At 42.3% G+C, this 279,057-nt stretch overlaps 3 protein-coding genes across 4 annotated transcripts; all 3 read right to left on the bottom strand.

Moving 5' to 3' along the window:
* Positions 1-29,429: 29,429 nt before the first annotated feature.
* Positions 29,430-29,847, bottom strand: tmem238l (transmembrane protein 238 like; the record flags this gene model as incomplete). The annotated part of the gene is made up of 1 exon (XM_079564715.1): positions 29,430-29,847. A coding segment is annotated over exon 1 (393 nt), but the record flags the coding sequence as incomplete, so codon positions are not given.
* Positions 29,848-45,383: 15,536 nt separating this feature from the next.
* pirt (phosphoinositide interacting regulator of transient receptor potential channels) lies at positions 45,384-52,020 on the bottom strand. Its single transcript, XM_079564633.1, has 2 exons — positions 51,902-52,020; positions 45,384-45,910 (listed from the first exon to the last, which is right to left on the bottom strand). Exon 2 carries the CDS (start codon positions 45,889-45,891, stop codon positions 45,466-45,468), a length of 426 nt encoding a protein of 141 aa, XP_079420759.1. The 5' UTR covers positions 45,892-45,910; positions 51,902-52,020; the 3' UTR covers positions 45,384-45,465.
* A 76,954-nt stretch (positions 52,021-128,974) lies between these two features.
* Positions 128,975-248,741, bottom strand: LOC306968889 (shisa family member 6). Of its 2 annotated transcripts, none has more exons than XM_079564456.1 (7): positions 247,965-248,741; positions 225,003-225,142; positions 210,953-211,048; positions 201,617-201,676; positions 156,978-157,040; positions 148,364-148,540; positions 128,975-129,746 (listed from the first exon to the last, which is right to left on the bottom strand). In XM_079564456.1, exons 1-7 carry the CDS (start codon positions 248,519-248,521, stop codon positions 129,070-129,072), a joined length of 1,770 nt encoding a protein of 589 aa, XP_079420582.1. In that variant the 5' UTR covers positions 248,522-248,741; the 3' UTR covers positions 128,975-129,069. The 2 variants fall into 2 exon arrangements, with proteins under 2 accessions (XP_079420582.1, XP_079420583.1); XM_079564457.1 differs by having other exon boundaries at positions 148,394-148,540.
* Between the last annotated feature and the right edge of the window lie 30,316 nt (positions 248,742-279,057).

The following is a 279,057-nucleotide window of genomic DNA, read 5'->3' as shown; positions in this document are numbered from 1 at the left end:
AACTTTTTAAATCTCCATTAGTTTACAATTGCTGCTATGCTAATCCCATAATTCTTAGCGATATGACATCACATTCCCAAACTATTACTTTTTTTGTTACAAAAAAATTAATGAAATGATAAATGAATAATATAATAATCCTGCAGTTATGACGCCATAGAATTTCTTGCCTCACAGGTCCCAGCTGTGATCAATGGGCCAGGTGAGTACATATGCCTTGTAGTATGTAAATTGTATATGTTCCCCATGTCTGTCTTTCCCCAAACAGGTACAATAGGGTCTCCTCTGGGATCAAAAGAAATAAGTGTGTTTTAGAGGGAGATTAGTCTACGATCTGGCGTGGTGGGTTCATTGACATGCGAATAAACAAACAATAATCAGTGTTGGGAAATGTATTTAGTCATTGAATACTGAAGACCAATGTATTCCATTACGTTGTCTAATCAGAGTACTGTATTTTGAATACTTTTAGAAAACATTGATTGTCATTACATGTATAAATATGGCGTATAATTACAAAAATTAAGACTACGATTGTTGGAACATCTGTTATAAACTCACTAACCATTAATTAGGAAGTAAAAAACTTGACACATGTGCAGTGTTTGTATGAACTGTGGCATAAGGCGTTTTAAATCTTTATTTTAGGAGGAAAAACAGGTCAACATTAAGTTCTTTCTTGATAATGTTGTGAAGTATGGAGCTAAAATGTAACGATTGAGCACTATGACGTAGCTAATGCTTTGATATTTGGAAAGTAACTGTATTGTTCTGTCAGATTTTTTTAATTATTGTATTTATTGTAATATTCTTTATCCATGCCCTTTCTAGCCTTACAGGTTTAAAAAAAAAAAAATCTAAATTCTGTGTTATCTTCAATGTTGCACGATTGTACAGATGTACAGAGAAAAAAAATCCTAGCTTCTTAGCTTAATGGGAAGTTTGGCATGAGAGAAATTCGCTTTGTGGTTGAAAAAAAATAAATAAACAGAAATAAACCAATGACTTTCACAGAACAACCAATCACGTCGCAGCGTCCTTTCCGCCGATGCAAACTGTCCTCCTCAGCCCGAGTGGAAAAGCTGTAGCGGAGCGACTCAACCGAACATGGCGGAGGTGTGGGTTGACCCACAACGCGCTCGACCAATCACAGGCGCCGACACGCACACAGGCGGACCCCAACAGCCAATGAGACGCGGGCGTTAATCCGCGCACACACTCAAGGTCGGTTGGGGCGTAGCAGCAGTACGCGCATATGCTAATGCTAACCGGCGGGAAAGAAAACGCGGATCGTATGTTTTAAAACGCTTTCCACGTGTAGCGCACCAAAATAACGACATCACACGACGACCGTACGCAGATTCCAGCTTTATCTGCCGACGCCACCGAGCGGTTTCGCGGTTAAATCGAGAAAACGGGGAATAATCGTGTGTGTGAGGCAGGATTTAGCATTGTTCGGCGGTTACGTCGCAGCCCTCTCATGACAGGGGCGCCCTTCCACTACGAAATCCATTCCGGGTTTCCCCCAACTCTTCTTTGCAGCATCTTGTAGTAACATAATAAATAATGATTCTTTATATAATTTTACCGCAAAAATATAAGTAAAGCCAATATAAACAGTAGAGATGGGAGTAGGGTTTCTAAATATTCGATTTAGTAGATATTGTGAGTTCCAGGTGGTGGATTTTTTTTTCACTTGTGTTTGTGCTTTTTAATATTTGTCAATTGTTTTACTATTTATGTAATGTTTTAAGAGTTTTAACGACGCCATGATTATATTAGTAGTAATTCTGTGTAACCTACCTCAATTGGCCTATATCTAGCTTTGATGGAGACCCCGAACCCCCACCCCTGTTTTTTTTTTTTTATGCTACTGTTTGTAAACACTGGCCCCTGAATGCGTGCCAGTGCGTCACGTAGCGTTGACACCTCTGCACAAGCTGTGACACTTCCTAATGGCCCGAAGGAGGTCAGGAGAGGACACGTTTGCATTACAATTACCTTTATTCAGACAGACAAAAGCTCACAGAGAGCACAACACTGGAATACACAACCGATCTGTGAGAATAGAATTAGCATTGAGGAGATGTTCGGTCATGTTATAGCCTGCACCTGTGGACCCGACACTTAACCGAGCACATTCTCTCCAGTTCAGCTTTACCCAAATCTGAAAGCTAGTGTAACACCTCATTTGAAAGCTGTTTTTGTCTCGTTGTAGTCACTTTTTTGACATTTCTTTTCATTGATTTTTTGTCACTTTGTTGCCACTTTTTTGTTTCCCTTTTGTGGCATTTTTGCTTTTTCGTCAATTTTTTTTCTCGTGTTTTCATCCTTGTTTTCTTCTAATTTTTTTGCTTTTTTTTCCCAAGAAGATTTGGGTTAAGCCGAGCTGGAGGAAATGGACTCCGTTCGGGTGCGGGTTAAGAGGTTAAACAGGAAATATTTGTCATTGTCCATTTGTAATAACAGGATTAATGCATCATTAATCACACACACATATAAGCCTCGCAAAGAACATTTACGTTGACAAAACGGCGATGTTTTTCCAGTCACTCTTTACATTCATATATTAACAAATGGCCTCCCTCGACTGTCATGAGTTTGACTTTCGGTCAATAGTTTGCAGCATATTTCTTACTGTCCTTTTACTAGGCCTGCGTGTCAAAAAACATTGAACCTTTTCCTTTTTGGAGAATGTATACAGTCTATGTGCTTCAGCCATGTAATGCCTTATGTAAATGCCATCTTGTAAATGGTCTTTTCAACTATTTTTCTACTTCTCCACTACTCCATTTATTATACAATGCTCTCATTGTTCCATAACTTAATTATGGTGTGGATCCTTGGGGGGATAATTATAAAAGTACAGTCCAACCCATTTGTATACTGCAAAAAAAGCGATCATAATAGTCAGATTATTATGTCCCAATAAATCCCTTATTAAACGATTTTAGCACAGCTGTTGTTATGTATAAGGTTCATAACCACAAGCTTCCTGAATGTATTCAAGAAAGGTATAAACCCAGCGAGACTGGCTATAATCTAAGAGGATATTTATCAGAAAAGTATATTTGGAACAAACACCAAAGCCAGATGTGTCTCAGTCAGAGGAGTAAATGTTTGGAATATTCTGAATGACACTTTAAAAAACTCAACATCCTTAAATGCTTTAAAAATTAATCTTCAAATCTATTATAATTAGCAGTTAACTAAATCACATATAAACTCTCCTGTGTACAGTATGTTTTGTCTAATATAGATTACTGATTCGAGCCAAATCTATCTTTGTTGTTCCTTTTGCACTATGTCCTTGTATTATTGTGAAATTAGGTATTTTTATTGTATTAATTTTGGGGTTGGGCCCATGTAAGCTCTTTGCTTCGGCCCACTCCTTTTGAGCAGAATGTTTACTGCTCAAATAATCAAACTAAACTAAACATATGTAAGAACAACCCGTAAATATGAATAAATATTACGGATAAGTTTTCGGCATATCGTTTTACTTTTACTCCTTATATAATTGATTCATTTTTATCAAGTGTTGCTTATTGTTGCATATTCTGTGCACACAAACTACCTTTAACCAGTGTTGATGTCAGCTTGTGTCCAGTCGGGGGCGCTGTTTGACGATCTTTTCCCTCTGCGAACAGGAGTCCAGTCATCGCTGCAGAAAGTGCTGCCATGAACATTTCCTGGAGAGGGCGCTGTGGAGACGAGGAGGGTAATGTATGCTAACATCCTGGAGTTTTATATAGAAGCATTTTTCCTGGTGGCAATAGGCTGGTGTTTGTTAGCAGTAGTGGTAGCAGTAGTTATAGTATTTTTTAGTAATGATAATAAACCTTTAACTCGTCTTTCAAGAAGTCAAAGTGCCCTGGGGCTGGTCGATGGCAAGGTGGCAGCCTTTCAGGGATGGGAATTTAATTACATTTATTCCTCATTGTCTCCCTTTCTCTCGGAGCAGCGTCTCAGTCTCACCAAAACATTACAACCGGCCCGACCGGTTTCTCCGGTTTATTCTACTCTTCACAACAGTCACGTTACAGCGCAGTGACCTCTTCAACTTTAGCAACACAGAGACACAGTATACAAGTGTTAAGGCATAAATAATCCAGAGAGTGCTTTTCCAGAGACATTTGTTAAGGTTAAGGCAAAGTAAAGTTCATCAATGCACAAAATGAAACACATAATTTGCATGAAATAACTATGAAAATCATTTCTTGTATTTAAAGGAGCCATACACTTTTTCTTTCTGTGCAGTAAAATTATTTTTGTCCCATAAAAATATGTTGTATTTGTGAAAAAAAATCAGCCTAATGCGTGAAGTTTGTGCCATATTATGATTTGTTGATATTGTATGTGGTCAACCCAAATAGTCATTATGTTAAGAAAAGGGGTTTACCTTTTTTGTCACATTTTAACTAAAAAAGGTTCAAAATTAGGTATAGTCCCTTTAATGTGAGGTAAATAGGCTCTCGCTATAGACAAACTTGATTCTTCACTAAGTCAAACCTATTACCCATTTAAACACTGAGGTGACACTTTATTTTACACTACTCTTGATACATTGTACCTACATTTAGTACAATGTAATGGGCTTTGTAACAGTGTAATAAGTTGTACCTATGGGTCAGATACACAATGGAATATAAGTTTGTAGGTACATAATGTAATAAGACATACAGTAACTCTAACCCGAACCTTAAAGGCCCTATACCTGATTTTTTGATTGCCAACAATGAAAGGGGAAGCCACTAAATAAAAAAGTTGTGATCCAAACTCATTCATAACTTTCCTAATGTATTACTAGCCTCCAAATTCTTTAAGTTTATTGGCTTGACTTGCAATTTCATTTTTTTTTACTTTTTTCCCCCATGAAATTCATACAAATGTTTTATAATTTGAGGCACGCCGTTCCTACAAGCATTTGAGTTTACAATATACTTAAGGAGGATAAAATAATCTTCATTCAATTTCTAGAAGTAAAATCAGGTATAGCTCCTTTAAGCCCTAACCGTGTCCTATTACATTATGTACCTACAAAGTACTAATACAAGTTATTCCATTGTGTATGTACTACATAGGTATAAGTTATTACAGATTGTTACAGAGCACATTACATTGTACTAAATGTATCAAGGTAGTGTAAAATAAAGTGATGCCAACACAGATATATTCCTTTATATAAGAGGTGTCCGAAGTGCGTCCCTCCAACCAATTTTTGTTGATCAGGCTTCTTGTTGAAATGGCAAACATCACCTTTTTACGACAAGTTTTATAATTCCACGCAATTATAACCTGAAAAGCTCACTTTTTATTGTGGGAATTAGCTGCCTAAATAAAGGTTTCAGACAGTAACTCCACTTCAATATGAGGCCTTCATCCTTAAAAAAGTCCTGACGCCCCTGCATTATATGTACAGTACCAGTCAAACGTTCGGAAACACTTTTTATGTTATTGTCTTTCTTTTATTTCAAGACTATTTACATTGTAGATTCTCACTGAGGGTTCACGAATAAACACACATGGAATTACGTTTTGAACAAAAAAGTGAAATAGATTCTTCAAAAAGCCGCCTTTTGCTTTGCTACTGCTTTGCCCTTTTCACACGTTTCTCAATGAGCTTCACGATGTCGTCACAGAAAAGATTTCAGAGACTGTTAAACCATTTCAGGGACGACCTTAAGAAGCTCAATAAGAAAATATCAAGTATAAAGGTGGCAATTTAAAGATTTAAAAAAAAATATAGAGCACATTTGACTGTAACCCTAAATATCTTCAAATCTGGACGATCAAAGCCAGACTTTCTGAAAACATTTACTGCAATCTCCCATTACATTTAGCATCAGTAAGAGCTTCGGATATTTTGACTCAAATCATGCAACACAGTCAGAGCCACTTCTAGACACTGCAGGGGCCCAAGGCAAAACGAAACTTCGGGGCCATAAATATCATAAATATGTCTGAAAATCACACCTCAATACATGAGCAACTTTTAACATTTTTACAAAAGTCAACATTTTGTGCTTTTATAGTTAAGCTAATGAGAAACATTATTCATCATAGAATGTTCTCCTGAAGAAAAATACTTGTATTGATCTGGGGAGTTGGGACAGATTGGGCTTAAAAAAAAAAGTATATTCTCATTTTTCCATCCACTGCTGCTCTTTTCATCATTTTATTTAATAAATTATCGATTATTTCTGCAGTGTCGGGGCCCCCCTTCCGCTTGGGGCCCCTGAGCAATCGCCTACTTTTCCTCCCCTGATGTAACGCCCCTGCTTTACAGCGCTTTAGCAAATCTGATGACACGTATCCAGTCTCTTCCTTCGGTCTTTGGCACTCTCGTCCACACTGGGACATTATTTCAAAGTTTCTGATTGGATTCCCGTAACTCCAGGATGCACATATTGCACTTCGCCCACTGACAGCCTTCATATAGTCCATTTTGCATTATAATATTGTCTGACTGAAGCTTTTAGCAGCAGCAGGTGTTTACGAGCTTCATAAATAACGTTTGGCACATGATTTTGGCCTTTTTCCAGTCTCTTTCCACCCCTGACGCTCATAATCCAGCATAAAAATTCCCAAATATTTGTCCATCCCATTGTCATTCTCTTTTCGGAGTTTGCTCACAGTATGTCGTATTTCGCCAGGTTTAGCTCCTCTTCCGGCACCGTCAGATTCCCCAGGTACCAGAATATCCACAACACCAGGCTGAGGAAGATCAGCAACGGCCCGGAAAAGACGAAAAAGTCCCAGAAACTCAGCGGCGCGAAGATCCCGATCAGCAGCAGGAGGAGGCCGACGACGTCCAGGATGATCGCCAAGGACAAGAACAGCTTCGTGCACTTGTTCTGCTCCATGTTTCAGGCGAGTTTTGCGTTTCTCGGTGTTGTCCCGACCGGAGTTTGACGGAAAGTGTCCTGCGAAGCGAAAGGCGTAGCTTTGCCTGTAGCATTCAGAGCACGCCTTGTCGTTCCTTAGTTGCTAAATCTGGAGCGGTCAAACGGGAATGCGTCTTCATTCCTCGGCGAGGCGGACCGGTCGGGCCTGTGAGCCGGCTGCCGCTCTTTTGAAACAGCAAATTCTTTTAAGTCGACTTGTGTTGTAAGAATTAACCGCGGAGCTTGTGTTTACATCAGCCTGAGCCGTGGGACGCGTGACATCACGACACGCGGATGTGTCGACTGGGTTAAGGGTTAATATCTCTGTCATTCCTGGGCCTGTGCATGGGAAACAAAAACTGGCACAAAGTTTAACATCTTCCCTGTCTGCACACATTAACAAAGGTTCAGTGACTTTCTCATAAATGTGTCAAAAAGTGAGGACCGTAATAACAATAGCAACAACAACAAAAGATTAACATGGCAGATCTGGTGAACAAATCAGGATTACGGCTAGGGCTGGGAAAAAATCAATTTGATTTATAAATCGAGTTGGTAGGTCAAATCGATTCATATTAAAAAAAAACAAAAAAAAAACGTTTTACTTTTTTATTATTATATTTTTTTAAAGGATTATTATTAATTTTTTTATTTTTATTTTTTTAAATGATGATTATTTTTTAATTTCGATTTTTTTTATTATTATTATTATTTTTTAAATTATTATTATTTTTATTTTTATTTTTTTATTATTATTATTATTATTATTATTGTTTTTTTTCCGATTCATATTTAAAAAAAACGTTTTATTTTTTAAATATTATTATATATTTTTTAAAGGATTATTATTATTTTTGTTTTATTTGTTTTATTTTTATTTTTATTTTTTTAATTTTTTTAAATGATTATTATTTTTTAATTTCGATTATTTATTTTTTTATTATTTTTTTTTTTTAAATGATTATTATTTTTATTTTTATTTTTTTATTATTATTATTATTTGTTGTTTTGTTAGTTCAATCCAAATACAGTATAAATAATTTGGATGTTTAACTTTGTTGCACAGTGACTTTTCAGTTAGAGAGAGGGTTTGCCTTTGCAGTTTTGTTTATGTTGATACACTTTAATTAAATGCAATAAATATACATATATTTAAAATATATTTACAGTTCGCCGTTATTTTGGTTTAAATGCGGGGGATTTTTTTTTTAACCGTAAATCGAGCTCTAATTGCGACTGAAGCGGCGAATCGATTAATCTCTTCACCCCCACCTGAACCAAGCACATTTTTTCCAATTTGGCTTTACCCAAATCTAAAAGCTTCTTGAAAACAGTGTCAAAATAGCAGCAAAAATGAGACGAAAACAAGGATGAAAATGTAACGAATGAGCGACAAAAATGTGACGAAAAAGCCATAGAAGAGCCGCGAAAAAGCAACAAAAGAGTAACAGAAAAGTGTCAAAAAAGTGATAAAAATGTTGGAACAAAAACGCGTGACACAAGAGAAAAGATCTTTTGAGATTAGTTTTGTAGGTCTCAGCTTTCGAATGAGGTGTTACTCTGGCCTATAGTCTGTGAGATTGAGTCTTTTAGATTTGGGTAAAGCTGAACTGGAGAAAACACACTTGGTGAATGCGGGGGTTAAGAGGTTATTCATGCATTGTCTTCCACTTCTCCGTTTCCGGGTCACATCGCACCAGCCCCTTATGGCGCCCCCTGCAGGTGGGGGGTCCACAGAAGGTTCTCATGAGGGGCTTCTGAACCGCTCTTTGTCTGACCCGTCACATAGGACCTGTTTGCCCTGGGGTAAACTATTGACGGAAGTGAGCGGGGGAAGTCTTTAGGAGTTACTGCGCGGACGTTTTGCTCCTCGTATCATTACGCCTCACAATATAGTCCCCCTTTTTATCTGCTTATAAAATCGACATGCTACATTTCTGTGTAAATATACTTTGCATGAAAACACTTCACGTAACTTTATTTAAATAGGGAACACGTGGAAGAGCTTGGTAGCTTCTATCGTGAGCTTTTTTGGAGCTATATGACATGTGGGAGAGGCTGCGTATGTGCTCCGTTTGCCTGGCAGAGCGCACGGACAAAGACCAGACGGGGATATATTAACTCGACTAAGGTTAGGTAAGAACATATCTTAGTATGTAAAAACGGTGGCCTATTCCTTTAAGGTGACGGTTCCATGAGGGGGGATAAAGAGGTTAATTGACAACTAATTGATTATTGAATTAGTCGACAACTATTTAAGTAATTGATTAATCGTTCTCTGGTTTACACATACCAAAATCCAGCATTTTCAGTGTATTTGTAGAGTGTTTTGTGCAATGTACATGTCATAAATATTATCTGTCTGTGTCTCAGGACAATTACCACAAACCAGAAGTAGTTACACTCTGGAGTCTGGAGGTTCTCAGCTTTCACATGAAGAATGACCTGTTCACAGAAACTTGTGTTCATGTGTTCAAGCCAAGTCCAGCTGAAGTGGCTTCAACTTACAAGTACAAGTTTCATGCGGCTTTCACAGCCAAGAACCAGTGTAACGATGATTTGGCAGATTTTCAAAGCCATGTTCTGCTTCTTCCACTGGATGGCGCTGTTGTTTTGTTTATTCCAGCAGTGCAGGTGCTGTGTGATGTCGCTTAAGAAGATTGATCTCACAATTGAGAAATGCACTTCGGGCTGTGGAAAAAAAATAATCAAAACCTGATGCTCAATCTCAGAGGTATCAGTATTGTGCTGCAGTGTCTGTATTAAACAGAGGTGGGTAGTACTCAGTTACATTTACTGAATAGTTTTACCATATGCTACTGTTTACTTCTGCATGAGTAATAGTGAAGTTTATGTTTATTGGTTTATTGAAAGGATCATTATTGAAAAGAGCATTAGCAACACAGAATTTCCACATTCAGTTTTCATCAGCAGAAATATCAGATTTCATATCAGCTTGTACTTCATTTCCAGGCTCAGGATACAAAGATCTGCACCATTAACCTGATCCTTATGCATTTACTATTGTGCCTTTTCATGCAGTCTGCACACATAGTTTTTACTATTTTAGGTATTTGTTTTACCTTCCGAAGTTATTGTTTCTGGTCATTTATTCCAAGCACACATTGTTCTGTAAGAGAATGTTCTTTCATGCTGTTTGATTGGTTGGCAGTGGCAGGTCTGGGGTTAATGATGTGTATCAGAACTGAATAGTACTGAGTTATATTTACTTAACACACTGAGTGCCTTTTTTATTATTATTACGAAACTAGACTCTAATACCCCTTATGTTTGGTTTTGGTAGCTCTGTGATGAACAGAACTGAAATAGATGATGATCAAGAACTTGTGAAATGTTACGATCTGGACATTTCATAAATATTATTGCGTTTCTTTTCTTATCTTAGTCCGAGGGGCGTGGTGTTGTGTAACAAACAGCTGTAAAGCCGACACTTCTCTCTCGCTCTCTGGAGCGTTTGACAAAGCAGAGCAGCTTCACATGGAAAGATCGAAACAGTTGAAATTTTAACATTTCTCTGATTTCATCTGTTTTTAAATGGTCAAAATCGGTCCATGGACGACTGAGAAACATCCTGTTAAAGTCTTCAATCCGAGAACCAGGCTGTTTAAATGCACACGTGATCGACAACACGTGGTGTTTCTAAACATGTCAACAATGTTGTCACGGAAAATTGACTTGAAACAAATATATTTAGGCATTTTCCTCTTCACTTAACGCTAGTGTCTGTCCTGAGAGAAGAGAGGAGTTAATCAGAACAGAGAGTGTTGCAGAAAACCCCCGTCATCTCTGTTTCTAGAAAAAAATCTGTGATTTTGATCAAAATTAGTTTGTTTTCACCTATGAGAGCTTAGAGTCTGACCTTTCAAACAGCATGTGTCCATAAATATAACATCGAATACGCTGTGATGCTACAAATATCATGAAAATGGTCTGGATTGTTGGCACTCAATGTGTTAAGTACAAGTACTTGAGTAACTTGGAGAGACTGTACTTATATCATTCAGTATTTTTTACTTCTACTTGACTAATATTGTAAGCATCTTTACACAAGTAACTTTTTTTTACTCTGAGTAAATTTTAAAGTTACAAAAGCTTCATGCCGACCTAAAATACATGTAGATTTGTAGAAATGTAGTTATAAATACATTTGCATGGTATTTTCTTTGGAAATATGAGAATTTTCACAATACTAGTTATGTTTCTCATAATTTATGCCACAACTGAAACATAAATCAGACATTTACGCAGTTACACAGTTTCTTTTTTACTTCTATTTGAGTAAAATAATATCAAAGTAAAGTCATTCTTGAGTAAATCTGTATCTGCCTCTGAAATTAACCAATGGTAAAGTAAGTTGTAGTTAAAACACAACTTTAATCCTACAGTAAATCTATACAATCACTGCATTATGAGTTTTTGAGGACCTGTACTTTAACTAGTATTGACTAGTATTTTTGTTGAGAACTGATTACTTTTACTGCACTACATTTGAAAGAATAGACACAGTACTGCAGTGTGTAAACACTATCTGTTTGGAGTTTGAGGAAGAGTCTCATGGAAACTGTTTTCTGTTTGATGAGTCCGGTTCCGCCTTTATTTGCTCGTTAAATGCCTTTGTGTTGCCGGGCTCTCTTACATAAGCGCAATTAAATCCATCATTAAACAAAACAAACTGAGTCGAGTCTGAAACATGGGCCACAGATAAACTACAGGACTACATTTAGGTCTAACGCTGGACTGATCCTAAACAGCAATAACACTATCACACAACAATTTAAAGGTACTATACGTCTTTGTTTTACATCCCAAAAAAACTCGACAAAAAAAAAAAAGCGACAAAAATGTGACAAAAATGTGTACAACTGAGCACCTGGGTCTGCAATTTGATGTAATAATATGTTTTCATTAGTCCTTCCCTTTGCTGATTTCAGACACTGATCAGAATCCCCGGTGCCATCACTTTGACCAATGAGACGAGCTTTTCTGTGAACCGGCCAATCAGGAGAGAAGGGGGAGGGAGCAGAGGTGTCATGGTGCGTTCATGTGCACTGGGGAGCTCGTTTTCCCAAGATGTGACGTCATTGTCCCCAGTTTGTTTGAGTTCATGTGGTTCTTATGTGGGAAAGTGGGGATTTTGACGTCATCAAATAAAACGGTCTTTTATCATTGATTAGCGCTTAGCTTAGCTCATCATTTAAATGTGTTGTTAGCATCTCAAAAGCTGAGTGTTAGTTTGTTAGTTTAAAAAAATATTACGTAAATTTACTTTTTGCTAACGTTGATGTCGGGCATTTCACTCGCAATTTTGTTACTACGAGGCTGACGACAGCTCACACTAAACTCAAAAAAGTAGCAGTATTTAACTAAAACGCTCACATTAGACCAGGGGTGCCCAAAGTGGGGCCCGCCAGAGAGTGGTTAATACTAACTCTCTTCCATTCATTCTCAAAGGTAAATGTGGATGCAGTACACTTTTTGACCACCAGCGTCAAATGGGGGGCGCTGTTTCACTCCTTTCGCAAAAGTTAAGGAAACACTGTGGTGGTGTCTTGGTATTTAAGACATTACAGAGCGTTGTAGCATCAACTTTCACAGTTTTCCAACTTTTATTGCAAAGGTTGTTGACATCAACAACAGTATATTTTAAAAAATGACTTATAAAAGAATTGATGCTGAACTGACACTTTCAAAATAATCTAATGTGGCATTTTCTTTAACAAATGAGGTAAAGTCACTGTAGGTGCTGTAGATACAGGTGTTTTTTTGTTTTTTGTTTTCATTTTGCACTAAATTGCTACAATTGTTGATTTTAAAACTAGGCTTTTGCCATAGTTACCATTTGTTTTACTATAGCATGTTATTTGCATAGATAGCCTACATTTGCATTTGGTTCTATCGAAAAAAAACTTTGTAGTTATAAATAACTTTATAATTTGCAGTTTTATGTGTTTGGCCCGCGACTCACAGGCCCTTTTTCATCTTGGCCCTCGGAAACAAAAAGTTTGGGCACCCCTGCTTTAGACGCAAGGCCGTGGGAACCCAGGGTGCTGAGGGGGCTGTAGCACCCCCTGTTGGATAGTTTAGGAACTGCAGACAATATTAATAAAAAGGAAATATGCACAGGAAAAGCATATTTGGGGTAAATTTTGTCCCTCAGCACCCCCTAGCTAAAACATCTTCCCACGGCTCTGTTTAGACGATAAAAGAACAAATCAGCTGATTTCAGGTGCGGAAGTCGGGAAGCTCGTCTTGACCCGAGTTCCCCAGTCGTTTTCCCCAGTTGAGCGAGCGCGGGACCACCCGAGGACCACATGAACCACATGAATAAGAATCTTACCTCATGGAAATTTTGGGTCAGTTTGGTCTCTAAGCTTATAAACGTTCACCTTGCACTGATTCAATGTTTCTTCATAGACGTATTTGGGAAATTGTAATTTTCGCCATTTTCTCATGATTCTTTTCAGAGGGATTTTTAAATGTCTAAAGATCCGTAACTGGATTTATTGAGTTTTGAATTTTTAAAAAACAAGGCGACGTTTCAATGTTTACAAACAAAGTACAAAGTAAACATGATATCCAAAACCCTGCTGAAAAAGTCTTTGTAACTAATACGTCAACAAAATAAAACCATACATTGAAACCTGGCTCGTTATTCAGATTTCATCGCCGAAAATAAGGGAAATTATGGGGTGTAAAGCATAAATGAACTAATAATACCCCATGAAAATATAAAATGAAAAAAAAAAAATCATATTTATGGAAGTAATCTACAGGAAAAGTTTCAAATTGATATCTTTAAATCGTTTCCTCTATTCACCGGTTGTGTCTCGCCTTAAAGCTGCATTATGCAACTTTTTATGCATAAAAAAAAGTTGATATTTGTGTGTATTTGACCTTGTAGTGACCCAGCGGCTGTATGAGTGGTCAGCATGGCACCTATACTTTCCATCACAGTGGTCTCTACAACACTCCAGGATCAATTGTTTTGTAGGTTTTCTGGGGAGAGGCTCCGTCAGCAGTGAAAACCTTCCAAACAATTGATCCTGAGGCGTCCTAGAGACCACTGTGATGGAAAGTAAAGGCACCATGCTGACCACTCATACAGCCGCTGGGTCACTACAAGGTCAAATACTCACAAATATCAACTTTATTTCCCACATACAAAGTTGCATAATGCACCTTTAAGACTGAATGTGTCATCTTTTTCTTTCCTTCATTAAATCGTGTCACAAAGAGACTTGAGGACTGAAATTTGATAGAAACCTTTAGCAAAAACTATATTTTCTCATTACTTGTGAATTAAAAAGTTGAGCCACGTCATCATTACAAAAGAAATGGACGCATAATGCCCGCTGGAATCAAATATAATGCTTCTTAATGAGATTTAAAGGCGCGGTTTCTTTAGATTAATTTAATGGACCGTGGGAGAAGGACCTCGACGCGCTCGGTCTGAGAATGAGAACAATAGTTAAAAGCCTCCCGAGGTAAAGCCAACATTTGATTAAGGCGAGTCTGGAGTCATGCGCTGGTTTACTTTGTTTGCTCTGGTTTCCACGGCAACGGGACAATATCCACATCTACAGGACGTAATGGATTTCAGTAGATTTGACTGTGAGTCTACGTGAGTCGCAGGTCCTGATCGACGGGAAGAGAGACGAAATGCGGGTCTGTTTGCCGGGTTGCCAGGTTTCAACAGCCGAAACCCGCCTCGAAGTCTCAAATATCTGTCAAACATTGAGTGTGAACTGACAACGCAATATTCATTTCTGAAGCATTTTGCTGAATTCAATAGATACAGACGGCATCTCGTCACAGAAGGGGGCGTGGCTTCGCCGAGGGGGAAAATAGAATCTTTAGAGAAACACAATTTTTCACTCTTTTTAGCCATTTTCTGGTGGAATATGAACTTATTTATCACACATAAATAAAGTCAAGTGTAAATCGGGCCCATATGGATATTTTCTCACAGCAGATTTTTCAGAAAAAACAGCAGTTGTAGCAAGTGCTAGCTAACCGTTAGCATTAGCCCGATGCTAACATGTAGCATCAAGTTAGCATTCTCTGTTATTTATGTATTTAAGAGAAAGTCTGTTTTCCCCCTTAACTGTTTTCAAACATGACCATATATGGGCGATTCCAGAGATGCCGTCTGTATCTATGACATGCTGGGGATCGGGACGTTTCCTGGTGGGTTGCGGTACTTTTGGGCTGGCATCCATCACATTGGTCTCTAGGACGCTCCAGGATCAATTGTTTTGTAGGTTTTCTGTTGAGAGGCTCCATCAGCGGTGAAAACCTTCCAAACAATTGAGCCTGGAGTGTCCTTGAGACCACCGTGATGGAAAGACCACTGTGATGCTGACCACTCATACAGCCACTGGGTCATTACAAATACTAGGGCTGGGTACCGCCCCTAATGGACCGAAAAGCTCCAGTAGGGGGCTTGCCTGGCCTGCCAAACTACATGCTTTTTCATAGATATTTCAAAGACATGTAGTCTGGGAGCAGCATGATCTCAACGATTTCCTGGTGGGCGTGATTGAGAGACGGCTTCAACCAATCAGAGCAACACTAGATACGTCACAGAAACAAGCGGCAGGAAGCCTTTCCAAAAACGTCGTTATTTACGAGAAACGCTGTTTCTTGCTCCGGTTTTAGGGATTACTTTTTTTTTTTAATGATTTAAAACAGACGAAAGAGTAGAAGAAAACATCGTATCACTTGCTGCCTCTTGGGGGAATGAAGTCCCGCCTCTCGGTGTGTGATTGGACCGATGCGGGTAAAATTGTGAAATGATAGGCTGCGAGGAGCTGTCCAGACGGTTCTTCTTTTGAACAGAAAGGAGGAGTCTTGTCTGGCAGGCCAGGCAAGTAGGGGGCGGTATCGAAAAACTTTTTTTTTTTTTCGGTGCCAATTTTTGGTACTTTTTCTCTCCAAACGTCAGTAAATGATCCACAGTGAGTCTAAAAAAGCTTGAACTCATGAGCTGCTTCAGCGCAAATGCAGATGTTTTCTTAAAGGGACTATACAGAGTTATGCACGAGCTTAATATAGAAGCTGCAGTTACGCGTATGACCTGAGGTGGCAGTACTGAGTATAAAATGACCAACTTTCATTTGGCCCCTTTAAAACGAAGCAAAGCTACAACTTACTAAAAATTAAGTCACTTTCAGAGATGGCAGAGCCGTGGCCTGAGCCAGGACTAAACCTGGACTGAATAAGAAACTAGAGTTCTTGAAAAGCAGTGACAACAAGAAACACATCGGCTTTACCTTTAGCGAAAGGTAAAACAGCAGTAACTTCTGAGTCTGAAGTGTTAATTCAATTAAAATAACATAGGTAGGTATGTAAAGCAGGTATCGTTAAAGTAGTGGTATTGAAGAAAAAGAAAAAAAATGGTACGAGGCCCTACCAAATACACACAAATATCAACTTTTTTCCCCCATATAAAGTTGCATAATGCACCTTAAAGTTCAACACCCCCTAAGAGTTAGTGGAGATAACACAGAAGTGTCTGTGTGAGTAAATAAGTGACAGAAAAAAGGTGAGGCAAAAGAAAGAAAGAAAGGCAATAGTGTATAATGTATAAAAAGTGCATAAATGATATATTTTTCATTTGCATTACTCCAAGCTGACTGTGGAGATGAGTCAGGCCCAGATTGGGAAGTGGCCGAAGTGGAAGCAGAAGGAACCGATTTTACAACCTTTAGTTATCAAAGCTAACGCCCTACGACGTGAGCTAAAACTCTCAGTGTGCGTGGGCTGGTTTGAATAAAACAACTCCCAAAATGATGTTCAGTGTGTAATGGGATTTTAATGAAGGTTTGTCCGATAAATGGCATCTTCTACAGAACTACAAAACCAGCAGTCCTGTAAACGCCGGCCAATCCCTGCCTTATCTAATCACAGCAAACGCGTGGGCAAGAAGTAATGGACAACTAAAGAGCTTTGTACACTACAAATGTAAAATGACCTCATTTTGATGCTTTAGAGCAGAGGTTAGGCAAGTTTCTTTATTGTAAACAGACCGAGGGCCAAAGCCGCTGATTATTAGCCCAGAGTAAAGCACAACACTGGAAAAATGACCATCTTCAATGAGATAAGTGACTTTAAATCGCTTGAATAAAAGTTCTTCTATGTTGAATTTGAGTCGGTTTGACCTAATCCAAGATACAAATGCTGTAGCGCCAATGGGACAAGAATAAAACCCACTTGAAATCAGACAATTGTTTTTCTCTTGAAATGACACAAAATTATCTGAATTAAGAGAATAACTACTAGAGGTTTTATCTCATCTAAGACCAGACCTAATCTCATCAAACCTTAGATTTAATCTCTTAACCTCTTCCCACCCGCCTAAACCAAATGCATTCTGTCCTCTTTGGCTGTTATATAGGCCTGTGTAACATCTCATTTGAAAGCTAAGACCCACAAAACTGATCTTTTTCCTCGCATTGTTGCTGTGTTGTCACCTTTTTTCTTTTTTTTCATTTTTGTCACTTTTTGTTGAGTTTTTGTGACATTTTTGTCGAATTTGTGTCACATTTTTCTTGAATTTTTGTCACATTTTTGTCGCGTTTACATCCTTGTTTTCTTCTCATTTTTTGGGGCTATTTTGGTGCTTTTTTTCCCCAAGAAGCTTTTTGATTAGGGTAAAGCCAAACTGGAGAAAATAGGATCCGTTCAGGTGGGAGTTAAGAGGTTAATTCAAGTAGATTTGTCATTTCTTTCTTTTTTTCAGTGCACTTCCTTCAAATGCCAGTGTTGTACATAATATATGACCTAATTGGGTGTATTGACAGTATTTCTACCTTTTTTTTCTAATGTTCAAACTAAAAGTACTCTCTGATTTATGTCAAAATCATCTTGAGGGCCAGAGGTTCTGTGCTGAAGGGCCGGGTTTGGCTCTCGGGCCTGACGTTGCCCACCCCTGCTTTAGAGTTAGTTTCTGTGGAATCATAATGTCTTCAATACTGTTTATTAGTGCCGGGCCTCAATATATCAAGCTTAAACTGTTGTTATTGTGACAGGCCTACGAACCAAAACGTCAGAGAGCTACACAGAAGACACTTTGTAGCTTTGTAGCCAAGGTGATATTTTCCTATATTCAGGTGCACTCTATGGTCCAAACATTACGGTAATTCCTCCTCCATCTCTGGCCCTAACAAACAGAGTCTAAGCCTGACTGATAGAGCCTTCATTCTGCCGTGTTTGTCCACCGCGTGTTTAGTGTTTGCCCATCGCCGCACCATCCGTCAGACCAGTCGGACCAGTGACAGGAGGTAAACACCGGCACTGTGTACTGTGTCCATCTGCAACTAAAGTCATCCTTCACAGGAGTTTCACAGCGTTTATCGTCCACAAATCCACAGAAATCATTAGAGGCACTTTAAACTAACACTGCAGGACAGTAGACAACAAACTGCTGTATTCTGTAACTGTCTCAGATATTGTATTTCACTGACAGTTCCATTAAAGGGGGGGAAACAAGGCTGAAATGAGACAATAATAATGTTTCGTAGGATTCTCTCCAGTGCTAATGCTCCTGGACTTTGCTCTTGTGATGTAAATGTTAATTGCAAATCGAATCACATTCCTGATAATCTTTACAGCCCGAGTTTACAGAGCACATGTCCAGGAGCACTGACAACTGAGAGAGGAGGGAAAAATGAACTGCTACACTAACACAGGAATAACTGGATCGACAGCAGTAGATCTACTTGGACAATCTCCATTTCCTTAACACTACAGTTGAATTTTGAATTGAGTTTGTAGATATATGAAAGGTTCCTACCATCAACTATAGTCATGACATTTGAGTTATGACTGAAAGGACAAGGTCACAGAGACGAGCACTCAAAAGGAGTGAGTAATGGAAAGGAAGGATATCGCTCTTTTCATAGGGATTTGTTCTTCATTCACTCCACACATGGCGGTTGTGAAGCTCAGTGAAGCTTCCCCTGAGACAGACAAACAGAAACTCGACAGCACACATACGGACACTTCATGCCTCCATCACGTCACACATCATCATCCATGTTTTTAGAGGCAGGTGAAACCAGAGCACCTGGAGAGAACCTACGCAGACAAAGGGGAAATATGCAAACTCCACACGGAAAGGCTTACCCGGCCCGGGAATCGAACCTGGAACCTTCCTGCGAGAGCAACCACTGCCCAGTGTTTCCTTCAAAGGGGGGCTGGGCACACAGCCCAGAACACTGCCCAGCGTTTCTACAAAGCTTCAAAACACGCTTCAAAAACACGCTTCAAAAACACGCTTCAAAAACACACTTAAAACACGCTTCAAAACACGCTTCAAAAACACGCTTCAAAAACACGCTTAAAACACGCTTCAAAACACGCTTCAAAAACACGCTTCAAAAACACGCTTCAAAAACACGCTTCAAAAACACGCTTCAAAACGTGCTTCAAAGCTTCAATACGCACTTCAAAACACACTTAAAGCACGCTTCAAAACACGCTTCACACTATCAAAACATGTTTCAAAACTTCAATATGTGCTTCAAAATGTGCTTCAGTAACACGCTTCAATCAAAACACGCTTCAATATGCACTTCAAAAACACGCTTCAAAACATGCTTCAAAAACACACATCAACCTATCAAAACACGCTTCAAAGACACACTTCAAAACACGCTTCAAAGACACGCTTCAGAAACACGCTTCAAAAACACACATCACACTATCAAAACACACTTCAAAAAAACGCTTCAAAATGCACTTCAAAAACACGCTTCAAAAACACACATCACACTATCAAAACACGCTTCAAAAACACGCTTCAAAAACACACATCACACTATCAAAACACGCTTCAAAAACACGCTTCAAAAACACATCACACTATCAAAACACGCTTCAAAAACACACATCACACTATTAAAACACGCTTCAAAGACATGCTTCAAAAACACACATCACACTATCAAAACACGCTTCAAAAACATGCTTCAAAGACACGCTTCAAAAACACGCTTCAAAAACACACATCACACTATCAAAACACGCTTCAAAACTTTCATGGTGTTTTGAAGCCAGTATTTATTACTATTTATATTGCGTTTTGTTTTTTAGCGTCACAGAGCCACAGTTTGCTTTGGGTGCGTTAACAAAACTATATTTATTTTTCATTTTGCATTATACAAGGGTCCAGCCTAATCAGACCAATGGCCGCTGGCTGCCCTGCTTTTTGACCACAAACGTGGGGGCCGCCATTGCTCCGCCGTTGCTGCAGTACCTCCATATCGCCGCTAGGCCCCCATTGAAAAGCATTGGAGTTTAGACACGTTAAAAACTACTTTAAAGCCTGGTTTCAATTGTTTCAACACTAGACGAGGCTAGATATTCCTCCTGAGATAACGCTGGGTTGATAACAATATATGAAACCAGGCTGGTTTTCATAATATGATTTTTTGAAATCTCGTACTTAATGAGGCTCGGACTGTTAGCATTGGAGCAGCGCGAGCTACACGTCACGCAAGGGCCGAGTCTACGGTGAAAATCCCGCCCGTATGTCCTTTTTAGGAACATGCTTCGTCAGAGCTGGGGAGGGGGAGCCTGTAAATCCGCCATGAATTGCCCCACGGCCGTGGTCAATCTGGTAAACGGGGAGGAGTGAGCAGAAGACGTCCATTTTTTTTTACAGTCTATGAATCAGACGCATAGATCAAAGGGGAGCCTCGAGGTTCGGGGCTCGAGGCTCGAGTTTCGAGGCTCAGGCGTCCGGACGGGCCGACCTGACCTGCAGGTTTCAGGGAAGTCGGGGAAAATGAAGCCCACGGAGAAGCTTTACAGACACAGGGAGAACCTGCTAACTCCACACAGAGAGGCCGGCGTGAAATGAAATAAACACGGTTCACGCCTCGGTTTCTACAATAGCATTCTTTATTTCTTACTTTAGGTACAAAGTGCTTCAAATCGCCCGCCCCGACTTCAGCGTGGGAGAACGGGCTACAAGTTTCCTGAACCTATTTACATCCTGAAAGCATAAAACTGTGCGCAAAAGTAAAATACGCGATCCCTGAAGTAGTAGCAGTCCATTTCAGTCTTTAGTCGTAGCTTTTTCCTGAAAATCACGTTGCGGTCATCTTATTTAAACCTTCAGTATATACAGATAAAATAAATACATTCTCCGCTTCCGTAAAATGCGCAAATGAGGATATTTACATTTCAAATCCCTGTTTTTTCTAGTGCAAATGTGCCGAGTCAGTCAGCCTACATTCGTTTGGCCCGTCTGCGGTCTTTTGTTTTGGCCCCGCAGAGTGTCACGTTACGCCGCCGTTCACACAGCTTTGTGCGCCGCTCGGAGATACCGGTTTCGGCTCAAAGCTGGAAGCTCGTCTCCTGCGTGTCCAAGGCGTCCCTGGCGACGGTCAAGTCCTCCGGTTTAAGCGCCTCCACGTCTTCCTCGTCCTCCTCGTCTCTGCCTTTAGAGTCGAGCTTCTGGAATGAAAACACAAATTTAACTTCAGCTTTTTTTAACCCTAGAACATTATTGTAACACTGGTAAATACACTTATGTGATTTTCATTATGATGGTTGATCAGAGTGTCCTGGGTCTCTGTAGCTTCAGCTTTGTCTTTCACATCTTTCATGGCCTGGGTGTTTTCCTAATCTAAAACACACTTTTTCCTACAGGCACATGTGATAGAAGGGAGGGCAGGGTTAGAGTATAGATACAGACGGCATCTCGTCATAGAAGGGGGCGTGGCCTCACCGAGGGGGAAAATAGCATCTTTTGGGAAACACAATTTTTCACTTGTTTTCGCCATTTTCTGGTGGAATATGAACTTATTTATCACATACAAATAAAGTCAAGTGTAAATCGGGCCCATATGGATATTTTTTCACAGCAGATTGTTCAGTAGAAGTGAAAAAACGGCAGTACTAGCAAGCACTAGCGTTAGCACGATTATGTTAGCATTCTGTTTTTTTTATGTATTATGGGCTGTTGAACCACTTCACTCCTCTCCATGTCTGTGTATCTTTATTTAGTAGAAAACTAGATTCATAATTCAGCATTTGTTAAAGTAGAATTAGAGAAAGTTTAGATTTTTCTCAAAATTGTTTTCCCCCTTAACTGTTTTCAAACATGACCATATATGGGTGATTCCAGAGATGCATGTCTGTATCTATAGAGCTCCACAGTCCCACCCACTCCCGGTCCCGTGTCGGGGTCCAACATAAAAAATCCCATGTACTATTAGCATTGACTTTTCGAAAAAGTCAAATATTTTAGTTTAATAAGTTTAGGTCTGGTTTGTAGCCAACCCCTTTCAGTCTAAATGTAGCCTTAGTCTAGCCCTGGTGGCACTTTGGTAGATAAATATTTTACGAAGAGGTCTGGTGTGAAACGTTTGACCTACCTTTACACTAAGGCTGCTCGATGTTGAGAGTGCACTGCCTGGCCAAAAAACAGCTCACATGCTCGAATATTTGATTGAAGCGCCTTAAAGGAATAGGCCACCGTTTTTACACACTGAGATATGTTCTTACCTTAGCTTTGACGAGTTCTTTAGGACCTGTCTGATCTTCACCCGTGCCTTTAGTCACGTAAACACAGCGCAGACGGCGTTAGCATTTAGCCTCTCCCTCTCTCCTCTATAGCTCCAAAGTAAATAAGTAATAATACCAGGAGTAGTTTGGCATCCGCACAGTAAAGTGAAGATTACTGCACGGATTTCGAACTACTCCTGGTATTATTACGCCTTACAATATAGTCCCCCCTTTTATCCACTTAGAAAATCCACATTGTTTAATTGTGTGTAATTATACTTTGCAGTGGAACACTTCACGTAACCATATTTAAATAGGGAAAACGTGGAAGAGCTTGGTAGCTTCTATCTTGACCTGTTTTGGAGCTATAGAGGAGAGAGGGAGAGGCTAAATGCTAACGCCGTCTGCGCTGTGTTTACATGATTGAAGGCACGGGTGAAGATCAGACAGGTCCTATAGAACTCGTCTAAGCTCAGGTAAGAACATATCTCAGTGTGGAAAAACGCTGGCCTGTTCCTTTAGGCTTTGGAAAACTGCACACATTTGCTCTGGCATCGTTTCAAAAAGCTTCTTCTGCAATTAAATGATCCAGTGTTGCTTCATATTTCAGCCAGAGCTTGTATTGATGATGGGAGAGTGTGACCATTGTGGAAAAACCTGGTCATTCAGGATGTTCAGGTCGTCGGCTGATCTCGTTGTTTGGCCACATTGCTGAACCAGAACTGACCAACTGCAGCAGCCCCAGATTAGAGCAGTTAGTTACATCCAGGTGGGACTTAAGGGCCTATCTCACCATCCTGGAGACTAGTTGGAGACTAGTTGGAAATAAGGCCAGTCTCCATGCAGTCTCCATGAGCGCATGGTCTCAAGCAGTCGGATCCCAAGGAGATCTCAAAGAATCATATGGAGTCTCTTCGACACCTCCTTGGTATTCGACAGGTCTCGGAGACATTGCAGGGACGTCACAGAAACGTCTCACAGGTTGAGAACAACAAATAGTTTTCGCAGCGTTGCCACAGCTGCTCGAGAACGCGTCGATCCCTCGGAGACCGTGCGGAGACTGCGCTGAAAACAAACAAGGTTCATTTCCGAACCTGTTCCCCTTTTCTCCAGGGGACGTCTCTGAGACTTTGCAGGGACCAGCAGCAACTTGAGTCTCTAACTAGTCTCCAGGTAGTCTCCCTTTGCATGCACTTAATCGGTTTGAGAGGGGATTAGCCCTTTCTTTTCAGGTCAGGTAGTGTATATTCATTTTTTCATTCAAACCTTTATTTAACCAGGAAAAAAACAAACTCTCGGAGATCAAAAATCTCTTTTACAAGCGTGCCCTGGGCAAATGTATATGTAAATAATTTGTTTTTCAGCATATTTTGTCTTTAGAAAGACTTCATAAAGCACTAATTTAGGACCAAAGCGAGGCTAAAATGGAACTAAATCAGGAAATGATTAAAACTGAACAGATTTTCATAATCTAATGTTGCAATACAATATTTTTTTTGTAATAGATTCTGCAGCCCAACTTCACACAATCGTTCGCCATTGATTCCAACCTCCACAAACCAGGACTAAACTAGAACTAAACCCAGACTAAAAGGCCCAAACCAGATCGAACCCACACTCAAAAATGTACCTTCACGTCCTCGCTCTCGCTTTCATCCACCGCCGTGTCGTTATATCGGTGACTCTGAAAAGCATTTGGACTGAGTTAGATTTACATTTCACTTAACAAGGACTTAACAAGGACATATTGAACTAGAGTGAGGCCGAACTGGGATTAATCTTGGAAATAAGAACTTAACGGGGGCTAAACCAGAAACAAGTGGAGTTTTTTTTTTTTTAAACATCCATTGGTAGATTTATGCTTTAAAAAACTAAAAACGTGAGAATATTGACATGGGCCAACACAGAGGGGGAGGACGATACTTCATTTGAACATTTCTAAACTCTGTATAGTCCAGTTAATGAAGGGGTAAAAAAAAACTGACAAAAATGAGGAACAATGGAGAATAAATAGGGGAAAATATTAGTGATAAAAATTCAGGAGAATGAGGAAAAATTGTGTCTCTGGACCAACAGCATCAAAACTTGGATCTAAAGAGAGAAGTTTTTTTCAGCACCTGCTTTCGACACTTTCATTTCTCCGATACCAGTAGAACCTAAGCTTCTTTCCGATACCAGACTGGTATCGTTTAATCGTCCCAGCCCGATCCAACAATAATTTGTGAGGAAAGTACAGTCATTTGCAAAATAAATAACAAATTCAAGTCCTGATGGGGTCCCTGCTTGTCATTCTGGGACGATGGCGGATCTCATTGTTCTTAAAAATAGATAATACAACTCACTTTACTTCAAATGGATGGTTTTATATTATTTAAGTAGGTTTCTGTTCCATAGGCATGAGCATGTTTAACTTATCTTACATTAGTTCACACAGTTTATTGAAGCTGTTTTAAGTCATTTATCTCATTACAGGGGCTCAGTTTTCCAGTGTAACTAGAGCCAGGTCTGATGCCGCCTTCATGCGCTCTCGTAATTACAGTAAAGACCACTGGGCGAGTGGAAAATCTCACATGAGCCTCGTCATGTCTTATTTTCCACTGGGAGCTCCCGAGATAAGACCTTTCAACACGACAGGGAGCAGCGATAATTCAGTTTTTAAGCTTCTAAGCTGATGATTGTGAAGCCGACACGTTTACTCAATTTTAATATTGTCTCGTCTTACACTTATCGTCAGGCGCGCAGTACATGTGAACTTGTTATTGATTTTTGTCACAATAGGAATCAGTTGCCTATTACTATCCAAGATTCTGATGTGCAGATTGTTGAGAAATGTAAATTCTTGGGTGTGACTCTTTCTCATGACTTGAATTGGAGCTCACATACGATGAACTGTGCTAAGAAAGCGAGACGGCGCCTTTACCCAAAATACTAGGATTCTTCTGAACTTTTATTATTGTGTATATTGAGAGTGTCCTGACCAGTTGTATTACTGTGTGGTTTGGTAATCTCACTCTGAAAGAGAAGAAGGCTTTGAACAAAGTGGTTCGCTCAGCCAGCAGGACCATTGGCTGCACTTTGCCGCTCCTGGAGGCCACATATAAAGCTCGACTACTGAATCGAGCTTTAAAACTAGCAAATGATGCCTCAGGCCACCCTGCTAAAGCTTTTTTTGAGATGCTTCCTTCAGGGCGAAGGTATCGCTCCATCATATGTTCTACTGATCGACATATGAACAGTTTCTTTCCTCAAGCTGTGATCACTTTAAACAAGGCACTTTAAACAAGGCACTTCTATTATATTTATCGGTGTGGACTTTTATTGTACAATGTTTTGCCCTTAGGCTTTTAATGTGGCATTGTTTGTTTGTTCTGTTTTTTATATTGTGTCTTTTTACTTGTTTTACATATCGCACTTTGAGCTCTTTGCACATTTTTTTCCAATGTGGTTTTTCAAACTGCAAATGGCCAATAAATGAATCTGAATCTGAATCTGACTCAGTTACTCAAGTACATGTAGGACTTAGGCAACGTCTGGAAGGAACTGCACTTATACAGGAGGTTTTTTCTTACTTCTACTGGGGTAATATTAGAATGAAGTATCTGTTCCTTACTTGAGTAAAAACTGTGAGTAACTCTTTAAGTGATTAATTCTTCATAATGACTCTTTTTTTATACGCTTTTATGGGATTTTCTTTGAAATTGATGTCACAACTGAAACATGAATCAGACTTTTACCTTCAAACAGTCAAGTCTTTATTATTCTATTATTACTCACAATAGGCCGACTCAAGAACAAATGTCTTGTTTACACTCTCCCCTTGTTTTACTTGAGTCAATGTTTTGCCCACTTCTGCTGACATTCGGTCAAACTAACTCAAATTCAACATAAAGCTCCTTCACTCAAGCAATGAGAAGTCTCATTCACGAGGGGTGATCTGAGCACAAATACAGAATATTGTAATACGGAAAGTTAGGACACAATATAGGTCATTTTTTGCTAAATTAAGCTTTGCCTCAAATCTAACAAATCTTTCTGAAAATTTGCAAAGGGTGGGAGCGTAAAATGTGAATATTGGACAAATTGGGAAACATAATTGGGTAAAACAAACAAAGTAAATACCGAAAATGTCATCAAAACATACAGTCGACAGTAGGGCTGAAACGACTAATTGATTAATCGACGACTAATCGATTGTTGAAAGAGCCGACAACTATTTCAGTAATCGATAAATCGTTTTCTGGCTCACACAGACTAAAATGGAGCGAAAATGACCAAAAAAATGTAGTATTTTTGATGAAAACCTACTTTGATTTTATATTTAGGGTCTGTAGTGGTTTGTACAATGTAAATTTTTATGAATAGAGCCTTCAAAAAACATTTCCCTTTAGTTTACTCCATCAACACTTCCTTAAACAGCGCAACTAAAGCTATAATGTGAAAATAATCGTTAGTTGCAGCCCTAGTTGTATGTGCTGTACTACTTATTGTATTTCTTTAAAAGGAACAGGCCACCGTTTGTCCACGCTGAGATATGTTCTTACCTGAGCTTAGACGAGTTGATGCGTACCTGTCTGGTCTGTTTTTAGCATATGGCCCCTGCTAGTATATTCCTATGGCTCCAAACGGTGTGAAGTTAGAAGCTGTCACGCTCTTCCACGGGCACAAAGACCAGACAGGTACACATCAACTCATCTAAGCTCAGGTAAGAACATATCACAGTCTGGAATTTTCATTTTACTTGGGGAATGTAGTGAAATGTAGTTTGTCCTTTAGTGTATTGTAAACTCAAACGTTTGTGGGGAAAACAGCATCAACATGTGAATGAGTTTCATGAACCTTCAGGCTTTTCGAGCATTTCTGTGAAAGTGACCCTGCAAGTTGCCAAATGTGCCTCTAATCTTGTCCCTGTAAAGAATTTGGGATGCTACAAATATAATGGGAAAGTTACAACCACAACTAACGCTCCCCTTTAATCAGTGCTTCATTTGTAAATGACTATTTTCAGGAACACTTTTGGTCTGATGTGATGGATTTGGGGAACAGGCCAAAACATTTGCCGGAACACTCACATTAAAATCTCATTTATATCAAATAAATCTTTGCCGGATCCTCCTAAATATTTCCCCGATCCTTTACCCTGTTCTCTTATACTACCTTACCTGACCTACTGTGTGGAAATTTGGGGGAACACGTATAAAAGCAATACAGATGTTTTATATAAATTACAAAAGAAAGCCCTACGAATTATCCACAAAGTCGGAAATAGGGAGCACACCAACCCACTATTTGTACAGTCGCAGATTCTCAAATTTACAGAATTGGTGCAATTAAAAACTGCCCAAGTTGTCTTCAAAGCCAAAAACACACTACTCCCTGCAAACATTCCAATCATGTTTTCAGACCGTGATGGGGGTTATAACCTAAGAAGGAAAATGAATCCCGCACAACTCAAAAAAGTCTGTCTGTTACACGAAGTGGAGTCGACCTCTGGAACTCATCAGAAGAGGATTTAAAAATGTGTTCAACTGTAGTACAATTTAAAATAATGTACAGAAAGCAAATACTGGAAAAGTATGCAAAACTCCTGCAATTAATCTTCTGTTCCTGATCTATGAATTGTCTTTGTTATTTTGATCCCATAATGAGAAGTATGTTATGAATCCGGATTTATTATGTGATGTCCAGAATGCGCACCTTCAACCTTGTGCGAGAGCAACACAAGAATGTTATGAACTAATGACTTTACTGTTTGGGATTTGCTAAGAGGAGCCGTTTTTGTTGATTTAATTTGCTACTAAGGCGATTCCTCAGTCTGGAATTGCCGCATAGATCTCATGGTTAAAGCCTAATTATACATTAAAAATATTGTTCCGTGAGCAGTAGTTTAAGTTGTGTAAGTCTGAAAGGAGGGGTCGGGCCTTATAAGTTATAACTAACTTCTTCCTACTCCCTTTGAGCAGCACTAATACCTCTTATGTTGTGAATAATTCTGTATGTTATATGTATACTATACCTGTATGCATCTGCTGCTCAAATAAACAAACTAAACTAAACTAAAAGAACAGGGGATCAAATAAGCACTGCCTTTAATAGGTTGCGTTCATGTGACATCACAATATTCTAAAGAGCCCATAGTTTAAAATTGAGGTGGAGGTAAACTGAAAATTCCATTGCGGTAACCATGGTAACGCTCAAAATGCTGATTACTACTCTTATTTAATTGCTAATTTCTCTGTAATTCTTGAGCCAAATCACATGAAAGAAAACCTGACAAAGTGAAGTGAAGTCCTCTCTTTCAGCTCATATGAGCTGTGATCTAATTATTTCCTCACAAAGGTGTCCAAAAGTGGAGACAATATCCAAAAACATATTTGTGTTTTTGGCTGGTAGAAAGGACTTTCAGCCATAAACAATATATGGCGGGTTTGGGAATCAAATCACTATTAAGTGATAATCAGGGAAAACATTTGGACATTTTCATTTTGGAAATGTCTTTCAAAAACTGTTTTGCTCCCATAGATTTGTATTGACACCTGCCCTCCAACTGAAATAGAATCCTAAATCGTGAACACAACCTATTGTTTGCAATAAAAAAAAATCAGGGACAGGGCCTTTAATGTATGTAACACTGGTGGATAATGCGTCATTCTCTCCAGAAATAGAACTTTATTGTAAAAGTGGGACATTTTCTTAATAGGTGGGAGATGGGACAAAGGTCTAAATGGCTGTGCAGTGCGAGACTAAACCATGCGCTTCCTAAAACGTGCCCCTGAGTAAGTCTACAGTTACTTTAGTTCTTGTAGTCTACAGTGTCAGCCTACTTTCCACCACTGCGCTGCGGCCACAACAAACAAAACAACACAAACGCACCACGCGCCGTACCTTGAGGTCCTCGCTCCCCTCCGTCCCATCCACAGACTCCCCCGCGTCCTGCTCGTACCCATCATTGACGTACGCCGTGGACTTGCCCCACGTTACGCGCCCGCTCTTGTGGCTCTTGCGCCTCTGCGTGCCCGCTCGGCTCGCGCTGTCGTAGCCGTCCTCCTCCTCCTCCGCCGCCGCCGCCGCCGCGTCGCCTCTGCCCATCACCTCGCTCTTCAGCTTCTCGCTCAGCCGCCGCGAGATCTTCCGCGCGAGCTCCACGATGCTGTTGCCCTTCGCGAGCCCCGCGTGGTCGTACGGCGAGGGCACGTTCCCCAGGTACCACAGCAGCCATAGTCCCAGGCTGAAGAAGAGCACGATGGAGCCCGTGTAGATTAGGAAGTCCCCGTAGAAGCGGCCGTCGATGCGCAGGTTGGCGAAGATCCCGAGGAAGAGGAGGACGACCCCGGTGAGGTCGAAGAGGACCGCGATGATGAAGATCGGCAGGCAGGCTCCGATCGCTCGCCGCAGGTCCATGGCGCGCGCATTCGTGACAGGGGGGGAAACACAGGCGAGGGATGAATGATGGTTTTTACCTGCAGGACCGAGGCCACTCCCACAGCCACGCGGACTCAGCCGGGACTGAACTTCAGCGTCTCCTGAACGCTGCCTTTACCAAAGCCACGCCCAAAAGCAAACGCAAACACAAAGAGAAATCCACCTGTTCTCAGATGGAGTTCAGATTATCCCCCCCCCCGCGCGCCTGGAGCTTTGTCACGTGCTGAGCCTGAAGAGAGAGGGGTCTGCAACTTATCACAACAAAACAAAGGAAAAGCCCCAAAGAGCTGCAATGGCCTAAATCTGCATCTACAAACAACAGAGCTGAGCCATGTGTTTAGTCTGAAGGTACAGGGTTTATTTATGATCACGTCATCATAAATAAATGAATTAATATCTGAAATGATTGATTGAACATGTCATTGTCTTCATTATCTGAGCTATAGCATTGAATATGCTTTATGGATTTAGATCAAAAGAGCTGTGGCTGTAGAGTAGTGGTTCTCAACAGGTGGGTCAGGACTCAGAAGTGGGTTGCGGGCCAGTCGTGGGCCTTTCCCCGAGTGGAATACTGCACATTTTTAATGATCTGATCTACTAAAGGAACACACCCCTCCTGGAACCGCCACCTTAACGCGGTGGAGGGGTTTGGGCGCCCGAATGATCCTAGGGGCTATATTGTCGGGGGATTCGTGCCCCTGGTAGGGTCTCCCATGGCAAACAGGTCCTTGGTGACGGGTCAGACAAAGAGCGGTTCAGAAGCTCCTTATGAGAGACCGACAGGCCCGTTTAGGACAATGAGGCCGTCCTCCCGTGGACCCACCACCTGCAGGAGGAGCCATATGGGCTGGTGCAATGTGATTTGGGCAGCTCTAACAGCGACCCGGCAACGGACAAGTGGAAGAAAATGGATGGATAAAAGAACACAATAACACAACCTGAGTCACTGTCACTGTTAAATTGTTTTAATAATGATTGCAGTTTTATTTGTATTTAAAGGCTTATTTGGTCGGGACAGTGCCACACACACTCATCTTGGCCTATTACACACAAGGCCGGATTTATGAAGGGGCTGACAGGGGCTACGCCCAGGGGCCCAGCGGGTTGAAGGGCCCCTGGGCTTACGGAGAAACATGTGTGGGCTGTAAACAAGTTCCCTCTCTCTTTGCAAACTCCCTCCCCACCCTTTACAGCAGTGGTTCTCAACCTGGGGGTCGCGAGACAAATTTAGGGGGAGTCACCAGATTATTTCGATAAAATATACATATTTTCATTAGGATCTAATCTAATGTTTTATTGTAGCATGCGTTTGCTATTTTACCAGAGTGTCATTAGTTTGTTCGAAGTTTGATGATTTTTTTTTTCAGCCATTTGTTTTTCTTCTTTGTTTTTTAAAATGATGTAGGGTAATGTTCCTATTTCTCACCCCTTTACCTGTTATAATGGGGGTCGCGGCTCCAGAAGGTTGAGAACCACTGCTTTACAGTGTACCCGAGAATAAACCAGGACTAAACCAGGACTAAAGCAGGAATACACTAGTTCTGTTCTAAACAAGGTCTGAGGCATTTTCATTGAGTTGACGTTGGGAAAAAATATGCACCTATTGGTTTGTTAAAATGCACCAAAATGCACCTTTAAAATAAAATAAAAGATCTATGTGGGAGGACCCCCAGACCCCTCTTTTAAATGTGCCCCCCCACCAGTCTGGCAGAAGCAAAGGTTCCTCCGCAAGGGCCACGGAGCTCAAATTGGGGTCAATATGTTTTACTGTTTTTTTTTTTTTGTTTTTTTTTCACAAATGTGTCTTTTTTTTTTATTTACTAATACTATGTTTAAGAAGTTACTACTTACTTTGACAATGTTCAAAAAGAAAAAAATAATTCTATTCTACAATTGTTGAGAGAGAGAAATCCGACAGACATACAGTATATGAGGCTACAGATGTTGTTAAGGCTGTATATAAATAAATATTGATTGATTATGGGGGGCCCTGAAAAAACTTTAGCCCCGGGGCCCATTTTACTTAAATCCGGCCCTGGTTTACACATGTTTTCAGTGATGGAGAAACCAGAGCAGCTTACTCGGAGGAAACCTACTCAGACACGGGGGAATCCAACCCGGGACTTTCTAGCTGTGAAGCACGAGCGCTAACTGCTGCGCCACTGAGCCGCCGAGTGAGTTATCGGCTCATTTACTGCTCATTTAACATCAATTTGTATAGTTATCGTGTAAATAACTATAGATAAAAGGCTTTTTGGCGATAGTGGGTCTTGAACCTACTTTTTTTTAGGTCATTTTTTTAAATATTAGAGAAGATATTTTATACGGACAAGCTTAAGTTCGTGCTTGAGCTCATTTTAATTCATAAAACTGAATATATATGTATTGACCCCGAATTCTAAGAAGTATCTATAATATCTGAAGCCTTTTTCTTTTACACAGAGACATAACGTCTAAAGTCGGGCCAAACTCTAAACGAGGACTAATCCGGGCCTCACCTGAGCGGCTCATTACCTGCGGAGAGAACTGCTCACCTGAGACCGAGGCCCCGCCCACCGCAAACAGATACAACAATAGTCATTCCTGAAGCTGCGGGAGGAAACAGCGGGAGGGAGGCGTTCAGAGGCGTGAGGTGTAGTGTAACAAACATGGCCCCAGGGAGATCTGCTTCACACACACTCAGATGTAAAACCACAGGCTCGCTCTGCTGAGGAAATAATGTATAGCATGTCGAACGGCGAGAAAGGAAATGACCATGTTTGGATTACACAGCGTCGCCCAGATAATAAGATAAGATTGTATTTTTTCCCAGTGTAGTAATGGGACCATGTGGGTGTGAAATCAAGATACTCTTTTTACAGAGCATGATTCAAAATATGGACAGGAAGCTCCGCCCACTCCCCGAGGGCGGAGCTTCCCGACCATATTTTGGAGCATCTTGATTTCACACTCATATGATCCTATTACTACACTGGGAAAAATACAATATTATCTTAGACAAAAATGACTTTTTTATTGCCAATGGAAGAAGAAGGATTTTTCTGACTTTTGTCTTTTTTGTCTCAACTGTTTTTGTCATATTTTAAGTCAGGGGTCCTCAAACTTTTTTTCTCTGGGGGCCACATTATTGTTCCTGACTGTGATGGATTGGCTATAACATAGAATTGTGTGACCCAGACCAAAAGGCCTCATTGTGAAGTAGAGATTACCAGTCGTCCCCACTACTACAACACTTGATTCAGGCACATATTTGTTTCTCTGTAGTGGTTTGCAAACATAGTAATTCATTTAATTTGAGTAATATTTTCAAGTAAAACATCATTATGTAATGTGACCAAACTAATAGCTGTTTACACTTGTAATGTGCTTTACGTAAGGGATAAATAGCGGAGGACGGTTGCTTCCGCGGAGTCCAGTTATTCTGATAATGACACCTCGGAGTGCATTATCCCGCTGAGACCCTGGTCCCGCAAACTGAAACTGTTCATTGGGGCCTGTTTGCTTATTTTTTTAAAGTCCTGGCCAGGAGTTATTTCACTTTTTAATCAGTTTGACCTGAAACTAGGTCCAGCTCAATTGTTTAAACACCCTCCAGCCAATCAGAATCGAGTATTCACCCAGACCATGGTATAAAAGCCAAGAACTGTAGTCATTATTCATTCACTCCACACTCTGTGGTGTTAAACTTCATTTACCACGTGGCTGTAATGTGTTGTTTATATCCTGATCTCTTATGTCCGTGCCCTCTGCTGGACACGTGTGGAATTCATTTTTATCTATTTAAGTTGACCCCTAGTGGCAGGAATGAGTATACTGGTTATTTAGTTTAAAAAAATCCACACAGGAATGGGCTAGAGACGTTTTGTTTTTACATACTCAGGGATTTGTGCTTTACAAGTCAGGGGCCGGGTTAAATCATCTCGTGGGCCGGCTTTGGCCCGCAGGCCGTCTCTTATTTTTTCAAGAGGGGGTATTGTGCTTTTTTCAATCACATAGCACCAGTCTATATCACACTACAATGATGACCAAACCTTCTGTTGGTCTGTAAATGCAGTAAATTAGAATAACTGCCTTGTATAAAATGTCTCTCTCAAAATGGCTGTAGTGAATGTCTTGAAATAGGCCTCTGTCTCTTTAAGAACCTCTGACCCTTTCAGACACGCCCCCTCCACACGCTGTCTGTGGCATCAGTGGGGAGGGGGTTCTGCTGAGGAGCAGTGGTTGGTTACTCGGCTGGTGACGAAAGCTCGGAGGCGTCTCCAGGAGGTGGGGGCGTTCCTAGGAGGACTCAGGCAAACCTATCCCTAAAATGGCCGCCATCAGAGTTTTTACAGATTACTCAGAAATACGTGAATGTGCCAAGGCAACACTTCAGGCATGTTTTTAATGAGGGAGTGACATAATAACATGATGTAAAGCTTGAAAAAGTTGATTTTGCATAATACCCCCCTTTAAGCGACTTAATGCTTGTTCCATAGACCCTTTAATTGTTTGTAAACATTCAGGGCTTAGCTGGAGGCAGGAAGTGAGATTCCTATCTCACTTCCTGCCTATTTCCATTGGAGCTGTTGTCATAGTAACAATAAGCAAATGTTGAACTGTTTTTGGAAATATCAGATAAACCTGATTTTATCATCTTATATGTCATTCCTCCTGGTCTTGCACCTCAAGCCACAACAGGACCACATGTTTTAGCTGTAGTTTTACACTTATAATCGCTAGTTTTAGTTTAATCTAATTTCTCTTGATCACTTCCTGCCTCCAGATGATGTCACTGATGATGTCAGCAGTTAAAGGGTCTATAGGCAACCTTATTTCATTAATCTCTTAAACAGGTGCCCGTGGTCTCTTCCAACTTCACCCCCGTTTGGAGCTATAGGAATATACTGGGAGAGGCCAAATGCTAACAACATCTGTGGTCGTTTTGCGTGACTGAGGGCACGCATAAAGACCAGACAGGTACGCATCAACTCGTCTAAGCTCAGGTAAGAACTATTTCAGGATGTAAAAACGGTGGCCTGTTCCTTTAACCCCCACCTGAACCGAGCACATTTTCTCCACTTTGACTTTACCCAAATCTTAGAGCGACGAAAACTTGACGGAAACACATCAAAAACGCTTAAAAAATATGACAAAAACACGGTGACGACGTGACAAAAAAGTTATGATCACTTTTGTAGGTCTTAGCTTTCAAGTGAGGCGTTAAACTGTTGCTCTCCAGTCGAGAAGCTTTTAGGGTAAAGCTGAACTGGAGAGAATGCGCTTGGTTCAGGCAGGGGGTAAGAGGTTAAATGTCTTGCCCTGCCTAGACCAGTGGTTCCAAACTAAACCTTTTTTTATCAGAACACAACATCAGTATGACGTTACGTAATGTCCCAGTCAGACCTGAGCAACTATTTGAATGGGAAATTCTGTATTAAAAGTAGCTCCATTTGCATCGGCTTGAGGTTCAGACAGGGCCACAAGGAAACCTGATTTAAGCCGAGGTGAAACACATTTTTCACACAGTGGTCAATGTTGTGCTGACTTTTCTCCCTTAACATCTTAGCTTTAATATCAGAGTTTAAAGGAAGATCAAACTCACCCTTTACAATGGTTATGTTGTGAGGTTTTGTTCACGATAAGCCTGAAAAAGTACAAAGACTCTGAGTTTGTGTTGCTCTGAGCATGATTCAGCAATAGTTTGAGGCGTGGCCGTGGTTAAGAGTCACAGAATATTGTGTCGGACATAAGATTCTTTCAGGCCACGACCCCCAAAATCCCTCCACCAACAACTCAGGACCCCTGCAGTAAAATGCAATGTGGTAAATGTGGTTTAGTGATGTTAGTTTGGAGACTGTATTTTGATATTTGGCTTAATCTGATTAAAATGTGCTGTTTTCGATACATCAAATTCAGTGTTAGAAATTCGTCTCAAAATCATCTTGCGACCCCCACCCCGGTGTCCCGCGGCCTGGGACCCAAAAACAGCCCACCTCGGGTCAAACGTAGCCCTGTCCAGAGGTCAGTGTGGTAGTTTTATCTCCACTTTAGCAGCTCATACAGACTCAGGGACAGCATTAACCCCTTAACTCCCACCTGAACGAGCACATTTTCTCCAGTTTGGCTTTACCCCAATCCAAAAGCTTCTGGAAAAAAGGTGAGACAATAGCGACAGAACTGAGACGAAAACAATGATGAAGATGTGACAAAAAACTGAGAAAAGTTAGACAAAAAACTGACAAAAAATTGTCAAAAAACGGACAAAAAAATTATGAATAAATTACAAAAATGTGACAAAAAAGTGAGAAAACTTAAACAAAAACAGGACAAAAAAAGGAAAAAAAATTGACGAAAATTTTTGAAAAAATGATGAAAAAGTGGCAAAAATGTCACAAAAAAATGACAAAAAAGGACAAAAAAATGTACAAAAAATGACAAAAAATTATGAAAAAGTGGCAAAAAATTGACAAAAAAATGGACAAAAAATTGACAACAAAAGGACAAATGTGACAAAAAGTGACAAAAAATTTACTATTTGACAAAAAATGTACAAAAAAGTTACAAAAATGAGTTGAAAACCCCCCCAAAAAGATGGAAAAAAAATCTGATGACGTGAGGAAAAAAGATCCATTTAGATGAGTTTTGTAGATCTTAGCTTTCAAATGAGGCGTTACACTGGCCTACAGGATTTGGGTAAAGCTGACCTGGAGAAAATGCTATTGGTTCAGGCGGGAGTTAAGAGGTTAACCCCTTGACGCCTGAATTTATTTCCAGTTATATAAAAAAAAATATTATCTGTGTTTTTAGGTTTAGGTCTATTAAACATTGACGTCGCAGGAAAGAACTAAATGTTCAACCTGAAATGTGTCAATTTTAATAGAATAAAAACAGCAATAGAAGAAGAAAGAAAACACATCATAAAACAAATTTATAAAACAATGTTGAGGGGACTATACGGAGTTTAAAAATGTTAAAATTATGTACTTTCCTCCCCCTACATGTTCCAGCCATGTCCTAATGTGTAGAATGAGCCCAGACCTGTTCACCACAACTGCCTCTAAAATCCTGCACTGTCACTCAAAAAGTTGTTATTCGGGTCAGAAGTGCCGTCATGAACGAGCTTAATATAGAAGGTGCAGTTACACGTATGACCTGAGGTGGCAGTAGTGAGTATAAAATGGCCAACTTGCATCTAGCCCCTTTAATGTTCTGTTTTCTGGTTCTAGACAACAAATACTTTAGTTTAGGTATCGGAAAAAATATTGTTCAAGTATCGATGTTGAAAACCAAGTATAGTTAAAGGTGCTCTATGCAACTTTTTAGGTGGAACATTTTATTTTAAATATTTGCACGTATTTCACCTTTTAGTGGTGGCATTGTGGGTGCAGCGTGGCACCTTTGTTTTCCCTCACTGTGACCTCTATGATGCTCCAGGGCCGTTTGTTTTTAGGGTTCGTACCAGAAACCCACAAACAATTGACTCTGAGTCACAGAGTCACTAAATGGTCAAATACACGCACATATAAAGTCTTTGTTTTACATGAAAAGTTACATAGTGCACCTTTAAAGTATCAGTATCAATAAAAAAAATCACGGTACCCAGCCCTAGTAACTCATATATCAACAAAATTAAACTTGGCTCATTCCATTGTTATTATTTGTATGAAAACAATGAAATGAATGCTCTATAATCAGCATGTCTCATATTTATAACAATAATCTACAGCAAAAGTTTCAAATTGACGTCTCTAAATGTATTTCTTTCCCCTATTCACCCGTAGTATTAAGTACTATTTGTTACATGCTTTCAAAGTCGACCGTATTCAAAGTCAGGAAGCGTCAACACCTTTTACACGTTTTAATATTTCATGAAAGCCCCTGTTCTTTCCGGGAAACCGATGCACTTTTCTCCTCAGAACCCTCTCGTCCCGGACACGTCCGACTGTGTCTACAAAGCGGAGGAACACGATCCGTCCCAGTGATGGAGTTATGAGCCGGTCCTTTTCCGCCTCGTAAGAAACAAAGAAAGGGTTCGACCACACCCTGCAGCAGACGTGACGCATTCTGTGTCCGCTTCCACTGACGCACGCTCCATTCAAGTGCTCCCACGATGCATTAGCGGTCAGTGAGAGTCGCTAAATGGACAAGGCACACTTTACTTGAGCCATGTAGGAAAAGACAGCACAGAAAAGAACATTTTACAGCGTGACGTGACAATAGACTTTTATTTTATTTTGTTGAGAATTTATCACTTTTACTCCACTATATTTGAAAGATAAATATGATACTTCCCACTCCGCTACATTCCTATAAAGTTTCCAAAGTAAAAAGTAAAATTGTCCATGTGTTTCGTTTCAAAAGAGCGACAAAAACATGCTGGAAAAGCAACAATAACACGATGGAAAAAAGCAATAAAACAAACGACTAAATCAGAGGTGTCAAACGTACGTCCCGAGATGATTTAATCCGGCCCTGCCTTATAGAGCATAAATTCCAGAGTATGTAGGGAAAAAAGTAAGTCTATAGCCCATTCCTGTGCGGAGTTATGATTTTTTGAAGAATAACCAGAATGCTCATTCTAGCCACTAGGGGGCATTACATTTTAAAAAAAAGAAAGAGTTCCACACGTGTCCAGCAGAGGGCACTGACATAATAAGAGCTCAGGATATGAACAACACATGATATAGCCACGTGGTAAATGGACAGTCTGCCCCAGGGCGGCTGTGGCTTCAATAACAGCTTACCACCACTGAGTGTGGAGTGAATGAATAATGACTATGTAGCACTTTGAGGAGCTTGTGACACAGGCTTGTAAAGTGCAATACTGTAGTGTAAGCCGTTGTCATTAATGAAGCGACAGTCAAGTTGGGGCTTTGACCAAATCACAGCTTATTATAAGTCTTTTATTGGAAAAAGTTTCTCTACTATATGCGGCCCGCGACCCGACATGAGTTTGACACCCCTGGTCTAAATAGTGATGAAAAAGCAACAAGAGTGACAAAAAAAAAACAGAAAAGGGATGTAAACGTGACAAAAACGCAACAAAAAAGCCACAAAAAGTGACAGAAAAGTGACAGAAACGTGTCAGAAGAGTGACAAAAACTTGCTGGAAAAGCAATAACACAACCAAAAAGAGACAAAAACACACAACTAAAAAGTGATGGGAAAGCAACAAAGAAACATCGAGAAGGAGTGACCAAAGTGACAAAAATACGCCCAGAAAACACTCAATGGTAAAAGTATGTATTTTCATCCCCCCACATGTACCTGAGGTGGCAGTAGTGAGTATAAAATGGCCAACTTGCATCTAGCCCCCCATTTTCACACCTTCAGGGAGCCTAAAAGGGCCTAAAGGGGCCGACCAGCTCTCTCCCCATGATTCTGGCCCAAAACATGACTCCGCCCCCTCCTTACTCACAGCTTTGTTAGGACATGGTGGCCATTCACCAACCATCCACTACTCCATCCATCTGACCATCCAGGGTCACACGGCCTCATCAGTGACCAAGACTGTTTGAAAATGAGTCCTCATGTATTTCTGAGCCACTGCAGCCGTTTCTGTTCATGAGCTTCAATGAACAGTTTAGGGGAGGCCGGATAGAAGGTTTATGCACAACTGCAGCCTCTGGAGGGTCCGACACCTTGATGTTCGGGAGACTCCAGAGGCACCAGCAGCTTCAAATACCTGTCTGCTGCTTTGTAGCATCTGTTCTCTTAACCTCTTAACTCCAACCAAAACCAGGTACATTTTCTCCAGTTTGGGTTGAGCCAAATCTCAAAGCATCTTGAAAAAAGTGTCAAAATAGCAACAAACATGAGACAAACATGAGGATGAAAATGCAACAAAAGAGCCACAAAAAAGTGACAAAATGTATGACAAAAACTTAAGTGTCGAAAAACTGTCAAAAGGCGATGAAAAGGCAACAAAAGTACCACAAAAGAGCAACAGAAAAGTGATGAAAAAGCCACAAAAGAGTAACAGAAAAATGTCAAAAAAGAGAGAAAAAAAAATGACGAAAATGTGACAAAACACAACAAAAAAACAATGGAGAAAAATGTCCAAAAAAGTGCCAACAACGCAAGGAAAAAGATCCATTTAGATGAGTTTTGTAGGTCTTAGCTTTGCCAAATGAGGCATTACTCTGGCCTATAGGCTGTAAGCTTTTAGATTTGGATAAAGCTGAACTGGAGAAAATGCACTTGGTTAAGGTGGGGGTTAAGAGTTTGATCTGATGTGTTTGTCTGGCAGAAACCGTCCTCATTATGCCTTTATCCGCACAAACCTGTGGGTGCTCTGAATCAGGCACAAATCTCTTAACAGTACGATGATTATGCTTGATCTTTTGTGAAATATTGAAGGTTTTCATACCTAGTCCAAGACATTCAACTATTTCACACTTTCCATCAGCAGAGAGATCCTTTTTCTTTCCCTTATTTCTTGAAAATGATGATCTGCTTAATAATGTGGAACACCCCTTTTCAGTAATTTTTCCCTTAACTGGGCTTAACCTGAAAACTCATCATCCCAGGTCTCTGAGATTAATGTCAGTGATTCAAAGAGCCTGAGACACGAAACCATCCATGAGTTTCACTGAAAACCCTTTTTTGTTTGTTGCCTTCATGACACTGAAATAACATAATAATTGTTAATGCAGTGTAGTCCTGCAAACAAGATCCAGGTGGACAAATAAGCCTTGTGAATCAGTACAGCTGGACATTTCTTTACACACAGACAGACAGATTTATCCAGAGAAAGTTTGAATAAAGCGGGTCTGAAAGAAGGGATTTATGGGTCCTGGGAACGAACAAGGACAAGTCGGAACAAAAGATTACGACCTTGTAATTTGGCACTTGTCGTACAGCACGGGTCGATATCATTGGTAATTGTCTTGGAAATTGACGGCCACATTCATTTATTATGGCAGACAATGGGCTTTTTTGAAACAGAAGACCTTAATGAACATTTAAACCACCTTTAAAAGCCGTTCCACAATCATGCCCCATTATTATAGATCATTATAGATCCAGCAGGCAACTAAAAGACTGTTAGATGTGGCCGAAGCCTCTCATGGTGTTTATAGTGTTCTGGTCTGATTCGGTTTCACTGCGTTCTAATATTTGCTGACTGAACTTGCAAAATTATGGATCTTTTTCTTTGCAGCACTGTGGAAACTCTTGATAATGTGAATGAAACAAAGAACAACTCCAGTTCTATTTCTGAAGAGCAATTCATGGACGTTTTATTTGCATTTCAACTTGACATTTGCACGAGATGAAAAGACTGATTTAAATTGTTTGAAAAAATGCACAGGAATCCAACCCGGGACCTTCATGCTGCGAGGATCCAATACATCAACGTTAAGATAGACAATCCGAGCACAAGTTCAAAGCCGCGTTTCATTTAACTCGCAAAAGTTACACAGTCCTTTGTCGACTCCATGCAAAAGCCGTTCCGTTTATGTGGAACACAGGCATCATTCCCACGTCGGCGTTTGCAAATAGTCGCGTTTTGAATGTCTTTTGGAACAAGATTACGTTATTTACATGTCATGGAGACGGAGCACGGATGCAGGTTTGTGCAGTGAGAACTTTCGCCGCAGACAGAATCTCCTTCGTTTCAAATACATGCAAAGTGTCTCTCAGCGAATCACGGAATACGTCCAGGAAATACGTCAGAAGACATTTTTTTTTCCCCACGTCGCAGCCTCCAGTTTTCTTTGGCGACGAGGAAGAGGTTTGTTACTTGAAATATATGTAAAATATAAACATACAAAGGTAAGCAGAGATGAAGTCCAAAAAACTCAAATCGGTGACTCATTTATGATGGATTTGTAACATGACTTGGACTTTGCCTGATGACTTTGGACCATAGACCGTAGAAAAGTGATGGACTGAGGGCGCATGACTTCACCGATAGCATTCAGCGCTGGCTAACTGAAGCTCGTTCATGCTAGCAGTTTGGCTTGGTTTTGGAGCCAGATTTTTTGTTTTGAATAGGGACGATGTTCTGCGTGTTAAGACAGACATAAAGGTAATAATGACAAGCCTGTTTTCAGTAGAGCTCAACAGTCCCGGTCACGTGTCGGGGTCCAACAAAAACAATCCCATGTATTATTAACATTGACTTTTCGAACTCAACTATTAAGAGTTTAGCATCACGGCGGCGGCTAATCAGCTATGTGCTAACTCACAGACATGAAACATACAAAGTAAAATTGAAGATTTGTCTAAAACGTTATAAACTGTAAAAAAGCAATTTGTCGCATTTTCAAGTATTTGTTTCTTTCTTGTAAAATACCCACGCAAGTGTCGATAGTTAGCACATAGCTGATTAGCCGGCGTCGTGCCATTAACTCATTGACTGCCAGCCATTTTCAAATCAGAGAGCTCCCCACGGCCAGAGGTTTTTCAGGATTTTGACTGTTTTTTCAAGACCCACAGAAATTTAGGTCTGGGTCTTTGTCAACACGAAACCCACAAAAAGACAGATTAGACTCTTCTTTCATCAAAAAAAAAAGTTTGTTTGTACCTCATTCCATTCTTTAGTAATCGTCCGTAGAAAGTAGGTGAAATCACCCAAAATGCTAATTTTCTGACCAAAAAGCTGAGAAAACGAGATTGATTGTAATCAAGCAAAAAAGAGCAGGACAACTAAGATTTTAACACCTGACATGCTCAAGGCTTTGCTGCAGCTGTTCCCATTGAAAAGCATAATTGGCAGTTGGCAGTCAATGAGTTAAAACTCTCAATAATTGACTTTTTCGAAAAGTCATCGCGAAAAATACATGTGACCGGGAGTGGGTGGGACTGTGGAGCTCCATAATCACTTTAAGAAGCAAAGACGTTGTAATGGACAGTCCATTAGCACGAGGGACTTCCTGTCCGTGCCGCCACTTCCTGGCTTTATGAGGCTACAATTATTCCCATGACCTACGGCCTATGCTTGGGACCATGGATGTATTAAAAGGCCTGGATAGTTTGATGTCTACTTTTCGATTAGTGTCCGCACCTACGATTAAAGGGCCACAAAGGTCGGATTATGTACGTAGACCGGAAAACATTACGTATCTTTCTTATGTAGATTGAAAATGAACTTTTTTGCTTTCTGCCGAGCTGATTGGACACGTTTGATCAAGTTGCGTGTTCTTATCTGCCCAGTAAACTCAACTGACTTCCTGTTTCGATCCAGTACACCAAAATAAAAGCACCATCTTATTCATTAGTTCCGAATTTCTTTAGTTCAACTAGGTGGGCTAGGTGGGAGGAGTTTATGGTTGCTAAGTAACGGAGCACCATATATACAGTCAGTTAGCTTCAGTTGGGCCGCCACAAATGTCTGCGTCTGTGTGTGACGTGGGTAAAACTATATATTTTACAGTTAACTGTTAGTATAGTTTCATAATAATTTAAGAAATGTGATTTAGGCGTTCAGTTATGTGTGTAGCTAAGTTACTCGTAGTAATAGTTGTCCCCATGTACTTTCAGATACCAGATATTTGTAACATCATCAGACCTCTGTATCAAATTGAACTGTAGTAAACCTTTGAAACTGCCCTTTGTGTCCGAATTCAATGCTGAGTGGATGAAGACTTCCAAATTATACAGTCCTACTAATCCCCATCATTGGTCCTTTAAACCGGATATAATCCCGAATATTGGTCCTTCGAGCCGGACTATTAACAGACAAAACACTTAAAATGTGTGTGTTTAATTATATTATTGTAATTTTGCAAGTACCTGCTGAACTAATCAATGAGACGAGCTGTGTGCTTTTATTTTGGCGTGCTGGATCGAAACAGGAAGTCACTTCTTGGGGCGGCGTTGTTATGATTTGAAGTTATGCACAGAGTCAAGTCACCTTATTTTGGAAGTCATGGTGGGTGGCGCCATCTTGTGTTCATGGCCAAACTGCAGGTCTAGCTTTAGCTGACATTGGTCATTAATGTATGATATTGATTTAACAAACCGCTGGGTATTGGGTAAATGTTCAGTGTCGGTTCTTTACAGATCCTCACAGCTAAACCGCCAATCTCCCCACTCTCTTCTGAGCCTGAGGTCAGACAAAGTGATTTCCTTGGAGCTTTTTCGCGAGTTCTCCGTTCATTTCCATTTTAATTTGTCAAATGACAAATGACAAATGTGTCGACAACACTTGAAATCCCGCTCATTATTTTACCACAAAAGGGGGCGGGGCTGAATAAAGTGGATAACGTGGAGAGAAACGCAGAAACAAACACGGAAGAAACGCTCTAGCGAAGTGATTCCTGGAAATAAATAGACTTTGAAAGAAACTGTGTATGTACTTCACCACTTTAAATCAGTATTTAGCAGCTGTCGACACTATTTGTTCTTTTATGAGTTACTTTAGGCTGCAAAACCATAGAAATCAGAAATACCTTTAGCTCTCTGAGCCTGTAAATTGAATGTTCCCTCCCCCATACTAACGGATAGGGAAGACAGGCTACCGCATGGTGAGTTATGTTTTGTCTTTTTAATGGCACTTAAGCAATTTTTGTAGACTCTTTATCATTAACATATTATAAGATCATGTTTAATGACCTCACAAAAAGCAGAAACTTCCCTGAAATCAAGTTAGCATTTAGCTCAGAGGACTCTTTTAGATGCTAATTTGTATTTTAAGTAAAATCTGGATAAATTAATGATTTCTAACGAGGCTTTGGCCTTAAATGTGGTCGATAGTTGACATGACAACAGCTGAAAACATCTGGATCGTTCATAATTTGCGATGTTTGGTTGCTTATGCTAACTGCCATAGATACAGACGGCATTGCGTCAGGGAAGGGGGCGTGGCTTCGCCCAATGGGAAAATAGAATCTTCTGGGAAACACAGTTTTTCACTCTTTTTAGCCATTTTCTGGTGAAATATTGAAAAATAAAGTAAAGTCTGGATCGGGTCCATATGGATGTTTATTCACAGCAGATTGTCCAGTAGAAGCGAATAAACTGCAGTCAAAGCTAGCATTTGCATTAGCACAATGCTAGCATGTAGCATCATTTTAGCATTCTCTGTTATTTATGAGCTGTGGAACCACTTTGCTCCTCTCCATGTCTTTGTATCTTTATTTAGTTGAAAACTATATCCATAATTCAGCATTTGTGAAAGTAGATTTTGAATAATTAGAGAAAGTTTTGATTTTTCTCCAAATTGTTTTCCCTCTATACTGTTTTCAAACATGGCCATATATGGGCAAATCCAGAGATGCCGTCTGTATCTATGGGTATAAGTTTCCCGGACTAGCCGACTTGCTAACTGCCTATGTGTTTGGATTGAACGCTGCTTCTTCTTTTTAATTCTATGAGTAAAAATGACAATATCTTTTAAACACAGTGAGTTAGTATTACTGGGGAGCCCATGTTGGATTTTCGTAACAATGGGGCGCTCTGGACTTTGGGAATGGCTGCTCTAGCAACGTGCGCCAACGAGCACAAGCCTTTGTAAACAATACGACTCCATTTTGAAAAGAGCAGCAGCAGAACCTTCAGTCTCCTCAGCCTCTCCTAGAAATGCCTTCCTTAGCTCCTGACATCTAAGCGGCGAAGTGTATCCACCTCCTTTGTCGAAGTCTTTCCTGGTCAAATGCTTCACTTATTCATGCTGGGAAACCGAAACGTCACAGCTTCAAATATTGAAGACGGGCGGGCGGTAGTAGGACACGTGCTTCTTCATGCTGGCCTTGCGGTTCTCTTTGGTGATGGGTATCAGCACCACGCCCACCACGAACACCATGAGCCCGATGGAGAGCAGCGCCGGCCCCAGGAAGTTGGTCACCTTCCGGCAGTGCCCCGCGAAGTACAGGCCGCTGATGACCACGCCGCAGAAGAGGAAGCTGCCCCCGGTGGACATGAGGTGTATGGGCATCCAGAAGACCTCGGAGCATCGGTCCGGGGCGGCGGCGGAGGAGGAGTGCTGGGAGGAGTTCCACAGGGAGTCGGCCCGGGACAGGCTGAAGACGGTGGACTCGGTGCGGGACAGGGGCGGGGACAGCTGCTCCTGGGACTGGGACAGAGTGCACTCACCCAGCGGGATGTTCTCCGGGCCGGGCATGGCCTCCTGCTGAGACGGGCTGCGGAGAGAGGCGGGTTTAGGCAAAGCGGTTTTCAGGAAAGGAAACGAAGGTCTAAACATTAGCAGCTCTTCGTAAAGTATATCTTCTCTTCTGAAATGTTTTGACCCCCAAAATGACCACACAAACAACGCAGAAACCCGCTGTCACATGTGATCGCCAGTTTCAATGGTAAATGGTCACTAGGGCCTGTCATGATAATAACAAAATCGACTTATCGTTCAATAAATGACAGATAAACAATATTTGTCGTCTGTATATGTATTTGCACGTTTTCCCAATTTTCTAATGTAGCCCTTTCTTTTTTACTAGGGATGCACCGATACCAATACCAGTATCGGGCCGATACCACATGCTTGTACTCATAGGCTGTATCCGAATGTCCACACTATTCCCTATATAGTGCACTATATAGTGTCTTTGAACTAAACAACACGACTGAAGTAAATCAGCTGTTTCAGTCGTGTGTTGTGTATTTCTCATGAATAAACGACCAAAATATAACCGGTTACGGTGAAAAGATGCTAACGTTAGCTGCTAACCTTTAGCTTGAGCTGTTAAATGACCGATTGCTTCTTCTCGAATAATCCAAGTCATTCACGTAAAACCCATGTGAAGTAAAAGCGTATCTGACTTGTATTTATCCATAAATATTCCACTGTCTCATGAGTTTGGTTGGTCTTTATCGCAGAAATACATTATTCCCGGAGTTTCGCGAACTTTTAGCAGATGTAGTCACTCAATCTGCTGGTGCTTCGGACACCTGCCTGTGACCTACTTTCGGCGTCTCTGAGCTCACGCTGGGGTGACTTTTTTTTAATTTTTCCTTTTTTTGTGATGATAGTAACGCCTGTAAAAGTGCCAAAACAGTCGTTCTGTTTCATAAAATAAAAGTTTGTAACAATAAATAAATTCAGATAAAAAAAATAAAAAAACATATCTGCAGCCGCAGCGCGCGTGACGTCACGCAGCGCGGAGAAAGTAGTGGCTTCTGTCGGAATCGCCAACAGAATCAGTGACTATATAATCGACTATATAGTGCGGGCCTATGTAGTGAATGAGGGGTTAGGGACTAGTGTGGACATTCGGATACAGCCATACTCATTCATGAGGTCCCAATACCAGAAAACAATACCACTGGACGTGTGGCCGGCGCTCCCACAGGACGCAGCTCCACTGAGGAGAGAAAAGAGCTACAAACTGGAGAATTGTTTAGTGGAAATCCAATATTCCACATAGAGCTGACTTTATTACAGACAACACTCCCTTCATCAGAGTCTGTGCTGGATTTAACCAGAGCTAAATGTTGTTAGTGCTGCAGCGTCTGCAGTGTTTACAAGATACAGGCTAATGTTGCTAATGTTGCTAAACTAGCCGCTAACTCACAGCTAACAGTTCTGCCGATTCTTACGCCGTTTTATGCCCAGGGGTTTATTCATCTGAAAAACTAACCCAGTGACTAAAAAGTACTCAGAAAATCCAAAATAAAGAGATACAGCATGTTTATATTGAGCCAAAATGAGCTGCAGAAAAACAATCAAGGTGCTGTAGCTACTGGATAAGTTGCTATAAACACACGAGAAAATCCACACTGAGCTGAAGTAAAGACAAAAAGAGACCATTTATCTGCAGTAATAAGTAACATCTCAATACTATTGTTAAATAACAATAGATAAATGAATAAAGCACAAGCACTGAGGAGCTTTCGGACCTGGGCTGTTCTGTCTATGATGGACAGAGCAATAAAAATAAAAAAGTAATAATGAATCAAAACAATGTGTTGGTTTACATTTCCTTGAGTAAAGTCGGCTACACTTTTAGGAGAAGTTATATCAGAATTGAACAAAGGCCATTTTATTTTTTAATTACTAACCAATCTGCTGTGCAAGTGTAAACTGTCCCATGTAAAGCTCCGTGACCAATGACCATGTCTGTACAAAATACTGCATTTGCAACAGTGTTCACATTTTGCCCCAATTTTTTCACGATTTTCCCACATTTTTCTAACCTGGCTAACGCCGTGCTGCTGTGTGCGCTCGAATTATTTCGAACTGCACAACAGCCTGGGGACCATGGCCGAAATTTTCGCATGGATTTGGGAACCAATCACAGAACGAGGAGAGACGTCAAGACGATGACGCACTATTCAATATACGGAAGCTTGTAGTTTATTTACGGATGAAAAAAAAAAAAAGTTTATTTACGGATCCAACGTGACAGCAGCAGACACGATGGTATTTTTCGATCAAGCTTTAGACCGTGTTCTAAATAATTTAGCTCAAAAGTTTACAGCGGGTACGTCATACGTCATCTCATACGATGATACGATTGGCTATGGCTACGTGCAGACGCATGAGAGACTTTTTTTTTTTCCGTATCGCCCAATAAACGACTATGGATGATCGTAAACCACACCTCTCCTACGAGAGAATGAATTGGTGGTCCCCAGACTAAATATCACTTGTGATTTTAGTCTGGTGTTAGCCAGGCTAACATTTTTCAATATTTTCCCCAAATCTACTTCTACTTTCTCCCCAATTTTTAAAATAAATGTTTTCATTATTTTTCCACATTTCAGCTAAGACCCACAAAACTCATCTAAGCTGTTTTGCAGCTTGATCACAGTTAAAAGCAATGAAAACATGACAAAAATGTGCCAAAAAAACATGAAAACACCCAAACATTTATCAAAAAAGCAACTCAAATGTCACAAAAACGAACTTTGCATTTGTCATATTGGTAACGCTTTATATTAAGTATTAATAAGGTGTTAATAAGCGTTAATAATATGCTTGTAAAGTAACACACAGCTTATTATACTTTTATCTGTTAACAAACTGATAGGCCATTAATAATACACTTATTCAAAGCCAACACTACCATAAAATGATTCCTAATGCTTATTAATACTTAATGAGCTAAAGCGATACCAATATTACAAATGCAAAGTTGACTTAATTCTCCTTAGATTGCAGGTAAATTTAGTCGCCTAAAACTAGAAAAAAATTGAAAATAATTATATTTGACTAAATCAACAAAAATTAAATTACAGTTTTGTCAAAAGATTAAAACTAAATACAAATATGTTGTTAAAATTAACACTGATTCACAAATAAATTCCTTAAGCCCCTCTCGAAGTCCCCCACTTTGGGAATGGCTGTCTTTATGCATATTCGTCTTTACAATATAACAATTAATAAAAGAATAAAGTGTCTTTGCTAACAGTCCAAATACATGAGGATCAAACACCATGCCTGTTTTTGATTTCTATGTGACAACACTGGGATCATGTTTTATTTCCATGTCTGAATAAGCCCAGCCGCCCCCGAAGGCGTCGCGCTGACTGACCAGCTCCACACTAAACGTGAGTGTACTTCCTGCATTATTCAAACTACTCTACAGTATTTATGAGGAGCATGTTTACAGTGAACACCACACCCTCCGGCTCCGTGTCGGGGGGAACTTCCTCCTCAGAGCGGGCGATGAAGTCATTTCTAATGCATTATCTCTGGAAGACTCAATCAAAGAAACAGCGATCAGGTCAGAAGCGGCGGCGTCACAATCAACGCTCAATTATTGACTTTTTAATCGACGGTTTAGTCTGGGTTTAGTTTCCTACTTACTTCACATGAATACACGTCTCAGGCCGACTTTCCCTCCTCTCATTTCAGTCAGTCAAAGATGTAATGATGCAATATCTGAATATGTATAGACTTTGATTAGGAAAGCATGGTACATGATAAGGGCTGGTACTGTACTGTCAATACCGGTACGTGAACAATACTTTGTTCAATACCTATGCTAAGTATCTGTCATATAGAACCATAAAGCAGATTAATAATGTTTATTTATTCTGTTTCTTTCCATTTCTTTCCATTTCTTTTCCAATTTTTTCCCGAAATGTTCAATTTTTTGTTCACATTTCTTCTTAAATTTTCTCATAATTTTCTGTTTTTTTTTCTCAAATTTTCCCAAAATGTTCAAGTTTTTCGCTTAATTTTTTTTCATCATTTTTCAACTTTTTTCCTAAATTTTTCAATATTTTTCCCAAATGTTCCATATTTTTCCTCCAAAAAAGTCTTACATTTTCCCCCATTTTTCGGTGTTTTTTCCCAAATTTTCCCCAAATTTTCAACTTTTCCCCCCAATTTTTTAATTTAAAAAAATATATTTTTCCACGTGTTTCCCCAAATTTTCAATATGTTCCTCGAATTATCCCCCCCCCCCCCCCCCTCATTTTTTTAAATTTTGCCCCAAAATTTTCATTTTTCTTTATCATTATTTTTCCAGGTTTTTCCCCAATTTTTCAAAATATTTTCCCCAAATTCACCCCAGTTTTTCTACTCTTTGTTCCCACTTTTTTTTCCTTTTGTTTTGATAACCAACAGCATCAAAACTTTAATATAATGATTTTACATTTCTGTTCGGTTCCTGCTTTCGATATATATATATATTTTTGATCCCAGTAGTATTACCTAAAACTTTTTTGTTTTTGATACCAGACTGGTTTAACTGTGCCCAGCTCTATACGATTTAACTTATTCCATTGGCTCTTATTTCAAGACATTCCAAACCTGCTCAGAATCAGCTTTAAATGTTTAAATTCAAGCACTTTACAAGTCATTTTGAAAAGATAAGTAGTGACTAATCTTACAAAAATGACTTAAACTCAAGCAGTACTGAAGACATTTTCAGTAGGTTTGTTAAACCAATGGAGCATAATAAGAGAAATCACAATACTTGAAACGAGGCAAGTCAAAGATAAGAAAAATCATTCTCGTTCCATTGGCACTTTTACCCTCTTAACCCCTTTCTCCAGTTTGGCTTCACCCAAATCTACAAGGTTCTTGGAAAAAGTGTCAAAATAGCGACAAAAACAAGGATGAAAAGGCAACAAAGGAAAAGCAACAAAAAATATGACTAAAGTGATGAAAGAGCAACAAAAATTCCACAAAAAAGTAACAAAAAATGGCAAAAACATGGCAAAAAAAAACTCTGCTATCAGTTTTGTAGGTCTTGGTCAGCTCCAGTCAAGGAGTTTTAGATTTGGGTAAAGCCGAACTGGAGAAAATGAGCTTGGTTAAGGTGGGGGTTAAGAGGTTTACTTAAAAGGGGGGGAAAAAGTCAAAAGTGGGAAAAGTCATTCTTGTTCCATTGGCAATAAAATAGTCTAAACCTACTCAAAATGAGCTCAAATTCCAATAATTCAAGCACTTTTCAATCTTTTTCTAAGATGAGACTGCATTTTTTCCGGTGTATCGGCATTAACTTTATTAAAAACCTGCCAAAAGTCATTCCAAACCAAATAGCCCTGATTACGCCCATTAAGTCAACGTCATGTCAGTAATGCTTCCAATTCTCACTTTGATGAACCCCTTAAACCCCGCCTTAACCGAGCACATTCTCACCAGTTCAGCTTCACCCAAATCTAAAAGCTTCTCGACTGGAGCTTACACCCCCATTTGAAAGCTAAGACCCACAAAACCCGTCCAAGCTTCTTCCTTGTTCTGATTGTCTTGGCATTTTCGGTTGTTTCCGTCACGTTTTTGCGGCTCGATCACAGTTAAAACGTGACAAAACCATGACAAAAACAACTCAAATTGTGACCACGAAAACAAGGAAGAAGCTCCAGATGAGAAGCTTTTAGATTTGGGTAAAGCTGGAGAAAATGTGCTGGGTTAAAGAGGTTAAAGTCATAACACAACCTTAAAGATGCTACGACATGGTGATATTTGTAAAAAGAAGGACATTTTCTCATCGATCCAAAAAAGTCGTCATACAATAAAGAAATGTCGATCTCATTTTAATTGTTTCGATTGTTCGTTTATTGGATTTTTGTGACTGGTTTCAGAGTTTTCCTCATTTCAAAGCAAAGCGATCTCCTGATCCGGTAAAAAGTGGTTGTTTTTCCTACTAAATCGAGTGAAATTTAAATGAAAAAAATAAGAAATCTCCTCAGTTTAAGACGTTTCAAATCCCAGTTGTTCCTACCTTTTCCGGGTCCAGAAAAGATCCTTTCAAAGTTAGATTTTTCAACTTCCAAAATCAATCGATCGCGCTAAATTCCTCATAAAATCCTCAAATGCGAATGCGCGTCCGGCCCCGGTTTCCCAGCCCTTTCTACTGGCGCGTCTTTCCCAGAGGAAAACCCCACCTCGTCCTGTCTCACTCACCATCATCATCATCACCACCACCACCGCCGCAGCCTCAGCCTCAGCAGCACTCAGCCTCCGCGCTCCATCACCAGACCTCAGGTTTCCACTCTCGAAAAACACAGCCCGGGCCTCGCAAAAAAAAACAAAACAACAACAACGTCCCGAACGAGGAGTAAAGGAGCGAAACGGTCGGCTCCTAAAGTTGGTCCAGTCCCGGAGCGATCCGAACAGCGGCTCGAGTGGAAATGTACCGCGCGATCAGCTGTAAACAGACTTTCCAATGCAACTATTGATCCCCGAGTCGGCCCCCGAGCTATTAGCCGTATCCGCTCCACACGCGATCGATGCAGCCGGACTGTAAAACATGTTTCAGGATGAGCTCAGGGCAGTGCCTTGATTTAGATAGTTGTATTTTTAGGATCGTGAAGTTCCTGAACATTTGTGTTGAGTCTTGACCCACCTGTCTGTGCAGGGGTGTGTCCGGACGGGAGGGGGACCGATATATCGGGCCAATATTTTGGGTGTTTTACAATATTGGCTGTCGGCCGATCTAACGCCGATAAAAGCTGATATCTCCAGGACAGAAAATGATAGAGATTTTCCTTTTTTTTGCATTGGAAAGAGCTAAGTCTGGGCTTCAGGGGAACCGAGAAACATCACAATGAAACTTGGCTATACATTTGTTAACCTCTTAAAGGTATGTTTTAGGATATTTGACATAGGGCCTCATTTCCTAGTTATCCAGTGTTGTTGATTTCTGGAGATATTTAAATATATATTTTAAATTCATGCAGTCCTTATATTTGAAGAGTTTAGTGGTGCTAGGCTAGTGCTAGGCTAGCGCATGTCTATGGTAACTAGTAGCCTGCATTAAAAACAGTCTGACCCAAGCACAGTGCACCTGAGGCAAATCACTTATAACACCAGACTACCCATATAAATGTTTGTGTTGACTGAATCATTTTTTGCATTTAAAAGAACTTATATTAGAGCAGCATCAGCTTCCTGGTTGTAGCTACGCAGCGGCGGAGTGATCTGCTCGGTTACCGGATCTACAGTAGTTTGTTTACCTTCGGCCGGCATTGCTACACGTGGAATTCACAAAGGAGCTTTCTACAAATCAGATATGGCAACGTTTGGAGGACGACCCCATGATTGTGAAGAGGTTTTTAATGCAGGCTACTAGTTACCATAGACATGCACTAGCCTAGCACTAGCCTAGCGCCACCAAACTCTACAAATATAAGGACTGCATGATTAAAAAAAATTAAAAAGCATCTGGAAAAGCAACAATGACGTGATCAAATAAGCGACAAAAACACACGACTAAAGAGTGATGAAAACGCAACAAAAAAGCCAAAAAAAATTGACAAAAATGAGGGGAAAAGTTATTAAAAAATGACAAAAACATGACGAAAAAGCGATAAAAAAAAAAGTCGAGAACACTTCCAAAATGTGACACGGCAAAAACGTGCCGGAAAAGCAACAATAACACACGACTAAAGAGTGATGAAACAGCGAAGTGACAAGACACTTCCACTTATCAGTTCTGTGTTCCTTTGCTTTCAAATGCTTTTAGATTTGGATAAAGCTGAACTGGAGAAAATGTGCTCGGTTAAGGCGGGGGTAAGAGGTTAAACAGTAACACAAGTTTCACTAGACCTCAGTGAATATGGACATGCTACAGCTGTGCACAAAATGCCTCGGCAACAGTATGCTAGTGCTAACGGCAGCTACTCAAGGCTGGGACAGAAACTATGATTGAATCACATAAAGTGATCAAATAAAATGGGCACTGTTTGAGTGGCCAAGTGTATTTATGTTTTACAGGATTATAGATCAGCCATTTGAAAAAAATCGATCAAAATATCGACAGCCAATAGAAAAATCCATATCGGACGACCTCTGGCCCAGACTGTTTTATCGGTTTGAACCACAGGGGTCGACCCATGACAATAATAGAATACACTTTTCTTTACAAAGACGTGTATCTGGGATCAGAGTGATTTCTTCACATTTCCGATGGGTGTGACTGACATTAACCAATCAGAGAAAAGATATTGTGACATGCATTGGTTTTTGTAAACAAGAAAGATCCTCTTACTGAGGACTACTGAGCGCATTTTTTAATTTTTATCTTATTTTTAGTGTTCTGGTAGGGGGGACTTCCGAGACCTCCTCCGAGACACAACCCTGTGGTGCATGTCGGGGTTTCACTCCGGCGTTAAAGTTATGTGTATGTTGTTACTCCATTGTCCTGCAGGGAAATTTGGCCCATCCTTCCAGTCAGGCTGGAGGATTACCCTTTTTGGGAAAATCCACCATGTTAGCATGGAGATCTGCCATGTTTGTGGCTGTAAGCATACATTTTCCATAGTCTAACATTAGCTACAAACAGTACAAAGTGGAGAAAAAAGTCATGGATCATCTCCGTTAGCTGATGAGTCACTACTGGCTAACAAAGTGGTGTCCAAGTGTTTTAATGTGAACAATAACTCCAGTATTTTACCTTTTAAAATCTCCTTTAGTTTATTATTGCTGCTAATCCCAAAATGGGGCGACAGTACTGCAGTTTGTAGAGCGGGTCGTCTCATGATCGGGTTTTTCCTGTGAATTGTGGTGTTTTTGGTCTGTTCTTGTACTGTTTCTTCACCTATTTCTGGACTGGACACAGTTTTTGCGGAATCTAAGTCAGCAAAACTCTATTCAAATGTAAACAAAGGGCTTCATGAAAAGTTTTGTGGACGTCCTCTCCTCGGGGCCTTATCGTTACAAGAGGAGTGACAGAAAATGTGGGAGAGTAAAGAGAGGAGACGTCTGAGCCAGAACAGACTGATCCACATCAGTCTCTCTCTTTGCAAAACAACTCGATGACAGAGAAAACATCTGTCTCTCAGGAAAAGCAATGGCGACCTCTGATGTAGTCAATACAACAGAAAACAGCGTCATGTACTTTTTATTCTAGGGGAAGATCCCAAACCCTTCAGATAAATATTTTCCACACCACATCCTTCAAACTCACAGGAAGAAAGTCAGTTCTGCAGCTGAAACGCGATCCCGCTGAAGTATGGCAGAAAGCATCGATTGTAAAGAGATCTCCTGCGTTGGGGATAACCGGGTTAGTCCGGGCGCTCAGGCGGACAGAGCTGGGTCGGATTAGATTAGCGCTGGGCTGGCGCGGTGAGCGGCGGCGGCCACAAGAGGGCAGTGCTGCGCAGCGCTGCGGGAGGCCGAGATCAGACCCAGCCATTATATAAACTTAAACGTTGGTGTAAGGGATAGGTTCTCAGTCGTCCGGGAATCTTCCATTGCGGTGGAGAATAAACTATCATCGAATCAGCAAAAAAAAACTGAAGCTGAATGTGTTATTTTCATATTTTCAACAAACTTATGCAGTTACATACCCGAGCAATGGCATTCACTTTCAAGAAACGTGAATCTATTATCAATCGGAATCCATTTTAATAACATTTAAGGCTTTAATTTTGGCACAGTGAAGTTAACGACTGATCTTTGGCTGTGGGGTTTTATTTATAAGGCATTGTCTCGTCCAAAATCCAAAACTTGGCACTGTTTCTGCTAAATAAATGATTGTAAACCAATTATCATAAAGTCAAATAAGGATCAGTGACGTTGAAAGTAGAGATTGTGATTTTGATTCAGTTTCGATGAATTGCCCGACCCTAACAGACGGGATTCTCAAGGTGGCCCCGTGTACGAAACTGTTCCTCAGTCGACTGGGCCTGACCCGTAGATTCCGCAGTCTCCTCCTTCTCTGCGGCGTTGCTTCAATGACAAAAGATCCAGCGTTCATTTTTCACCAAGATCTTGTATTGATGATGGGAGAGTGCGATCACTGCGCAAAGCCGTCTCCAGCACATCCCAAAGATTCTCCATGGGTTAAGGCGAGACACTGCAGGTGAATAGGGAAAAAAATGTATATTTACAGATATCAATTTGAAACTTTTGCTGTCGATCACTGGCATAAATGTGAGAAAAAAATACGTTGCAAGTTTTCTGTCATTTTATCTTTTCATATAAGAGCAAGGTGTTTTATGCCTAAAAATGCCCCAAATTTCCCATCTTTTCGGTGACGAAATCTGAATAATGGATAGAGCTACATTCAAATTTATGGTTTCATTTTATTGATAAATGAGTTACCGAGACGTTTTCAGAGGGGATTTAGGAGATCTTGTTTAGTTTCAAAATAAGCTGTTTGTTAGTGGAAAAAAAATTAAAAATGTAATTTTCGCCTTATTTTTTGACATTCAAAACTCAATAAATGGGGCTAGGGATTAGTTACTAAAAAATCCCTCTGAAAATAGCTCCCCAATATTGTTCAGTCCAAGGCTGGAAAATTTTAAGTCTTTAGGTCCGACTGACGTGGACATAGTGTCGCTACAAAGACAGAAAAATGTGTTTTGAGAAAAAGGCCCTTGAAATTGCATTGTCCCATATAAGTCTATGGGGGAACATTGAATCAGCGCAATATTTAAACATGTCATTGTGAAGATTAGGTGAATTTTCTGTTTCCGGGTGAAAGTTTATATGTTCAGAGACCAATTTGGCCAAAAAACCTGAAAACTGAAAAAAAATAGTTTTGCCTGTAGTGTCTCCCCTTAAGTAAGTAAGTAGTAAATAAGTTCAAATCTGGACTCTGAGCGCGATGAATCCCGGTGTCGTCATCTTGGAACATGCCTGTGTCATCAGGGAAGAAGAAATCCACCTGGTCATTCAGGATGTTCAGGTCGTCGGCCGATCTCAATCTTTGGCCACATAGTTTTTTGCTGAACCTAGACCTGAGCAGCTACACCATCCCCAGAAAGAAAAGTCAGGCAGGGCTCTATCCGAAATATGTCAATAAAATAAAACCAGAAATTTGATTGTAGCTCAATCCGTTATTCAGATTTCATGATGATGGGACATTTTGGGCGTTTTTTGCCGTAAAACACCTTGTTTCTATATGAAAACACGAATGATAGAAAATTTGCAATATTTTTTTTCTCATATTCATGCCAGTAATCTACAGCGAATGGTAAATGGGCTCAACTTATACCGTATAGTGCTTTTCCACCAACATTAGGCACTCAAGGCCCTTTACAGCAAGGAACCCATTCACACACCGACACTGAAGGCAAGGTGGATGAAGTGTCTTGCCCAAGGACACAATGACAATAGGCACCTTCAGGTTGCCTGGCCTGCCAAACTACATGCTTTTTCATAGATGTTTCAAAGACGTATAGTCTGGGAGCAGCATGGTCTCAATGATTTCCCGGTCGGCGTGATTGACAGACGGCATCAACCAATCAGAGCAATGCTAGATACGTTGCAGCAACAAACGCTTCCAACGCTGTTTCTTGCTCCGGTTTTAGGGATTCTTTTTTCCCCCAAATGATTAAAAACATATGAAAGAGCAGAAGAAAACATCGTATCACTCGCCGCGCACGCCATCTCTATTGTTTTGGTAGAGTGTGGTGACGGCTTCCGCCTCTTGGGGGAATGAAGTCCCGCCTCTCGGTGCGTGATTGGACCAATGTGGGTAAAATTGTGAAAAGATCGGCTGCGAGGAGCTGTCCAGACGGTTCTTCTTTTGATCAGAAAGGAGGAGTGTCTGACAGGCCAGGCAAACCTTCAGGAGGCGGGATTTAAACCCCCGAATTTCCGCTCATGAGACGACCCAATCTACCATCTGCACCACCATCGCCCCAAAAGTTCAAATTGATATCTATAAATTGAAAATCTTTCCCTATTTACCTGCAGTGTCTTTTTCCGGTTTCGTCTTTGATCATACAAATGCAGTTTCCCGATAATAGAGACCAGAATTCTTCTCCAACAGCAACTGGGCAGATGTTTCCTCAATACGAGAAGCCGAGACCCTTTATTTGAGTTTCTCAGTTACACACCTGTGTAAGCACCACATTCCCACAACTGTACCATAACTAGAATAAGACAAATAACCGGATTACTCGAGCGCATGTAAACTCACCCCGTGATAACGAAAGCTCTCGAAATGGCCACTTTACAAACTCTTAATTCTGTCTCCCTAAAGTGCAACCTTTACTTTTGATATCTCAGTCCGGCTAATAACCCGCCGTTTGTTTGTTGTTTTGCAAAGAGCTTTTAGATTCCCGAAAACTTCAAGAGCCAAGCAGCAGAACTAAGACCCACTAACAACCCGGGGATAGGCCGCCGCCGGCTTCAAATATATGCGCGAATATTAATAAAACCTGCGTACATTCCTTCATCGGGAACAGAAGGGTCTAAGCAGCGCTGACCTTGACGAGCGCTAAGCTGCTTTGCATATTTCAGGCTTTTTTTTTCTGCGTGAATTGAAAACAGAAACACTTCAGCAGAGATTCATTAAAGGCATAATTAAAAATAAACAAGCCGTTAAACATTCGATATTTGTATCCAGGCTTTTAGGAGCGCTGATGTTTCTGTTGTGTAGCTTTAAAAGTAATGTACGTGTCCAGAAAATAACCAGCTTCTGTGGTGAAAGTGAAAAGGGAAGAGTTTAAATTGTGGCAGTAGAAGCAATGAAAGGCAAAAGTGGTGATCTGATCTGATAAAGTTAGTGTGATGTATACCGCAGTGTGGGCTGGCTCATGTGTGAATGCAACAAAACAACACTCCTGGTCCAAGAAGCCTATGATGACCCCGGATGAAGTGCAGAGAGACACAGTTCAGGTGGGGGAAACTGTCCAAAGAACAACTATTAGTCGTACACTGCACAAATATGGCCTTCATGACAGAGTGGCATTGAGGTTTTCTTTTAACCTCTCACCACCCGCCAAAACCAAATGCAATCTCTCCTCTTTGTCATTGTCGTCACTTTTTATTTCCCTTATGTGTTTTTGTCACTTTTTTATGGCACTTTTGTTGCTTTTTTTTGTTACTTTTTTGATACATTTTGTCACATTTTTTGCTGGATCCTGTCATTTTTTGCTGGATTTTTGTCTTTTTTGTTTTTTGCAGAATTTTTGTAATTTTTTTGCAGAATTTTTGTCACTTTTTTGCTGGATTTTTGTCATTTTTTGCTGGATTTTTGTTATTTTTTTGCTGGATTTTTGTCATTTTTTGCTGGATTATTGTCATTTTTTTGCTGGATTTTTGTCATTTTTTTGCTGGATTTTTGTCTTTTTTTGTTGGATTTTTGTCTTTTTTTGCTGGATTTTTGTCATTTTTGATCCTCATTTTCTTCTCGTTTTTTGTCGCTATTTTGAAGAAGCTTTTAGATTGGGAGAATTTGGAGAACAGGAGAAAACATGTTCAGGTGGGAGTTAAGAGGTTAAAAACGGCTTCTTCAATCCAGATTTGTGCAGTGTACGACTAATAGTTGTTCTGTGGACAGTTTCCCCCACCTGAGCTGTGTCTCTCCGCAGTTCATCCAGGGTCATCATAGGCTTCTTGGTAACAGCTGTGGTCAGTGACAGAATTTTTGCTAAAACATAGATTATTCTAAAAAATAAAAATAAAGAATGTACCCAGCTAACTTTAGCATACTTTAACATTTTTGTGATGTTTATAGTTTCACTTCCTTATTGGACACAGACAGGAAGTGACATAAATAGAGGCAATTTTAAACTGTTGCCGTGCCGACCATGTTGTGTCAATGGGAAATGAGTCAAACTGTTACGGAGCTTTGCCTCCATCTATTTCACTTCCTGTCAGTAACTTAAAAAACAAAAATAAAAATGAATTTTCCTCCCAACATTTCTTCATTAGATTTACTGCTTCACTGAAATAAAATTATAATTGTTACTTACAGCAGATGTTCATCTAAATAACTCATATTTTTAAAAGTCATATGAACTTGAAGTTAGAAATAACCGAAACCATCAGTCATGGCGTCGAAAAGTATTAAATTTGACTTTCTGCTCCTTGTCTAATCCATGATGAATCCAGACTGAGCTGTTTTTGAAGTTACAGTGCACATGTGTTGGAAATCTTTGTTTTATACCTTAAGGAAGACCAAAGAAGATACTGGTGGATTGGTGGAAGCTGGAGAGCCGAGGAGGCTGAAGGTCAGGGTGAACAGTTGTGCAGTTGTGCCCTCTGGTGGACAGTCACGGCATTGCAGGGAAATCTAAAAACGACATTAGGGATGCTAAGCTTTTTCCCCACAGACACTGGAGGAAAGGAGGGTGGAGTGTCTTGCCCAATGGCACAACGGCAGCATGCACCTGCGGAAACCGGGATTCAAACCACCGACTTACTGGTTGTAAGACAATCTGCTCGACCGCCTGAGCCACTGTCGCTTTTCAAGATGGGTGACTTTTATAAATGTGACTTTTTGGAATTCATTTTTGGAATATAACTGACCTTGCATCACATGAATTGTCGCATTTTGAGGGATTATTTTCTAGCAGATCACTCCGCCGCTGCGTAGTTTATACAACCACGAAGCTGCTGCTGCTCAAATATAAGTTATTTTGAATGCAAAATGGATCAAATTATTCTATTAACACAGACATTTATATGGTTAGTCTGGTGTTATAAGTGATTTGCCTCAGGTGCTCTGTGGAGCGGGTCACACTGTTTTTAATGCAGGCTAGCTGATACCATAGACATGCACTAGCCTTGCACTAGCCTAGCGCCACAAATATAAGAACTGCATGAATAAAAACATTTATATATATCCAGAAATCAACAACACTCTGGATAACTAGGAAATGAGGCCCTATGTCAAGAAATCCTGAAACATCCCTTTAACAATATTTTTGAGTTTTTTTCAAAGGGAATTTGATTTGACTGAGTTTTTTAAGATTTGTCCATGAAATAAAACGGCTTGTTTTAAAACTAAACACAATATCCCAAAAAATATTTCTGAAAAGGTTTTTGTAATGTACGAATATACGTATATATACAAAATAAAACTATACATTTAAACCTGGGCCTTAATCAAATTTCGTCACTGAAAATATGGGACATTTTGGTCATTTAGGTGTAAACTAACAGATATACAAAACATTTTTTTTTTCTCTCATATTCATGCCCATAATCCACAGGAAAAGTTTCAAATTGATATCTCTGAATTTAAACGGTTTCCCTTTTCACCTGCAGAGCTTTAATGCCCAGTGGGAACATTTCATTTACACCCAGGGTCACGACGCCCGGCCCTAAAAGTGATTCCCGTTCGTAATATTTTCAAACATATATTTATCTCAATAGTTTTATTTGACCACAGTCACACAATTAGCACACACGGTTTAAAAAAGAAAAGACAAATCCTTATCTTTTGGGGAAACCAGCTGACCCCACATTACTTATTTATTTACTGAAGGTATAAATAGTGCCTGTAGAATCAACAATTCGTAACAAAAGTGGACCGACCACAACCGGTGTGGATTACAGGGAAACGTCATGTGAGCGAAACTCATGAATAATAAATACTTCCACAATCAATAAAAGGGCTTCAGCCAATTTTTAAGCACCGACCTTTGCTTTTTTGAAAAATTGCCCATAAATATAAAGAGCGTCATTTATCTGGCCCTGTCGTCGGGTAAATAACGTCAGATCTCCTCAGTGGCAGAGTGGTTAGCAGATTCTAAAGCTTCTCCTTTAAGTTACAGAGTTTAAATTGTGAACTGTGAACTAGTGAGTTGTAGGAGATGGTCGTGGCCACTGGGGGGCAGTGTTTGAGTTTTCTACCTCCAGAAGGCAGCTTCACCGTGTTTAGTCCTGACTCTGGGACCAGCAGGAGTCACACTGGAACAGACAGAACGGCTTTAGGTTTGAATTAACCCTCACCTGAACCGAGCACATTTCCTCCAGTTTGGCTTTACCCAAATCTAAAAGCTTCTTCAAAAAAAGCGTCAAAATAGCGACAGAAATGAGACGAAAATGTGCGACAGAAATGCAAAAAAAAAGTGATAAGAAGCAATGAAAATGTGGCAAAAATGTGACGAAAACGTGTTGAAAAAGGAATGAAAAGAAACATCGCAAAATAATCCATTTAGAGGAGTTTTGTAGATTTGGGTAAAGCTGAACTGGAGAAAATGCACTTGGTTGTGACGTTTCTGCCGTTTTATTCTTTTTACTCTGTCTGTTTCATCCCATCCATCCATTTTCTTTCGCTTTATCCGGGGATCAGCTTTATCAGCAGAGATGCCCAGATTCCCGATCCACACACAGCTCCTCTGGCGTGTCCTGGGTCCACGAGGCCTCATCCCAATAGGAAATGCCTGGAACAACTCCCGAAGGAGATGACCAGGAGGTATCCGGAACAGATGCCCGAGCCACCTCGGTGTGAAGGAGCAGCGACTCTACTCCGAGCTCCTCCCAGGTGACCAAGCTCCTCAGCCGATCCCATAAGTGTAAATGAATTGTACTTGAATTATTTAACACATTGATGCCAAAAACAAAACAAAAAAGAACAAAAAAAAACAGGTTAACAGGTTTTTGCAGGTATTTTTTTTAAATTACGAAACGAGACACTCGAATACGCCATATGTAGCTTTGGTAGCTCTGTGATGAACAGAAGTGAAATAAATGACGATCAATAACACGATCTGGACGTTTCATATATTATCTTTCTGCAACATATATTATATTCCTTTCTTTTTAGTCCGAGGGGCCGTGGTGTTGTGTAGCGCAGTGGTTTCCAACCCTTTTTGCCTCGCGTACCCCTTGAGTCGTGGATTTATACTCTGAGTACCCCCTACCTTGAGGATTTTGACAACATTATTACAAAGTGACCAACTACATTAATATTATACAGTATTTAACAGTGTGTTGTGATCAAAATTAAGCTAAAACACTCTCAAAATCAAAACTAAAATTAACTTTCCTTTGAAATTCATATTGAAATTCTTAATAATTCCAAGTACCCCCTGCTAAGTGCTCAAGTACCCCAAGGGGTCCCCGTACCCCTGGTTGGGAAACACTGGTGTAGCGAACAGCTGTAAAGCCGACACAGAGTGGAGATCGAAACAGTTGAGATTTCAACATTTCTCTGAGTTTTTAAATGATTAAAATCTGTCCAAGGACGGCTGAGGAACATCCTGTTAGTCTTCAATCTGAGAACCAGGCTGTTTAAAGAGGGGGTTTTATGCTTTTTTCAATCACATAGTACCAGTCTATATCACACTACAATGATGACTAAACCTTCTGTTGGTCTGTAAATGCAGTAAATTAGAATAACTGCCTTGTATAAAATTGCTCTCTCAAAATGGCTGTAGTGAATGTCTTGAAATAGGCCTCTGTCTCTTTAAGAACCTCTGAGCCTTTCCGACACGCCCCCTCCACACGCTGTCTGTGGCATCAGTGGGGAGGGGGTTCTGCTGAGGAGCAGTGGTTGGTTACTCGGCTGGTGACGAAAGCTCGGAGGCGTCTCCAGGAGGTGGGGGCGTTCCTAGGAGGACTCAGGCAAACCTATCCCTAAAATGGCCGCCATCAGAGTTTTTACAGATTACTCCAAAATACGTTAATGTGCCAATGGCAACACTTCAGGCATGTTTTTAATGAGGGAATGACATAATAACATGATGTAAAGCTTGAAAAAGTCGATTTTGCTTTAAAGTCTTCAATCTGAGAACCAGGCTGTTTAAAAAAGCGACCAATAACACGCGGTGAACAAAGTTGCCCTTGAAAATTGACTTGAAACAGAGATATTTGGGCATTTGCCTCTTCACATAACGTTAGTGTCCGTCCAGAAAGGAGGGGGTGAAAGTTAGAGAGAGGAGTTAATCAGAAAGGAGAGTGTTTCATAAAACACATATTATCTCCGAATCTAGAAAAAAATCTGTGATTGTGATCAAAACTAGCCTTTGTTTAGCTTAGATTTGTAAAGAACAGAGGCACGTAGAATTAAACTGCTTTCACCTACGTAGAGCTTAGAGTCTCGTCTTTCAAACGAGCCACAGCCTGTGTCCACGGCTATAACAGAAAATACGCTGTAGTGCTACAAATATCATAAAAAAGGGTCTGGATTGTTGGCGCTCTACAGCTAAATTCCCAGCGCGGCCTCACTGTGTTAATAACCAGTGTCCTCGTTATTAGTGACATGTGACATTTGCTCTCGTTTCACATTTGTAGCAATGGTTTGTTCAGTCACAACACAGTGTAACACAGGAGTCAGAGTCTGTGTGTGTTTTCATTCATATCCAGGAAACATCCTTCAGGTTTCCATCACTGGTCCGTGTTTATTCCGCCCACAGCCTCGCTCTGCCATGTGCACTTACGCATAAAGACACGGCAATGACGTCAAATCACCCACTGAACACATTGGAAACCTGCTCCGACAGGTCCATGAAGGAAACCTGTGATTTAGTTCATATTGAAGTGACCTCTCTGTTCTCTCTCCTGTGTGAGTGCGCTCCAGCAAACAGCGGATATACGTTTGAGCAAATGATCTTCGACATGAACGAAGCTTGTTATATGAAAGCAGCTCAAACCATTCATGTTGCAGCGCTGTCTAATCTTCACACTGCGCTCACTGTGAGGGGAAGCAGCAGGTTCAACCCGCCTCAATAACGCCATTTTGTACCTTCCCCAGCTCTCCATATTCCACATATTCACAGTTAAATGTCCAGATGGAAAAGAGCTCAACATTCCCACGCACGTCCGGTCACGTGTCTGTGTACACTGGTGTATGAATGAGTGAATGGGGGCATGGAGTGTGGACGTAGCCGCACCATTAGCTCCAATGCTAACGGCCTGTCGATCAAAGTCCGGCCCTCATTAGTCTACGAGATTTCAAAATGTTTCTTACGAAAACCAGCCTGGTTTCTTTAATTGCAACGAACCCAGCGTTAACACAGGAGGAAGATCTAGTTGTAGAAAGTTACTAAAAATTCAAAACCAGGCTTTGCATTTGCTTAGAACAAGTGCAATGCTATCTAATGGAAAACTAGCTTGTTTTGACGCCCATATATGGAGGTACTAAATTACAGCAATGGCGGCCCCCCTGTTCAACCCAGGCTCACATTAACTACGGTCCTGGTTCAGTCCAGATCCAGTCCGGGTTTGCCCCAAACTACCACTCACAGTGAGTCCGAACAGAAGTGAGCGCGGGTTTGCCCGCTTGGTGCGAGTTTACGTGATGATTAGCCCCGTGCATAGTTTTTGTAAACAAAAGCCGCATTTGCCAGTACAACGACTCTCCCCAGTGAAGTGGATGCTTTAACACACTACTGCCCCCGTGTCACTGGTAATGGAGAAATGTTTACATTTACGACGTTACGCACGCGTACAGGTGGTAAATGAGACCAGATAAGTAGTGAGCAGATAGATTTTATTTTGAAATACACCGGATCTTCTTTCCTCACGAGACCTGACTTCCTGCTTGGCTCGTGTTTTTCTGTCAGCTTGATCCGCTGGGGCTCCGGCGTCCGGCAAAAATAAACTTCTTGCGGATTCTTTCATGAATCAACAGTGTATGAGACTTTCAATATAGCAAAAACAAATAGTCTGTTATGTTATTTATTCTACTGATAAATGTGTGTGAGATTTCCTTTCCCCCTTGAACGCATCATAAGGGCAGCATGTGGAGGGGGAAGAAAGAAAAAAATAATAATATGCAATAGCCAGTTTTATAAATAATTTTTTCTTTCCTGATGGGAACTTGTAACTCTCTCTCCCTCCCTCTTTTTCCCCCGTCTCCCCCGTCTCCCCCCTCCCCCTCCCCCTCCCCCTCCCCTCTTGTCAAAGCAGGAGGTGTTTACGATGAGGTCATTGACGTCACCGGGTCCATAGGGAGCGTGAAGGCCACATCACCGACGTGTCACTGTGGGATCACCTTTCTCGACACTGTTTTTAAAGCAGACATCCTCGCACATGCTCGCAGGCAGAACCTGGAATCTCACTGTAACATAATCAGAGTCTTTCCAGAAACCGTGAGGACAGAAACGTTTCCAGCCACTGAACCTCAGACGCGTCTCCTCTGGCCCGGTGTCATCAGACCGCGGGCTCTGTCTGGACTGAACCGGCTCTCGTTCTCGCCGGTGAAGAGCATTTGGCCCAAAGTCACGACGCTCTTCAGCCCTCTCCAAAACCGCACGCATATTCATCACGACATATGGGCCACTCAGAGGAAGGAGAGAGGGGAGTAAGTACCTCAGCGTCAGAGAGAGAGAGAGGAGGGAGGTGAGCACTCAAGGCTCTTACAGAACGGACCAGAGTCTGGAGTCGAGGCTGTCCCAAAGAGTGTACTGTCAAGCACACTTCGATAACGCCATACTTTGAGAGATAACTTTGTCTTTCATGTCACTGCTCCACTGTATATTTGCACTGCATTATATTTAATTCTGATCCATCTTTTGTAGAATCTGCACATTTTCTTCCCCGATGGCACGGGCATATTCCAAGACGACAATGCTCGATTGTTGTGACACAAATGAGAATGCCTGTGAATACTCTAAAAATGTGTGAAATACAGGCAATTCTTTATAAAATCTTCAAACAGAACCTGAATGATACTTTTTTTCCCGATATGCTCAAATATTTGTCGTTTAGAAACAGAAAACGGAACAATAATGTTTGGAAGATTTGCAAATTTACAACATCGGGTTCATCTCCAATGGCAAGAAATGTGTGAAAAAATGGGGAATAATTTGGGGGGAAATGTGGCTCAAATAAGGAAAAATTGTGTGGAAAAAATTGGGCAAAAATTAAGGGGAAAAACTGGGAAGAAATTAAAAAAAAGAGAAAAAATGGGGAAAACAAATCATTGTATTTGAGCTAAAACAACCAAGTCATTTCCTTTAATGCTGTCCCTTGACTAGCAACATCAAACCAGTATTTTTTCTCCCCCAGAAACTACTTTTAAATACCAGTAGAACCTAAACTTTTTCCCCCAATATCAGACTGGTATCGTTTAATGGTAGCCCTAATCCTGTACATACAACGCTGGCATTTGTAGAAAATGGTGCTTTACATTGGGCCGGCCCCTGGTCTTTTTATATGAAGAAACTTGCCCACCCCTGCTTTACAGTCTTGTTGTGGTTTATCAGGCTACTTGCACTGAGGGTGTCTCAGTCTTCCACTGAAAGAGCTGCTCAGCTCCTCTACAGCTCCTCTACAGTCCCGTGGGTGGGAGGTGTTGTCCATGATGGAGGTGAGCTTGGTTAACACCCTCCTGTCCCTCACCTCCTCCACAGAGTCCAGGGGGCAGCCCAGGACGGAGCTGGCCCTCCTGTGCAGCTTGTTCAGTCTGTTCTTGTCCCGCTCTGTGCGGCCCGGGGCCCAGCACACGGCAGCGTAGTGGAGAGCAGAGGGTCACAGTCAGGGTTGCCAGGTCGCAATGTTTCCTACTAGTTTATGAGCTCCTGTGATGATGAGAACACGGCACTTTCTCCCACTTTCTCTCTCTCAAAAAAACCCCGTCCTTTTGCCTTGGGTTTGTGGTTTTGACATTTGAAATAGTGATTTTTATTAAGAAATCAGCTAAAAAGTATAGCCTCTTTTAAAAAATTTTTTTTTCAAAAATGGAGCAGTTTTTTCACCCACAGCAAGCCGCGAAAAAGTTTAGGCACGACTAGTATCAAAATTTCTTTAGAGACCAAGTTTTGCATTGACTCTCCATTCTCCTCACCCTCAGCTTGTGATATTTGTGTTTTAATTTCTTCAGAAAACAATAAACAGATGTAGTAAAGTGGCAAGGTTTTGGGTTCACCTTACAACATAAGTCTCACAAAAATGCAGAGGCAGAAATAGAAAAATAGGACTTTTATTTTGTTTTACAATAGGAGTTGGAATAAATCGTTTTTTCCAGTAAATTTCCTTTGTTTTAATTTTAAAAAATGTTGATAGGACAGAATGGACTGGCAGTAACACAGCTACATAAACAGTAAGGTCGATGCTATTGGTTTCAAACCAATCCACTAGCTGAGTTCACTCGGTACATGCAAACTACAAACCCAAATTAAAAAGGCAAAAACAAGAGCAAAACAAGACAGCAGTGGCTGGCTTGGCAATAAACATTTCTGTTGCTGTGGGACTCTCTACACTCGGTCACATTTATAGTGAAGCTCCCAGCATATGGCCTCGAGTGGACCAGCAGCACCTTGACGGAGCTCTCTACACTCCTTCCAACCATTCATGCTGGCAGCACGAGTGGACCAGCAGCACCCAATTCAGCCCCAGACAATGCCAAACCAGCCATGTAGACCCACACCTGTATAGGCTTGCCCTGATTACAGCACCTGTGCAGCATGGTGCATTCAAGGTCCATTGGTAAAATTCATTGTTAAAATACCACTTCATCACATTCCGCCCCTGTCATTTTTATCGGTGTCCCACCGATACACTCGAACAGAACAAGGACTTTAACTGGGACATCGAATAAAACACTTGACTGAGGAGTCTGTCTCCTTTGGTCAAGTCAATTGTGTCCAGTTCCATCTCCCAATGGTCCCGTTGAAGGTTCCTGCAGCATCTCAGTTCTTGTTGCCATCGGGGAAACGTTCTTTTCCAGACTAGGCACTCTTGACCACAGTACCAGCCAAAGTGAACGATTGCTTGATGCCCTCCATTGGGGTGTGGGAACAGCCTGCTTAACTCTTCAGCTTCGAATGGTCGTCAGAGCTTCCTGTTGAGGAGCAGTCTCGGCTTCGCTCCTCTGCCACCAGCTTGTGCAGGAAGTACTGGTAGGGCCACTTTGCTGTGGAGTTCCAACCACATCCCGCGACGTGCTCACTGCTGCCTTTGTTTTGCTCATGTTACAGAATTAAAGTTATTCCTATACTGAATACGCTAAACCTACAAAATTGGAAATTCCTCAGCCCACTTCAAAATATCTACACAGCCTCTGATTGTGAGATCCTGCCGACAACGCCAATTGTAGTAAAGTGGCAAGGTTTTGGGTTCACCTTACAACATAAGTCTCACAAAAATGCAGAGGCAGAAATAGAAAAATAGGACTTTTATTTTGTTTTACAATAGGAGTTGGAATAAATCGTTTTTTCCAGTAAATTTCCTTTGTTTTAATTTTAAAAAATGTTGATAGGACAGAATGGACTGGCAGTAACACAGCTACATAAACAGTAAGGTCGATGCTATTGGTTTCAAACCAATCCACTAGCTGAGTTCACTCGGTACATGCAAACTACAAACCCAAATTAAAAAGGCAAAAACAAGAGCAAAACAAGACAGCAGTGGCTGGCTTGGCAATAAACATTTCTGTTGCTGTGGGACTCTCTACACTCGGTCACATTTATAGTGAAGCTCCCAGCATATGGCCTCGAGTGGACCAGCAGCACCTTGACGGAGCTCTCTACACTCCTTCCAACCATTCATGCTGGCAGCACGAGTGGACCAGCAGCACCCAATTCAGCCCCAGACAATGCCAAGCCAGCCATGTAGACCCACACCTGTATAGGCTTGCCCTGATTACAGCACCTGTGCAGCATGGTGCATTCAAGGTCCATTGGTAAAATTCATTGTTAAAATACCACTTCATCACACAGAGAACCAGATTTGAGCCCTATTTAAAAAAAAAAATCTATTTAAGGATCCCCATTAGTCTTTACCAACGCAAAGACTGCTCTTCCTGGGGTCCATTCTCATTTTAAAGACATTACACAGTCAAACGGTAATTTATACAACACACATCAACAACACAGAGTTCCACATTCAATTCAGTAATTTACGATTTATTTTTAAAGAATGATGATTTTTTATTGTCTTAATTTCCTGAGGCAGCCTATTCCAGCGTGAGATGGCTCGGTATAAATATATATAAATGTATTTTTTTGTGCATTAGATCTTGGCCGAGGCAAAATAAAATTAGTATTAGGGGCTTGTGTTGTGCTTAAGCCATGTCTTTTATAAGTGGGCTGAAGACCAAACATGGAGGCGCAGAGACAGTTCAGTTCTGCTCTGGCTCATGTAGAACCCAGAGCTTTGGATTCTCCGATTTCTGAAGAGAATGTAAACGCATCAGATCTGATTATTACAATTATACTTTTTTTTTCAAATTTTTTTCTTTTGTTTTCAAATTTATTTATTTTTTGCCATTTTTTTCTTTTTTTGCAAAGCAGACTTGCATTATTTCATGGCGCTGGGATTATTTTCCCTTCGCATTTCACGTGCCTTTTCTCTGACATGAAAACAAACAGTGCTGTGTGATGATGTCATCAGGCCGCGCTGCACAGTTTGCTTGCGCAGGTGTGAGGGCTGGCCAGCAGGGGGCAGGTGTGAAACAGAGACCTCTCTTCAATCAAGGCAAACTTGAAATCATTTGTATTTTCATGACTGTTCAGAAAACATAAAATATCAGCAAATAATCGTTTGTATAATCAAGATTTCAATTATGACTAAAATAATCGTGATTATAATTTTTTCAATAATCGAGCAGCCCTATAACATATTGTTGTTTGTTCTGTTTTCTGGTTCTAGATGACAAATACTTCAGTATACAAGTGCATCGTTCAGGCATGGGTATTGCAAACAGAGTACATTTTTTATTCACTTTGTTAAAGGTTTTCTCCTGCAGCTTTACTTAGAGATGTTGTTTGTCCTTGAAGAGCAGCTGATAGTTTTTATCAATACCTGGACTCATGAATACACTGACACGTATCCCGCTTCGTACCACGATCAGAGAATCACTCATTGAGTTAAAAATCGTCGTGTCAAAGTCTGGGGTCGGATACGCAGTGGCAGAAACCACACGGATGACGTAAATGCCAGACACTTCATTTATCTGCAGAGAAAAGGATGCAAATAACTGACAACTCCGGGAAGTGCAGCTTCAACCACCTCTTTTTATTTCTATGCACCGCGTTCCAAATTATTATGCAAGTTGTATTTCAGTGTCAAAATGGTTAAGAAAGAAAAAGGTTTTCAATGAAACTCATGGATGGTTTTGCGTCTCAGGCTCTATGAATCACTGACATTAATCTCAGACGCCTGTGATGATTAGTTTTCAGGTTAAGCCCAGTTAAGGGAAAAACTACTGAAAAAGGACGTTCACCATTATAAAGCAGACCATCATTTTCAAGTTTTATGGGAAAGAAAAAGGGTCTTTCTGCTGATGAAAAGTGTGAAATAATTGAATGCCTTGATCTAGGTATGAAAACCTTCGTTATTTCATGAAAGATGAAGCGTAATCATCGTATTGATAAGAGATTTGTGGCTGATTCAGAGCACACTCCGGTTTGAGCAGATAAAGGCACAATAAGGACGGTTTCAGCCAGACAAATACATCAGATTAAGAGAACAGATGCTACAAAGCAACATACAGGTATTTGAAGCTGCTGGTGCCTCTGGAGTCTCCCGAACATCAAGGTGTAGGACCCTCCAGAGGCTGCAGTTGTGCATAAACCTTCTATTCGGGCCTCCCCTAAACTGTTAATTGAAGCTGATGAACAGAAACGGCTGCAGTGGCTCAGAAATACATGAAGACTCATTTTCAAACAGTCTTGTTCACTGATGAGGCCGTGTAACCCTGGATGTCAGATGGATGGAGTAGTGGATGGTTGGTGAATGGCCACCTTGTCCCAACAAGGCTGTGACGTGGGAGGCGGAGGGGGCGGAGTCATGTTTTGGGCCAGAATCATGGTGAGAGAGCTGGTCGATCCGTTTAGGATCCCTGAAAGTGTGAAAATGACCTCTAAAAATATGAGGACTGACCACTTTCTTCTATGGTACAAAAAGAAGAACCGTGTTTTCCCGAACAACATCATCTTCCTGCATTACAACGCACCATGTCCTGCTGTAAAGAAAACCTCTGCATCACTGGCTGCTATGGCCATAAAAGGAGAGAAACTCATGATGTGGACCCCCTCCTCCCCTGACCTCAACCCTAGTGAGAACCTTTGGAGCCTCAACAAAAAAAAAACATCTATGAGGGTGGGAGGCAGTTTTCATCCAAACAGCAGCTCTGGGAGGCTATTCTGACATCCTGCAAACAAATCCTCTACTTCCTATACTCTATCACAGAGGGGCTCCTATGCTAAAATATAACTTAAAACTAACCTGTTAATTTTTTTTAATTTCAGTAAATATGACCCTACTTGCATAACCTCCATCCTGCATAAAGAAAACCTCGTCCTTGCATTCTCGGTCACTCCCGACCTTAGCGGTTATTAATTTTGCTGGGATTGGCACAAAATTACACAAAAAAAAATCAACGTCTGCTTTCCCATTAGGACGCGGTGCGGCTCATGCATTTTAATGGCGCCGGTCCTGTGTTCGGCGGTGAGGGACAAGGCCACGCGTGACGTCTGATCGAGTCAAGGCCGAAGAAACAGCTGCGGTTTGTGCAGAGAAACAAAAGACCTTGTGTCAAAGCCGCGTCAGCTCCTCACAGCAGAGCGCAAGGCAGATTATTGTTCGACAAAGGTACGTTATGTACAGTTTACAGCCTGTTCCAGACGTTTCTGCCGTTCACACATCGTAACGGGAAAGGTAAAGATTCTCCCAAAAATGTACTGTTTGTGTGTTTTTATTTTGTTCTGATGTTGAACCGGATTAAAGGAGACATATTATGCTTTATCACAGCATTCTATGATCATCTATTACACACATACAACCTTATTTAACACTTCACACACTGCATGAAGCATTATTGGCCTAAATCAGTGTTTCCCACATGGTACTTGAGCACTTAGCAGGGGGTACTTGGAATAATTTCAGATCAAAAAAGGTGGAGCTGGGTAGAATTTTAATATGGATTTCAAAGAAAAGTTAATTTTGGTTCTGTTTTTCAGTAAAGGGTTTGATTTTAAATGTTAAATACTGAATAATCTTAGTTTAGTTGATCACTTTGTAATAATACTGGCAAGGTCCTCAAGGTAGGGGGTACTCAGGGTAACAACTGAAGGGGTATGCAAGACAAAAAAGGTTAGGAAACACTGACCTGAATGACTCGAATGAATTAGGACTAGACCAGGGGCCAAATGCGACGTTCAGACCATGTTTTGGTGGCCCTCAGGCTTCTTGTTGAAGTGGCACACGTCACCAGAGCTGGGTCGAGTCGCTGCTGGTCATAAAGATGTCTTTTTTTTGTCTCCATGTGGTCTCAGTTGTGGCAACGTCACAGACACTATTTGTTAAGTATTAGTATAAGTATTCATTTTAAACTTTGCTTATTTAATTTTTTTTGCTAAATGAAATATAATAAATAACAAAATTAACCAGCTAAAGTAACATCATTTCAACCCCTTACCTCCCACCTGAACCGAGCACATTTTCTCCAGTTTGGCTTTACCCCAGTCCAAAAGCTTCTGGAAACAATGATGGAAATGTGACAAAAAAGCGAGAAAACATTGACAAAAAAGTGACGAAAAATTGATGAAAAAGTGTCAAAAATGTCACAAGAAATTGACAAAAAATTGAAGAAAAAATGACAAAAATGTGGAAAAAAAATGTGATACAAATGTGACAAAAAATGACAAAAATGTGACAAAAATGTGACCGAAAAATGACAAAAATGTGATTAAAATTTGACCAAAAAATGACCAAAAAATGACAAAAAAATGACAAAAAAATGACAAAAAAATGACAAAAAAATGACAAAAAATTGACGAAAAAATGACAAAAATGTTTTTTTTCATAAAAAAATGATGGAAAAAAAATCTGATGACGTGAGGAAAAAGATCCTCTTGGTTCAGACGGGAGTTAAGAGGTTAAATTACATGTTAATAAAACACACCCTGGAACCGCCACCTTAACGTGGTGGAGGGGTTTGAGCCTGAATGATCCTGGAGCTCTGTTGTTTGGGGCTTCAGTCCCCTGGTAGTGTCTCCCAGGGCAAACAGGTCCGATAGGTGACAGGTCAAAGAACGGTTCAGAAGCCCCTTATGAGAGACCAACAGGCCCGGGTTGGAACCATGAGGCCGTTCTCCCGTGGACCCACCACCTGCAGGAGGAGCCATAAGGGGCTGGTGCAACAACCCGGCAACGGAAAAGTGGAAGAAAATGGATGGATGGATGCTAATAATATGAAATAATCAGTTGGAGAAATGTATATTGAGTGAAATGCTTTCACCCATATGAAATGACCAGCATCGGTATCAACTAAAATGACCCCAGAAGTATCTGTATCGTATCTATCCAAAAAAATGTGGTATCGCCCATTTTACTGTGAGACAGAGCTGGCATTAAAGGCTCCATACCTGATTTTTTTCTCGCAATGAAAGAAAGTTGTTTTGTCCTCCTTTAGTATATTGAAATCTCAGTCATTTGTAGGGAATAAAAACACTGTAGATCTAAATATAAACCATTCTGTGACACTGACCCAGAAAAGTGACCCTGTACATTGTAAAATGTAACTTTAAACTCTTTTTGGGGTTATACAAATATGTTTGGAGAATAAGTTGACATTTTCATTGAGTGGCCTCCTCCTTCATTGTGTGTGGGAGTTCTAGGTCCGACATGACAACCCTGCGAAAGGAAAAAGCTCACAGTGAAAATGTTACTCTCAAATCTAACTTAATGTATTTATTTTTAAACCTCCAGACTGGGTTAAATTTGTTGTTGCGGAAAGTGCCGTCCATCTGTCTCCAAACCTCCCCCCCCCCCCCCCCTCCGTTCACCTGACTTCACCTCAGATCTTCAGCTCCACCGCTCCGTCACATATGGGGCCCGTCTGACGCCTGCCCCGCGAGGACTGTCCCCGTTTACACCTGGCATCGCGCTGGTTTAGGCCCGGTTTAGTGTAAGTTTGGACCTGGGTTCATCCTGGTCTAGTTTTACTCTCGTTCAGGTCTTTGAGGCGAGACGCAGTGGTCAGTTTGAGTTTTTTTACATCTTAGTTTTGATGTCGAAGTAAAAACCATCTCACCCTTTACAATGTTTATTTAAGGACATTTCCCACGCGTATCCATTCACGAATACAGACATAATTGGTATCCACACAATCCCCCGGACAACACTCTGTAAACCAAATTTGGCCGTTTCTCTTGGTCGGCAAAGTCCGCGGGGATATCGTGTACACACACATGCTCATACATTACAGAACTTAAGGCTTTTCCCCTAATTAGGTTTTTAGTCCTCACTTCGAAACAACATCTTCACTTTAGTAACTCCTACAGACTGCAAACTTTATGGTCTTGGACTTAACAAGATTTTGGAGGTTTGCTCTAACGCCCAGCTCACGTTAAATCCGGTTAAGGTCCGGTACGGCCTCCGCCATCTTAGAAAGTAATTGAAACCAATGTTGCACAGTCACACTGCTCCGCGAAGTCCGGGTCCGGTTGCCAAGGCCGTCCGGAGGATCAAGCTGACGGAAAAGCACGAGCAAAACAGGAAGTCAGGTCTCGTGAGAAGAGAAGATCCAGTGTTCAAAATAAAATCTGTCTGCTCCATAGACTGTATATATAATGGACATCTTCTCCCCGTTTAACATAATGACCACGGTCGAGGGGGAAATCATGGCTGATTTACTGGCTCTGACGAAGCATGTTCCTAAAAAGAGCATAAGGGCGGGATCTTCACTGTAGACTCCGCCCTTGCGTGACGTGTAGCTCGTGCAGCTCCAATGCTAACAGTCCGACCCTCATTAGTACGAGATTTCTAAAATTCTTACAAAAACCAACCTGGTCCCCTTAATTGTAGCTAACCCAGCGTTAGCGTTATCACAGGAGGAATATCAAGCTCTAGATAGTTCCAAAAAAAATTGGGACCAGGCTTTAAAGTTGTTTTTAACGTGTCTAAAGTGCAATGCTTTTCAGTGCGGGCCGATATGGAGGTACTACAGCAATGGCGGAGCAATTGCGGCCCCTAGTGTTGTGGCCAAAAAGCAGAGCAGCCAGCGGCCATTGATCTGGACTCAACTTATCTGGACTCGTTAACGTCGGAAATGTAGACATTTCTCCATTACCAGTGACACAGGGGCACTAGTGTGTTAAAGCATCCACTTCACTGGGGAGAGTCGTTGTACTGACAAATACGGCGTTTGTTTACAAAAACTACATATTTACGGGGCTACTTATCACGTGAACTCGCACCAAGAGGGGGAACCCACGTGCACTTCTGTTCTCGCAAGTGCCGTTTCTGTGCCTGGTGCAGCGTCTGGTGCCGCTGGAGCCACAGTGTCAGCCAGACTCACTGTGAGTGGCAGTTTGGGGAAAACCCGGACTGGTACAGAACCGAACCCGGACTCAGTCGCTTCCTGTCCGACATCAGCAGCCAGTGATAAGTGGAGCTCCAACCATGACGTCACCTCCACAACACTAGTAGAAAAGGTTAAATCATCGACTGGACTGGGTTTGGTAAAGTTGAAGACGTTTCACTTCTAGTCACAGAAGCTTTTTCTTAGCTCTTCAGGTCATAAAAGACACAATTACCCAAACTGGAGCGGACTAAAACAACCCAGCCTCTTCCCAGGAGGAGGGAACCAGACTGACAAAATTTCCTATTCAAGTTGTTTACAGTATGACTAGAAGTGACATCCTCAACTTGACCAAACCCAGTCCAGTCAATGGTTTAATCTTTTCTTCGATGGATACCCCCTGGATGAATGAGAGCCTTCACAAACAGAAGGCAACACTAGCTTAAACTAATCCAAACGGGCCATTAGTCCAACGTTTCATTATTCCGAAAGTGTTCCATTGAGTAGGGGTTGAAAAATAAAATTAGGTTCAGTGCGAGAGTCCACTGACCTTAATGTTCGGGCCAGTGGTTGTTTATGACTGATAATCCACAACTCAACTGGGTTTGAGATGTCGGACTTGTGGCACCTCTGATACATTTTCTGAATAATGAGACGTCGGACTAATGGGTTGTCGGGCCAATGGCACGGCACCAGCCAAACAAACCGTATACCTGGAGAGCTTCACAAACCTTAAGGATAGTGAAGTTCGCCATACTAACCCTAATCTTCTCTTAGCCCTGACCTGGAGGAGAGTGGAGTTTACAAAAGGTGTCTTTCAGGGATGAGAACGAAACTGACCAATGTGGCCTTTCCAAACGGCACAGGTGACATATGAAACCCATCCATCCATCCATCCATCCATCCATCCATCCATCCATCCATCCATCCATCCATCCATCCATCCATCCATCCATCCATCCATCCATCCATCCATCCATCCATCCATCCATCCATCCATCCATCCATCCATCCATCCATCCATCCATCCATCCATCCATCCATCCATCCATCCTCCACAAGGCCTCTTCCCCAAGAGGCCATGTATAAAACACACACAACAAATCAAATAGTGGATTTGTTTTCCCCTTTCAAAGCTGAACAAAAAGCCGAAGCAGCGCCTGCTAACTGGTAAGCCAAGGCCAGACCAAACGTCTTGTTGTTTGCCAAGAGGTTCATGAGCTGGACACGTCACAAAAAAGGATATCGCACTGGTGTTGCTTTGAAAAAGAGTCACTAACATGCACTTCTTCTCTGTTATGGCATGTGCTAAACTTCACATCTCGATGGAGCTCGCCAACAGTTGCCTAAGGGGCAGGGCTTTTGCAAAAGGTCAATTCCTGTCAAACGATTCTACTGGAAACAAACTACAAAACAATAAAGACAAAACAAAACCATACATTTACACCTGGCTCTATCCATTTTGACACAGAAAATGCCTTTTTACATGAAAATGTCAGTAATATATGTTTTATCTTATTAACAGTCATGCCTCTCACTGTCTGTTGCCCTGATCTGAACTCTCGAACATCCGCTGTTCCGTTATCGGCCTCCGGGGGCAGCGATTGAGCGACAGACGTGAGGTATGGATTAACCCGGATGCCCTCCCGCGTGGAAGCGGCGGAGCTGATGCAAACTCGCAGTGACGGAAGGTTCAGGAGTGTTAATGGAAAGTCACACTGCGTTTCTCGGATCCAGCTCAGACCGAGGCAGAGTCCAGAGACCAGCGCTGACGACAAACTCAAGTCACTCTCGATTAACGCAAGAACTAAAAGGGAAAGTACGAATTTGGGAAGTCGATCAAACTATACAGGAAAGGCACTGACGCTGAAACTTAACGAAAGTCAAAACTCTTTACAGAAGACCACCCACAACTTGTACATTTGAGGAAAGTGACTTTGAAAAATGTAATATCATGACTTTAAAGGGGCTAGATGCAAGTTGGCCATTTTATACTCACTACTGCCATCTCAGGTCATATGTGTAACTTCACCTTCTATATTAAAGCTCGTGCATGACGGCATTTCGGACCCGAATTAACACCTTTTTGAGTGACAGATGTTAGAGAAAGTTGTGGTGAACAGGTCTGAGCTCATTCTACACATTAGGACATGGCTGGAACATGTAGGGGGAGGAAAATACATCATTGTAACATCTTTAAACTCTGTATAGTCGCTTTAAAGGCATGACAAAGGCTTATCAGCTTTGTGCCAACTACTGACCTACCAAATGTTCTACAGAGAAGAATGTTGAGGCCGTACCAGCTCTGCTTCAGGTCCAGACACTTTGAAAAGCTGGGAAGCCTCGACCAAAGCCAGACCAAGAGCCACACCTGATCGTGCGGGGTCAAGGCGGCACGGTGGCATAGTGGTTAGCGCTCGTGCTTCACAGCTAGAAGTTCCTGGGTTTGATTCCCACCTGGACTTTCTGTGGAGTTTAAATGTTCTCCCCGTGTCTGCGTAAGACTAAAAACATGTATACTAGTGATGAATGATGTGCGTACATGGTGGTGGTCAGAGATGTGGCTGTCAGTCTACCCCAGAGGAAACTGAAGCTAAGTATGTATCTTACCACCACTGTGTGTGGAGTGAATGAAGAAAAAATCTCTGACATGTGAAGCACTTTGGGTGACTTGTGTCATGTGGAACGCGCTAAATAACTAAAATTCCATTCCAGCCCAAGGCTTAAAGTCAGCACACACTACACGATTTTTCCAGTCTTCAACGATTTCATAAAGAATGGAGGTTCACACCACACGACAGGATTTAGAACACATAACGACTGAGGATCGTAAGAGCGAACACACAGCTGATAATTTATAATACAGCGCGTCTGTCTGTCCTCTCTACAGCTTAATTTCTCCACCAGCTTCAAACTCAGTGTTGACTGTCTAAACTCAGTAAGTGCCGCCGGGAAAGGTGGTTCGTGAACTTTTGGTGATGTAAAGTTGTGCTGTTTTGACAGTGTTTTTCTGTCTTTATTCCATTCTGTCTTTGGCCGCTGCATTTTTTGTGTTCGCTTTGGGGACGGTAAAATCTCTATGCGTCCAAATTCAGGCTTAAAAGTCACGTCTGATTTCCTGCAACTGAGGTTTTGTTGGTCTGACTGCTGCCCACACTACATGATTCGAACGTGAATCTCATCGTGACTAAAAATGTGAGAAAATTTGGGCATAAAACCCCTCCCGGAACCGCCGCCCTAACGTGGTGGAGGGGTTTGAGCTTCCGAATGATCCTGGGGGCTCTGTTGTCCGGGGGCTTCGTGCCCCTGGTAGGGTCTCCCATGGCAAACAGGTCCTATAGGTGACGGGTCAGACAAAGAGCGGTTCAGAAGCTCCTTATGAGAGACCAACAGGCCTGAGAATCGTGAGGCCGTCCTTCCGTGGACTCACCACCTGCAGGAGGAGCCATAAGGGCCTGGTGCAATGTGATTTACGACCCGGCAATGGACAAGTGGAAGAAGGTGGGATGGGATGGATGGATGGGATGGATGGGATGGATGGGATGGACGGACGGACGGATGGGGCATAAAAGTGCTGACCTTTCCTGGGAAAGCTGGGTTTAAACGGAAAACAGCCTGATGTAACATTGCCCAAAATGTTTCTTGATTCTTACAGATCAGCATGTGCAATGACTGTTCCAATGTACGTTTTGAGTGCGAGGAAAATACTATCAATAACAAAATCCTCGTACAGCAGAGAGTAATAAATGAGAACGTGCAGTGCAGAGGATTCGTCGTCGTCCCTCAGCCTCCAAGACGATCGTACGGGAAAACATTTTGCAGGTACATTCTTGTTAAGTAACGTTACATATAATTCTGTCTTCCTGTTGTGACAATGAGGTCTGATTGTCTGTTAGCAAAGTTTAAAGCGGTCCTACTTTTTGAACAGAAACAAAAGGCAGGAGTGGCTCTTCAGGCTCGTGTCTTCTCTTCCTGGCTGTATTGAGTGGCAGGTTTCTCTCTTTCTTTCATTCCTCTTTCAAACTCATCTTTCCTCTGCTGCGAACAGATCGGCTGGAGCCTTTCCGATTTCCCCAAGACAGTTTACCTTGAATTACATTGACATAATGAAACCAGGCAGAATTATCTCGAAAGTCCAACAAGAAAGTTGGATTGTGTAAAGTCAAAACTCAAATAAAAAGGGAAAGAAACCCTTTGATTGTCTTCTGAACTCCGTGCGTATTGTTCCGTGCTTGTCTTGGTTTTTTGGCGGGTTTCTCGTTGTGTTGCTGATTGTCTGCAGGTGCCGCGTTCACGTCGGTCTGATTGAGATATTCATGAATCGGCGTGATTATGGGAAACAGAGGGACAGCTGCCAAAGCGCCGCCGCTACGTGCCGCACTTCAGTCGGTCTGCGTAAGAAACCGCTCCAGACATTGTGCGGCGTGACCTGGCTCTGACAATAAACACTCTCTGTGGCAACGTGGGCAGAACGGCTCAGGATAACAAACTCATTACCTCGACAGAAGCGACGCAGTTGCAGTTGCTCAAGGTTTATTTCTATAGCACGTTTAAAAACTGCCCAAAAAAAAGTGCTTTCCATATTCAAAGCAAAAAGATACACACATGAGAAACATTAGCCCGGTTTTACCATACTGCACATTTTGAGCTCCGGTATCAGGTGGGAGGGTGAACTCCTTTGAAACGATTGGATCTGATTTTCGCTAAGGTTTGGTCGTCCGGGTGAGTGAAGCAGCCATCATGACTCTTGGGGACATTCCTTGCACAATCCAAGGCTTCAATTTTTTTTTCTGGATAATTGGGAGCCGAGCCAGGACGGATTGAAGAGCTTCCATTTCTTTCGTATCCGCCGCCGTTGTCAAACTACAGCTCGCAAATCAGCTCAAATGCTTGACGTCACCTACAAGCCCCGCCTCCCCCGCTCGCTGAATGGTCGGTAGAAAGTCAACCGATGTAACGCAGCCACTGAGATCAGACCCAGACGTACATGTAGGGAAATAATTGACCAGAGTTTACGGATGGCTAAGACCAGGCTAGAGAAACTTACTAGACACGGCATGGTAGCACAGCGGTTAGTGCTCATGCTTCACAGCTTCACAGGTTCGATTCCCACCAGGAACAGGGCCTTTTAGCGTAGGTTTCCTCCGGGTACTCCAGTTTCCCCTACCTCTAAAAACATGCACAATAGGCCAGGATGAATGTGAGTGTGTTTGAGAGTGCGCATGGGGGACGACGGATGGAAATTAGCCCAAGGCTACAATCCGGTGTGGCTTGTTTACATGCATGAGACCCATGTATGTTCATTAACATGCACTGTCCCGACCAAATAAATCAATAAAAAAAAAAACAGAATGATAAAACAGAAATCTAGCACGACAACAATTTACAAAATATAAAATAGAGAATAAAATAAAACTGCAGCACAATCAAAAGAAGAAGATCTTTATATATAGCGCCTTTCACAGACATGGTCACAAAGTGCTTTACATGAGACAATTGTACATTCACTCCACACTCGGTGGTAAACTACGTTTGTAGCTTCAGTTTCCCCTGGGGGAGACTGACAGAAGCGCTGTCGCTACTGCGCCAACGGTCCCCCTGACCACCACCATACATTCACTCACACATCCTTCATCCTGGCCTATTGTACATGTTTTATTGTGGTAAGGGAAACCAGAGTACCTGGAGGAAACCTACGCAGACACGGGGAGAACATGGACCAGTCTCTCAAGTTGGCTTGGTGGTCGGCAGGGTTTGACCTTCCCCAAAAGCCGCAGCTGGAAAAAGCTGGGTTTGACCTCTGAACTTATTTGTTTGTTAATTTCAAACAAAACCATCAATATAAACACCAAGACTCATTGAGACGACAGGTTGCTACATGCACCCGTGAAAACAGGAGGCTCAGGCTGACCAAATATTACAATTTCTGTTTTTTGTCATTTAAATCTAAAAGGTTGGGAGACATCCAGTCCTTCACATCATCCACACATTTGTGCAGGGCTTGGATTGAGTTCGATTTAACATTAAAGGGAAGATAAATCTGAACATCATTAGCAAAGCAGTGAAATGATATGTTTTTCGATCCAACAATGTTTAAAGGAAACATGTCACGAGCCTCAAATCCCATTATAACATTGTTCCCCCTGCACTGGTTCAAGAAAAAGATCTGAAATAAAACTCTTCTGACACGTGCGATGCTGTTTGCAATCTTAAAACATTGTTCCCTCCGTCCTGGGGTTGTAATTGCTTCACTCATGCAGTTTTGAGTAATGCTGCTCACCAGGGAACGCCTGTCCTTTGAAAAAAAACAAGAAACTGTCGCAATTTGTAATATTGAATACAGTCATGGACAAAAGTGTTGGCACTCCTGCAATTTTTCCATTCCAGTACTTCTCACAAAGTTACTGCAATTACACACGTCTTGGTATTAATCTGTTTATTTCCGTTGTGTGTATGGGAATATAAAAAAGCAGAGAGAAATACATAATTAAATAATTTCTAAGAAAACTCAACAAATGGGCTGGAAAAAATGTGCATAAATGTGGCTTAAGATTAAACTCGTGCAGCTACACTCGTCATGAACTTATTTACCGCTAATTGGAAGCGCAAAAAAAGAACTTTGCAAATGACGATGCCACAATGTGTTCCTTTGATTTTAGAAAAGTCTCTGTTTTCTAAATACCCTCAATGGAAAGCGTGACTGTGCGGGAATACAGTTACTCTAGACTTTGGGAAACGACACCAGTGGATCAGTGTTAATTTTGCCAAACATTTTAAAGCAGAACTCTTGCCCCTAGAGGCCATAAGCGCCACTGCAGGAGTCGTAGCAAGTTGTATTTGTTTACTCATTAATTGTCCGTGAGAGTAAATCCTACAATGACAGAAAAGACAAAGGGACAGAGGGATATTGTACATTGACACAATGGAGATAATTTTTGTCACTCCAACTTGGCTGTAAATACTTGGCTGTGCTAGCCCACAGTTAGCTTTGCCCATTAGCATGCTATCTTTGTCTTCGTAATTCCATTAGTGTGTATTGGTGACTCTGACCTGGAGGCAATTGTGGTTTTCTGGCCAGAGACACCAGGGGGGATGAAAGACCCTCCAATCATCCCTTTAACACTTGTATTACCCCCAGAGGGACTACGGAAAGAATTTATTAAGGTAAACAAGTTACTTAGTACTGCTTTAATTTAGTTTTAGTCTTTTGACGAAAATATTCTTTCATTTCAATCAAGATTTTGTCAAATAATCCTTTGTCAATTTTAGTCTTGTTTTAGACTTATTGAGTTGACTTTGCATTCATATAATTTATTGTAATCCTATTTAATAAAGGTCCTCTGCTTCATGTTTTTTTTCTCCAAATGGAGTCGTCGACAACAATATCTGGTTATTTTTTGTCAGTTTTAGTCTCATAAACAACTTTTAATTTAGTTTTAGTCCAATTTTTCTGAGCTTTAGCGTTGGGATTTAAGGATCTTCACTGGGAGCCGTGTCTTTGGGATCTGTTCAGTTCAAAGAGCCGTTGAAAAGACCGGCTCTTTTTTAATATCAAATGTTGGGCTGATTCTTGTGTTTGTTCCGGGGAGTTCTAGGTCAAATTGACTGAAAAAATGATGCACCTTAGCTCCGAATGAGAATTATCTTTAATGTTGGCACTGTGGGTATTTGCTGATATTTGTTTGGATGCTTCTTTTCAGTCTGACAAGCAGCAGTAACTGAGCTTAAAGGGATATTTCAGGACTTTTTGACATAGGGCCTCATTTCCTAGTTATCCAGAGTGTTGCTGATTTCTGGAGATTTTTTTTTTTTTTTTTTTTTTTCGTTTCGTGGCGTTAGGCTAATGCAAGGCTAGCGCATTTCTATGGTATCAGCTAGCCAGCATTAAAAACAGTCTGACCCGCTCCACAGAGCACCTGAGGCAAATCACTTATAACACCAGACTAACCATATAAATGTCTGTGTCGATAGAGTACTTTTTGGAATATAACTGACCTTGCATCACATGAATGATTGCATTTTGAGGGACTATTTTCTAGCAGATCACTCCGCCGCCGCGTAGCTTATACAACCACGAAGCTGATGCTGCTCAAATATAAGGTATTTTAAATGCAAAATGGTTAAAATTACTCTATGGACACAGACATTTATATGGTTAGTCTGGTGTTATAAGTGATTTGCCTCAGGTGCTCTGTGGAGCGGGTCAGACTGTTTTTAATGCAGGCTAGCTGATACCATAGACATGCGCTAGCCTTGCATTAGCCTAGCTAGTATCTCCAGAAATCAGCAACACGCTGGATAACTAGGAAATGAGGCCCTACGTCAAAAATCCTGAAATATCCCTTTAAGTAGATCTGATAGTATAAAGTGTGTACATGTATCTGTGTTATACTCGCTGAATACTACAGGAGTTTCCCATCATGGCCAAGGCTTTCAAAAAACTTCCAAGGTAATTTCAAGGTGCTTCAGGCGGTGCACATTTCCGTGATTACGCTTTTTCCACGAGTTTTTTTTTTTTTTTCATGCTACATTTTGCGCCTCAGATCCTTTCTTCTCCTCCGGGGCTTTATTATTTCGCCGTTTAGCTCCGACGTCACTGATCTATGCGCCTCCCGAGTTCATTCACAATCTCCCCCCGCCCCGTCCGCCCGTTACGCTGCGTCGCCCGCGGACCGCTTTCAGAAAGCCATCGACTTCCCTCTCCCCGGGCGCTTCATTGATCCCCCGCTTTGTTCCCCGCGAAGGAATGGGGGAATAATTACGCCGCTGCGGATCGGCGTCATAAACATTTGGCATCGAGCGCTTTGTTTGGGAGTTGGGGCACGTTTCCGGCCGTTTCCTCTCGGCCCCATTGTGAGAGGCAGTTTTTCAGGGTTTGAATAATACATGAGAGGTTTTTGTTGGCGCGGATACGTCGGGGCGCGCGGTAATTATTGCGGAGACTTCGGAGGGAAAGTGCTTTGACCTTAACGGGACACTTTTCCGGACGACTGCGCTTCCAAAATATGAACAAAAATGGAGTTTCTTTTGAGAGATTCAAAGGGCACTTGTCGAAAAGAGCTGATATGGGCCCGGGGCAAGAGCGGGATTAGTTAAAAAGGCGATTGTTTTGAGATTTTTCTAGTGTTTTTAACATACAGAGCTGTAAACAAAGGCTGCAAAGTGGTTACCTGAGTGAACTGTTGCTTAAATCTTGACTAAAATGGGTGTAAAGAAGATTACTGAGCCTTAATCATGAACGTTCACAACACGTTCTTACGCACACATTTGTTCTTAAGGCCGTCATTCACAAAACTTGCTATAAACGTTCCTCTATAACAGGGGTGCCCAAACCTTTTTCACTGAGGGCCATATATAGAAAATTATACAAACAACTGGGCCGCGCTCAGTCGAGGTCAGATATAAAACTTCACCTCTATTGTCTTAAATTTAGCAAATAAAATAAAATGTCAACTATGCTCAGTGTTTCCTACAGATTTCAAGGGGACTGTGGTGGGAGAAAGCGCCCCCTAGAGAGGGTTCGGGGGGCCTCCCCTGTGAGATTTAAAAAAAAAATTGAGATGCGTTTTCCTGCGTTCTGGAAAACTATTTTTGGCTATTATGCTGCTATGAAAATAGTAATTTATGGTAAATATACACAGGGTCCAGCTTTTTTTAGTACAAACTAATGTATTAGTGGGAAACCCTGATGCTTTTTAAAGTAAAAAAAAAACAACCTTCATCACAGCTTTCTATTAATGGATTTTCATTTATTTTATATGTATTCAATTAAAGCCAATTTTTTTATTTATTTTTTTATTATATTTTTGGAATTAGCCACGGTTGGCCCACGGGCCGTAGTTTGGACACCCCTGCTCTGTAAGAACAACTCCTAAGAACAGTCTGGAGGACTCTTACGCACAAAACATTCTCCAGTTCTGTTCACAATCTGCTCCTGACGAAAGCCAACTTTTCGGAGTCATATATATTTACATACTAAATAATCCATCCATCTTCTTCCACTTTTCCGTTGCAGGGTCGTGGGGGCCGCTGTCCCCTCCTCTTCTCGGGAGTTTCACCTGCTCTATCCTTATATATCTGAGAGGAGACAGGATGCTGTGCCTCCTGAAAATGGACAGCCACTGGATTTCCCAGGTCTCCATTCCTGATGCTACACCTTTGTTGTGCTTTTCAAGTTTTAATTGATGGTGTGGTTTTCCCCACATAGCCGAGTCCACAGGGGCATTTTAAGGTAAATTACATTCTTTGTTGAACACGTAATTTTGAATGTCTTCAAAATAATTGATCTGAAACATCTCGTTTGCAAGAAAAGATAAGACTTCATTGAACTCAAAATGGAGAAAAGAAACCATTCACTTTTTCACTCAGAGAAAGACACTTTTAAGAAAGTCTCTTGGTATCGGCTAATATCGGTCATCGGCCGATACTCAAACCCCCAGTAACGTATCGGAAGAAAAAAAGGGATTATCCTGCTTATACAATGGTCCTGCGAACTGAAACTGTTGATTGGGGCCTGGGCAGGAGTTATTTCACTTTTAAGCTGTTAAACCTGAAGCCAGTTCCAGCTCAATTGTTTATCGTTACGATTGTCCTATTGTTTCCGAGGGGGAAAATTGAATCTTCTTCTTTTCACACTTTTTAGCCATTTTCTGGCGAAATATAAACGTATTTATCACATACAAATATAGTCAAGTCTCAAACGGGTCCATATGGATGTTTATTCACAGCAGATTGTTCAGTAGAAGCCAAAAAACTGCAGTCGTAGCTAGCGCTAGCTAACATTAGCATTAGCTCGATGCTAACATGTAGCATCATGTTAGCATTCTCCAGTATTTATGTATTTATGGGCTGTTGAACCACTTTGCTCCTCCCCATGCCTTTGTGTCTTCAAAACTATGCTCATAATTCAGCATTTGTTAAAGTGATAGTCTGTAAGTTTGCAAAGCGAGGACAGAGTGACATTTGATAGCAAACAATCAAATTCCTCCCCTCTTTAACCAGAAAGCCCTTCTTAGTTTGCAAAAATGAGGATAACAGAAGCAGAATATTCAAAAGTAAAAACGATCAAGCTCCTCCCCCTCCCTCCTGATTGGACCTTACAGGCCAGTTCACAGGAAAAGGTCTTCTCATTGGTCAACACGGGAGGATACTAGACTCTGATGAGTTGCTGAGATCTGGGAAGGAGGGACTCTACAAAAAATAATATGTTATTACTAACTTAAGGCGAGACACTGCAGGTGAATAGGGAAAAATAAATAAATGTAGAGATATCAATTTGAAACTTTTGCTGAACATTACTGATATAAATATGAGAAAAAATTTATTGCACTTTTTCTGTCATTTTATGTTTTCACAAAAAAACAAGGCATTTTGAGCATTAAAATTGCCAAAATTGCCTATATTTTGGGCAACGAAATCAAAATAATGAATTTTATGGTTTTATTTTATTGACATATTAGTAACTAAGATTTTTTCAGAGGGGATTTTGGATATTTTGTTTAGTTTTTCAATAAACTAATGAAAAAATCTGTAAAAACTCAAATTTCGCCTGTTTTTTTTTGTTTCAAAGCTGAATAAATCAGGCTAGGAATTAGATATTAAAAAATCCCTCTGAAAAACCCTTCAAAATATTGTTAGGTCTCAGACTGTAAAGTTTGGAGTCTGTGGGAGCTTCTATAAGGGCTCAGGCTCTGCCCGAGTGCGGCTTCTCTCATTCAGAGAAAACCAGCCCTGAAGTTTTTTAACGACTGCGCATGCGCGGCCCGTTCTCCGACTCTTCCGCACCAGCGTCTCGTAGGAGGAAAAATACCATATTTGGGTGAAAGCGTCATCACAGGTCCTGCTCACCACGTGTCCTGCTAAGGAGTAGCAGGACACGTGGATGTAAAATCTGTCAATATTTATGAATGAATACCCGCGGGAAAGACAGCCTTTTGACGCGCCGCAGAAGCTACTTCCGGGTTGCCCCCACCTCACAGACAAAACATCATAAAACTAAAAGTAAAACTACGATGTAAAGGGAGGAAAATAGATAAAAATCTCCACTTCGACCACTGCGTGAAAAATCAATACTTTCACCTGCCGTGTCTCGCCTTAACATCAAGGTGGACCAGGTGTTGGATTTTGCTAATTTTATAACATTTGTAAAACATTAAGACTTCCAGACTATTACTTTAAAGTACTTTTTGAATAATTAGAGAAAGTTTAGATTTTTCTCCAAATTGTTTTCCCTTTTATCTGTTTTCAAACATGACCATATATGGGCGATTCAAGAGATGCCGTCTGGATTTAGAACGTGATTAAACTGTTATTTAACTGTTGCTGGGCTAAGTTTACATTATCACTTTTTAACGGACACCCTCCAGCCAATCAGAATCGAGTATTCACCTAGACCAAGGTAAAACTACTTTTAATGCCCAACATTTCTCATGCCACAAACGCATCAATAGCCTTCTAGGGCTGTGAAACCATACTGTACACAAGGGCCATGAGTGAGTCCCAGTTCTCTCTCTCGATTACGCTCCGAACACAAAAACAACAACGACTTTTCCCTCAAATCGCCATCATTGCCACTTCACTGGTGTAACACTATGGATTAACGCTGTAACATCAAACGTGAAAACCCGTCTGCACTCCAGTGGATGGGATTGGCGCGCGTTGTTTACTCTCCCCGCTCTTGAGGTTGATTTTTAATTACTGTACGTATTTCAGGCCGTGTCCTCGTGTACGCGGCGCCGCGGTGTGACCGGTTAATCTCGTTAATTGTCAGGGCGCGTGTAAAGCTCATTTCTCAGCTCAGTAAAGTCCGTCTCCCCGAAGATTCCCTGTAATAAACGCGCTCTGATTAAAAAAAAAAAACAAGAAAAGAAAAAAAAAAACGCTTTGAACTGTTCCTCTCTGCGATGAAAGGGAGGCCTCCTGGAGCTGGCCGGGTTTACGCAGCGTGGGAGCGGGCGCCCGACCAAAAAATCATGTAGAAGAGAACACATACAACTTTTTCAGATATTTGTGCTGATTCCACTGATGGAATGAAGAAGTAAAAGCACTGACATAGGGCCTCATTTCCTAGTTATCCAGAGTGTTGTTGATTTCTGGAGATTTTTTTTTATTTTGAATTCATGCAGTCCTTGTGTTTGAAGAGTTTAATGGTGCTAGGCTAGTGCATGTCTATGGTAACTAGTAGCCTGCATTACAAACAGTCTGACCCGCTCCACAGTGCACCTGAGGGAAATCACTTATAACACTGGACTACCCATATAAATGTCTGAATCATTTTTTGCATTTGAAAGAACTTATATTTGAGCAGTATTAGCTTCCTGGTTGTAGCTACGCAGTGGTGGAGTGATCTGCTGGGTTACCGGATCTACAGTAGTTTGTTTACCTGCGGCCGCATTACTACAAATGGAATTCACAAAGGAGCTTTCTACAAATCAGGTATGGCAACGTTTGGAGGACGACCCCATGATTTTGAAGAGGTTTTTAATGCAGGCTACTAGTTAACATAGACATGCACTAGCCTAGCACTAGTCTAGTACCGCTAAACTCTTCAAATATAAGGACTGCATAAAAAATATATTTATATATATCTCCAGAAATCCTCCAGAAACACTCTGGAAAACCAGGAAATGAAGCCCTGTGTCAAAAATCCTGAAATATCCCTTTAACTTCTAACACTGCAAGTGAATGGGGATTTTTTCTTTTGTGATGTCAATTTGAAACTACTGCAGCCTCAAACATTACTGACATAAATATGAGGGAAAAAATGTGTTGCAAGTTTTCTGTAATTCTATGTTTTCATATTTTAAAAATATGTGCCTATAGTCATGGTTATGAGATTTGGGTAATGACCGAAAGGACAAGATCGCGAATACAAGCGGCCAAAATGAGTTTCCTTGGCAGGGTGGCTGGGCGCACCCTTCGAGATCGGGTGAGGAGCTCAGTTACCCGGGAGGAGCTCGGAGTAGAGTCGCTGCTCCTTCACGTCGAAAGGAGCAGCTGAGGTGGCTCGGGCATCTGTTCTGGATGCCTCCTGGTCGCCTCCCGCGGGAGGTGTTCCAGGCATGTCCTAGTGGGACAAGGCCTCGTGGAAGACCCAGGACACGGTGGTGGGACTATGTCTCCGAGCTGGCCTGGTGTCGCCTCGGGGTCCCCCCAGAACAGCTGGAGGAGGTGTGTGTGGATCGGGAAGTTTGGGCATCTCTGCTGAGACTGCTGCCCCCGCGACCCGGCCGGATAAAGCGGAAGAAAATGGATGGATGGATGGATGTGCCTATATTTTGGATCTTGTATGGTTTTTGAATAAGCTAGTGAAAAACTCTGCCATGTTTTTCTGTATTCTAGGAAATAGATATTTAAAAATCCTTCTGAAAAATCCTTCCAAAATATTGTATTAATAATAATATTATATTTCCCAGACTGGAAAGTTTAGAGTCTGTAGGAGCGACTAAAGTGATGAGGTCGTTGCATGAATGGAGCAAAAACCTCATTTTGAGAAAAGCGGCTCTGAGAACATTTCTCGGGTCTTTTCTACAGAAAGAAATTTACCATATTTGGATTATAGGGTCAGCTCCCTGACCCTTTGCAGGACACGTGGATGTAAAATATGTCAATATTTGTGAATGAATGCGCAAAGGAAAGCCGGCTTTGTTCAGCAATGTAGTAGCTACTTCCGGGATATCCCTCGCTTGCGGACAAAACTCCATTAAATAAGCATCGCACAGGGTAAGTTTTGTCTTTTTTATACTCTGATATAAAAACTAAGACGTTAATGCTGCCTTAAGTGATGTCTTTTTGAATTTTTTCATCAGTAGGTGGAGTAGTGAACTCTCATGAAAGTCTGTCACTTTTTTTGGACATTTAGAACATAATAATTCCATTTAGAAATAAGTTTACAGCGCAGTTCTTTTTTTTTCCTGCAACCCTTGAACACCTCAGCCTCTGCTCCGGTGCTGCTTTGCTTTGTGAGGAAAAAAAAAGGAGGACAAAGACCTGACAGCTCCTGCAGATATTGGATTAATAAACAAACGGACATTTCAGGAGGATTTCAGCTGCATCAGAGCAGGTCGGTCACATATTTGTCAGTTCACCATCTTTTTGCAAACTTCTGTCATAATGCTAAACTGTTAGCCGCTAACTGCTGTTGCGTCTTCGGCTTCGGACATTTGCGATCTCTTGTTCACGTGTTTGTGTTTACACGGTGCAGGGGATCAAACGGGATCACTTAGAGTAGCTTTAAGGGAGAAACTATCGCTAAATATCTCAACAGAGTGGCTCAGATCTCTCTTATGTGCAATCGTGTTTTCAAAATCATCTTGGGAGCCATAGAGGACTGATGTGAGGGGCCTCGCTCAGTGGCTGAACTCTGAGGTTCAAATGTGGCCAAAGTCTGTTCACGCGAGATGAAATGTGTGCTTTAGTCTCATCTGCAGCTTCAGGAAACCCAAGTCCAATCTAAAACATGTGCGACTGGTTCTAAGGGAAAAAAAGTACCAATGCACGACTCCTCGCTGGACTGTATAAAGGGAAACATTAACTGATCACCATGGAGGAAGCCACAGGGGGGCGCTGTAATGAGGCTACTCCGCATTCTCTCAATCGCCTGATTGAAACACCGACCGCTCGCTTCACAAACGCAGCCAAAAGATGAATTTTTAACACGACCCAGATTTGTAGAGAGGGAAATTTAAGTTCAAAAAGCATAAGATATGGTTTCGATTCTTTTATTGCAAACGCACACTCCACTCCCAGCCCGCAGACTGAGGGGCAGGAGACGGGCTAACCACTCCGCCGCGGCGCGTTTAAACACAGGGGAAACAGATGGCGGCGCCGCTGTGTTGATTAATGAACGCCTCGTCAATAAGACAACAACCTTCGGAATGATTTATGAGTCTGACAGACGGAGACTCGCTTCGACTGAATCAGAAGCACCGGAGTTTTGCTGAAAGATAAACTCTCCCCATGCATCGTTTCATTAGAGTCCGGAGAGTCCGCGGTGGTCGGGGCCAGGTTTGAGGAAGGCTTCATTTCATGCATTTAAATGAACTGATCAAACTGACGCTCAGGATCAGGAGACACAAAGGAAAGATACTGCACTGTCTCTCACACCTGTCTGATGCTTTATCGCGTTTCTACAGTTGAACGCTCGACTGGCACGAATTCTTTCTTTCTTTCTGTTCTAATCAAACAGTTTGATGACGTTTGTTTTCAGTCCACGCTTTAATATTTGGTTGTAATGTCTAGCATCTAAAAGGCGGGGACCAAAACAATATGGCGCCACCCGTGATATTTTTATTACACCACACTCACGATTGTCCAGAAAATGAGTTAACACGGTGGTGGCTAGTTTACAAATCACTTTTTAGAAGTTAAAGGGATATTTCTGGATTTTTGACATAAGGCCTCATTTCTTAGTTATCCAGAGTGTTGCTGATTTCTGGAGATATTTTCTTGGGTAATTCATGCAGTTTTTATGTTTGAAGAGTTTCGTAGCGCTTGGCTAATGCAAGGCTAGCGCATTTCTATGGTATCAGCTAGCCTGTGTAACCCAGGTGGGAAAACCTGCCCATCCCTGTATTGTATTGTCTAAGCCAATCACGGTTGCTGTGCGTATGACGTCACGCGGTTACGTGGGTCAGCGCGACCAGTCGCGTACGTTCTAATATGCCGCTGTAGTCAGTGCGAGTAGGAGCCGTGGGGAAGCCACACGAGAGAGAGCGGCAGGTCTGTTTTGTTTGTTGTTGCTATCGTTCTAATCTAAACCCGCTTGTTTCTTACCCGGTTATTTGTATACTCTCAGGAGCCTTCCGCCGTGCCTTGGGGGACCGTGAGGAAAGCGCGTTGGAAGCGCGGAACTGGTAAGCTTTGTGATAGCCGTAGCATTAGCATTTGCCTGGCCGCACTTCATTCATTCATATGGGTGCGGGTAGCTCACCGGTTAGCCTAATCTGTTCGTCAACAAAATGCCTGTTTCTACCAAAGTAATGACTGTTAAAGGGAATCTATAAGTCAAAGTCGATTCCCCATGTTTCTAACGAAGCTTATTGCCTATTGATTGTTTGTTCTAAGTGAATGTGTGATACACTTTGAGCCGTTGACCATGGTTTGTAAACAATGTGTTGGTTGCTAAATAATGTAGCGCATATTATTTAGTATGATGTGAATTTAAAGGATAAGATGTAAATATGTTTATTGTTGAAACTAATGTAGTGCAATTAGTGCTATTTAATATGAGTTGTGCACACTGAAGATGATGATGATAATAATGTACATTGTGATTTACTGGGACTTTGGTACTGTTCTACAGGCCAGGTTCCCAAGATTGATGGCGAGCTATGAAGGAGGCCTAGCCTAATGAACTGAACCTAAAGATTGGCACATTGTGCTGAAGCATCACTCATTCCTGCCGGGCCGGTAGGAGGCGCTCTGCAGCCGCAAACCTCTCACCCCACGAACTCTCTTTTTTCCCTTGTCCACCACACACGCACACACCTTCCCTCCCCGAACTTTCATTCAATTCCCTTGGACTATACTTACAGAATCTCAGACGTGGGATTCTGTATTGAACTTTGGGCGGGGTTGGGGTTGATTTGGTTTTGTGGCGGTTACAACGCAGACTGTATTTGTGAAACAGCTTCCAGTTACTTTTGTCCACATATTGAGCTCATTGATCTTATTGAAGGGCCCGCGTTTATTAATTGGGTTTCTGTTCACTGTAAATATTGTGCACTGCAACTGTATGTCATTTTCATTGTCAAATATATGGTACCAAAGAAAAGCCAACTAAATTTCAGTCTCCTGCCTCTCCCTTCTAGAGCCGAGTCTATACCTTCTGACACTAGCCTATACGATCCACTCCATGGGTAGCATTTAATCTGCACCGCACTTGCTACACCTGCATTAAAAACAGTCTGACCCGCTCCACAGTGCACCTGAGGCAAATCACTTCTAACCCCAGACTAACCATATAAATGTGTCGATAGAATAATGTTTGGAATATAACTGACCTTGCATCACATGAATGATCGCATTTTGAGGGACTATTTTCTGGCAGATCACTCCGCCGCTGCGTAGCTGATACAACCGCGAACCTGATGCTGCTCAAATATAAGTTTTTAAACGCACAGACATTTATATGAGATATGTTCTTACCTGAGCTTAGACGAGTTGATATGTACCTGTCTGGTCTTTGTGCGTGCGCTCAGTCACGCAAAAAGACCGAAGATGTTGTTAGTGTAGCCGAATGGAAAGGCGCTAGTAAGCGTCCATGACTTTAATGCATGTAAACATTAATTTACTTTTACTAGCAGGCAACACAGGTTTTTAACAGGCTCAATTATGACAGAGACATGACCATTTACTCTATGTTACCATCCATCCATCCATCCATCCATCTTCTTCCACTTGTCCGTTCCCGGGTCATTGCACCAGCCCCTATGGCTCCTGCTGCAGGTGGTGGGTCCACAGGAGGACGGCCTCATGGTTCTAACCGGGCCTGTTGTCTCATAAGGGGCTTCTGAACCGCTCTTTGTCTGACCCGTCACTTAGGACCTGTTTGCCATAGGAGACAAGGCACGAAGCCCCCGAAAACATAGCCCCAGGATCAATCGGGTGCTCAAACCCCTCCACCACGTAGAGGTAGCGGGTCCAGGAGGGGATTTATGTTACTTAGTTTATTAATAAATATATTTTATCTTCTTCATTTTGGTATTTTCATAAAAAATGGACTACGTTGGACAGCTTTAAATTCTGCCCAAGGCACAGACAGTTTGACAGTTTCATTGATCATGGACAGTATGAAGTACAACAGTTCCCCAAAATAGCGCAGGGTCTGGCACGCCACAGGTCTTGTACACAAACGCCTCATCACGCACACAAGGAGTCCGACGCCGAGGCCTGCACACTTCTCGCCAAACTGCCGGCTTTACGCTCCTTGCAGCTGCAGTGCGCCCATCGTGAAGGTAGGCCGGTTCCTGACTGGTGGTGGACAGGTCAGAGAGGGGCAGGGACGGGAAAGCAGCGCCCTTTATAGGTGAGCCCAGGACAAGCGACCCCGTACTGCCACATTAACATTTAGCCTCTTCCCCTCTCCTCTATGGGGCCAAACGGGGTGAAGTTAAAAGCGACCAAGCTCTTTCAAGTTTTCCCTATTTAACTTCGGCTACACGAGTAGTCCAAGTATAGTTACACAAAATGAAGGATAAAAAGTGGTACTATATTGCATGGACGTGGAAGTGTTTATTATTATTATTACGCCTTACAATGTAGTACCCCTTTTATTTGCTTAGAACATTTATTTTGTGTTACTTCATGTTCTACTCACGTAACCGTATTTAAATAGGGAAAACTTGGAAGAGCTTGGTCGCTTCTGACTTCACCCCGTTTGGCCCCGTAAAGGAAAGGAGGAGAGGCTAAATGCTAACAACATCTTTGTTCTTTTTGCGTGACTGAGCGTACGCGTAAAGACCAGACAGGTACACATCAACTCGTCTAAGCTCAGGTAACAACATATCAGTCTGGAAAAACGGTGGCCTGTTCCTTTCAGCCTAAGCAGTGTCAAAAGATCCAGTGTTGCGTTCACTATTAACCACGATCTGATGGGGAAGTGTGACCACTGCGTAACGCCTTCTCCAGCACATCCCAAAGATTCTCAATGGGGGTTAAGATCTGGACTCTGCGGCGGCAGATCCATCTCATGCTCCCTGAACCACTCTTTGACAATGTGAGCCCGATTGATCCTGGCATTGCCCTCTTGGAAAACACTTGTGCCATGAGGGAAAAAGAAATCTACTGATGGAATAACCTGTTCTTTCAAGATGTTCAGCTGATCTTATTCTTTGGGCTCATAGTGTTGCTGAACCTAGACCTGACCAACAGATCAGATCAGTAACACACTGAAGAAAGTGCTTCTTATCTTAGACAAATGGCTGGGCTTGGGTTTTGAAATAAGTTTGTGAAGGTTCTCATTCATCCAGGGAGTATCCATCGTAGAAAAAGGTTAAATCATCGACTGGACTGGGTTTGGTAAAGTTGAGGACATTTCGATTCTAGTCACAGAAGCTTCTTCAAGCTCTTCAGGTCTTGAAAGAAGATTTCCAATGAAACAAGCATGAACAAGATACATTTACTTGTACACTACACTTAAAATAAGATACAAACCCTTCAACTTAGGGAAAAGTCAAAGGCAAGAAAAATCATTCTTGTTCCACTGGTGAACAAACTCCATTTATGTTTTCATTCAATTTTCCAGTTTTTAAGTTCATTTTGACAATTGATTAACTGCCTGACTTTCATAAAGAAGTTTATTAACTAGCAGATAACTAGAGAAAACTCTAGGTTCTCTAGGAAGGTGCTCGAAAAGATGACAAACGAGAGAGGAAAGTGTTCTCATTACACCTTAATGCGGGCACCGTCTCGCCCCCGCGCCGCCAGGGACCAGCACAGGACGCCGGGACAGCGCTTTGAAGCTGGGGTAACTCCAAAGTTTTAGTGCTGCACTATATTATTCACTTTGTTTTACTGCAATCGAAATCAAATTACGTTATTTTTGTGTAGCCCAACATCACAAGAAGAGTTGCCTCACAGGGCTGCACCGAACATCAAAACAGTGACACGCAAACACAAATGTAATGTCCAAATAAGCATCAGCAGCAAATGGAGACGTGCCCCGGGCGTCTGTCGTCCTTAGACTCTCCTACGCAGCAGGAGGAACCCAAAAACTCTGCGTGAGAAAAGACAAGCCTCGAGGAGAACCATAAGGAGAGATCCACTCCCATGGATGGACAGGCTAGAGATGGACCCAGGGCGGACGGAAGTTTGGGTGACCAGATGACATGGCCTGAAATGTGGGCTGGTGTCCCGGAGGGGCCGGGGAGTTTAACACAAATAGAGGAGAGTGTTTTTCTCTGCTGGTTTTCCTCTCCCTCTTTTTATAAGAGACAAAGATAAGTACAGACTCTGGCATTATGAGTTATTTCTTGTCTCTTTACTGCAGCTCTCTCTATCTCTGTCCTCAAAGTTTACACCGATAAGTCCCAGGACAAACTATATTAGACAGAAATGACCCACCACATCTGTAGCCCAAAAGAAAGGTTTGCAAACCAGAGTGCTGTAGTGCTCTTTCTGCCAATAATAACCAGCCTTTACAGAGGCGTTTGTGTCGCTCTTTAAAGGAACAGGCCACTGTTTTTCCATACTGAGACATGTTTTTACCTGAGCTTAGACGAATTGATACGTACCTGTCTGGTCTTTGTGCCTGTGGAAGAGCTTGGTTGCTTCTAACTTCACGTCATTTGGAGCTATAGGAATATACTGGGAGATTCCAAATGCTAACAACATGTTTGGTCTTTTTGCGTGACTGAGGGAGCACAAAAAGACCAGACAGGTACACATCAACTCGTCTAAGCATACATATGAACATATCTCAGTATTGAAAAACGGTGGCCTGTTTCTTTAATCAGGCAGCGCTGATCCGGGACTCCAAGTTCAGGAGCCTTGAATTTGGGACTGTGCAGTCTGGGACGAACAGTCCCCCTATGGAAGTGTCTTTGCAGATAGGGCTGAAGACCGCAGTTGTCAAAAAGATACTCGTGTTTTGAGCTACTCGCACTTCTTCAATCTTAGGATCTTCTCCAGTAGCTGTTCTACTCCTGAGGTCCTACGTACCCAGGAAAAGCTTTCCTCACCTCTCGATCTCTTACTAAGCTTAATCCATCCATCCATCCATCCATTTTCTTCCGCATTATCCGGGGCCGGGTCACGGGGGCAGCAGTCTCAGCAGAGATGCCCAGACTTCTCGATCCACGCACACCTCCTCCAGCTGTTCTGGGGGGACCCCGAGGCGACACCAGGCCAGCTCGGAGACATAGTCCCACCAGCGTGTCCTGGGTCTTCCATGAGGCCTCCTCCCAATAGGACATGCCTGGAACACCTCCCGAGGGAGGCGACCAGGAGGCATCCGGAACAGATGCCCGAGCCACCTCAGCTGCTCCTCTCTACGTGAAGGAGCGGCGACTCTACTCCGAGCTCCTCCCGAGTATGTGAGCTCCACGCCCCATCTCGAAGGGTGAATCCTTTCAATGCAAAGTAAGAACACTCTCCATTGTGTCACTTCACTACAGAGTTAGGACAATTTGGAAGTAAAACTACAGCTATTTTGTTTCAACTGTTTAAGATCAATAATCGCAGTTTCAACAAACAAAGTATAAGACAGTGATAAAGATGTGATTGAGATTTTCACCAAATACCTGCAAATCGCCCAACACTCCCCTACTTTTAAGTCGAATGGTGATTACAACTGGTGCAATCTCTGACTCGCTCAAAAACAAACTTCGGGAAACGTATTTTACCATCGTTACTAACCTCAGAGTACATGGATACTGAGCTAAGGCTGCACCAACAGAGAATCCATGTAACCCCGTCTTGAGTACAATCGTAAAAGTCATGCCAATGGCCCACACTGGCTCATATTGGGTAAATGCCTCATGGCGGTGAAGGTGAGGGGAGGACGCAGAGCCGTGGTTACAGTGGTCGGTGTTGCCTCTCTCCTCCTGGATCTCGCCGCAGTTGTTTGCTCTGATTATCGGCTGCAGAGTTCCTCCTGATTGTTGCAGTGAGTGCGAGCTGCCTCCCGCTGATGCACCCCACTTTCAGACCGAGGCGAGTGTGTGCTGTGTGTGCGGGCCCCCTGCTGGTCAGATGTGACAGAGCGGCTCCAGCTGAGAGCGCCGGAGACAGTATTGACAGCAGCGGCTTCACAAACGCACTAAAGACCGACGCTTTTGTGATTCTGCAGAGCCGGAAAGCAAGTAAGCGCTTTTTGAAATGGTTCAGACACACATCATGGAGACGTTATCGCCATTATTCTTTAGATTTTGCCAATACCTTTAAGGTTGTGGTGTTTATAATTGATTCATGGGCTGAACCAATGGGCCATGTGCAAGGCCGCGTTGTGGTTTCCCTCGTCACTGATGTTCTCAACGACTGACCTTTCGCAACTCATAGCTCATAGCAACAGTTGCTATCCGTCATTGTCCGATTCTCCTGACATAGAAGATAGAGAAGAGAGCAGGCTTTTCCTCCCCTCTGAAAGCAGTGCTCGTAAGCTCGTAAGCCAAGGTAAGACTCGTATACCGTCCGCCGTGTTCATGGGCGTGACCTTGAGGTCTGGTGTGGACGTGTCCCCACCAACATTTCACAGCTTTTCCTATCTCACCATTCACATTTGCGGCATAGATACAGACGGCATCAGACGCTGGACTTCCTGTCGCCGATCGTTTGCATTCACAACTAGCAGGGTCCCACACAAATAAAGAGATAGCTCAGGATTTGGTTAAAGAAACGAGTTACTGATGGACAGTCACAGAAACGTATTACAAACATCATGTTCGCTATGAATCCAGCACCCAAAGGAAACGCCAGCTGTCGTAAGGGGCGGAGCTTTTATCTTAGAGCTAAAGGCTAGTGTTGAAAAATGATAATATAACATGTAAACAAGTAAATATTATTTAAACCATTAACAGGACGATTCTTTTCAAAACTTTGCGCTAGATTAAATTTGTATTTTGTGTTAGCCGCGTTAGCCTCAAGACAAAAACATCCACCGTTATGAACACGGAGGTTTCCTCCAGTGAGGTCGTTACGTCTCACGTATTATTTTCTAACCTGCTCCAGTCACATCTGAACTTTTACTCGCTGTCCTTTACCAAATCTTGAGCTATTGCTTCATTTCTGTGGGACTTGCTAATTTTTTAATGGGAAGAGATAACGGACAGGAAGGACAGCGTCTGGCTGACTGTCCAGGCGGAAATCACGTGGGGTCACTGTGCATAGAGCCCATTCCACCAGAAATGGCTAAAAAGAGTGGAAAATTGTGTTTCTCTAAAGATTCTATTTCCCCCTTGGCGAAGCCACGCCCCCTTCTATGACGAGACGCCGTCTGTATCTATAGTAACTCGAGTGACAACGGCTGGGCAGAGTTCATGCTAGCGTTTTCGATGTTTTTCAGTCTTGCTGCTCGCACTGTGATGGGCGTAGGGGACATGTCTTCTCATTGTGTAACCTTTCACAAAAGCTCCACACTGATATGGGCATGCAATGTCTGTAGTTTAATTTAATCCAAAGGTTTCACTCAAAAACAGCAAAACAAGCAGTTGTTAAACTCGTCCCATCACTTAGTTTTATTGAGAAGTGAGAGGAGAGAAATGTAGAAACAAATACGACAATTTGTGGATAAACTTCAATACCTTCTATATTTTTCACTGCAGTGGCACTAAATTGGCACCAGTTATTAATTATCATACCAGCAACTTACTACAACCTTTATTTTATAAGTCTGAGCCTTTACTTTGAAATTTACGTCAACAGATGATGATTTATAGAATAGGTACTATTTAATAGCTTCTAAGCTTTCACTGTATTGATCACTGTAGTGACACTAAATTGGCACCAGTTATCAAATATTAAATGAGCAACTCTCTGCCACCTTTATTTCTCAGGTCTGGACCTTTATTTTGAAAGGTATGCACAAATATGACAATATATGGATAATCCTCAATACCTTCTACATATTTTACTGTAGTGGCACCAAATGTAGCTGCAAAGAATAGAGATAAGAACAAATAATCCAAGTCTGTGGTAAAAACGAAAGTAGAGAAATCTGACATTGATGTGAACGTTCCGCTAATAGCAGTGAAGCACTTCCTGTTGTCCCTACAAAATAAAAGGCGTCAATGTTCCAGCCGCTGGGAGAGTGTTTGTAATGGTAATTAATAAATGAACCTAATATTATAGGTTCAAATGGACACAATATTTGCTGTGTACTTTTCAGTTTTTAGTGCAGTACTTTTGTCCTTATCAGGGATGTCACAGTTACTGGTGTAGCGGTAAACCCCAGTAAAAATGTTGACAATAATAATTACCGTCTTGTTTTTGAAAAAATATTTTACCGTGGTGGATTACCGCGCCCGCGGTTTAGGCAAAGTGAGCCTCATGAGCCGCCGTCTCATCTGCTGAAGTTGCCGCCCAGGCGCCTCTGTAGCTACAACCAAAACAAAATTTCTCGAAGGTGGAATCATGTCCGAGACGACAGCGCGCAGGATCTATCAGCCTCAGAGACCGAGCCTGAAGTCTGGACACATTTTGGCTGTTTTAAGAAAGCCGAAGGACAGTTGATCGAGACAGTTTTCCTGTTTGCGGAACGTGCAGGAAAAAGTGTCTCTAGAGAAGCAATACTTCGAACCTCTGACTCACCTGCGTGACCGTCTCCCTCTATAGCAGTAAGTTAACGTTAGCATTTTAGCTGAAATGCTGATGTGGGACTTTGGGTTGAGGGAGAATGAAACGAGTCGCCCTATAGTGCGGCTGCAGTACCACTGCCAGCACATAAGCCGTGTCCGGATACCTCCGCACAATGGCACAATGCGTTACATTGGCAGATTCACTCTCGCCGCAGTATTATGAATTTAATAATGACCACTGTCTGATGGCATTTTCCCAAATCTGCAAAGTGAAAGCTCACTGGAAGGACACAAACTGAAAACGGTTTATCTTGTTCAAAAATATTCTTCTTCGTTTCTGGTGCTATAAATGTAATACCCTCGAAATGATCAACAACACATCGTTATAGTTCCTTTACTTTGATGTGAAAAGTTGCACTTTTGATAAGGATTTGTCTGTATTTTTTTTTTTTAATGTAATAAGCACTATTCAACTTTTTTGAAACTATTTCAGTTTGTGCAGGACTATCAATGCTTTCTGAACATATTAACACACATTAAATAAAATACCGCGATAATACTGAAAACCTCGATAATTTTGGTCACAATAACCGTGAGGTAAAATGTTCATACCGTGACAGCCCTAGTCCTTATTGCAGAATGGTGTGACAAATAAGCGAATAAGCAGTGGACTAAAAACAGACTTGTGGACATTCGGACATGAACGCATCTACAGCTTCCTCTTCCTCCTGGTTTTGTGTAACAGGCTGCACTTACTCTGCCACAGCGACGGCGTGATGAGGAGCGTCTCTCTCGAGGAGAACTGTCCCAGATTTTAAAGACGGCTTTGACCTTGATTCGAGAGAACCAGCGGAGCCCACGGCGCCCTCCTCCCCGCGCCCCAGGAACGAGCTCCTTCAGCGGGATCACCTTGGACCGCGGCAGCCTACTTTCACCGGGGCCCGCTCAGAGGAGGAGTTTGGAGAGGGAGAGGGATGAGCACGGGCAGGTCCTGGAGCGTTTTTGAAGGTTTCACTGTGTAAAATATACCTGGAGGAGTGTTTTGTTTCATGTTTGAGCCATTCTGAGGCCGTGTTCTTCTCAAGAGCTGAAAACACTTAACCAACGCTTAAAGGAATAGGCCACCGTTTTTACATACTAAGATATGTTCTTACCTTACTTTAGACGAGTTAATATATCCCCGTATGGTCTTTGTCCGTGCGCTCTGTCACGCGAACGGAGCACATACGCAGCCTCTCCCAGTTGTCACATAGCTCCGAAAAAGCTCACGATAGAAGCTACCAAGCTCTTCCACGTGTTCCCTATTTAAATAAAGTTACGTGAAGTGTTTTCATGCGAAGTATATTTACACAGAAATGTAACATGTCGATTTTATAAGCAAATAAAAAGGGGGACTATATTGTGAGGCGTAATGATACGAGGAGCAAAGCGTCCGCGTAGTAACTCCTAAAGACTTCCCCGCTCACTTCCGTCAATAACCTTTAGGAGTTACTGCGCAGACGTTTTACTCCTCGTATCATTACGCCTCACAATATAGTCCCCCTTTTTATTTGCTTATAAAATCGACATGTTACATTTCTGGGTAAATATACTTTGCATGAAAACACTTCACGTAACTTTATTTAAATAGGGAACACGTGGAAGAGCTTGGTAGCTTCTATCGTGAGCTTTTTTGGAGCTATGTGATATGTGGGAGAGGCTGCGTATGTGCTCCGTTTGCGTGACAGAGCGCACGGACAAAGACCAGACGGGGATATATTAACACGTCTAAAGTGAGGTAAGAACATATTTTAGTATGTAAAAACGGTGGCCTATTCCTTTAAGTCGGGTAATTTCTCCTCCTGGAAGTGGTCCTCTACGTTTTAAAGAGAACGTACTCTTTCTATGGCTGCCAGCTTTAGGTAATACACTTTAGCGGTTCCTACAGACTTAAAACTTTCCAGTCTTCTTTGTAAAAATATTTTTGAAGGGTTTTCCTGAAGGATTTTTCAGGATTCCAAGCCAGATTTATTGAACTTTGACCCTCAAAAACAACACATGATTTGAATTTTAACTAAAAACTCTTTTAATGCATTATTGAGATCTTTAAACTAATATGTCCACAAAATCCATCCATCCATTTTCTTCCACGTGTCCATTGCCAGGTCTCACATTGCACCAGCCCCTTATGGCTCCTCCTGCAGGTGTTGGGTCCACAGTAGGACATGGTTCTAAACAGGCCTGTTGGTCTCTCATAAGGGGCTTCTGAACAGCTCTTTGTCTGACCCGTCACTTAGGACCTGTTTCTTGTGACCTGTGTCTTCGTGCCCCCTACCAGGGGCACGAAGCCCCCGACAACAGGTGCTCAAACCCCTCCACCATGTTAGGGTGGCGGTTCCAGGAGAGGCCACAATATATGGAAGGGGGAGTCTTCTTTAGGAAAGTTGAACAAAGTGCTGTCCTCTCGTAGTCAAACGCGCATTTTTGCCATGACATTATCATTAGGGAAGAAAAAAGAACAGGCGTGTCCAGAGTAGGTTAGAAAGAGCTCCTTCTTCACAACTTTCGGTGCAAACATAACATCTGTTCAGACGGCAGAGAAAAGTTGATTTTGCATGATAGGACCTTTAAGAGTTTAAAAGTATGACTCGGGCTAATCAGCTCTGTGTGTGTACAGATATTTTCACAAGAAAATACTAAAAAGTACGGCAAAATGTTTTCATAACTTTTCGGTTTGTAAAGTTTTAGACAAATGCTCCAATTAATGTGTTTGTTTTATGTCCACAAGTGAGCATAAGGCTGATTAGCTGCTATTGTACTTCCATCCACATGGCTTTAATATGTTGTTTATGTCCTGATCTCTTATTATGTCAGTGCTCTCTGCTGGACACATGTGGAATTCTTTCCTTTTTTCAAATTTAAGCTGCCCCCTAGTGGCTGGAGTGAGCATTCTGGCTATTTCTTGAAAAATCCATAACTCCACACAAGTCCACACGGTTGACACATGTGTTTTAAACCTTTGATATTTTTCGAAAAGTCTAAATATGAATGGGACCCAGGCATGTGACCAGAAGTGGGCGGGACTGTTGTGCTCTGTTCATTATCCAGAGGTAGTGACTGAAAATACTGGCAATTTTGACATTAATGGGCCAAATTCCCCCTCCTGGAACCGCCACTTTAACGTGGTGGAGGGGTTTGAGCACCTGAATGATCCTGGGAGCTCTATTGTCGGGGGGGGTTCGTGCCCCTGGTAGGGTCTCACATGGTTCTAGGTGATGGGTCAGACAAAGAGCGGTTCAGAAGACCCTTATGAGAGACAATGGATGGATGGATGGATGGATGGATGGATGGATGGGCCAAATTCTTTTCATTATAAACCCCTGCAATGCATTTCTCCCCATAGTTAAAGCAGAAGTTTCAAATCCCACTTTTCTCCTGCATTGGCTCGCCTTAAAACCAAACAAACACGAAAAATCCAAAGGTAAGATGTGCAAAAGATAAATGAAAAAAGCTACGATCTCCTCTAACGTGCGCATCGACACATAATTGCGCCTAATTCAATGGCGGCTGCACTTTCCAGGCCTGGCAACGCGAAAGTGCCCAGCACACAGTCTCCTCCTGTGATTAAAGTGGCCACCGAGGAGCCGCGCCGTCCATTAAAAACTCCTTACACGCGCTCTGTACCCACTGCATCCATCACCCCTGCCCTCCGCGCTGTTTACACTCTCTGCTTTATTAACCCGCGCGTTTACACCGGGCCGGGCCGCTCGTCGCCCCCTGGAGGTGAGCCGCTCCCGCGCGCACATAAATTAGCCCAACGTCGAGCCGTCCTGCGCGGCCGTAATTGGCCCTTATTTTCTTGCACATACGCGCGTTTACCGCCGCGTTTTCATCCGTTATGCGCCGCCGCTGGGAAAACCTTTAGACGGAACAGGCGTGATGGGGGGGAAAAATATCTGCAGGCGTTTGTGGATATGAGAAACCGCAATAAAGGCAAGAATAAGGAGAAAATGTAATTAATGCTTTATTTTGTATTGAAGCCGCTCTAACATAACGTGGTGAGCAAAAGGTTTAGGAGTTTTGGAGCACGGAAATCTTTTTTGTGGGTGCCCCCAAGTTCACACACATTTTGTACATTGAATTAGGCCATGGGTGCTCAAAGTGGGGCCCGTGAGACAAATGTGGTCCTCCAAGGAAAAAAAAGTTTAGGCACTCTCGAGTCGGGAAATGCACTTTTCTTTGAATTCTTTTGAAGCACTTGGTAAAACTTTCCTCCGTGACGCTCCCGGGTTTAGATTCCTCCCGGGGTTCAACAATTGATTAGAAACATCAAACACAAAACGATTTTCATCTTTTTGGCCGCATTCACGCGCTCCTCGGGAAGTGGGGGAAACATTTTCCCAGTTGGAGAATGCACACGCAGTAAATGCTCGCTCAACTGGGGGAAAACGAGGTTCCCGACTTCCGCTGTTGTTCATTTGTCGTTTAATGTGAGCTGTTTGGGTCAATGCTGTTACTTTGCCGCGCTTGGTGTGAGCTGTTGTTGTCCTCAGAGTAACGTTAGGTGAGACAGGCCCGATATTAAAGGTGGAATATGCAACTTTTTATGTGAAAAAAGTTGTGGATTAATTCATGCTTTTAATAACAGACGATTTGGAAAATGGCTAAATCGTCAAATCGAGTCCGCCGCTCCATGTCCCCCCAACGTGCGGCCAATTTATCAGCGTTTCAGCGAAATGAAGAGACTTTCTGCTGCTTCACAAAGGCCGCGTGTTGTGTTTTAAGAGGACGCGGTGGAGTTTTCTTCCACTAAAACAAAGTTTCCCACTTTGCTCCAGTCTGCTCCTGTGCCTTTCTCTCACTCTGCTCTGAGTGGACCATTTAACTCCGCCCCTTTCCCTTGAGTCTCCATGGAGACGGTTGCCAATCACAGCAGAGGCATGAAGACGATAAAACAAACACTTTTGAAAACTCCATGGCTTATAAGTTTGTTAACTGGTGACGTCTCAGCTCTACTTCCGGGTTCGCAGATGTGCTAGAAATTCCCAAAAACTCTTTAATGCCACAATCAATATTTGTGAAACTCAACAGAGAGTTACTGAACATACTTATTTATCAGGCCCATTAGCCAAAAATGCTGCACCTACGGCTATAAAAGTCATATTTACCAAAATCGGTACTTCCGGTTTAGCGGAGAAAAATGCTAACGCAGCTACGCTGGAAGTAGTGACTTTAGTAAATATTACTTGTTTAGCAGTAGGTGCGGCATTTTTGGCTAATGAGTCTGAGAAATAAGTGGGAAATGAGTTTCAGAAATATTTATGGGTGTTTTTAAACTGTTAAGCCCTGGGTTTTATTATTTTAGTGTCAGAGCTTGGATGTTGGCATTGAGCCCAACCCACTCTGAGTCACTATGATTTGATTGGCTGCAGAGTTACACTGTAGGTCAGACACCGGGAGTGACAGTAACATGATGCTGAATAGTGAGACCTTTTTTTTTTATTTCAAAAGGCTGAGGCCTCATTAATCTTCAGTCACAGACTGAGAAGTGAGGAAGGAAGTCATGGAGATGCTGCGTTCGAACACAACACTTCTGCTGGATGTAACAATGAAAGATTGAAATTAAAGTATTCCGTAGGTGTGAAAAATCCTGTTATTAATTAAATTATGAGTTCATTATTATTTGTCCCAGTTCCTCTGAGTCGTGGTGCAGCAGGACTGATGTGGACAGAGGACGACAGTAGCGCAGATGGTAGAGCGGGTCGTCTCATGATCAGAAGGTCGGGGGTTCGAATCCCACCTCCAGAAGGTGCACACTGTCGTTGTGTCCTTGGGCAAGACACTTCACCCACATTGCCCCCAGTGTCTGCGTATATTGGTGTATGAATGAGAGTATGAATGGGTGAGTAGATCCTTGCTGTAAAGCGCTTTGAGTGCCTAATGTAGGTGGAAAGCGCTATATAAGTTGAGACCATTTACCATTTACAGATGTTACAGAAGAACCTCATGAGGTTCATTTCTTCGACACAGTTACTATAGTAACTATTTTCTCCAAAGTAAAAGTAGATCTACTACCGTCCTGTCCACATCTGCCATGGCCCACCATGTTCCCCCATGACTCAGAGGAACCGGGGCACACCTGACTCTCTGTAATTGTAATAATTATCAATAATTTACCCTATATTATATGTTTTTACTACATATTTGAGTTTCAGAATATGATATAACTCTTATATCCAGCAGAAGTCTGCAGTTTTGTCTAAAGCAGAAGCTCCATGACTTCCTTCTTCACTTCTCAGTCAGTGACTGAAGAGCAATGAGGCCTCAGCCTTTTTACTGACAAAGAGCACATTGTATTTAGTGTCATGTCACTGTCAGTCATGGTGTCAGACCTAAAGTCTAACTTTGAAGAAAGTAAATTCACATTTACAGTGAGAAGATTGGAAGGGCGCCCCCTTGTGTCCAAGTACGTCCAACTGCCCGGACCAAAACTACCCCTTGATCAGGGGCCTCTAGGGTTTAAGAGTTTGTAATGTTTTTTTCTCGCATATTTGCCGGTCTGCTAGGACCCGGGAGCGGAAGTTGCGACGTCACACTTAACAAACGTATTAAGAGGTTTTACTTTTAAGAGCAGACAAGGAATATCTAAAAGGGTTATGTTATCTTTATGGGCCTGATCGTCGGCTACATTATGAAATATTAATGAGCAGGACTCTGAGCAGTTTTATTCATATGAAAGACTGTCGATTAAAATGGTAATTGTCCAAACTGAGTAAAAAGCAAAAAAATGAGATTTTCTTTTTTGGCCATATCCCCCCTCCCTAATTTGTGTGTATTTGAGCTTGTAGTGACCCAGCGGCTGCATGAGGGGTCAGCATGGTGCCTTGGCATCACAGTGGTCTCTAAGATGATCCAGGATCTATTGTTTGGAAGGTTTCCACTGCAGACGGACCTTCTCACCAAAATCTACCAAACACTTGATCCTGGAGCGTTGTAGAGACCACCTGATCTAAGGGACCATACGTGGTCAGGATGAGGTTCCTCTGCTGGGGCCGGTGCTCCTCAGAGACACCGTGGATGAGCTCGGAGTAGAGCAGCTGCTGCTCCACCACATCCAGAGGCGCCACATTAAGCGTCTCAGGCGTCTGTTTGATCGGCCTGTGGGGCTTTCGATGGCAATTAGCAAAGTGCTAATGCAGCAGTTATTTTAGTAATAGATTATTTTCTGAAAACAACCAAATGTGTGATCTCCATAGGGGCCTATTATGTAGGAAACCTGCTAACCCATGCAGTTAGTTGAGCAGTGTACATTCTCCTGGGCTTAATCATTATGAGATTGATTGATTTTTTTTAATAAAATGTGTAAATCCTGTCAGGAAAATCTTTGTTCAGCCAAGACAATGCCTGTAGTTTATGATATGAAATACACAAAACTCCCATGAAGCTGTAACTAGAACTTTAAAACTGAACTCTCGTGGCGAAGACTGAAATAGACTCTGGACATCTCCAAATCTTCAAAGTCCGCCTGGTTTCTTCTCTTCTCTGTTTCTGTTTTGATTTTAAGGTCAGCGGCTCGCTCTGAATCGACCGGACAGACGCGCTGAGGCCGTGAGAACTGTCCGAGTCGAAAGGTTATCCACACGAGCGTCTGATAAACTGATGCGGGCGAGAGGAGGGAGGTATCATGGCCTGAGACAACCTGAGATAAAAACACAATAGTTAAGTGTCGGGAGGAAAAGGCCAAGTCTGTGCGGCTCTGGGACCTGCTCCGGGGTTAAAACGGTTCATGTTCTTTCATAATTAGTCTTTTGGCAGCGGCACATTGGGGAGAACTGCAGACGCCATGATGAAACTAAGACACAGAAACCAAATCAAAAGTATTACATTAGTTTAGTGCAAAGTGTTGGATGAACGTCAGAGTTTGGAACGAGATCAGAGCTTTGGAAACTTACTCTCACCAAACAGAGGATCAGCTTTGACGGATTCAGAACAAACTTGTAACAGTGGTTCATATTGTTCACACCAGGAATCTCTTCAGAAGACGTTTGAGTCAGGCTTTCTATGTTATGTAGAGAGCATCAAAACTACACATTATTGGAAATTTCATTACATAAGCATGTCAGAAAAATAATGTTTCCATTTACCCTGATAAGTAAAAAAGAAATAAGGCCCCTGCAATTTAACAGACATTTAACGGGAGTAAAAAACTTCAGGGGAGACACTACAGGCAAAACCCATTTTTTTCAGTTTTCAGGTTTTGGGCCAAATTGGTCTCTGAACATACAAGCTTTCACCCGGAAACAGAAAATATGCCTAATCTTCACAATAACATGTTTAAATATTGCGCTGATTCAATGTTCCCCCATAGACTTATATGGGACAATGCAATTTCAAGGGCCTTTTTCTCAAAACACATTTTTCTGTCATTGTGGCGACACTATGTCCACGTCAGTCGGACCTAAAGACTTCAAATTTTCCAGCCTTGGACTGAACAATATTTGGAAGATTTTTTCAGAGGGATTTTTTATTATTTAATCCCTAGCCCCATTTATTGAGTTTTGAATGTCAAAAAATGAGGCGAGAATTTAATTTTTACTTATTTTAAAACTAAAAAAGAAATCCAAAATCCCCTCTGAAAAAGTCTTGGTAACTCATTCATCAATAAAATGAAACCATAAATTTGAATGTAGCTCTATCCATTATTCAGATTTCGTCGCCGAAAAGATGGGAAATTTAGGGCATTTTTAGGCATAAAACACCTTGTTCTTGTATGAAAAGATAAAATGACAGAAAACTTGCAATGTATTTTTTTCTCACATTTATGCCAGTGATCGACAGCAAAAGTTTCAAATTGATGTCTGTAAATATACATTTCTTTCCCTATTCACCTGCAGTGTCTCGCCTTAAGTGTGACAAAAATGTACAAACCATCATGATCACTCCAATCAAAAAAAGGATTCTTTTTATGGTGTTGCCGTAGCGATGACCAGAACTCCCCATTGGACTTAACACCTTTGGTCCAACCTCAGTCACTGTGAATGCCCTCTGTTCAGAGTTAAACTGTAGGTCAGACACATGGGGCCCGATCCTTATGTTTCAAAAGACTATAGCGTAACAGTTTGTGCTTATTAGAAGCTCACTTTCACATCTCGCCACTACAGACTTAACACATTTAGCCGATTCTCTCCAACTGGACTGCAGCCGGGAAGGGGGAGTGGGGGGTGAACCAGTGCATTTGTTTTGTTCACATTTACAGCCAAGCGAGGGCCGAGCCACAGCGGACGACTTTCTCTCGAGAGACATGAACATTGTTTAGCTCACGATGGGTTAATAAAGTTTTTAGTTAGACCTGTGAGAACTTAAGGGGGGTATTATGCAAAATCCACTTTTTCAAGCTTTACATCATGTCATTCCCTCATTAAAAACATGCCTGAAGTGTTGCCTTGGCACATTCACGTATTTTTGAGTAATCTGTAAAAACTCTGATGGCGGCCATTTTAGGGATAGGTCTGCCTGAGTCCTCCTAGGAACGCCCCCACCTCCTGGAGACCAGTGTTAATTTTGACAACATATTATAATTTAGTTTTAGTCTTAGTCTTTTGACGAAAATGTAATTCAATTTTAGTCAAGATTTAGTCAAAAAAATACCTTCAATTTTAGTCTAGTTTTTGTCGACTAAAATTGCAAGTAAATTTAGTCGACTAAATTTAAGACAATTTTTGTCGACTTTTCCTTTATAATGTTCATTATAATCATATTTAATCTTGTTCCTCTGCTTCATGGAGCTGCTCCACATGAACAAAGCTCAGAGCTGATCCTTTGGCAGAGAATTTACATGATCTGAGGCTCTTTCAGACGGTCAATAGAAGTTTGGATTATTTATTATTATCTTAACATCGTCCTTATTTTATCCTTTCACATTTTTTTTTTTTTTTTTTTACCCTATTACAAAAACCCAACTAAACAGCTTCAGCTAGCCTGCACTGAACACTATGGGTGAAGCCTCGTTCCCTCAGTTCCTACTCATGAGTGACAGTAACATGAGACTAAATACAGTGTGCCCTTTATTTTCAATAACAGGCTGAGGGCACATTGAACTTCAGTCTGTCGCCGACCAAAAAGTGAAGAAGGAAGTCACGGAAATTCTGCCTTCTTACTAATAAGAGTGCAAAAATAATGTAGTCGCAGTCGTCAGTCGCTGAGGAACCACTTTCCAACAGGAACTGAAGCTCCAGCAGGGCCTGGACGTCCTTCAGCCCCGTCTGCGGAGGGACTCCCATCAGAGTCTATCTACCGCCGTCCATGGGAGTGGATCTCTCCTTCTGTGATTCTCCCAGAGGTTTCTCCCACTCACCCACTGGGTTTTTGAGTTTCCCTCACCGCGGAGGAGAGTCCAAAGACGGAAACGCACGGGGCAAGTTTCCATCTGCTGCTGACGCTTTTTTAGACACATTACATTTGCCCGGACATAACATTTGGAGGACCTTTCATCGTTTCACTGTTTGGTGCAGCCCTGCGAGCCAACTGCTGCTGTGATATTGGCCTGTACAAAACAACTTGATTTGATTTATCAATGATGAGCGGATTCTATTCAAAGCACGCCGCGGTTTGAGAACTCCAGGTTGTGGCAAGACGGAACCAAACGGCTCGTGAGATCTGGAGATGGGCTCCCCGTGCGCTGCAACCACTGTGGCGTTGATGAATAGGTCGAACGCAGCTAAAATAAACTTGTTTCAGGGGGATATTAGACCTTTGTGGTGAACGCGCCGCACCAGAACCCTCCCTCTGCGGACTTTGTAAGCACTAAACGTTATCTGATTCCACCAAAGCCGAAAAAGATCCGACCTTTAAAAAATCCCCCGTCCACCCTTTTCCCTCGCCCGACCCCGCTCGACCCGCCGCGATATATCAGCTCCGGGTATTTCCGTGATAGTAAATAAATCATAGCATTGATCAGCCTTCCCCCCGGAGTCACGAAATAAATTAGCAAAAGTTTAAAAAGGCGCACGGACAATTCGCCCGGCTCCTCCGCGGCCGCTTTCGTTGCGGCGCGGAGAGGACCCGGGACCGTCCTTGCTCCGTTTTCCATCTAAATGCAAATTCCGGAGCAGCGCGCGGCCCGGGCTGTCCACTCCGCGGCCCCTCTCGGAGGCAGAGGCGGCGAGGGCTCGCGGAGTCCCGGGCAGGCCGCTCTGAATGTGAAGGAGCTTTGGAGAGAGGGTGGGGAGGGGAGGGGGGGGGGCAGGGATGCAGCGTTCAGGGCGGGAATCGAGTCTTTTGAGTGGCTCTTCAAACGGATCTCATTTGTGAAAAGAGACACATCTTTTACCCGGCTGTGACAGAATGATGGGTTCCCTTTGGGACCGACATTAGGCAGAAACGTCCAGCTGTAGGTGCTCTTGACTAGGGCTGGGTACCGTTTAACAGTACCTACTAAAGCTCCGGTAGGGGGCGGTATCGAAAAACCTTTTTTTTTCGTGCCAATTTTCTGTACTTTTTGTCTCCAGACATAAATAAAGGATCCGCAGAGAGACTAAAAAAGTAACTTGAACTCATGGGCAGCTTCAGCGCAAATGCAGATGTTTTCTTAAAGGGACTATGCAGAATTAAAAAATGTTAAATTAACCTCTTAACTCCCGCCTGAACCGAGAGGATCTTTTTCCTCATGTTATCATTTTTTTGTTGGGTATTCAACTCATTTTTGTAACTATTTTGTCATTTTTTTGGTCATTTTTTATCACATTTTTGTCATTTTTTGGTCATTTATCATCACATTTTGGTCATTTTTTGGTCATTTTTTATCACATTTTTGTCATTTTTTTGTCATTTTTTAATCACATTTTTGTCTTTTTTTTTGACAATTTTTTATCAAATTTTTGTCACATTTGTAATTTTTTTGGTCATTTTTTATTACATTTTTGTAATTTTTTCGTCATTTTTTGTAATCAAATTTGTGTCATATTTTGTCACATTTTTTGTCATTTTTAATCAATTTTTTGTCATTTTTTTTCGTCAATTTTTTATCACATTTTTGTCACATTTTGTCACATTTGTCATTTTTTTTGTCATTTTTTTGTCACATTTTTGTCAATTTTTTGTCAATTTCTTGTGACATTTTTGCCACTTTTTCATCAATTTTTCGTCACTTTTTTGTCACATTTCCATAATTTTTTTCGTCTCAGTTTTGTTGCTATTTTCACAGCTTTTTTTCCAGACGCTTTTGGACTGGGGTAAAGCCAAACTGGAGAAAATGTGCTCAGTTCAGGTGGGAGTTAAGAGGTTAAGTATTTTCCTCCCCCTACATGTCCCATCCATGTCCTAATGTGTAGAATGAGCTCAGAACTGTTCACCACAGCTGCCTCTAAAATCCTGCACTGTCACTCAGAAAGTTGACCAGACAGGTACTCATCAACTCGTCTAAGCTCAGGTAAGAACATATCTCAGTCTGTAAAAACAGTGGCCTTTTCTTTTAATATAAAACCTGCAGTTACGCATAAGACCTGAGGTGGCAGTAGTGAGTATAAAAATGACCAACTTGCATCTAGTCTCTTTAAAGCAAAGCTATAACTTACTAACACTTTAGTCATTATTAGCGATGGCAGAGCCGCGGTCTGAGCCAGGACTAAACCACTAAAAAACAGGACCAAACCAGGAAAAGCAGTGACAACAAGAAACACATCGGCTTTACCTTTAGCGAAAGCCCTGCAGAGCCTGAAGTTTGTTTGGAAAAAGTGAGCGCTCACTGTGCCCTAGCCATTTTTAGAACAGTTTCAGTAAATCTTTAGTGACAGAGTGAGCGCTCTCACTATGTAACAGATCTCTGACGTGTGGAGTACTTTCACTTCGTCGAACAGCGCAGTGTGTTTAGAAAGGTTTAGCTGAAGTAAAACGGTGCCTGATGTGGATCTGTCTCTGCAGCTCAGGAGGTAATAAAGTCCTTTCTCTCTTTTTATCGCTGCTTAAGTGGGAATTCTGCTCAAAAAATGAAGGTGCCTGTGTTCTTTCTGTTGCCGTTTTAGGATTTTCTCCTCAACAATAATTTTATAGCCTACACATTATTTTCAATTAAAATAACATAGGTATCGAAAAAAGCACCATTAAGGCACCGGTATCGAAAAACAGGTATCGTTAAAGTAGTGGTATTGAAAATAATGGAATGGAATAATTGTTATTATTGTATACAGTATATATAAAGTAGGATATAGTAATTAATGGGCTTCATAGCCGGTAGTTATTCCTTATTCTTGAACGCAACACTTTCATGACATCCTCTGCAAAGTTTCCGCTGGGCATTAAAAGTCATTTAACCTGTTTAACCCAACACCTTATAGGGTTAGGGTTTGGTTTAGGGTTATCAATTCTGCATATCCAAATCTCAAAGCGTATTGACTGGAGAGCTTACGGCCTATATGCCACTGTGATGTCTCATTTGAAAGCCAAGACCTACTAGTTTCTAATACTATGTGTGAGATCCATGTGAGTGAAACACAATTTACAGCACATTTGCCGTTTCTAACCCTAATCCCTGACTCTAACCATAACCATAGGAACAGGCTAATCAATTATGCCAACATTAAGGCCATAAATCTACTCAATAAGCATTAAATCTAAAGTATCATAGACAATATATTTTTCCCTTTGAGACAGAACCCACAACAATGACAATGCTCCACACATTTGTCAAAAAACACAAAAACTCTGGTCTAAAACTAATTCAGCTGCAGTTGTGCCTGACATTTAACACAATCTTTTGCTCAAAGGTTTCCCGTTGTGTCCATTTTGGTTTTGAAATAGCAGCATTTCCCTCTCATTCTACTGTTTGGTTGAAAGTTTACAAATCTAATGGATGAAATATGCCGAGATATTTTTTGCATTTGTGGCATTAAAATGTAATATTTAGAAGCATCAAACACATTCAAACTGAATTTCTGCCGCCTGTAGAAATCCTTCTCTGTGACCTATTTGTGAAGACCAACGTGTAAACCGTTTTATTGTGTCGAATGTGCGGATGTGCGGAGATTGGTAATTTTCCGAAACACTGGAGGAGGAACTGCACAGTGGTTTGTGGGGGGGCCTCATAACTCCTTACAGCTGGAGAGGAACCTCCCGTGGTCCATGTGCCAAAGAGCTGATAGTGAATCCAACCGTGATTTTAGCTTTCTATTGAAAAAGGTGTTATTAATGTATGTCACGGTATAAAAAAGAAATATCACGATAACAATATATTTGCCGATATAATTTACACCTGGCAAAAGACTTAAAAATCAAAGCCTTTAGCTGATGGTACAAAATTAATTTACAGCTATTTTATTAGCTATATTCATCTAAATTAACCTAAATCTCTATTTCCATCTGGAAAAACACAGAAGATAAGATAAAATAATATTGTTACAAACGTGACAGAGCTTGGTAGCTTCTATCTTCACCTCATTTGGAGCTATAGAGTTCAGGAATGTGACGTCATATCGCTAAGCATTATGTGATTAGCAGCCATTGTAAACTAATGGAGATTTTAATAGTTAAAATACTGAAGTTATTGTTCACATTAAAACACTTGGACACCACAGTGAGTTAGATGTATTTACCAGCAGTGACTCAGCAGCTAACGGAGCCGTTCCACTGTTTTTTTCTCCACGTTTTATACTGTTTTTAGCTAATGTTAGTCTATGGAAATGTATGCTAACAGCTGCAAAGATGGTGGATCTCCGTGGTAACTGTGGACATTCTCGAACTCTATAGAGGAGAGGAGGAGAGGCTACATGCTAACGCCGTCTGTGCTGTGTTTACGTGGCTGAGCGCACGCGTGAAGACCAGACAGGCACAAATGAACTCGTCTAAGCTCGGCCCGATTTTCTTGGACGCGCGGGAGAAACGTGGGTGATTTTAGCGTTTCAAATGTGAACACACACAGAAAGCAGCGCCAACGACAGAGTGATATAAAGACAGAAAAACACCGCCGCGCCTCCCTTCTCATTCATTTCTCTGTCAAAACAGCGGCACAAACAACTCATTTCATGGCCACAGCCCCACACACGAAACAGCACAACTTTACCACAGAAAGTTTACGAGGACCACCATTTCAAGCTACATTTCAACCGCGAACACAGTTTAGCGGCACTTACTGAGTTTGGAGACGAACCGCTCAGCTTCCCCTCGGTGCTAACGGCGGCTAGCTTCCCCGCTTTCTCCGCTCGCCTCTCTCCGCTTTCCCCGCTGTCTCCTCCGACGTCTCTTCCATCTCTGGGTTGAGGCCTGTCTCCTTTTCTGATTAAATCCACTGAAATACGTCCCACTTCTTCGTGTCGCCGACTTTTATCTCCATTTGACAGAACTATAGCCAAGTTGAAGGCTTCGTAGTAGCAGTAAGTTAGCACTGCGGTGTTGTGACACTGTTGACACCGTTGACCAATCGGGACACACTCGTTTTCCCACGCTCACAAACACAGGCCTGTCTTTGCGGATTTATGGAGAAATTAAGCCGTAGAGAGGACAGACGTGCTGTGTTATGAAACATCAGCTGTTCAGAATCGTAAAGTGTGTTAGCTCTTACATTCTCAGTCGTTAAGTGTGAACCCCCAGACGTTCTATTCACCTTATTCTGCCCCGCCCACTTTTGCCGCTTTTTGCTTTGTCTCGGCACTTCCGTTGTACAGACTTCCGGTCTTCGCTAAATCTGATGTTTAGTCGATTAATTTGTGTAAAATGGCCAATGTTCATTTGCACCAACATGTCACCACTGCACCGTTTCTCTGTGTGGCCGAAAAACGGCTTTTTTTTTTTGTGTAGTGACTGATTTTATGTGGACTCCAGCCCCATGTTAACAGATAGGAGAAAAGGAGCGGGCACAATTAATGGCAGTGCCCACGCGAACTTCTGGAATAAGTTTAAAGTTTTTTACTAGTTTAAAGCAGTACTAAGTAACGTGTTAACCTTAATACATACTTTTTGTAGTCCCTCTGGGGTTAATACAAGTATTTATGGGATGATTGGAGGGTCTTTAATCTCCCCCTGGTGTCTCTGGCCAGAAAACCATGTTTGCAACTTGACTGCCACCGGACCGGAGTCACCAATACACACTAATAGAAACACGAAGAAGAAGCTAGCATGCTAATAGGCAAAGCTAACTGCGGGCTAGCGTCACTTTAAACAGTATTTCCAGCCACGTTTGTGTGAAAATAATTATTTCCATTTAATAACTGGATGTACAATATCCCTCTCTCCCTTCGCCTTTCCTGTCAGCGTAGTATTTACTCTCCAAGACAATTAATAAGTTAAAAAAAAGTCATAACTTGCTACGACACCCGCAGTTGCGCTTATGGCTTCTAGGGGCAAGAGTTACTTAGTACTGCTTTAAGACTAGAAAAGTTGTGTAGTGTGTGCTGACCTTAAGAACATATCTCAGTATGTAAAAACGGTGGCCTATTCCTTTAACAAAAAGCTTCCATTGTCTCATCCAAACTCCAAAACTGGCGCTGTAAACCTGTCGATTATAAAGTCCCATGATGAATATTGAGCTTGACCAAAGCAGAGATTGCGATTAATTACCCAGCCATAAACAACACCACCACATAAACACTGACTGCACTATTTGTACTGTTCTTATCATGGCGAAAGGTGACGCACACCCGGTTTTTGGTTTAAGGAACTATAATGTCCCTTACCTGTTTAGCCAGTGAGTCTACAGCTACAAAGACACACATTTGCCACAGCCTTTGACACTTACGTTAAAGGATCACTTCCGCAGCTTTGTAGTAAAGTTGCTCCACTGAAAAAAAACAGGTGCTCATGAACTTTTTGGTCTACTCAGTTTCATTGCTGTACATTCCTGCATCACCAGCCGCACACGTCATGCCTCGGCATACAGTAAATGTCATCACTCTCAGGACGTGTTAAATCTGTGCGTTAATGTCCCCTTTTCTGTTGGCACGAGCCTTTCCAGGAGCAGATGATAATGGGCCACTTAGCTCAGAGGACTTTATGGCGAGTTTGTTTCATTAGGATCCGTGTGGGGGGTATTTTTAGCCTCCGCGGTGCCCTGGCTCTATATGACCTGATTTCCTCAGCCTCCGCGGGACTTTCAGCGACGATGACACCATTTACAATAGGAGCAGGATCTGGAACAAGATTCTCCCGTATAGTCAGCACGGCCCCACGCAGGCCCGGACTGGACTGTGCTGAAACCGAGACCGGCACCGGGCGAGATAAAGTTAAACCATGCAACAAAGTGACTTGAAAAGATCCATTTTAGGGCATGAACTTCATGGACTAATGATCTCTGCACTGGGACTAAACCGGCATTAACCCAGAGCCGATCGATGTCCAGGTCAGCAGGAATTGACAGACTGAAAGTACAAAAAGTGAAGTGGGAGTATAGATACAGACCGCAGTGGGTAGTACACGGGGGCGGGGCCTCGCCGTGGGGGAAGAAAACCTCTCACGGGAATCACAGTTTTTTATTCATTTAACCGTTTTCCCGGCAGGACATAAACATATTTATCACACACAAATAAAGTCAAATGTAGCGTTAGCATATGTAGCATGACGCTAGCGTAGCTTTCTGGTTAGCATAGATACAGATGGCATCGCACCATACAAGGGGGCGAGGCCTCACCGAGGGGGAAGGTAGTATGTCTTGGGAAACACCATTTTTCACTCTTTTTTGCCATTTTGTGACGGAATATAAACATATTTATCACACGCAAATAAAGTCAAGTGTAAATCGGGCCCATATTGAAGTTTTTTCAGACAGTCATAGGTAGCATGTTAGCATGTAGCATGATGGTAACATACAGCGTTATGCCAGCATTCTCCGTTATTTATGTATTCATGAACTGTTGAACCACTTTGTTCCTAACATATATTCATAATTCAGCATTTGTTAAAGTAAAAAGTGTCTTTGTGTCTTTGTGTCTTTGCTTTTGCTCATGTAACTTTTCCTGCTGCAAATAAAGGCAAGGGAGTTGACGCGTCTTGCCCGAGGACACACCAGCAGCATTGTTCTGAAATTGAATTTGATTTTAATACAGTTGCGCTTCATCTCACATGTTCAAAAATACTAAAGTCAAAAGTGTGTTTGGGGATGTTTTTCATAATGTTCATATTTCAAAGAAAATCCTGACAGATGGACTCATATTTTTACTTTTACTTTTGAGGACACTTTAGGCAAAACAATATTTTTTTTTCCCAAGCAATTTTGAGGTTTTGAGGCACTTGAGCACATACCAGTGGTTACTTCAGATGGAAAAATGAAGGCGAATCTAAGTTGTATTTCAATATTACATTCAAGTTTTAATGATGCTTTCGGCATTTTCAACACAACATCCAAACAAATTGCTCATAAATCTGAGTTTGGTTTATCATTTTGTAAAAAAAAAAAAGGCTGACTAATCGAGGTGGGGGTACTTGGAAAAAAAAGCTAAATGACTCAAGGAGAACATGAAACAGAAAAGGTTGAGAACAAAATAAAACAGGATTCAATGTTTTCTCAAAATGGTGACAATTTTCCACATACAGCGGGTTTCATAAGTATCAGCCCCCCTTTAACTTTCAACATTTTGCGACGGTGTGGATTATAAACATAAAAATATATTTAGTTGAAATTATATTTCTATGATGTCTTGTTGATGTCTATCCACTCTTCCATAAAGGCCAGATTTGTGCAGTGTACGACTTATAGTTGTTGGACAGTTTCCCTCACCTGAGCTGTAGCTCTCTGCAGTTCATCCAAGGTCATCATAGGCTTCTTGGTAACAGCTGTGGTCCGTGCTGTCCTTGCTCGGTCAGTAAGTTTAGGAGGACGGTCGGGTCTTGGTAGGTGTGCAGTGATGCCAAACTCTTTCCATTCCTGGACGGTGGATTTAACTGTACTTTGAGAGATGTTCAAAGCTTTGGAAATCTTTTTCTAACCTAACCCAGCTTTATACTTCTCAATAACTTTATCCCGGACCTGTCTGGTGTGTTTTTGGACTTCATGATGCTTCTGCTCCCCAATAGTCTCTTGAGAGACCTCTGAGACCATCACAGAGCAGCTTTATTTGAACTGACATTAGATTACACACAGGTAGACTCTAATTAGTCATTGGGTCAACATGTGATCATTCAGAAATAATCAGGCAACTTCTGAAGGCACTTGTTTGCACTAAAAGGAAAGGGGTATGGATACTTTAGCACATCATACTTTTCAGTTTTTATTCATAAAAAAGTTCAAAATCATATAAATTTTGTTTCACTTCACGATTGTGTGTCACTTAGTCTGTGTGTCTTTCACAAAAGACTTCAGTTAAATGTATTTAGGTTTACGGTCCATATATATGGCAACATTTCGAAAAGTTTAGTTAGTTTAGTTTAGCTCGAAAGTTTACAGCAGGTACGTCATCGGATACGATGATACGATTGGCTGTGGCCACCTGCATAGTCTTGCCTTAAATGAAATGTTTGTGTTTTTACTTTCTCTGTTTCTCTCCCGCTGAGTCCTCGCTACATCCCAGTTTCCTTTCGCCTATTGGGCATTGGGAAAACAGGGACCATATATGCATCAAGTTATGTGTAATGTTTGGGAAGCGATGGCCAATCTTTCTGGTTATTCCACCTGTCAATCTTCCCCTCCTCAAAAGTGAATCCTGACAGAGGGGAACCAGACCAGACCAGACCAGACGATGTGTGGGGCCTTGTGTTTGAGAAAAGCCCATTAGCCGCATTAAACAATTACCATTTTCCAAGAAGGTTTGATGCATTGAGTGTGTTTACTGGAGTATCCCGGTTATTAAACTTATCCCGGCTATCGCAGTTTTGGGGATATGGTGTTAATATGTATAACTGAGAAATGGGGAAACTCAAATCTCCCGTTTACACGATCAAATAAAGGATCCGGCTTCTCGTATCTGTGCAGGTAGGAAGGTGAAAGGACTGGTGGGAGGGATGGAGCAGATCACCGAGAGCCTCTGGGTTTTGTTTTCTTCCAGTCCAAAAGCAGTAACTTTAACCTATAGCGCCTTTATTGGAGCAGAACTCACAAAATTGATCAGGACATTTATTTATTATTACCAGACTATGACGCACAGAGACTTTGTGACTTTCAAAACACTCCCCCTCTATGGCTAAAGGGCGTAAATCCACTGACCGTAGGACCCTCTTAAATTCATACCACGGACAAACCACACAGAGACCGTCTTATGTTCAGAAGCCTTTAGTCTTTTTACTCTCGTTCATGAACACATCACACGGCGCGCCCCCGAGAACCACGGGACGGTCCGATCCGGGACACTTCACAGCCTTGATTTAACAGATCGAGAGTAGACATGAGAGGGAAAGAAAGGCTTCAGATGACATCATTTATATTAGGTTATAACCGAGCGGTGGAGACGGCCTGAAGCTGGAGCGGAAAGACACAGTTTTGTCGATTCGAAATGAAGCCGAAGCCAACGTTGTATCGCCGATGTTCACGAACAGAAGATCATGGACATTTGATAGAGGACAGATTGTTTTGTTTTGGATGAGACTGCCTGACCAAAAAAGAAAGTCGTCACCTGGATGTAGCTAACTGGGGTTCAGCGACTTCGCCCAAAGAATGAGATCGGCTGATGACCTGGACATCCTGAACAAAAGCTCAAAGGACAATGGACCAACAAAGGGCATGGGGAACTCGGGGAAACACTAACATGAGGGAATGAGGCACAGGTAACAAATCAGGGCCGGGAAGTCAATGAACACAGGGGAAGTAAAGCAAAAGTTTGCACAGTTCTTTCAAATTTAACGAACGTTGCCTGTCAGTGATCACATCTTAACAAGGGTTTCTCAGTGTTTGATAGGCCTGTCACGATAACAAATTTGAAGCTCTGTTGTGTATTATGTATTGAATGATAAGTCGATATAATAATTATCGTGACAGCCCTAGTGTTTAGAGTGCACTGATATTTAACATAGTCTCTTGGTTTGGCCATCTGTCATAAACAGGGCAGTAAAATCACAGGCCAACAACAAACCAGGTGCAGGGATGATTGTGTTCTCTTTGCCATCGAGGAGCTGATTAAGTTGTAACCCTTAAAGGGACAGGCCACCGTTTTTCCATACTGAGATATGTTCTTGCCTGAGCTTAGACGAGTTGATGCGTGCCCTCAGTCATGCAAAACGACCAAAGATGTTGTTAGCATTTGGTCTCTCCCAATGTATTTCTATAGCTCCAAACGGGGGTGAAGTCGGAAGCTACCACGCTCTTCCACAGGCACAAAGACCAAACAGGTACACTTCAACTCGTCTAAGCTCAGGTGAGAACATATGTATGGAAAAACGGTGGCCTGTTCCTTTAATGTCACTCAGTCTGTTTCGATCATAGATATAATATAATAAAGATTAGTGGGTACCATTCAGCTCCATTCATTGAAAAAGGTTCCCGAGTCCTGTGTGTAATTTAATGGTCGCTCTGTCTCCTTCTGATCCTAAAAGGGGCAAAAAGGCGGGAAGCCCTGCACTCGTGGGGTGGGGGGAGCCTCCACAGAGCCAATGGTACTAAAGTACTGAAAATGCTTCCAAATTTTAGGCTGATAAACAAAAGCTAGCCTGGTTCTAAATATTTCACCTACCCCAGCGTGGTCACCTGGGTCATAGCCATTTTTAGAAAAAGAACAACTCTTTGGAGCCAGGCTTTTAAGCTGTTTTTGGGTCAGTGAAGTCCCATTAGAATCAACGCCCCCAAGTGTCTCTTGGAGTCGCCCCTGGCCACCAGGGGGTGGTATATTACAGCAATGTCAGCTCCCCACCATAAGGACCATACAGAAGCTCGTTCCTCGCCCATTGGTTTCGTTCCTTTTCCTTGATGAAGTGAATCTGCTGCTGCTGTGTCTGCAATCAACTGATTTTATGTATTTGCAAATGTATTTGAATGTGTGTGTAAGCCAAAGGCAACTTTCTGCCATCATTGTACATGGTAGACAATCAAGTTTTTCTATTTCTATTTCTCTTAACCACAAGGCCGGAACACACTTCAAAAATAAAACACATACAACACAAGGACATGAACAGAGACAAAAACAACAAAAAACAAAAAAAAACTCCCATCATTAATACATCTATACACAACACTGGATCTTCTGACATTGCAGAAGCTTACTCTGAAACAATGCTGCAGTGAAGTGTGTGACATTTGTTTGTGTCGACTTTTTTCTTTGTTCAGGCAGTACTTTGTTAAAAGAAGGAAAAAGACTGTGTTAAAACGTTGATCTTCGTATAAAAAAAACCCCATAAGGATGAAGAATTTAGAAATCTGATTAGAATTCTAATCAGAAGGAGAATTCGGGAATGGAAACCCCATGTGAGAAGCACCAACCCCTGTGCCACCGTGACACCGCTCCAGCTCCAGCCTGAGATTCTAAGAGTCTAGTCCACGGCTTTAACATGAATCGTATGTACAACAGAAAGAGTGACATCTTTGAGTGAGACCTGGCCTTAAACACACACAGATCCAAAGCAGCGGAGACGAAGGAACCATGTGCCATGAGTCTGTTCTTCTGTCAGGATGACTTCACATTATCCTTTTTTAGGCGGGACATATCAGGCTAAATCGACTTATTGTGTTGTTGACCACGTTATGACATTGTTCTTTGGTCAAACACAAACCCGGAGGAGTTTTTCATTCACAAACTTTTGAGGAGCCAGTTTACTTGATTGTGTTTTCCTCTTCTTCTTTTTCTGAAATGCTTCCAGAGGACACATTTCCGTTTGGGGACAATAAAGTACACCGTGAGACCCAGGAGATACATGATGCATTGCAAGTATACTGTCGTTTTCAAAGATTTATTATTTTCTCCCTTTTCACCTGCAGCGTCTCGCCCGTAAAAACCTAAACACTGACACAGAATAAACTGGAAATGAAACGTCTCAGAGTGAACTTGTTCAGAAAGATCATCCTCATTATGAAAGCAGAAGTGGCTTCCAGCAGAAATGAGCTGTGTATTTTTAACAAAGGTATAAAGCAGGAGTCCGCGGAGAGCGCTCCAGTTCGAGACGAGCCCCAGGACACAATTACAGCCGATTTGGGACGAGCGGTTTTGTTTTGGGATCGTTTTTCCAGTTAAACGTCTTCGCTGATCACTGTGTCTCTGCAGGAGGGGCTAAACCAGATGGAAATGTGCGGCCAAATGGGAGGCTGTAATTCAAAACCCATTTTCTGAAAAAAGTGCGCTTTGGCGACGACGTCTGCACTTATATTTGCACAAACATCATATTTACTAGTTTTGTACTAAAGCAGTTACTGAAGGTTTTCTTCCTCCCTGATGTATTCAAAGATGACAAAGGCTCATGTTGTGAAAGAGCGGTTCAGGGACAGGTTTAACACAGGCAGAAGTAAGTCATATCAAATGGTTTTTAGCAGAGGTGAGAGTCACTAAATGCAGGTCTCGCTCTCTATACCTGCTTTTCAGTCAACAATCTCTCTACTACATGAAAATGAAAGACATTTGATTGACAGTGGCATTTTTATGTACTGGTAGTCATTGCTCAAGAAGATAACAGTAAAAACACGGGCCCTGAGATGCACGTTTATGTGGAGAAACCAGTGAGTCAGTGTTTTAATTTCATTTTTACATTTTCATTTTATTTATTTATTTCATTCAAAAGTGATGTTATGCAATCACAATAAAACCGCCAAGCCAACACAGTATGAATGAAACGGAGCAGAGGAGAAGAACAAGTCTTATAACATCTGCCCCTTTTGTTACTTCACACTTTACACTTCACACTGTTGTCCTTTAAGCTTCAAGTTTAAGCTGCTCAAGACGTTAGCATGCTACTGGTTAGCATTTAGCTTCAACAGCTCAGCTCTGAGCTGTTATTGTAGTATTTCCTCAGTGTTCATAGATGTGAGCCACACATGTGTTTATCGTGTTGAAGCCTTTGACAGTTTATCGATATCGATAACAGTTGCTAACCGGTAGCATGTTAGCGTCTTGAGCAGCTTAAACACCGACTCAGGCAGAGACTCTGTTGACATGACAAACTGTAAAAATCACAGAAAGGTTTTCTGTTGCCTCTTTGATGTGTTCATTTAGTCTTCAGAGTGAAGCGGTAAATCCTGCTGTAGCTCGACAGACAGAGCTGCTACATCTGTGCCACATTTGCTGGTTATATCACCTAAACGTACGTCTCTGGGGACGTGTTTTAACTTATCTTCTTGAGCCATGATTACGAGTACATAAAAATGCCACTGTTGTCTTTCTTTTTCATCCTGAGTAGAGATATTGTTACATGTTGTAGTACTGCATTATTCTTCTTCTGTATTCAAAATGGCCGCCGGAACCATGCGTGATGTCATTGGACACGATTGTTTAGTCGCCACGTCACCTCAAGTCGCACACGTCGGAGTTCTAGGCCGAACTTCTGATTTATATATTATTATCTTCTTGAAAATATGAAAATGTGCAAGTGGTAGAAGTGGGTCATATCGTATCGCATATCGTTATCGCGATATTTTTTATATCATTGTGGACACGATATAATTTATGTTACGCTCAGCTCCATCAGAGCAGCATAAACACTGACAACAAAGTAATAGAACTTAATACAAAATTAAATGAACGGTGTAAACTGCTTGAGTTGATCATATTTGTGAGGAAATGAGTATGGTGTAAGTACAAAATATCACTGAATTAATCTTCCCAATAGGCGTAAGGCTGGGATTTTGAAGTTATTTGTCCATTGTCAATTATGTCATGAAATATATCGTTATCGTGATATTTCTTTTTTTATATCGTGATATAGATTTTAGGCCATATCGCTCTGCCCTAGCAAGTGGTTCCTCGAAATGCTGCAATTTAACATTTTATATCACACTTTTACATAATGTCATGGATTTGAATTTGAAGTCTAATCAATATTAAATTGTCACAAATGCGGAAAAGGCTCCAGTCTGAACCAAAGCTGTTAAAATACTAGGAAGATATTTTAAGACGGGGTCATTTTATTAATCTGACAGTTTCTGTGTCAGGATAACGGCAGCCAGAAAACTCACAATATAAAGAATATTGCACCACAACTAACAAAAAAAAAAAAATCGATTTGCCTTGATATGTCCACTTTAACACCAGATTGCTCCAAGTTTCATCTACATTTAGACTTGGAAGAAGAGCACAAAGAACAAACCTGACGAGTTGATGGAATCAGAGCTTAAGGCAATGGTTTGATGAAGACACAGCTTTATAGTCGATAACGAGGATTAGGATTTACACGCAGAACAACAAAGACTGTTCTTTTGAGGTGCCACACAAACGCATAAAAAGACACTGAAAGTAAGATAATGCTGAACTTGGATCAAAGGGAAAACTGTGAAAAGAACAGGGGATTTGTGCGTAAATAGATTTGTCTGAGATGAGAAGAGAGGGTCGTTTTTCTGTAAGAGATCGGCTCATTTTACCCCATGTGGATCTTACTCACGCAGATCTCTTATTACTCACGTACACACAAAACCTGACACTTCACCTCTCATTACAGACCAGGGATGTCACGATTCAGGCTGAATACGATCATTCAAGGCCACAAACACAGAAATAATCGGTGCATATTTCAATTCTTAATATTTGCAAACATTTCATCCAATAGTGGGAAGAGAATTGAACAAAACGGGCAACTTTTTAGCCTGTTTCACTGTTTTGATGAATTTATACAGGGAAAATCGTTGAGAAATATAATTTTCCGAGAAATGTATGTTTAATACCAGTTTTAATCCAATGTAATGCCTTTCATTGACTTTTAAGGCCATGATCTGTGGGTAAAAGCAGGCTGAATGTTCAATAGTTTTTCAATTAAAACAACCCTTAACTGCCACCTTAGGGTTAGGGTTAGGATTAGGGTAAACAATTATTTACATCCAGATCTCAAAGCGTATGAACTGGAGAGCTTGCAGCCTATATGCCAATGTGATGCCTCATTTGGAAGCCAAGACCTTCTAGTTTCTAAAAATATGTGTGAGATCTGTGTGAGTGAAACACATTTGCCGTTCTTTACCCTAATCACATCCTGATTAAGGTTGACTAACCCTAACCCTCTGATCGGTTAAAACAGATCAAATGAATCTAAAAATGTACATATAATGTCTCGTTTCTTTTTGTGAACATTCAGTCAGTGCTGTAAAGCTGTGGTTCTCAACTAATATGGCGACAGGACCCACAATCCTCCTAGGAGGACACGACCCAAATTCAACTTGGAATTGTGAAAAATGATGTTTTACTCAAGGAATGTTGTTTAATAATCGTTAAAAAGCTAAAATTGTGATCAAAACAACCAGATAACAGTCATTTTAACAGACTCTAGTGATTCTATACTTTTCTGTACATAAATATTAACAGAAAAGTTTTCTGGAAAGACCCACTGAAAACGGTTCCATGACTCACTTCTGGGCCCTGACTATTGACTTTATATTGATAGATCTCATCATTTTACAAAAATGTCTACATTTGAGAGAGAATCCATGTTTCAGGTCCTCCTACAGAGCAAGTTCCATAAAAGGACAAAAAAGCAGGAAACTCCGCCCCGGGAGGCGGGCTGAGCAGCAACACGCCTCCACACTGCTCCAGGGCCTGTCAATCAAAGCCTCAGGCTTAAACTTTTTTGTCACAGGGGTCACAGCAATTTTTAGAAAAAATAAACTCTTTGGAGCTAGGCTTTTAAGCTGTGTTTGGGAGGTGTAAAGGCTCCATTAAAGAGTGTTCCTTGCCCATGGGTCCCGACCCACCAGTTGAGAACCATTGCTGTAAGGGATGTGAGAAATTCTTTGTATTTTCCTCCTTAATTTCGATAATTGTGAAAAATCGTGAAATCGCAGTATTTTTCCTCACAATAACCGTGACATCCCCGTTACAGACAAATCTATTTACACAAATGTTTTTACAACAGTACCAGCTCTGCGGTCGGGACCTTGGACCACAGTCGGCTGCCGGTCGAGCTCAGACGCTTGAAAAATGTGTCCGTCAGAGCAAAGCTAAAGCAAAGCTAATGTAAATGAAGCTTCTGTTCCGTTTAGAGCTGCCAGGGTCAACACTCGATTCTGAAATGCTACAAACACAAAAACAAAGCTTCTCCCATTGTCCGTACATCCACTGAGAGAGGACATCTGTGGACACGACACTCATAACTTATCTAAAATTAACATTTAAACTTGAGGACCAGTTTCTTGTTTTACGCTGCTAAGTTCAGCCTATGTACAATCTTTACGAAGATATTAAACCAAACAGGAAGTCAGCCATTGTGCTTTTTAACCCGCAGAACCACTTCTGCGGCGAAACGGAGGAACTTCAGGCACTGCCCACGTGTGCTCAGGGTCTAAAGCTATAACAAGGACTCCCATAGAAATAATACAAGTATTTATAAAGTGAAGCAGATTCGCGCAAGTCTTTTAAAGGTCCAGTTTAAAAAATATTCTTCTCTTTGTCGCGAGTCCCTTAAATACCTCAGAAAGTCCAAACTGAGAGTCCAGACCAGAGAACAGTTTCCTAATGCTGAGGAAGCATAATGTTTGATTAAAGAAGACTTAGCATAGGTTTTTCTCACGGTGTAAAACATAACACTGAGCTCAGACAGATGAATCTGCAGTTCGGTTGGTTTAAGTAAGTCAATAAAGTTTTCAGTTCATTTGCAGCTGAAACAGAAGCTCTAAGATGGTTTACAGATACTACCTACAGCTAAAGTGCAAACTATTCTGTCACAGCTCCTCCTGGAGTCTGAGCTGCAGTCGTCTGCGTTACACCGTGAGAAAGCCCTGCTCTGCAGATACGTATCCTGTGGTGAGTTCATGGAAGAGCTTGTAGATTCTGCTTCTCACACAGTGACCTCGTTCTTGCTGGCGCTGCGGTAGGCGTGACCGGACATGTGGGACATGTGGTCCACGGTGTGCGTGCGCCTGGAGGCGAAGGCCTGTCGCTTGGACACTGAAGGCTGTGCGTGCTGCAGGTGGTTCACTGACAGAGTGTTATAGGAGTCTGTGAAGGTGCTCATCTGAGCGTGCAGCTTGGGTTTGTGTCTGTCGTGCACTGGCGTGGTGGGCATGAGCATGTCGGCGTGAGACATGGCGCGCGCCATGGCCTTCTGCCGGAACTTATCGCGCCTCATGGCGGGGGACAGCAGCAGCGGGTCCTGGGACCGGGGTCTGTCCACAGAAAGGAAGTCTTGGGACTGGAGCCGGTCTACTGAGAGGAGCTGCTCTTTGGACAGGTTTCTGCTGCTGCCGTACGCCGCGCTCACCATGGCGCCGTACGACGACAGGCCGTAGTTGTCCCGGTCCCTGTCCCGGTCCCTGTCTCTGTCTCTGTCTCTGCGCGGTGTCCTTGGGGGGGACAGCACGTGGTCCTGGGACATGGCCCTCTGCACTCGCCCCCGCGGACGCTGCCTCTGCTGGTGGGAGGACGGCTCTGCGCTCAGCTTCACCATGTGGGAGGGGCCATGGAAGTCCTGGTGATGGTGCTTCCGCGGGTAATAGTCGTCCATGTCTTTGTCACCTGAGACACACAGAGGGTATACAGTTTATGTCACTGACAGACTGTGAGCGCTTAGAGTCATGTTACTGTGAGCGGGTGCACCATCTTACTGTGAGGGGTGTACCATGTTACTGTGAGGGGTGTACCATGTTACTGTGAGCGGGTGCATCATGTTACTGTGAGCGGGTGCATCATGTTACTGTGAGCGGGTGCATCATGTTACTGTGAGCGGGTGCATCATGTTACTGTGAGGGGAGTGTACCATGTTACTGTGAGGGGAGTGTACCATGTGACGTCTGTGTTTATCAGCTCTGAGACATGAGATCAAAATGAGAGAAACGTGACCATTCACTACAAAGTGGTTTAAACCGGGATCGTGGTCAGAAGGTCCACCTGGGTCCACCTGACCCGGATCCAGAGATAGAGCAGTGCGATGGGGAAGAACGTGTGAAAGCAAAACAAGCTAAACTTATATCTCAAATTAGAATATACTGCGCTTAATGAGGCTGTAACTGGTGCGCTGAGATCAGAGCCTCACAGTTTATTGTATTCACACAGATGAGTCTTCTTAGTCCCGTCTCTGAGCCCTCCGGCCCGTTCACGCTGCTCCCCAAAGGCTCTCTGCATTTCCACTTTATACAGGCGCTTAATGAGCTATGAGCTGCAAATATTTAGGTTAACATAGTAAAAGAGCTGAATCAAGTCATTTTCCTATCACAGTCTATATCACACTACAATGATGACCAAACCTTCTGTTGGTCTGTAAATGCAGTAAAGTAGAATAACTGCCTTGTATAAAATGTCTCTCTCAAAATGGCTGTAGTGAATGTCTTGAAATAGGCCTCTGTCTCTTTAAGAACCTCTGAGCCTTTCCGACACGCCCCCTCCACACGCTGTCTGTGGCATCAGTGGGGAGGGGGTTCTGCTGAGGAGCAGTGATTGGTTACTCGGCTGGTGACGAAAGCTCGGAGGCGTCTCCAGGAGGTGGGGGCGTTCCTAGGAGGACTCAGGCAAAGCTATCCCTAAAATGGCCGCCATCAGAGTTTTTACAGATTACTCAGAAATACGTGAATGTGCCAAGGCAACACTTCAGGCATGTTTTTAATGAGGGAATGACATAATAACACGATGTAAAGCTTGAAAAAGTCGATTTTGCATAATACCTCCCCTTTAATGTTGAGACTACAGCCTGTTTCATGAGGAACTGTTGGTAACACTTTACATTACGGGCCAGTAAGTCCGTGGTACTTATAGTGATAATTACAGTGGTACTTACAGTGGTAATCACAGTAGTAAGTACTAGTATTTACAGTGGTAATTCTAGGTTATTAATAATTACTAGTAATTAGGGTTAGGGTGTCTCTCATTACTAAGAGATACTGTGGTAACTAAGTAATGAAGGTCAAACTTCTATTTACTTTGGTATTTTAAGTGATAGTTTCTAGTAGTTAAAGTGATGCATCTATGGTACTCATTGGTAATTCAAGGATACTACAGCAGCAATTCATAGGTAGTAAATGCGGTACTTCCACAAACAGAAGTAATTTCTAGGATTGTGTGACTATAAAATAACATAAAACAGCATTAGGGAAAACAAGAAGTACAACCTTCATTACTAAGAGTTACCACTGTATCTAGAAGTACATACATTGTAATTGTCACTATAGTATCCTTTAAGTACCACAATAAGTACCTAGAATTACCACTGTACACTGTAATTACCACCATAAGTACCACTGTAAGTACCACTGTAAGTACCAAGGACTTACCGGCCCGTAATGTAAAGTGTTACCGACATTTTTAAGAAAATATCTTCCATATTTAGAGTAGTTTACCAGATATTAGATCTGTGATTTGTTAGTGAGTATTTCTCAAAATCATCTTGAAGGCCAAAGGTTCTCTGATCAAGGGCTAGATTTTGCCGAATGGAACGTTTTTATCCCATTGTTGTTTCCAAATCACGGTAAGATCCGCGACAACCTGACACAACTGGAAGGAGAGTGGGGAAAAAAGAAGAAAAAACGGACAATGTTTATGTGGACGAGCGACTTCCAAAGTGTTGAGCAGATAAAGGGAAGCACGTTTATTTATTGTTTGCATGAGCGTTTACTTTCACTGCACTTTTCCGTGAAAACTGACACAGCGAGCAACGATTCTGAGAGTCATCCGACATTCAGACACGATTACAAAACGGAAGAGTTGCTTCTCTTCCTGCTCACCTCCGATCCACCTCCACCGCAGCAGCACAACCACAAGCCTCTCCTCCTCCCGCTCTCCCTCATCCCCAGGCCCCGGGGACACACGTTATTATCACTGTCAGTGGCAGTTGTTGTTTACCCAGTGAATTATATTAAAATGTAAAGCTGTAAATCCCTCCCACAGACCGCAGCGACAGAAAGAGACTGGATGCAATTAGGTGGAATTATCTGGACTTTATTAACTCCGTAGATCTCCCACAAACTCCCAGAGCGGTGATGTGTTTACGCTGCAGAAACGATGTGACGTCCGTGACCGAACGGGATCTTTTTGCTCACGGTGGAGACGCAACTAGTCACTTATTGTTTTTACAAACCGTACTTTAGTCTTTGCTTTTCATATTTGCCAATATTTCCACACACAGTAACAGCTGTGGTATGGTTGAACTTATACTATAATCTCAGAAGCAAACAGGATTGGGCCTGCTTCACCATCTATAGAACCTTTACTTTGCAAACAACAGCTGGTTACTTGCAAATAGTAGTAGTAGAGATGTACAGATCCAGACAGATCCAAACATTGACAACATACAAAGAACAAACCACGGCCCGTCAACCTCAGTTTAAATTATGTTAAAATCCTCAACTATCCATTTTTCTTCCGCTTCATCCGGGGCCGGGTCGCGGGGGCAGCAGTCTCAGCAGAGATGCCCAAACTTCCCGGTCCACACACACCTCCTCCAGCTGTTCTGGGGGGACCCCGAGGCGACACCAGGCCAGCTCGGAGACATAGTCCCACCAGCGTGTCCTGGGTCTTCCACGAGGCCTTGTCCCACTAAGACATGCCTGGAACACCTCCCGCGGGAGGCGTCGAGGAGGCATCCGGAACAGATGCCCGAGCCACCTCAGCTGGCTCCTTTCGACGTGAAGGAGCAGCGACTCTCATTAGCTACATTCCTTAAAACCTTCTCTGACAGACCAGCTGTACAGAAGAGAAAAATCACTGTTGGTTTCTTCATATTGTTGGTTTGTTTAATTGTAAAATGGCTTGTGGCTGAGTCGTCGGCATCGTCGCACCAGGAGATGAACTCTTTTAGGACGGGACCGTGTTCAGTCTCGTCCTCCCGAAGCAGGCTGATAAGGGCTGTATCATCAGTGAACTTCACCAAGTGCCTGCCAGGGTGGGAGCTGGTGAGCCATTGGTATAAAGAATATAAAGCAATGGCGATAGTACGCACCCTTGAGGAGAGCCCATGTTAGTGACAGACCCCATCCGGACCTGCTGCACTCGTTGGCTGAGGAAGTCCAGAACCCATAAAATGAGTCCTCCTTCGAGAGTAAAGTTCATGACCAGCCTCTGAGCCAAGATATCTGGCAAAATCGTATTGAATGCTGATGAAAAATAAAAAAAATAATAATCTTAGCGTAATTTTTTGATGTGTCCAAGTGAGAGAGAGCTAAGTGCAATAATGTTGCTATGGCATCATCAACACCCTTATTGGGTTGGTAGCAATGGCCGCTGGCTGCTCTGCCATTGCTGTAGTACCTCCATATCGCCGCTAGTTCCCCATTGAAAAGCATTGGAGTTTAGACACCTTAAAAACAACTTCAACGCCTGGTTTCAATTTTTTCAACACTAGACTAGGCTAGATTTTCCTCCTGAGATAACGCTGGGTTAGTCACAATTTATGAAACCAGGCTGGTTTTCGTAAGAAGAATTTTAGAAATCTCGTACTTAATGAGTGTCGGACTGTTAGCATTGGAGCAGCGCGAGCTACACGTCACGCAGGGGCGGAGTCTACAGTGAAGATCCCACCCTTCGTCAGAGCTGGGGAGGGGGCGTCTGTAAATCTTCCATGAATTCCCCCACGACCGTGGTCATTATGGTAAACGGGGAGGAGTGAGCAGAAGACGTCAATTATATATACAGTCTACGGTTGGTAGGCAAACTGAAACGGATCTAGTTTGTGTTGCGTTTGCTCGATTATGTGTTTTTTGATGATCCTTTCAAAGCATTTCATCACCAGTGGGGTTAAGGCTATAGGGCTGGTTCAAGTCACGAGGTTTTGTAATTTTCTCTGCTATTCTCTAAATGCTTAAAGGGACTATAGGGAGTTTAAAAAATGCTAAAATTATGTATTTTCCTCCCTCTACATGTTCCAGCCATGTCCTAATGTGTAGAATGAGCCCAGACCTGTTCACCACAACTGCCTCTAAAATCCTGCACTGTCACTGAAAAAGGTGTCACTTCGGGTCCGAATTGCCGTCATGCACGAGCTTAATATAGAAGCTGCAGTTACACGCATGACCTGAGGTGGCAGTAGTGAGTATAAAATGGCAAACTTGCATCCAGCCCCTTTAACCTCTTAACTCCCGCGCGAACCGAGAGCATTTTCTCCAGTTCAGCCTTGCCCAAATCCTGTAGGCCGGCGTAACACCTCATTTGAAAGCTCTACAAAACTCATCTAAATGGATCTTTTTCCTCACGTCATCAATTTTTTTTTCAATATTTTTTTTTTGGGGGGGGGGGGGGGAGTATTCAACTCATTTTTGTAACTTTGTCATTTTTGAATCATTTTTTTGTAATTTTTTGGGTCATTTTTGGTCTTTTTTGTTATTTTTTCGTCACATTTTTGTCACATCTTCATCATTGTTTTCGTCTCAGTTCTGTCGCTATTTTCGCACCCTTTTCTCCAGAAGCTTTTGGATTGGGGTAAAGCCAAACTGGAGAAAATGTGCTCGGTTCAGGTGGGAGTTAAGGGGTTAAAGAATAGCAGAGGTAAGTCATTCAATGCAAGTCCCAAGTAAGTCCAAGTCAATTCTGCTTTCCCAAAATGTCATCGGATAGGCGGGGGGAGCGACTGAATTTTGCATTGCATTGTGGGTAACATTCGACTTTGCAACTTCCCGTTCTGTCTGCCGGAGCTTTTTTCGTTCGCTGTCCTAACTACTCCATAGTGGTAGAGGTACAATATATCATACAAATGCCTATACTTTACTTTTGGAATGGCTACAACAGCAGATACAGATTCCTTTAAACAAGTAAAGTCGTGTTTTGTTCCGTCCATGTTTGTGTTAATTCTCTTCTCAAAAAGCCCGATAACACAATAAGACTTTCTTGTATCCAATTACCTTGTTCCTGATTTTGTCGCGTTTGACATTTCGCTCCGCAAACGCCGCCCCTGAGCCGCACCATCAGGGGGACGGTGTTCTTCTGCTCGTCGCCTCTGGCCCAAACCTGGATACGCGTTTTATTTCGAAACCTCCCCCCCCGGACTCTAGCGTGACCTTCTCTATCCCAAAAATCTGCTCCATTCCCGCGGAGACGCATTGGTCGGACATCCTGCCAGCCCACCCCCCCCCGGCTCGCTCCGCTCCTCTCCTCTCCGCGGCTCACTCAAGCGCCTCAAAATGGTTGCCTGACCTCGAAAGAGTTGGGTAATCGCGGGGACTATTGCGGAGGTAACGGCCCTTTGGTTAATCAGAGAGAGGTCTCCAGGTGGAAAACAACGCGCCGGCGGGCCAGCGGAGCTCCTAATGCAGACGGGATGAGCTGAGGATGGGGCGGAGGAGGGGGGGGGAGGGGGGGCTCGTTCGGGCGCCAGCGAGGCATGGATCAACAGGAGAGAGGGATAATGAGCCCACTCCAACTCAAGGACAAACAAGGAAACGTTGAGGCGCGTCAGAGGGCTCTCCGGCGGAGTCCTGACGGAGCCGCGGAGAGGGGGGCGGCCGCGGTTATTAACGCGGGCCGTGTTTGCTTCGAGAAAACCAAACCGCGCTGACAAAGTGACACCATTCAGAGCGTGTCAGTGTCACTCGGAGATTAGACTAAAGGGCTTTCGTTTTTATTTCACACCATGAAATGCTTCTACGGAGCGAACATAGACATAGGGTGTACGGTGATGTGTTTGACGGGACGCTGATAAAGATCCTCTCTGCAGCTGGAGGAGGCTCGCTCTACGACTAGCCAATCAGGACGCAGAACATAGTGCGCGTATGGTGCTCACTAGCTTGGTGCGAAATGGTGCGAAAGGTGAACCGCGTTATAGCCGGGGACCACTGTATAGGTTTACTAGGTTTATCTACCGTTTACCATAGGATAAATTTCCCTATGGGGTCAATAAAGTACACCTTAAAGGAACAGGCCACCGTTTTTCCATACTGAGAAATGTTCTTGCCTGAGCTTAGACGAGTTGATGCGTAACTGTCTGGTCTATGTGTGTGCGCTCAGTTTAGTTTATTTGAGCAACAGATGCATACAGGTAGAGCAAACATACGCCCGACCTCACCGAGCTCCTGCAACCAGTGTTGTTTTCGTCAACGAAGACAATAACGATATCTTTTCGTGGACGCCCCTTTTTTTTAATGACGATAACGTAACGATGACGAGCTAAAATTAGCTCTTTGGGGACTAGAACATGACGAGACGCTTACGGGTTTACGTAAATGAGACGAGACGAGACAAAATTGGGGGAACGTTTTTCGTCAGATAGTGAGAGAACACCGGTAAACGTGACCCGGAGCGGCGCCGTGCTGCTCATGATGTGTAACTGTCCCTCACATTAAGTCTTATTTTTTGTCCATATCTTTCACTCCTACGCCCTCTAGTGGTAAAGTAGACGGAACAATTATTTAATTTTTTGGTTCCGCCCGACCTTAATTGCTTGCGCACTCAGCCAAGCCATGCTTCAGCAGCAGCTACGTTTCAGCTCGTTCCCTGAGTTCAAAGGTGAAAGAAAAAACAAAGAAAACCAAAGAAACAACAAGGAGAAAGATATTGGAGGTTTGTTTAGTTTGTTTATTTAGTTAATAAATCGCCAATTCGTATTTAATATTTATTTTATATTTTTTTTAGAAGACAAATTAAGAGCTCATGGACATTTAGCCCCTCGTGGAGGTCAGCTCACGAGCAGTACTAAGTAACTCTTCCCCCTAGAGGCCATAAGCGCAACTGCAGGTGTAGTAGCAAGTTACGATTTTTAAATTTATTAATGGTCTTGGAGAGTAAATACTACGCTGACAGGAAAGGCGAAGGGAGAGAGGGTTACTGTGCATCCAATTATACAATGGAAATATTTTTTTTCACTCAAACTTGGCTGTAAATACTGTTTAAAGTGACGCTAGCCCGCAGTTAGCTTTGCCCGTTAGCATGTTAGCTTCTTCTTCGTGATTCCATTAGTGTGTATTGCTTTCTCCGCACCGGGGGCAGTCAAGTTGCAAACATGGTTTTCTGGCCAGAGACACAGGGAGAGATGAAAGACCCTCCAATCATCCCATAAACACTTGTATTACCCCCACAGGGACTACGGAAAGGATTTATTAAGGTAAACACGTTACTTAGTACTGCTTTAAGTTTAACGTGTTTATTTTATGGATTGTCAATTTTATGTTAATATTTGTTTGTTTTCTTATTTGTGCCCAGTTCTCATGGGTTGCCAAGGTTGTGAAGCCAATAAACCCTGTTTTTAACTACCTCGTGCCTATGCTAAATCCTTGAGGCTGCTACATGATGCGCCCGGGCAGCGGCGCCTCTTTCTCTTTCTCTCTCTCTCCCCGGGGCGTGCGGTCGCTGCTCGCGTACATCCTCCTCGGAGCGTCTGACATCCATGTCACAGGGACTTTATCTTTTCTCAGGACAGTTTTCAATACCGTGGCGTATGAACGCAGAAAGCACGTTGAGGTCGGCTACGTATGTACAGACAGCGCTGTTGGTAAACAAAAAAATAATAAAAATCTAGAAGCGACGATCAGAGGACGAAAAGTACTGGCCGACCACTTCTGCCAGTGCCTATCGTGGTGTCATCTGTTTGTCAAAAGCCATAGAAAGCCAATAGAAGCTCTTATTTATCCCAATTTCCAAGACTTGTCGAAATTAATTATAACTTCTTACAATGAAACAGACGAAAACTTGACAAAACCTTTTTAATTTTTGTCTGACTAAAACGTGACTAAAACTATCACATTTTGAAATGACTAAAAGATGACAAAACCTAAAAGCATTTTCATCCAAAAGACTAAGACTAAAACTAAAAGAGCTGCCAAAAACACCCCCACCCTCTGGAACTCACTCCCACAGCCCATTAGAAACTCGGACTCACTACCAACCTTCAACTCAGTATCAAAACCCACCTGTTCAAACTAGCTTTTCCTTAAACCCCTTTTTTGTTTTGTTGTCACCCCCATGTAAAGTGTCTTTGGGTGTCCAAAAAAGCGCTATACAAGTTTGGTGTATCATTATTATTATTATTATTATATAACATACAGAAATGTTTTCCCAACATAAGAGGTATTAGTGCTGCTCGAAGGGAGTAGGAAGAAGTTAGTTGTAACTTATAGGGCCCTATCCTCCTTCCAGACTTACCCAACTTAAACTACTGCTCACGGCAGTAGCATCATCAACCAACCATCAGTCACGCACAACGACCAAAGATGTTGTTAGCATTTGGCCTCACCCAACATATTCCTATGGCTCCAAATGAGGGTGAAGTTGGAAGCGACCACGGTCTTCCACGGGCACAAAGATCAGGTACGCATCAACTCGTCTAAGCTCAGGTAAGAACATATCTCAGTATGGAAAAACGGTGGCCTGTTCCTTTAACCTTAACCCTCTCAGAATCCAGAATCTCAGTCATTTTCCTCATTAGCGCAAACCCCATGGTTGATCAAACAAATATTGAATTGTCATTTAAATTTGGTTGGTCTTTTTTCACATATATTTTTTTATTAAACCTCTACCTTCACCTGTTCACCTGTTCACCTAAGCATGGGAGTGACATGAGAAAGTAGTTAAGCTGTGAGCCCGAATCGCCTGCAGATTGAGTGGTCCACTAGTGAACGATCGGTCCATGGCAACATTCATGACGAATCTGGCGCCGGGCATCAGGAATAATGGGCCAAATCTGCTCCTCTAAATAATAGGCTAAAAGCAAATCCAGTCCGTTTGTGTGGCGGCTCTTTCGCCTCCTCCTCGTCGCTCACAGGAGGCGTCTGACTCTGATCACTCGCTCTAATTGAACATGATTGGTTCTGGGCTGAGCAGATGTTTCATTACACAGACGAGGAGTGGAAGTTTCGGCACGATTCCAAACGCCGGCGTCGGAAAACACAACCCCACTATCACCAAATGAGCAGTTCATTTGCAAAAACAGGCATTTCTGTTTTTAAGAGTGGGCATTAAGCTTCGTCCATGTCTTTTTTTGGTTTCAGGTTTGACATGCTCTGGGTCTGAACTTGGATTTCCAACCAGGAGTGGCCACGGAAAAACGCAAAGCTGTGCCTGTTTTTCCCCCCAAACCGTGATGCATTTAATGGCCTCTTATTTGAGGTATTCGAGGCCAGTCAGTGGTGCATTCACATCTTCTGTTGCGGAGTGGGAACATTGTGATGTGTTTTTCTGTTTGTAATTGGTTCAGACCAAAACATACGGCGCCGTCAACAAGCCTTTCACACCAGAAAGAGCACAGAAAATCCTTTAACTGTAATGGGGAAACAGAATATGGCGACTTGAAGGGATCGCTTTTTACACCGTCGCATTGTGGTGTCGTGTTTTCTAACTCCCGATCGATATCTCTGAGTGGTTTGTGTGTCCTGCCTCTTAGAGAAGAGATTGTACCGTCATGTCTTTAATGCACTGCCTGATCAAAAAAGTCATCACAAAAAAAAACGGTCATGCTCTAATATTTGGTTGGAGCACCTTTAGCTTTATTTACAGCAGCTGTGGTGTTGTTTTATTAAGCTTCTTCAAAGTCAAACGATCCAGGGCCCGATCTTCTGCACCAACGGCACCAGGGGGGGTCTTGGGGGGGTCTCAAGACCCTCCCAAAAAACGCCTTGACCCCCCATTTGACCCCCTACCCAGTGGTGTAGTCTACATGTTCTAGCTGAACACAACCAGGCTGAAACACAATGGTTTCTATTCAGAATTGTGCACAAACAGTGATGGATAATATCTCAGGGCCCGGACACCCCTTTGAAATGTGCCAAATGGTTTAGCCCAGTGTTTCCCAACCAGAGGTACGGGGACCGTAGGGGTACTCGAGGACCTAGCAGGGGGTACTTGGAACTATTTCAGATTGAAAGAAAGGGGGGAATTGAACATCGTTTTTTATAAGAAAAGCTATATTTTGCAGTAAAATGTGTTGTTTGGGTGAATTTTTGTTTTATTTTGACCGCAACATTGTCCCTTTTCATACCAATACCACTTTTGAGTAATTACTTTCTAAATATCTGCAACACTCTTGAGGTAGGGGGTACATAGATGACCACTGAAAGGCTCAAGGGGTACGTAAGGTAATAAAGGTTGGGAACCACTGGTTTAGCCCACACTCTGGTGTTCAGCACCGCGCGCTTCAACAAATGTGTGTTTGAGGGCGGTGAGCACCTCAATGCAATGACACAGAGTAAGGAAAGAGAAATAGTCTTGCGATCGCTCTTGGCTCTTATTTTACAGTATAATAGCGGGTCTGAGATGTAACTTTCTGTGATAAATGACAGTTATGAGCTGAGGCGAGTGCCTCCCTCTCTGCCCTCACTGAGGCAGAGCTCGCCCTCTGGCCCTCTCCACTCCTCTCCTCATTTTAATCACTGAAATTTCTCTTTCCTTTTATCTGTTGACTGCCATCAGGCCAAAACAGTGACAAAGGCCACAGGTCGCGCCAGCTATTTTTCGTCTAATTAATTATGAAAATTATCTGCGAACATTTACAGACTCGTTCATTATAAATGTGCAGCTTTAGGGCCTCGTTTGACGTAGTGAAAATGTATGGGATGGCCCGTGCCAACAATACCAAAACAGGCTGAAGCTTTGCTCTTTGTGTTCATAAAGTGGCCACAACTCTGGAATACACAGCCATGAGGGAATATATAGTATGAATTAATATAAACTAGTGTTTTGAAGGAGTTTAATGCCGGTTTCTTACATTTATTATACCTGTGTCCCCAGTACAACCCCCTGTTTAATGTGATATCCTTCAGGTCTACCTAAAACTAATCATTTAAATAGGCCTACTAAAAGTGGACTAATTTAAATATCTGAAGCCCATTTCACAATTAACGTTAAAGTTTGTACCTGGGGACCAGAATGTGCTCAGAATTTTAGCGACTCAGAGTAAAAAAAGTGAGAAAAGGCTGTATTTAGGCCTACAACGCGAGTCAGTGCCACTGTTTACTTCCTGGTCAATGGAGAGAGCATCAGCGGCGGTCGTCGGACTTAGCCTCGTGTTTCCTCTTTGTTAAAATTCGCTCCAGTTTTTAGACTGAGCTGTTCACGAGGAACATTCATTCAGCCCCTCCAAGAATCATGCAAGAGTAGCGCAACTGTTCCAATAAGGGAATTACCTCGCACCTACTGCGTATGACCTGCACCCCCGCAACACCATGCAACAGCAATCATCTAGACTACAGCCTGCGTTTCAAAACACAAGATCTGGCCCTCAGTGTGGCGAACCTTTTTCACCCAAATCTCGTTTTGATCATGGGGTTATTAACCATATTCCGGTCATGGCAGTTTTCAGGATATGGTGCTTATATGTAATTGAGAAATATTAAAAGCAAAACTATTCGACCGCTTGCTCATGCACGACGTGGACCAGGCCGCACTGGTGAAGTTTAAAGTCCGGCCTTGTGGGAGAGAGTGGAGCTGATGGAGTTCACCGAGAGCCTCTTGGATTTGTTTTGTTCAAGGTTTTCCATCGTGAACGCAGCAACAGTGCGGACAGGAAAACCAGCAGCCTTAAAAACGATCGCATTACGATGCTTCTGTCCATCTACAATATTCACTACTTTTAGTCCTTTCTTGGTTAAAATAAAGGAACCCAGTCTTCTCTTGACTCCACAAACAGAACTGCTTCGTACTCGCCGCCGCCATGTTTGTTTACGATGTTGGAGAAACTGATATTTTCAGGTTTCTATTAACACATTGACTGACAGCCAATCAGAGAGCTCCCCACTGCCAGAGGTTTTTCAGAATTTTGACTGTTTTTTCAAGACCCACAGAAAATGTAGGTCTGGGTCTATGTCAACACGAAACCCACCAAAAAGAAAGATTAGACTCTTCTTTCATCTAAAAAAAAAGTTTGTTTGTACCTCTCTCCTTTCTTTAGTAATCGTCTGTAAAAAAAAATAGGTTAAATCACCCAAAATGCTGTTTTCTGACCAAAAAGCTGAGAAAACAAAAGAGCCACCCAATGGTGCCACCTAGTGACTCAATAAAAGAACTTGTAGTTCTTTTATTGAGTCACTAGGTGGCAGCATTGGGCAGCACAACTAAGGTTTAACACCAGACATGCTCAAGGCTTTGCTGCAGCTGTTCCCATCGAAAAACCTAATTGACGTTAATAGACGTCATTGGCAGTCAATGAGTTAAGGCTGAAAGATATTTCGTTATCGTATAAATATCGAGATATGAACATTCAAAATATTAAAGTCAAAAAGCAATATATAAATCAGGATTTTCATCAATAAAACTGCACTCTTTTATATTATGATATTTTTTTGAGAAATGCTTAGTTTTCAACCTAACCCATAGTTATATCGTATCGATATCGGGATATCTGGCATGAATGTCGAGATATTTTGTCCATATCGTTCAGCCCTAGTTTCTATGCCCATACCATCAGGAAAGAGGGAATCCTTTGATGGAATAACCTGGTCATTCAGGATGTTCAGGCTGTCAGTTTATTTCATTCTTTGGGCGCATAGTTTTTGCTGAACCGAGACCGGACAGAAATAATGCAGCAGCCCCAGATCATAACAGTTAGTCACTGTTTTTGGTCAAGCAGTGTGTTTCTCTGAATGAAAACACTGATTTCAGCTAGGGTTCTTTTTTATTCAAAGGTCACTGAATCAGGCTAGAAAATAGAAAAATCCTTCAGACTGGAACATTGTGTTGTCAGTGCTGCTTCTGTTGTGCTGACGCCACAATATGAGATAAAATACATTTACAGAAACTGGCCTTTGAAGCTACATTGTCTCCTAAAACTCTGGTTCTACTGTGCACTGCAGAGTCTTGCGACACGTTTGCCTCTTGTATCGGTTTCCTCAATGTGCCCGTTCTCTTGAGCGGCCGGACAGTTTGACGTTTGTACAAATGGCCCTGAATAATTTGCTGTCTGGGTCCGGGAGCCGAGCCTGCCGCCGGGGCTCCTGGGAATCGTAGTGCTGGATCAGAATGACAGTGTCCTGCATTATTATTTCTCATGCATTTTGATCGGAGCAACTCTACCGTTTCTGGCAAAGAGGGGACGCAATTCAGGCCTGGAATTTCCTCGATGGAACTGTGCACAAGCTCCACTTCTCTGGATCGCAAACAGTGTCATTGGAGGAGCTGCAACAATGTGCATAACTGAACTCCTCTGTAAAACTAGTCAAAGAAGTTGTCTACAGTTTTGTAACCAGGAACAGTTGGGGTGCAAAGTCATGAAGCATTCTTGGCTCTAAATGTCTGTGGTTTTCTTACAAGGTGTTTCGAACTCAGTGGACACAGCACTAGAGCAAAAACCTACAGATCCAGGGTACAGTCCCAGCTTTGTTCTGGTCACTTTTTCAGTTATAGAGTATGTTATATTCTTTTGTACTTCTTCATTTCCAAAACATGTGTTCGATCACGTTGTGCATGCGCAGCTAAGCTCAAACAAGAGATAAACAGTGCCAGAACTTGGGACAGACGTCTCACATCATTGTAAATGAGCCAGAACTGTAGACATATTTGCGTGAAAGGGGGAATCACAGTCTAAAAGCATCTTAATTTAACATACTGGGTCATGCTGTAAGGCCATACCATCTCTGAAGCACAGTTATGACCTTGATTTCATAATAAGAAGACTCTCACTGAGGAGCCTCCTGCTGAAACATGATTATTGTGAGGAAAGACTTCGTGTCACCTTTAGAACAGAGTCAGACTCTGGTGGAATCAAGTCCAACAGCTGTAATTGGGAAAGCTGGACTTTCTTTTTCGAATATGAGCAATTTGAGCTCTGGTCGTGTCTCCGTCTTTCAAATGAATCGAACAGAAAAAGCCTTTACTGCTTTTGCTGCCACTGCTGCAGTGTTAAACCTCCTAACACCCGCTTATAAACTAAATTTAAAGGCTTCTCGAAAAAAGAGCGACAAATATGAGACGAAAACGAAGATGAAAATGCAACAACAAAGTTTCTGTCTGACCACTTTCTTCTATGGTGCAAAAAGAAGAGCCGTGCTTTCCTCAACAAAATCATGTTCATACATGACAACGCACCATGTCCTGCTGTAAAGAATACCTCTGCATCAGGGGAGGAGGGTGACCTACTTTTGCGCCACATCTGGTTATTACTACCTCTCTCCCATTCATTCTCAATGGTAAATATGGATGCAATACACGTTATGACCACAAGCGTCAAATTGGGGGCGCTGTTTCACTCCTTTCACATAGTTAAGGAAAGAATGTTTTGCTGTTTTCGCACTTTTATTGCAAAGGTTGTTTTACAAATTGACTTATAAAAGAATTGATGCTAAACTAACACTTTCAAAATGATGTTTTATTTTAGTTGAATGAATGAGGTAAAGTCACTGTAGGTGCTGTAGATACTGGTGTTTTGCATTGTATTGCTACAATTGTTGATTTTGTTCTAAAACTAGGCTTTTGCCTTAGATAACATTGGTTTTAATGTAGCATGTAATTTGCGTAGATTAGATCAAATGCAAATGTAAACTGAAAAAAGTATAATTTTTTGAGTTATATGTGTTTCACGCTCGACATCATCGTGTGTGGCCCGTGATCCACAGGCTTTTTTTTCATTTTGGCCCTCAAAGACGAAAAGTTTGGGCACCCCTGCTCTACATCACTGGCTGCTATGGGCATAAAAGGAGAGAAACTGATGATGTGGACCCCATCCTCCCTGACCTCAACCCTGTTGAAAACCTTTGGACCAACAAGCAAAACATCTATGAGGGTGGGAGGCAGTTCACATCCAAACAGCAGCTCTGGGCGGCTATTCTGACATCCTGCAAAGAAATCCAAGCAGAAACTCTCCAAAAACTCCCAAGTTTAATGGATGCAAGAATTTTGAAGCTGCTAGGCTCTTGAAAAAAGAGGCATTGGACTGGCCTATAGGCTGTAAGAAGCTTTTAGATTTTGGTAAAGCTAACTCTCACTAACTCTTGTTTGCGATTGCACAACTTGACTCAACATCGACCAAGCACATATTTCGGACAAAAAATGGACGGGAGGAATTATGGTGTTTCAGCGCAGTGGAAAATGTGTGTTGTGTTTGAATGTCTGAACGCCTTTTTAAGATGAACTTGTCTCTACTGGTACAGACAATAAAGATTTTCTTATCTTTGTATCTTATCTGATCACAGTGGGGGGAAAAGAGAAGGAGCAATCACAAACAGTTTCATGTTTAGACAAGTCTGGTATATATAATTTATAGATAACTTTGGTAAATTATTTAAAAGAAATGTTATCAATATTTTCTCTTTGTCTTTGATCTGTGTCTTTCTTTGACTCTGCTGTATTTTCCTGGTTAGCATCTTCAATGTGAAACGTGTCAAAGTGAAGAGTCAGATCTGATCAGACTTTTAAAACAGAATCACTTCGGCGCAGTAGTTTGAATTAAAATGGTGGATCTGTCTATAATAAGTATGTGCTTATGTCAAAAAGCCACGACGGTCGAGCGGTCTCCTTAGCGCTTCGTGCTTTAGCCTTGGTTTGTCCGACAAACTCCTCTTTCCCGTGGAACAACAGCGGCTCCACGTCCGGAGAGTTCGAGACAGTCAGGGCTAAATCCGAAATGACATGCATCAAAATCAGGAGCAAACGAAGCATGCGGCGATCTGAGCCTCTAAAACGTTAGCGTAGCATCCATTAGCGTAGCAGCCATCTCAATCCGAAAAAACCCCAATGTCATTAGCGGCATTAGCGACACGTCACGGACCACAGATGGAGGCGGATCTCACGCCAAATTAAGCCTTCACACATCCACATCACGGATATGGCTTTTTAAAGATGGCCGCTCGACGAGGAGGTGAAGGGCCTGACACATCTGTGGAGAATCGTCCTGACGCGCGTCTCGCTAATGGACATTTAGCCGGAGCATCTGATTTCCACAGCGCTGTTGGGCTAACGATCGTCTGCCACAAAGAACCTGTCACCTGCTTATGATGTCATCAGTCTGGGTCGCAAAGGGACTGTGACGGCTCAACGACCGAGGCAAATGAGGGAAATACGCCGGTTTAGAGCAATCGTCTGGACGTGGTTTCAAAGATGATGGGAGCAACACCAACGTCACTGAGAAGGTTAGCGCAGCGGCTCTCGTCCAGTGAGAGGACTGGGCAGAGATCGTCTGAGGACGTGTAATTTACACATGAAAAAGGTTTTCTTTATTTATTTATTGAATGTGAAAAGGAAGCCAAGTGACCTGTTGCTTTGGATAATTCATAAAGACGATTGACGTCTTTAACCTCTTAAAAGGATGTTTCAGGATTTTTGACATAGGGCCTCATTTCCTAGTTATCCAGAGTCTTGTTGATTTCTGGAGATATACATATTTTTTTAATTCATGCAGTCCTTATATTTGAAGAGTTTAGTGGTGCTAGGCTAGTGCTAGGCTAGCGCATGTCTATGGTAACTAGTAGCCTGAATTAAAAACCTCTTCAAAATCATGGGGTCGTCCTCCAAACGTTGCCATATCTGATTTGTAGAAAGCTCCTTTGTGAATTCCAGGTGTAGTAATGCGGCCGCAGGTAAACAAACTACTGTAGATCCGGTAACCGAGCAGATCACTCCGCCGCTGCGTAGCTACAACCAGGAAGCTGATGCTGCTCAAATATAAGTTCTTATTGAGTCAACACAGACATTTATATGGTTAGTCTGGTGTTATAAGTGAGTTGCCTCAGGTGCACTGTGGAGCGGGTCAGACTGTTTTTAATGCAGGCTACTAGTTACCATAGACATCCGCTAGCCTAGCACTAGCCTAGCACCGCTAAACTCATCAAATATAAGTACTGCATGAATAAAAAATATATACTGTATATATCTCCAGAAATCAACAACACTCTGGATAACTAGGATTTTTTTTTTAAATTTATGCAGTCCTTATATGTTAAGAGTTTAGTGGTGCTAGGCTAGTGCTAGGCTAGTGCATGTCAATGGTAACTAGTAGCCTGAATTAAAAACAGTTTGACCCAAGCACAGTGCACCGGAGGCAAATCACTTATAACACCAGACTAACCATACAAATGTCTGTGTTGACTGAATAATGTTTTAAATATAACCATTTTGCATTAAAAATAACTTATATTTGAGCAGCATCACCTTCCTGGTGGCGGAGTGATCTGCTCGGTTACTGGATCTACAGTAGTTTGTTTACCTGTGGCCGAATTACTACATGTGGAATTCACAAAGGAGCTTTCTACAAATCAGATATGGCAACGTTTGGAGGACGAGCCCATGATTTTGAAGAGGTTTTTAATGCAGGCTACTAGTTACCATAGACATGCACTAGCCTAGCTTCACTAACCTCTTCAAATATAAGTACTGCATTAATGAAAAAATATATCACTCTGGAAAACTAGGAAATGAGGCCCTATGTCAAAACTCCTGAAATATCCCTTTAAATTAAATTAAGGCAGCCTACGATGTAGTTTTGTAGATTGTGAGAGCAAATGGTACATGGTTCATTCAGCAGCTAATCTACTAGCTGCTATTGCTAACGTTAATGTGAGTTTTAAAACCCGGAGAACCATTCATTGCTGAGCACGTTTAACCTCTTAACCCCCACTTTAACCAAGCACTTTTTCTCCAGTTCAACTTTACCCAAATCTAAAAGCTTCTGGAGAAAGCGTCAAAAAGGTGACAAAAATGAGACGTGAATGAGAATAAAAACACAGCAAAAAAAAGCATCAAAAGAGCGACAGCAAGTGGTGAAAAAGTGTCGACAGCGAAAGGAAAAATCTTAGCTCAGTTTTGTAGGTCTTAGCTTTCAAATGAGCCCTTACACAGGCCTATAGGCTGTGAACTCCAGTCGAGGAGCTTTTAGGTTTGGGTAAAGGTTAGGTTGAGAAAAGGTGCTTGGTCCAGGTTAACAAGTCTGAATATTTACTGATGAAAGGCGTCACAAAGGGGATAATTCACGGCCACCAGGTGGAGCTATTTCCTCAATAATGAGCCCCGACCGAGAGAAGCAATCGATAAACTTGCTCATATAATTTTCCGTAAAAAAATATAATAGCTCTCAATCGTCTCCTGACAGTTCCCACACACACACACTCATTTTTAGAGAGAGTCAGAGTGTGGCAGAACTGACTGAAGCTCATTGACGCTCAGTCTGATGACATCATAAAAAGTCGACCGTTTCTTTGCGGCGAGGACTTTGGAGCCTCCGCACGACGCAGTGAAATCAGATGGTTTGTTTTTGGTGTTTGGAGAACGGCGCCGGCGACAGAGAGGAGAGTGAGAGGACATACTCAGGCGGATCATAGAGCTGGACAATTTACTTAGGTCGGCTTTGAGCGCCACTTCGTACGACGGCGGCAGGTGGCTGAGGTTCTGGAAGGAGCGGGACAGCGAGAGGTCGTAGGGCAGCGAGACGTCGTAGGGCTCCGTGGCCGCCGTCAGTATGTTGTTCATCCTCTGAGGCCGGTCTGGAAGACAGAGAGAGGGAGATGTGTGGGGAGAAGAAGAGAGTGGAGGTTAGTAACTAAGTACATTTACATTCTGATAACCATAAGTCATCTCCTAAAACCCCAAACACCCTCGGGCATCTGTGCAACACATTCAGAGCCTTCTTCTTCTTCAAATTGGACATCATCCGTGGACCTCCTCCTCTGATCACTCGCACCCCCCCGGCGGGAGGTCTGTGTTTGTTGTAGGTCCACACAATTAACCTTTATCGAATCGAGATTGAGGTTTTAGTTTCTGCGATCACCTAACCTCAAGGAGCTGAGTTTTTTTTCCCCGCCTTGCACCTCCGCCGTTTAAGCGATTGACATGTTCACCAATCAGAGTAATCGAATGATCGAGCCTCGCTTCCTTTGGCTGTAGAATGAGCCCAGACTTATCCACCAGAGCTGCCTCTAAAATCCTGCACTGTGACTCAAAAAGGTGTTACTCGGGTCTGAAGTGCCGTCATGCACGAGCTTAATATAGAAGCTGCAGTTACGCATAAGACCTGAGGTGGCAGTAGTGAGCATAAAATGTCTAACTTGCATCTAGCCCCTTTAAACTGCATCTAAGGCTTTATCCACAAGAAGACAAAACGCTTATATTTTCAGAAGCTTTCTTTGTAAGCACGAAGCCAGCTCAGTAAATGTGTGCGTCCACATGGGTCGACTCAGGTCTGTGAAAACGGCGCAATTCATCCTCCAGGCCTGTGTGAGGCGCTGTGACGCCAACACAGATAACAGAACAAGATGCGCAGTAAACTTTTGCGGAATGTAAACAGCGAAAATGAAATGAGACGAGGAGGCGAGTTTATTCTTCAGACGTAACGGGACTAAAGCAGGAAAACCTGTCAGTGACTTTTGCTGTCAGTCCAAAAACACAGACTGTGTTTTCCTTCTTGTCACCTGCGGCTTGTGGACGGCAGTGGAGCAAAGAGGATCGGAGTCAAATTATCATAGATCCATGAGGAAAACTCATTATAAGGTCAGTAGATTATGGATCACAGACTCTGGAGCTGTGATGTCATCGCTTTAGTAAAAGTTGCAGAGACGTTTGTAACAGCGGAGCCACGTAAACAGCGTTTTGAGATCTTTCCACTCTGGAACCTAGTTTGGAAAATGTTTGTTTACAGACCCCAAAACCCCGGCTCATATGGACGATACGCTGGATATTGATAACATATCTTTCCCTTTGGTCCTCAGCTTGACTTCGTATGGACAGGGCCTAAATGTAACATCTTTACAGCAGGTTTTGCAATGTAAATATGAGGAGGGCTTTCATCAAACAAGCAGTGTTTTGCAGCCTGGGATGGAGGATGCGTTCATGCAGAAGGAGAAGGAGTGAGAGAGCGCCACAGAATGACTAAGACTTGATGTTTTGACGACTCCATAAAATGACTCTTATAGATTTGTATCTTGTTGCTGCTGCATGAAGCTGAACTGTCACACTGTGATGTTTAACTTCAGTTGAAGAAGTTTATATGCAGCTCAATTGCATGAAAAGTCGAATCTCAAAATCTGTCAGAAATGTCACATTAATCTTTTGTCTGAATCGCGCAGCCCTAGTGTGGTTTGATTTTCACCATCATGGCACAGACGACTGGAGTTTGGTGAAGCTAGTTTTGGGTAATCGCGTTGTAGAGTCTAGTCTTCCTGTCACCTCACTAGGAGCGCTGTGATTGGCCGAGTGCAGCCATTCTCAAAGTCCGGGACACTGCGGCCCCCTTATCGATCTATTCTATAATCCCATTCTATTCAATGGCATTTGTTTTTACTTTACAGGTAAAATTACATAACAAGCAACATGATAGCACTGATTGTCAACTAAATACTGGTTTTAAGTTGTATATTTGAGCAAATAAATATATCTTTCCTTCCAAAATATTTCTTTTTCAAAGTATTTGTTCTGCAGAGACGCTTGGGGGGCCGGTGTAGTACCTCTGAGGTCCCCCAGGGCACAGTTTCATGATAAATGTATGAGCTTCTTTGTGACAGAATAATAAATAAAAAGGCAACTGGACATTTCACAGAGTTGCAACCGTCCTCGTCATCACACTGCTGAACACCGGGGGGCGCCGCGCTGTGCCTCTGTATTTGGGACGTCCCGATCGGGTCAGAGGCCTGGAGGTTTGGGACAGGACTAAAATAGGGAGCGCACGGCAGTAACGAGGACACCACACCATCAGAGAGAGAAAGGGGAACCGCGGAGGAGGCTCAGGGGAGCGGATCCGGGCCAGCAACATGTGGACACACCGAGTTCAACCCGCCTCCATGACAATGAAGGAAAACCAAACTCGAAATGGAGAAAGATCAACCTTTACTGCAGATTTTACTGGAGATTACTGACAAATATGAGGGAAAAACACCGTGTTTCCTCTCAGTCCCTCTGCACCTCGGGAGTGGACACCGACATCACTGAAGTCAGAACTTTAGCTCCAGGACTCCTGTGCTTCTGCTACATATCACCACCACCTAAACAGAGCACATTTTCTCCAGTTCGGCTTTACCCAAATCTAAAAGCTTCTTGACTTGAGCTTTCAGCCCATTAGCCAGGTGTGAAATGTGAAAGCCAAGACCTAAAAAACTGATTTACAATTTTTGTTGTATTTTTGAAAAAAAAATTGTCGCTTTTGTGTAATTTCAATTAATTTTTTGTGCTTTTTTTGTAATTTTTGTGTGGCTTTTTTTCATTAATTTTTGGTCATTTTTGTGTTGCCTTTTTGTAATTTATTTATTTTTTCTTCCTTTTTTTCCTTTTTTTTCCTTTTTTACTTGTTGCTTTTATTTCATTCATATTTTTTTTCTTCATTTTTCTGGATTTTTTAAATCACTTTTTCGTAATTTTTTTGTCATGCTTTCATCCTTGCGTACGTCTCGTTTTCATCGCTATTTTCATGTTTGTTTTTTTCTTGCACATTTAGATTTGGGTAAATAAAGTACTAAATAAAGACACGGAGACATGGGCAAAGTGGTTCAACAGCCAATAAATACTTTAAAAAAAACGGACAGTGCTAACCAGGAAGCTACATTAGCTTCATGCTACGTATGCTAATGTTAGCAACAAGTGCCGTTTTCCGCTTCTACTGAAAACGGCTATAAAGAAAAATCGTGATTTCCATGAGAGGTTTTCTTCCTAATTTCATTTTACCATGAAATTGAAAATATGAGGCTGACTGTGTTTAAAAGCGAGAGATGGACAGACTACATGTGTGGATTAGTTTCCTTTGGTAGAGTTCTTGATTTTGTGTGAAATGCAGGTTCCTTCCTCTCTCACGAGCTGCTCTTCTCTCTCTTCCTATGAGGCGAGTGTGGCCTGAGACATGCAGTGCTTTATAAACAAGTAGCGTAATGAAAAAAAAAAAAAGCCTGACGTGTGAGACCCGGCTCTCATCATTCACTTAACCTCTTAACCCCGCCTTAAGTGCATTTTCTCCACAGATCCATGAGGTCACAGTGCATCGGCCAGAGTAACGCCTCACTTGAAAGCTAAGACCTACAGAACTCATCTAAATGAAGCCTTTTCCTCATGTTGTCGTCACTTAAAAAAAAATAAAAAAATCCATTGCTTTTTGTTGGCTTTTTTACGTTTTCTGTTGTGTTTTCGTGAAAAAAATGACAATCAATCTTTTGAAAGGTCACGATCTGGACATTTCATATATATTATTGCATTTCTTTTTCTTTTCTTTTTTGTCTGAGGAGGGGTAAACCCGACACTTCTCTCTCTCTGGAGCACGTTTGACAAAGCAGAGCGGCTTCACATGGAAACATTTGAGATTTTAACATTTCTCTGGATTTTTAAATGGTCAAAATTGCTCCAAGGACGTCTGAGACCAGGCTGTTTAAAAGCACACGCGATAAAAATGGATTGATTTGCGGCAACACGCGGTGTTTCAAAAAAGTGTCAACAATGTTGTCGTTGAAAATTGACTTTCTAGAGAATTGCTGGTACCTTGTTTTGTTGCTGCAATTATCTGCAGCATTTTAATATTTTTCTTTTAAACATAAATATGGATCATGTGTTCTCACTTGTGTCCTTAATAAAGATTGAATGAATGAATGAATGACTTGAAACAAATATATTTAGGCATTTGCCACTTCACATAATTTTAGTCCCCTCCTGGAACCGGCACCTTAACGTGGTGGAGGGGTATGAGCCCGAATGATCCGGGAGCTCTGTTGTCGGGGGCTTCGTGCCCCTGGTAGGGTCTCCCAGGGCAAACAGGTCTTGAGAATCGTGATGCCGTCTTTCCGTGGACCCACCACCTGCAGGAGGAGCCATAAAGGGGCTGGTGCACTGTGATTTGGGCAGCTCCAACAGCTGCCCCCACGACTCGGCAATGGACAAGTGGAAGAAAATGGATGGATGGACATAACGTTTAAAGTAGTATCGGAGGAGAGAGGAGTTAATCAGAAAGGAGAGTGTTTCACTAATTATCTCCGAATCTAGAAAAAAAATCAGATTTTGATACAAACTAGCCTCTGTTTAGCTTACGATTTCTCAAGAGGCACATAAAATTAAACTGTTTGCACCTACGGAGAGCTCAGAGTCTCGTCTTTCAAACGAGCCACAGCCTGTGTCTATAGCTATAACACAGAATATGCTCTGGTGCTACAAATATCATGAAAAATGGTCTGGATTGATAGCACTTGAAGCTAAATCCTAAAAACAGCGGCGCTCAATGGGTTAAGTTTTTAATAAGCTAGCTATATTAGCTAATTTCACCTTGTTTTATGGAGTTCAAACCTCAATAAATCAGGTTTGGAATTACAGTAGCTATTTCCACGGAGGAAATCTTCAAATGAAGAAAACTGGGTCTTTAGGCGCAACTAAAGTGGAGTAAAATAGTGGGAAAAATGCACACTGGGAAAATGGCCCTTGAAGTTTCCATTGAAGAGCGGCTCATCGGGGTTTAGGGAGCGTTGTTATGGCGGAGGCAAGAGCGCCGAGCACTAACCGCTGTGCCATTAGCGCGACAGCCTCTGAAGGGGGAGGCGGCGGCAGACCGTTTCCGGCTCCGAAAGTCCTTGCCACAGCGGAGTGTGTTTTAGTCTGGACTTTTGGAGGGTCGTTGTGCGAGCGCTGAGAGCTTTTCAGACACATTCACCTCTTAACAGACTCCGACGCCGCACTCACTACGCATTAAACACCGCGCACTCTTTCAACTACTCCAAAACTCTGACGCTTCCCACCGGAAACTTCACTCATTCTGACAAATACGCAAATGGATTCTATAATAAGTTTAGATTTAAGTGACTGGTTAAATATAGACCAACATGTCGTCCGGTTTGACGAATACATTACCTGCTCCGGTGCTGCAAAAATACTTATTTACATATAACGCTGTGGGGTATAAGGTTTTAAAAAGGTTTTTTATTAACATTGTGTTTTATGGTGATGAGTTACATTTTCCAATCATTCATGGGGAAAATGAATGGGAATTGTGCTTTTCTGAAAACTCTTCTGCTCCATTTAAAGGCTGTCAATTGGGAAAGTTTCCTAATTTGCCCGGTCATTGTGCACTTCCTGTCCAAAAATAAGGCTCCACAGGAAAAAAGTCTGATTGGCTGAGTGTGGACTACATGCTGCTTTACCTTATACTGATGTGCAGCAGGGAGGCCATTTGTAAAGAGTGCGGAAATTACGAAAAGTAGCCCTATAAAGGGTTAACCTCTTAACCCCCACCTGAACCGAGCAGTTTTCATCCTGCTTGGCTTTACCCAAACAAGAAAAACATCAAAAATAGCGACAAAAACAATGACAAATGTTTTCATGTTGTGGCCAATACATTATGATAACAGGTAATTGTTTGGGTGGTTTTAGTTTAAGCAGACATTCTCATTATGTGATTTTAATAAAGATCAGCCCACTGAATTGTGAGTAATTCCAAAGCGTTCACATATATTTTCCTCCCCGTATAAATCACTCTCAGACATTTGTGGGAAAAAACACATATAATTGATACAGCTTTTGTATGAATTCAATTACGTTTCAGGCTGGTTCTGTGACAGTGACCCTGAAAAGTGACTCTGCAAGTTGTGAAATGTGCCTGTACTGCTACGGATATTTTAGGAAAGAGTTTGGACCACAGCCATGGACGTCGGAACCATTCATGGGCATGTCCCCCCCCACTTTTGAAATTTATTTTCATTGACTTTCATGTCATTTCATTCCCTTTTCATTGATTTTACATGTACTTAAAGCTTAGACTGGGCCTATTCAATAAGCACCTGAGAAAATAAAATAAATGTGGCCTTTTTTTTTTTGCCATTGTCGCGTTGCTTTGCTTTGCTTAGCTATGTTTATGTGGCTCCGCTAGCATCACCTCAGAGCGGCTGAAATGTAAATATGGCTCTATAAACCGCTCTGTAAACAGCTAAACGATGAAGACACGAGGCTAATCGTTGGACGGACTGACAGATTTGCAAACATCTCATAAGAGTTCCTAATTCACTGAGGGTTTTTCATCATAAAGCTGCAGATCTGCAAAGGAGACCAGCGACTCGGGTGCTTGGTCAGCCCTTAAACCGCTCAACTGTGAGAAAGTGCACTGACACCCCTTCTTGAAATGTGACCACAGCTAATGTTTTAATTTAGTGGCATACCCTTCCATTGTTTGTAATTAAAATAAGACATTAGGTATAGTACCTTTAAATGATCGTTTTTGCTGTGTTCGCTGCTTTGTTTCAGAAGAAAACAGTGTTTATTCCAAATGTATTTTGCATCATTTCTCACAGAATCGCATTAAACTCGAGCAACACCTGTTTAACGACTGGGGCCTCATTCACACTCCGCCCCGCGCTCCTCCATCATTTGGCCACGTTCTAATTTCGCCGGGAAAGACACAAACCGGTGATTGAAAACATTCGCCGCCGTAATCAATTTGTATCATCTTTAGACGCAGAGTCACTTCAGGTCAGTGGCAGAGTCAGGGCTTTGCTGCGGATAAAAGAAAACTCCTACTTTCTGAAAACAACCTATTGCTGTTGAAGTGTGACGGGGCAGGTAATGTGTGTTATTTGCAGTGCGGTCGAACAAATTCAGCAAAATATTGGCCTTTGTCCTTAATGTAAGCGGTGAAGTTAAACGCCAATGCAATTTCCATCATTTTCTAAAGTGATTCTCAACTGGTGTGACATTTGTGACTATCTCTTCTTTCCTTGTAATATATATAAAGATTTGTTCTGGGTTTGTTTTTATGTAATTCTGCACAAATGTAACGGAGCAAAAACAAGAAAGCACCAACTTCAACAACGCAAAACTTCACTTGCACAATCAGCGTTTTCATAAAAGGCAATCAAAGAATGGAATAATCTCCCAAATGAATTAAAAAAAATCAAACAAGTTATAGTACTTTTACCGGGGAGTTGAAAAAGTGGCTGCTGAGAGGCCAAACCTGCAGGTACTGACAGGGGCTAGTTTTAGGTCCTTCATTATTCTATGACAAAATGTAGCTTTTGCTTGTTCTTTGTGAACCACTCAAGCACTGAATTATTTTTATGTGTTTTAATATGTCTGTGAATAGGAATGGACTCATGCAGAATGAAATGCAGTGTGATTGGTAAAGTGTTATGTGACTGACTATGTGATTGACTGTTAGAAGAATGAATGGTCATGCTGTATAGTGTTATTTCTTTTGATGTAACCAGGGACTACGGATGGAAACTAGCTCTTTAGCTTTAATCTGGTGCAGTACATCTCTGTCTCTTTGAGCTTAATGTCTCTTAATGCCTCTTAAAGCAAAGTAAAGTAACAAACGAGCAGTGAAGAAACAAATGAGCAAATCTTTGAAATGAACAGATCCCACAGATTTGTGCACGATCCGAAACCCTCAAATACGTAGCTTCTATGTCCTGCTCCTATAGCTCCTAACACTTATGACTGGTAAGGGCAACTGTTAGATACCTACGCCGTTAGGAACTAGAGCTTCAGCAGCATTTGCCCAATCTGACCGTCCTTAACCGGGCCGGAAAACACAGGGGAAATGACATCACCAACAGCTGATTCATTGAAAAACTACATCCCCCATATCGTACTGGACGACAAAAAACACTCCAACTGCAGCCACTGACTTTAATGACTCAAACATGAACCACAATAATGATATGAAGCTTCTTGTCATGCACATCTGGTTTGGCGTTAGACTTGGTAAGAGGCTTCGTATGTCCGCTTGGCTTCCTTCCTTCCTTTCACTATTGTTTTGGTAACTTTCGCTTTACGATCAATTCCTCAACATGGGAGGCAGGTTTATTGTTATTATTTGGATCCCCATGGGCCAGATAATCTTTCTCGGGTCCTTCAGGTGAACTTATATTGTTCATAATTATAATGGATGTTGTGGAGTGAGGTGTGAAATGACAGTAAAAAAAAAATTGTCTGCGAGAGGGACACGGGCTCACGCTGAACCCAGAAACCTCTCACCTCTTTTGGGCGTGAGCGCGGTCAGGTCCAGGTGGCTGTGCTGGAAGTCGTGGTGATGGTTTCCTGAAGGAGACACAAAGAGAGAAAGACAGTTAGAGAAGAGTTCGATAATGCAAGTGCGCAACAATAGGTCCTACAGAAACGTTTTCACTGCCTTGAACTTTGTTAAATAAAAATGTAGGCAGGGACAAAGACAATTAAAGCCTGGTTCGCACGGCAGGATAATTAGACCAATTTTAGCCCCTTCTGACAATCTAAAGGGCGCGCCGATTATCGTAGGACAATCTTATCAGATGTTTCTGCCGTGTGAGGAGTGTTCAGTCTGCTCTCGTCTACTCGGAAGAATGTTGGGACCGCTCCGAGCTCAAATCGTGGAACATCGTGGACTGTCTTCATGGTGTGTGGTGAGCACTGAGGAAAAAAGAGCCGCAGCCTGTTGACTGGGACGTGTAGCCAATCAGAAAGCGTGGTGATGAGGCGGCGAGGAAGCACAGAGGGGAATCAGAAAATCAAAACAGACGTCATGGCGCACCAGAAAGTCTGAAACTACAAACTATCGCCACGGCCTCTTGTTCGTCCGCCATGTTCGTTTACTCTGAAGTCACGTTTGATTGAGATTTTTCCCGTCTGACCTGGGAATGTTTCTGAGTGAAATCGGCTTGCACAATACACTTGTAGTTGGAAAATTGTATAATTTCCATGAAAACTAAAGTGCACTGAAGTGTTGTTGGAAACATCTTGGTACAGTATGTGAACCTTTGTACCAGGTTTAGGTGTCCCCCATGGGAAAATGTATACACGATGACCTGTTGATCTGTCTGGTCTGTTGATCAACCATTAAACTGCCTCATAGTGTTTATGGGTTTCTTATCAGGCTTGACCAGTGTCTTCTCTCCCGGCTTGCTGTTCTGGGAGGAGGGTCGACAAAGGAAGTATAACTGGGAGTGAAGGGGTTAGAAACTTCAGACTTGACTTCTCAAATCATCTTTTTCTACTGCTTATGATAAATCGCCAAAAGACAACTGTTTGATTTCCGTTATTGGTCATTTCTGCAATTACACACTGTGCGACCAAAACTGTTACCGTGGTCTGTGTGGCACGGCGCCAGCACTGCCTCCTGCCGAAGGAGCCTCCAGAACATGTGCTCCACCCGTCTCACCCACAAAGCCGTCAGAATCACCAGGGACCCTTCGCACCATCACACAGTCTCTTCAAGGTAATGCCTTCAGGGAGGAGACTGCGGAATCTACGGGTCAGTTCCAGTCGACTGAGGAACAGTTTCATCCGGTGGTGCAGATGGCAGAGCGGGTCGTCTCGTGATCGGAAGGTTGGGGGTTCGATCCCAGCTCCCGCAAATGCACACTGCTGTTGTGTCCTTGGGCAAAGACACCTCACCTTCCTTGCCTCCAGAGTCTGCGTACATTGGTGCATGAATGAGAGAGTGAATGGGTGACTGGTTCCTTACTGTAAAGCGCTTTGGGCCTGATAAAGGTAGAAACGCGCTATATAAGTTGAGGCCATTTACCATTAACATACACAAGGCCATCGGGAAGCTGAACTCCCTGCCCTCCCTCCCACCCCTCTTCCCTGACACCCTGCTCCACAATCAAGGATGAGAGAAGCATAATTTCAAATCATTCACATGGTTTGACAAGTAAAAGATTTGAATTTGAATTGGTCCGTCAATATAACACAGTTCACCTTTCACGGCCTCTTTTTTGGGGGTCCAATTTTGCTTTTTTACAGTGTATGAAGGCTTTGACGCGGAGGAAAAAAGAGCAGACTCCTTTTTTTTCTATGAGAGAACACTCGACCCTGCGCCACGACTCAGATCTGGAGGAAAACACATGCTTTTAACCATCCTGCAAAGGCACAGAGGCGGGTCTGGCCTGTGACAGTCAAAGAGACTTTGTTGGGAGGGACGAGAGAATCAGCGGAGGCAGAGATAAGATAAGATAAACCTTTATTAATCTCACAAAGGAGAAATTCACTTGTTACAGTCGGCGTTACTTCGCAGTCTTATTGTACATATATGATGGGGCTCATGCTTCAGGTGGAGGATGTTAAACCCGTGTCCGTCACCAAGGCAAGGCAAGGCAACTTTATTTATACCGCGCATTTCGTACACAAGGCAACTCAATGCACCAACTCACTATGACCCTGGAAAAAAAAGAGCCATGCTTGCTCTCTCTCTTGCAACACAGAGAACCCGTGTGAAGTCATGAGAAATGTGAGAAATGTCAATGCCTGAGAAATCTCCATGTGTGGGGTCTCTCAGGTTTGGAAAATCTGCAGACAGTTTTAAAATCTTCCCGTGTGAACCAGGCATAACTTCAAAAGACAAGTCCTCAGTGGATGTACAGTAACTGTTCTGATCTGAGGTTCAGAAACACCATGAGACCAAAGAATGAGATCAGCTGATTTTATATTGTATGACTGTGTATTTTCCACAGAAAGACAAAGCCACACTGCCAAACATTTCAGGCATCAATATTACAAATCCAGGATATAGAGATGGAAGAGCTAAGGAGAAACAACCAAAGGGAAGAGGTTTACTCAAAGCATTAAAACATGGTTTAAAAGCTTTAAATGACATTCCCCCTTTCAGAAATCCCTCACTTGTGCCGTCAGCTGAAAGTGAATCATCAACAATAAGTTTAAACTCATCTCTAAACGACACAGAGAAGTCTTTCACAGCGACAGGTTCTGGTCAAACTGTGATTCACTGCCTGGAACCAAAGCTTCATTTGCGAATAAGAACACTGTGGGACACTCCGCGGCGCTACAGTCGCTGGAAAGTCACGGCGACCTCTGCTATTGAGATTAAAACACAGACGGGACGGGAGGCCAGTCAAGCAAGAGGACCGGCACACGGGCGCGGAATGACACCATATCCACGCTTTGACGGTACGTGTCGGCACAAGTGAGGGGGATCTAAGGCCTGCAATGATCCGATTCATTTAACCTCTTACCCCCCGACTGAACCAAACGCTTCTTCTCTAGTGCAGCTTTACCTAAATCTAAAAGCTCCTCAACTGGAGAGCAACAGTAATTCCTCAAAAACTTAAACCTACAAAAGTGATCACCGTGTTTTGCAGAGGTGTAAGTAAGTCACTAAATGCAAGTCTCGGGTCAAGTCCAAGTCGTGAAGGTCCAAGTCCCAAGAAAGTCCAAGTCAATCATGTCAAGTCAAGTCGAGTAGAGTCATAGCTTTTGTCAAGTCAAGTCAAGCCTTTCTTTGGCAAGTCATCTCAAGTCGCAAAGGTCAGCGTTAAGCCTAATTCTTCTTTTCAAGATGTGTTTAATCTACTTGAAAATATAAAGTGCTTTCTCAAAAATTTTTGGCTAAAATCAAACTTTTTAAAATCGAATGGATTTGGATTTAAAGTCTATTTAATATTTTAATCGCCACAAAATTTTAAATATATATATTTTAAATGTTCCAGAATATGTACAAAATTACTGGGACAGCGTTTTAAGGAAGGGGGGGGGCAACTTTTTTTTTTTGCTAGTTTCTGGCACTTTTTCTGTCAATGGTTCCCCTGTAATGCCCCAGCCCCTGTATACTCGGATTCGACCCTGCTCAAAGTAAATTCATCACAGCCTTCAGTCCCGCTGTCACTGGGCTCTGTGTGGCTGCGGAAAATAGCCTCTAAATGCTGTAATTTATTTATATAAAGCACAGTTGAGTTGCTTATATTGGTATTGTTGAGGTGTAAAGCGCCTTAAACACATCTGGTGAGCTGCTCTGCCTCAGGACCTGCCCCACAGTTTGAGACACCCCTCATGATTGACACTCAGCATGACTGACAGAATATCAGCCAATCAAAATTCGATGATTGACTGATCAATGACAGTGCGTCCCCCCCAGGCCCTGCTGCGTCTCAGTAGCGCCCCCTTCACTTTCCTCGCCTGGGAAATTCGCTAATGTAACTGCACACGGGCAAGACGTTCCAAAACAAGTGCAGCTCAACTAAACCGGATAAACAAAACATTTCTCTTGTGAAATGTCGACGAGATAGAATGAAGTGGATTTATTAATCGTGGATATTTGGCGACCCTTCCTTATGAAGAGCTTCGGTAGCAAAGCAGCGGGAACGACAGCGGGACATAGACGCTTGGCTCCCGGACAGGAGAAGAGTTTCCCTGCGTCAGCTGTGCAGGGACTCGGGCTGGGAGCAGGTACGAGACTACGAGCGCTAAAAAGACATCTCACACAGCACCAAACTGTAAGTCTAGTATCTTTTTGTTACTTTGGATTTTGCATTTGGGTTGATCTCTGGATGTCTCGCTCTATAACACGCTCGTCTCCGCCCGTCATGTGTCACGTGTTTCCGTCTACTAGTACGAGTGTTCCCGAAGGTTTTAGCTTTTGTTTGGGGGTTGTTGATGCATCCTATGGCGTACAAATGCCACATAAAAAAAAGCTGTTTTAGCCTTTCTATTGTCAATCAGTTCATATGCATTTGAGTGAGTGAACCCAGGCTGTTAGACTGAGACCCTATGGCGCCACTGCAATAACACAATAAAAAAATGACAAAAACGCGACTGAAAACATCACCAAAAAGCGCCAGAAAAGCAGGGGGGAAAAAAATGATGAAAGCAACAAAACCGACAAAAAAACTGTGAAAACGAGACCAAAAAAACTACGAAAACCTCTTCACTCTTGCCAGTGAACACCAGGACTTGGGCAAATGAAGACGCCGATGTTTTGTGATATTCCTCCTGCAACATTTCATCGCGCTCTGCACACGGGACGTCCATCATTCACCACAGCGCAGCGGCCAACCCGACTCCACACAGGGGATTCAAGCGCCTCTTTTATTCACATCCTTTTACTCTCTCACAGGCACCAAAGCCCAAAGAGAATCCACCGACGGCCTCGGAACGTGACCGTAGCCTAATTAATTCAAGCAAATATCACACTGACGCTCAACGCTCTCGTGCATTCATAAGTGTAATTTATTCACTCGCAGCTTGAGCAAAACACACAGCATCAGAATACTGTTTGTGGCGAGAAACAAAAGGGTTGAATGGGATGTTACTGCTTTGGCACAGCAGGGGTCGAGGAGTAAAGGGAGGGTTGTAAACTGTCAAAGTGAGTAGAAATTATCCAGGCAGTGCGAAAGAGAGAGAGAGTGTTTGCTTTATTTTAGATTAGTGTGGCCCAGTTCCTGCCATGTTGGCTGCAGACTCTGGGAGAGGGTTGTGGAATGTGAAAGTTTGGTATCGATTCCAGTCAATGAGAGTTATAAAGATCTTTACACATAGATACATCATCTTTTTCATATGGAGTTACGGGTTTACAGGTGTAAACAGCACGATCGCTCGTCTTGGGGGAAATATTAGGTTTTCTAAATTCAAGATTCAAGATTTTTTCTTTGTCAAACCCTGTGTGAAAAACTGTTCCTCAGGCGACTGGACCTGACCCGTAGATTCCGCAGTCTCCTCCCTGAAGGCATAACCTTGAAGAGACTGTGTGATGGTGCGAAGGGTCCCTGGTGATTCTGACGGCTTTGTGGGTGAGACGGGTGGACAGTGCCACACAGTGATGGAGCTGGTCAGGATGCTCTCTATAGTCCCTCTGTAGAAGAACCACACAGTGATGGAGCTGGTCAGGACGCTCTCTATAGTCCCTCTGTAGAAGAACCACACAGTGATGGAGCTGGTCAGGATGTTCTCTATAGTCCCTCTGTAGAAGAACCACACAGAGATGGAGCTGGTCAGGACGCTCTCTATAGTCCCTCTGTAGAAGAACCACACAGTGATGGAGCTGGTCAGGACGCTCTCTATAGTCCCTCTGTAGAAGAACCACACAGTGATGGAGCTGGTCAGGATGCTCTCCATAGTCCCTCTGTAGAAGAACCACACAGTGATGGAGCTGGTCAGGATGCTCTCTATAGTCCCTCTGTAGAAGAACCAAACAGTGATGGAGCTGGTCAGGATGCTCTCTATAGTCCCTCTGTAGAAGAACCACACAGTGAAGAAGTTGCACATAACGGAGGCTGGGACTCTTGCTCTTCTCAACTTGCGGAGAAAGTTGATTACTTTTCTTGACCAGTGATGTAGTGTGCATGGTCCATTGAGAGCTTCTCTGTGATGTGCTCACCCAGGAACTCAGTGCTGGTCACCCTCTCCACTTCAGCACCGTTGATTGTTGTCACTCCGAGAGAGGTGAGAACAGCCCAAAAGTTTAGAGGCCGATTCCTCTGTTTGACATATTTCCAGTTTCTAAACTTGCCACATCTTCTCCAAATATGATCAGAGTTGTGTCCCCGTTCTCATGATGGGTCACATATACGTGATTAGGTGTGGATGGCTTTTTTTCCTTTTTAAACGAGGCTGCGTGGACTCGAGTTTGTTTCTAGACGGAGGCCTTATTAGACAAAAAAAATCATGCACTATTCACGAGGGATTATTGATTAAACGAGTTGTGTTTCTAAAGAAATCTGTAAACATTCAGCCTTGTATCTTGCTTCAGTAACCTTGTCTCCCCTTAAAAGCTCCGAACAGTGGATCTAGCAGAGCACATGTTGAAAAGCGAGATGTAACTCTTGTATTGCGGACCGAGAGCGAGCGACCAATTACTGCGGCTGCTGTGAGCTGCTGCTCCCCTGACACAGACCTCACAGACCGACCGAACGCCGAGGGGAGACGAGCGGAAACACCAGCCGTTGCTACGTCCGCTCCAGAGCTCATCCCTACAGCGGCGAGAGCAGGCGTTCTCCGAGGAGGCCTTTCCATCACCGCCGCAGACGGGTGACAGCTCCGGAGAAAGGATCGCCGCTCTGCTTCCGTTTCTGCTTCCGTTCCAGCTTCCACAGCGGCCGTTATGTCAGCATGTCACGCCTCCTGCTGGCCCTCGCCCCACATGTTCTAGTCTAGCTTTAGAAACAGTAATATCCTTTGGAACCAGGCTCTAAAGCTGTTTTCGACACCTTTAAAGTCTCCATTCGATCTCTTTCTGACCGAGCCACTAGGGGGCAGCAGTGCGATGATGTCAGCACTTTGCCATGAAACCCATTGTCTTTGTTCTTTCACGTTCACGGCTCTGTTTGTCTTCCCTGTCCGCCGCGGTAATGCTCTTCTTCTGGAGTCGACGAGAGGCGACCGGGACGAGCACAGATTTATCTGATGTCTTCTCCGACATTACAGAAGTAACATCACACAAAGCTGCCCTCGTCCCGACCGCAGAGAGACTCCTCACAACAGGACAGTCACTAGCAGAACTTTGGGGGACCCACCTCCAGAGTTTGAGGCTGGATCCTAGTCAGGAGTCTGTAGCTGGAGGTTTTGCCTCATGTGTTGGGTTGGGTTTATTGAATATGCAAGAAACCCCTCTCTGAACAGAGCTCTTCTCCTGGGCTTTGCTCTGTCCGAGGCCATGGGTCTTTCCTGTCTGATGGTTGCCCTCCTTATTCTCTCTAAGACTGTAATAAGGGGCAATGATGTTAACAAGAACTGCTCAAACGACTTGTCGATGAATATTAGCTGCAGTGGAGTTGTTGCTAATACTTGTGTTTCTTAGAGCAGTGGTTTCCTAAGGGGGTTTGGGACCCCCAGGGAGGTCTTCAGATACTGAAGTAGGGGAAGCGAGACGAATTTGGGACAATTTTTTTTACATTTCTGGAAGCCACATATCAAAATTGTATTCAAACTATCATCATCAAACCATATTCTAAATGTTTTGCACTTTAAATTATTATAAATGCAACTCTCAGAGTTCTCTGGGAACTCTGTCTTAGAGGACTGTGACCTACACAACTGTATGAAACTGTAAGGCAGTGGTTCCCAACCTTTTTTTCCTTGAAGCCCCATCCTGCACGTGCTGTTGTCGGGCCCTCACGAAGGTATAAAAACATGAAAATAATTGCTAATAAGTATTTATTTCAAACAATTAACCTGAAATTGGAGTGTTTAATGCACCTGTAGGCCTTACTCGGTCATATTTGATGATTTTAGATATAATATAATTTATGACCTGACCCTCTGACCAGGCAATGCTCTGGGCCCCCCCTGCAATTCCAGGTTGGGAACGAAAACAAAACAAAATGATGATGATTATGGAGATATTTATATTTAATCAAATGTTTTTCTTAACCAAACAGACAACTATTGAGACAATTAGATTAGGGAATATGGAGCATGCAGTGAAAACCCATCCGGACATGGGGAGGACACATCACAAGCAAGGAATCAAACCTGCAACCTTGACTTTAGGCACATATCCTGATCTAAATAAACGTTTATGATCTGGTGTTGCTGCAGTGTTTCAGGTCAAGGTTCCTCAAGCCTACGAGCCCAAAGAATGAGATCAGCTGAACATCCTGAATGACCAGGTTCTTCCATGGACGGGTTTCTTCTTCCCTGATGGTGTGTGTGTATCCCAACATGAAAACGCCATGATTCATCAGGCTCACATTGTGAAAAAAGTGGTTCAGGGAGCATGAGAGGGATCGGGATCGCCACAGAGTCCAGATCTTAACCCCATTGAGAATCTTTGGGATGTGCTGGAGAAGGATTTGCGCTGTTACTGACAACAAAAGGAGCACAAAGAAAAACCTGGAGCATAAACAAATGCGCCTAAACTCCCGGTCGCTGGAGGTGAAAGTCTCCAGGAGCGTTAGACCAGTTTTCACACACAGCTTCATTATTGATCTGTATCTTCTTGGTTTCACCGTCTGCCGCTGTGTGCAGTCCACCGGCTCCCTCCCTTCTCCCTCGCTCCACATCTCAGTCCTCGGCATCGATTCCGTTTTGTGTGTCGCGTTCTGACATGCTTTTTCCAGCCTTTCCTCCGTCGTGACCTTGTAACGAGGAGGAAACGGAAAAGAAACTCTGACGACCGGGCGGCAGAGGAGTGCGAAGGGAGACGGAAACAAAACACATTGTATTCGTTTTAATGAGCCACATTATGATTTGAAATGAGTCCGTGAAGCAAGTCAGTGGTGCTCTTCTCGATTGATAAGAGAATGTCCCGATCCTCTTTTTTATGACTTCATTCACACAGCGCTGCACCTGTGGGAATTACAAGATATACAGCCCCAAGCTTTAACTCTTGGGTCGAAATCGTCAATGGCATTTAGTTTCTCAACAATCGAAATAAACTGTAAAGTCCACACACCACCACCAGACTCAGCACAGCAAACTGCATCTAATGACCAGCATGAGCGGGGAGAGACATTCAGCAAACAACCAACAAAGCCATTGGAACACCTGAAGCCTTGATGCCGCCTTCATGTGGTCTCATAATTATGGTAAATATGAAAAAAAAAACTTGCTATTTGTGCATTTTGACCTTTCAGTGACTCAGTGGCGTTATGGGTGCAGCATGGAAGCTGTGTTGGCCCCTATGATGCTCCAGAATCAATTGTTTTGGGGTTTCTGGACAGTTTCTGGTGTGAAAGCAAAGGTGCCGTGCTCTACCCATAACGCCACTGAGTCACTAAAAGGTCATCTCGTATTTTCCACTGGGAAACTGGGGAATTATTTTGATGCTCGAGTTACCGAGATGAGATACTGTATTTTCCTGACTATACGTCCCTCGAGAGTATAAGAAGCATCAGCCAAAAAATACCTAATGAAGAAGTAAAAACATGTCACTCCGGAGTATTGGGGTGTTTTCACACAGGCTGTAGTTAGGTCGACCTAAACTCTGCTTCGTAGCGGGTGAAGTGTGATGCAGCCGACCTCTGGTGAACTACTCTCGCTTTGATGCCTCTTTTTTGAAGACAGAATGAATACACACTGCATGAGGACGCTTTGTATTACTGACAAGACTAAATTGATAAACTTACAATCATCAAGGTACGTCTTTCCCTTCCTGCTACAGTAAAACATTTGCTTCGCGCATCAGCCTCACTGTATTTAACCACTAGGGAGAGGAGTGCCCACCGCGTAACATTGGGGAAGTGTCCACGTACAAAAGCACGTGTCGGCACATTGACAGGTCGAGTGCTAAAACAGGCATCCTCGAGGCCCAAACACATTCCCAGAACAGATTCAGCCACTGAAATAAGTTTTCTTGTCTTTAATTCAGGGCGTTTAAGACACACTGAAGTGTGTCTTTGTAAAAGTCCCAGAGCTGCTGTAGCTCCGGTTCACAATGAAGCTAAACCTCCGTGACTTGTTTACATCTGAGGGCCGGCATAGGATCTGCCCCGGTGGCTCAGCTACAACGTGTGTCACTGTTGGGGAAAGCTCCTGATTGGTCGATGCTCGCAAATTTCTCCAAAAAGTTCAAAATTTCAAGCGTTGGACGCCCTGGAGTCGAGTCAAAAGCTGTGATATTTGACACTCCCTGAGTCCACCATGTATTTTCAATGTAAACCTGACGCTTGGCCGCATTTGGTGTTAACGCACCTTAAGACGCAATAACCAAAAATTGCCTAATGAATAAAAAACAACAGGCTGAATAGGCGTACGGTATGCTAACGCAACTCATTGATGGTTAGCTACATGAAGGTATGTTAACGTCACATAAACTATAGATGACTATAGCTTAAAGAACATACCAAACTCTCCATCTCACTCCAAATCACTAAATCCATTGAAATCTTCATCCTCGGTGTCACTTCTGAACGATCGCCTTGGCAACGACCTGAGCAACGAGGCGTAACTGCACCTTTGACAAACCTCTCCCGGCAGCACGTTTTTCAAGCTCTCAAATTCCGAACTTGTTCCTCTAGCTTTTAACCCATGATTAGCTTCTCGCTCACTCCAAACTTTCTTTCCGCTGCTCGATTAGCCTGCAGCGCCCTCTACAGTGTTTGAATTTTAAAAAAAAACATATTAGTCGCTCTGGAGTACGTGACGCAACCCCTCTGGAAAATACGGTACACCTTTTGTTTTGTCCCTTTCTGCTGATTATGAGCCTGTACATTTAGCCACTCCCTTTTTTCCACTTATTGTCATGAAAAATAATAAAAGCTAGACTTTATGTTTTACCGATCAAAGCAGATACAAAGTAGCAGTAGCTGAAGTACTTTGTGGACAACTTTCTCAAGGTGAATGTATTTGTTTATAGTGTTATTGTTGTGGGATGCTTTATGTTTCACTTTGCTTCCACACAAAAGCACTTGAACACATTGTTTCAAGAAGCTTCTGCAGTGTGAAAAGATGAATCATCTCGAGGAAGAAATGATGTAACATTGCTGAAATATTGGATTAAATCTAAAGTTTGAGTATGATTAAAAAAAAAAAACATTTTGTTGCGAATAGAAAATGCTAACTTTTAATTAACCTTGAAATTTAAAGGTTGGTTTGTCAGATTTGAAGTGGGATTTATGCTTGTTCCATTGGCATTAGCAATTTTCTTTTAATCTCTTGTTAGCATTTGGCCTCTCCAAGCATGCTTCTATAGCTCCAAACGGGGTAACGTTAGAAGCAACCAAGCTTTTCCGGGCACAAGGACCAGACAGGTACGGATCAACTCGTCTAAGCTCAGGTAAGAACATATCTCAGTATGGAAAAACGGTGGCCTGTTCCTTTAAGGTTTCCGCGGGAGCATTAAATCAAGCCGGCATTAAATCAAAATGTCTGAGAAAATATTATTTCTCCTTAGAGATACAACCCACTCAATTGACCTTTCGCCGAGCCCCGCCCCCCTTGGTTGCTGTCGCTACGCCTGACAAACAAATGGTGAAACATGACTGCCACAACAGATTGCCATGACGGGAAGAGGGATACCCCCGTGTGTCAGTGACCTTCTCTGGGGCGCTAAAGTTCGCTAACGCTAGCTAAACATACAGGTGCCACAATGACAGTCAGCTACAGCCAGTTATCAGGACCGAGACAAAACACACAGTACTTTTATCATAAAGGAGACAACCACCACCACATTAAAGTTACAGCTCCAGTGCCAGTTTGTGTAACGTTATGTGACTGTCAGTTGCTAGATGTTAGCATGCTAAGGTGTAAGGCCTAGCAGCTAGACCCTGGTCTTCCCTTAGAACAGAGGTATGCTTGTTTATTTGGAGACATTTATCTGGGCGTAGGCCGTCCACATTGTTTGATCCATTGAAGGCAGTGCTAAGGTCGTGTTTTCGCTTTAGGAAGGAAAATAACTCCACTCCCCCAGACATACACTCTTGTGGTGCCTAGTGTCTGATTTACATCCTCCATAGGCAGATGCTTCACCATTTTGCTTCTTCTTCTTTGTCTGGTAGGGTTATGGAGAGCAGTAAAAAAAAAGAGCATCTGTTCAGTGCCGGTATGTCCCATTGTTTTGTTTTGGAGGTCTGCGGCATGACGGACCTGGCTTCATTGTAACGGTTGCTAGGATGTCTGATTGGACACCCATATTTTGGGGCAGGGCTCGGCGAAGGGTCAATAGCAACAGTGGTGCAGATGGTAGAGCGGGTCATCTCATGATTGGAAGGTCCGGCTTCTGCAGGTTTGCACTGTCGTTGTGTACTTGGGCAAGACCATGTTTGAATGAGAGTGTGAATGTGTTAATGGTTCCTTGGTGTAAAGTGCTTTGGATAAAAGCTCTATATAAATTGAGACCATTTACCCTTTTTACTGCATACAAATGTCAAAAACACAAAACACTGTGCTCTAAAACAAATTCAGCTGCAGTTCTGACTGAAATTTTGCACAATCTTTTTCTCATAAGTTTCCAGTTTGGTTTTGAATATCAAAATTGTGTGCTGTAAAAACGCGTGCTGTAAAAATACTTGTGCAATGTCATTATTTGCCAAGAAATCTCAATTAATTGCCCGTTTGAATCCACTCCAACTGGCCCAAAGTCTGGAGCGGAGCCAAAAACAATGCGTCCTCATCCCCAAGCGTTGATGTATCGGTTTCTCTCCGACGGCCATCTTTGTTTTGGCAGCCTTTGTCTCCCGCGTTGAGCGATCGCGTCTGATGATGATCCGTAATTATATCTATTTGCATGTAAATGTGATGGCACTTAAACCCGACAGAGAAGCTTTTAATCCGCCGATAGCGCGGGCCTCTTCATAAAGCGGCGCTGGCGAACAGTGGGGACCGCGCCGGTGATTAACGACGCCGCGGAGATGACATTATTGTATTTATATCGACGGAGGGGATGATGGCGGAGGGAGATGGATGCTGCGCGCCACATTGTACGCGGCAAATGAAGAGGATTCTGTTTCGACAAGCGGCGGCCATGAGCGGGACGCCTCTCTCCGAGCCGTTGATTAAAACTGATTTGAAATTTGGAGCTGATTGGGAAGTTTTCTTCAATGAAAGCGCAAAAAAGCAAAAGCATTTCTATATTTCAGTCTCCGTCCTGCAGTGTTCAGGGGGTTCAGAGAGGACTGTGTGACTGAAGATCGTCACAGGGATTTCTGACATGTTTGATGTTTGTTCTAGTCGGGGGGTCCTACTCCAGTTGATGAATCATTCAAGAAGACATTATGCATTGACTTTTGTGAGCTTTAAAGCTGGTTTTGATGTTTTTCCTATGTATTCAGGTAGGGCTGTGCAATTAATCGAAATTCGATTACGATTTCGATTACAACAGTAAACGATTACAAAATTAGCATAATCACAAAAAAATCGCTTATAATTTATTATTTTTTTCATTTTTTTTTTTTTTCCAAATTATTTTTTTTTCAATTTTTTTATTTTTTTTGCAAAGCAGACTTGTTATTTCACGGCGCTGGGATTATTTTCCCTTCGCTTTTCCCGTGCCACGGCTCATGCTTTTGTCTGACATAAAAACAAACGGCGCTGTGTGATGATGTCATCAGGCCGCGCAGCTCAGTTTGCTTGCGCAGGTGTGAGGGCTGGCCAGCAGGGGGCAGGTGTGAAACAGGGACCTCTTCTTAATCAAGGCGTACTTTGTCATTTTTTGGCTGGATTTTTGTCACTTTTTTGATGGATTTTTGTAATTTTTTTTGCTGGATTTTTGTCTTTTTTTTGATGGATTTTTGTCTTTTTTTTGCTGGATTTTTGTCTTTTTTTAATGGATTTTTGTCACTTTTTTGCTGGATTTTTGTCTTTTTTTCTGCTGGGTTTTTGTCACTTTTTTGCTGGATTTTTGTCACTTTTTTGCTGGATTTTTGTCTTTTTTTTTTGCTGGATTTTTGTCTTTTTTCTGCTGGGTTTTTGTCACTTTTTTGCTGGATTTTTGTCACTTTTTTGCTGGATTTTTGTCACTTTTTTAATGGATTTTTGTCTTTTTCTGCTGGATTTTTGTCTTTTTTTTATGGATTTTTGTCACTTTTTTAATGGATTTTTCTCTTTTTTTTGCTGGATTTTTGTCACTTTTTTGCTGGATTTTTTTAAAGGCAACAAATAATCGTTTGAATAATCGTGATTTCAATTATGACAAAAATAATCGTGATTATTATTTTTTCAATAATCGAGCAGCCCTATATTCAGGGTCCTTGGAGGGGTTTTATGTGTGACTCACACATGTCTAAGGACTGCACTGCCTTTGTGTGTTCTGTCGTGTGTCCCCACTCTACCCAGGAAGAGCACGGACCAGCTTAAGGCGAGACACGGCAGGTGAAAGTATTTTTCATGCAGTGGTCGAAGTTTGTTTATTTGTGTACTTTATCGTCCCTGTAGGGAAATTTCTCCTCGGCATTTGACCCATCCTTCGATGCCGCCGGGGCGAACTGTGAGGAGCAGTGGGCGACGGCCGTGCCAGACCCATCTCCTGATGTCAGGCCAGTCTGATGGTCAGAAACACCTGGCTGGAGGATTCACCTATTGTACATGTTTCTAGTGGTAGGAAAAACTGGAATAGCCGGAGGACACGGGGAGAAGAAGAAGAGGAGCTTTATTTATATAGCGCCTTTCACAGACATAGTCGCAAAGCGCTTTACATGAGACAATTTACATTCACTCCATACTCGGTGGTGGTGAGCTATGTTTGTAGCTTCAATTTCCCCTGAGGGAGACTCTGAAGCGATGTCGCGACTGCACACATCTGCACCAACGCCAACGACCAACATTCACTCACACACATCATTCATCCTGGCCTATTGTACATGTTTTTAGTGGAATACCCGGAGGAAACCTACGCAGAGACAGGGAGAACATGCAAACTCCACACAGAAAGGCCCCGTCTAGGTAGGAATCGAACCCTGGACCTTCTAGCTGTGAAGCATGAGCGCTAACCACTGCGCTACCGTTTCCTCCCTTAACATCTTAGTTTCTAAGATTTTTTCTGATGCTGCCCAAGATATAACACACTGCAGTATAAGACACCCCAGAACCCCCAACGCTGAGTCAAACTGCAGTGAAATGGTAGTTTTAGGTGCATTGAGAGACCAGAAGCTCCAGTAACTACTTCTCATAATATAAATTCACAAAGTCTGACTGTGCCCAATGTTACATGTCTCATAAACAACACGATCGCTACAGAACTCTCGTCATTTGCGTTTTGTTCGAAACAGGGCAGTGCTTTATTCAGCCCGATGTGTTTAACATTCATGGCGACTGGCTGTGCTTTAATAGTTTTTTGTTTTTGTTTTGACATTTGCTTCAGGGCAGGTCTGAATCCACTCGGCGGGTTTTGTCTTCCATCGGCATTAAAGTGTTAAATAATGTGGTACGTGTGGAATAGATGATCATAAAGACCAGACAAAAGAATAACACATTTCATTTTCCTAAGGTTAATGATCAGTCTCATCATAATTTTGGATAATTCCCGTTCAGGACCGCCGTCCCTGATCAGGGACTGACTCCAGTTCCATTTAGTTTCAAACAGTGTTTAGGCAAATTATATTTTGACCAATATAGATATATATATATGTGGCACAGATTTTTAAACAGGCAATTCTCCCCGAAACATCTATTCCAGTCCTGGAACACCATCACATAAATCAAAACATTAATTAAGGACCGAAAAATAAAAACATTTCTTCTTCCATATTAAATTATTTGTGGTCCAATCATAGGCTGACTGGATTTTTTGGTCCAAAATACTCAAGTAAAATATAATTAAACAAAAAATCCAACAAAATACACTGTTGGGATAATTTGGCTTATTATTGTCAATTTTCACAGTCAAAAATTACCTAAAATTACTCCACAAATGAGAAAATCTTCTTGAACGTGAACAAACTTTTAGGCAATTCCAGTTCTGTTCCCTTTTTCCTAATGACTATTCTCTTCAAAATGAGCCATTTCCCAAAGAAATCCATTGATATTTGTGCTGGCAGTGCTCAGTGCCAGAAGCACATGTTAGCCACATGTTAGCCACATTAGCATTTAGGCACAAACTTGTCTAAAATGTCCACAGGCCCACTGATTTCACAGTTCAACTGTACTCAATTTGGAGTGTGTGCTATGAAGTATATTTTCAGGAAAGACATTTCAGTTTGTGTAATTTTTGATATATAAAAAAGCTATATTTTTTATTAATTTTATAGATGCAGAACCTTTTTACATGTCTTCTTCACAATGTCCTTCTGAATGTACATAGAAGCTACTTTTTGTCCTGATTCCAATGATGGTTCACATTAGCAATTTGGACAAAGTATGTTGTTTTAATAGTAATTTTAATTTGGAGAGGTTACGGTTTAATTAAGCCAGGCGAGAGTTCATCAAAATAGGTGGTCTTTAACAGGTTAATGATCAATCTCATTATAATTTTGGATCAATAGAACAAAAACATTCCTGTTCGAGCCCAGATCTTCGACCATATGAGGTTGTTCGCTGCGCGTCATAAAAAAAGAATGGATATAAAACTGAGCCCGTCTTTTGAACAGCTCTTTGAAAATGATGGATCCCAAAGACTGGGCTCCCTGTAAAGAGCTATAAATCCTACTACCAGCACTCCACCAACTCTGGCTTCTGCAGCTTTTATGGCGTCAGTAAAAGAGGTTACAGTTTTCATCGTGGAAATGGTCCCCAGGTGCAGGTAACTGAAAGCTTTATAAGGAAAAGAAAGACCTTAATCTATTTTCTTTTATGCGCTTTCTGTTGAAGGACGTGGCTGCAGCTAAGCAACTACGGGACTCACCGACCGACACATACAAGCATAAAGACGGACAACAGGCCGACTGTAGAGACCTCCCAGCATGGTCAAGGGGATAGTCGTAGTAGAAGAAAAAAGGTCAAACATTGATCCCTGATTCTTTGCTTGTTCTTTGGTGAGAGTGGAATAGTTTTACAAGCCTTGAGTGTGCAGTACCTTCTGTCCAGCCTCATGTCATGATAAAATCCCCTTTAAAACATGTTTGTAATCCTGTGCGTTCTTTATTGAGTCCGTGTTCTCATAAGTTTATTGAAGCGTATATTCCTCTGATTCCTCCCGAATGCCTGGGCTCGGAAAAGGCATTTCAAGCCTAAAGCTTTTCCTCCCTTCCAGTCTGCGTCTCCGTTTCACTTGTGTCTTTGTGATGCAGTAGAGGTGGTTATGTTTAAAGATGCACCGATACAACTTTTTTGCTTCCAATACCGATACCGATACCGGGGGTTTGAGAAAGACAAATACACATTTATGGGAATGCGGGTGTGTGCAGGTGGAAAGTGTGTGGGTTTTAGAGGGTGTAGGACTGTGTGAGTGAGTGCAGTGGTGAATGTGCAGAATAGATAGACAGATAGATGTTGACGACTGTGGTGTGTGGTCTTTAGCCGGGCCTGGTCCGGTTGGGGACTGAGGATGTAAATTAGCTTGAGCTATAATCCTGCATTTTAAGTATACTGTACTTTGTGTAAATGCATTGTCCCTTTTAAATAAATTCTAGTCAATACCATTCAGTCACAGGGGCCTCCCCCATTCAGTTCATTCAGATACTATGAACATCTTTGAACATCTGTCTCTTCTGCTCATTTCAAGCGACTTATGAAAACCGCAACAAAAGAAATCCAAATTCTTTGACATATAGCAACTTTTTTTTTTTTTTTTTTTTTTTACAGTAACGCAAATAGTTACTTTCCCTGGGAACGAGTTACTTTTATTATAGAGTAATTCAGTTACTAACTCAGTTACTTTTTGGAACAAGTAGTGAGAAACTATAACTAACTACTTTTTTAAAGGAACATTCCCAACACTGCCTAAGTATCCAGTATAGATACAGACGGCATCTCTGGAATCGTCAATATATGGTCATTTTTGAAAACAGTTAAGGGGGAAAACAATTTTGAAAAAATGTTAATTTTCTCTAATTATTCAAAAAATACTGTAACAAATGCTGAATTATGAATATAACTTTCTACTAAATAATGATACAAAGACATGGGGAGGAGCAAAGTGGTTCAACAGCCCATAAATTCATGAATAACGGAGAATGCTAACTTGATGCTACATGTTAGCATCGGGCTAATGCTAACGGTTAGCTAGCGCTAGCTGCAACTGCCGTTTTTTCACTTCTACTGAACAATCTGTTGCGACAAAATATCCATATGGGCCCGATTTACATTTGACTTAATCTATGTGTGATAAATAAGTTCATAGTCCACCTGAAAATGGCTAAAAAGAGTGGACAATTGTGTTTCTCTAAAGATTCTATTTTCCCCCTCGGTGAAGCCACGCCCCCTTCTATGACGAGATGCCGTCTGTATCTATCGTATTTTTTCTGGTATTGGCTCCGATATCTGATACCAGTATCGGATCGGTGCATCCCTAGTTATGTTGCTTCAACATCCTAACGCTCTTTGCACACCACCCTGACACCCCTGACGCCCAGTCACCACCCACACCTGCTACGGGATCTGCATTTGGTCTGAATGCACCTTTAGATGAGTTCAAACCGACTCAAATTCAACATAAAGAATCTTTATCCAAGCGATTTGAAGCCATTTATGTCATTTAAGATGCTCATTTTCCCACTGTTTTTGATGGGGGAGCATCAAAAACAGACCTAGAAACGTCGATTTTGCATAACACCCTTTAAATAAGATAAACTGAATGAAAGTGATTGAATGAGGACATGAGTTTTTGCAGATTTTGAGAAGGTTTGCACTTTCTTGAAACATGATTGCCATTGGAACAAGCGTAGAAAGAAGTAAAGGAAAAGCGGAGCAGCAGTAATAGTATGTGTGTGTGTGAGCGCTGTGGACACGCCTACTTTGTTGTTGTAAAGTTGCCGCACTTTCCTTCGCCGTGTCCTTGGTATTTTTAGAAACCCGAGTGTGACTGTTTTGGTCCCGGCTCGTCCACGCTCGACTTCACCGCTGTGATAAACTCCGCCCGGCTCCGCTGTTCCAAAACATGTCAAACCAAGCGCTCCTCACTTCCCCGACTCAAATGGACCCGAGCCCGGCCCCAGATAAGTGTGTCCAGTGGAGCGCAGCCAATTTACCGCAAACTCCACCAAACATCTGATACCCTCAGCCACTCCAGCTCCCTCGCTCTGTTCTCTGCAGTCCACACTCCGCTCGCTCCCTCTTTCCTTCTCTCCTTTTCTCTTTCAGAGCTTGTTAGTGCCGACTTGATTTTGGGAAACTTTTTTGTATAGGCAATATGTTACTCCCGACTTTCTGTTTTCAGGTGAGACACAGCCGGTAAAAACATCTGAACATCTTCCTTTTAATGTCAAAGTAAATAATAACAGACCAAACTTCTGCAAACTGCACTTGTAGTTTCTGTGTTCCACATTGTTTTACTGAGTACTTTTGTGCATGTTTGGTGTGTTATTTTCCTGCAGAGAGTCCGTACTAGGACCTCGGACCCATCAGGTTTAAAGCAGTGAGTTTATGATCTAAAGACATTTGAGACCTACACAATTCTTCTTCTGAAACACTGAAGAGGCACCAAGAGCCCTCACACCTGCAGCACAGTGGACACGTCACAAGAGGTGCTACAGGAAACCAAAAAGGGGTACATGAGGAGGTATCCGGGCAAGACTCGCAGCTAAGACACACAAACCCTCTATTCCTACTATTGTTCTGGCTAATGTTCGCTCACTGGAGAATAAGGTGGACTATATTCATCTGCTATGCTCTTTCCAGAAGATGGTGAAAGTGCAGGGAGCTGCGCAGGAGGTGGTGGAGGAGCTGATCAGTGCAGGACACCACGCTCTGAAACAGGGACAAACCCAGAAGGCGTTGCATCGTTTCAGGGGATCACTGAAGGCAGCTCCTCCAAAAACATGAACATGAATGTAATTTCGTTGTATAACTGTACAAGGACAATAAAGCACTTACTTACTTTAAGACACATTTCTCTCAAATTCAGGTCCTCTATCGTATTCGACTGTCTCTCCACTCAGAGAACCCAGGTTACAACGTAACCCAATGTTTTCACCCGACTCTTGCAACACAATCTACACATTAGCAGCTCATACAGACTCCAAACCTTCTAGTTTTGTTCTTAAGAAAACTATTTTTCAGAGGGCTTTTTTAATATTTCTCTTTCCAGCGTGTTTTATTGAGCTCTGAATCCCAAAACCCAAGGTGAAATTCAAATTTGACTGAATTTTCAAGTAGCTTCAAAAACTCATGATACAATATCTTCTCCGAACAAATCTTTGTTACCAGAAAGTCAACAAGACACAATGATACATTTAAACCTGGATCCCTCCATTTACTAGATTTTGTCGCAGAAAATATTGGCATTTTGGCAATCTTTACGAATAAAATACATATTTATCGAGATTATATGAAAAAAAAAAGTCAGAACACTTTTTATTTCTTGTAATGTTAGTAATTTTAATCTACAGCAAAAGCTTCAAATTTACGTCTGTCTTTCTTTTTTCCTATTCACTTGTAGAGTCTCGCCTTAACCCAGATTTCCCCAAGATCTAGTCTCATGTAGAGCAACTTCTCCTGAGCTTGTGAGTTGGATTCCCGATCTCTCTGAATGAAGAGTGCCTTCCCTGTACAATCATGATTTTACCACTACATCAAAGCTACAGCAGTCTTAAGTTTCACTTTAAACCGGACAGATCACAAATAAAAAATGAATCATTTTCAGATGAGGAGCATTTCTACCAAAAATCAAGGAAAAACTTCATGAGTTTTGAAAGTGACAGAAATCATAGAAAGTTATCTGAGCCTGTTCCTATAAATGCACACATTTTGTCAGCAAACAGATGGATAGGGAAGCGACTCAATACTGAAGTGTGGCGAGTGTGGAGATGTGCTCTCATCTTGTCATGTTTTGCTGTATAGTTATTGTTGACATGTTAATTGTCATGGCAACACACGCCGTCTGTATCTTAAGGAAAAAAAAAAGTGTAGGTACTACTGGTATCGAAAAATACATAGAGACCATGTTTTGATGCTGGGGCAGCATTAGAGGAAGTTAGTTGGTTGTTTGTGTTCAAATAAATGATAAATAAATACATTTAAAAGAAGTGGTCTTTAATAAATGATTAACAATGATTAAAAACATTATTAAATGATTGTTCTGTTTTCTGGTTCAAGATAACAAATATTCTAGTATTGGTATAGAAAAAAGCATTGAGCAGGCATCGGCATAGGAAACCAAATATCATTAAAGTACTGGAATCGAAAAATAACGGTACCCAGCCCTATGGTTGGTTCACAACAGCTGAAAACATCTGGATCGTTCAGAATTTGCAATGTTTTATGGCTAGTGCTAACGACTATAGGAAAAATACATTGGCTAACGGGCTTTAGTCTTGTACTATAGGATCGAACAGCACTTCTCCTTTTTGTTTCTATGGGTTGTGCTACATGGCTTTACGGTTCAGTGCGGTTTCTAAATCCAGGCTGACAGACTTGGAAAGCTCACAGCTCTAAAGGAGATGAATGAAACGCTGTGGGGCGGGCGCTCTCGCTAATTTAATAACACTGCGTTCCAGCCATTAACTGAGTGAAAATGATCACAATTACCAATTCATGACAGACAATGGTTCACTGCCGTTTTTGTGCTAATTATGCTATATTTAAACACACACTTTCTGCAAATAGTAAGAAAAAAAAATCTCCCTCAGACCCATCTCATCTGCCTCATATCTTTGGGAGCATGGATCCTACATGTATCTGCGTACCTTCCTATGAACTAATCCTTTTCATTTCCCACAAGACCCAGAGTGTGTTCCTCTCTCCTGCGGCTGGAAACCCGCTGATGTAAACTCTCCTGATCCGCTCTTAAATGCCAGTGTCATCCCTCCCTCCGCAGGTGTTCTGTTGTTATTAAAAATGACTGCGGATGAGAAGTGGCGTCTCGCGAGGGTCCGCGGCCAAAATGCCAAAATAATCCATCACTGCGTTAATCATCCCACACGAGACGTATACGACGAAAGGAGGAAATATGATACGATAAAAGCAGATTGTGGGAATTTGAAACCGGGCAGGTCACTGGACACGGAGCCGCCGGATCGTACGAGATAGTGCTGCGTTTCAGATGACGCCGCGCCCGACTATGATTTTCTTGCAGATTGGAGCAGGTCAAATGTCACCGCTGACACTTTTTCCAGCTCCCGCGGTAGTACCTTCAGGCATTCTCAGTCCAGCCAAGAGATGAAGGCCCCTTTCCGAAATGAGGTCTAGCGCTAAACCTGATGTGCATCAGCGTCTACCATGATAAGAAGCGTCCGAATTGGGCTGTCAGTTAGGAAGGAGTTAGGGAAAAGAGCCTCAATGCTAACTTTCATAGCCACTTATTAGCATAGGGACTAACCGGCGATTAGTCACCCTCGAGCTGTTTGAACATTCTCTTCCACATGATTGTGTTGGTGTTTCAGTCTTGTTTATGAGAAGTCGCGATAATAAAGTTTGTCCACAAGAGGTCAGTGTTCAAAGAGAATGAAACGGCTCAGAGACTTCGAAGCATCCGACACTTTTTTGCTAGGAACAGCCTTTGAACTGTTCGCCTTAGAGCAGTACTAAGTAACGTGTTTACCTTAATAAATCCTTTTCGTAGTCCCTGTGGGGGTTTATGGGATTATTCATCTCCCCCTGGTGTCTCTGGCCAGAAAACCATGTTTGCAACTTTGCAACCGGAGCAAGCAATACACACTAATGGAATCACGAAGAAGAAGCTAATTTGCTAACGGACAAAGCTAACTGCGGGCTATCGTCACTTTAAACAGTGTTTACAGCCTTCGCCTTTCCTGTCAGCCAAGTATTTACTTTCCAAGACAATTAATAAGTTAAAAAAATCGTAACTTGCTACGACACCTGCAGTTGCGCTTATTGCCTCTAGGGGGAAGAGTTACTTGCCCCTAGAGTTACTTGCCCCTAGAGGCAAGTAACTCTAGGGGCAAGTAACTCTTGCCCCTAGCTGCTTCATTCCTCTAGTATACGCCTTGGCACCTCTGAATTATTCCATAAACTCCACCAAAAGCCGTTATTTGTCCACATTGTTCTTATTCTCTCATTGCTGTTCTGTTGTTCCTTCAGTCATGTGTATTCTAGCGCGCGCCTCCCACAACAACTGCGTGAAAAAACATCCCGTGCAGTGTACTGTGTACAGACAGTGCAGGGTTGAAACGTACTACGTGTAAAAACTACATAAGGGAGAACCCAGCCACAACAGCCGCTTATAGATCAACCGGTAAAGAGACTTTTGTGGTGTGATTGGATAAACACGGTGGGATGCTGAACAACAGAGCCGTGGCTGAGTGCAGCACTTACAACTTCAATGTTTTGCCGTGCGTGGTTTGGGCTGAAGAGGAAACTAGGTCAGCTTAAGATCTTGTACTGACGATGGGAGAGTGTGACCCCTGCACAAAGCCTTCTCCAGCACATGCCAAAGATTCTTAAAGGAACAGGTTTTTCCATACTGAGATATGCTCTTAGTGAGTTTAGACGAGTTGATGTGTACCTGTCTGGTCTTTGTGCCCGTGGAAGAGCTTGGACACTTCTCACTTCACCCCATTTGGAGCTATAAGAATATACTGGGAGAGGCCAAATGCTAACAACATCTTTGGTCGTTTTGCGTGACTGAGGGCACACACAAAGACCAGACAGGCACACATCAACTCATCTAAGCTCAGGTAAGAACATATCTCAGTATGGAAAAACGGTGGCCTGTTCCTTTAATGGGGTTAAGATCTGGACTCTGGGTCGATCCATCTCATGCTCCCTGATCCACTCTTTCAGAAGGGGAGCCTGATGAATCCTGGCGTTGCCATCTTGGAATAGGCAATCCACTGATGGAAGAACCTGGTCCTTCAGGATGGTCAGCTCTCGGGCACACTGCAACCCCAGATCAAAACAGTTACATCCAGGTTGCAACTTCTTTTTCTTTTTTTTTAAAAACATACATTATGCCAAAATTAAGGCTTTAAATGTGATTAAAAAAAGCATTACATTGGATTCAAAGTGGCCTTTCAAATAGTTTTAAAATTTTTATGGCATAAATTTGTCTCGGACACAATCAGCTGCAGTTTTGGCTAAAATTGTGCCCTTTTCCTTTGCTCTAAAGTTGCCCGTTGTGTCCAATTTCCTTTTGAATATTGAAATGTCCCCTCATTCCTCTGATTGAAATGAAACATGCGTTAAAAATAGGGTTTGTCATGTTGCATTTGAGGAGAGAGGGCTCACCACTCCGCCGCGGTGTCACCAAATCTAAATTAATTATCTCCCATACGAACTCTCGGCCCTCTCTGAGGCGCGGTTAAACCTGAGCCGGGTCTAAATTTAGCTGAACTCCTGGACACTGGAGCCGGGGCTGAGATCACAGCGACATGAAAAATGAATCAAAGAAACAGAGCAACAGCGTCAGGCGAGGGCGAAATTCACTCTTCACTTTCCCCTGTATCAAAGGCCCATTTCCTCCTGGGATTACGCTCTTTTTGTCTTGAAACCAGTGCAGCCGGCGAGTGTTGTGTTTCATTCATGTTTGAGTAGGTCTTCATTTTCACTGTTTCTCCTTCTCAACAGCTCACAACACTTTCATCTTTACAATCATTTTACTGCTCAAATGTTAATACAGAACTTCAAAGCATTACACAAGACACACATTATTTCATTTCCGGAGGGATTACTTTCCCTTTGCATTTCACGTGCCATGGCTCATGTTTTTCCCTGATATAAAACAAACAGTGCTGTGTGATGATGTCATCAGGCCGCGCGGCTCAGTTTGCTTGTGCAGGTGTGAGGGCTGACCAGCAGGGGGCAGGTGTGAAACAGAGACCTCTCCTTAATCGAGGCAAACTTGAAATTGTTTGTACTTTTATGACTGTTCAGAAAATATTCAGCATATTTTTTTTATTAATAAATATCCATCCATCCATTTTCTTCCACTTGTCCGTTGCCAGGTCGTGTAAATCACATTGCACCAGCCGCTTATGGCTCCTCCTGCAGGTGGTGGGTCCACAGAAGGACGGCCTCACAATTGTCAGGGCTGTTGGTCTTTCAAAAAGGGGCTTCTGAACCGCTCTTTGTCTGACCCATCACCTGGGACCTGTTTGCCATACACGAAGCCCCCGACAACAGAGCTCCAGGATCATTCGGGCGCTCAAACCCCTCCACCACGTTATGGTGGCGATTACAGGAGGGGGATTAATAAATAAATAAATAAAATAGAATCTTCTTTGTATAGCGCTTTTCACTTGACACAAGTCACTTCACACATGGGATAATTTCATTATTACAGCAAAATCGAATAGATCAAATAAAAGTTAGTTTTAATCTAATAATCTGTGGAAGAAACTCTCAAACACAAACAAGATTCTATTTTGTGTATTTTCGCAATCACTCTAATAAAACTCATATTTGTACTGTTTGTTCCCTGACACACATACCCTGTGTGTCGCTGCATGACCAACATGCACACGTCTTCACATTCAGAATGTGTAGGGCACATGTAGACTATTCTACATGTGTAAAGCTTTGACGATCTGTCATTTTTGTGGGATCGAACAACCAGGTTCCTCGATCCAGAGCTTTTAAACCCAGCGATCTGTCTCTATTTCAGCAGTACTTATGTCATTGTCCTTCCCCCCTAACGCCGTGTTTTTGTTTACCTGGACCATGTGCAGAGGAGCGAGTGTGTCCTCCGTCCATGCATCACGGGCCACGTTCACAAATGCACTGTCTATCAATGCTTTTGGAAATATAAGACTTGGCTAAAACCAAAATCTCAGTTCCTTATTGTTAAGTCCTGTAGTTTTTATTGTGTTAAGTTTTGCTATAGATCCAATATTATTGCTGTGTTGTTTGACGCAAAGTTGAATAAATTAGTATATTCATTCAATCTTTTTTTCTTCTTCTGTGTGTAATTTAAGTTATTATTGTCTGTATAAAAATCGTGATAAAATTGAAATCTTGAGTTTATCATTAAAAAAATTGTGTTATTGTACAGTGTTTTTGCCATACTACTTCGAGTGCCGATTTTTCTCTTCGACATCTGCTGTTCCGGTCTGATCTTTCAATGGATTTCTTCTTCCGTGACGGCACAGGCATATTCCAAGATGACAGAGTTGGTTCAGGGAGCATGAAATGGATCATCCACCACAGTCCAGATCCTGACCCCATTGAGAATCTTTGGGTTGTGCTTTGGGAGAGGACTCTGCACAGAGCTCACATTCTCCCATCATCAATGCAAGATCTTGACATTGCAGAAGCTTATAAAACAACGCCACAGAGAATGTGCTGTAATCAAAGTCGCTACAACAAAATATTACTGGTCGGGCAGTGAAGTTGAGAATGTCATTACTTTTCAAGGAATTTGAATTTGACGCCAGCTGAAATCCAATATGATGCTTTTTTGATGACATTTAGGGCCTTGGAAAAATCTTTTTAATTACTGAATCTTTCATAATGCCCTGTGGAAACCCTGGGTGGAGTTTGATGCTAATCTGATGTGAAACGGGTGAAGCGCAAGGACAGCAGTCAACAAATGTAAGAAACCTGAGCCGCCGTGGAGAGACATTATTCAAAAATATGTGACTATGTTCAGAAGGAAACTTAAGCCTTGAATGTGTTGATCTAATCATCTGGTCCAGTGCAGAACGTGAACCTGTGGTCTGATTGAAGGAGTGGAGATGTGTGTCTTTAAAGAGCGCCCCCTGTGGCGACGCGCTTTTGTTGTGAAAGTCACTCAGGACGGACATATTTCACCAGTGGAGCGTTTTCCTGTGTCTCTGAAATACCACGACCTTAAAGAGAACAGGCCTCTCGTGTCCAGAGCCATCAATAAAACATGTGCTATTGATGTTCGCATCATTTCAACCACAGCCTGACATTTAGCGTCTCACTGGACACTGATATCCTGCTCAACAGTTGCCGCCCAATTAGTCTTTTTACTCGCCACAATTCAAAGAGCTGTGTGGTCTTAGATGTCGACGTAGGCTCTCAGTCTTGAATCATCGTCTGTACTCCCCTGCAGATGAATAGCGGCAAATATAGGAAAATGACTTGTAGATACAGACGGCATCTCGTCATAGAAGGGGGCGTGGCCTCGCCAAGGGGAAAATAGAATCTTTTGGGGAAACACACTTTCCCTCCTGGAACCGCCACCTTAACGTGGTGGAGGGGTTTGAGCCTGAATGATCCTGCTCTGTTGTCGGGGCTTCGTGCCCCTGTAGGGTCTCCCATGACAAACAGGCAACGGGTCAGACAAAGAGCGGTTCAGAAGCCCCTTATGAGAGACCAACAGGCCCGGTTAGAACCATGAGACCCTCCTTCCGTGGACCCACCACCTGCAGGAGGCGCCATAGGGGCTGGTGCAATGTGACCCACGACCCGGAAACGGAAAACTGGAAGAAGATGGAAGAAGGTGGAAGAAGGTGGAAGAAGGTGGAGGAAGGTGGAAGAAGGTGGAAGAAGGTGGAAGAAGATGGAAGAAGGTGGAAGAAGGTGGAAGAAGGTGGAAGAAGGTGGAAGAAGGTGGAGGAAGGTGGAAGAAGGTGGAAGAAGGTGGAAGAAGGTGGAAGAAGGTGGAAGAAGGTGGAAGAAGATGGAAGAAGATGGAAGAAGATGGAAGAAGATGGTAGAAGATGGAAGAAGGTGGAGGAAGGTGGAGGAAGGTGGAAGAAGGTGGAAGAAGATGGAAGAAGGTGGAAGAAGGTGGAAGAAGGTGGAGGAAGGTGGAAGAAGGTGGAAGAAGGTGGAAGAAGGTGGAAGAAGGTGGAGGAAGGTGGACGAAGGTGGAAGAAGATGGAAGAAGATGGAAGAAGATGGAAGAAGATGGAAGAAGATGGAAGAAGATGGAAGAAGGTGGAGGAAGGTGGAGGAAGGTGGAAGAAGGTGGAGGAAGGTGGAGGAAGATGGATGATGGAATATAAAACATATTTATCACATAACCAATAAAGTCAAGTCTAAATCAGGTCCATATGGAAGCTTATTCACAGCAGATTGTTCAGTAGAAGCGAAAAAACGGCATTCATAGCAAGCGCTAGCTACCATTAGCATTAGCACTATGGTAACACGAGGCATCATGTTACAATTCTCCGTTTTGTTATGTATTTATGGGCTGTTGAACCACTTTGCTCCTCTCCATGTCTTTTAATCTTTATTTAGTAGAAAACTACATTAATAATTCAGCATTTGTTAAAGTAGTTTTTGAATAATTAAAGTTTAGATTGTTTTCCCCTTAATTGTTTTCAAACATCCAGAGACGCCGACTGTATCTAGTGGATTTGTCAATATTTTCATTTTTCTCAGAGGGGATTTTGGATCTTGTTTAGTTTTTGGATAAGCTGTTAATAAGTGAACAAATCTGTAAAAAATGTGATTAGATATTAACCCCTTAACGCCTGAACTAATTTCCCATTATATAAAAAAAATTATTATCAGTGTTTTTGCTTTCAAGCTGATGCTAAATTAAGTGGAGATTGTAAATTTTTATGTCGCACATAGTATAGATATAGTTTTAGGTATGTTGCCAATCGGCAACAACAGGCATAAGTGCAATTTTGGGTATGTTGTAATTCGGCAACAACAGGCAAAAGTTGTAAATGTATGAAAATGACAAAATGTATTTATTCACAATTATTACAAATGTAAATGCACTGTAAGATACACTGAACACTTGTGTATTCAGGTTAGGATATTAGAACAGTAAACAGAGCTAACGCTTTTCACTAAATTCTTGCAAAGTGTTGATTTTGAGCAGCTGATGTCGTCCTGCAGCAGCAGCACTGGTAACAGGAAGGGCATCAGGATGTTCAGTAACATCTTCATTACTGCTGTTCCTGTCATCAGTGCCTTCCCTGCTGCTGCTGCTTTCATCACCTGATGTAGGGAGGTGAAAAAAAAGCACTTTATAAAGGTGCAGACAATTTATCTACAACATATCTACAATTTTTATGACTAATTATCAGATTTTGCTCCCTTTCCTGAGGTTTTATAATACATTGTACATCAGATACCTCTATGTACCATTACTTATTTGCAAATTATATTATAATTGCACATTATGTTCGGACGTGGAACTCTTGTTTGTGGTCCAGTAGGTCCACCTTGTGGTCGCTTTGCAAACAACACCAACGGTTTCATTTTGTTCTGTGTAAAAAAAGGGCTAACTTTTTTTTTTATATCTTTGTATGTTATTGTTACAATGATTATAGAATTTCACTAAAATGGCATGTTCTAAAAAACGTTTTAGCACTGTAATACATCTAAATACTACTAAAATGCGGTCACTGTGGCCACCAGATGGAGCTACTGCAGTTTTCCTTTATGGCCTGATGTTGCCGATTGGCAACGTACCTAAATCTTCAAATAACAAAAAAAAAATCCATCACACGAAGTTCATTCCAATCAATAATCTAAAGATGGAAACAAGGAGCTGCTGCATAATTTTATTTTAGCACAACTCAATTTACATTTGAAGATTTCATCAAAGTTGCTGCCTCGATTTGCAGAAATGCTATTTCCGCTAAATAGCTACCATGACCCGCTTGTGGTTCCTTCTCTGACCGGTCCTATGAGAAACTAGTGCTTGCAAAACGTTCCTAGGTACGGCATGGATGTGCGCAAACAGGTATCAAGGGAAAACGTGCGTTATTTTAGCCACAGTCTGGCAAGAAGAGGTATGTTGCCGATTTACGCCAATAGGCGTTAAGGGGTTAAAAGAGGAGACCGCCGCTCCCGATCCGCTCATAACGCGCTGTGTGTCGAGTCTCCGAGGGGCCCCACACTGAGGCCAATGTGACTGAACAGAATTGTTATTTTATTAACACCGCTTTATTAAATTCGCTGCAAACTTAAGTCCAGATCCTGACAAAACTTTTGCCTCATGTAGAGTTCCTCACAGTGAGGACAGAAAGAGTGGAAGGCGCAGAGAGTGAAGTGCAGCTGCAGGGGCGGAGCAGAGAAACTCCTGGAGGGGGGGAGGGGCACCAACTATTAAACTGTTACATCTAAACTCTAAATGTGTTGGTGCAGTTTCGATAGTGTGTTTAATTTTAATGAGAGAACCCTCCTCCCTCCCACAAAAAAAAAAAAAAAACTGGTGAAGGGAGGAGGTTCTCTCATCAAACATTTCGTCTGAGGGCACCAAAATGGCCCTGGAAAAGAGCTCTCTGAAAAATCTTTAGTCTTAGGAAAGTTTGGTGTCTCTAGGAGAGGGGTAGGCAATGTCAGGCCTGGGGGCCAAATCCGGCCCTCCAGCACAGAACCTCTGGCCCCTAAGAGGATTTTGAGAAATATTATTATGCAAAAAAGAGATCAAATACCTGTTAAAGTATCCTAAAAATGAGAGAAATAGTGTCAGTATTTTAAAGATGTCCTGGCAGAACGTCCCACTTAGTCATATTATATAATGTAAAACAGGGACTCTAGACCCAAAAGTGGGTCGCGGAACCATTTTCAGTGGGTCGCGAGTCTAAAGGGAACTTTTCCATCTGAAACTGCATGGAAACACTAACAGAGTTCGTTAAAATGTTGGTTATTGGGTTGTTTTGATCATAATTTCAGTCTTGTTCAACAAAAACTTGGAAACATGGAAAATACAATATTTGATACGATATATGACAAATGTTTTGTTTGGGGGGCGGATTGTCCTCCTGGGGTAATGTTGGGTCCAAAAGCCACTTAAGAACCACTGATGTAAAACATTGGTATTTGCTAAAAAAAAAAGTTCTTTACTTTCGGCTGCAATGGTGAGGTTCGGCCCCTGGTGTTTTGCCAAAGAAGAAGATCAATTTAGGAGCTACTAAAGTGGAGATGTGGGTGTTGTGGAATGAAAACCTCTAAGTTTTGTTGTTTTATACTTTTATATTAAGATGTTTAGGGAGAAAACTGGCTAAAATGTTAATGTTGACCACTGTGCGACAAAAAGCTATGTTTTTACCCGATGTGTCCCGCCTTAAATGAACAGTATCTACCTCTCCAATGACAAAATGAAATAATCCAAGCCATTTCCTTCATTAATATCTAATCCATGTTAAGTAAAACTGACAAACCCTTATCCAGAGAATATTAAGGAGGAGAAAGTAGTGCGTAACAGAATGGGCACAGTCCATGGTAAATGAGGAGTTTGGGGTGAGGAAGAACATTCATATAGACTGTCAATGTCCTTGTTTCTGTTGTAGGCACATACACACCGTCAGTCCCACTGGAGTTTGACCTGATTCACATGGAGGACGTTAAATGGGCCACAGCCTCACGTTGAGAACCCTCAGGAATGGACTCAAACTGGCTGCAATTATCTTCCCGCCATTATATGGTTCTTAGCAGGAACTCCATGACCCTGTTTCACAACGACGTCTTCTCTGGAAAACCTGCCAAAGCCTGTAGCTCACACCTCTACAAACCTGATGGGTCTTTATCTCTCTGATTTTATACTTGTAACTGAGCAAACACAAGAAAACAGGACAGGCAGAAACCACGAGGGAAAACGTTGCTTAGTAAGGCTGTCATACCGCGCAACATAGTTTACACGACACACATTTCAGAGGTTGAAATGAATCCTGCTGTAAACATTAGTGATATAATCAAAATACATTCCTCTGAGCAAAATAGGTTGTCTACAAATGTGTTTCAAAAGAAGCCATTCTTCAGAACAGCTCTTTGAAACGAATCAATACCAGAGAATCCCACTGAGATTCAGAATGTCTTTTTCAGGGCAGCCCCCAGAGGGAATTCTGTCATTTGTTCTTGATTTTGTTCAGACTCATTATCACAAAATGGCAGAATCTGGATGTTAATATCAGTGAATTACAGAGGCCCAGCCAGGACTGAGGATCAAAGAACATCATCGAGATCAGTGGTTCTCCAACATTATCCTCCTCATTCAATATATGCCTCTCCAAAGACCACCTGGCCTGGATCAAGATCGAATCTGGACTAAACCAGATCTAGGAAATAGATTGACATTTGGCCCAATGTGTTGCTGAGGCACAAAGGAAGTGAATAGAGATGCGGCAGGTGAATAGGGGAAACTTGAATATGAGGGAACTTTTCTGTCATTGTATGTTTTCATATAAAAATAAGGATTTTTATGCATAAAAATGGCCAAAATTGCTTTGATTTTCAGCAACGGAATCTAAATAATGGATAGAGCCTGGTTTACATTTGATTTTGTACAAAGTTACAAAGATTTTTTTCAGAAGGGATTAATTGAATGTTCTTTTAGGTGCTCCCCCTCTCCGGGTCGGTGGGGAGTTCTTGCATCGAGTGGAGAAGTTTAAGTTTCTCGGGGTCTTGTTCACGAGTGAGGGATGGATGGAGCGTGAGATCGACAGACGGATCGTTGCAGTGATGCGGTCGCTGTATCGGACTGTTGTGGTGAAGAGGGATCTGAGTTGATCTACGTTCCCGCCCTCACCTATGGTCATGAGATTTGGGTAATGACCGAAAGGACAAGATCGCGAATAAAAGCGGCTGCAATGAGCTTCCTTCGCAGGGTGGCTGGGGGTGAGGAGCTCAGTTACCCGGGAGGAGCTCAGAGTAGAGTCGCTGCTCCTTCACGTCGAAAGGAGCAGCTGAGGTGGCTCGGGCATCTGTTCCGGATGCCTCCTGGTCGCCTCCCGCGGGAGGTGTTCCAGGCATGTCCTAGTGGGACATGGCCTCGTGGAAGACCCAGGACACGCTGGTGGGACTATGTCTCCGAGCTGGCCTGGTGTCGCCTCGGGGTCCCCCCAGAACAGCTGGAGGAGGTGTGTGTGGATCGGGAAGTCTGGGCATCTCTGCTGAGACTGATGCCTCTGCGTCCCCGCCCCGGATGGAAGAATAGAATTTTCTTTAATAGGCGGAAAACCCCCCGGCATTTTTTTATATTCAAAAGGTCAATAAAATCAGGCTTGGAGTCAGATAGTAGATACAATTCCCTCTGAAAATAACCTTCAAGATACTGTCACGTGCAAGACTGTAAAGTGAGGAGTCTGCAGGAGCCTCTAAAGTGGACATGTTGTCACCAGAGTGAAATGATAATGTAATGCTGCTGTGTCCCAAAAAGGAAATGACCATATTTGGATGGCAGAATACTCTGGGGAAACCGGTCGCAATGTTGAAATCTTGCTATAGCGACAAAACGTCATAAAATAAGCATAGTCTTTCTTTACTCAGCATCTCAGTATTAATGTCAAAGGGTGAAAATTGGCTAAATCTCAACATTGTCGTTTCTCGCCTTAAATCCACAAAGTCAAACCCAGTGGAACGGGAGGACCAGTGATCATAACAAGGGCACATAAACTAAAGCACGAAGTTCAGATCAGGAAGACACTCCTCCATCTCCCGGGCCTCGCTCCGCAGCTTGAGAACCCGTGACCCCAGAACACACTTGTCCCGAGGGGCCCGTCGGACATCTTGTCACTTTCCTTCTTGTGTTTCCGCGATGCTCCGCTCCCTCTCTTCCCCCTCTCTCTTGCTCCTCGGGCCAAAATGCTGGTCCTCACCCCCCCGTCGGATCACAACTTCAATTAATTTCACAGCTGGACGGTTCCCCCTCCTCCTCCCCCCTCGCAGTGGAGGATTGTGGGTAGCGGCGCACTATGACACGTTGTCCATCCGTGAAGGCGTCTGACCGCGGGGCTGTGGCAGATCGGGCGGGACAGCGTTGTTTTAGTGCTCCGCTGAGATGGCACTGAAGGATACGAGTTTGTCATTACGGCGCAGTGCGGGGGGGGGGGCGGGGTTTGGGGGGGGGGTTTGGGGGCGCCGCTCGCTCACGTACGCCGGGCTTTTACAGTGAGTCGACGCTTTTGGAACAGAAACTGCGGAGATCAGTCTTAGACCCGCCTTCTGTCAGTGAAGTTAAAGGTATTTCAACAATAAGGTTTTTTTTAATGATCGCACCGAGTCACTGTTTCTCCGTCGGTTTGTGTGGGAACTGTAGATTCAAAGCTCATTTTCTCACTTGTGGCAACAACATCTGCACTTTAAAGCTCCCACTGACTCCCCTTTTACCATTGCTTGTACTAAACAATGTAATGTGCCATACTACTACGTTTATACCATGATCAGTGAGATTTCTAATGCTATCTGGTGTACATTATTATCATATAACTGCACAGTTAGTCTGACAGCAGCTGCATCACGGGCTGTGAGCTCCTGCATTTGGGGAACTAGTTATAGAATAATAAAAACAGGATCAGAGAAATGCCTTTAGCTCTGAGCCGGTTTGTTTGCCGTCGAATCCCAGATTTAAATTGAACTTTCTGTCCCCATATAAAGAAATAGGGAAGCCAGGTGTAATGCTAAAGACTGACACAGAAAAAGGATATTTTTGCAGTGGGTAATGAAAGTCTGGACATGGATGAGGAACTTACTTTAAAGGGACTAGATGGAAGTTGACATTTTTATACTTGCTACTGCCACCTCAGGTTTAACTGCAGCTTCTATATTAAGCTAGTGCATGACGGCAATTCGGACCCGAATTAAAAACTTTTTGAGTGACAGTGCAGGATTTTAGAGGCAGTTGTGGTGAACAGGTCTGGGCTCATTCTAGAAGAAGAAGCAGAGAAGAATAGCACCTTTCACAAACACAAAGCACTTTACCACCACCGAGTATGGAGTCTCATGTAAACTACGTTTCCCCTGGGGGAGACTGAATGTTGGTCAGAGGGACCATTGGTGCAGACGTCAGCTTCTGTCACTCACACACATCATTCATCCTGGCCTATTGTACATGTTTTTAGTGGTAGGGGAAACCGGATTGCCTGGAGGAAACCTACGCAGACACGGGGAGAACATGCAAACTCCACACAGAAAGGCCCAGGTCCTTCTAGCTGTGAAGCTAGAGTGCTAACCACTGCGCCACCGTGCCGCCCATTCTACACATTAGGACATTGCTGGAGCAAGCAGGGAGTAGAAAATACATGTACTTTTTAATGTCCGTCTAGTCCCTTTAAATTTATATTTGGCAACCTTTAATGACTGTCGCCATGGAGACGAGCTGGAGACGTCTCCACTCACAGTTCAGATACAAGTCAGGTCTGAGCAGAACTGAGCCGCTCACAGAAACAACACGTTTGTTTGGTCCTTTTTTAGATATTTTTCAATAATAAAAAAACATTGCTGCTAAATGCTTGTTTTCTCACCCTTTTATTGGGTAAATGTTACGCGGTGTGGCTTTAAAAGGAACAGGCCACAGTTTTTACATACTGTGATATGTTCTGACCTGAGCTTAGACGAGTTGATGCGTACCTGTCTGGTCTTTACACGTGCGCTCAGTCATGCAAAAAGACCAAAGATGTTGTTCATTTAGCCCCCCACAGCCAGAGGTTTTTGACTGTTTTTTCAAGACCCACAGACAGTTTAGGTCTATGTCAACATGAAACCCACCAAAAGAAAGATTAGACTCTCTTCTTTCATCTAAAAAAAAAGTTTATTTGTACCTCTTTCTATTCTTTAGTAATCGTCCGTAGAAAATAGGTGAAATCACCTAAAATGCTGTTTTCTGACCAAAAAACGAAAGAGCAATGCTGCCACCTAGTGACTCAATAAAATAACTACAAGGTCTTTTATTGAGTCACTAGGTGGCAGCATTAGGCAGCACAACTAAGATTTTAACACCTCATCATGCTCGAGGCTTTGCTGCAGCTGTGCCCATTGAAAAACCTAATTGACGTCTATAGACGTCATTGGCAGTCAATGAGTTAATAACACCTCAGGAGCACTTCGACTTTACTGCGCGGATGTCGGCCAAGTAATAATTATGAGCACAATTATTTGACGGTCACCTATATGTTGTCGATGGATCGACGGACCGTCCGACTTGTCACTGTCTGTATACGATCGAGTGACCCTTCTACTTTCTATTTCTATGATTTCATGTAAATCAGCTTAACTCAAACCAATGCCCTGGACTTAAATGTTCGCCCAAAAAGGCAAACAAGCAACACCAGGACCATCGTGAAATAAATTAAACAACTCCGATCATTGCAGATTGTTACAAATGTTAAACTAAATTATAGGTACAATGTATCAAGGCTAGTGTTAAATAAAGTGTCACCAACTCGTTTTTTAACAGGATTTATAAAAGTATTTCTAATTCTTAGCCTGACGACATAATCTTGAATTTATACGGACTTTTACAGTGATAACTAATTCTCTACTTCTTCTTTGGGTCAGAGATGTTTTCATTTTCATTCTCCTAAAAGCTCCGGACTGAGTGTGAAAAGATCCATCAACAATGCACACTTTGACACTCACCTGACTGCTGTTGCTATGCTGTTGCTATGCAGTGACATCACTCGGTGCGTGTTGTTGTTTTACCACACATCGGCGCTGAATGGCTCCTGATGAGCGGTCCGTGTAACTTTTCTCTCTCCTGATAAACTCATTGTCCCTCGGAGCCACAGCTCAGCGGGCGCTGCTATCTCCCTCCACACCTGGGCCTTTCTCCGCAAAAACTGGCTCCACTTCAGAAAAAATCAAACATAATCTCTTGGTTTTTGTCCGGGAACAATGGCGTCTCAGATTAGAAGATGTGGTTTTCCCGGTGCTGGTCTTGGACTCCCGGTTTTAGTCCCGGTTCAGTTCTGCCGTGATCTCGCCTCGTCCTTGGCCCTGAGTGAGCGCCATCGCCAGGTGCGGCCGATAAGGATAATCTCAGCTAAAAACTGCTCAGTGCTGACGACAAGTGTGGATAAAACACCTGCAAGAAGTAGTGGTAGTAGTAGTAGTGGTAGTAGTGGTGATAGTAGTGGTGGTAGTGGTAGTAGTGGTGGTAGTGGTAGTAGTAATAGTGGTGGTGGTAGTGGTGATAGTAGTGGTGGTAGTGGTAGTAGTGGTGGTAGTGGTAATAGTGGTGGTAGTGGTAGTTGTAGTGGTAGTGGTGGTAGTAGTGGTGGTAGTGGTAGTAGTGGTGGTAGTGGTAGTAGTAATAGTGGTAGTGGTAGTAGTGGTAATAGTGGTGGTAGTGGTAATAGTGGTAGTGGTGGTAGTTGTAGTGGTAGTGGTGGTAGTAGTGGTGGTAGTGGTAGTAGTGGTGGTAGTGGTAGTAGTAATAGTGGTAGTGGTAGTAGTGGTAATAGTGGTGGTAGTGGTAATAGTGGTAGTGGTGGTAGTTGTAGTGGTAGTGGTGGTAATAGTGGTAATAGTGGTATTTGTAGTGGTAGTTGTAGTGGTAGTTGTAGTGGTAGTTGTAGTAGTCGTAGTAGTAGTAGTAGTAGTAGAAGTAGAAGTAGTAGAAGTTTATTTCTTCGGTCATTACAAACATTGAATGAATGAAATGAATCACACTTTACTTTTGCGCCACAGACACTTTTCAGTCTCCGTTGCTTTGGGACGAAAATAAAAACAACCCCTGAATAAAAGATGCTTCTTCATTAATTCATTACAAAGGCCATAAGCCCCACCACTAACTGGAACACATGTCACATTTCCAATGATCTTTTACATTACACAATAAGAATATATGATTTTTTCGTGCTATGTGATGCCGGACCCAAAGGCTTTGGACTGAAGTGGAGCCTGATTCTGCCTGAGCTCATTTACAGCAGTGACACTATGACCAAAGACAATACAGCAATACAACACATGAACACAAAACCTAAACCTCTTTTCTGATGTGGAGAACTATAGACGGGGTGCCCAGCGTGGGTGGTTTCAGGACCTTTTATTATTATAATAATTTTTTTACATTTATTTATTTGTTGCAGTGTATTTATCTTTGCAATGGGCTATATGCACAGTGACCCCACGTGATTTCCGCCTGGACAGTCAGCCAGAGGCTGTCCTTCCTGTCTGTCATCTCTTCCCATTAAAAATTAGCAGGTCCCACAGAAATGAAGCAATAGCTTAAGATTTGGTAAAGGACAGCGAGTAAAAGTTCGGATGTGGCTGAAGCAGGTTAAAAAATATTACGTGAGACGCAACGACTTCACTGGAGGAAACCTCCGTGTTCATAACGGTGGATGTTTTTGTCTTGAAGCTAACGCGGCTAACACAAAATAAAAAATAAAACTAGCGCAAAGTTTAGAACGAGCCTGCGCAAAAAAGAATCGTCCTGTTAGTAGTTTAAATAATATTTACTTGTTTACATGTTATATTATCATTTTTCAACACTAGCCTTTAGCTCTAAGATAAAAGCTCCTACCTTACAACAGCTGGCGCTTCCTTTGGGTGCTGGATTCACAGCGAACATGATGTTTGTAATACGTTGCTGTGACTGTCCATCAGTAACTCGTTGTCCTTAACCAGATCCTGAGCTATCGCTATTTTTGTGTGGGAACCTGCTAATTGTGAACGTAAACGACCAGCGACAGGAAGTGCTGCGTCTGGCTGACTGTCCAGGAAGACGTCACGTGGGGAAACTGTGCATATAGCCTATAGCCTCTGAAATTGTCACATCCAGCTCTGTGACATAATTTTATTTTGTTGTTGTTGGACTTCCTGTTTGATTTTGTTGTTCACTATCTTGTCCATAGATATCATATAATAAAGGCCAGACGTCTTAAAGGAATAGGCCACCGTTTTTACATACTAAGATATGTTCTTAGCTCACTTTAGTCGAGTTAATATATCCCCGTCTGGTCTTTGTCCGCGCGCTCTGGCACGCAAACGGAGCACATACGCAGCCTCTCCCACATGTCACATAGCTCCAAAAAAGCTCACGATAGAAGCTACCAAGCTCTTCCACGTGTTCCCTATTTAAATAAAGTTACGTGAAGTGTTTTCATGCGAAGTATATTTACACAGAAATGTAACATGTCGATTTTATAAGCAGATAAAAAGGGGGACTATATTGTGAGGCGTAATGATACGAGGAGTAAAACGTCCGCGCAGTAACTCCTAAAGGTTATTGACGGAAGTGAGCGGGGGGGAAGTCTTTAGGAATTACTGCGCGGACGTTTTGCTCCTCGTATCATTACGCCTCACAATATAGTCCCCCTTTTTATTTGCTTATAAAATCGACATGTTACATTTCTGTGTAAATATACTTCGCATGAAAACACTTCACGTAACTTTATTTAAATAGGGAACACGTGGAAGAGCTTGGTAGCTTCTATCGTGAGCTTTTTTGGAGCTATATGACATGTGGGAGAGGCTGCGTATGTGCTCCGTTTGCGTGACAGAGCGCACGGACAAAGACCAGACGGGGATATATTAACACGTCTAAGGCTAGGTAAGAACATATCTTAGTATATAAAAACGGTGGCCTATTCCTTTAAGGCGGACTCAATTCCGGCATTACCGGCGGCCGGTAAGCTTTCTGGCGAGCTCTGTGGTGTCTGAAGTAAGGTACGAACACAAATCCTCTCTCTCGCTGAAATCTTGACGGTTTTAGAAACAGTTTGGTTTCATACAAACGTTATTAACTCGGCTATAATTCTGAAGGCTGGAACATGTTGAAATAAAGATTTTCTTTTTTATTCATATGTTTGCAGCATCATAACTATATCTTTGACGTTTATAACAAACGTCTGCTGAGACTGCTGCCCCCGCGACCCGGCCCCGGATAAAGCGGAAGAAAATGGATGGATGGATGGATGGATGGATAACAAACCAAACCGTTTGGAAATCGGTAGAAAAAAGAGTAGGGATGGGCGATACCACATTTTTTGGAATCGATACGATACCGATACTTTTGGGGTCTTTTTTGTCCATACCGATACTGGTCATTTCATATGGGTGAATGTATTTCAATCAATATACATTTCTAAAACTGGTTATTTTATATAATTAATCGGTCCATTAAAATTATATAACTTTAACTGGTTAATTAAACAATGTTAATGTGAAATTAAATACATAAACAACATTTAAAATTAATACTTAAATGACAAACAGAACCTAAACCAGAATGATAGGACTGGCTCAGTTCAATCCTTTGCTGTTGTGAACTGTTTTGGCTCAGAACAAAGAAATAAATCATCATTTTGTGTTGATAATTGCTGCCCCGCCTTCCTTTTACATATGCAAATTAGTATTGATACTTTTTGCCCAATATCAATACTTAAAAAGTAGCCGTTTGGTATCGATATATCGACACTTTATCGATCCGCCCATCCCTAAAATAGAGCGAGTTATGGTTATTTAAAAAGTACATGTATAAAACACAATGTTACGAGTGAGCGAGCTCCCTGTGGCAAGATGGCCGCCACATTGTACGAGACATCCAGCCTTTATTATATCTGTCTCCACTTCCCCTTAGTATTTAAGCCCCTCCTTCCCATTGTTCTGTGCTAGTTCGTCAGTTCTCCCGGTGTGTCTAGTTCAGGTGATTCTTGTAGCTTTTTGTTGGCTTTTTGGAATAAAACTTTGGAACTTGTTTTGAGAGTTTGATGGGTTCCCGTCCAGGGGAGTTAGTCAAACTCCTTAAAGAGACACTGAGTCTGCTGTGCACCAATGATTTTACCTGCAGCTCTGAACAACTTCCTCATGATTTTTGTCACAGAGAGAGCACCAAACCAAGACACAGAACAAAACTGACTCAATAAAACAAACTCTTTCTAACTTTTGTTTGAAATCGTTGATGAAAAGCAGCAGGACACCACGCTCTGAAACAGGGACAGACCCAGGAGGTGGTGCCCTGGTTCAGAGGATCAGAGGAGACTGAAGGCAGCCAGGTTTCCTCCAGGTGCCACGGTTTTCCCGACCTCCAAAACCAAGCTGTCAGGTCGGCCCACAATAGCAGCGCGGCTCAGGACTAACACCTGAATACGGTTTCGTTGAACGTTTGTCCAATAACAAATAAAACACTTAGCATGCACAACGACAACTGCTGCACAAGACAGTCCAGTATTAGCCACACAGTGCAGAGACTCTCGCAATGACTAACACAAGTTTAATCTCACACGTTTATTCATGTGATGACTTTCTATCTCCCTCGCTCCTTCAGCGCCTCGTCTCAAAAGGTGGTTTGTAATATTTATGAGTTTTGTAGATTTATAACATGGATCAATGTAAAACCTTCCTTTGTTCATATTGTAACATGCTTTTGATAAGTAGCTATGAAGGTAAAGAAGACCCAAAGTCATTTATCGTTAGCCACATAGCATAATTGCCTAAGTCATTTTGTATTGTTAAAATGGCATTATGAGAAAAACAATGCGTTTCCTATAAAACGTCTTTTTACATGTTTTCCAAAATCAAAACAAAAATGAGTTAGGCAATTAAACTACGTTATATTTCCTCACACGGACACTTAAAGGGATATTTCAGGATTTTTGACATAGGGCCTCATTTCCTAGTTATCCAGAGTGTTTCTGATTTCTGGAGATATTTTTTTTTGTAATTCATGCAGTTCTTATATTTGAAGAGTTTCGTGGCGCTAGGCTAGTGCAAGGCTAGTGCATTTCTATGGTATCAGCTAGCCTGCATTAAAAACAGTCTGACCCGCTCCACAGTGCACCTGAGGCAAATCACTTATAACACCAGACTAACCATATAAATATGTAGATAGAATAATTTGAACCATTTTGCATTTAAAATAACTTATATTTGAGCAGCATCAGCTTCGTGGTTGTTTAAGCTACGCAGCGGCGGAGTGATCTGCTAGAAAATAGTCCCTCAAAATGCGATCATTCATGTGATGCAAGGTCAGTTATATTCCAAAAATTATTCTATCAACATTTATATGGTTAGTCTGATGTTATAAGTGATTTGCCTCAGGTGCTCTGTGGAGCGGGTCAGACTGTTTTTAATGCAGGCTAGCTGATACCATAGAAATGTGCTAGCCTAGCACCACATAACTCTTCAAATAAAAGAACTGCTTGAATTACAAAGAAAAACAATATCTCCAGAAATCAGCAACACTCTGGATAACTAGGAAATGAGGCCCTATGTAACAAATCCTGAAATATCCCTTTAAAGAAGCATCAGGACCTATTTCATTATAATTAGCCTGTAATTATAACTATTTGCAGCAGGTTCTTTAAAGGGGAGGGCTGTGGGTCGCGAGAGATCATCAGTTTAGATAAATGGGTCGCCGGGAGGAAAGTTTGCGAAGCGCTGATTTGGAGCAGACTTTTTTCATTTTTTGACAAACCTTTGCAGTAAAAACAAAATCTAAACTAAAAGACTAAAACACACCCCGCGCCAGCAGTGGTCCCTGAACCTCGGCTTGAGAACCCCGGGGCCTAAATCCCAAATCAAATTCAAGACAAAACTGTGCCGTTTCAGAAGCAAATGAAAGCGACTGCTGCGCCGCGGATCCGATTAAATAAATATAAAGTGGATTCTGATGTTTGATGAATTTGGACGAGAAAGAGCGCGTTCAGAGACGCGCCGAATAATGAAGCGGATAAACTCATGCATATTTGAAACGGTCTAGTCAAGTGAAGTATCTGCTCCGCACAGACTCGCACGCGCTGATACAAGCTCCAATATCGAATCAGACTCATCCAATGGAAGAGGATGCTAATTGTACAATTTCTCTCGATTTTCTTAAACAGGATTAGTATTTCATTTGAAACTGAAACACTGAAGTTTTGCTAACTCTGTATAAGCACTTCTCTGGACACGCAAAGCTGCTTTATTCCCCCCCCCCCCCCCCTCCTTGTTAACCTGGCAAACTGCCCGATGCAGCCTCACTTCCACTGGAGCGAGACGGTGTGAGGGTGTTTGAACGACTGGACTGATCCATAATGGATGGCCACAGCCCGGCGCGGTGTGTTTACACGCATGACTCTCATGTGTCATTAATATGCAGAGAATACTACAGAGAACGCACTACGGCGAATACAACACGCCGAACAGCAGAAACAAACATCGCGCTTCCTCTTCTTGGGATCGGCCAATTAACGTTGAGCTGATGTGTTTAGAGAAACAAAGCTCATGAGAAACTATTATTCACATTCGCTGTGGAGCTGTGTCAATATTCTTTTGCAGTGTCAACAGAGCCAGTGTTGATGATGGGAGAGTGTGACCAAAGCCTTTTCCAGCACATCCCCAAGAATCTCATTGGGGTTAGGATCTGGACTCTGTGGCGGCCGATCCACAGAGTCCTGGACCAGTGTGGGAGTGGTTGCTGTGGAAGAGGCCAGTCACTCCCACACTGGTCTCTCCCACAGCATCCACTCCCACACGAGTCTCTCCCACAGCAACCACTCCCACAGCAACCATTCCCACACTGGTCACTCCCACAGCAATCACTCCCACACTGGTCTCATACTCCCTGAACCACTCTTTCTTGTGCTTTTAAACACAGTAAGCACAGTGGCTAATACCCACAGTAAGGAGGGTGTTAGCCAAGCTCACCTCCATCATGGACAACACCTCCCAACCACTGCACGGGACTGTAGAGGAGCTGAGCAGCTCTTTCAGTGGCAGAATGAGACACCCCCAGTGCAAGATGGAGCAGGTCTTTCATCCCCACTGCTGTCAGACAGTACGAGACTGTAAAGTAACATGTGCAATAACCCCCCTTTGCAAAACTACGTGCAATAATCTCTGTATCAGCGCCACTTTATTTCCTGTACAAGCATCACTTATTGACTATTCTATAATCCGTTCCTAATTTTATCCTATTTTTATTCATTCTTATTTCCCTATTGTTATAATTCCACCTCTTAAGATTTTTGCTTTTACTTATTGTACACGAGATACCTCTTTTTTCTACTATTTAACGGTTTGCACATTTCCTACCTGTTTTGCACACCCTGAGAGACCTTATTGAATGCCGGAGGAGGGATTATCTTTTCTTATCTTATCTTATATGTTGTGGACTTTTGAACTTTTGACTTGTGAACAAATTTACCTGCGGGTACGAATAAAGAAACTTTGAACCTTGACCTTGAACCTTTCACAATGTGAGCCCCATGAATCCTGGCATTGTCATCTTAGAACATGCCCGGACCATCAGGGAGGAAGAAATCCACTGAAGGAAGAACCTGGTCATTCAGGATGTTCAGGTCCTTCAGCTGATCTCATGCTTTGGGAACATGGTGTTGCTGAACCGATGCAACGTGAGATCCGACCAGTGAGTCAAATACAAGTGGAAACTTTACATTTCTTGTTTTTAAGCAATTATAAAGCATCTAATGTTGGTCCACTGCTGCCTGTTGAGTTGTTCAAATGTAGCAGTGGGGCAAAGGTGATATTAATACAGAAATGTCAACAAACAGGAAGCAGTTTCCAAAATTATAATCTCAGGCCGACATGAGCTGCACAGTGAAACAGACCAGTCTCTCCCACAGCAACCACTCCCACACTGGTCTCTCCTACAGCAACCACTCCCACACTGGTCTCTCCTACAGCAACCACTCCCACACTGGTCTCTCCTACAGCAACCACTCCCACACTGGTCTCTCCTACAGCAACCACTCCCACACTGGTCTCTCCCACTGCAACCACTCCCACACTGTCACTCCTACAGTGACTTCCCCAGACTCCTCAAACTACTTTCAAGTGGCCATTGGGCTCGCATGGATTGACGACGAATGTGAGTGGAAAAGGTCAGACCGACCACAGCCCTCGGAGCTGGGACTAAACCAACAATAAAGTGAAACAGCAGAACGTACCGTAGGAGATGGGGAGGTCCATGTCGCCCTGCCAGGAGCTCTCATCCATGGATCGCTGGGCTGTGGAGACAAGAGAAGGTTAGACTCTAGTTTCAGCAGACCTGGCAATGGTTCAGCGATGGATAATCCAGGCTTTAGTCTTGGTTTAGTTCTAGTCAGTGTGGCTTTAGTCCTGGTTTAGTCGAGTCCATGTTTAGTTTTGAGCAGGACAATAGCGTGGTTTAGTTCCAGATGGAGGAGAGTGTGAGAAAAAATAAAAAGTGTGTGCAGTGAGACTCTTCAAATCACAAAAAGAGACCACTGTTTCTACTGTTCGTGGCATTACTTTGGCTGCCTCACAGCAAAGAGGCAATGGGTTTGATTCTTGGTCTGGGTGAAGGAGGAATTCCTGATGAATGAAGTGCTTGGCCAGGAGGTTTAGTCGAGTCACGAATGCGAACACTCGAGAGAGGGAGGAGGGTGGGACAAAAACACTTACACCTTAAGACAGGCTCTGACGAGAGAACGCTTTGATGCTGAGGGAGCTCAAAAGTGCTCCGCCTGTTTTATTAACTAGCCGCTGTAAATTATTTCATGATCACGTATCTATGTGCTGAACAACATTCATTAAGACGTGCAGGTCTAAAAGCTGGTTAGCCGGTCATATTAACTGAAATCAAAAGCTATTTCAATCAAAAACATCTTAACAGGTCAAGTTGCATTTTAACATAGGACCCTTATACGATAGCAGCTTCAAAATTCTTAAATCCATTAAACTTTTTGGAGAGTTTCTGCTTGGATTTCTTTGCAGGATGTCAGAGCTGCTGTTTGGATGTGAACTGCCTCCCACCCTCATAGATGTTTTGCTTGAGGCTCCAAAGGTTCTCAATAGGGTCTAGTTCATGGGAGGAGGGGGTCCACATCATGAGTTTCTCTCCTTTTATGCCCATAGCAGCCAATGATGTAGAGGTATTCTTTACAGCAGGACATGATGCGTTTCATGCATGAAGAGGATTTTGTTCGGGAAAACACAGCTCTTCTTTTTGTACCATAGAAGAAAGTTGTCAGTCAGAAACTCATCATATTTTTCAGAGGTCATTTCACACCTTCAGGGATCCTAAAGGGGACGACCAGCTCTCTCACCATGGCCCAAAACATGACTCCGCCCCCTCCTTACTGATGTCACAGCCTTGTTGGGACATGGTGGCCATTCACAAACTATCCACTACTCCATGGATTTGACCATCCAGGGATACACGGCCTCATCAGTGAACAAGACTGTTTGAAAATGAGTTTAGGAGAGGCCAGATAGAAGTTTTATGCACAACTGCAGCCTCTGGAGGGTCTTACACCTTGATGTTCGGGAGACTCCAGAGGCACCAGCAGCTTCAAATACCTGTTTTCTGCTTTGTAACAGCTGTTCTATTAATCTGATGTATTTGTCTGGCAGAAACCGTCCTCATTGCAGCCACAAATCTCTTATCTGTACGATGATTACGCTCAATCTTTCATGAAATTTCGAAGGTTTTCATACCTAGACCAAGGCATTCAACTATTTCACACTTTTCATCAGCAGAGAGATCCTTTTTCTTTCCCATATTGCTTGAAAATGATGATCTGCTTAATAATGTGGAACAACCTTTTTCAGTAGTTTTTCCCTTATCTGGGCTTAACCTGAAAACTTCTCATCTAAAGAGCCCTGAGACACAATACTTGTCCTGTGTTTTTGTGCCTTGAGGTTGCCCTGGCTTAGTCCTTGATTGTTCCAGTTGTTTGACCTCGCTTTAGCCTCTATATATTCCTTTTCTTTTAGTCCTGTTTTTTCTAGTTCGGCCCTGGTTTATCCCTGATCAATAACAATAGTAAGAGCCTTTCCAGCTGGCGCCTGTTGTTCAGAATGACTAACCGCTTGGAAACCTCAGTGTGTCGAGGCTTGAAGAGGCACATCTCACTCACACCTCGTCAGCTCGGCGTTCGCACTCCCTCCTCTCTTTTGGACCGGCGCCACCTCATTGTCCTGGTCTGCGCAAAAACCAGGACTTCGACCCGGACCGAAGAGAGAACGCCGAGCCTTTCGCCGTTAGTCATTAAGGAGTGCGGAGCCTGCGTGACGCGATTGTCGTTATTATTCATCCTAAAGTCTCTGTGAGAAAATGGCACATTTGTGAAGCTGTGAAAAGGCGTCTGTAAAGGCCCTTTGTCCAAAAGCTGTCCGTCAAAATCTATGTTTTCAATAGTGTCTAATATCAGCGAAACACAGCGCTGTTCGGGAAATATTCGGCTTTTGAAGGACAATTTCAATATAAGACAATGAAGGGAACATATAAAAGGACTTTACTGTGATTAAACCTTTGGACAAAAGAATGTAATGTCACTGTAAGTCTATGGGTTCTTGTAAAGAGTGTGCACAGCCTGACCAAAAAAAAAACAAGGTCACACTCTGGAGTATCATCAGAACAGACCAGTATTGATCAGTGTTTTAATCAGTGTTTAATCACTTGAGAGATGATGGGGTGAGCAGCATTATGAGTTTTCTCCTCTCATACTGCAAAACTCCAGGTGTTACTTGATATCAGATTGAAACGAAGAACCCTGGTATCACCCACCACGGCTGCAAACACGCTCTGAAATGTCTTGTATTCTTTAGTTTCAAAAACAGGATCCTCAAACACCCAGGTATTTACATAAAGCTTAAAACATAATTCTGTTTCCTCGTTCTTTAATATAGGCATCGAACAAAATGTAACAAACCCAGCCCGAGCCCCCAGTAAAACAACGACCGGTGCTCATGATCTTCGATGAGCTCGTTTTCTGTTCAAATTACATGGAAAAACTGCCTAATCTCCCTACAAACAGCAACGCATCATACAAGAGGGCGTGGCCTAACCCAGTGTTTCCCAACCAGTGGTACGGGGACCCCCTGGGGGTACTCCAGGACCTAGTTGGGGGTACTTGGAACTATTTCAGATTTCAAAAAGTGGGAAACTGAACATCATTTTCATTGGAAAAGCTATATTCGCAGTAAAATGTGCTGCTTTGGGAGAATTTTAGGCTTATTTCTTACTTCAGCATTGTCCATTTTCTTACAAATACCACTTTTAAGTAATTACTTTTTAAAAATAAACTGCAATACCCTTGAGGTAGGGGGTACACGGACGACCACTGAAAAGCCCAAGGTGTACGCAAGACAATAAAGGTTGAGAACCACTGGCCCAACTGATCCCTATTTTTAGCCGTTTTCTGGCAGATTATGAACATATTTCTCACACAAAAAAAAAAAGTCAAGTCAGAATCTGGTGTAAATGGATAAAACAATGTAGTTTCTCAGTCATCCAGGGAGTTAATCAACTCAAACAAAAGCTTCCTCAGAGCTGTTGTCTGTGGTGACCACACCCATCAGATAGATAAGTAAATCCAGTTGTGTTGATTCACCCCTTTTGTTTGAGTGTAAATGGATGTTTAGACACAGCAAATTGCCCAATAAAAGCAGAAAACCGGCACTTGAAGCTAACGTTAGAATTATGGCTAGCATTCTTCCATTATTTATGTATTGATGGGTTGTTGAACCACTTTGTCCCTCTCCATGTCTCTGTATCTTCATTTAATAGAAAATATTCTCATAATTCAGCATTCGTTAAAGTAGTTTTGGAGTAAAATGTGACAGAGTTGTTCTTTTCCCTCTTTGTTTTCTATCCGGCAGCTTCGAACATGAACATTTATTGTAGGGCTGGGCAATTCATCGAAATCACAATCTCTTCTTTGGTTAGTCTCAATAATTGTCATGGGACTTATGGGGAGACACAGGCCAAACTAATCTTTTTTTAGTTTTCAGCTTTTGAGCCCAATTGGTCTCTTAACATTAGAACAAAAAATATGCCTAATCATCACAGTAAGATGTTTAAATATTGCACTGGTTCAATGTCTCTCCATAGAATTATAGAGGACATTGTAATTTCTCACATTACAAACCATGACCTGTCTTAATAATTTGATCGTATACATATAGCCTTTATTGTAGTCATGATCTACAATCAATTGTATCAATGAAATGAAATGAATGTCAACAGCCATGTTTTCACAATGTATGAGGGGGAGGCATTTATAAGTTATTGTTGTTACAAATATAATGACTATCTGTGACCTTGCAGCCCCAATAAACCAAATAAACTAAAATAAACAAACTAAACTAAATATCTTCCCGTCAGTAGCACCTCCAGATTTCAAGTTTTCCTTCTTTGGACTGAACAATATTTTGAAGATTCTTTGCAGAGAGATTTTTAATATTTATTCCAAGCCTGATATTGAGTTTTGAATTTCAAAAAACAAGGCGAAATTTAATTTTTTCCACTAAATAACTTTTTAAAACTAAATCTATCCAAAATCCCCTCTGAAAAAGTCTTTGTATTCAGATTTCGTTGCTGAAAAGATGGGAAATTTGGGGCATTTTTAGATATAAAACGCCTTATATGAAAACATAAAATGACTGAAAACGTGCAATATTTTTTTTTCCTCATATTTATGGCCGTAATCTACAGTAAAAGTTTCAAATTGATGTCTCTGAATTAAAAAATGTCCCCTGTTCACCTGCAGTGTCTCGCCTTGATAATGGTCAGGTGCCACTTCTTTGGCCGAAACAGAGCCTAGTTTTGGACGAGTCATTTGAAACCTGGAGGACTGGACGACGAAGTGGTTCCACAGCCCATAACGGACAATGCAACCATATATCTAACGTTAGCTTCATGCTACATGCTAACGCTAGCTACGACTGACAACCGGTTTTACTGGACAATCTGCTGTGAAAAAACATCCATACAAACCTGACTTTGACTTGACCTTATATGCATGTGCTAAATGTGTTTATAATCTTCTAGAAAAGACGGTCTGAACGCAGCTGATGGAGAGTCACGTGATCAGGAAATGACATCAAAATCCATGAACAAATGTAGCTTAAGTCTATGCATCTGAAATTACCTTTGGAAAACTGCAAACGCGTTATTTTCTTGCCAGATATAAAGTCAGTGACTGACTTTATATCTTGCAATTATCAATTATCAAAGAGTCATGAAATAACTAAAAACAGGTGAAACAGTATCAAGGACGTTTGAATTTGAATTAATAATGGAAAACCCCTTGAGATGCAGCATCTCGTTTTCAAACTGAACACAATACAGTTCAACAAAGGACAAGCTACACAACAAACCAGCCCACACGACCCTCTCAGAAATTAAGATTTTGCAATAGAGAAACAAATAAATGTTTTTCCAACTGAAGAGTACACTACAAACAATTGCATTCTGTTTTTAGATTAACAAAACGAGACATTTTGAAGGACCAATGGTTGATAAAGACCTCAGTGATACAGGCAGATGATTCCAGTCAAAGGGGGCCCTAAAGGAGAAGGACCTCTGGGCCTCTTTACGCACAGCAGGAAATAAATGGTGTTTTCCATTTGATTAAATGCACTGGGCTAGAACGAGCAGTCACAAGATGGCCGTCAGAATTGCCATTTGTTCAAGCGTATTACTATGGCCATGTCCTATAGAGGTTTATGAAAGATCTTTGACGTGCCCCTTCATACCCTGCATTCAGATCCTTCTCAAAAAGAGAAACCAAAACATACTTCCTTCCCCCTCGGCTCGGCCACTCCCCCTTGTATGACGAGCTGCCGTTTGCATTTATGGAGGATTTCAGAGATGTATCTGTAGCTATATGATCTGTAGCTATATGATCTATAACTATATGATCTGTAGCTATATGATCTGTAGCTATACGATCTGTATTTGATCTGTATATGATCATGCATGATCTGTATCTATATGATCTGTATTTGATCTGTATATGATCTGTAACTATATGATCTGTAGCTGTATGATCTGTAACTATATGATCTGTATTTGATCTGTATATGATCTGTAGCTATATGATCTGATCTGTAACTATATGATCTGATCTGTAACTATATGATCTGATCTGTAACTATATGATCTGTAACTATATGATCTGATCTGTAACTATATGATCTGTAACTATATGATCTGTAACTATATGATCTGTAACTATATGATCTGTAACTATATGATCTGTAGCGGCATGATCTGTAACTATATGATTTGTATTTGATCTGTATATGATCATGCATGATCTGTAACTATATGATCTGTAACTATATGATCTGTAACTATATGATCTGTAACTATATGATCTGTAACTATATGATCTGTAGCTATATGATCTGTAACTATATGATCTGTAACCATATGATCTGTAGCTATATGATCTGTAGCTATACGATCTGTATTTGATCTGTATATGATCTGTAACTATATGATCTGTAACTATATGATCTGTAACCATATGATCTGTAACTATATGATCTGTAGCTATACGATCTGTATTTGATCTGTATATGATCTGTAACTATATGATCTGTAACTATATGATCTGTAACTATATGATCTGTAACTATATGATCTGTAACCATATGATCTGTAGCTATACGATCTGTAGCTATACGATCTGTATTTGATCTGTATATGATCTGTAACTATATGATCTGTAGCTGTATGATCTGTAACTATATGATCTGTATTTGATCTGTATATGATCTGTAACTATATGATCTGTAACCATATGATCTGTAGCTGTATGATCTGTAACTATATGATCTGTATTTGATCTGTATATGATCTGTAGCTATATGATCTGATCTGTAACTATATGATCTGATCTGTAACTATATGATCTGTAACTATATGATCTGATCTGTAACTATATGATCTGATCTGTAACTATATGATCTGTAACTATATGATCTGTAACTATATGATCTGTAACTATATAATCTGTAACTATATGATCTGTATATGATCTGTAACTATATGATCTGTATATGATCTGTAACTATAAGTACCTGTAGCTATATGATCTGTAACTATATAATCTGTAACTATATGATCTGTAACTATACGTTTTATACATACACATCATGTGACACCATTTCAGTCAAGAACACAGCTGTGTCATTAAACTTGCCATAAACCGATCTGCTTTTTTCTTTTTTCTTCTTTTTGAGTCATAAAGATCCAGCTGTCTTGATTGATTGGACTTTATGATCTTTTTGGTTCATAAACTAATCTCCTCTTTAGTGTTACTGCCCCAGACGTGTTTAAAATGTAAGAACTGAATGTCTAAAATGTCAAATACTTCTACAATGGGACTAAAGTCGTAATACGCAGCAATTAAAGAAAACAAGACCTGCCGAGGACTTTGAGAACGAGCGCTCTATACACCTGTAATTTAGAGCTTTCTTCTACAGTCAGAGTCGATGGGGGTCTCTTGATTGCAGAGGAATCAGCGGTGTCCCAGTTTGGAGCCGACTGAAGTATTTTTTCTGTAACACTTAAAATGTGTCAAGAGCTCGTCCTGGTTTAGAGAGGCGCACATGGCCTCGATATTACTACACTGGATATTTAAACACGCCTCGTATTCGCCCACTTCATTCAGAAGACGGGATAACCACTCTGCCACAGGAACACAGGAACACAGGCAGGACCTCAGGGGAACCTCCGACACCACAACATGCTCTTAAAAGTAGCCCGGCTCTCATCATACAATGTCTTCAAGAGCTCCAGCAGAAGAGCCTTAATCGTAGTAAAACCTTCAGAATAAAAACGTGCGGACTGTAACTGACTCAGTGACTGGATTCTCCCGATTCAGAGCTTCAAAATGAGGCATATCCACATTCACTGAGAACTAGTTGATGAACATTGTGTTTTTAAGATGGTGAGAGTATGGAAGATTTATTGTGTCATTTACACTGAAATAACATGTTTGAATATTTTTTGACACACTGAACATTCAACATATAATTCAAAGTGTTTCAAAATCAAAATGAAAAATTCACATTGAAAATATACACTGTGTTGTTAAATATTTCAAATTAAACAGTCTAAGTTCAGAGTGAAAAATTTGCTGTAGAAAAAAAATCTAATGGAAAAATACACCCTTAAAATATTCAATGTTTTAAAAAAAAATCAAGCCCTTTAATCCAACTGTAGAAATTCAGAGTGTGAAATTCGCAGCGAAAACTTCACACAGAACATCCTGGACACAAGCAATCGATCCAGAGTCGAGCCAAATTCTGGTTCATGAGCAAACGGTGCAAAGGACCAATCAAAATTCTTAGATTTGACTCGTCAACGCCTGATTCCTCATCTGTAAGTCCCGCCCACTAAAGACACAAACCAATAGGAAGCATCCTGCGTCTCGGCTCTCAGTCATCCAGGATCGATTGCTCAGGCCTTGAGGTCCAGGATGTTCGAATTTCACACTTTCACACTCTGAATTTTGACAGTTGAATTTTTTTTTTTTTTTTTTTTTTACATTGAATATTCTATGGGTGAATTTATGCATTTGATTTTTTTTTATTGCAAATTTGACACTTTTAGACTGCTGAATTGAATGTTTTAAAAAATAATGCAGTGAATATTTAAAAGGTGCATTTTTCATTTTCAATTTAAAACCCTTCAAAAATGAGCAGTGAAAATTCAGTGACTGAAAAAAAAATCAAACAAGTTATTTTAATGTTAAAAAGATTCAAAGCATACATTTCTCACACTTCAAATTCACATTTAGAGGAGACAAAAAATCTGGGAGGAGGAGCTCAGACCTGAGGAGGAGCTCAGACCTGAGGAGGAGCTCAGACCTGAGGAGGAGCCCAGACCTGAGGAGGAGCTCAGACCTGAGGAGGAGCTCAGACCTGAGGAGGAGCTCAGACCTGAGGAGGAGCTCAGACCTGAGGAGGAGCTCAGGGCTGCAGAGAACCAGAATGTTTTTAAGAGCAGGCTCAAGACCCACCTTTTTAGCCAAGCTTTTAACTGACTAATCTATTTATTTAGTCCTAATATATAAAGTATATATATGGGAGGTTGTGCCAGGCGTATTGTTATAAATGTTGTAATCTGTAAAGCACTTTCGGTATGAAAAGCGCTTCATAAATAAAGTTTGATTGATTGATTCATGATCAATTTCCACATTCGTCCATTTTCCTTTTGAGATTTCATTTAAAAATGATTCCTCTAAAGTTGTATAAGTCTCTCCATCTGAGATCATCACAGAACATGAGCGCTGTGGAGCTCTGCAGCCTCACTGATGTGCTGTTGATGATGAGCCATGATTAATATGCATGACGTCATTAAAAGCATCGATATGTGTAGCTGTATCGTGCCGCAAAATATTGCGATAAATCCCGAACCTGATGTATTGCCGCCCCCCTCGAGGACATGAACCCCAGTCCTGCTTTAGTCCTGGATTACTCCCCGTCTCCGTCCTCGTTTAGTCCCTGCTTTTGGACCTTACCTTTAAAGTGTCCTCTTCCGATGGTGACGAACCCGGAGGAGATGTAGTTGTGCATGTCTTGGCCTCCGGGAAGCAGGTTCTCCTTCCCATAATGCCCTGCGGTGACAGAGGAGCAGAAGAAAGAAAGCGGAGTGAGCTTGGCAGAAAGATGAAGCGGCCGAGTCCGGGGCAGTTCTCTTTGAAGCACCAACCGGATCATGACAGTGTGAAAACATGTTTACCACCAAAATCAACAAAGTCAGTGTGGCAACACAAGAGACGAGGAGGAAGCTCTTAGAAAAGTTTGTTTGAATGAAGTTGATAAAACAGCAGCAGTGAAAACCTTCTGTTATAAAAGGTATGGACAACATTTCAGATCTATCACTTTGGAAAACCTGAGACTGGAGAGTTGAAAACCTGAGACTGGAGAGTTTCGCACAAGATTAGAGGCAACGCAAAGCAAGACAATTTAAAGTTCTCCACAGTCACATACAAGTACAAGAAGGCAGAAAAAATCCATCCATAACCATAGTATAAGCATTCAGTTACTATTACATTCCAGCTTTTTTGCTTCCGATACAGATTCTGGGGAATTGAGTATCTGCCGATATCCGATATTAACCGATGCCAAGAGACTTTCTCAAAAGCCGTGAGTGAAGGGTCTCTTTTCTCCAGTGTGAGATCAATCAAGTCTTATCTTTTCTTGCAAACGACGTGTTAAGCAGGCATTTATATCTGAATAAACATTAAAAAAAAACATTACTGGACTTTTCTACACTAAATATCCTGGGGTAAAAGGCAGTCATTATAACTAGAGGCCGACCAGTATGGGTTTTCTAAGGCCAATGCTGATATTTTTGATAGTTTTGGCCGATTTTTCCAAATGTCTGGTCTATAATCCTGTGAAAACAAACACTTGGCCGCTCCAGCAGTGGCCCATTTTATTTCATTACTTTGGGTGATTCAATCATAGTTTCTATCCCAGCTTTGATTAGCTGTTGTTTAGCTTAGCATTAGCGTATTGTTGCTAAACGTGGCATTTTGTCGATTAATAGTGGAGGTTAAAACTCAGCGATTGAATTCTCCAGATTCTGCACTTCAAAATGACCTGCAGCCTGTCCATATTAACGGAGGTTTAATACAACTTGTGTTTAACAAACTTGAAGCTAACCGATTTTCGTTGCGATGTTTCTCACCCCCCCCTGAGGCCTAGGGACTTGTGGGAGGACTCGTTTTAAAGCCTTGACTGATTAAATTGCTCTTTCCAAAGCAAAAAACGGGAAGTCTGTGTCATTTTCGGTCCCAGAAATATCGTCAATGGCCGATATTGCAAAATCCCCAAAGTTCCACGTCTCTAGCTATAACTTGTGCATTACAAACATAGTCAGTTATTCTTTAACTGCATTTCATCAACCACAATACAAACATTTAGCCGCTCCAGCAGTTACTATTTTCTTTTCTTAGGTGATCCAATCATAAGTTCTGTCCAGCTTTGATCAGCTGACATTAGCATGAGCATACTGTTGCTAGCCACAGCATTTTGCACGCTGATTAAAAATACGTTTATAGTAGTATTGAGTCAGTGTCAGATATTGGCAGCCAATACCTGATATCATATTTTATCCAATACCAGTATTGGATCGGCGCATCCCAAAGGCAAAGAGTGTCATATTCAAAGAACTGTTCTCAGACGGGATTTGTCGAGACCGGTCTCAAACTCTTTAGCTGCTTAAACCTGAATCACAGCCTCATTGTGTTTAGTCCTGACTCTGGGATAAGTAGATGAGATGGCTCATATGGCTCTAACAGGTCTGAGATGAACTTTGGTGCTGGACCTTAAGAGACTTGTGTGATTAATTATGTGATGTACAGCATGTGCACGAGAATGTTATGAACTAAGTTACTTTACCACTTTGTTATTGCTAAGAGGAGCTGTTTGTTGATTTTATTTGCTACCAAAGCAATTCCACAGATTGGAATTGCCTTGTAGATCTCATGAGAAAAGCCTAAACATACATTAGACAATGATTTTTGCCGTGAGCAGTAGTTTAAGTTGTGTAAGTCTATAATAATAATTTATAAGGCTTCTTCCTACTCCCTTTGAGCAGCACTAATGCTTCTTATGTTGTGAATCATTTCTGTAAATTATAGGTATACTAAACCCATATCCCATTGTATGTAGCTATATAAATGTTAGACAGTTTCCTCCCCGCCTGGTAACAAGAAATAAAGAACTCGGGGAGAAGTTGAAAGCTCACGTCTCACCAGGATGCCGTGTCTCTACAGAATGCGTCTAAATGAGGTGTATGGACTTTAAGAACTCCTCTTACGCCGTGAAGTGGAGAGTGCTCTTCTTCCCTGCGTGGCTGCGGCAGAGTGGTTATCCCGTCTCTGCTCCATTCCCTCAGAGAGCGAGTGCTAAATGGCCTATTCTCCGGCGCATAATGGAACAAAACACCCATCTTCACAGAAACAAGCCGCGCTCCTCAAAGTCAGGACGTATACGGCCCTAATGAAAGACCAAATGGGGAGGTTTTTTTTTTATTTTTATATATATAAGAGCAAAGGAGAAAACACAAAAGCAATTTAAAACGCAGACATTATGATAAAGCCCGGCCCGTTTTCCAATTCTTATGTTGAGTCAGTCCGAGTGTGACGGAGGAAAACCGGCTTCAAACGAGAAACGCAAAGGGAATGAGTGTAAACCTTTATTAATCATGCTGGTTTGAACGGAACTGCCGCAGGTTTTTGCATAAAATACTCCCTCAACAATGGGAAATGAACAATTCTGTGCTTATTATGAGAAGAAATGAAGCTCAGCATTTCTCGATGGTCCTCATTGCTGCGATGCCGCCCCCTAGTGGCGAAAGGCGACTCCAGAAAGAGCGCAATAACATGGAATCCTTTGGGGACTTTACACCTGCCACAAACAAGTGAAAAACCTGGCTCCAAATGATGTTTATGTTTTGAAATATAGAGTTTTCTCCTGCTCATTTCTGCACATTTTGATTTCGAGATTTTTCCTATAGATGACTGACATTGAAGGCAATAAGAAAAAGTGTATATTCTTCGCCGTAAAAATAAAGTGTTCAGGGATATCTTTTATTTAAGTCTTGAAATTAACTAGGATGAACTGAACATAGGGCTAATAATAATCACGATTATTTTACCCATATTGATCGATCTCGATTTTTCAATTAGATTTTTTTAAATAAATGTGGTCTTTTCTGGACTAGCATGTAAAACAGATGCTGCGGCCAAACTGAAAACATCTGCAAAGGAGACGCAAAAAATTGGAAAGTTCGAAGAATGTCAGCGAGCGCATGTTTGTGGGCGGAGCCTCAAAGGCCACGATGTCACGGAGTGAAACTAACAACTTCATGTGTGCATAAAGAAATGAGTAAACTGTGCATATTAGTAAAAAAAAGACGATCAAACTTACAATTCACTGTTAGAATTCCAGTTAATCCACGGCTGCAGCCTCAAAACAAATCCACATGGTCTAAATAGTTTTCCTCTTTGAAGGTAAACTGTTCATCCCTGTGCACGTCCTGGTCCTCTGAGGCTCCTGTGTGTTTCTGTTTTGCTCTTCAGACAAGTTAGCTTAACTTTGTAGCTGATTTTTCATGTAAAATCACCAGGTCCTCTCCCGTCGCATGTGCCGTCCTGTGCTTCCTGTTTGTTTGGGCAGAGTGTTTCCCTGGGATTGACCTGACAGGTGCTGCAGCATTGGACCATCCATATTGTTTTCCAGAATGCGACAGGACCGGCCAATTCTCCTCCATTAAAACACACCATGCGATTATCGTGTCCGACCTGTATTAAAATCTCGATTAGATCATGTGGGGAAGCTGGCCACAGGAGGTCGAAATGGGCAGGCAGACTTGACAAGTTCTTACCAGACATTTATTTTTCACACAAAGGAACTTCTCAATGACAAAATGGCCCCTCTGTGACTACAGCAGTCAGCTTTTATACCTCTCCTCATGGGAAAGGACCTCCCACCGGTCAGCACCATTAGCTTGATGGGTAAGGTTTTCACATTATGCATAAAATTAGGTCCAGTCCAAAATAGCAAGTTCAGGTTAAACTCATAAAGACAAAATACAAACCAAAGGAAAAGGAAAGGAAATTCAAAGCAAAGTTTAAACCAGTTTCCCCCCTGCCACGTGGTTCAGCCTGAGATTTTAAAATGGCCGACAAAGACCACGCCTTTCCTTTGTTCCCACCATGTGGTACAGGTAAGCTTGTGTACTGAGTAAAGGAATAAATAAATCAAGTTTTAAATGGACAATGTGAAGTATAATCACTACCTTAAACAAATGAATGAACCCGGTGGGTTATCGTTCGCTGAAGGATGTTGCATATGAAACAAACAAAGCAAAATGACCAAAATAAATAAATAATGGAACAAGACGGGGCAGTTTGGTGTCTCTGTAGGTGCAACTTAAAGTGCAGATGCTGATCCTCCAGCTCAGAGCTGTTGATATTTTCTTTGGGTCTTCCACTTGACCCTTTTGTTCCATAGACCTCAGGATCGTTTAGTTAATTCAAACTGTAACTGCGTCTCGCCTCAGCAGCGATGCCGCAAACACGCTCAAAATCAGAATATTTATTGCCTTGACAGTGTAAATACAGAAACAAAAAAATCCACATGTTTGCAGTTTTGATCTGTTAAAGGCATCTGGTCCTAAACCTTTGATCAGCTGCAAAAACAGACGATGTCAGTTTAATTATTGTTTTAAAAAAAAAGCTTTACTCATTTTTGATTACTCTGACTGACATTTCTTTTTGTTGCATATTGAAGTTCTACCTTGATAAGATTGAACCATGCAAAATCTGATTTTTTTGTTTTGCCATTTTTTAACTTGATACTTTTGATCAGGACTGTATGTTTGGAAGGTTAAGAATGACTGTGACCCACAACTAGCATTTAGTTGTTCCTCTTTCATTGTTAGAATCTGTGTAGAACTATTGCCAGCATTACTGTGACAGTGATCGTGAAACCGTGCTCAGAAACTGCTCCCCCAAACTTTCATCCGATGGGCGGGGGGGGCGACTGAATTTTGCGGTGCATTATGGGCAACAATAGTCTTCGCAAGTTCCAGTTCTGCCGGAGCGTTTTCGTTCGCTCCGCTTGCTTCATCTTCTGCTAAGAGAGGAATACAATTCTGTAGCTGATGTTTTTTGATGCAGACTTGTTTTGATACTGACTGTTCCGACTCCCTACATTTGGGCTCAATACAGCTGTAACTATATAAAGCAGCCTTTATTTACTCACACACTGAGTCGGGCTTGATGCACTTGTGGTTTATTGCGGACTTTTCATCAACAATGAGCTGTAGGCGATTGTAACGAGCTAACAGGATGGAATAACCATCGTCCACTTGCACAAATAATCCTCCTTTATTCAGACGTTTGGGCTGGATATGTGCTTAAATACTGGGGAGATCCTTGCGTAGATCGTGTGTATAGATACAGACGGCATCTCTGGAATCGCCCATATATGGTCATTTTTGAAAACAGTTAAGGGGGAAAACAATTTTGAAAAAATTAAAATTTTCTCTAATTATTCAAAAATTACTGTAACAAATGCTGAAATATGAATATAGTTTCTACTAAATAATGATACAAAGACATGGGGAGGAGCAAAGTGGTTCAACAGCCCATAAATACATGAAAAACAGACAATGCTTACTTGATGCTACATGTTAGCATCGAGCTAATGCTAACGGTTAGCTAGCGCTTGCTACAACTGCCGTGTTTTCACTTCTACTGAACTTCTTCTGTGAGAAAATATGATATATTAAATATGTTGATATTCCACCAGAAAATGGCAAAAAAGAGGGAAAATTGTGTTTCTCTAAAGATTCTATTTTCCCCCTCGGCGAAGCCACGCCCCCTTCTATGACGAGATGCCATCTGTATCTATATCTATATCTATATCTATAGCTATAGCTATAGCTATAGTTGAAGATCCAGAGGACATGGCAGTAACAAAGAGAGACTAGTCAGAACTAAAACAGCAGTTCTTTTTTAGTCAAGAGCTCCTTCCAACGCTTCTGAACACATTTAAAATCACTCGCCCCTAACGTCTAAATCAATCAGTGGTTTTGTAAAGCCCAATATCACAGCAGGAGTCGCCTCACAGGGCTGCACAAACCATTAAGGCAATAAAACAGAACAGAACAGAAAAGTCTCCATCGTGGTCAGTCTGAATGCAGTGTAACAGCAACAGGAAGTGCGCTAGGCAAGAAACTGTCATTTTTCATCACAGCGCCGCTCAGTGGATGAAATTTTGGGAGAGCAGAACGCCCGAATTGGCGTGTCTGAAATGCATTCGGGAAAGAGTTTGGACACAGGAGCGAACAATTCACATTTTTCAAAGAACACGCAGGGGCCCTTCATTTCACACTTACTTCTGAAGATTAGGCAATTTCTTTGTTTCTCGTTGGAAAGTAAAAGAAGATAAAACTGACCCCCATATATTGTTGTATCCTTGGCTTTATCTTAAATCTTTTATTGTCTTAAGTTTCCCTAAGCAGAGGGCGCAGCGTGGTTTGAGAAATGAAATGACAATGAAAAGAAACAGATGATTTGATCGTGTCCGCTCTCTCAGAGGACGACTTCAGGATCCGTCTTTCTGCTCAAATCCATTTCTCCGAGTCACTTTTTCACCGGTTCCGCCTCAGACTTCAGCGATCTCAAAGTCTCTCTGTGAAGTTTCGATGATTCAGTTGGAGCGCGGCGAGAGCCCGCGTACGCCGGGGTGACGGAGGTGTAAAAAAGCTAAAGCGGCAGAGGTTTGGGAGATGGAGCGATAATGTTCCCTGTAGGACACTTCACTCGGATAGATTTGAGCTCAGAAAAGGTTTGGACACTTTTGCAGAGCGAGGAGAGTCCGGGTGAAATGACTTGCATTCAGAATATCGATTTATGAGCGATTTAAGGCGAGATACTGCAGAATAGGAAATACATTGAAGGAGCTATCCTTGATTTTTTTTTATTTTATGTATTGGAATAAAATTAGTTTTGTCCTTTAGTGTATAGTAAAAGCAGACATGTATCCAAACAACACTGGTTTTAAAGCCTTTTAAACAGTCATAAAATGTCAGACTAGTAGGCATGTTGTACAGTGAAGTGACAGTTTTCCTCCTGAAAGTTGTGAAACCTGGTTTAAACTCAGTCCCTGTGACGAATGTTGATGTTGTTTGGACCAGAAAATAGAGATTTGAAATTTGAGTGACCCTGTTTCTTTGTACAATCAGGTATAGCTCCTTTAAGAGACATCAATTTGAAACTTTGACTGTACATACCTAATATAAATAAAAAATATACATTTCATGCATTCAAATTGCCTATACTTTGAGCGGCAAAATGTAATTAATGGATAGAGCCAGGTTTAAGATTGTATCGTCTTTCGTTTTTGAATAAGCTAAGTGGAAAACTCTGTAGAAACTCAAATTTTCAAAGCTCATGAACATTACATAATATAAAAATCCCTCTAAAAGACACTTTCAAAATATTGTTGAGTCCAAGACTGGAAAGTTTAGCTACAAACTCTGCAAGAGTGGAACCTAACTTTGAGAAAACGCTCTAAAGTTTTGTAACATCTGCTGCAAATGCACAGTCCTCCCTTCTTTAGCTGTGACTGTTTCCCAGAAAGGAAATTACCACATCAACCAATCAATCGGGGCCGATAGCGTTTTTTTTTTTGGTAGAGCCGGTTGTCTCATGTCCATCTGCTCAACAACTGCCCATCGGCCTCACTAGTGTCACTCCTTTTGTGTGTGACTGTATGTTTTGTGCAGTGAGTGTTAAAGGGATATTTCAGGATTTTTGGTAACTAGGCCTCATTTCCCAGTTATCCAGAGTGGTGTTGTTTTCTGGAGATATTTTTTTGTTTTTTATTCATGCAGTCCTTCTATTTGAAGAGTTTAGCGGTACTAGGCTAGTGCTAGGCTAGTGCATGTCTATGGTAACTAGTAGCCTGCATTTAAAACCTCTTCACAGTCATGGGCTCGTCCTCCACACGTTGCCATATCTGATTTGTAAAAAGCTCCTTTGTGAATTCCACGTGTAGTAATGCCGGCCGAAGGTAAACAAACTACTGTAGATCCGGTAACCGAGCAGATCACTCCGCCGCTGCGTAGCTACAACCAGGAAGCTGATGCTGCTCAAATATAAGTGCTTTTAAATGCAAAATGGCTATATTTCAAAAATTATTCAACACAAACATTTATACGGGTAGTCTGGTGTCATATGTGATTTGCCTCAGGTGCTCTGTGCTCGGGTCGGACTGTTTTTTAATGCAGGCTACTAGTTACCATAGACATGCACTAACCTAGCACTAGCCTAGCACCACTAAACTCTTCAAATATACAGAATGAATAAAAAACTAAAAAATTCTCCAGAAATCAACAACACTCTGGAAAACTAGGAAATGAGGCCCTATGTCAAAAATCCCGAAACATCCCTTTAAGCTGTTGTTGGATGCTGTGCTTTGCTTTGTTTTTAAAGCTTTCCTGCCTAATAAATAAAATGAATTGAACTGAAATCAGAAAGTCAGGGGTTCAAATCCCAGCTCCTGCAGGTGCACACTGTCCTTGTCCTTGGGCGAAACATTTCACCCACGTTGCCTCCAGTGTGTGTCTGTGTACATTGGTGTAAGAATGAGTGTGTGGATGGGTGACTGGCTCTTTGCTGTAAAGTGAATTGGATCTGATGAAGGTAGAAAAGTGCTATATAAGTTAAGACCATTTAGCCATCAATCAATCAATCATTTGGCTGATGGGAGTCCCTCTGCAGACAGGCCTGAAGACTGTGATACTAACGTCTGGTCGGTCACCGGAGCATCGAGCAGCAGAGCATCTGAAACAGGGGCCGCTCCCCAGACAGATATTTGGATTTGGATCATCACATATACAAGTATATATAAGGGGTAAGCATTGCTTTTTCTTTTTCTCTGGCATTAAAACTAATATAATGCATAATATTCAGGAGAAAACAAGCAAAAAATCTCAACATTGACCATTATCCTGCTTCACAATTCAACCTTTTTTATTTGAGGTCGATAAAAGTTAAACAGTTCAAAGCCACCAAATCTGGGACTGAATGTTAAAATGATGGAAATGGTATCTGCAATATTGGAGATAAGAAACTCAATTATGTTTCTAAATGATAAGGCTCTGAACTGTGGGGAGATAAGAACGAAAATGACTCATAAAAGTATTTCACAATTGCTATGTTTAACCTCATAAAGATATCGCAGCCTCCACCAGGTGAGGCCAAGTCGAAGGTTCTTGAGTTATCGTCTGGACTCTTCTGGACTCTCGAAGTGTCCAGAAGGCTTCGTCAGCAACACTAAGGCTTCGTCAGCAACACCAAGGCTTCGTCAGCAACACTAAGGCTTCGTCAGCAACATTAAGGCTTCGTCAGCAACACTAAGGCTTCGTCAGCACACAGGCAGTCTACATACAGGGGTTAACTTGTCCTAGCCCTAACCCTAACGATTTTTTTAACGTATTAATTGTCCGTGAGAGTAAATACTGCGCTGATAGAAAAGACAAAGGGACAAAGGGATATTGTACATCCAATTACACAATGGAAATCATTTTTTTCACTCAAATTTGGCTTTAAATACTGTTTAAGTGGCGCTAGCCCGCAGTTAGCTTTGCCCGTTAGCCTGTTAGCTTCTTCTTCGTGATTCCGTTAGTGTGTATTGGTGACTCTGACCCGGAGGCAGGGAAGTTGCAATCGTGGTTTTCTGGCCAGAGACACCAGGGGGCGATGAAAGACCCTCCAATCATCCCATTAACACTTGTATTACCCCCAGAGGGACCACGCAAAGGATTTATTAAGGTAAACACGTTACTTAGTGCTGCTTTATTTTGCACTAATTATCAGTCACCTTGAGTCTCTAAAACCAAAAAATCAGGTTAGAAATCTAGGAGTAATCATGGACTCAGACCTGAAACTAAACAGCCACATCAAAGCAATAAGATCAGCAGCTTTTTACCATCTGAAAAACATGGCTAGGATCAGAGGGATAGTGTCAAAACCAGACTTAGAGAGACTTATCCGTGTGTTTGTCTCCAGCAGGTTAGAGGACTGTAACGGCTGCTCACTGGCCTTTCTAAACAAGAACAAGAACCAATACGGCCATATTAGTCCAGTGCTCCGGTCTCTGCACCGGCTTCCTGTCACTCAGAGAATAGACTTTAAAACAGCTCTGCTTGTTGCAAGTCTTTTCATGGTTTTGCACCGGAGTCCATCTCTGACATGTTTCAGCCGTATGAACCATCTCGGGCCCTGAGATCTTCAGGGAGGGGCCTCTTGGTGGTTCCCAGAGTCAGGACTAAACACGGTGAGGCTAAAGCTAAAATCTGGAACAGTCTCATGAGGATGTGAGACAGGCCTCAACTCTGACAATGTTCAAATCCAGGCTGAAAACAGTTCTTCTTACACGTGGAACTGAAAGTATTTTATCTGCTCTCTTGCCTTTCACTGTAATGATTAATTTTATGCTGATGTTTCATTGATTTGATCAGTTTTCTTGTCATTTTATGCAACTGTGAATAACTTTGAATTGCCTTGTGTATGAATTGTGCTCTACAAATAAACTTGCCTTGCCTGTATACCCTTTAGATTTGGATATGGATAATTGGAGAAAACCACTCTAACCCTAAACGTAATCCTAAAATGGCAGAAAACCAGGTTAAGTGCAAAAATACTTGCTCCACAGGCGGATTTCATATCAAGGAGAAATACACTTATTGTCGATGACTTGTTTGCAGTGCAGTCAGTCATCAGTGTGAAAGTGCTGGTGAACCCGGTTTATCTGCCCGGTGCACGGCCTCGTATGGCACAGATAATGTGGGTTAAGTCCTGGTTTAGTCCTGCTGCAGCGCGGAGCCGCAACAGCCGAATCTGGGGCGGCAGAGTAGGCCACGCTCCACAGGGGCAGGATCACTCAGGGAGGAAACCAAATCTGTTGGATCTGAAATACCCACGACCCGGAACCGGCCCGGCGTTCGGAGGAGGAGGAGGAGGAGGAGGAGGAGGAGGAGGAGAAGAGTGTGATGAGAGGAGCGCAGGGCAGGAGTCTGTTCACAGAGAGGCTGCTTTCTCACAGCAACCAGGTCTTAGGGCTCAGTTATGAAATCATGTAGAGGTGGGCAATATATCTTTTTACTTTTTATTTCATTTTACTCTATGCATGATGTGGTTTACAGGCAGTCATGGGGTCATTAACTATTCATTTACTATGAAGGCAGGGGCCAATTTTCAGATTTTTTGGCTTTCTCCCCACACATCTTATGTAATAATGCTTATATTCTGAGCCGGAGATATCCAGGGACTAACTGTTACTAATATTGACATGTTTGGTATCCATGTGTAGCATGATATGCGACCAAGATGCCAGTGTAATCTAAGTATGGTCATTTTCTTACTGGGAGACATAAACATGCTCATGTGTTTAGACAAACTTTAGAATGACGTTTTCTTTACACTCTTGCAACAAAAGTCAACATTTCATATAAACCGAGCCTCATCTTCGTAGCTTATGATCTGGTCAGTAAGGGAAAGCTCTAACCCACAGCCTGAAGCAAAGTGCCCTAAGGCGAGACACTGCAGCTGAATAGGGAAAAAAGTAAATGTAGAGATATCAATATAAAACTTTTGCTGAGCATTACTGATATAAATATGATTTCATTTTATGTTTTCATATAAATAGGCATTTTGTGCATAAAAAATGGCCAAAATTGCCTATATTTTGGGACGACGAAATCTAAATAATGGATTGAGCCTTATTAAAATGTATGGTTTTATTTTATTGACATATTAGTAGCTAAGATTTTTTTCAGTAGGGATTTTCGATATTTTGTTAAGTTTTTCAATAAACTTCTGTCGCCAGCTGAATTAATCGGGCTAGGAATTAGATATTAAAAAAATACCATATTTGGGTGAAAGCGTCATCACGGGGACCCTTCAGGACACGTAATATTATGTGAATGAATACCAGCGGGACAGATGGCCTTTCCACGCGCCGCAGCAGCTACTTTCGGGTGACCTCATCATAAAATAAATATCACGCACGGTGAGTTTTGTCATTTTTATACTCTAACATGAAAACTAAGATGTAAAGGGAGTATAAAATAGATAAGAAATCTCCACTGCGTTAAAAATCAATACCTTCACCTGCCGTGTCTCGCCTTAAAAGGAAAACTGCTGCGGGAAGTTCAGCACACTGAGCATCATCTTCCATGTTTTTTCTTACTGCAGACTTTGTCTTGATTATAATACAATATTTATTTAATCTGAAGTCTGTTCATCACTTTTCACGTGGTGTCCCCTGTGCTCCGTGAGACGTTGGTGTCGCAGTTTCCAGCCTTGTTCACGGAGGAACCCCGCCAACAGGGACTGGACAAGAAGAACTGAAGCTCCAACAAGGACTGGACGTTCTGCCATCTTGGCCCGTCTGCTGAAGGACTCCCACCGGCCCTGGGTCTGTCTATAGCCTGTCCATCTCCTGTGGTTCTCCCTGAGTTTTTCCTCACCGTACCGGAGAGTCTAAGGACAGGGGACACTCACGCGGCTCGTCACCACCTGCTGCTGCCAGCGTTTATTTGGACATTATGTTTGCCTGGATACTTCCTTTGCCTGAACTTTACATTGTCTTGTTTATTGTTTTATTTCACCATTTTAAAATTTATACAGTCCCGTGAGGCAACTCCTGTTCTGATACTGGGCTCTACAAAACCAGTTATACCAGTTATCAAAGCGAAATTTTCTATTTGATATTTTTAAATCAGGAGTCTCCAACCAGTAACTCTCCAGCCCTTTCTACATTTCTCCATGTGCTTATTAAAGAGGGGTTATTATGCTTTTTTCAATCACATAGCACCAGTCTATATCACACTACAATGATGCCCAAACCTTCTGTTGGTCTGTAAATGCAGTAAATTAGAATAACTGCCTTGTATGAAATTGGCTGCAGTGAATGTCTTGAAATAGGCCTCTGTCTCTTTAAGAACCTCTGACCCTTTCCGACACGCCCCCTCCACACGCTGCCTGTGGCATCAGTGGGGAGGGGGTTCTGCTGAGGAGCAGTGGTTGGTTACTCGGCTGGTGACGAAAGCTCGGAGGCGTCTCCAGGAGGTGGGGGCGTTCCTAGGAGGACTCAGGCAAACCTGTCCCTAAAATGGCCGCCATCAGAGTTTTTACAGATTACTCAAAAATACGTGAATGTGCCAAGGCAACACTTCAGGCGTGTTTTTAATGAGGGAATGACATAATAACATGATGGAATTTGCATAATACCCCCCCTTTAAAACATCTTAGAGGAATTTTCTTTTTGTTTTAAACATTCCAACAGAATCTGCAAAGGTTTAGGTACATAAAGTAAAGTATTAGCACAAAATTCAAGTCATTTTCTCTCATTTTGTTGAAATGTCTTGGCTCCAAACCATCCGGGGGGAACTAACAACAACTAAGTCACAGAGTTGCACAAGTGTCTTCAAAGCAAGAGTAGCTCCCTGATAGTTTTCTTATGTATAAGTTGCTCGCCGGGTCTAAAAGCTTGGAGACTCCTGCTCTAAATAATTAAAGCACCTGCATCAATACAAACAGAAGGGCTTCATCATCTGATCGCCGACCAAACGCTGCGCCAGAGACGAGCGAGCAAAGCGAGGGCGGCTCTTTAAGAATGGAGAGTGACCCCAGAACGAACAGCAGCTTCGTCTCTGGCCTCAAACGTTTCCCAAGGTCTGTTTACTGCACAGAGATGTAAGAAACATCGGTCACACGTCTGCCTCTCCCTTAGACAATAACAGGCGCTCCGTGTGTGCTGGCCTTCAGTTTGGCAATTACTCCCGCTGATCCGGGACTCGCACAAACTGGGCTGGATTCAGGATCCTGGACAAAAGCCTGGATTTCGGGACAGTCTGGAACAATTAGTAATCTGAGGGTGGGCCCAAACCAGAAGACCCCAGAGACGAAGAAAGTGGCGGAGAACAGACAAAGAGGCTGGCTGCCCCTCGTGTTCCCTCGCGCAGGTCGTGTTTCTTACCGTGGTTGGAGTGGACGGGCGTGTAGTGGTTCTTGGAGGTCCTCACGGGCGTCTCGTCTTTGGGCGAAGCGTCCACAGCCGCCATGTCCTCGTGGTCGTACTGAGAGATGCCCTGCTGCCTCATGATGTCGGCCAGCGCTCTGCGGAACACAAGTAATGGTTTAGTTTAGACCAGCCTGGGTGCAAAGTGTGGCTCTCAGACCAGCTTTTGTCGGGCCTCAGGTTTCCTTATTGGACGGAAGACAGAAGATGATGCTGCCCCCCCCCAGAGATTACAACGGTGAGTACAACGTGCAATGAGAGGCTTGAGTAACTTCTTCTCATGCTTTATTCAGTATATTCTGAATATTTGAAACATATTTTGAGTTATTTCCCTTTTATGTTTCCTTCATAATCCCTCATGTGCTCATTCATAGTTTAATGTCTTCAATGAGAATCACACAATGGAAATGCAGGTAAAAATAAAGAAAAGCCGAAACATAAAAGGCGTTTCCAAGCTTTTGATGGGTACTGTATGTTTTGCATGCGTCTGGTTGTGCAATAGTTTGTTAGTGGTTTGGTTTGGGACAGATATTTTAGTCTTGATGTTTTGTTTTGGCGATGTTTCCAGGGACATTTGTTCCAGCCATGTCCTAATGTGTAGAATGAGCTAAGACCTTTCACCACAACTGCCTCTAAAATCCTGCACTGTCCATAGGTACAGACGGCATCTCGTCATAGAAGGGGGCGTGACTTCGCCGAGGGGGAAAATAGAATCTTTAGAGAAACACAATTTTCCACTCTTTTTTGCCATTTTCTGGTGAAATATCAACTTATTTGTCACATACAAATAAAGTCAAGTGTAAATCGGGCCCATATGGATATTTTCTCACAGCAGATTGTTCAGTAGAAGTGAAAAAACGGCAGTTGTAGCAAGCGCTAGCTAACAGTTAGCATTAGCCCGATGCTAACATGTAGCATTAAGTTAGCATTCTCCGTTATTCATGTATTTATGGGCTGTCGACCCACTTTGCTCCTCCCCATGTCTTTGTATCATTATTTAGTAGAAACTATGTTCATATTTCAGCATTTGTTAAAGTAGTTTTTGAATAATTAGAGAAAATTTACATTTTTTCAAAATTGTTTTTCCCCCTTAACTGTTATCAAAAATGACCATATATGGGCGATTCCAGAGATGCCGTCTGTATCTATGCATGAGCTTAATATAGAACCTGCAGTTACGCGTAAGACCTGAGGTGGCAGTAGTGAGCATAAAATGACCAACTTCTAGTCTCTTTAAAGGCAGGTTTGAATTAATAGCATCTTTTACAGCAGCTAAAATTAGATAATGACGTAACGCCGCAAAGCACCATGGGGTGTAGAGTGAGCCAAACAGGTGCTCATTTTGCATGGTCAGTCTTCGAAAGTTTTCTGCAACAAAACACGTTGAAACACCAAAGAAATAAGCTCTATACAGTGGGTGGCATGCACTTTCGGTTGGCAAGTCCACCATTAAGCTGAAAGAAAAAGAAGAAGGAACTATGAACTGCTGTTGGGGTTTGTGCACTCCTTTGTGCCTTTTTTTTATCCCATTTCCAGAGCCCAATAAGATCTGCAACAACATGACACATAGAGCTGGGCAATTAATCAAATTTTAATCTAATCGTGGTTTTATTAAAGGTCGATCACAACAATCGCGAGTTTTAATGGAATTGGAATTGGCCGATCCTGGCGCATTATGGAAAAAAATATGGACGGCGTAATGCTGCAGCGCCTGTCAGGTCAATCCCAGGGAAACACTCGGCCCAAACATACAGGAAGCACAGAACGGCACATGCGGCACAAAGAGGAGAGGACCTGGTGATTTTACTGTAAAATCAGCTACAAAGTTGAGCTAAAGGGCAAAACAGAAACACGTGAGGAGCCTCAGGACACGCACGGGGAAGAAGAAAACGATCATCACTATTCGGACCATGTGGATTTGTTTTGAGGAGCAGCCGTGGTTTAGCTGGACTTCTAACAGTGTATGTTTAATCGACATTTTTACTAATAAATGCGTGGTTTACTCATTTCTTTATACACATATAAAGTTGTTAGCGCTTCACTCCATGACATCATGGCCTTTTGAGGCTCCGCCCACAAACAAGCGCTTGTTTTCTGCTTCTGACATTCTTCAAACATTCACATTTTTTGCGTCTCCTTTGCAGATGTTTGTGTGTTGTCGTGAGGGGATGTTGTTCTGTGATGTGTGGAGTTTGTTTTGGCTGCTGAGTCAGCTGCAGTTTTCAGTTTGGCCACAGCATCTGTTTTACATGCTAGTCCAGGAAAGACCACATTTTTATTTTATTTTTTTAATCATAAAACTCGAAAATTGCCCAGCCCTAATGACACAATTGGAAAGAAAATGGGCCCAACAAAAATCTGACAAGGCAATATTTATGTGGACGAGCGACTTTCAAAGCATTGGCATTTAAAGGTAGCACCTATATTTATTTTCTACATTTTGTCGGTCGAAAAGGTCCAACGTCTGAGAAGGACGAGCCGATTCCAGCAACGCTCTCAGAAGTGGAATTATCGAAGCACGAACAACGATGTAAATGAAAGGCCCCAGGTGAACGTCTCGATCAAACAGCATGCCCACCCAAATGAGGCCCAAAAACACTTTTAACAGATCTAAGCCACGGAGAGGGCTCATCATTACAAGGTCCTGCGGCTCCGCTAAGTGACAACGGAATCGTGTATGAGTGCACGTCACCTGAATGTGAGTCAGCACACAGATACATGTTTGTCGAGCTTCTAACATAAAAAAAATCATAATGTGTCTCCTTTAACTACTCTACACAACACAAAACATGCACGATAGGCCCTTGTCCCCAAATGAAATGAGATTCTGAGATAGATACAGACGGCATCTCGTCATAGAAGGGGGCGTGGCTTCACCAAGGGGTGAAGGGGGAAAATAGAATATTTAAACACAATTTTCCACTCTTTTCATCCATTTTCTGGTGGAATATTAACTTATTTATCACATAAATAAAGTCAAGTGTAAATCAGGCCCATATGGATATTTTCTCACAGCAGATTGTTCAGTTGAAGTGAAAAAACGGCAGTCGTAGCTAGCTCTAGCTAACCGTTAGCATTAGCCCGATGCTAACATGTAGCATCAGGTTAGCCTTCTCTGTTATTTATGTATTTATGGGCTGTTGAACCACTTTGCTCCTCACCATGTCTTTGTATCTTCATTTAAACTATATTCATAATTCAGCATTTGTTAAAGTAGTTTTTGAATAATTAAAGAAAGTTTAGATTTTTCTCCAAATTGTTTTCCCCCTCAACTGTTTTCAAACATGACCATATATGGGCGTCTGTATCCATACTCTATTATCCACCAGCTGCACCTAAGCTTTTACCAAACATTGCACGTATCTTGTTGTCCTGATTGTTGCTTATTTCCGCCAACGAAGAACGCCCGATAATCACTCAGATTGTTCCCGAAGTTGAGCCTGATGAAGCTAAAAGGACGTCCCGGTTCGAGGAGTCCACAGGGAGCGGGGATTTGAACAGCGGCGTGTACAAAAGACCGAGCTATTATTCAAATAGATTATTATTCAAGTCCACTGCAGCCCAGGCCCGACGCTCTGGTCTTGGTTTTCGACGGCGTTTCCTGCCTGGGTTTATCTTTATGGAGCACCGCGAGGCCGGGCTGATCGGGGACGCGTCGAAAGCAGGTCGTTTGCCTTAAAGAATGGTCTCGTCCCGACGTTATTAATAAAACTCTGCCGCCTCAAAGTCACCGGGAGCCGCCGCGGTGACTTTGACACACTTACGACGCCCTGTGCCTTTTCCTTAAAGAAACTGGACCGGAGCAAACTCTCGGAGCCTCCTTCGACTGAGGAGAGAGTGTACAGGCCGAAAGCTTTGGTGCTTCCAAGTCTAAACATGCAACAGCGTTCACAAAACAGGGAATACGTAGATTCAAAAAGTCTCCATATCAGATATGGGCAAAAGTAAATACATTTTAAAAACAAAATAGCTGCTGTTATGCATTTTCTCTTTTCATGCCAATGAAAACATAGCTGTCTTTCCCTGTTTTAGGCAATGCAATGCGGGCCAGAGTCAAGGGCTTAGCCTAAGTTTGCCTACAAGGGAGTTAAACAGTTTAAATAAGGCTAAAGACAATAGCTACTAAACACTAGATAGAATAGATTTCTCATGGAAGCAACATACAAATGAATGTGAAGCGATGTCCTATATTAAAGTATGGCGAGGTATGACATGTCCAATTCATGTCTTCTATTACATAATCTCTGTGGTTTCTCCATCATTCACGTATAATAAGATGATGTTTATTGGGCCCCCTCCCAGAACCGCCACCTTAACGTGGTGGAGGGGTTTGAGCGCCCGAATGATCCTGGGGCTCTGTTGTCGGGGTTTCGTGCCCCTGTAGGGTCTCCCATGGCAAACAGGTCCTATAGGTGACGGGTCAGACAAAGAGCGGGAAGAGCCATAAGGGGCCGGTACAATGTGATTTGGGCAGCACAGACAGCTGCCCCCACAACCCGGAAACGGACGAGTGGAAGAAAATGTATGGATGGTTGAATGTATGGATGGATGGATGGATGTGTAGTGGCCGTTGGATGTGTATCCGACACATAACAAACAGAAACTTAACTGAATATGATTAAGCGTGTAGCTCAATCAGAGATGGTTCTTCCTATACACAGACTATGCAAGTTGCATATAGGGCCTGTATCTCAGTCAAAGAACAGTGTTGTTTTGCTTGTTAATCGACGCGTTGTTACGGCGACAGGCTCTCTGACAGCGCTCACTCACTCTCCGCATTCTCTGCCACATACAACACCAAAATGGAGCAGTCTGCTGACGTGGATGTGCAGGAGAGCCCTTCCGGCTTCCCCCCCTCTCACCCCCAAGTGACACCCTTCTCTCCCGCCCGGCTGTGGCCCGTCTCCCGGGTGGTACTCGCCTCGTGTTGTCTCTGAGGTGGTTAAACGTGGAGATAGAGCTGAATCGACCACACTCTCATTTAAACTATCATGACTGTGACAGTTACTTTCAATAACTACAGTTCTCTGAATGTACACGATCTAAAACAAATTACCATCTCAGTGTATATAGAAATAACCAACATCCTATTGGGAGGGGGCCTCGTGAAGACCCAGGACACGCTGGAGGGAGCTGGCCTGGTGTCGCCTCGGGGTCCCCCCAGAACAGCTGGAGGAGGATCGGGAAGTCTGGGCATCTCTGCTCAGACTGCTGCCTCCACGACCCGGATAAAGCAGAAGAAAATGGATGGATGGGTTCCCAAACTGTGGGTCAGGGACCAGACGTGAGAGAATGTGAACATGTGGACACTTTCCGTTTTAAAAAGTGTGGAAAGAATAGTGCATTCCTGAACATCAGTCTGACAGTGGTAAATGGTTCGTGTTCCTCACACTGAAGGGCAGGGCGCGGATTGAGGTCATTATGTTCCACTTCTGCCCTGCTCTCCTGCACGGTGTGACTGTTTTTGACTGTAAATGGGTTTGCTCTTCGTCGATTAGCTTTGGGATGCGAAATGTAGGGCCCCCTCAGGACCCCAGAAAGACGAGCACCGGCTCGGAGCTCCGAGGATGCTTTTACTTATAAGGAAGGAAAAGGGAAATTGTGAAAATGCTAACCACATACATCCACTGGGTCACTACAAGCTCCAATACGCACAAAAATAAACTTCTTTTGTCACATAAAAAGTAGCATAATGCACTTCTAAAATAACAGATCAGGTTTCTGAAGACTATTATCCCTGAACCAACAGAATAGAGCAAAGAAAACATCGAGTTCCAGATCACTGTTTATGTAACAGCAGGTGCCATCTTTGACGTGCTTCGCTCTAAAAATAAACTTTGTCAAACGTGCTTCGCTAACTTTGACTCTCTTTTTAATGGATGACAAGCTAAGACAACAACCAAGTCTTCAACCCCTTCTCAAGAGTAAACAATACTGTTAATGCGTTACTTTGGTCATTTTTTCTTCTACTGCTCAAGAACTATTTACATGGAACATATGAGTAAAAATGGAGGCTCGTACACTGGCTTTAGCATGTTTGATTCCCCTTGCTGCCTAGGGAGGGCGCTCCAACCAAAACTCAGCAGGTTCATGATAACACCGCATTGAGATATTTAGCCCGACCAATAGCAGCATTCGCGACTTGTTCACGGCGACACATTGCGACCTTGGTTGGATAAACTCTGGGCTCAGATCTGTGATTCAGTGAGAGAAAGACGCCGTGGCTTTTTAAAGACCGTGTGAGAGGAATACAGAACCAACGCTGACCTTCAACAAACACCGAACAACAAACTGGAGTCAAGGTTTGTGATTTCAACAACTGCCCTCCATCGATCTGAAGCTGCGCAAAACCAATTACCACCTACAGAGCCAGAGATGAAGCCAGAGAATAGAAAACAGGAAAATAAATGAGTGAAAATGAAAGTGTAATCATGTTGATATGAAGTCTGTTATTCCGTCTGCACGGGTTTATCAGTGTTCTGTAATAATTTTTTTTTAGTGGCCTTGTATTGACATAGCACCTTCAGCCCATGAGTGAAACCGTGCGATCAGATGTGAGGGACGTCCAAGAGGTGGGAAAACCCGGGGGCCACTGGCGGCCCGTTTAGACTTTTAATCTGACGCCTTTAGTGCAATTAAGCCTCACTAAAACTCATCAATTAGAAAAAACACCTCTGAAATGACACCAAAGAAAGAAGAGAAACAGCTCATGTTCAGTTTAAAGCTGAATTTTGGACACAATTCAAACAATGGTGAGACGCTGCTGGTGAAAAAGCTTGTTGATGATATTTGAAGGAAAACAATGAAGGCTGCTAAAAGAAAGCACTTCAGAGACATGCAGTAACTTAATACACTCGCTGTTGTCTCGCTCTCCTTCCTCCTCTTTTTCTTTCCCTTTTGCTTCCAGAAGCAGAACTTCTCCACATTTTGTCGGAGCTGTGACTGTTTATACCTAACACGATGTGCGCTCTCTCTCTCTCTCTCTCTCTCTCTCTCCTTCTCCGGGAGGGGCTGGGTTCATGGGGCCCTTTCAGGAGGCATGCGACGGCCAATTGTCGTTGCACCTTGTCACTGCTGCTGCAGTGGCTGTATTCTTTTGGTCGTTTCTGTGAAATCTGTTGGCCCTCTGGGGGCCCCTACTCGCTTGGGGGCCCCAGGCAGCTGCCTGCCTTGCCTAATGGCAAGCTACGCCTCTGACAGGAGCAATATCAAGCCATAGAGAGTAAGAAAAAAAATAGAAACCTAACTTACAGTTGCTTAAAACGTGTGAAGTGCAATGCTATCTAATGGAAAACTAGCTTGTTTTGCCGCCCATATAATGGACGTACTGCAGCAATAGTGTCACGGTCATAAAGCAACCAGCGGTCATTGGTTTTAAGTCATTTTATGTAAAAAATAAATAAATAAAAATATATTTTATGGATAAAACCCAAATCGCCAATATCTAAATCATGGATGCAATCACGTTTCAATTTAATTTGAGGTTTTGTTGATATATTCAAAACAAAGATGTTTTCAGAGGGATTTTGGATCTTAAATAAGAGAAAGAATCGGTGAAATAAAAATGTTGCCTTATTTTCCTTTTGGGTTCAAAGCTAAATATATCAGGCTGGGAAATAGATTTTGTTTAAATATTGTTGAGTACAAGCTTGTAAAATGTGGAGTTTACAAAAGTGCAGATGTTGTTGCAAGAGTGGACTGAAAACCTCATTTGGAGAAAAAAGCCCTAAAGTTTAGTCCCTTTGTCTGCACATGCGCCCTGTGTATATTTCTCATGTCTTTAGCCGCTGCTGTCTCCCACAAAGGAAATGACCATATTTGGATTTCAGCGTCACCTCGGTCACAGCCTTTCATGCTACAAACAGGTACTATGTGTCAATGTTTGTGAATGAATACCCGTGTTGCAGTGACTTCCTGGAAATGTTCCTCGATCTAACGGTCAAAATAAAAATGGCTTCCATCAGAGGAAAGTGCACTGAAACCCGTGGATTGAGGAACGACCTGGTGACTTCACGCTGATGGACACGTGGAGGTCACTGGACACTGGTGTTTGACGTCACAGACCGATGAACCACAAAACCGCAAGGCTTTTACAGACAAACAGCATCAAAGGACAAACACGTCGATACCTGAAGGACACGTCCTCACTTTAATGACGTTAGCAGAGTGGCCCTTTAATCAGGGCCGATTCCAAATGAATGTGACAGTGGAAGGGCGTCTGTCACAGTGTGCCCTTTGACCAAGGCTTAATGAAGTCTGACCCAGGGCAGCAGTGGCCACAGTATCAGCTTCACCCCCGGGAACAGAGTGAGAGAATAAGGCTCCGATCCAGCTTTTTTACTATAAAATATGTGTTGTTTGAATATCCACCGATTATTAAGACTGACCAAAGTACAGATTGGAATTTTCTTTGAATTTCAATTGATTGCCCTCGTTTATCCACCTCCCAAAATCAACTTTGACCCCTGGATGAAAAGAACAACACGGACCGATATAAGCTATAAGTTACGGCAATGAAGTCGTTAACCTGTTTTTAATCCTCCTACTGTTTTAATTTCTACTGTTTAATCTTTTAATGTTCAATTATACAAAATGTTGGGTGTTGCTGTGGTTTGCCGCTTGGCCACGACTCCCTCGCACAAGAGGTTTTCAATCTCAAGGGACTTCCCTGGTTAAATAAAGGTTAAATAAAAAAAAGTATAAATATAGTTGATGTTTTGTGCAGGGAGTAATAGAATGGCTCATTTAAAGAGATAAGGTATACTTTATTAATCCCTGTAGGAAAATTCATTCTCTGCATTTGACTCATCCTCAGTGCTGCTGGGACGACCTGTCGAGCCCAACACACACGCGGCAAAAGAGTCGCCTCTTTTATTTTCTATGAGAGAACGCACACCGAGGTTTCTGTGACCGTGAAGGAAAACACAGGCTTTAACCTCCTGCAGAGGCACAGAGGCGGGTCTGGCCTGTGACAGACCAGGAGACCACAGTGAACTTTGTTTGGAGAGACGAGAGAAGCCGCGAAGACGGAGAAACCATCGTCAGGGCTCAGGCTTCAGGGAAGCACGTTAGACTATTAACCTCCAGAAAAGAGCCATGTTGTTCTCTCTCTTACAACACGGACATACGTGTTTTCTTTTATTCATGACAAATGTAGAAACACATGTTTAAATCCCCTCACGGTTTGAGTAAAGCCTCTGAAGTGCCGCGGCGCTGCGTTCTGGCGTGTGTTGGGCTTAGGAGCAGTGAGCTCCAGCGGGGGCCGGTGCTCAGGGACCCGTCCACATGAGGCTGATGGTCAGAAACATCTGGCCAGAAGATTAACCTGTTACATTTGGTGACGACCAGTGTTAATTTCGTCGACTAAAATATTTAGTCTTAATTTTAGTCAAAGTGATATTTTTGACGACTAAAATTGGACTAACACTAAATTAAAAGTTTTTCATGAGACTAAAACTGTGACTAAAATGTCCAGATATTTTAGTCGACTAAAAAAAAATGAAAAGGAGAGACTAAAATCATGCAAACTTCTACTGACCGTCTGAAAGAGCCTCAGATCATGTAAATTCTCTGCCAAAGGATCAGCTCTGAGCTTTGTTCATGTGGAGCAGCTCCATGAAGCAGAGGAACAAGATTAAATATGATCTGATGAATCAATATTATCAATGCAAAGTCGACTAAATTGTCTTAAATTTAGTCGACTAAATTTACTTGCAATTTTAGTCGACTAAAACTAGACTAAAATTGAAGACATTTTTTCGACTAAAACTAGACTAAAATTGAAGACATTTTTTCGACTAAAACTAGACTAAAATTGAATTACATTTTAGTCAAAAGACTAAGACTAAAACTAAATTAAAATATGTTGTCAAAATTAACGCTGGTGACGACAGTGGTGCAGATGGTCCAGCGGGTCGTCTCATGATCGGAAGGTCGGGGGTTCGAATCCCGGCTCCTGTAGGTGGGACCTGCAGCCTGCAACCTGGTGGGAATCGAAGCACGTAAAGCCCGAGCGCTAACCGCTATGCTAACGTGCCGTTCTGTAAGTTTGCAAAGTGAGGAGAGATACAGTGAAATCTGAAAACAGACAAACCATTTCCGTCCCTCTTTAACCGAGAAGTGTCTGAACGCAGCCGATGGAGGTGCATGTGATCAATGGAGCTTCTCTTTTCCACAGGAAACGATGTCACCTCCGCAGGACAATGCTTAAACTATTCCAAACTAACCCTAAAGCTAATCCTAGCCTTAAGGATAGTGGAGTTAACTAAAGGCATTTTATTGAGATTAACTTAAAGCAGTACAAAGTAACTCTTCCCCCTAGAGGCCATAAGCGCAACTGCAGGTGTCGTAGCAAGTTACGATTTTTTAACTTATTAATTGTCTTGGAGAGTAAATACTACACTGACAGGAAAGGCGAAGGGAGAGAGGGTTACTGTGCATCCAATTATACAATGGAAATATTTTTTTTTCACTCAAACTTTTCTGTAAATACTGTTTAAAGTGACATTAGCCCGCAGTTAGCTTTGCCCGTTAGCATGTTGGCTTCTTCTTCGTGATTCCATTAGTGTGTATTGCTTTCTCCGCACCGGGGGCAGTCAAGTTCCAAACATGGTTTTCTGTCCAGAGACACCAGGGGGAGATGAAAGACCCTCCAATCATCCCATAAACACTTGTATTACCCCCACAGGGACTACGGAAAGGATTTATTAAGGTAAACAAATTACTTAGTACTGCTTTAAAGGGGCTAGATGCAAGTTAGTTATTTTATACTCACTACTGCCACCTCTGGTCTTATGCGTAACTGCAGCTTCTATATTAAGCTTGTGCATGACGGCACTTCAGACTCGAAGTAACACCTTTTTGAGTGACAGTGCAGGATTTTAGAGGCAGTTGTGGTGAACAGGTCTGAGCTCATTCTACACATTGGGGCATTGTTTGAACATGTAGGGGGAGGAAATTACATAATTTTAACATTTTTAAACTCTGTATAGTCCCTTTAAGGATAGTGGAGTTTACTAAAGGCATTTTATTGAGATTAACTTAAATAAATGTTGGAGTTCTGGAGCTCCACTGATCACGTGACTCTCCCCCACTAGACCTTTCTTAGTTTGCAAACAGAATTTCTAAAAGTGAACGATCAAGCTCCTCCTGATTGGACCTGACAGGCTGGTTTACAGGAAAAGCTCGTCTCATTGGTCAATTATTATTATTATTATTTACTTTACATCAAAAAAATCCCATCAGTAACATGAAAAACACACCACATCTTTTCCTCAGCCAGAGTGAGGCCTAACTGCTCTGAAACCACTGCCTTAGTTTTCCCTGAAACGTGCTTCTCTGCCTCATCGTCCTGAACCCCCTCCTTTAAAACAATGTGGACTGAGTGATCCATTTTTTATGTCATGTACGGCTCCGGTTTGAAGCCTCGACTCCCCCGGTGTGGAAGCGCCTCCGTGTGATCTGTTATGCACTCACACCAGCTCCAACACACACGGCCCAAGCCTCTCCAAACACCATCCAAACTAATCAGTATGTTTGCATCATTATTGCCTCCACGCTGACCCAAAAAAAGAAAAAAAAAAACGGTTCATTCGACTTTCTGCAACGTTTCGCCATCAATAATAAATTAAATGTACAGCAGTCTTCGCTCTGACGCATGGGCTTCAAAATGAGCTTCTTTGGGGGAATCTTCTTCAAACACGTGTCATTTTTTTATCGACAGAACTCGGGAGGTTGCGGGTTTACACTCCTGACCTCGCATTTTTCCACGCGAGCTCCTTCACCGTTGCAACATGGAGCGATGCTAAATACTTGATACTAAAAGCCATGGGAAACATAAAAAGGCGATCCGACTTGGGCTTTTTTCATTCGCAGAAGTTGAGGGGTTTATAAAATCGGCGCCACGGAGGTGATAAAAAAGCAGAGTCTATTGGGGGGAAATTGCTGCTCCAATACGGGGTTTTCTTTAACTTCAATTTAAAATAATAGTAACGGCGGCGATATGGGCCTGCACTTTACAAGATTGACAAGATTCTCGAAGTGCTGCGGGCGGCGGCTGTGCAGGGGGTCGGAAAGATGGTGATTATTTAGATCAGTGGTCAGAGCCGGTGCCGGTTCAGTGATGTGCCGATGTGGTTTTTCCATAGAAATCATAGAAACGCCTTTAGCTATCTGAGCACTTTGCAACTTTTTATATTATTAATACGTATTTGACCTTTCAGTGACCCCGTGGATGCCTGGGTGGTTAGCATAGCACCTTTACTTACTATCCGTATGGCCTGTAGGACGCTCCAGGATCAATTGTTTATTTTGTCACTGCTGATTGAACCGTCTCTATGGTTACGTATACATTCCATTCTGAAAACCTACAAGAAACCCGAAAAAAAACTGATTGAAAACTGAAAACTGATGATCGAAATTTTACCTCTGCATTTAACCCATCCTCCGATGCTGTCTGGGAAACCCGTTAGAGGCAGCCGCAGGATTACCCTATTGTGTATGTTTTCAGCTGTCACACGTGACATTTTTTAACACCCATGTTAGATTTTATGTCAACATTTCGATATTCTTATTGTTAGAGGAAAACATTAAATCACTATTTATCAGACTGCGTAAAGCTGTACAGTCGTACTATCTCTGTCATAGCCTTGACTGTGGTGCTCAGACTCTCAGCTACTGAATGTTTGCTTGCGTATGATGCTTGATGCTCTGAGAGGGTTTTTTTCCCTCTTCTGTGGAAGCAGAGACAGACTTGAATGGTAGGACGAGCGCAGTGTCTCGAGTTCATGTCTCCGGGTCCTGCACTGATGGTAAATAAACTTCTCCTGTATAAGACATCCAGACTGCTGTCTGTTCTTCATCTCTCCTCTCGGACACCATTGTTAATTCTCTAACAGTTCTGACCTGCAGGTTCTGTTTTCTTTCATTTAAATGTTTTCTAATTGATCAAAATCACAAAAACTAGATCGTCTTCATATCTTGGCTTGTTTGTAAATGCAGACAGAGACTTAATCCTTCTGTTTGGAGCAGGGCTGCCCAGACTTCTGAGGGACAAGATGAAAAAGTGCCTGTGAGTCGTGGGCCAAACATGTCAAGTGTGAAACACTTATAACTACAAATAATAAGTTACTTTATTTTCTTTTTCGGTGGCCTATACATTTGCATTTGATTCTATCAATGCAAATACCATGCTACATTAAAATAAATGCTAACTGTGGCAGAAGCCGAGTTTTAGCAGAACAAAATCAACTATTGCAGCAGTAAAGTGCAAAATGTAAACAACACCACCTGTTTTCTAAGTACATTTTTAACACGTCAACAACCTTTGCAATAAAGGTCGGAAAACTGGGAAAGTTGATGCTACACCAAGACACCACAAGTGTTTCCTTAAAGAGGGGGTATTATACTTTTTTCAATCACATAGCACCAGTCTATATCACACTACAATGATGACCAAACCTTCTGTTGGTCTGTAAATGCAGTAAATTAGAATAACTGCCTTGTATAAAATGTCTCTCTCAAAATGGCTGTAGTGAATGTCTTGAAATAGGCCTCTGTCTCTTTAAGAACCTCTGACCCTTTCAGACACGCCCCCTCCACACTCTGTCTGTGGCATCAGTGGGGAGGGGGTTCTGCTGAGGGGCAGTGGTTGGTTACTCGGCTGGTGATGAAAGCTCGGAGGCGTCTCCAGGAGGTGGGGGCGTTCCTAGGAGGACTCAGGCAAACCTATCCCTAAAATGGCCGCCATCAGAGTTTTTACAGATTACTCAAAAATACGTGAATGTGCCAAGGAAACACTTCAGGCATGTTTTTTAATGAGGGAATGACAGAATAACATGATGTAAAGCTTGAAAAAGTCGAGTTTGCATAATACCCCCCCCCCCCCCCCCTTTAACTTTGCAAAAGGAGTGAAACAGCACTCCCAATTTTACACTAGTGGCCAAAAAGTGCACTGCATCCATATTTACCATTGAGTCACCCTCTGGCCCCACTTTGGGCACCCCTGGTTTAGAGGCATAAGGAACAGGCTGAGGGGAAGTGAGGAGTATAAAAGACACTGAAGAGTCCGGTTCAGACTGTATCTTTCGATCTCTGTTTTTTACATGTTTTGATCAGTGTTTATGAGACGTCCTGTTGGATTACATCACTTCTGAAACATTAATCAGACTTCATTAATCAGACAGTGCTCCAGTGGAAACCTCACAAGTGGAGTCATTTTTCGGATGACCACTCTTCTCTCCTGCTTGAGTAAAATAACTTTTGCTGCGTCACCGCTGACTGTGCATTTGGACATTTGTCGCTCTGTTTCTCTGTTGGACGTGTCGTTGCTGGTTTGTCGATCAGTGATATCTGGGAAAACCTGTGAGGCGACTTCCGTTGTAACACCGGGCTGTACACAAACAATTTGATTAGATCCGATGCTCTCCTGCCTCTGCCTGTGTAATGTGGAAAGTGCTGCACAACAAAGTTTCCCACAGCAGCAGCAAAAACGGAAACTGCAATGCAATTTTTCTTTCCTTCCAGCAAATGTGTTTTTTTTTTAGTATTTGAGTGGGTTTTAACCAAAATGGGAAGAGAGACACAAGGAAATGTACTATTCAGATGCAGAAAACCTTATTTCTGCATGAGCCAAGTCTTCATCATGTGCTCGAGCAGCGGAATATTTAAAATCAGTGGTGTCTGACTAAAAAACGAGGGTTAGCATTTATCTCCGCTAACCCGGATGTACCGATTTTGGTAAATATTACTTTCATAGCAGTAGGTTCAGCATTTTTGGCTAATGGGCCTGATAAATAACTATGTTCAGTAACTCTCTGTTGAGTTTCAGAAATATTGATTGTGGTTTTAAAGAGTTTCTTGTAGTTTCTCGCACATCTGCGGACCTGGAAGTAGAGCTGTGACATCACCACTTAACAAATGTATACGTTTGTCCAACGGAACATTAGCCAGATTCACTATAAGGGATTTAGCTGATTTTAACCTAACTTAGCTCTCATTTTTTAATGGAAAACCACTTAGAAATAAAAAGGAGAACCAGCGTTCAATCCTAACGTAATTTATTTTTCCTATAGCCGTTAGCATTAGCCACCAATCATTGCAACTTATGGTGCATTCGAGGGGACCGGGGAGCAAATTTTCCCGAGATGTTTATGTGTTTTTTATGTGGGAAAGAAAATTTGACGTCATCAAATAAAAACAATGTTTTATTACTGATTAGCGCTTAGCTTAGCTAATCATTTACATGTGCAGTTAGCACATGTAAATTGACCAAGTTTAGTTAGTTTAGCATCTCAAAAGCTACTCACTAAACCTAGTTTTAAAAAATATCACGTAACCTTACTTTTTGCTCACGTTGATGTCGGGCATTTCATTCGCAATTTTGTTTCTACGAGGACGACAGCTCACACTGAACTAAAAAAAGTAGCCGTGTTTAACTAAAAAGCTCACATTAGACCAGGGGTGCCCACATTTTTTGTCTCTGAGGGCCAAAATGAAAAAGTGCCTGTGAGTCGCGGGCCGAACATGGCGATGTCAAGCACGAAAAACACATATAACTGCAAATTATAAAGTTACTTTATTTTATTTACTGTTTTCGAGCCTACATTTGCAATTGTTTCTATCTATGCAAATAACATGCTATATTAAAACAAATGGTAACTATGGCAAAAGCCTATTTTTAGTAGAACAAAATCAACCATTGTAGCAATTTAGTGCAAAAAAAAAAACACCTGTATCTACAGCACCTACAGTGACTTTACCTCATTCGTTAACTCAAAGAAAATGCCACATTAGATCATTTTGAAAGTGTCAGTCCAGCATCAATTCTTTTATAAGTAAATTTTTAACATATACTGTTGTTGATGTCAACAGCCTTTGCAATAAATGTTGGAAAACTGTGAAAGTTGATGCAACAACGCTCTGTGATTGATAAATACCAAGACACCACAACGGTGTTACCTTAACTTTGTGAAGGGGGGGGAAACAGCGCCCCCAATGTGACACTGGTGGTCAAAAAGTGTACTGCATCCACATTTACCTTTGATAATGAATGGAAGAGAGTTAGTATTTACCACTCTCTGGCGGGCCAAATTTGGGCACCCCTGCAGAAGTCGGGAACCTCGTCTTGACCCGAGTTCCCCAGTCGTTTGTTTGACTAAAACACGAGCAGCCTGCTTCCTCACTATCATCCATACTGTATCTCCGTGGTCCAGCGTCCTCCTGTCCACCTGTCCTCCTGTCGCCCTGTCCTCAGCTGTCCTCCTGTCCTCACCTGTCCTCCTGTCCTGTCCTCACCTGTTCTCCAGTCCTCCTGTCCTCGCCTGTCCTCCAGTCCTGTCCTCCAGTCCTCCTGTCCTCAGCTGTCCTCCTGTCCTGTCCTCAGCTGTCCTCCTGTCCTGTCCTCAGCTGTCCTCCTGTCCTGTCCTCAGCTGTCCTCCTGTCCTGTCCTCAGCTATCCTCCTGTCCTCATCTGTCCTCCTGTCCTGTCCACACCTGTCCTCAGCTGTCCTCCTGTCCTCTTGTCCTCCTGTCCTCCTGTCCTCTTGTCTCCCTGCCGTCATGTCGTCCTGTTCTCCTGTCCTCCTGCCCTCCTGTCCTCCTGTCGCCCTGTCCTCCTGTCCTCAGCTGTCAGAGCAGAAAGAGCCGTCCACCCTCCCGCAGACTTCACTTTTGGTTTGTCTGACTCGGGTCCCCGCTGCTTTGGAAATGTCATGGATTACTCAGCCCCGCTCGGCTCCGAGGGAACCACCGACGGAGAGTTTCACAAGATGCAGCCCACTGAAAACTGCATCTGTGGGTTTCGCCGCCAAGATTTGGAGAGATTAAGGTTTATTGGAGACTGGATGAAGCGCCGGCTGTCTGCGCGAGGGGGTTTGGACGTTTGCAGGGGGGGAAGGACGTTGGAGATATTGCGGAGGAGAAGGGTCAGGGGGAGCAGGGGATTCACACAATGCGTTATAGGACTTTTATTGTCCAGGAAATGGTTATGTAGGAAGAAAAATGTGCAAAATAAAAGCTCAGAAACGTCCACAGTTTGAAAAAGCAATTTCAGCCTTTTCAATTCCCCTTGAAGCCATAACCGCTCGCTTCTTTATTGCAGCGGATTTCTGTACAAGCCGCAGGAACGGACCAGTCGAACGTTGACAATTCTTTGTTGTAAGTCGTTCTGTAGCGTGGAAATCGTGATGGTTCATCTCTATATGTTTAGTTCAGATGAAAAAAGCCCCATTCAATTGCGTTTGCATGTCTTTGTCGACTCGTAATGTCAAGTAGAGCAATGGTTCCAACACTTTTTGTCCAACAATGCATTTGTTTTATTGGTGAAATCTCATAACCCACCTCAATCCCCTTTAAGTTCGGCCTATTGCCTGACCTATAAGTCACATGCGGTAATATTTACTAGGACCGCCTTTAGCTTTGTCTTCTTAAAGCTGAGATGCAGCACCAGAGGACGGATCAAACCAGGCTTTAAAAGTGCATTATACAACTTTTTAAGCAGAAACTGTTTTGATATTAGTGCGTATTTGACCTTTCAGTTTGGGTGCTTAACTTTCCATCATGATGGCCTCTAGGACGCTCCAGGATCAATTAGGGTCCACAGGATTTCATTGCAAACTGTCTCCATGGTTACGTATACATCCCATCTACCCTGCCAGAAACCTTAAAAAGCGAAGGCGCTAAGATAACCACTCATGTAACCGCTGGGTCACTGAAAGGTCAAATACGGACTGATATGAACTCATTTTTCCGCGTAAAAAGTTGCATAATGCACCTTTAAAGAAGTCCAATGAGAAATGTCAACATCTGGCTATTGACAAACTCAAAATGTGTTGTGTATTTGTAAAACCAGAAGCAGCTGTCACTTATTCTGTGTGACAGTTGACTTCCCAGTGCATTAGCAATAGCAGTGTGTGTAAAACACGTAGCACTATACGTTTGTCCAATGGAACATTAGCCAGATTCACTATAATGGGGTTCAACTGATCCTTTCTGTAGAGCGACTACAGACTCTGATCACACAGAAATATCATATTTACTCTGGATTTCCTCCAGTTATGCTTTTCTGGCAATAATTATCTAATTATTTTTTCCATACACAATAAAGGCTTATTATAAACATAAACATATCTATCTTTGCCTGTAGAAATGGTGACATAAATTATTCTAGATAGGTGTAAAATCGTTTTTGGCCTTTTATGAGTTGTTATTTCATCAGGAGATTCTGTTTTTTGCTGTGTTTGTCAATGGAACTCTGACTATGCTCTCCGTGGTTTGGATCTGGAAGAAGCTTATTATTGTGTGTGATGTCACACTTAACAAACTTATGCTCGCTCTTGGTTTGATGGAAAACCACTTTTAAAAAAAAGGAGAACTGGCGTTCAATCCAAATGTCCGCAGACAGTTTGCAAGTTGGCAAGTTTGGACAACTTTTCAGCATTCGTTCATCTGCTCAATGTATTTTTCCTATAGCCGTTAGCATTAGCCACCAATCATTGCAACTTATGGTGCATTCATGTGCACTGGGGAGCTCGTTTTCCCGAGATGTGACGCCATTGTCCCCAGTTTGTTTGTGTTCATGTGTTTTTTATGTGGGAAAGTGGGGATTTTGACGTCATCAAATAAGAACTGTCTTTTATCACTGAGTAGCGCTTAGCTTAGCTAATCATTTAAATGTGTTGTTAGCATCTCAAAAGCTAAACGTTTGTTAGTCTAAAAAAAATCCCGTAAATTAACTTTTTGCTCACGTTGATGTCGGGCATTTCACTCGCAATTTTGTTACTACGAGGCTGACGAAAGCTCACACTGAACTCAAAAAAGTAACAGTGTTTAACTAAAAAAGTCAGTAGTCAGAAGCTCGTCTTGACCCGAGTTCTCCAGTCGTCAGTTGAGCGAGTGTTCAAGTGAATTCCCAAACTGGGGAAGTCGTTCGCCCGAGTTCCCGAAGACCACATGAACGCACCATTATGAACAAACCAGATGTTCTCGATCGTGTATCTCTCCACTCAGACTATGTTCTTGTTTGGTTTGGAGAGACAGTCCATCCACTCAGAGAACCAGGGTTACAACATAACCTAAACATTAACAACTTTAAAAACAAAAAGCACAATTTTATAATCAGTCCTAAACGTCATGAACCAGTGAAGTTAAAAAAAAAGGACTGGGGTGATGTGTTGACGTCTGGATGTGTTTGAGAAAAAAAAAAGTGATGCATTTCTCACCAATTGGAGGCAGCGATGGGTTGACTGGGAAACACTGACATGAAGTGCAAAGTTTGTAATCTCCAAAGTCAGCGCAGATAAACGGGGCATTGGCAGCAGCTTATGGAGTTATTATGAGGTATGCAGATTTCTGCAGCGAGAATCTGGAACAGACTCCCAGAAGATGAGAGACAGGCCTCAACTCTGACAATGCTCAAATCCAGGATGAAAACTGTTCCATTTAGCTAATGTTATATTTGTTTTTTATGAACTCTTTTTTATCTGAGTAAACATTTGTTGCATTTTGAACTGTTCACTGTTCCTTCTGTAATTCTGTCATCTTCAAACGTCCTCAGTCGAAAGTCCACATATTTTTCAATCTTTTTTTTCCCAACAACAGCTGGATTCTCCCTCCTGACCAAACCGTATCTCTGCACATCAGGAGGCAGTCGTGTGGAACCCTCGCGGTCGCAAACGCTTCCCTTTCTCACTTTCGTCAGAGGGAAGCGCCGCCTGAGGTCACGCGCAGCCGTTTGCTGGAGCGGAAATGGTGTTCTTAAGTTTAATGAGCGATTTGAAGGCGTCTTGCGCGAGAGCCAGGGGGCAGGAGGAGGGAGTGGACGCCTGTCAGGTGCAGACGGGATTGATGCGGCGGGGAAGACGGACGGAGAGAGGATGATGGTCGCGTCCTCGGGTCAGATACACCTCATCCTCCCCCGTGAGAATGAGAGACGGTTTTGTTTGCGGTCTAAGAAACGGTGATTGTACAGCGGCCGTTTTTCCAAGCCTTTCAAACGTAATTGGAGCGAGTCTAAGTGAGTCCCAGAGGATGAGAACAGGATACAGTGGGGTTTGAGCGGGTATATCATGCATAAATGAGGCTTTTTGGTTCTTGTGCATCAGAATTCTGTGTTTAAAGGGACAATACGGAGTTTAAAAATGTTAAAATTAAGTATTTTCCTCCCCCTACATGTTCCAGCAATGTCCTAATGTGTAGAATGAGCCCAACTCAAAAAGGTGTTAATTCGGGTCTGAAGTGCCCCCATGCATGAGTTTAATATAGAAGCTGCAGTTACACTTATGACCTGAGGTGGCAGTAGTGAGTATAAAATGGCCAACTTGCATCTAGCCCCTTTAAAGCAAAAACTGGGCATGCTGGCAAATCAGTGGCGCTGTGATGGACACACATGTTGAGCGTGAAACGATGGTGGATTATGAGTTTGAAAAATGGGGAGGATGGTTTCAAGTTCCCTTTATGACGGAATCAATTCAGGGAATAGAGATCGGAGCGCTTCAGCAGTAGAAGAAGAAACAACCAAGGCGGATGAAGCACCCACTGTGTCTCCCACTGCTCCTAACAGGTCGAGTTAAAGTGCATGTTGTTTAATGCTTTTAAAAATAGGACTTATTTAGATGGATGACGTCAGTTGCATAATTATCAATTTATTTCAGCGAAGCAGCAATTTTAATGAAGAAATGTTGGGCAGAAAAGTTAGATAAAACACAAATTTATCTGAATCTCCTGATGAAATAACAACAGATTAAACTGCTTAACACCTGCTCAGGGAGTGCAGATGGAAACAAGCTCAAGCTAAATGTGGTGCAAAGCCTCTTTAATTAATGTTTTTGTTTTTTGCACATTGTCCCTGTTGAAATAAACTAATAAACTGAACTAATTCGAACAATTTTATTTTATATTAAAACTAAGCCTTCATTGTGCATGGAAAAAAAACAGTTGATAATAAATGCGAGAAAAGCATTCCTATAAACATAGGCTGTGTCCGTATGTCCACACTATTCCCTATATAGTGACTATATAGTGGTCACGCCATTTTGTTGGGGTGTCCAGAGAGAAAAAAGCAGGGCACTCGAAATTTCCCACAATGCATCTCGAAGAGTAGTGAGCATCGATGGTCACTAAACGGGTTAATATAGACCACAATGCATTGCGAGAGTCAGAGAAGAGCCTGACAGCGACAGGTCTTTGAACTAAACAACACGACTGAATGAAATCAGCTGTTTAAGTCGTGTGTTTGTATTTCTCACCAATAAATGACTTAAATATAAACGGTGAAAAGATGCTAACGTTAGCTGCTAACCTTTAGCTGGAGCTGTTAAATGACCGAAAGCTTCCTCTCGAATAATCCAAGCCATTCATGTCAAATCCATGACTCGTATTTATCCATAAATATTCCACTGTCTCATGAGTTTGGTCTTTATCGCAGAAATACATTATTCCCGGAGTTTAGCGAACTTTTAGCAGATGTCGTCACTCATTCTGCTGGTGTTCGGACACCGGGCTGACCGACTTTCTTTGAACTGACGCTGGCGTGATTTTTTATTTTATTTTTCCTTTTTTTGTGACGATAGTTTTAATTTTAATTTAAATGTCAAATAAAACGCCTGTAAAAGTGGCAAAACAGTCGTTCTGTTTCATAAAATAAACGTTTGTAACAATAAATAAATGCTGTACCTAATATTTACCAAAATCGGTAGATTGGGCTTAGCGGAGATAAATGCTACCGGCGCAGCAGCTACGCTAACCCCGGAAGTAGTGACTTTAGTAAAAAAAAATTTTTTTTTAGCATTTTTGGCTAATGAGTCTGAGAAATAAGTAGGTTCAGTAACTCTCCGCTGAGTTTCAGAAATATTGATGTAGTTTTTTCATGTTTATTTTTCTCGCATATTTGCCGGTCATATTTAGCCGGAAGCGGAAGTCGTGACGAAACACTTAAAGGGGCTAGATGCAAGTTAGCCATTTTATACTCACTACTGCCACGTCAGGTCTTATGCGTAACTGCAGCTTCTATATTAAGCTCGTGTATGACTTCGGACCTGAATTAACACCTTTTTGAGTGACAGTGGTTTTGAACAGGTCTGGGCTCATTCTACACATTAGGACATGGCTGGAACATGTAGGGGGAGGAACATACATCATTTTAACATTTTTAAGGCGAGACACTGCAGGTGAATAGGGAAAAAAAAATTAAATGTACAGATATCAATTTGAAACTTTTGCTGTAGATCACTGGCATAAATGTGAGAAAAAAATACATGGCAAGTTTTCTGTTATTTCATCTTTTCATATAAGAACAAGGTGTTTTATGCCTAAAAAGGCCCCAAATGTCCCATCTTTTCGGCGACAAAATCTGAATAATGGATAGAGCTACATTCAAATTTATGGTTTCATTTTATTGATGAATGAGTTACCAAGACTTTTTCAGAGAGGATTTTGGATTTCTTGTTTAGTTTTAAAAAAACCTGTTTTTTAGTGGAAAAATGTGGGAAAATTTAATTTTCGCCTTATTTTTTGACATTCAAAACTCAATAAATGGGGCTTAGGGATTAGATAATACAAAATCCCTCTGAAAAAATCTTCCAAATATTGTTCAGTCCGAGGCTGGAAAATTTTAAGTCTTTAGGTCTGACTGACGTGGACATAGTGTCGCCACAATGACAGAAAAATGTGTTTTTTGAAAAAGGCCCTTGAAATTGTGTTCTCCCATATAAGTCTATGGGGGAACATTGAATCAGCACAATATTTAAACATGTTGTTGTGAAGATTAGGTATATTTTTGGTTTCTGGGTGAAAGCTTATATGTTCAGGGACCAATTTGGCCCAAAAACCTGAAAACTGAAAAAAATGAGTTTTGCCTGTAGTGTCTCCCCTTAAACTCCATATAGTCCCTTAAAGTCTACAAATAAACAAGTGAAAACCTGGTACCTGTGCACGTTCATCTCCTGCGGCGGCTTGGTGGCCTTGTCGTAGGCCACCTTGGCCGCGATGCCGATGGTGATGACGAGCGCCACGACGCCGCAGGTGATGTAGACCGTGGTGTTGGTGCTGTCCTTCTCGGGGTCGTACGTGTCTCCGGTGGGCGCGGGCGACGGCGGCTGCGTCTTGATCCAGTCGGGCGTGTTGTAGTTGGTGCACACGCGCTGCTCCAGCCTCTTGCCGCGGTCGGCGCAGCAGAAGCGCAGGAAGCAGCTCCCGCAGCAGAAGCGGTGGTCCGTGTTGTTGCAGGCGAACTCCTTGTCGAACTGCCCGCTGACGTCATAGTAGCCCAGGCAGGTGTCGTGCTGCACCGTCGGGGCCTGGACTTGGGTGATTTTCTCCGGGGCGGCGAAGGGGAGCGCGGTGCCGTTGAGACCTTTAGCCTTGGCGTTCCTCCTGGGCGGGGACTGCGCTCTTTGCGGTTTCCTGTTGTTGTTGTTGCCCGTGGCGGCGGTTAGCATTAGCATCAGCAGCAGGGGAAGGAGCGATAGGTGAAAGGTCCGCATCCTGCCTCCCCGGCCCCCCTGCGAAAGCTGCGATCCCTGGGGGGAGGTTATGGAGAGGGGGGGCCCATGACAGCGGCTCCTCTCTGGGTCTGTGTGGACTCGGCGCAGGCGGAGACGGGGAACATCCTGGGACTGGGTTTAATCCTTGGGCTTGGTTTAGATCCACTGAAGCCGGATTTAGTGTCCTCAAAACTCTCGGGCCGACGATTCTTTCTTGACGAAATCTGCAAAATGAGTCAGCATTTTAGATCAAAGCAGCAGAGACTCCAACAAGGTGAGCCGAGTCACATTTTGTAATGACACCAAATTATGGAAAGAATGTTTTTAAAATAAACATTTAGTATAAATGAGTTTATTACTGTGTCCTGCATACGCACTATATAAGACACCAACATAGACACAAGATCAGCTGCAGAACAGATACAAGTCGGCCTTCTCTTCCAAGCCACAACACTTCAAAAACTAAATATCAAACATGAGTTGGTTCTCAGTGGTTCTCAACTGGTGGGTCAGGGCCCAAAAAATGGAAGCGCGACCATTTTCAGCAGGTCACAAGCCTTTCCCTGGGAACATTTCCATTTATTTAGGCATTGAAAAAGTAGGATGACAACACCTGGCTGTTAAAATGACTAGTGTTTTGATCCCAGGACTGGACTGGCCATCAGGAGCACCAGGAGATTCCCCGGTGGGCCGATGTCAAGTCAAGTCAAGTCAAGTCAAGTCAAGTCAAGTCAAGTCAAGTCAAGTCAAGTCAAGTCAAGTCAAGTCAAGTCAAGTCAAGTCAAGTCAAGTCAAGTCAAGTCAAGTTAAGTTAAGTTAAGTTGTACTTTATTAATCTTTGTAGAGAAATTTGTTCTCTGCATTTGACCCATCCTCAGTGTCGTATGGGGCGGCCTGTAGGAGCAGTGAGCTGCCAGCGTGGGCCGGTGCTCAGGGACCCATCTCCATCATGTGGAGCCAGGCTGGTGGTCAGAAGCATCTGGCTGGAGGATTGACCTATAGATACAGACGGCATCTCTGGAATCGCCCATATATGGTCATTTTTGAAAACAGTTAAGGGGGAAAACAATTTTGAAAAAATGTAAATTTTCTCTAATTATTCAAAAACTACTGTAACAAATGCTGAATTATGAATATAGTTTTCTACTAAATAATGGTACAAAGACATGGAGAGGAGCAAAGTGGTTCAACAGCCCATAAATACATGAATAACGGAGAATGCCAACTTGATGCTACATGTTAGCATCGGGCTAATGCTAACGGTTAGCTAGCGCTTGCTACAACTGCCGTTTATGCCGTTTATGTGATAAATAAGTTGATGTTCCACCAGAAAATGGCTAAAAAGAGTGGAAAATTGTGTTTCTCTAAAGATTCTATTTTCCCCCTTGGCGAAGCCACGCCCCCTTCTATGACGAGATGCCGTCTGTATCTATTGCACATGTTTTTATAACCTACCACTAACCTACGCAGACACGGGGAGAACATGCAAACTCCACACAGAAAGGCCCCGTCCAGGTGGGAATCGAACCCGGGACCTTCGAGCTGTGAGGCACGAGCGTTAACCGTCTTTTATATGTATTTATAAATACATACATACATTCAGTCTGGCTTTATGCCAGGCTAAGCTTCATTGACTTGTTTCATGACAGTTCTTCCTCGGTCTATGGGGAGGTAAAGAAGCCTCATCACTGTGTATAAACACGATTGGGACTCTGGGTGCTCACTGCTACATTTATAGAAGAATTGGCAACATTTTCAGCATTTTTGGAGTATTTTAACAACCTCAAAACAGAAACCACGAGGGCCAGAGGTTCTACACTGGGGGGCATCCATTCATAATCTCATTTTATCTTAGAAAAATTGGTTGAATTGTGCTTGAAATAAGACTTTTAATGCTGATTTTGAGTAGGTTTGGACTTGTCTTGAAATAAGATTGTCAATGGAACAAGCATTAATTCGCCTAAAATAAGAGAAATTAACTTGAAGGCTTAAAAAAAGACCAAAAAAATTGAAATGAGACAAAACAGTCAAAGGCAAGAAACATCTGTCTAGTTCCATTGGCAATCCTATTTCAAGACGAGTCAAAACCGTATCAAAATCAGCATTAAAAGTCTTATTTCAAGCATTGACTCATTTTTGTCTAAGATAAGATTTCATTTTTTCCAGTGCAGGGCTCTGAGGTCATCATGCTTGAAATAAGAAAGTAAAGCTGCAGGACAAGAGCAATCTCCTGACCCCACTGGCAAATATATGAATGATGCAATTTTTTGAAACAAATCAGAAACACCCAGAACCGGTCAAATGATCTCAGTCAAACACCCATCGATATATTAATGTTGTCCAAACATGTGAAATGTTGATGAATTTGCTGAATCTGAGTCATTTAAACCCGTGTTTGCCAACCAGGCGTCCGGGCGACCCCTGGGGGAACTTGAGCACTTGGCAGAGAGGACTTGGAAATGCCTCAACACTGTTTTTCATTTAAAGAGTATTTTAGCAACATTTTGAACATAACGCTCGACAAAACACTGACTAATCTATGTTTAGTTGCTCACGTTGCTAACATGTAGGCAGGATCTTAAAGGAGTATAAATGAACGCCTCATGGGGGAACGTGGGACACATAAAGGCTGGGTAATCCAGATTAATCTGTTCTGATACTGCTTCACTATGAGAATGAGATCAGCCGACGCCATGAACATCCCGAATGACCAGGTTATTCCATCAATGGATTCCATCTTCCGTCGGTCACACTCTCCCATCAGGCGGCAATTAAATCATGTCCTCGGCAAAGAACAAACCGTGATCTCCGCTCTTAACAAACTGTGCCAGTGTTGGCCCATTTTCTCATTCGCCATGGGAAATTTTCAATATACATCAAGTAAATACTAATTAGAAATGCACTCTTTTGATCTGACAGTCTCTTTAAAGGTTACCCCCTACTGACTCGGACTATGCTTTTAGTTTAGTGGATAAACCGCAGCAATCTTTTATGTTTTACTATTGAAGTGAATGTGGGGCTCAATTACAGAATATCAGGAATAATACAGATCAGAGAGGTTTTGGAAGCGGAAGAAGCAATTCAATCAATTAAATTTCAATCTTACTTTATCCATTAACCTCTTAACCCCCACCTGAACTGAGCACATTTTCCCCAGTTTGGCTTTAACCAAATCGAAAAGCGAAAAAAACGATGCAATAAGCCACAAAAAAAGGAAAAAAGGGACAACAACACGGCAACAAAGCACGGGAAAAGTCGTTTGGATCATTTTTGTTGGTCTTAGCTTTCAAATGCGGCGTTTACTCTGGTCAATAGGCTGTTGCAGTCAATAAGTTCTCCAGTTTGGGTAAAGCTGAACAGGGGGTTAAGGTGGGGGTTAAGAGGTTAAACCTTAACCAAGCACATTTTCTACAGTTTTACCCAAAATTATGCAGCCTATAGGCCTGTGTCATGCCGAATTTGAAAGCTAAGACCTACACAAGCTTTATTTAAGCTTCTTCCTTGTTTTTGATATCACGTTTTAGTCGATTTTGTTGCATTTGTCACGTTTCAGATGCTTTTTTTGTAGCGTTTTGGCCACATTTTGTTATGTAGTGTAATGTCACTGTGATCAAGCCACAAAAATGTGACCGAAACAAAAATGTGATGAAAACAACCAAAAGGATGAAAAATCAATTGTCAAAACAAGGAGGAAGCCTAGATGAGTTTTGGTCTGAGCTTTCAAATGAGGCGTTGCACTACGGCGCCATAGGCTGTAAAGATTTTAGTTTTGGGTAAAGCTGAACTGGAGAAAATGCATTTGGTTAAAGTGGGGTTAAAAAAAGGACCAGACAAACAATTACAATGGGATTTTAGAAAGATGCCGTATTTTTCGGACTATAAGTCACACTTTTTCTCATACTGTGGCTGGGGGTGCGACTTATACAGTATATCAAAATATATAATTTCACATGTTTGTTATTTTCACACTGACAGCTGCTAGAGGGCGCTCTAGGCTTATGAACCAGCATTTGCTAAGACTGAACACAAATGCCTCCAAGAAGAAAGTCATATTCTGCATTTTACAAGCTGCGTGTAGTGAAATATGCAAAAAAAACTGTAATAAAGCAAGAGAAAGAAAGTTTAGAGTGAGGTGAGGGATTGGAGAAAAGCGGAGGTTACTCTTACTGCAGTGAAGGAAACAAAAAAGCTAATCGCATGCTAAAAGCTCGAGCCACAGCTAGAGGAACGAGTTTGCAAATGGGTGCTTGAACAACGTGCTGCCGGGAGAGGCTTGTCAATTGACTTACACTCCGGAGCGACTTATAGTCCGGAAAATACGGTAATCATGCCTATGTCTCCACAAGTCAGACTGACAATGTGTTGCGCTGCATTTTATGTTTGTGACATACAGTCATGTTTCAGTCTACAGTCTACATAAAACCGTACATCAAAATTCGCAGTACGGTAAAGTGCTTCCTCTGGAATTGACAAACATTTCTGAGGCAAAACAAGAGAATGTTATGTCTAAAAAGTCCAAAAACTTAAGTAGTAAAATTTCTATTGAAAATTCTAATCGCCAACGACACAAAATGCAACAGTCACAAATCTCTTCAACCACAGCAGACTTTCAGTGTTGGTTATAGTGACGTGACATTTAGGACAGAATCAACACCTGAAAAGCTTCTATTCGAACTGGATCTCATTTTTGAAAAGAGACAGATCTTTTTCAGTCTGTTTTTTGACTAGCAGAGACCACAAGTGCACAAAAAAAATGACTCGTCAAGGCGTTCGTAGCCTCTTTCCGTCGGTGTGGCACAAAGTTTCCTTCACATGACACACATTTCAAAGGTTAAAATGAATTCCGCTGCAATCATGAGTCACTTTAATCAAAATGCCAAACCTCTGAGCCAATTAAGTCTCAGACAATAAGAGTTTTTCTTTGTCCGGCTTTAAAACATGAGACAGTATTGTGAACTCTGAAGATTTGGCTCTCATTACAGAACCATAAATGCCATCACTGGTTCGTTTAGACCTGGTTTAGTCCTGGTTTAGACCCAGATCTGCTTATACTTCATTGAATAAGGTGCTATTTACAGAAACCCTCCTTCCCGAAGCCTTGGGAATGACTCTGTAGGGAGAGACGAGGGCATTTTCTCTGGAGAACAGCAAATGTTAAGAGCGATGCAGCAGGAAGCAACGCCTCGGCAACATTTCGGCTCTCGCGGCCACACGGACAGCTGCCATTTCCAGTTTTAGGCTTTCCTATATGGACTTTTCAGTCCTGGGTCCTGTCCTCTTATTTTCGACTGAACGCTTTGCCTGAAGTGTTTCTTTGACACGTTTCAGAATCTGGTACCTCCACAGTGACTCATAAAGGGCAGAAATGAAAGGAACATCGGCACAAATCATCTATTACAAGAACCATGTTATATTCTAATATGAAACCATTTTAAGGCAAGACGCGGCAGGTGAAGAAGACGTTTTTTTAGAGATATGAACTGATGAGCGAAAAGGGGGAAGAAAGTATTACAAGTTTTTGTTCAATTTCACCACAAATTGATGAGATTCGTGGCAAGAAATTCAGATGAACTGCCAGAGCCATGACGGGTTTATGGGTTTATTTAGTTGACACGTTTGATACAAAGACTTTTACAGAGGGGATTTTGGATGGTCTCAACCAGATTTACCGAACAAAATGCGTAAAAATTCAAGTTCCGCCTCCTTTTTTGGAGTCCGATTTCAAGCAGGGAAGTATAAATGGGAAAAAAAAACTTCCAGAACAGATGATATAAGAAAGGTTTTGAGGAAAATTACCTTTCACTTTTCAATTTCCCTTAAATCTAACTGGAATGAGTGCCATGATTAAACACCTTTATGTGAATATATAAGGCGAGTTCTTTGTTTCCAGGTGAAAGTACAAGAGCAAAATGAACTGACATGTAAAAATCGCAAGTTTTGCCTGCCGTGTCTCCCGTTACACACGCACTAAACGGCACAGAATCGCATCTAAACTCGCGGGGTCTTAAACAGGTCAAGCCAAACCACATCTCCACAGAGTAAACCACATATTCTCCCTCAGTGTCGCTCTTTATCTGACTCGAACTTCGCGTTTGACTCGGCTCCTCTTTGCGCACCACGGACAGCGCTCGGCTCCTGCTCCCCCTGCGCTTTAAAACTCACTCCTTTCACTTTGTTTCAGCGGCAGCCTCGCGCGTCCACGGAAAAGAGTCTAAAACTACGCACGAAACTGTTGTACACGCGGATGAGACTGGCTTTTACGCGCCGTCCGTGTGGTGAAACGCGCCGTGACTTACCTCCGGAGCGGACTTCAGCGCGCGTCCCCGTCACTGTAAAGAGTTGTTCCGCGTGGTTCAAGGAGGAGCGCGAGGCTTCGGGTTCGCTGTGGCGGCGGGAGAGGACGTCTGCCACGGCCACGACTGTCCGCGCTGAACGGCACTGCGCCCCCCCTCTCTCCCTCCCTCTCCGGTCCCCTCTCTCTCTCTCTCTCTCTCTTTAGTTCCGCCTCTTCGCTGCGTCATCAGTTACCAGACGTGGCAGAACAAGTCAGAGCCGGCCGTCCCTAATTACACATTCTCACAAGTCGGTGAGCAGATTGTAATATGGAGAAATTAACCATAAAACTTTACTCTCTTGCAGCAACATCTCCACTTCAGCAACTCTGACAGACTCAAAACTTCCCTAGAGTTTGTTCTTAATGCCTGATTTATTGAGCTTTGAATCACAAAAAACAAGATGAAATTTGAATTTTTACTCATTTTTTCCACTTATGAGGGAGACAGGGGCTATTTGTCACACTTTTTTTTCTAGAATTCCCTGCTCATCAACAAAAAAATCACGCAAAGGTCAGACCTGCGTTAAATAAAAGCTTTAACCCTTGACTAGAAATAGACCTCGCTCTCTTTGTTCTGTCATATTGAGATAAATAGTCATTAACCGTCAAACACAACTAAATTGACTGTGACAATGTGCCCCCATGTGCGGGGCCAGGGGCGCAGATAGGGTTTTGAAACTGGGGGGGACAAAGCTGCTCAGGCATGACAACCTATCAAACTTAATTGCCCATCATTGCAAGACAATAATGCGTATTGGTACGGTTTCTAATCACTCACCAAGCATGCCACATGACGTATGAAAAAGCAGTCCTGACGTAGGCTACACTGTCTGATAACCAAGTAAACCAACAGCTCGCGTTTCGCATTTTGACACACGCACAGCCCAGTCAACACAAACACATGAGCGCAATACCGTTTCTCGCCGCATATCAAAGTGAATGGTCAAGGGAGGCGCTGTTTCGCACATTGCAAAATGCTTGCAAGATATTTTTCTTCATAAAAGTGAGGGGGACGGATCCAGGTGAATGAAAATCTGGGTACGTCATGTCCCCCCCGTCCCCCCCGCTATCTGCGCCCATGTGCGGGGCAAGTTGTCACAAGTCGTGGGGTCGGTCGTCACTATTGTTTTTTAAGTGAGTTTTTGTAACTTTTATGCTTTTTGAGATAAAAGAACAAAAATATATTTTAAAACAGACGTGTTCACGACACTCGTTTCAACTAACTAAAATTCACTAAAATGACCCAAATATACAGCCTCTATAAAAGTATATGTTAAAATAAAGTGATCAGAAAAACATGCAGACACAAAAGAAAAAAATGTCCCACCATGTTCTCCATGTGACAAATAACCCCGAGTTTGCGAACAACGTAAGCTAGCTAACAAACGGCTTTAGCCTGTTAGCTCTAAAACGGCTCAAATCAAAGCTAACGCCTGTGTCTTTCAGATCAGTGACTTTTGTTTATGGTTCTAACTAAAGGAAATCTCTCATTACAGAAATAACCCACACATTAAAGTTTGGGAAAAGACATAAAAACAATTCAAATGTGTCTTGTCCTCATGTCTTCAGTCCAAATGAGAAAATGACGATTGAAAGAGAAGCAGAATACCAATACACATATTATATATCAGTACCAGAGTGCAGCGCCCTCTAGTGTGGCTATAAAAAGACCCAAAATACCCTATGAAAAAATCGTCTAATATTACTAATATAGACAAAACAATAAAAGCACACTGTGTAACTTGTTGGATTATACAGTGCAATCAGTCGACATCTCCACGGAGGTCTGAGAAGCGGGAGACACATGTTTGTTTGTTCATATTTAAAATGTATATTTTAACAATAAATATGTGTGTAATAAAAATAAATGCTTGTGTGTTATTCTATGTATTGGGTAAAATGTTACACGGTGTTGCTTTAATTTTTGTTTGACCTTTAATTAACCAGGAAAGTTCCGCTGAGAATAAGAATCTCTTTTTCAGGGGAGTCCTGGTCCCAGAGGGGAACCTATTGTACATGTTTTTAGTGGTGGGGAAACAAGAGTACCCGGAGAAAGCCCTACGCAGACACGGGGAGAACATGCAAACTCCTCACATAAAGGCCCCGTCCAGGTGGGAATCGAGCACTAGGGATGGGCGATACCACATTTTTTGGAATCGATACGATACCGATACTTTTGGGGTCATTTTTCTCGATACCGATACTGGTCATTTTATATGGGTGAATGTATTTCAATCAATATACATTTCTAAAATAGGTTATTTTATATAATTAATAGGTACATTAAAATTATATTACTTTAACTGGTTAAATAATGACAAACAGAATCCAAAGCAGAATGATATGGTTGCTATGAACTGTTTTGGCTCAGAACAAAGATTGAAATCGTCCTTTTATGTTTAAAATTGCTGCCACGCTTTCTTTTTACATATGCAAATTAGTACCAATACTTTATGCCCAATATCGATACTTAAAAAGTAGCCGTTTGGTATCGATATATCGATACTGTGCCATCGATCCGCCCATCCCTACCGAACACAGGACCTTCTAGCTGTGAACACCAGCACTAACCACTGCGCCACCGTGCTGCCCAGTTAAAGTACATTTAAATCAGTGCAGGACACCACGCTCCTGCACCTCCTCCTTCCTCCTGCGCGGCTCCCGTTGTCTCCTCTCGCTCCTCGTTTCCCCCTTTTTTGTTTCTTGTGACGCCTCCACTGTGTTGCAGGTTTTCGGGGCTCTTGGTGCCTCTTCAGTGTTTCAAGAAACCTGTGGATTAGGTGGATTAACAGTGTTTGTACAGCACTGTGTAAACAACCCTGGTGGAGAGAGAGAGCACTGCATAATTATTACACAAGCAATTTCTTATCCTATTGTTTTATCATCCACATTTTGAACTCCAGTCTGTGTAAAACTGGAAGTCTGCTGGATTGTGTCCCAGGTGATGGCCATGAGAGGAAGTGTGGCTAAAGCAGACCCACACTCAGAATCAGGTGCAGAATCACACAGTTTCTTTCCCTCACACAGAGTGGGAAGAAAAAGACAGCTGTCAGTCGCTGAAAAGTCAACAAACTTTTCAAAGTCAAAAGTTTGTCAAAGGGAGGCCCTGCTTTTGAAAAATATTGGGACGGGACAACAGAGCCATCAAACAAGGTCATAAGAAGCAAGTTTACAGAGAAAATAAACTATCACAGAAAAGAGAAGGAAAAAACAAGCCTGGAGCCACGAGAAGTCCATTACCAGTGCTTAAAGCCACACCGCGTACAATTTTACACAACACATAAAATTGGAATTGAAAGACCGCAGAACGTTATTGATCAAGCCCCGGGAATCACACGGACCAAACAGGAAGTCAGGGACCAGCCAGGGAAATGAATCTGGTGAAATTTGGAATGAAATCAGCTGCCAACAGACATACGCGACCACAGAGGAGATGCCGGAGGATCACGGAGGAACCGGACAACCGTTGAAAAGGAAAACTATCGCTGTATTTGGATTATGTGCAGGAATCCAAGAAAGGAGCAAGCATGGACTTTGTTAGCTGGACTTCTGGTGCCCACCTATGTTCCCTGGGTCCAATGTTCCCTGGGTGCGACATCATTTTTTCGTAGGTGAGTTGATACACCAACCAATCACAAGTCATGAGAGTGAAATGTTATGCATATCAATCAGCTTAACCCTGACCCTGCCCTAGCCACTAACATTAACGATAGCAGGCTGGTGCCTAATCTTAATACATCGATGTTCCCCACTTCTATTGACCGGGGAACACAGGGCTGACTAGGGCGAGGTTTTCATTTTCTTTAATGATACCTGTTTAACGGTACTTTTTCGATAGCTGTTATGTATAAAAAGTGTCGCTCACTCTGTCATTAAAGATTTACCAAAACTGTTCCAAAAATGGCTAAGGCAGAGTGAGCGCTCACTTTATCCACAAACAATCTTTGATCGAAATTCTCATTCTTTTTACTGTAGGTCCTGGTGTAGTCCTGGCTCAGACCGCGGCTCTGTCAACTCTAATAATGACTAAAATGTTAGTAAGTTGGAGCTTTGCTTCACTTTCAGAAAACATCTGCATTTGCGCTGAAGCTGCTCATGAGTTCAGGCTTTTTTTTTTTCACTGTGGATCATTTATTGACGTCTGTAGACAAAAAGTACCGAAAACTAGCACAGAAAAAAAAGGTTTTCTGATACCGCCTCCTACCGGAGCATTCGGTCGGTACCCAGTAGGTACCGTTCAACAGTACTCAGCCCTAGGGCTGACCCCGGACTTATGACAGTGAATTGTATCTTGGATCTGTCTTTTTTCCACATAAATTGGTTGTTTACTAGTATTTCTTTATGTACAAAGTTGTTATACCGTAAATCTTCGTGAAGTCGCTTTGAAGTTGCACCGCAAACAAACCATCCACAAAACTGTACACAGAGTGAAGTCACAGAAAACCGTCTGGAATATGTCAGGAGCTGTGCAGTCGGTAGTTCAGTCAACATGAGCGTGACCGACCTGAAGTGTCCAGAAGTCCAAGGTGTTCAGAGCTGAGAGACAGAGCTGATGTGAGAAAAGTGGAAACCTGACCACTATTAAACAACACACATACGGCTGAAACGGACCTGCTTTGGCAACACTTCCTCAAATTACACGGACGTCCATCACCTGAGACACTTAAACCCAACAGCCTTTCAGTTTTGTACAGTCTGGAACCTCAGCTGCGTAATGCGTATGCGCACACCGTGTTTCACTTGGACACAGTCCGCGGCTCGTCCTCACAGCTTTGGTCACGGAGTCCACGCCGTAACTCAATACTCCACACCTCTGGATGCTCCGCGCCTCTTAATCAATCTCCACACGCCGTTACCTACAGGCTCCTCACACACTCCACACAAACGCACACTGCCCGGAGGCGCTGCTCGATAAGGCGACGGGGTGGAAAGCAAACAGCGATGATGATGAGGGCAGGAGCCTATCAGTTGATTTTGGTTTTGATTGTGTGTGTGTGTAGGCTCTCTTGTATTGAGGACGTTTCGCCCCATCACGTAGGCTTCTCCTGCTTTAAACGATTTGTGCAAATAGCTCCAAACGAAAGGCCAGGATGACTGAGTGAAACGGAGGGGCGTGGCCTATCCGAGGGGGAAGAAAACCTCTCAATTCTTCACAATTTTCTCTCGGACTATAAACATATTCATCACACCAATAAAGTCCGGCCAAAATCGGGTCCATAGGTGTTTCTTCACAACAGATTGTTCAGCAGAAGCGAAAAACGGCACTCGTTGCTAATGTTAGCATTATGTAGCATGAAGCTAGAGTAGTTTCCTGGTTAGCATTGTCAGTTTTTTAAGTATTTATGGGCTGTTGAACCACTTTGCTCCTCTCCATGTTTCTTTATCTTTATTTAGTAGGAAAAACTATATTCATAACTAAGCATTTGCTAATGTAACAGTGGAGAAATGGGAGTGTTTTTTTCTCGTCTTGATAAAGGGTTGTTTTATGACCATCATGTTTTTTGACTGTGCTCTGTATTTCTGGCATAATTTTGTGAAAAGCTTAGTGACTTCTCTGTCTGTGAAAGGTGCTTTATAGATCAACTTGACTTACTTTTCCCCTCTGGATGCTTCAAATAGGACTTTGGCAATTCCAAAGGTGCCGTCTGTATCTATAGTTCGGCTGCTTAATAGATCGTCAAATAATCGTCATCACAATATTGGCACATGTTGTACGAAGCCACAATATGTCTTCCATCAGACTGAAATCTTAACACATTTTTGCAAAAACAGCATATTCCTATAGCTCCAAACGCTGGTGAAGTTGGAAGCGACCACGTTCTTCCATGGGCATAAAGACCAGACAAGTACATATCAACTCGTCTAAACTCAGGTAAGAATATATCTGAGTATGGAAAAACTGTGGCCTGTTCCTTTAACATATAAACTTTCACCTGGAAACTTATATAAATGTCTAAATCTTCACAGTAAAGAGGTTTCTCAAAGTGCTACACCGCTACACTCTCGGTGTTGGTAAGCTATTATTGTAGCTACATCTGCCCCGGGCATAGGTGCCGATCTCAAATCTTTGGAAAACTTTTTTCTTTAGGTGTTGATGCTGTTGGATCCAGGGACATCACTAAAGAAAGTTACTTGGTGGGTTCAGCTCAAATAAATGATACAAATGTAAAACAACAACAACAAAAAACTATTTTAATTTTCTATCTATCTATCTATCTATCTATCTATCTATCTATCTATCTATCTATCTATCTATCTATCTATCTATCTATCTATCTATCTATCTATCTATCTATCTATCTATCTATCTATCTATCTATCCATCCATCCATCCATCCATCCATCCATCCATCCATCCATCCATCCATCCATCCATCCATCCATCCATCCATCCATCCATCCATCCATCCATCCATCCATCCATAGCAGCCCCTCTGCTCTGCTCCTGACATTTATATGAAATGGTAATCGATTCTGCGTGTGTTTGCCGTGTGTTTGCCGTGTGTTTGCCGTGTGTTAGCCGTGTGTTTGCCGTGTGTTAGCCGTGTGTTAGCCGTGCGTTAGCCGCGTGCGCTCGGCTCCTTTGGGAGACAGGAAGTGGGGGCAGCACATGTTCAACCGTGGGCTGCTCTCAGGTGACCTCCGCACATTCACATGAGCACACAGAAGGTGTGCACATATACACATCACTTTCTTTCTGAATGGAGCCCTATTCACTGAAATCTAATAACTCTCAGTTCATGTCCATAACCTCTATAGTGTTTAAAGGTCAGACCTGTAAAGATTTTTATCTTACTGGTTTAAAAATAATCCATCTGGACTGACGTTTGTGGACGCATGCCAACAGTTCACTCTCTATCTGGAGAGCATCGTGTGCTGTGAGTGGATGGTGAACTGGATAAAGCTCTTGGATGAAAAACTTAAAGGGATATTTCAGGATTTTTGACATAGGGCCTCATTTCCTAGTGATCCAGAGTGTTGTTGATTTCTGGAGATATATATTTTAAATTCATGCAGTCCTTATAATTGAAGAGTTTAGTGGTGCTAGGCTAGTGCTAGGCTAGTGCATGTCTATGGTAATTAGTGGCCTGCATTAAAAACCTCTTCAAAATCATGGGCTCGTCCTCCAAACGTTGCCATATCTGATTTGTAAAAAGCTCCTTTGTGAATCCCATGTGTAGTAATGCGGCCACAGGTAAACAAACTACTGTAGATCCGGTAACCGAGCAGATCACTCCACTTCTGCGTAGCTTACAAATACAAGTCCTTTTAAATGCAAAATGGTTATATTTGAAAAATGATTCAGTCGTCACAGACATGTATACGTATGTGTAGTCTGGTGTTATGAGGGATTTGCCTCAGTTTGCCTCACTGTGCTTGGGTCAGACTTTTTTAATGCAGGCTACTAGTTACCATAGACATGCACTAGCCTAGCACTAGCCTAGCACCACTAAACTCTATTATATTAAAAATATAAATATCTCCAGAAATCAACAACACTCTCCGGTGTGGCTTGTTCATTAACTTGCACTGTCCCTACCAAATAAACCATAAATAAAAATAAATTTGTTAATCTGCTCAATTATAACTCTTAGGTCTAGAGTTTTGTACATAGGAAATACTTCTTATCCATCAGTTTAAAGGGATATTTCAGGATTTTTGACATAGGGCCTCATTTCCTGGTTATCCAGAGTGTTGCTGATTTCTGGAGATGTTTTTCTTTGTAATTCATGCAGTCCTCTTCTATATTTGTAGAGTTTTGTGGTGCTAGGTTTGTGCTAGGCTAGTGCATGTCTATGGTAACTAGTAGCCTGCATTATAAACAGTGTGACCCGCTCCACAGTGCACCTGAGGCAAATCACTTATAACACCAGACTAACCATATAAATGTCTGTGTCGATAGAATCACTTTTGGAATATAACTGACCTGCATCACATGAATGATCACTTGAGGGACTATTTTCTAGCAGATCACTCCGCCGCTGCGTAGCTTATACAACCACGAAGCTGATGCTGCTCAAATATAACTTAATTTAAATGCAAAATGGTTAAAATTACTCTATGGACACAGACATTTATATGGTTAGTCTGGTGTTATAAGTGATTTGCCTCAGGTGCACTGTGGAGCGGGTCAGACTGTTTTTAATGCAGGCTAGCTGATACCATAGAAATGTGCTAGCCTAGCACAAGCCTAGCGCCACGAAACTCTTCAAACATAAGAACTGCTTGAATTCCAAAATAAATATCTCCAGAAATCACACATGCCGAATCCTTTCAAAACTGTGAATGATCCGGGAAATAGGTGTTGACTAAAGGAGCCCACAGTTACACAGGCGTCGCAGAAGCTCCAGCCGCTCTCCGCTGTTGTAATTCCGGAGAAGCTTCTCACAGGGTGATAAGGTTGCCGCCCCCGTCGCCGAAGCCTCTCTCCAGACGGTCACGGAGGCACAGGCGCCCGCCCCGCTGATGCCTCCTCTGTCAGCCGCCACCGCCGCCGCCGCCCCGACACGAGCAGTTGTTGATGGTGGGAGTGAACGAACCGCTCCGATTCGCTGCGTGGCTTTGGTTTCGCTGCGTTGTTTCCTCAGATTCGGAGACGTTTGGGGGGGAAACAGCCGTGACTAAAGCTTTCGAAAACAACTGCACTCTCTGTCACTCAGACAAACAAGCGGCAGCACAACAAATCCGTGCTCCACCGCCTCCGGAAGACTCCATCTCCGCCGTGCGGGGCTGAGAGAGCGGACCGACTTCTGAGAGAGATTTCAACAATGTCATAATGTCGTTCCCACGTTTGAGCATGTTTGAGTAAACCTGAGTGTGTTATACAGTGCTATGGAGTCCTAATGCATTCTGTATTCAAGGCCCTACACCTGACTTTTTCTTTTTCGCATTTGCATGTTCATTAAAATAAAGGCTTGTTAAAGTGATAGTCTGGAAGTCTAAATGGATCACAAATGTATAAAATGTGCAAAATCGACCGCCTGCTTATGCATTTGGATGTAAAGTAAGTTAAAAGTCCCTCCTTAAAGTCCCTCTTTCCCAAATCTCAGCATCTAATCAGAGCATCCTCCTGCGTCGACCAATGAGACGAGATTTTCCTGTCAACCAGCCGGTCCAGGTCCAATCAGGATGGAGGGGGAGGAGCTTGATACTTTTGAAAATTCTGTTACCGTTTTCCTCATTTTGCAAACGAAGAAGGGCTTCCTGGTCAAAGAGGGGAGGAATTTGATTGTTTACTTTTCAAATTTGGCTCTATTATTTTTCTCACTTTGTAAACTTACAGAGTATCACTTTAATGCTCTATGGATGCGGATGGACCTTCTGTCTGTGTCCTGACTGAATCTGCCCGAATAGAGATCAGCGGGTCCCATTCAGCCCCATTCATAGTAATGATCCTAAGTGGCCTGTGAAATTAACATGGCTGCTCAATCTCCTCCTACGAAGCCTGTTCCTGAAATCCCAGGGCAGGTGGACCAGCTACGAACCTCTAATTCTACCTTTTATTGCTGATACAAAAACCAGCGTGGTAAAAAAGAAAAAAGGCATCCAGCCCAGCGTGGGTCATGGGTCATAGCAATTTCTAGGAAAGAAAACCTCTTTGGAGCCAGGCTTTTACTAGAGAGGTGTAAAGTTTACCAAGTGTCTTTTGGAGTCTCAGGGGATGGTTTTACAGCAATCAGGGTCTGTACAGATTTTCTTTTGAGGTTTTCTCCATCACCCTTAAAGGAACAGGCCACCGTTTTTACATTCTGAGATATGTTCTTACCTGAGCTTAGATGAGTTGATGTGTGCACTCAGTCATGCAAAACAACCAAAGATGTTGTTAGCATTCGGCCTCTCCCAGTATATTCCTATGGCTCCAAATGGGGTGAAGTTAGAAGCGACCAAGCTCTTCCACGGGCACAAAAAACAGACAGGTTTATATAAAGTTGTCTGAGCTCAGGTTGGAACATATCTCAGATGGAAAAATGGTGGCCTGTTCCTTTAAAGGTGCACTATGTAACTTTTGTACATATTTGACCTTTTAGTGACTCCAGAATGGATTTCTGGTCAGTTTCTGGTACAAACCCCTAAAAACATTTGGTTCTGGAGTATCATAGAGGCCACTGCGACGGAACGCAAAGGTGCCACGCTGCACCCACAACGCCACCGAGTCACTTAAAAGGTCAAGGACAAACAAATATCATGCATAGTGCACCTTTAACATAATTTCCATGACTCCAATGCCACCATTTTATTTGCCACATTTATTATTAAGCTTACGTATTTATCAGGCTGGGGTTTTTAAGGAGTGGGAATAATATAGTCAAGACCAGAATACAATAGAGAAAGACCAATGAGGGAGTTCAGCTTCCCGATGGCCCTGTGTACGAAACTGTTCCTCAGTCGACTGGACCTGACCCGTAGATTCCGCAGTCTCCTCCCTGAAGGCATAACCTTGAGACTGTGTGAGGGGAGAGGGGCTCCACAGATCTTCTCCACTGATCTCATGATGCGCTGGAGGCTCCTTCAGCAGGAGGCAGTGCTGGCGCTGTGCCACACAGTGATGGAGCTGGTCAGGATGCTCTCTATAATCCCTCTGTAGAAGAACCACACAGTGATGGTCAGGATGCTCTCTATAGTCCCTCTGTAGAAGAACCACACAGTGATGGAGCTGGTCAGGATGCTCTCTATAGTCCCTCTGTAGTTGGATATAACGGAGGCTGGGACTCTGGCTCTTCTCAACTTGCGGAGAAAGTAGAGACGCTGATTACTTTTCTTGACCGGTGATGTGGTGTGCATGGTCCAGGAGAGCTTCTCTGTGATGTGCACACCCAGGAACTTAGTGCTTAAAACTTAGTGATCCACTCACATGGACGGACAGGCTATAGAGACCCAGGGCCATTCCAAATGTGTGGAACTTGCGCCTGGTGTCGTCCTGTATAAAGTATAAAGTACCAGGGACCTCTTTTAAACATTTACCTGCAAGAGCGTAGAAAGAGGATGTACCACGTTCACAAGGTCCTTGAGTCTTTACTCCTCTGAGGAAAAGTCCATCTCCAAATTCTTATTGTCTGCATTTCCACGGTTACGCACGGCTAACAATCACCATCCCTTTCACTTTCACTTTGCATCCTTGTGTTCATGTATTTATGAGACCAGCTCCAATATTTTCCACCATAATCACATTAAAGTCATCAGTCTAGCTCGCATTAGCGGTGCAGGGAGCCCACGGGTCCTTCAGAGGCCACGGGACGTGTCGCCGCTACTAATCACAGTCGGCATAAACATGTGCGCTGATTTCATTTTGATTTACCAATTACTTTTCTATTATATATTAGGATTTCTAAATATGCTTCTTAAAAATTCCAAAACTTTTCCATGACTTCACGAATTCCAAAACTTTCCCAGGGCCTAGAAATTAGATTTTAAGACTCCATGACTTTTCCAGGATTTCCATGACTGTACAAACCTGGAGGAATGTCAGCTACCTGCCATGGGGACCAAAGAGAAGCCTCGCTTTGTTTACCCAGACCGTGTGGGAGTCAAAGCAACGGAGCAGTGCATGAGCTAACCTCTGGGGGGCGCCACTTCACACAACAGGATGAAGCAGAACAAGAGGCTAAACAATTTGACCATCACATCGCAGGAGGCACCATATTGTACTTTTCTTCTCCCATTTTGCATTTTCTGACACACTTCCAGTGCTCTCTGGTGGTAACTAATTAATCAAAGAATCTGTGGTTTTGTACATAGATATCATATATGGCCAATGGACGGTGACGTACACGGCGGCCATCTTACCACAGGGAGCTCGCTCACTCGTAACATTGTGTTTATGGTGCATTTCTATCGATTTTCAAATGGTTTGGTTTGTTATAAAAATCAGAGATGTAGTTATGATGCTGCACACATATGACTGTGAACATAATCAACCATGTTAAAGCACTCAGAATTATAGCCACGTTAATAAAGTAAGAAACCAAACCGTTTGTAAATCCGTCCAGATTACTCGCTTACTTGAGCTCGCCAGAAAGCTTCCCTGTGGCAAGATGGCCACAGGGAAGCCTTAAGACATCTAGCCTTTATTATATGATAGCTATGGTTTTGTATAGCCCAATATCACAGCAGGAACAAAACAGCAAATAAGACAACGTCAAGTTCAGGTGAATTCAAGCAGTACTAAGTAACTCTTGCCCCTAGAGGCCATAAGCGCAACTGCAGGTGTCATAGCAAGTTACGATTTTATAACTTATTAATTGTCTTGGAGAGTAAATATACACTGACAGAAAAGACTCAAACTTTGCTGTAAATACTGTTTAAAGTGACGCTAACCCACAGTTAGCTTTGCCCTTTAGCCTGTTAGCTTCTTCTTCGTGATTCTATTAGTGTGTATTGGTGGCTCCGGCCCAGTGGCAGCGAAGTTGAAAACATGGTTTTCTGGCCAGAGACACCAGGGGGAGATGAAATCATCCCATTGACACTTGTATTACCCCCAGAGGGACTACGGAAAGGATTTATTAAGGTAAACACGTTACTTAGCACTGCTTTAAGTATCCAGGCAAACATAAACATAAAGTCCAAATAAGTGTCAGCAGCAGGTGGTGACGAGCTGTCCTTAGACTCTCCATCACAGCGAGAAAAAACTCAAAAACCCAGTGGAGAAACTCCGGGGAGAACCACAGAAGAAGAGATCCACTCCCATGGACGGACAGAGACCCAGGGCCGATCCAAATGTGTGGAAGCATAAACGCACTTCCAAATGCATGCTTTAATTCCTTGAACTCATCTCACCTTTTCTGCCGCCCCCTGGTCTTGAGGATATCCTTGTGATGTTTCTGCTTTTCGGAGCGTCTTAAACTCGACTGTGTTAATCCCAGAGAGAGAGAGAGAGAGAGAGAGAGGCCTCATGGGTATTTGGGCTCTGGGCGAAAACACAGGGATCGAATCTGACTCCGAGCGCCGCAGGTTTTTACTCAGGACCCGGAGCGCGGCGTGTTTAAGATTACCTGAAATATTTACATACACTGCCTGACCAAAAAAAAGTCTCTGAATGAAACGTACTCGCAGTCGGTTCAGCAACACTACAGTGTGAGCCCAAAGAACGAGCTCAGCTGAGTGGAGGTCTGGGAGATGGATCTTAACCCACTGAGAGTCTTTGGGATGTGCTGGAGAGGGTTTGGAGTTGGCCTGTCACGAAGTTTGATATATTGGCACAGATTGGCAGCCTCGCTTTCCGTCAGTCTACCCCGGGGCAGCTCAGCACCACCGAGTATGGAGTGAATATAAAATGTGACCATGTCTGTGACGTAAACCTGCAGGCGCTACACACATAAAGTCCTTTCCGTTCTTTGCAACCAAACATTAGAGCGTGTGACGAGTGTTTGTAGTGACTTTCTTTTCTTCTTAGGGCTGCAACTGACCTTTATATCATTAATCAGTAAGATACATATTTTTTTCTACGATCAATCGATTGATAATAATAATAATAATGCATCGGTTTTATATAGCGCTTTTCTGGACACTCAAAGACGCTATACATTGCAGTATTCATTCACTCCATACTCGGTGGTGGTAAGCTACTATTGTAGCCACAGCTGCCCTGGGGTTGACTGACGGAAGCGAGGCAACCAGTCAGCGCCATCGGCCCCTCCGACCACCAACCACTCACACACTACATTCTCTAGGCTTCCTGGTGTTACTTAACAGTCTCCCATTCAGTACCGACCAGGCCCTTCCCTGCTTAGCTTCCAAGGTCTGACGGGATTGGGCATCGCAAAGGCGGTGTGACCACTTTGTTGTACACAAGTTGTATGAAATGTTATTCTTTCCAAACTTTTGGACAGTTTGTCATTACCTAAATCTAAAAGCTTCTTGAAAAATGCGTCAAAAACACGAAAATGAAAGTGCAACAGAAAACATAAAAAGTGACCAAAAAAAGCGATGAAAAATGTGACAAAAATGCAATTAAAAAGCCAGAAGAGAGCAACAATAAAGTGATGGATGAAGCGATAGAGACGGCATCTCGTCATAGAAGGCCTCGCGAGGGGAAAATAGAATCTTTTGGGAAACACAATTTTTCACTCTTTTTAGCCGTTTTCTGGCAAAAAATAAACTTTTTTATCACATACAAATAAAGTCAAGTCTAAATCGGGTCCATATGGATGTTTATTCACAGCAGATTGTTCAGTAGAAGTGGATAAAAGGGCAGTTGTAGCTAGCTAGCGTTAGCATTAGCACGATGCTAACATGAAGCACCATGTAGCACTTTGTATCTTTATTCAGTAAAAAACTATATTCATAAATCAGCATTTGTTAAAGTAGTTTTTGAATAATTAGAGAATGTTTACGTTTTTCTCAATTGTTTTCCCCCTTAACTGTTTTAAAAAATTACCATATATGGGCTATTCCAGATTATCTATGGAAAAAGTGGCAAAAATGCAATGGAAAAAAGTGACGACACTCCGGTAACTCAAGTAAAATGCTCCATTTACATCAGTTTTGTTGGTCTTAGCTTTCAAATGAGATCGTTGCACTGGCCTTTTGCTCTCCAGGCAAGAAACTTTTTATATTTAGAGAAAATGCACTCAGGGGTCAAGAGGTTAAAGTGACGCCGCTTGAGGACGTGTCGATGGAATAAGGAAGCTCTTAGTGTTAATTCTGCTTCTGATAGATACAGACGGCATGTCGTCATAGAAGGGGGCGTGGCTTCGCCGAGGGGGAAAATAGAATCTTTAGAGAAACACAATTTTTCACTCTTTTTAGACATTTTCTGGTGGTATATGAACTTCTTCACATAAATAAACTCAAGTCTAAATCGGGCCCACATGGATATTTTCTCACAGCAGATTGTTCTGTAGAAGTGAAAAAATGGCAGTTGTAGCAAGCGCTAGCTAACCGTTAGCATTAGCCCGATGCTAACATGTAGCATGAGTTTAGCATTCTCCGTTATTTATGTATTTATGGGCTGTTGAACCACTTTGCTCCTCCATGTCTTTGTATCTTTATTTAGTAGAAAACTATATTCATAATTCAGCGTTTGTTAAAGTAGTTTTTGAATAATTAGAGAAAGTTTCGATTTTTTAAGTTTTCCCCCTTAACTGTTTTCAAACATGCCCCTATATGGGCGACTCCAGAGATGCCGTCTGTATCTATTGGATGAGACACATTCCCTAGTTTAACAATCAATGTAGTTTTTCATCAAAATGACAAAAATTTCAAACTATTCAATAATCGATTAGTTGTTTCATCCCTAATTGTTATTATGGTAAAATGTCACATCGTTTTTGCAACAAGACAAATAATCCTGTGTTTTCTCACACTGTGCAGCCCAGCTCAGGAGTCTAACCCAGAGCCTCGTCCCTGACAAAGACGCACAATGAGCAGTGTTCCGCCGTGACACAGACAGGACACATCCAGACTTCAGACATCTCAGACTGTGAAACGCTCCGAGCCGCGGAGTCTGACCCACTTCGCTCTCTGATGGCACAGGCGCTCGCGCTCACAGCGGGGCGTCCCAAATCCTGACACCACTCACGGCGCCGGGCAACTCTGCGCTCCAAACTCACAATCCTCCAAGAAGAAAACTGACAGACTCCTCAGAACAGCTACGTCTGCAGGCCGGGGTCCATCGCCCGGCCTCGCGGTCAGAGGGTCCCGGGTTCGACTCCTCAGGGAGCAGGGAAACAGCCTCTTTGTTGTAGTCGCTGACGATGCTCTGGGATCACTCTCAGACAATTCAATCGGGCTGGATATTATTAAACGATATCAGTTTCGTATCAGAGAAAAAGTTTAGGTTCTGAAAGTATCAGAAGCAGACAGTGAAAATCTGTTGGTCCAGGGACATCATTAAAGGAAGTGACTTGGTTGTTTCAGCTTAATTTTTTTTTTATAACACTTTATAATAACTACGCGTTGCAATGAATGATGAATTAACACTTAAGCGCAGGGGGGGTCAAGCTCATTTTGGGTCCCAGGCCGAAATTCAGCTCCCATGTCGGGTCACGGGCCGCATATAATAGAGAAACTTTTTCCACTAAATGAATAATAATAAGCTGTGATTTGGTCAAAGCCCCAACTTGACTGAAGCGTCATTAATAACACTTGTATTGCACTTTACAAGCCTGTGTCACAAGTTCCTCAAAGTGCTACATAGTCATGATTCATTCACTCCACAGTCGGTGGTGGTAAGCTGTTATTGAAGCCACAGCCGCCCTGGGGCAGACTTTCCATTTACCACGTGGCTATATTGTGTTGTTCATATCCTGAGCTTTTATTATGTCAGTGCCCTCTGCTGGACACGTGTGGAACTCTTCCCTTTTTTTTTTTTTTTTAATATAATGCCCCCTAGTGGCTAGAATGAGCATTCTGGTTATTCTTTAAAAATGCATAACTCCGCACAGGAATGGGTTTGAGACTTGCTTTTTTTTTTACATACTCTGGAATTTATGCTCTACAGGGGCCGGATTCAGTCATCTCATGCCTGACCCGGCCCGCGGGCCTTATGTTTGACACCCCTGATGTAAAGGCTTCTTAGTGGCTTGAACTCAACAATTCTGCAAAAAAGCGAAATTCACCAATAAAAAAATTAATAAAAATAAAGTTTTTTGCGTTCTTCTCGAAACTGCCGACTCGTGTCCTCGTTCTACTGGCCGGGCACATTTAAGAAAATGTTTTACTAGTGGTTAATTTGGTTCCTATCATGACATGGTCTGTGATTGGATTGATATGAAACTTTTTTGAGATTAGGTCTATAAAAGCAGGTGTGGACGGCTGGCCAGGCAGCAAAAAATATTTTTCCTAGGATAGTTGGTAAACGGTGGACATTCATCATCCAATCAGAGACTAACTTAAGATTAGGCACCGCCCACAATCCTTAAGGTTAGTGGCTATTCACCTTATTCCGGAGCCTCGCGTGGGCGCCGCCATGAATTGTGCCCGCCCCTTTTCCCCTATGTGTTAACATGGGACTGGAGAAGTCCACATAAAATCAGTCACTACACGAAAACAAAGCCGTTTTCAGGCCGCGCAGAGAAACGGTGCAGTGTCGACTTGTTGGTGCAAATGAACATTGGACATTTTACACAAATCAATCGACTAAACATCAGATTTGAGCGGAGAATATTTTCCCTCGTTCTCCGTTAAAATGAACGGGCTTCGCGGTCGACCGGAAGTGTCTGGAAAACGAGGTGCCGAGACAACGCAAAAAGTGGCAAAAGTGGGCGGAATAAGGTGAATAGGGCAGGGGCAGGGTTAAGCTGATTGGTTGATATGACGTTTCACTCTCATGACTTGTGACTGGTTGATCGACCAACTATCCTAGGAAAAATATACTCGCGGCGAGGCAAGTCAGCTACATCCATGTGGTGTGTTCAGGCAGTGAGTGTAAAATGCAGAACTAATTAACCGTACTGCACTGTAGCTCTTCTTACGGTGGAACTGTCCTTGTTTGTCCAGGTTCCAGGATCCTCAAAGCTTAATTGCTCAAACCACCAATCTGTAACTTACGGAGCCAACTTTATACACTTCTCCACCGCTCTCGTCCGGCCTCCCCGACACTTTCTTATTTATGCAAATCCCTCTATAGAAAACAGGCAGCGTTTTGCATAGAAAACGTCTCCAGTCGACTGCGCCGGACTGTTAATAAGCCCATCTGCAAACAGCATTTATTATTCCATCGCCGTCTCCTCCAATAAGACAAACAACGCGGCGCGTATAACAAACGGCGGCTCGCGGATCCGGGAGCTCCGAGCCGATCCGTCCGCGTCAGATCCGCGACCGACGCAAATCTTATCTTGTCCGGCGCGTGGTGACGAAGGCGAGCGCGGGTTGTTTTTTTTGGGGGGGCAAATATGGATTGATCGCGCGGCGGTATCATTTCTCCCGGCGCGCTCTGCAGTCATAAGCATAAACGCGCAGGTGAAGTATGGACCCGGGTTTTACAGATACGCAGAGAAAACGTCGCGTTATCACATTTGCGAGGAGACAGCGGGTGAAGGATGGCGCCGCTTTATCGAGACCGACGGGGATGTTGGGAGTCGGTGAGTGCAGGGATGTTTGCAGGAGCAGAAGAAGAAGAAGAAAGTGGGGCAAAAAATCATTCCCGTTGTGATACAAGCACTAAATGTGGACCAAACACTCTGGGTTCCACTATCGCAGGAAAGACGTTATTTTTATTTATATAAATACAGACGGCATCTCGTCATAGAAGGGGGCGTGGCTTCACTAAGGGGGAAAATAGAATCTTTAGAGATTCTTTTTAGCCATTTTCTGGTGGAATATGAACTTATTTATCACATAAATAAAGTCAAGTCTAAATCAGGTCCATATGGATGTTTATTCACAGCAGATTGTTCAGTAGAAGTGAAAAAACGGCAGTTGTAGCAAGCGCTAGCCAACAGTTAGCATTAGCCCGATGCTAACATGTAGCATCATGTTAGCATTCTCTGTTATTTATGTTTTTATGGGCTGTTGAACCACTTTGCTCCTCATGACCATAATATGGGCGATTCCAGATCTATAGATCTATTCAGACGGTATCTCGAATCGCCCATATATGGTCATGTTTGAAAACAGTTAAGGGGGAAAACAAGCTACAACTGCTTTTTTTCACTTCTGCTGAACAATCTGCTGTGAGAAAATATCCATATGGCCCGATTTAGACTTGACTTTATTTATGTGTGGTAAATAAGTTGATATTCCACCACAAAATGTCTAAAAAGAGTGAAAAATTGTGTTTGCCTAAAAATTCTATTTTCCCCCTAAGCGAAGCCACGCCCCCTTCTATGACGAGATGCCGTCTGTGTATATAGGGCACAATTCTCCAACCCACTTTAAAGTGCTTCAAATGACATACAATTACAAGAGGGAACCAAAGTAAACAATAATAAATTACATAACAAGTGAAGAGTGCAAATAATTGATTCAATGTCAGGGACAGCGGTGACACACGTATTCAAACATTTAAAGCAGAACTAAGTAACTCTTGCCCCTAGAGGCCATAAGCGCAACTGCAGGTATCACAGCAATTTACAATTTTTTTTTACTTATTAATTGTCTGTGAGAGTAAATACTACGCTGACAGAAAAGACAAAGAGACAGAGGGATATTGTACATCCAATTACACAATAGAAACTTTAACTGTAAATACTGTTTAAGCGGCGCTAGCCCGCAGTTAGCTTTGCCCGTTAGCCTGTTAGCTTCTTCTTCGTGATTCCATTAGTGTGCATTGGTGACGCCGACCCGGTGGCTGTCAAGGTGCAATTGTGGTTTTCTGGCCAGAGACACCGGGGGAGATGAAAGACCCTCAAATCATCACATTAACACTTGTATTACCCCCAGAGGGACTACGAAAAGGATTTGTTAAGGTAAAAAAGTTACTTAGTACTGCTTTAAAAGTCCATTTCAACATACTATGATGGCATCTCATATGTTTCTTGTCCAATATCTCAATCCCTTGTTCATACAGAGGCTTCAGAGTGAAGGCTGATGTTTGAGACCAGGCTGTGATGGAAAAAGACAAAAAGAAAAAGACTTTGCATATACAATAAAGCAGCGCGGTGTGACAACTCTCTTCTGATGAAACCAAACAGTTCAGACTTGATGTGATTCTTCTGAAAACACGGTTTACTTGACTTTGAAACTTCAGGTGTTTATCCCAGATTATACCCGAGCCTTTAGTTTCATTAACCTCCTGAATGGGTTCATGGTCTGACTCAAAAGCACCGTCAGGAGAGCTCTTGTTGATGGAGAAACACACTGAGAATGTTTTGTCTTTACGTTTAACTCGCCGTCCCCTGATCAGACGGTTCGGGTCAGGGGTTAGTGTAATCATTACGGACGGCAAATGTGATGTTGTGCTTCACTCACACTGATCTTACACAAAGTTTTAGAAACTAGAAGGTCAAACGAGGTGTCACACTGACATACAGGCTGTCAGCTCTACAGTCAGTCCAGTCACATAACATGGCAGATGCGAGTTAAAGTGGGACAGTCTGGTGTGTGTTCACCTCTGCCCAGTCAGTGCAGATGTTCTTGCTAACAACGCCGTTTACTTTCTGTGTCTTATTCACGGCTAAGAAGAAACTGTTCCGCCTGGATTTGAACATTGTCAGAGTTGAAGTCTGCCTCACATCTTTGGGAAGTCTGTTCCAGATTTTAGCAGCTTTAAACTGAACCTCACTGCGTTTAATCCTGTCTCTGGGACCAGCAGGAGCCCGCTCCCTGAGGTTCTCAGAGCGGAGAGGGTTCATATGGCTCTTACCCAGGGGTGTCAAACATACGGCCTGCGGGCCTGATTGGGCCCGCGAGATGATTTAATCCGGCCCCTGCCATGTAGAGCATAAATTCGAGAGTATGTCATAAAAAAAAGTCAGTCTCTAGCCCATTCCTGTGCGGAGTTATGATATTTTAAAGAATCACCATTCCTGCTACTGGGGGGCATTACATTTAAAAAAAAAAAGGATAGAGTTCCACACATGTCCAGCCGAGGGCACCGCCATAATAAGAGCTCAGGATATGAACAGCACATTATATAGCCATGTGGTAAATGGACAGTCTGCCCCAGGGCGGCTGTGGCTTCAATAACAGCTCACCACCACCAAGTGAATGAACAATGACTACTGCACTTTCAGGAACTTGTGACACAGGCTTGTAAAGTGAAATACAGGTGCAAGCCGTTGTTATTAATGAAGCTACAGTAATGTTGGGGCTTTGACCAAATCAAATAATTAATAAGTCACTTTTTGGAAATATTTTCTTTATTATATGCGGCCCACGACCCAAAATGAGTTTGACACCCCTGGTCTAACCTGTCAGAGATGTCCAGGTTCTAGTCTGCACTTGAGCGGCAGAGTTCTGGTCTGACCTGCTGCAGACAAACACATGGATTAATCTGGTTTGGACACAATACTTTTGATCTGGCAAAGTTTGTTTAATAGTACAAAGCTGCTGATGTTATAATGTAGAACAGGGGTAGGCAACGTCAGGCCCGGGGGCCAAATCCGGCCCTCCAGCACAGAACCTCTGGCCCTCAAGAGGATTTTGAGAAACATCATGACACAAATCAGAAAGTACTTTAACATTGTTAGGGTTCAATGGGAGAAATACTGTCAATACATCCAATGAGGTCATATTATGTACAACTCTGGCATTTGTAGAAAGTGCACTGGAAAAACAATAATACTTTCAAGGAAGAAATGACAGAAACCTACTTGAATAAAGAGATTCAATCTAAGCTTTGAGTAGATTTGGTCTGGTCTTAGATCAGATAAAACATCTCATCGCCAATGGAACAAGTCATTATTCTCTTAATTCAGATTATATTGCATAATTTCAAGTGAAAAACAAATCTGTTTAAAAGTAAAAGTTGTCTGATTTCAAACATTTAAAAAACGCTTGTTCCATTGGCATGTTCCAACAGTGTCCTAATGTGTAGAATGAGCTCAGACCTGTTCACCACAACTACCTAAAATCCTGCACTGTCACTCAAAAAGGTGTTAATTCGGGTCTGAGTTGCCGTCATGCACGTGCCTAATATAGAAGGTGCAGTTACAGGTATGACCTGAGGTGGCAGTAGTGAGTATAAAATAGCTAACTTGCACCTAGCCCATTTAAGATGGTATGTTTTCCAGTGTAGTGCTTTACTTTGGCCTAAAATTGGTGGCTTCGGCCCTTGGTCTTTTTACAATGAAAAAAATGGTCCCTCCGTTAAGAAAACCTGCCTAACCCTGATGTAGAAGTTCAGGCTGAGTCCATTATTGCTCCTAGATTTTGAAAACTTTATTTTTAGATTTCACTGTGAGTGATCACACTTTCTCTTCACTCCTGACATCAGCTTTGTTGGATTTTTGTTTTGAAAACCTTCCAGCAGAATCATGATCTAATTACAGGATCATTTGAAACCATTTTCATGATTACGCTACATTTTATTGGATTCTTGCACCAGAAGGTCAGGAATTTGTCAAATACAGAGGCAAACTTTAAGTAAAAATATTGTTTTTAAAAGACACCAAAGCATCATCATCATCAGGGGTCTAAATACACATTAGAAACAGTCTTTTATACTGGTGCTGATTATGAGTTCTTTTGAGTCTTTTTTTTTCCAAACAGAAAGCCCAGAAACACATTCATGCCTAATCTGGCGCTCGCATCACCAAAAAAGAAACAGTTTGTCCAAAAAACGTCTCCACCACCGCAGCAACAGAAGCCGAAATCTCAAAGTGCAGAGACAGATTGTCACGTTTTTCTAATTGTTACTCGTTTTGGCAGGAAAATGAAATGTGGTGAAGTTTCGCACCATTGATTCTTAATAAGAAGAGGTGAAAAATCAGGCAATTGTTATATTGTTACATTGCTGTGTCCTTGGGCAAAACACTTCTTGCACCTTGGCTGTAAATATGGTCCTGAATAAGTGGTGACTGTGGCGCAGATTAGTGTTTCCATCTAAAGAAGTGACTGACTGATATCTGGTGTTGCTTGGTCAGGTCTAAGGTTTAAAGGTGTCATATTTTCTCCATCCTGGTTCACATGGGGAGATTTTGAAATCCTCGGCAGATTTCCTGAGAGACCCCACACATTGCGATTAAAAACTCACAGGTGTAACAGTTTTGGTCGTTCCGTGTGTGAAAAAACACATCCCACACAAACCCTTTTCACTCACGGACATTCCCAGGTCAGGCGGGGAATCTCACGAAACCTCCTCAGATCTCCAGAGTAAACAAACATGGCGGCTGAAGAAGAGGCAGTGCCGTAGCTTGTTGATGTTGACTGTCTGATGGTGCGCCATGGCAACTGTTTTTGATTTTGGATTCCTAGTGCTTCCTCGTCACCTCGTCACCTTGCTTACTGATTGGCTACACGTCTGAGTCGACAGGAGACACCACACACCAGGAGAAAACAATGTTGAATATCCTCGATTTGAGATCGGAGCGGTCCCAACGTCCTTCCGAAAGAGACGAGAGGCGTCTTTACACACCACACACAGCAGGAATATCTGATAAGATGATCTTTAGAGCCATTATGAGCCATTATGATAACCGGAGCGTCCTTTAAGCCCTAAAAGCATCGATTCTACTTTTGACGGACACCGGAGAGTCATCTATACCTGGAGGAAACCTACCCAGACAGGAGAGCATGCAAACTACACACAGAAAGGGGGACAGGAGGGTGTTAGCCAAGCTCACCTCCATCATGGACAACACCCCCCACCCACTGCAAGGGACTGGAGAGGAGCTGAGCAGCTCTTTCAGTGGAAGACTGAGACACCCTCAGTGCAAGAAGGAGCAGGTCCTTCATCCCCACTGCTGTACAACAAGACTGTAAAGAAACATGTGCAATAAACCCCTGTATTCATCAACCACTTGCACTATGATGTAAACCTGCACTGCTAACACTGACTATAACTTTTTTGTTATAGTCTGTTTACTTATTATCTATTGTTTGTACTTTTTGTCCCCACAAAGTCCTTTGTATATGAGATATCACTATTTACTGTTTAATAGCTTTTTCCTCATATTTCCCGCCTATTTGCAAACCCTGAGAGTTTCTAAGAGAACGGAGCAAGTTAATTTCTCCATTGTGAGATCAATAAAGGCTTATCCTATCTTATCTTAAAGGGATATTTCTGGATTTTTGACATAGGGCCTCATTTCCTAGTTATCCAGAGTGTTGCTGATTTCTGGAGATATTTATTTTGCAACTCAAGCAGTTCTTATATTTGAAGAGTTTCGTGGCGCTAGGCTTGTGCTAGGCTAGTGCATGTCTATGGTATCAGCTAGCCTGCATTAAAAACAGTGTGACCCGCTCCACAGAGCACCTGAGGTAAATCACTTATAACACCAGACTAACCATATAAATGTCTGTGTCGATATAATCATTTTTGTTATATAACTGACCTTGCATCACATGAATGATCGCATTTTGAGGGACTATTTTCTAGCAGATCACCCCGCCGCTTTGTAGCTTATACAACCACGAAGCTGATGCTGCTCAAATATAAGACACACCCATTTATATGGTTAGTCTGGTGTTATAAGTGATTTGCCTCAGGTGCTCTGTGGAGCGGGTCAGACTGTTTTTAATGCAGGCTAGCTGATACCATAGAAATGCGCTAGCCTTGCACTAGCCTAGCGCTACGTAACCCTTCAAATATAAGAACTGCATGAGTTACAAAAACAAATATCTCCAGAAATCAACAACACTCTGGATAACTAGGAAATAAGGC

Source organism: Gobius niger (genome assembly GCF_951799975.1).
Source record: "Gobius niger genome assembly, chromosome: 10".
In the NCBI taxonomy this organism is placed as follows: domain Eukaryota; kingdom Metazoa; phylum Chordata; class Actinopteri; order Gobiiformes; family Gobiidae; genus Gobius; species Gobius niger.
The sequence above is the reverse complement of the archived record's forward strand: the minus strand, read 5'-3'. Positions and strand labels throughout refer to the sequence as shown.

Bases quoted from the DNA above. Each gene is read 5' to 3' on its own strand.
- pirt (XM_079564633.1), bottom strand. From the start codon at position 45,891: ATGCCCGGCCCGGAGAACATCCCGCTGGGTGAGTGCACTCTGTCCCAG.
- LOC306968889 (XM_079564456.1), bottom strand. From the start codon at position 248,521: ATGCGGACCTTTCACCTATCGCTCCTTCCCCTGCTGCTGATGCTAATG. The intron at 157,041-201,616 runs GTACGTTCTGCT...TGTCTCCTTCAG, and splicing joins GGACCTCCCCATCTCCTACG to GAAACCATCACCACGACTTC. The intron at 129,747-148,363 runs GTATGTCCTCTC...TGTGTGTCTCAG, and splicing joins CAGCTCTATGATCCGCCTGA to GTGACAAAGACATGGACGAC.